The sequence below is a fragment of the Eumetopias jubatus genome, unplaced genomic scaffold (assembly GCF_037043125.1).
Source record: "Eumetopias jubatus isolate StellerSeaLion01/CBP00866 unplaced genomic scaffold, mEumJub1_p1.0 scaffold_8, whole genome shotgun sequence".
In the NCBI taxonomy this organism is placed as follows: domain Eukaryota; kingdom Metazoa; phylum Chordata; class Mammalia; order Carnivora; family Otariidae; genus Eumetopias; species Eumetopias jubatus.
The window spans coordinates 126,626,775-126,909,024 of NW_028274814.1; the positions used below are offsets into that span (position 1 = coordinate 126,626,775).

Here is a 282,250-nt window from a genome sequence, read left to right on the forward strand (position 1 = left end):
CTTGCTCCAACATCCCCTCTTCCAACAGGCCCTCAGTGTCCCGCTACCTCAAACAGCACCCCCGTCTGCCTTTATCCCATTCCGTGGCCTCCTTTTCTTCCTAACACTCCTTATGCTCTCAAGTCATCTTGCATGTTTGTTTCTGTCCACGTCCACCACAGATTACAAGCTCCCTGAGAGCAGGGACTTTGTCTGCAGTGTCCATCACGAGAACCTCAGTGCCTGGCAAACAGTTGGCGCTGAAGCAATGTTTGCTGAGCGAGAGACCGAATACAAGCCGGGGCTGGGTGGGGTGGCCCCTGGGGGCGACGCGGGGGTGGGGGGGCCCTTCCTGGAACCCAGGGGCCCCTGGGGCAGGGCCTGTGGTGTTGCCATGGCAACCCACTGACCTATTGCCCCCCCCCCCCCGAGAGGCCACTGCTGCCCACTTCCTGGGCCCAGACTTTCCATGTATTCCTGTGTGTCACCACGGTGGGGAGCCCAGGGCAGAGGGAAACCGGGGCCGAGAGAGAGAATGATGAAGAGGAGATCACGCCCTGGGGCCGGGGGAGACAGGAGCAGGCCTTGTTGGCATGGTTCCACTGGTAATGGCTGCGCCCGGGGGAAGGGAGACGGGGGCGGGGGGCACCATGGCACCTCCAGGACCGGGGGTCTGATCCTCCCTTGGCAGCTGGGAGTGTGACGTGTCAACTTTTTGATGTAGCGTTTCTAAAGCTGTGAGTTCCTAAAATAGGCCCCAGCACAGGGCCCTGAAAGACTGTTGATACCAAGAGTATGAATAACGCCTTCTGTTAAAACCCGGTGGCACTTTGTAAGTCAGGCAGCATTTTCTTCAGGTGTTGCATAAGTCAGGAACTCCCTGTTCTCATCCAGTTCCTCAGAAACAACGCTCGTCCTATCACTCCCCCACGGCTTAAAAATGATGGCTGGCTCCCGGCGGCCTGGTGGGTGAGGCCTTGGCGATCTGCTCCTCCCAGACTCTCCCACCTGTGCCCCCGCCACTCCTCCGGTCCCCGGTCAGTGAGCTCGTCCCCTGTCCCGGAACCCACTTTGTGCTTTTGTCCGTGACCTGGCCCTCCTGCCCTCTTCCGTCTGGCAGGTGCCGAATCCTTTAAGGACCAGGTGAAATGCCACCTCCTATATGAAGGCCGACATGGAAGCTCCCTCCTCTGTGCTTCCGTGGCTCACTATTATAGTAACAGACCAGTCCCGGTTCCCTGCCGGCTTCTTGAGGCTGTGTGCCCCAGTGAGAGCACACCAGGCCTAGAGGCAGCCAGACCTGACCCGGCTCAGCCACCAGCCAGAGGGCTGCCTTTACCCAGCGTCTCTGAGGCTCCAGGGCCTCCTCCCAAATCAGAATCATTCAAGTCTCTGTTTCAGAGTTGCCGTGAGGAGTAGAGGGGAGGCATGTGGAGCAGGGTGACTGGTGTGGGGGGAGAAAGCTCAGTAAATGCTGGACATGGCCTTTACTATCTGTCCTCACCACTTGGCTGTGAGCTCCTGCTGGACAGAGACCATGCTTTCCTCATCGTTCCACGGCCCACAAAGCCAAGCCTGCTAAGTGCTTCACCTGCATTATTTCAGTTAATCTTTGGAGAACCTGGAAGGTAGGGCTTTTGGAAGGTTCAGGAATGATTCCAACGTTACATAGCTGTTAAGTGGCAGGGCTGGGATTTGAAATCCAGGTGTTCTAACTCCGAACCCCACATTCTTCCTGGCCTGCCTCTGTCTTCTGTTTCATCTTGTACTGTCTCCCCCTTGGTCACTCCATCAGCCACGGGGCCTTCTTGCCATCCCTTCACCCATGATCACTGGCCACCCATGATCCCACCTCAGGGCCTTGGCCTCTGCGGCCCCCTCTCTGTGGACCTTTGCAAGCCTTACGCACTCACTGCACTCAGTCTCTGCTCAGATGCTTCTATTTCTCAGAGGCCTTCCTGGGGGAGGCTCCCTCGTCCCTCATCCTGTTCTCTCACCCTACTTTACTTCCTCACGACCCACCCCCAGCAGCCAGGAGCCTGACACCGTGCCAGGTGCCTGGGGACGAAGCATGGCAAAGGTGGACAAGGTTATTAGAACTTACATTTTTAAGGTGGGGGAATAAATAATAAAACAGGAATAAATAAACAAGATATTCTCAGGTCCTGAGACCCTGGTCCACCAGAGATATCTTGCTGTAATATATTGGCCCCCTGTTTAAAATGTATGCATCATCTCTTCTGTTGCAACTTTACACTGAAGGCACTTGATAATGATGTGCAAAATGAATGAATGGATGGGTGGCGAGCCTAAGATAGAATCACTGGTCTGTGCCCAGTATGATGTGGTAAGCAGAATAAGCATAGGCTTTGGAGATGGAAAGTCTGGGTTTGAATTCTGGCTCTAATCCCTCTGACTGTGTGACCTTGGCCCAGCCACTGCCACGGTCTAGACCCCAGTTTCCTTATGTTTAAGGTGGGATGAATTTCAACTCATGAGGTGCACTGGGAAGCTCAGATCAGGTTCTTGTGTCAGTGTGCCCTATGAGCGTCAAAGATTACCTGGCTTTGGACCCCCATCTTGGTCGGGTCCTCCCACCAGATTGATACATGTTCCTGAGGCTGCTCTGAGCCTTGGACGTGCCATGTCCCTGATGCAGTTACTTCCTGGTTGTTCTTTGCTGCAGCAAAGGGAAAAACCAGGCCTTCTAGAAAACCCAATCTAAAGTGGGGAGGCATGAAGGTCTTCCTCTGAGGAGTGCAGGTTAAACTCCTTGGAAAGTGAAAATCCACAAGGCAGGATTGGTGTCCTCCTTCCTGCTCGTGATCCCAGATGAGTCAGGGGAAGCAGTGCTTTGCAGTCCAGAAGCAGAACTCACACCTGTTGGGCACTTAGAGCAAGCAGGGTCCTCACTAAAAGATCAGATGATTTATTTTTACAGAACAAGAATGAGGCAGTGGGGAGCAGGGAGGCAGCCAAGCGTGAGTTGAGCTCTCCTCCTCCCATGTCCCAGGTCAGGGTGAGGATACAGCAGCACTGACGGCAGCCTGCCTTGTGTTATAACTTTTGCTGCAAGCCTCAGTTTTCATGTCTATTAGTAGAGATACTAAAACATACCCCATACTATTATTCTGAGATCTCTGTAATGTAAGCCTCATTTGTGAAAATATCTTGTGTAGTACCTGGCACACAGTAGGAACTTAATGTTTTTCAAAAAAGTGCGTTCCACAACACATATTTATTGTGCCACATCTATGGGGACAAGCACAGTGCCAGCTCCTGGGTACAAGGTGGACGGAAAGGACAGCCTTCCTTGCACTCATGAGTATGGGGAGTAGCATCTGCCTGGCTTTCTAGATGACAACTGCAGGGCAAAAGCCAGTCTTCTTTGTGCCTACATCACTCACAGGTTTTTATTATAGCTTCTTCTATCCAGAAGGTACAACAGAGACACTGGCTGAATTTTGCTTTCTTTATCTGGAAAATCACCTTCGATGTGTTGATACCATTTTATGCCTTGTGTGGTAAAAAAGAAAAGATCAGGAAATTCTATAGATATACGGATCTACTTCTATGTTGTGCATTCTTTGATGTCACGTGTGTCAATAATGTAACATTTCTTGGGAGCTTACTATAGGAACAGCTTCATACCAGGTGCTAGTGAAAGTCAAAAGAAATAGAATAACGCGGGGGTGTCTGGGGGGGCTCAGTCGTTAAGCGTCTGCCTTTGGCTCAGGTCATGATCCTAGGGTCCTGGATCTAGTCCCGCATCGGGCTCCCTGCTCTGCGGGAAGCCTGCTTCTCCCTCTCCCACTCCCCCTGCTTGTGTTCCCTCTCTTGCTGTGTCTCTGTCTGTCACATAAATAAATAAAATCTTAAAAAAAAAAGAAATAGAATAACACGGACTTCATTCTTAAGATATTTCGGATCTAAACAGAAGGACCTTCTATGTATAACAAAGCCTGGCAAAGAAATATATGAATGAATTTAGCAAAAACTGTAGTAAAGTACGTAGAGTTTCAGCAAAAGTTCGAATGCCAGGCAGACTGATCAGTGTTGCAGTGTTGGCACCGTGTGCTGGAGACCGTATGGTTAACAGGAAGAGGAGAGCTCAGCCCGCCTTGGAGAGAGCATTTTGGTTATGATCTAAATCTGAATGGCAGTCCTGCCTCTTACTAGCTGGGTGACTTTGGACAAGTCACCTCATCTTACTGAGCCTTAATTTTCTTGATTGCACCTTCCTCAAGCTTGTTATGAGGATTAAGTATGCTGGTGTATGTAATGTATTTGCATAATGCTTGGCCCATAAAGACCCAATGGACGGCGACCTTTGTTATTATTATTAAATCACATAATCTACAAGTAAATAAGTTAGATGAACACAGCGCTTTATCAGAAGTTCAGTATACCTGTCATTCTGGTTGAGAAATTCTTGATCTTTGCAAGACCAAAATTATTGTTAATAGTTTTCAAGTATATAAATTTTCCTGCAGGTGACCTAACTAGAGGCCTTGCAATCATATGGAGCAACCTGACTTAGGGGGCATGAGTTGTGGATGCTGCCGTTGAGACCCCCACTGGGGAACAGGACGAAGGTCACAGCGTACCTGTGGATCCAAGGCCCATGGTCTGTTTAGATGTCTCAGTGACATCTGTGCAGTCTGGAATGTGAGACCTTTGAATGCTATAAGAACTCCAAATGTCCAGAACAGCAGATGGTTCTGCCATATTTGGCACTGCTCGGACCATGATCTGGACCCTGCGGGGTGCATCCTGGATGCCACAGGAGCAAGTGGATATTGGTGAACTAGAAGATAGTCCCATGCAGGTGAACTGGATGGCAAAGAAGTGGGAACAACTCCCTCCAAGCAAGAGTTGAAATAATTGGGGGTACTTTAACCAGAAAAATGGCACCGTGCTGGCTGTCTTCTGATCTCTGCCATGTGCATAAGAGACCACCCTGACTCTGTTGCCCCGGGGAGAAGAGTAGCAGAGTGGATACAGGCATAGCTGTGGGGTCACAGAGACCCGAGTGGGTGCCGTGGGTGGAGGAAGTGTTCCTTGGTGAGATTTCTTCTTTCTTTCCTGGCACTTCCATTCCCCTCTCTCTTCTCATCATCCCATGCTCATCTCTCTCCAGTGTTGGGCAACATGGGGGGAGAGGCACAGCCATCTGGAAAGTTCTTCCTTGGCTTGAGCTCTTGTGGGCTGGTGTTGCCCTCTCTTGGCCTTGGGTGTTCAGAGCCATCTCCCCTCCGGAATGTTAGCATGAGTTCTTCAGAGAGGGCCCCACCAATCACTGGGGATTCTCACCTGCAGGAACTGGCCGTTTTGAGGACTCCAATGTTAACAGGCCCGATCTTGGCGCAGGCGAATGGGTGAGGGGGAGAGTGTTTCTCTTAGTTCCCTGTGTGCTGAAAAGGGTGTGTGTGTGTGTGTGTGTGTGTGTGTGTGTGTGTGTGTGTGTGTGTGTGTGTGTTTGTGCGCGCGTGCGTGCGCATGCATGCGTGCACGTCCACACACGTGTGAGAGTAGCTAGATGTGAATAGCTAACTAGGAAGACCAGGGCTGGCCCAGAACAATAGCAGTTGCTCTCGCTGGTGTGCTCTGGTGGAGGAAGAGGCTGCAGATTTCAGGAGCTGCCGTCCAAAACCAGCCACGGCTGTTGCCAAGGAAAATGGGCCAGAACTCGAGGGGATTAGAAGATCCAAATGGAGATATATTCTGGAGAGTCCTGAGGAGAATTCTGGAGATTTGTACCCTGATGCATCTTTAGAAGCGATGTGATGACAGGCACCCACCTTGTGCCATCACACCTTTGACAACTTCGCAAGCCCTTGGTTTCTACGTTGTGCACTTGGTGTCTGGAAAGGGGTGGCGTTTTAATGTTTTGAATTTCTCTGCCGCTCAGTGTTTCCTCAGAAATACCAGCTTTCCATTTCCTCTTAACAAGCTGTCTCCAGCCCCTCCCCTTGGATATTCCCCCCTACTTATTTACAATTTAGGAAGCAGCTTTTAAAAGAGCAGTTTGTTGGGACATAAAATATAAAACAAAAACCCAACATTTCTCCCTGCTGTTCACGTTGGCTTCTTCCCAGTCACCCCGCTCCCCGCCCCCACCCCACCCCACGGCTCCCTTGCCTCCTTTCTAGACTATGTCACCTAAGGTGTTAACTAATGATCTTGCCCTTAGCTCTTTGAATTATGAGGAATCACATGACTTAATCTCAGCTTCGGTTGCTTTCTAGGAAGAAAAATGGAGATTAAAACCTTTCCTTCTGGGAGTTGTCAGGATTCAGTGAGATAACATATGCAAAGGACCTGGCAGATTAGAGTAGGTGCTCAGTTAGCGCCAGCTCCTGTGTTATAAAGACAACAACGGGGGACAGCGCCGTGCGGAAGCACAAAGCCATAGGTCTCCTCTAACACCACGTAGGCATTCCTAAAAGTCACTACATTCTGCAAAACAGCACGATAAAAACCAGTTTGCTAGAAAAGTAAATGAGGGGCATAACACTCAAAAGCTCTTTCAGGGACACATAAAACAGGAGTCTAAGAAAAATGATAGCACAGTTTTGCACATGTTAATTCAATGTTTAAGAGGTGCAGAAAGACAATTAAGTCTGGCACTTCACCTTGGAAAAGACCTGAAGTTTGCTCTTGGAAGCAGATGTCAGAAAGGCTGCCGCTTGTGAGTTATGGTGGGTGGTGGAACGTGGGTTATCTGGGCAGGTGTGGCTCATAACACGCGAGGGGAACTCAAGTAGCTGGTAGATGCCTGGGGTGTGAGCATGTGTGAATTTTGCATGGAGTTTGGTTCGGCTACATGTGGTTTTCTGCATTCGCCTGATGTTTCTTAGGGAAGAAATTGAGTGTAAGCAAACACAAAGTTTGCTCTCTGCTCAGATCATTCCCTAATGTATTACTTGCATGGGAATACATGCTAATTTTCAAAACAAGCATTATAGGAGGACTGACTGTAGTTAGTGGATGTTGTTGAATGAAGGAAGGAAGGAGTGGTAGCTGGTCTACCCAATGGATAATAAACATCATACATTATGGAAAGTACTTTTGTAGACTTTGGAACTAGATTAAGAAAACAGAGTCTTTTGGATTTTTAAAAGTACTACATAGCTATTGTATAGCTTTTAAGATCTCCTCCCACGGTGGCTTTGGGCCTGTGCTTGGAAGTGCCCCTTCGGGGGGTCACCGAGCAAAGGGAAGGCTACCAAGTACCCTGCCCTCCTCCTCTAATTCATCCAGAACCCTCAGGGTTATATCTGCTTTACTTTTTGTTTTTGTTTGGATAAAGCGTTCTGCTGCTAATTTATCAATCCATAAACCACCACCGGTGGTTTAGTTGACCAAACTTTGTTTTACAAATGACTTCTCAGGAATGTCTCTTCAATGCAAAGAAAGATAATCCTCAGTTGCTATTATTGGGCTGTGAACACTCCAGAAGTAGTAGAATCTGACCAAGAAATACTCAAGGGGGCTTCAATCATCGTTTTGTCTCCTCAGCAATGGCGCCCATGGGGCTTTTTGGAAAGCCCAGGTCCAGCCAGGCAGGGCTCAGATGAAAACCAATTGGCACTTGAGTCGAATGTGTTTATGATGTTCATGTCTCTTCACAAACACCAACAGCAATTCTGCAATTCTGTGATTTTCTTTCTTCTTTCTCTCTTTCTTTCTGTTTTTTTGTTTTGTTTTGTTTTGTTTTGTTTTTTTTTTAGAGAGCTGGATTGAAAGATGTCTCAATGAAAGTGAGAACAAACGTTATTCCAGCCACACATCTCTGGGGAATGTTTCTAATGATGAAAGTAAGTGCTTGAAATTCATTCTTCCACCATGTCCTAGACACAGCCAGTGTCCTTGTGGGAGGGATGGTTCTTCTCGAATGCTAGGCTGGGGCAAGTCACCTGGAGCAAGAGACTCTGAAGCCATTTATGGAATACGCTAGGCCCTCCCTGGAATATTCTGCAATGGGGAGTGCAGTGCAGTCATGTAAACACGAAAACAGAGCCACAGTAAACACCTGCTGTTTACACGTTCATATTGTTTGAGTCCCCAAAGACCCCATTACAGTGATGCTCCAATTGGGCAAATGTGGACCCTGAATGTCTATGAATGGGAAAGGCCATTCTCTGTGTCCCTGTAGATGCGGGATTAAATTAGTGTGTCATGGGATTGTTGTTTAAGAGTGAAGAATGCCCTCGCTCTTTGAAAGTAAAGATTTCTCCCAGATCTTGGACTAGAGAATTGGGAGTTAATGGGAAGATATAAACTGTGTTTACACCTTTCCCTGGGTTATGTCAGTCAGAAGACTGATGGGGACTGTGTTTGCCCCCTAAGCACTGAAAAAGGGGGTAGCTCATTGTAAATGTAATTTCCAGCAGGGACAGAGTGTCTTTCTCCCTTGGCTGGTAAAGTGCATCTCCTCAGGGCAGTTTTCTCAGAGCATGGCCCAGGGACCACCTGCTCTGTAATCCCCCACAGTGCTTGCTGGACATGCCAAACAGCTGTCTTCCAGAGTTCCTTCTGGCATTGTCGTTCTGTCATCACGATTTTGCATCATTTTATAAAATTGAGATAAGTTAAACATAAAGTTCATAAATCTTATGTGAATGGTCTGAAGAATACCTTTTGTTCTCTCATTTTGTATCTACCTGTGTAACCACCACCCAGAAAAGAGATAGAACATTTCTAGCGCCCTGGGAAGTTCCTTCATGTCTCATCCCTGTTAATAACTACTGTCCTGGATTTTATCACTATCGTTTGGTTTTGCCTGTTTCTGAAACATTATATAAATGCACTTACAGCGTCTGTATTCTTTTGTGTATAGCTCGTTTCACTCAATGTAATGTCTGTGAGATGCGTCCACGCTGTTGTATGGAGCAGTACTTTTTCATTGCTGTGTGGTATTGTGTTGTGTGCATATGCCACTGTTTACACGTCCATTTAAATGTTGAAGGTTTTTAAATTGTCTCCAGTTTTTAATTATTTTTAAGCATCTCTGAGCATTCTTTGTCTTATTGTGTTAAAATATATATAACAAAAAATTGGCCGTTTTAATCGTTTTAAGTATACAATCGGGTGGCATTAAGTACATTCATCTTGTACAACCATCACCACCACCCATCTCCAAAACTTTTTTCTTTTTCCCAAACTAAAACTCTAACAATAACTCTCCATTCCCACCTCCCCCCCGTCTCCCGGTCCCTGGCAACTACTATTCTACTTTCTGCCTCTATGAATTTGACTATATAAATCACATACTATTTGTTTTTATGTAACTGGCTTACTTCACTTAGCATAATATCTTTAGGGTTCATCCATGTTGTGGCATGTATCAGGAATTTCCTTCCTTATAAAGACTGGATGACATCCCATTTTATGTGCATGCCCCATTTGGTTTACCCGTTCGTCCTTTAATACACATTTGGGTTGTCTCCACCTTTTGGCTCTTGTGAATAATGCTGCTGTGAACATAGGTTACAAATATCTGTTCCACGTTCCTGCTTTCAGTTCTTTTGAGTATATACCCAGGAGTGGAGTTGCTGGGACCTATGGTAACTCTATTTTTAATATTTCGAGGAATCAGCATACCGTTTTCCATAGCAAGCTGGACCATTTTATGTTCCCACCAGCAAAGCCCAAGGGTCCCAGCTGCTCCATGTTCTTGCCAATAATTGTTATGTTCTATGTGTTTTTTAAAATAATAACCATCCTAATGCATGTAAAGTGGCACCTCATGGTTTTCATCTGTAATTCCCTAGTGATTAGTGGTATTGAGCATCTTTTCATGTACTTATCTATCATTCATATATCTTCTTTGGAGAAATGTCTGTTTAAGTCTTTTTACCCATTTTTAAATTGAGTTGTTTATTTTTTGTTGTTATGGAATTGTTCTTTATATATTTTGCATATAAACCCCTTATCAGATAGATGATTTGCAAATATTTTCTTCCAATCCATGGGTTGCCTTTTACTCTACTGGTTGTATCCATTGATGCACAGAAGTTCTTAATTTTGATGTAGTCCAGTGTATGTTTTTCTTTTGTTGCCTATGCTTTTGGTGTCATATCCAAGAAATCATTGCCAGATCCAACACCAGGAAGCTTTTCCTCTATGAGAGTTTTATAGTTTTATCTCCCATGTTTAGGTCCTTGATCTATTTTGAGTTAATTTTTATATACAGCATAAGGTAAGGGTCCAAATTCATTTTTTTGCATGTGGATATCCAGTTTTCCCAGCACCATTTGTTGAAAAAACTGTTCTTTCTTCATTGAATGGTCTCAACACCCTTGTTAAAAACCGTTTAACCATATATATGAGGCTCTATTCCTGGTCTTTCTATTCTATTCTATTGATCTGTATATCTGTCCTCACGCCAGCACCACACTATTTTGATTACCGTAGTTTTGTATTAAGAGGTGTGTGTGTGTGTGTGTGTGTGTGTGTGTGTGATCTTCTTGTCTAACTGCTCTGACTATGCCTTCTAGGACTATGTTAAATAGAAGTGGCAGAAGTGAGCATCCTTGTCTTGTTCCTGATCTTAGAGGAAAATCTTTCAGTCTTTCACCATTGAGTATGATGTTAACTGTGAGTTGTTTGTACGGGCTTTTAGTGTGTTGAGATAGTTTCCTTCTATTTCTATTTTGTTGAGTGTTTTTATCATGAAAGGGTGTTAAATTTTGCCAAATGCTTTTTTGGTACCCATTGAAAAGATCATGTGGCTATTCTGTTAGCATAGTGTACTACACTGATTGATTTTCCTATGTTGAACCATCCTTGCATCAGGGAATAAAAAACTGCCCCTGGACATGGTCTACAGTCCTTTAACACACTGTTGAATTCTGTTTGCTAGATTTTGTTGAGGACTTTTGCATTAATATTCATGACGGCTATTGTTCTGGGGCTTTCTTTTCTTGTAGTGTCTTTGTCCGGACTTGGTATCAGGGTAATGCTGGCTTCATAGAATGAGTTGGGAAGTGTTCCTTCCTCTTCCGGTTTTTGGAAGAGTTTGAGAAGGATTGGTGAACATTCTTGTAGTTACCGCTTTTGTGATCTCCCTGCTCACATCCTTTGCCTGTTGGTTTCAAGTTGTGCTGTTTGTCTTTTCCTTGATGATTTGTAAGGATTGTTTTTATATTCTTAGGAGGAGGTATTTGTCAGATAAAAGTATTGCAAACATCTCTCAGTTTGTAGTTTGCCTTTCATTCTCTTAGTGTTATTTTTTGGTGAACAGAAGTTCTTAATTCGAATAACGTCCAGTTTATCAGTGTTTTTCTTTTGTAGTTAGTGCTTTTTGTTTTGTTTTAAGAAATCTTTGCCTACCTCTGGGTCATTAGATATTTTTCATATTATTATCTAAAAGTTTTATTATTTTACCTTTTACTTTTATATCAAGTCTATCTGGAATTTTTGTATATGGTGTGAGGGAGGAGTCATAGTTCTTATTTTTAATTTTTGATTGACAGAGCATCTCTTGTTGGAAAGAACCCTTTACCCACTAGCTGTAAATCAGGAGATCGTATACATGTGGATCTATGTCTTGACCTTTATTCTGAACCATTGGTCTGTTTGTCTATTTTGGGGTCAAAAGATTCTTTAAGGTTGTTTTGGTTAATTTAAATTCTTAACGTTTCCATACAGATTTTAGAATCAGCTTGTCAATGGTCACAAAAATCCTGCAGGGATTTTGACTGAGATGACACTGATTCTACAATCAATTTGGGAAGAATTGACATCTTACCAACATCAAATTTCCTGTCTATGTATGTGGCCTCAGACCTCCATGTATTAAATGGCCTTTAATTTCTCTCAGCATAGCATTTCATAGATTTTAGTGTAGAGGTTTTGTGCATCCTTCATTAGATTTATTCCTAGGTAATTGATGTTTTTCAGTGCTATTGTAAGTAGTAGTATTTAAAATTTTTTTTTAATTGTTAGTTGCTAGCGTATAAAAATGCAGTTGATTTCTTAGGTAATGACCATGTCCAGCTGCTTTGCTAAATTTGTTTATTAATTATGAGTTTGCTTTTAAAAATTTTTCTATGGACATAATCATATCACCTGGGAATAATGATAGTTTTCCATCTTCTTTTATACTCTTTATATTATTATTTTTCTGTGCTTTAGAGACCTTAGTGCAATGTTGAGTTGAAGTGGTGATAGTAGATATGCTGTCCTGTTCCTGACCTAAGGAGGAAAAGCATTTTCTGTTCTACCCTTGAATGTCAGGCTTACTGTAGATTTTGTTTGCAGGTATTCCTGATCAAATCCCTGGTTTGTTGAGAGATTTTTCTTGAATGTGTGTTGACTTTTATTAAATGTTTTTCTGCATCTGTTGAGATGATTGTATGTTTCTCTCCTTTATTCTATTAATATGGTGAATTACATGTATTAACTTTTGAAAGTTATGCCAATCTTGCATTCCTGGCATAAATGGCACTTGGTCAGAAGTATTATCTTTTTTCCTATTTCTGGGTTAGATTACTTGTTTTGTTAAGAATTTTGGTACCTATTATTTATAAGATTTTTTTGGCTTCTGATTTTTCTTTCTTACAACGCCCTTCTCAGTTTCGGGTGTCATACAGGCCTCCTAAAAAAAAGGCGGGAGTTTCTTCTTTTTTGTTTCTTCTGAAGAGTTTGTGTAAGATTGGAATTACTTATTTCTTAAATGTTAGGAAGAATTCAACACCGAAGTCCTCTGGGTTTGGAGTTTTCTTTGAGGATTATTTTATTTCTTGATGTGTTACTTTTAGCAAATTGTTTTGTTTTTTTTTTTTAAGATTTTACTTATTTGACAGAGAGAGACACAGCGAGAGAGGGAACACAAGCAGGGGGAGTGGGAGAGGGAGAAGCAGGCTCCCCGTGAACAGGGAGCCCGATGTGGGGCTCAATCCCAGGACCCTGGGATCATGACCTTAGCCAAAGGCAGACACTTAACGACTGAGCCACCCAGGTGCCTTTTAGCAAATTGTTACTTTTAAGGAATTCCATCTAAATTTTCAAATTTCTTTATATGACACTGCTTAAACTTTCCTTTTGTTACTTTTTCTCATGTATTTAGCACCTAGAGCAATGTCTCCCTCTCATTTCTGATACTGACAGTCTATGTTTTTCTGTTTTCCCCAATCAGTTCTGCCAGTTATCAATTTTATTAGTCTTTTCAAAGATGCAACTTTTAGCCTTATTGTTTTTCTCAACTGACATCTTTTTTCTATTTCATTTATTTCTGCCCTTCTGTATATTGCTTCCTTCCTTCTGAGTTTAATTTTTTGTCTTTTTCTAGCTTTTGAGACTTTTAGATCATTGAATCTAACCTTTTCCAAGATAGGCATTTAAAGTTACAGATTTTCCTCTAAGTGCTGCCTAAATGTATCCCATAATTTTTCTGATATCATACTTTCATTATCATTCAGTTAAACTCATGTTCCAATTTCTATTGTGATTTCTCCTTTTTCTTCTGGTTTACTTAGGAATCTGTTGCTTCATTTTCCAAATATTTGGTTATTTTCTAGTTATTTTTCTGCTATTGGTTTCTGTTATAATTCCATCTTGGTCAGAGAACATATTCTGTATGATTTCAGTATTTGAAATTGTCTAGACTTGCTTTTTGTCCTGACAGATAGTCTCTTTTGGCAAATGCCCATGTACACTTGTGAAGACTGTGTATTCAGCCGATATTGGATGAAGTCAATTAGATCAAGTAGTTAATGGTATATTTTTTTCATCTTCCTATTTCTAACCTTTCTGAATTGAATATTAAGGTTTTTAATATGTGTTTTTAAACCAGTCTGATCATCTGTATTTTAAACTGTAATATTTAGATCCTTTATATGTAATGCACTTAAATTAAATTATGTTGTTGGGCTTAAGTCAATGAACTTACTATTTAATTTTGATTTGTCCCATCTGTCTTTATTCTCTTATTACTTCTCTTTTGCTTTTTTGGGAGGGATGATGCAGTTTAAGATTTTTTCTTTGATGTTTTCTTCTGCTGACTTCCCAGACATACTCTTTTCGAGTAGTCCTCTCATGTCCGCCTCACGTTACCCCTTCTCTCCTTTCCAGCCCAGTCACGAACGTGCTCACACTTTAACCCCATTTACCTCTGTCCCATCCTTTGTACTATTGCGTTAATGTATTTTACTTCTACATTTTTAAGCCCCAGAAGACATTATTACTGTTTTAAACAGTCAATATTTCTTTCTGCTTATTCACATATTTACCCTTTCCAGGGCTCTTGATTCATGCCAGCAGGTCTGTGCTTCTACCTGGGATCATTTCTACTTCAAGCCAAATAAACTCCTTGATAGTTTGGGTAGCGCAGTGTCATATAGTGTAGATCATGAAAAACATCTTTATTTCACCTGCATTTTTGCTGGATATAGAATTCTAGGTTGAAGAGGTTTTTTTTCCTCCCTTTCAATACTTTGAAGTTGTCATTCTGTTGCCTTCTGGCTTCCAAAAGTTAGTCTTCAGACTTATTTTTACCCCTGTGAATGCAATGTGTCGTTTTGTCTCTGGCTGCCTTAAAGAATCTGTTCTTTGTCTTTAGTTTTCAGCGCTTTGACTACAACGTACACAGACACGGTTTTCTTGTATTTTTTCTACTTGGGGTTCACTGAACTTCTTGAATCTTTGGGTTGTTGTTCATCAGATTGGTAAAATTCTTGACCATTGGCTCCTCAAATATTTTTTCTGCCCCATTCTGTCTTACCTGCTTGGGGCACTCTAGTTATGGGACTACTAGACCTTTGACTATACCTCCTATGTTTCTTAAGCTCTGCTCTGATTTGTCCATTTTTCTCTCTTTGTACCTCAGTTTGGTGTTTTCTATTGATTTCCCAAACTTTCAGTTCTCAAATCTCATTTTCTGTTATGTCCAGCCTGGTATAAAGCCTATCCAAATGATCTTAACTTCAGATACTGTATTCTTTCTTCTATGGTAGATGTCCATTTGATTTTTCTTTTTTTTCCCCAAATCTCAGTTGATATTCGCCATTTTTCATCTGTTTTGTCCATCATTTCCTCTATTTTGACCATCTTTTCCTCTGTCTCCTTAAGCATATTAACCATAGTTATTTTAAAGTCCCTGCCTGGTAACTGATATTTGAGTCATATCTGGATTAACTTCTGTGATCTGGTTTTTTCTTTGGATTTCAGGGTTTTGGTCCTGTTTTTCAGGATGCCTTATAGTTTTTGATTTGATGCAGACATTAAGGACACAAAGTTAGAGAGGCTTTGGGTAAATTATGTTAACTTCCTCTGAAGGGTGTTAAATTTTGTTCTAGCAGGTAGATAGAGAACCAGCAGGTCTCCTCGATTCTGTCAAGCCTTGGTTAAGTCTGATCTGTTTTAGTCTTGTCTATGCTACTAGGACGGGGTCTCCACTCAAAGCTCAGAGTTTTTCTGGGTCCACAGCTAAAAGCTCTCTGTGTTTACCAAGTTCCTTCTACCTGATCCAGCTTGAACTCCAACCTCTGACTCCCCCCACTAATCAGTGAACAGTTGATTAGTTCTTCAGCCACTAAGCTGATGTGTTCTCCTTGGGTTTTTTGGTTTCTCACTCTCTGCACGAGTGAGTGGGCTAAAGATTCAAGGGGAATTCCAATGCAGGTATATTTCCCTCTCTGTGGCTCTTCTCTCTGGAACATTGCTCCTTAGATTTGAGTCATTTTGTCATCCCCAGCTCTGACTTCAGCCCAACAGACCACACTATTTATTTGGGTTCTGTTTCCCCAGTGTGGCAATTGAGAAGCATCTGCAGGGAAAATCCAGGGTGAATGTGGAAGGCACATCCTGTGCTTCCTTTCTCTCAAGGCGTGTGACTCCTCTAGTCCTGTCTGCATTGATTGCTCTCCAGTGTCTTCAAATAGCTGTTCTAGCTTTTACAGTTTTTTCGGTGAATGAGTTAAGCCAGTGCAAGTGATCTCACTGTGGAGAGAGTAGGAGTCTGGTTATCATCCATTTTAGACAGGGAAATTTAGACTTTAATTGGTGAAGTGACTTTCTAAGATTGCACAGTGAGTCAGTGCCAGTGCTAGGTCTAGAATGGGGCCACCTGACTCCTATTTGGATAAAAGAACAAAGAAGTTGCTGTCCACATGTTGTTTTTATTTTCAAAACACAAAGATTACATTAAAAAATATATCCCCTGGCTATGAATCATGTATATTTATTTTTGGAAAGTCTAGGAAAAAATATATGAGGAAGAAAAGTAATTGCCTCTTATTTCACCATCCAGACGCAGCCACTTCTGATGTCCTTCTAGCCTTTCCTCCTCAGCACATGTTGTTAAGCAAACTTTTATATGCGTATATGTTTATAGTTACAGGTATATGTGGTTGTCGTCTACTGAGCTACAAGTGCTCTAAGTCCATGACCTCATTCAAATCTCACAATGGTCTTAGGAGGTATCTTATAATGAGCTTCATCTTACACATTTGAACACTGAAGCTCAAAGGGGTTAAGTAATTTGCCCAACGTTACATAGCTGGCAAGTGGTAGAGCTAGGATTTGAACTTGGGTCTGTCCGTCTGCCTTTGAACATTAGTCATTTTGTCTTTGTGCTGTTTGGTCTCTCAGACAGCAATGCTTCAAAGACTTGCTGTTGAGGATTTCATAACTTGTTCACAGGAATATGAGACCAGAGCTAAGAGTGCTCATCACCCCTTTTCAGTGGCTGAAGGTTAGAACAGCTCTTGTCTGTGTCTTGTCGCATCTTCTATTCAACTGGAAGCTCCACGAGGGCAGGAATGTTGAGGGGTTCACTGTTGGAATCCCAGGGCCTGGTGCATAGAAGTTTTAAAAAATAGAAACCCCCCCTCAGATTTAGTATTTTAAGAATGCTTTGGATTATGAGAAACCTGACAGTGGTTTAAACGATGTAGATATTTAGTATCTTATTTAACTAAAAGATGGGAAGTAGGAGATTCCAGGGTTTATTTATTTAACAGCTCAACATCATCCAGGACCCAGACTCTGTGTGTCTTTCTACTAAGTCCTCCCAGATTGTTGGCTTTTGTCCTTATGTTAGAACCTCATGGTCACAAAATAGCTGCTTTGCAAGTGCCAGTTGGCTTTCCTCTTACGTGTCTTCCTCTTATCAGAAAACAACAAAATCTTTCCCAGGACCCCCCAGTAGATTTTCCTTAACATTGTGTTGAGAATGCTGTCATCTGTAGCTGAAAGGGAGGATAGGTGACCGAAAATTTGTCAGAAGAATAGAAAAAAAATAGAATTACTCTTAATGGTTGCACAACCCCAGGCCAAATCCAGCCCGCCCCCTGTTTTATATAGCCCAGGGCCTATGATGTTTTCATTTTTGTTTTGTTTTAAATTTTTGAAGCGTAGAGAAAAAAATGAAGAAGAATATGTGACGGACATCATCTATGGTCCCCCAAAACTTAAAATGCTTACTATCTGGCTCTTTACAGAAAAAGTTTGCCAACCCCTGTCTTGGACAAATCAGGATTTTCTTCTGGGGTTGTCCCATCACCGCTCTGAATAAACCTGGGGTTTTATTAGCAAGCAGGAAAAAAAATGCAAGATTGGCTATTGAGTAGCTCGCAAAAGGGTCGGCCACAGTGTTTCTCTCTGAACCAGGCCAGGAAGGTAGAAATGCCTTCCCTGGGTGGTGTGAGAGAGGTTAACGTTCCACCAGCTGAGAAAGATTTCTTCCATTGGCCTGAGTAATGGCCGGACATTAGCACCAGAAGTCCTGGTGAAAATGAAATGGAGTGGGAGAATAATCCATTTATTAGCCTAGAATCAAAAACCTGAGTCTCCGGGAAGGGAAGTTATTTGCTCAAAATCATACTCTTGGGTAGTGTGCTAGAGTCAGAACTGCTACCCACGTCTTGATTCCTCTGCAGTGCTCTCTCTATTATGCCCTTTTTAGCAGCTCAGAAGACGGGCATTTAATTGATCAAAAAGAGCTTCAGTGAGCACAAGGAAATGGGACATGAGACATTTTGATAGAATGCACTTGGGAAGAAAACCCTGGATCTGTGAGGTCAAGCTAAGGCTTACCTGATGAGTGAGAGTCTGAACAGGAGTGGATGGGTTATTTATCATAATTCAGGGTGTCACAAATGCCCATTTCCAACCCAAACGAATTGCATTTTCTTTCGAGCAGATGTTAGTAGGTTTTTATGTTTCTGATGGCATATTCACCAACAAAGAGGAAGACTTTGAATGTAAAGCATTTTCAGGTCAGGACTGGTTGGAGTATCATGTCCAGTGAGGAGAGCCCAGGAGTGTGAATTGAGCAGAATTGTATGGGTGGAACAGAAGTTCCTGTAGAGGATTCTCTGAGCACTTACTATGTACAAGACTACGTAGAAAAACCAAAGTTATACAAGGAAGGAAAAGGCAGAGAGCTAATATTAAAATAGAAAATAAATTAAATATTATTCAGTATTCACTAATATATTGAATATTATAATAATATATTTATTCAATACTAAATATATTCAGCATCAGGCAGTATGCTAGGCATCATCACAACCATGATTTCCTTTAATCCTCTGGGAGGGAGGTGTTCTCACAGACAGAGGAGGAAGCAGATTCTGAGGTTGTGGGACTTATTCAGTGTCATAGCAAGTAAGTGGCAGAGTTAAGACCCAAACTTAGTAGCGTCTGATTTTACAGCTTTCTCTCTTCCTACCATGTAAGTAGCCTCTTCTGTGGTTCTGTGGTTCTGTGCTCTCAAGGAATTTTTAATCTAGAAGCAGAGCTCAGGCCCACTGTTGAATAATAATACAAGGCCATATGTGATCAATTCCATTTGAATGAGGCAAGGTGTTCTAACTTGCCTCCCCAGGAGTGGTCCTGGGCTCCAGCACAACCTCACTGGAAGCTTGTTAGAGATGCTTGTTAGACTCTCAGGCCTACTCCAGACTCACTTGCACATTCTCTGCATCTTTACACAACCCCCAGGTGACTGGAATGCATGCTGAAGTCGGGAGAGGTCACAGCCTGGAAGGTGACTAGGGAAGCATCTTGGAGGAGGTGGCATTTGTGTTGGGCCTCAGAGGATCTACGTGGTTGGTTCCTTTAAGTGGTGATGGTCAAGGGCTGGGAGGCAGAAAGCCACGAGGAAGGTTTTGAGCTTTGGGAATTTTCCAGATTGGCTCGAGCAGAGAGATTGAAAGATTGTGGGAAACCGGGCTAGGGAAGTAATTTGGGCCATATTATTGAGGGACATAAATTCCTGATGAGGGGTTTGGAATGTGGTAGCTGAGATGCCTCTGAAGGAGCTGGGTGGAGGAGGGACAAATCAAAGTGGCATTTTCAGAAAGTTAATGTGAAGATTCCGTGTGGGTGGATTAGAGCCAGGAGGACACTTTGGGAGCTCCCACCTAGTTTGAGGGGATGAGGCTATAGCGCAGGGTTGCATCAGTAGGATGGAGAGGATTGGAGAGACCAGGGCCACAGGACGCGTCCACAGGGCAGGAAGCCGGTGGGATTCCCTTGGGATTCCTGTTGCCCTCCTTGGGAAAGAGGACAAGTTCGGTGTGGCCCAGATATGCCCCAAACCCCCCACCCTTCAGGTCACTATTCCCTTAACGTCTAAGTCAGTGACTCCAGCCTCCATCCTGTATCCTACATGGGAGTCCAGAGTCTGCCCTTTATCTCTAAGGATTACCGGACTGCACGTGTTGGGGGTGGTGGGAGTGTGGAAAGGTGACTCTCTCTCTCCAGAGATAGTCCACACCATGTCCTGTTCCCTCCCTTGCTTGGCAGTTCCTGCCAGCAGCCATTCTGTCTCACCTGCCTCACTAGGCATGCAGACCTTCCCCCGTCACCCTCCCCGACCCCTCACCAACTCATCACGGCAGTCACAGATGGTCTGCTGGTGACCAGGAGGATTTTTACAGCCAAGGAAGAGGAAGGTTGGCATTCAGTGGCTTGGTAGCCTACAACCGGGGTCACAGTGGGTCACAGCTTCATGTGACTCATCATTATCCTATTAAAATCTCCTCATATTTCAGGGCTGTATCGTATCTCCCTCACCCCACTCCGCTCACTTAGCGTGTCAGTTTATTATCCAATTTGAGATCTTGTAACTTCCTAAGATAGGTTCCAGAGAAGAGGAAATGTAGCGAAACTTTTTTGTATTCCCACCAAGTCGTGGACAAAAGCCCCCTGCCAAGAGCAGAAAGGCATTCTGACAACTTCTAGAGCAAGGGCACAGACTTAGAGTGGGAGGTCCTGGCGGGGGGTGGGGGGGCATCCATAGGAAGTCCTCCCATGATGGCTTTTAACAATCTGATGGCCCTCGTGGGGTGTCTGCTGCAGTTTTACTCCTAGCTGGGAAGCCAAGTGCAAGACTGCTGGCTGGAGAGGAGGCCACGGTTTAAGACAACCCCTCAGAATCCTCCCCTTCCTCAGCCATCCATTCTGCCATCACAGGCTGCCCTTCCTGTCCCCTCAAGTGTCTCTAAGTCCTCTCCTCTTGTGGAGAAGGAGCCAGTCCATCATCTGTGCTTGGGCCCCTCTGCCCCTCCACTTGGTCCCTCCATGGGCCATAAGCACCTGAGGGCAGGGGAGCATGCCTAATTGTGTCACTTACTAGAATAGGTCCTGGTACATAGTAGGTGCACAGTGTTGGTTAGGTAAATGGATATTAGGAAAGCAAAATACTGTAGAGTCATGCCAGGTTATGAGTCTTTGTAATTTGCTTGCAGTTTATGGCATTCCAGGACCACTTAACCATAGGAATAGATTCTTTCTTCAGATGCTCCCTCCCCAGTAGAGGAGTTTTTAATGTGTCCACACTTAGAGTATTTAATATGTTCAAAAATCAAAATGCCTTAAAGGTGCTCATTGAGAAGTCTCGGTCCCACCACCCCTGTCTTCCCACCTCAGCTCCCTAGTGGTACATGCTTTTGTTTATTGTGTATTCTTCCAGGATTTCTGGTGCTTTTTTTGGTGTATTCTGCCGGTATTTTATTTCTTTATGCAAATAAAAATTCAAACATATATTCTTTTTTGTGACTTTTTAAAAAAGATTTATTTTTAAGTAATCTTTACACCCAGCATGGGGCTCGAACCCACAACCCGAGACCAAGAGTTGCATGCTCCAGTAACTGAGCCAGCCAGGCACTCCTTTTCTTTTTGCCACTTTCTAACACAAAAAAAGGCAGCAACCTATATGCATTTTGCTATGACATGCTTTTTTTCACTTAATAATAACCCCCAGAGTGTTCCATATCAGTAAGAGCAGAGAGCATCTTCATTCTTCTCTGGTTTTTAATCTTTCTTCCACAGTCGTGTAGCATTCTGCTGTGAGGATGTATCATAATTTAGTTCACCAGATGAGCACTGGGCTGTTCCTGAACTTTGACCATGACAGACAAGTTGCAACGAATAACCTTACGTTTGTTCATTCCCACGTGTCCACGTGTAGCCACAGGATCTGTTCCCAGACGTAGGACCGCTGGGTAAAGAGCATGTGGGATTTCAGGAGACTCTGCCGGATGACCTCCTCATGGGGGGAGGCACCATTTCCCCCACTCCCCACAGCCTCACAGCAGAGTTGTGTGGTCGAGGTTTGGATTGTTGCCAATCAGACTGAGAAATGGTATTTTAGTGCAGTTTTCATTTTCACTAATTGAGATTAATCATCTCTTCACATTTCAAGAACATTTATACTTTTTCCATCAACTGTGTGTCAGGTGCTTTGCCTATTTTTTTTTTTCTCTTGGTTCTTAGTCTTTTTCCTTCTGGTTTTAGTGGCGCTCTCTCTGCTGTGGGGAAATGAGATCGTTGTCTGTGGTATGACTGCAATTTTCCCAGGCATGTTTTTATCTTTCTACTTAAGGTGTAGGTCCCCCCCCCCAACATAGAAGCTTTGGATTTCTTATGTAGAAAAATTTATCAATATTTTCTGTTATGGCTTTCGGGTTTTATATCAAAATTAGAAAGACCTTTTCTTACTCCAGGATTCTGAAGGAATTCACCCAGTGGAGGTAAGAGGAGGCAGGTGTGGGGGCCCCTTCAGAGCAATGCTGCCAACATCGCAGTTTTGTTTGGGACTTAGCCCTGTTCCCACGGGGAGAAGGGTTTGCTGCCAGGGGCTGGTGCCCACTGCCAAAGACCTGGTCCAGGCACCCCAATCATCAGCTGGTGTCGTTTGCAGTGGCTGGGAAGGGGTTGGATAAGGGGAAATGAAATGTTTGGCAGGCCCATGTTCCCAACAGGTGAGGTCTGGCCAGGTGCAGCCAGGTTAGTATAATGAAAGGAAATAGAATTAGAACTTTGAAGTGAAATTCGAGACTCCCATAAACTTGAACCTTTCCTGGGATTTGAAAAGAAGTAATTAATTTAGAAACTTTCTCCTTCAATATTAAACTCTGCCACACTGGCTCCAGGCAGGAAACATTCTAGAATAGGTTCCCAAATATTGTGAATTCAATCAGCAGATATTAGGCAGATAATATGTTCCCTAAAATATTTAGTGCAGTACTAGAGGTCGGAAGAGAGGGTGAGGCTCATACTGTTTGGGTTCGGGAAGTTTCTACATCAGCTAGACTGGGTCCTCTCCTGGACGCGGGAGCTGTGTGACCTCAGACAAATTGCTTCCCACTTCTCTGAGCCTCAGTTTCTTTCTCCTATAAAAGGGGATAATATTAATAATCAGACCTAAAATTGATTAAGCACAAAGTAGCCATCAAGCACTGTATTTGATGTTTTCTGTGTGGTAAGCCATTCACTGTCTTGGGCAGTTGTGAAAATTAAATGCAGCCAAGTAAAGAGGGCCTGGCACGTTGTAAGTCCTCAGTAAAGGTTCTCTGGTGGTATTATTATTTGTATGCTTATGAAATCAATGGGTTCGCTGAATTTAATTGTGATATTATCTTAGCCATTCATTCATTCATTCTGCAAATACTTCTTGAGCCCCAACCCTGTGTGGGTGCTGGAGACAGTGGTGAGGCAGTGGGTGCCCTAAAGAGCTAGCAAATGAGCAAGGCAGACACACTTGTGGGCAAGCAGTGACCACCCCCGTGAGGACTTTGCTAGGGACCAGCCAGGGTGCTGTAGGAGCGTCGGGGAGGAGCAAATAACCCTGTTGCAGAGGCACAGCCCCATGGATGGGATGGGGATCCAGGTGCCTGGCCCCTCCAGAAGAGTGACAACTCTTGGGGCACCCGGGTGGCTCAGTCGTTAAGCATCTGCCTTTGGCTCAGGTCATGATCCCAGCGTCCTGGGATCGAGCCCCGCATCGGGCTCCCTGCTCCGTGGGAAGCCTGCTTCTCCCTCTCCCCCTCCCCCTGCTTGTGTTCCCTCTCGCGCTGTCTCTCTCTCTCTGTCAAATAAATAAATAAAATCTTAAAAAAAAAAAAAAAAGAGTGACAACTCTTATAGTAATAGGGGATACTTAGGGAAGCATTTATCTTGTGCCAGGAGTGGCTAATTAATCCTTACAATCCGTGCTGGGTACTATTATTACCCCTGTTTCTCAGACAAGAAACTAAGGCACCAAAGGTTGTTGGAGGTCACACAGCTAGCTAGCAAGGGTTGGGGCCAGTGTTGGAGCCTGGAAAGTTGGCCTCAGAGTTTCATTTGGGAGGTGGATCCAGAGAGGGGAGCAGAGGTGCTCACCCTTGGGAAGTGCACTGAGATTCCCTGGAGTGTGTTTGGAGACCCAACTGCCAAGTGAGGAGCAGGACAGAGCCGCAGCAAGAGGCATGTCGCCCGGAGCCTTTTATGCAGATGGCTGCTCTCTGGCTTTGGTAGGATGAGCAGGGTGGCCATTGTGGATGGATGGCCCCGCCTGTGCCGTGAGCGCCTCCGGGAATCTTGCTGGCCTGAAATTATGGCGTGAATCTCATTTGGCTTGAGGCATTTTTGCCTATTAAAAAGCATTAGGCAGAACCAGTTCCTAAAGTTTCTATCAACTGTGGTTATTTCCTTCTGCCTAAAATGTGCTCTCCCGTCCTCGTCAGCTCCCTAGGCCCAACTCACGTCCCACATTGGTGCTGGACTTGCCCTTACATTTTATTTGCTGATAATTTGACTCTGAGCTTAAGAGAACAGGGACTCTGTCTGTTCTTGCCCTTTCGCCCCTGGCACAGGGCTGGAACCTAGCCGACAATCAATATTTGATGCATGAATGAGCAACCAGCACTTCTGGTGAATTGGGATTGACAGCCACCAAATAGGAGGGGCCTGACTGTGACACACACCCTCTCTGGGGAGAAAGAGGCTGGCCATTCAGACCCTGAGCACAAAGTCACTAGTGGTCCAGCAAGGGGCCTGCAGAGGTGGAAGGCACCTGCTTGATGACTGATAGACCAGTTCTTGGTTAGTACCCTCAGTAGCCACCATGTGCTGAGCGTGGGGTGAGATCCAACCTTCACTCACTGGCTGCTCGACCACCTGCAAGGGACTCAGACTCACCAAAGCTCCGTTTCCTTATTTATAAAGTCGGACATAAGACTTCTTCATAGCACACTCGGGAGGAAACCAGTGAGATGACATACAAAAAGCGATGCACATCCCTGGCTTAAATACTTGGCCAATAAATGCTATTAGGGTTGTTAAGGTATTCTTTTTTTCATGTGTCTAGTTTTTAACATACTATATTTAATTTTCAAGCCATCTTTGTGATCTAAGTTATGATTCTCATGTTTTAGGGAAAGGACCCTCAGGCTTGGATGAGTTAAGGACCTGCTCAGGGTTCCACCCAGAGTTAGGGTGGGATTCAAACCTAGGTCTGCCTGCCCCCAAAGCCAGTTCTCTTTCCATTCACTAGTGTCAGAAATAGGCCATGATGAAGGTTAATTGGGGGAAAGCAGCTGACACAACAGAGACAGGTCTGACCTGCATGGGAGGCACTGGAAGGACTCCCCCAACAAGGGGCTTTTCTGGCTGCGGCCAGGTGGACCCCTAGCGTGCTGCCCTGGGCTCCGGGGTTTCGTCCTCCCAGCCTTTTCTCATGCTGCCTCCTCCTGGGACACCCCCTCCCTCTGAGTCCTCCTCTCAAAGTCTGACCTATCCTTGTAACAGTGAAGGACACAGGCCATAAGCCAGGGTGCTCTGTGTGACCCTCGCTTGTTTTAAGTTAGGGATGTGCGTGTTCTCGGGTGTGAACAAGAACATTGAAAACAGACTGGAGGTAAATAAGATTAAAACAATAGTTCTCTGTGTCGGGGCTTAGATTTCTATTTTCTCTCTATCTTCCAAAGTTAAAAAATGAACATGGATGACTTTTGCGAACAGAAAACAAAGTTATTTTAAAAAACCCGGACTGTGTCTTCAAGGTGCAGCTCAAATGCTGTGTCTTGGGAGGTTTGGGAGCTCTTAGCCTCTGTTAAGTTCATGTCATCATTGCCCCATCAGCCTTTCAAGGTAGGCATGATGATCCTCCTCAGTTTAAGAAACTGTCTGGAAGCTTAAAGAGAGTCATTAGAATGTCAGAAGAGTCCCTTTCCAGCTCCCTTCCCACACCCCACAGGGACCCAAGCTGTGGCCATCTCACTCCTGGGAGGGTGGCGTGATCTGATGGGTCCCCATGTCTTGGGCTGCCCCTCACCTTCTCCACCTTCCTTCCCCTAACTTGGTTCCACTGTCCTTGCCGTCTGGTTCCCATCTCTGGCACGTTCCGAGACTTAGAGCTCACTTATCACTGCTTCCAGGAAGCCGCCTTTGACAGCCTCGGCTTTCTCAGGCAGGCTTGCCCTTGCGTACCTGTGTCACAGCATTTATCACTTCTGACTGAACTTGGCCTTTCTCGCCACTGTTTGTCTTTCTCTTTCTCCAACCAGACTGAAGGACAGGAATCTAATTTCTTTATCCCCAGTGTCTAGCTGGAATAAATTAGGTATTCAGTGAATATTTGTTGAATTAATTAATATAGTCATTTCAATGGCCCTGTAAAGTGACCGTTTACAAATGAAGAAAAATGAGGGGTTTGCTCAGTCACGGCCAGTAAGTTTTGGCACTGATTCTAGAGCGTAGATCTTTTGATATCTAGTCCAGCTTGGCTGAAAAGCTAAAATTTAAAGAAGCAGGGAGGAAAAATTCTGCCAGTTCTAAGGGGAATGGAAACATTAATCATGGTCCAGCATAAGCTAAGCGGTATATTTAGGTTGTTTGTAGGCTTTTCCTTGTTTAAGAAAAAACTCAATCGATCATGTTTTTTAACATAGCCTTTTCTTTCTTTTCAATTATTTGCTTAGTATAATTTCTAGGAGTTGGGATGTGAGGTCAAGTGACTGGACATTTTAGATGGCTCTCAATATTATTGCCAAATTGCTTACCAAAAACTTTGTACCAGCTAGCACTACCTTCAGAGAAGTATGTGACTGTCAGTTTTACTGTTTACATACCAGCATTGGGGATTATCATTACTTAAATTTTCATTACTTTCAGAGATGTAAAGTTGTGCCTTATTATTTTCTTTTTATTTCTTTGTGAACAACTGAGGTCGAGTATTGTTTTCTCTGTCTATATTCTTGTAAGACTCATGTGTTCATGGTCCTTATTGTGCTATTTATTTTCTGAAGATAGTTGAAGGCATTTGTGGAAGGCAAACTCAAATATTTAATCAAGTGCCAAGTGGAAGCACTGTTAGGAGGAAACACAGAGATGACTAAGATACCATTCCTCCTTCTTAAGTAGAGTACTGAAGTTGGAGAGGATGTGGCTAAATTGTCCAACTGAGAGACCAGTGATGGGTTGTAGAAGAACAGTTAGAAGAACAGTTAGAAGAATGCCTGACTTGGAGAGTATCAGGGAGTGCTTCAAAGAGGTATTTATTCTAGGCTGGAGAGGCTGAGAAACATTTAGAAGGAACTCTAGGTTGACAAAGCAGTGTGAGCAGGTGGCAAGCCCATGATGTCCTGGGACACTTTGTCCCCGAGAACATTTCGTGTGAGTGTTTGTATCAGTTAGGAAGGCTTTGGTGGCAGGGAAGAGAACATCCAACAAAAAGAGGTTTTATTAACTAAGAAAATTTTTATTATCTCACAAAAGAGGGAGGCAGCTGTTTTGGGGGTTGGCTAATCAGGTACAACATGACACACAGAACCCCCAGTCCCTCCGCCTTTCCTCTCTGCTACCTCAATGTGGATTTCATCCTCAGGCTGCTCTCTTCCCAGTTGAAAGCTCGTTGCCTCCCTATCATGTCTGCTCAGCCATGTTCAAAAACAGGCCAGGCCAGACTCTGTCACCTGTTTGTTTGTTGCTTTTGCATAAAACAAAAGATACTTGTTTTTTCACAGTTTTGGAGGCCAGAAGTTCAAAATCAAGGCCTCCAATTCCTTTTTATTAGGGAAAAATATCTTTCCCAGAAGCTTCCAGAAAGCTTTTCTGTAAGTCTGAGAGGCCGGCACCATGTCACCTGCCACACGTACCTTATCAGTGGCTCGATGGGTAGATTTCAATTAATCGACATTCAGCTCTCTAGGATTCGAGGGGAATCACCCTCCTTGAACACATGGTCCCCTATAAATTGCGGTTCTGTGAATAAGCAAGAAGCTGAGTATGTATAGTTGTTGAATAAGCAACAGCAGTATCTGCCAGTGTTTATGAAGAGACATTTTATCAGAATTATACCAATCTTGATAAATTTTCATCAAGAAAATATTTTCTGAACTCAATGTTATTGGGTAATTTATTAAAAAATTTCTTTTTGCTAAGCATACTTCACTTTCTTCCACTTTCATTTTTGTCTCACTGAAATCTTCAGATCCTTTTCCATATAAAATTTACGCCACAGATTTATTTCCCTGACCATTTTACATGTTCTTAATAAATTTTGTTGATTATAGTTGTAGGTTTTCACATCATTAATTTTCTTTAGAGACTGTAATCCATACCGGTCTTCTTGGGTCAAATTTTGTGGCCCAAGAAATCTTATGTTGACTATTTCTATCAATAGGCTTTATTAGGAATTGGATGAAGCTAATTATATGTATTTCTCAGCTAATCCACAATGAAACTGTGAGCAGTTCTTCTTAGATGTAAAGATGGATCTGTTGTTCAGGTTGCTGTGTTGCGGAAGTCCGCAAACCAGAACCTCACAATCCAAATCTGGCCAAATGCCTGTTTTCGTAGGGCTGTAAGCTAAGAATCGTTTTTACAAATGATTATTTGTAATCTCTTCAAAGGTAGAGAATATGAACTTTGAACCCTAGTTAAGAAAAATGTTGCCTCCTCCCTCAAAACAATGTCATTATTCTTATTAAACCTATATTACAAAAACTGTACTCAATTACTATTACTATATTTTGAATTTTACCAATAAAACTTTGTGGAAATATATTTATTCTTGTTATATAAATATGACATGATATTTTTGATTTTGCCTCTTGGCCCCCCAGCCTTAGAATATTTAGTGTCTGGCCCTTCACAGAAAAAGTTTGCTAGCCCTTGCACTGTGATATTGCTTATCCTGATTCTCCTGGACACTTACACTCCCCCTCCCTTACCCCACACTCTTCTGCGGGGTTAACAGGAGCAAATGGTATGTTCTTAGGGTCCGAATCATAGAGTCAGGTGTCCAACTGCAGCTGGAAAAATAGTAAATTGGGTGAACACAGTCATATTGCTCAGTGATGAAGAGAAACGGCTCTTCAACTCTGACGAATTACATCAAAGAAAAATGCAAAGTGCTCTAAGAGTTTTCTGTACAAGTCAATTTCCCCTTTTGCCTTATTCACGAAGATATCTAACATGTTGGAAGAGCCCAACTGTTACTGCTTTCAGAGCATCAGTATTTGAGGTTTCCTCAAATGCTTGGGAGAATTGAGAGGCCCTTTACTTTTCCTACTGAAGGTCACTCCTTTTTCTTTCCTTTAACAGATGAGGAAAAAGAAAACAATAGAGCATCCAAGCCCCACTCCACCCCTGCTACCCTGCAATGGTAAGTTCATTTTCAGCAAGTCCTCTCTTGATGGGGTGCTCACGCAAGTGTCGCTTCCTACCCACAGAGCAGGGTGTCACTGGGAAGTTTGACATTGTCATGAGAACTTGACATCCAATAGCCCACATGCAATCAATTTAATTTGCAGCTTTGTGTAAAATACTCAACTTAGAGCCACACTGGAGATTTGGGTTTTCATATTTATTGTATTTGGGGGTAGATTTTGTTTCCCATCATCAAGACACTGGCAAGGACTGGATCCCACGTGGGTGTTATTCACTGATTTAATGGAATGCATTGTTGTGATTAATAACGTTGCAGCAAATTATAGAAACATAGGTCTGTTCGCCCCTACCAATGAGTCTTTAATGAATTCATACCCAATTGCAACTATACTACAATTATTTTAATATTAATAGCATGAACAAGCATTATCTACTTCAGTGGCTTTCCTTTTTTTAATATTTGGAATTCCTGGACTTGGTGAAATACTTAATGGATGTTGTTTAAGTGGTTGCTCTCATGTTTGAGGTTTACAGGTAAATTCTCCTCTAAGAGCTTCACTTAGAAATTGTGTTGCGGCTTTGAACACCAGAGCTGTCCACGCCGGAGATTCACCCCCAAACATCGCATCATTTAGGGCTGTTATCCCCCTAGCAGCCCAGCCCAGCCCAGCAAACTTGAGGGGATTAAGGAAGGAAGGGGAGGGAAAAGGGGTGGGGAAGGGAAGGCATGAAGAGCTCTTAGGTGCCAGACTCCATGCTAGGCACTTCCTGTATGTGTCTCATGCCTGGTCTCATTCTCACCATTCTCTGAAGTTGGTATTGTTATGCCCATTTCGCAGATGAGGAAAATAAAGCTTAGACAGTTAAGTCATTTGCCTGAATATACACAGAACCATGAAGTGGCACAGGCAGGAACCTGGCTGGGTCTCTTTAACTGCAAAGCCCCTGCTTTGGAAGAAAGGAAGAGAAAGAAGACTTGGGAAGGATGGAGAGGAGAGAACAAACGAGAAGAGGAAGCGGATGGGCTTTAATGAGCAAATCGCATTAGAGTCTCCTGACTAATCCGTGCACAGATGGGAAGAAAACAGCATGGGCGGGGGGGGGGGGGGGGGGAAGCGTTCAGGAGTGTAACTCAGTGTTCTCGAACGAGAAGGTTGCCTCGCTTGGCTGCAAGGAGAGCAAGGGTTGTTTGCAGGAGCTTGGTTTCCAGACTTCAGCTTGTTTCCATCCCTTTGTCCCTATATTCTTTTTTTGTCATTGCATTTGCTGCTTTTTGCTTTCTTTAGAATTCTACTCTATTTCCCTGGTCAAACCTCTGCCTGCAGCCTTCCCCCCAAATTGTGGCCACACAAGTTCCCATATTGCCAAGACATCTAACGAGGCACCTGTATAAAGGACTTTGGGCACAGGAGTTTCTAGAAATGTAAGGAATCGGCAGATACTCTGACTTTAATAACCTGAACGTGTTGCATATTTCAGAATAAAAAATGTGTGAAAGGGAGCGAAGAAAATCACCTTGTTCATGCCTATTTCTCTATGATTCTCGACATCTGCCTGGCAACAGTGAGCCGGTAGACAGTGCAGCCTCTTAAGTCAGACTGCCAGGAATGAACGCCCAGCTGTGCCACTCCCCAGCTGTGGAAACTTGGATGAGGTCCTTAACCTCTCTGTGCCTCAGTCTACTCACCTGTAAAATGGGGGGAAGGTGAGAGAGAGAGAGAAAGAATCCCAAGCAAACTCCATGCTGAACAAGGAGCCCATCTTAGGGCTTGATCCCACAACCCCGAGATCATGACCTGAGCTGAAACCAAAAGCTGGGTGCCCAACCGAGCCACCCAGGTGCCCCAACATTTCTCTTTGTTTTATTTTATTTTATTTTTAATTTATTATTATGTTCAGTTAGCCAACATAGAGTGGATAGTTAGTTTTTGATGTCATGTTCAGCGATTCATTAGTTGCATATAACACCCAGTGCTCATCACAACATGTGCCCTCCTTAATACCCATCAATGGACATTGCTCTTAAATAAAAACAGTCATGCTTCAAACCGTGGTGGAAGACATGTGACCTCCTATATAAAGTTGCACACGAGCAAAATTTTTAGAACGTAGTTTCAGCGCAAATACTTGGTCTCTCAAAAGGAACTGGACGCACCCTCCATTTCGCAAGGGAAAATGACATCATTCAGACTGTGTACCCTTTCTGCTCGGGCCACCAGCGAGTTCAGAGCTAAATCTGATGTTCATCTATTTTTCCATCTCTTTCCCTTGTCTGACTTTTTTCTCTTTCTTTCGTTAGCATTTTAGAAAAAGGCAAGACACAAATAAATTCCATAAACAGTTATTTTGTTTCTATTTTATTTACACAAGTGATATGTTTCCTCGTTTAAAAACTAAAACATCATTGACAAGGGTAACGTCCATTCTCTGTTGCAGTCCCTGCCCCCTCCTCTAGAGAAGCAGTGCTTGTGTGGTTTAGTCTCTTGTCTACGCATTCACGTGTATGTGCACCAACACAAGTTTCCAGTTGTGATTTTTAGAATTTTGTATTTCCTCCTTTCCAAAAGGAATGCAGACATATCGCACTAAAGATACTGTCCTCCAACCTGTCACACTGTATTGATCCACAGCTTGCTCTTTCCTCACTGGAATGTCCCGAAGCCATACCCACGTTAGTCCATGAAGAACAACCTTATTGTAACTGACCGCTGTGCACGATTCCACGTAAGACAGCAGCAGATAGATTTCGCCACTTGCCTCTTGACGGACATTTAGGTTGTGTCCAAATCTCATCTTCGCCCTTACAGACAGCGCTGCAGAGAACCTCTTCATGCCCGCCCCCTTGCACACCTGTGGGAATATTCTCCATGTTGGTGTCAAGAAGTAGAAGTGTTGGGTGCTCAGAAAATGTTAATGGGACTAAAATTTGCCTGCTCAAATGGCTTTGCCATTTTGTATCTTCACCCACAGTACAAAATTCTTAAAAAAATAAATAAGGGGCACCTGCCTGGCTCAGTTGGTTAAGGGTCTGACTCTTGATTTTGGCTTTGATCTCAGGGTTGTGAGATTGAGGCCCGCATCAGGCTCTGTGCTGGGCTTGGAGCCTGCTTGGGATTCTCTCTCTCTCTCTCCCTCTCTCTCTGCCCCTCCCCCATCCCACTCTTTTCTCTCTCTCTTAAAAAAAAAAAAAAAAAAATAGGAACCTAGCTCCACACCATTGCATCTCATTCTCTGAGGCTTGTGCATCCTTCATGCCATCCCCTCTCTGCAATGGCAGTGTGCAGCCCCACAGGACCACGAGGGGGTCAGGCCCAGGAAAGGACACTGGTCTCCCTGCCAAGGCGGCCCGAGTGTGCTGAGCTCTCTTGGGATGTTTGGCTTGTTTGGGGAATTGGGTTAGGAGCTACTTGCTTCTCCACCTTCTCCCTCCTTGCTATGAGCCCCCTCGCCATCGCCCTCGAGACCATCCCCGTTCTAAGAACAAATAATACAGTGGCCAAGCAGCCTAAAATAGCTGAGGCCATGTGATCTGGAGGCAGCTCCCAGTAGAAAACAGGCAAATATTGTCAAACGCCTTCTGCCAAACACTTTCCTGCATCCTCGGTCACGAGGGTTAGTAAAGCCCAAGCCGCTGGGGATGGTGAGCGCTGCTGGAATCCCGGCCACACAATAACCTCTCTTTAAGCAGAGGATTTAGAAGTGGGAAGCAGCCTGTTTCACCATCCTGGCCCGCTCGCTGCCAGCACATGTCCCCACCCTCTCACACACCTCCCATGTCCCCTTTGTCTCTTCCGGCTCCTTGTGCGCCAGTCAGGGCTCGAGGCGTCCTCCCTTTCTGCAACTTACAGAGGGAGGGAGGCCCTTCCCCAAAGAACAAGGGTAGAAGACCAAACTGTCCCTTTGTTGGGGGGCATTTTTTTCTTTCTTTCAAAAATATTAAAATGAGGTCTTGGGTGATGGGTGTCCTTTCAGTAGTTCAAATTAGTATGAAACAGATTTTGTGTTTCCCTTTAAAATGCTCCTGGAGGCCGGAGGTAGAAAGTTGGGCTTGGTTCTGTTCCAAAAAAGCGTGTTCAAGTTTTAGATCAGGTCACAGCTCCCAGACCAGAGTCATCAAGTGTGACCTATACCTGACGTTTTGTACCCATTTCTAACTTGATCCTTTATTCAACAGCAACATAGTATTATTTGCTTCCATAATAGGAGTTAGGCCACCTGGTTCTGGAAAGGGAGACGGAACAGTTTTAGGTCTGAAAACAGCCAGAGATGTCAGATAATGCCAGTAGGTGTGGCGGCGGCCTCCGCTGCGGATGGAGAGACAGAAGTCAGGGCAACATGAAGCGCGGGTCTCAGAGAATGAGATGCTGTGGTGTGGAGCTAGGAACCTATTTTTTTTTCAAGTATTTTGTGCTGTGGTTAAGATATGATATGGTAAAGCCACCTGAGTGGGCGATTTTGTAGTCCCACTAACATTCTCCTGTGTGCCCCCACCACTTTCACTTCTTGACCCCAACATGGCGAACACTCCCCTGGGTGTGCGAGGGGGCACATGAAGATGTTCTTTGTGGCCCTGTTCGTAATGGTGAAGTAGAGACGCGTAGAGACAGGGAAGAGATGGAAAGAGAATATCGAGGGGGGATGGCTTATGGTGGAGAACGGTGCCCAAATCACCTCAGCTGACTGTGGTGGGCACCAGAGCTCTGGTCTGCCCCCCCCCGAGCCCGGCCCTGACAGAAGCATTAGCAACAGTGCAGAACTGTGACACCATGCTGTTAGATAGTGCCACATTTTTGTCCAAAAAAAGGAGGGGGGACTTAAACCAAAAAATGAGCATAAGGATTCTAGAACCTGGCTAATCCCAGACTTTTCGGGAATACCAACCCAGTAGCTCATAGGCCAGAAACAGGTTATGGATTAGATGACTCCAGGTTCGGGTCCGATTCCGTCATTACAGCACACCATTAAGTTCCTGAGTCAGTCCGTTGCTCAGCGTCAGCCAAACCTACAGAGCAAGCGGGCTTGCACCAGGTGACATCGCCGGCCGAGCTCTCTTGCTCCTCGTGAGAACCCTGTAGAGTCAGCAGGACTGTCACCCCTGTTTAAAGAGGAGGAAACCAAGGCAGGCAACTGCACACAACAGAGGGTCACAGTCTCACTCCACCGAGCAGGGGAATGCCTGACCCCCAAGAAGGCCCCCAAAGGGGAGGCAGATTCAGCTAAGGCCCGGGGGGATTACCAGACCCACCTGAACGTGGGTGTTTGGTTGGTGTGTCTGTCCAGCAGCAAATCGTGGACTTAACTGCTATTGCATAAAATGGATTGGTTTTGTTTGTTTGTTTGGGCTTTTTATAGCATCAGCCTCAGACCTGGCCAGAGCCAGAGCCCACCATTTCGTACGTATTTATTGTCTGGTGGTGTTCCCTCTTTGGTTCCCATCTTCTTCAGATCAAGTGTCAGCTTCCTAAAGGTAATGGCAAGGATTGCGTGTTGGTGTTCAGTGCTGCCTTCTACAGTGCCTGGCACGTAGTAGGTGCCCAATAAATGTGTGCTGACTCGCTGCCCCCGTGACTGTCAGTCCATAGCACCTAGTGAGGGCTTTAGAAGCCTCGTACCTGAGTTCACACTCCAAGCCAAGCTTTTCCCAGCACAGTGACTTTGGGCATTTCACTTCACCTCCCAGGCCCTCCGTTTCCTCCTCCATGTCATGGAGTTAATATTACCCATCTTGTGTAAGTAGCAATAGCAAATATGAATATCCCTGACACAGTGTAAGCACTGGAAAATATAAATCAAATATGTTCATATGAATCAGGGTTTTTCTTTGATCACCCACATCTTAAGATTAAAAAAAAAAAAGCTTTTCTGATCTGTGCAAAAGTCTGATCTGAGCACAAGTCTGCTTTCCTTCCTTCCCACCACCTCGCCTTTTATTCCTTCTGAAGTGTTGGGTGACTAGGAACTAGTCAGTTCCTTCTGAAGTGTTCAGGGCTAGGAACTATGCTAATACAAACAGGGAATCAGTTTGGTTCCTGCCTTCAAAGGACTGTCAGTCTATGATGTAAAACCTTCCTGGGCCACCATAACCTAGAATAATACTAACAGGTGTGCTTATCTGGGTCCCCCTCTGCCAGCTGGTGGGCTGCAGGTTGTACGGGGATTCTTGTTTAGTCCCTCTGTGGCCTTGGGAGATGGGTACTGGTCTGTGTCATTTTACCGAGGAAGGAGGCAAGAATCTGAGAGTTCAAGCAGCACCGCTGAGACGAAAGCATTTGCAAGGGGCGGAGGCAGGATTTAAACCCAGCGAGCGCTGTCTCTGAGCCCAGTGCAGTTTCTCAGGGAAGGCTGTCGGAGCCGGGGAAGGATGCAAAGAGCGGTGGCAATCCGCAGCAAGTGGTGCGAGCTTTAGGGGCAGAGGCTGGGCCTCCTCTACACACGTCACTGGGTACCAGGGAGGTACCCATTGCATTACTCTGCATGCTATTGAGTGAATGAATACATGAATCTGGCAAGGAGGAAGAACCGATGAAGAGGCCATCCTCGGAGGGGGCTGGGTGGGAATTCAACATAGTGTCAGGGGAGAGAAATTCGAGCTGAGCCTTGGAGGGGAGGCACAGCAGAGAGGGTCCCCTGGCAGGGTAGGAACACCATGGAACAAGGCAGGGGCATGTGGCAAGATCAGTGGCCCCGTTGGCTGGAGAGAAGTGTATGTGCAGAGGAGTGGGTCGAGAGAAGCCTGGAGAAGTAATCAGGGGTCAGATGTGGGGGCCTTAGCTGCCAAGGGAGGGAATTGAGGCTTCTCCACGGACACAGAGGGGAGCTACGGATGGCTTTAGGTTCCCGTGTGGCCTCTGATTGCTTAGCAAGTTTGTTTTCACAGATTCTTCCGTCTCAGATGGCTCTGACAACCTCAGTAATAAGTTAATATGTTCAGCCAAGTTTTTAAAAATCTTGCTGTCTAATCTTCTGGCAAAATAGAAGAGAAAGTTTCTATTATAGACATGTCTGCAAGGACCTGGGGAGTGGAGACTCTGAACCGAAAGCTCATGTGTACATAGAAGAGAACAGGTTGAAAAGGAGAACAGCAGGGACAATTATGCTGGGTGCCGAAACGTTTACTCTTCATTGTAAGGTGCTGATACAAAGCTTCCTCCCGTGCCCCGGGATGCCGCGGGCCGAAACCTCGTGAGGAGGTGTCTTTTTCAGACTGTATACCGCAGATAATGACTCCTGTTGGCTCTAGACTGAGTTCATTATCTCCGCATAATAGGATGGGCTCAATTCAAATATGATCAAGTTATTAAATAGAAGATGAGAAAATGGAAGAAGTGGGGAATTTTTTGGTGATCATTAAAAATATCCAGGTATAATGGAGTATTGTTCACCATGTCAGGCTAATGATGTCCTCTACAAGTAAGGAGAAAAAGGGGAAATTTCATCAGATATGAAGAGAAATAATTAACTGCCTTTCTTTCTGCCATGCCTTGGTCAGCGAAGCAGACATTCCAATTAGCAACTTCAGTATACACACGGACCCTCTGGATTTTGTAAGGGGGTTTGGGGAAAGGTATCATGACGCTCTTTCTGTGGAAACTCATCAAGCATCAAAGTTGCCCTGAATGCCAGTTACATCTATTCACTCGTAGAGCTTATTAAAATGCTTCATAGTCATAAGCCACCCAGATACCTTGAGGCGAAGAAGCTCTGGTAAGAGGAACAAAACGTGGGTAGAAACGTACTTATTTAGAAGGCTCTGGCCTTTGGCAGGTAACTGCTTAATTAACTCAGCCTGTGTGAACTGCGACTTATACCCATGTGGATTCAAATAGTTTGTGGCTGCTATGGGTTCATTTAATGGGATGTATTTTAACCTTGGTCTTCTATTTTAATGCTGATCCCTTGGCTGTACTTAGTGAGCAAACAAGCCACAGGAACATCAAGTAGAAACTGAGGCACAGGGGGCTTAAGTAAAGTAGCTAATGGGAAGGGGAGCCAGGAATTTACCTGGGAGCCTGTACTCTTTAATACCACATTATCCCCACCCCCCATAACTAACTCCCTTGCACTGCTTAGTCATGAGGAATAGGGTCCCCAGCCATGCACTCAGCCCAGTCAGTCACCTCAGAGCTTGCCTAGGTTGCTCCCATCCATCTCACATCTGGCAACATGAGAACCACACCCTAAATGTTGTCTCTGTCCCCATGGCTACTCCTTCAATTCATGCCCCATCCCTTCTTGCCTGGACTCTTGCAGTAGCCCCTGACTGGTCTTATTTGTTCATTCATTCATTCAACAGATACTACTTAGTCAGCCACCGTGTGCCAGGCCTCACTAATCAGCCTTGGCCTCCTCCCATTGAGGTGCCACAATAACCTTTCCAAAGAATGAATCTGATCAGGCCACAACCATGCTTAAGAAAACGTACTGGCCCCCTGTCATTTTAAAGGATCACATGGCTTTCATAAGATGAACTCTGAATGGCTTGAAATGCATGCATGTTGAATGTACCCGTGGATTTTTCTGGCTGAAATTAACTTTAGGAAATTGTTAGCAAGGATAAGCAAAAAGAGATATTTTTGCCCTCCCCACAGCTTGTCCTGCACAAAGTTGCAGCTGCCCAAGTTGTGTGTGTGTGTGTGTGTGTGTGTGTGTGTGTGTGTGTGCGCATGCACGCGCGCATGCATGCACTAGACTGGAAAATGTTCCGCCATAGTCCAGAGAGTTGAAATCAAAGCTTGGAAAGGAAATTGCTTAATAAGACTCTCAGTAGTCTGAGATGAAACCTATGAAACTTGCGTGTTTTTTGTTTTGATTGTTATATTCTTTTACAGTCAAACCGTTGCTGCCTAATAGAACATATTAAGCTTTAAACTAATATTAGTGCCTGTTGTTATTGATGACACAGTGATGACTTCTGCAGCATCCCAGAAACACTCTGCTCTTCCTGCCTCTGAGTCTTTATTTTTTCAGTTCTCTGAGTTCTGCTCCATCACCCCCTGAAAATAACACTTTTGTAGTAACTCTTGAACTCCAAGCGTTGCCAAACTCCTATGCCAGGCCGTATTCTCTTGTGGGCACTGAAAGATTCTCCATACCCCCTCTCCCATGGTTTCTTGTTTTTAGAGGCTCCTCTGCAAGCCCGTTCTCTGCTCACACCATTGTCTGCATCATCCAAAGTACATGCTGTGTGTCTCTCGTCCTCACTGTTCTCACCTGGAACCCCCTCCATCCACCAGAGCAAGGATACTGCAGTGGTTTAGAGTAAGACTGTGCCAGTTACTGGCTGCATGACCATGGGCACATGAGTTCCACTCTCTGAGCCTCAGTTTTGTCATCTAAAACATAGGTGTAGTACCTACTGTATATGGTTATTGTGAGGATGGAAAGAGATACCAGATATCCAGTGCCTGGTACCCGGGAAGAGAGCAACAGATGCTAGTCATTGTTATTGTCACAAAGTTCAAATCCCAATTCATCCACAAACCTTAATCGTCTCCTCTCATCTACACAGGAACCTCCCCACCGTCGACTGCACCTGTCGTACTTAAGTATTCCTATTTCTGTGCGTTATTCGCCCCCATTAGGCCGCAAAGTGAACTAGGGCATAGGCTGTGCCTTACATCAACACAAGAGCCTACAGGAGCCAGACAAGGATCAGAAAATAGATTAGGTGTCAGAAAAGGAGGGAGGAGTGGGGACTCTGGCTAACTCGAGGGCACACCTACCTCTGGCCAATTATTGTCATACGGGAATATGGGCTCAGCGTTGCCAGATCTCAGCCTTTTCAAAAGAAGCTCGATTCTTATGTGAAGTGTCCTGAATTTTAAAAGTTGAGCCAACACTGTCTTCAGGTCAAACAAAGAATGTCTGTGAGACCCCCTGTTTGTGAAAGCTGTCGTATTCAGATGGCCCGCACAAGTTTGTGCATAAGCTGGTTATTTGGACCTCTGAACTCACTTTTATAGAGGAACAATGCTGTGAATGGCATGCAGGGGTCTAGGCTAAGCTAGAAGGCTGATTCCCATTCATAGCAGACCTGAAGCCTAGGACCGTCCTAAGAAATTTAATCTCTGTGTGAAAGCATTTTCCCGCAGGGAACCACATGTAGAGTTCTGATGTACTATGTTAGGGACACGTGTACTAGAATGTAAGCCCTTTCAGGACAGGGCCTTTGTTTTGTTCACTGCTATTTCCTTAATGTTTAAAACACTGCCTGGAACTCAATAAATATTTGTTGAATTAAAGATTACCTGTGTCTTTATCCATCTACCCACCAGTAGTCTGCTCCCTGTATGCAAACAAGGACTGTATTTCTCACCGTGGCATCCCCAGCACTTGGCAGGTGGTAGGAGATCACTGAGTATTTGTGGAATGAATACAGAACTGCAGTGATCTATCCATCAAACACTTATGGAGCACCTGCTGTGTGCTGAGGACTATGCTGGGCTTCCAGGATGCAGGAGTGAATCAGACACCATGCCAGTCTCCAGGAATTAGGTCACGCAGAAAGGATTGCATAAACTGTTTCCTGGAACGCTTCTAAAAATGGTCAGGAGTTACTCAGCTGTCCCCTTCCCAGAAGAGGGGGGAGTGGGTGAGATGGTGGGACCATTCAGCACCAGGCTTCTTCATTCATCTGAGCATGCCTGGGGTTGAATTCATTGGTAGGGTCTGGATATGAAATGATTGAATTGATTTTCTTTCAACTGCATGTAAGAATGAGCCAAAAAAATGGTGCCCTTTCAAGTGGGCACCTCAGGAGGCCGCGTCCTCGGTCCACCTCACAGTTACAACAGCCCTGGACCATTTCTTTGGCAAGTGCCCCCAGAGAAGCTAGAAGCCATTTGAGGATATTTATTTCACTGCTTTAGAATCATGCCTTATTTTTGCTCCGCCTTCCCACCCAAAAATGTTTGGGGTGAAACGGTTTTTCCAGCCACTTTATCCCTCAGACTTGGTTCCAAGTGACTTTGGGTTGTTTCCTAAAATCCAATTTGTGATCAAAAGAGAAATATTTTCTGTTGGTGAGTTAATTGAGCAGCATGTGCCCCAGGCTCTAAAAGCGGCAGGCCCAAAGAGAAGTCCCCAAATTGTCATGTGCCCCAGCAGTTGTGTTGGAAGAAGTGTTCAATCTTCCAAAGTGTCTATGACAAAGGGGGCAGGATTCTTTCTGATGCCTACACTCTGGTGTTTGGGTTAAAGAGGGGGGGAAAATGATAGACTGTGTCTAGCTTACTTTTTTATGCCCAAAATCTAGCACGGATTCTGGACATCTAGGCACCCAAAGAGGTTTCATGGAGAGGAAAAGTGGAGGATGATGAGGTCCAACATTGACATGTTTATCACATGTCTCACCATGCTGGCTTAGGTCACATGTTACATCTGATTGTCATGTGATTGAAGGCGGTCACAGCCAACACCTCCAAAAGGAAACTGACGTCTAAGGTTGAATAACTTGCTCAAGGTCATCAAGCCAGCAAGTGACAATGCTGGGGTCTGAACCCTATGGGAAGCCCCCACCCTGAGCCCCTAACCGATACTCATTGAGAAGGTGACGGGCTTGGAAGCATAATGATCCCAAAGAGACCAAGTGGTTCAGCCCCCGCTGTGGTCACAAAACCTCCCTTCAGCCAGTGGGTTTCTGGCTGTCCAGCTGTCTGCCTTCTCCTTGGGCAGTTGTTTTCCCATGCCATCCCACTGCGCTGCTCTCATCAGCAAGGAGGCTCCAACACTGTGACCCCTATTAAAATGGCTGTATAAGCGAGGGTGCGGTTCGAAGCTCAGCTGAATGGGGTGCCTACAAGCTCCTGTGTCATTTTTTGGAGTTTGGGGGAACCTGATCCACGCAGAATGTGGCCAGACCAATGACAGCCCAGAAGAGAGGGACCGGGAATTTGAGCCGAAAGTGACCGAGGGTCATACCCACAGGGGCCACGAGTCCGATCCTGCTACTTACCAACTCCATGCCTGACCTCAGGCAGGTTGCTTTGTCCTCCTGGGCCTTGGTTTCTCCATCTGGAGGAAGAGTTCTCTCCAGGTCCTCCCCTGGAGGAGGACTAGAAGGCACATACCCTTCTTGCTTGAGGTTTGCTCACTGAGCATTTATTCCACAGGCTGGAGGAGAACTATGAAATTGCGGAGGGGGTCTGCATCCCACGCAGCGCCCTCTACATGCATTACCTGGACTTCTGCGAGAAGAACGACACCCAGCCTGTCAACGCGGCCAGCTTTGGAAAGGTGAGTCCGGCCACCCCACGCTTATTCCTTCTCCTCCCCTCTTCTAGGTCATTTATGCACAGTTCCTAATATTTTTAACATCTTCATTGCTTTTGTTCTTAAGTTACCAAAATAAATAGTTTGGTAACTTTGCTGTAAGAAGTCCAAACACTTATTAACAAGGTAATATCAAGCCGAATACCAAAACGAAGTAATACCAAAGTATTAGAAATTCCAAACGATTCAGACAGGTCATAAAGTAAAAAGCGAACGCCTAACTTGAATTTCCTCAATACTTAATTTGCGGAAAGTGGCTTCTTTCCTCCGAGAGGCCAGTATTAAACTCCCAGGCGTGTTACGTGTGTGTCAGTGAGCCTGCTTGGCTTTGTAACATGAAAGCCTTGGAGAAACTGGAAAATGGCCTTACATCATTAGCTTGGAGGTGTGCAGGTCCTCTGTGGGGAGCGGTACTCTTTGTAATATTACTGCAGGTCTGGCTGCTGTCTGTCCATCTCATAATAAAAATATATCCCACACTTCGGGCTATGTCCACAAAATCTCATTACCGCTGATCATTCAGGTGTAACAGACCGAGGAACGCTCTTGGAGCGCTCTTCTAAGACTAATCTTTTGTTTCTTTGATAGATAAAAATAAAGGTTTTCGGGCGCCTGGGTGGCTCAGTTGGTTAAGCGTCCGACTCCTGATTTCAGCTCAGGTCATGATCTCAGGGTCGTGAGATCGAGCCCCACGTCGGGCTCCATGCTCAGCGTAGAGTCTGCTTAAGATTCTCTCTCTCTCAGGTGCCTGGCGGGGCTCAGTCGGTTAAATGTCTGCCTTCGGCTCAGGTCATGATCTCAGGGTCCTGGGATCGAGTTCCACTTCGGGCTCCCTGCTCAGCGGGGAGCCTGCTTCTCCCTCTGCCCCTCCCCCTGCTTATGCTTTCTCTCTCTTTCTCTCTCTCTCAAATAAATAAATAAAATCTTTAAGAAAAAAAAAGATTATCTCCCTCTCCCTAAGCACCTCCCCTGCTCTAAATAAATAAATAAATAAATCTTAAAATTATATATATATATAGGTTTTTATATCTTTAAAATACCCAATTTAATTTGAGTCAGTACATCCAAACTCTTCCTTCTTTTATTAGCTTCTTTTTCCCATGTATAAGTTTCGCTGCATCTGCTCACAAAAAAGTGTGTTTTGCACCAGATTCCTTACCAGTTTTCTGAGTGCAGGCATAACAAGGATTAAAGTGGCAGAAAGAGGTCAGTGTATATGTTTCACGAATTCCCTTTTCAGACCCCCAACCCAACAGATCAATCATCAGTGGGAAAAGGGGGATAGAGAGCAGTGTCAGGCCTGAGCCAACCCCACCCCCCAGGAGAGTTCAAAACCGTGTGGCTGAGAATTAGCTCCACCCGGTAAATGGGAGGATGCCCCGTTGTGACTTAGGGGGGGGCATATGTTTTTGTGATGCATACATGCTATTTCTTATACGTGCAAATAATTGTTTTAAAAAGTCAGTGGGGAAACCAGCTTTGCCATTTCTTTCATTCGTTTCTTCAGTCCATCGGTGTCAGCCGAGAGGGGCTGAGTGGCAGGCACTCTGTTCTGCGGAGACCCAGGAGGGAATCCGGTGCGGGTCCCACTTGTGGAGAGCCTCAGAGTCGAGGGAGGGAGTCGGTGAGCCCCTCAGTGGGTGTGAGAAGGAAGAACACACCAGGAATGCAGGGGAGACTGGAGCTTTGTCACAAGTCTGGGGTCCAGGGACATTCACTCACATCCACACTCCCTCGCAGTGGCCCCAGTGGAGAGTCCAGATAAAGCCTCTGATGGAGGGATAGGTTGGGTGAACCAAAAGATCAAGCATGCTAACTGTCCTGGACTCATCCCTTAACTTCTCTGAGCCACCCTGACCTAGGACTCTTTCTTCTGCATATAGCACCTCTCTCTACCTGTGCTGTTCAGGACAGTAGCTGCTAGCCACATATGGTTGTCTAACTTAAACAGAGGTAAAAGTTCCATTCTTCAGTGACACTAGCCATATTTCAAATGCTCACTGGCCACATGTAACTAGAGGCTATAATACTGGACAATGTGGATAGAAAATTCCATCACCACAGGAAGTATTATCGGACAGCCCAGTTCTGAACCCTTGTGAACCAGCAATGAAACTCGGAATCCCCTTGCTTTGCACGAGACAACCTGCAGAAAGCATCTGTGATCCTAGTAGACTGAAGTTTGCAGGAGGGGGTTACATCCCAAACAGTGTCCAATAGAACGGGTATGCCCATCTCAAGCCTCCCCACCACACTGGAGGCTCCTGGGGCCTCCCCCTGCCGGTTCCCCACAACTGGTCCCAGCCCTCTCTGCTCGTCTGCCTCCTCTCTCCCCCTCCACCACCTCCCGCTGCTCACTGCTCCCCATCTTCCTCCTTGGGACAACCTCCACCAAATTGCCTCTGTTCTCTGATCCTTGTTCCTGCTGACCTCTATGCCCCCAGGTCTTATTTATACCAAATGGCTTTTCAAAATCTTTTTCTAAATAATAACTTTTTCTCTTCAAGAATTACAGTGCCAGAGGCTTCGAAATAGTCACTAAAAAAGACAGCCAAACTCCATCTTATCTTCGGTCCCAAAGCAAGGACATATTCCAATGGTATTAAAAGCACAAATGCAAGAGCTCTTTGTGGGTACCTTGCCATCAATTCCAAATGCACTGGAAATTGGGGCTGTCCTTCCAGCCACAGAGGACAGAAGGAGCCCGCTGAGGGTTTCCGCACTGAGCTCGTTGAACTGAAATCCCAGCCATGCTTGCCCTTCCTGAGGGCTCCCAGCTGCAGCTGCCACCCCCCCAACCCCGAGAGAAAGGGACTGGTTGTTCTGTGAAGCCTGGGGTGTAATCGTGGGCAGTCTTCCTTTGAGCAGATCCATCCAAACTTTCGATTCATCTATGAACTTTTAACTCTGAGTAAGCAAGGTTCAATACTTCGGCTTCGTGTTTAGAGAAAAAATGTCACCAGTGGCAGCTTCCCCCCACCCACCTCCCTACCTTGCAAGTGGGCTGAGGTGAAACGGGCATCAGCCGGGAGGCTCTCCCCTGCTGTGGCCTGGCTGGGATACTGTCCTTGATAAAGTGAGTGGAAGGCAGCAACTGTTTTGCTGCAAGTAAGATCTGAAAGAGATCCTCTTTCCAGCACTGTGGCCAAGCTCCATAAGCACAGGCTTCCAGTAATACCGTATTGACTTTGGGTCCCAGAATTAATTTAGGCATCGCAGAGAATGCTGAAGATTTGAGCCAAACTGGTCTTGTGCCTGATTTTCTGTTGGCCAGGGTAACGAAAGCTTGGAGTCACTGAACTTTTCTGAGCTCCCGTTTCCTTACTTCTACATGGGAGTAATCCCCTCCCCAAATTACTCTAGGGATAAAATGAGACATTGTTTATGAGAGCATTTTTAAGATTGTAAAGTGTTCTACCAATAGAAGGCACCATTATCTGAAACTGGCCTCACTCCATTCTGTCTCCTCTGTTTCCTACCGTGCTTTCCTTTCCTTATAGCACTTACCACTGTCCCAGCTGTTACCTATACGATATAGCTAATATATTACATGTTATATGGATAGTTATCCATATGTCATTGCCTATTATTCTACCACTATATATTACAGATAATATATATTATTATATAACTATCTTATACATATAACATAACGAAAAAATATATATATATGTTGTTGCTTGTGTTTTACTTGCCTCCTTCTCTAGAATGGAAGCTCCACGAGGACTTTTTTGTTCACTATGCATCCCCAGCTCCCAGAATAGCCCCTGGCACATAATAGATCTTCAGATATTTATTGAAGGTTGAATGACTTATGTTATGGCTGTTTGCCAAGGACACTGGAATCATTTGACATGTGTATTTGTTTGACCTGTATGATGCCCATATGAAACAGGCATTATATCCATTTTCCATTAGCCTGTTTGGTGAGCAGGGATGAACTTGTTCATTTATCTGTGGAAACTGATTGTATTTTCCCATACTTTGAAGGGCCACCTTCAGAGTCCTCTGTTTAGCCTTCCTGCTCTGTCCTCTGATGACATCACAGGGAAGCCTCACAGCATCCAACCATCATTTTGGTCTTGGTTAGAAAATTAAAACTCATTCTCCGCTATGAAAAAGTTCCATTCAGTCCAGTTTAAAACCTCCATTTGTGGGCGCCTGGGTGGCTCAGTTGGTTAAGCATCTGCTTTCAGCTCAGGTCATGATCCCGGGGTCCTGGGATCAAGCCCCACATCGGGCTTCCTGACTAGCGGGGAGTCCACGTCTCCCTCTGCTTGCTCTTCCCCCTGCTTGGGCGTGTTCGCTCTCTCTCTCTGTCAAATGGACAAATAAAATCTTTTAAAAAGACAAAAAACAAAAACAAAACAAAACAAAAAACCTCCATCTGACACAGTAGTCAGAGCCTCTCCCTTCCTGAGGCTCAGGATTTGCTCTGTGGAAGAGGGGCATGGTGGGCTCTCCCTCCGTCCTCTGACTTCTCCAGGGCTGGGGCAGAGGGACGTTGGAGGAAGGTGGGAAGAGGAAAGTCAACGGGAGTCATTTGGACCAGCTGGTGCTCTGTGAGGGCTCCTCCAGCTAGTGACCTCTGCTGGGCTCGCCATCCATCTGCTGGGGGAGAGTCCAGTCATGGGTTTGGGGGAGCCCCATGGATGTCCATCCACACTGGCTAAAGGGATGGGTTCTGCAGCTGACCTTCCCTTCCGCCACCCACTCCCAGGTTGCTCTTGTTCCTCCACTGAGGACTCACCCCGTGGTTCTGTTCTTGTGTTGGAGGGTTTTGACCAGCTCATTGCATACCTCATATTACACCCTGATTCTCAGAGACACCCAGATGAGCCTCCACAAATGGAACTAGTGTATGGAACAGGCTGAACTCAGTGGTGTGCACACAGAAAGTGACTTTGCTTTCTACCACGTTATGGCCAAACCTCCTTCCCTGACCCCTGATGGTTTCATGGCAGGTTTAATAGCTTTTGGGTTATTGATTATAAGAACAAGCCTCTTTTCAATAATTTAGACTCTTTTAGACATTAAAGTCCAGTCCAGTACTTCAATCAGAATCTGCAGCCTCAAATCCACTCGAAAATGCCTCCCTGAGCCCCTCAGCCTTGACTGCATGTGGCCTGGGGACCTGCAGTGGGGAAGGGGAGAGCCTGGTCTCTCCTTCCTCTCTTCCCTGAACTTTTCCGCCTGCTGCTGGTGTCTGCAGGCTTGTCAGCTTGAGAAAAAAATACTTCCAAAATGGTAACCTAGTTTTCCAGCAAAAGCAGTAAAATAAATTTTACAGTGGAACTGTAAATTGAAACAAACACAAGATCGTAGGGATCAGTTGGCCTGATACGTGACATCAGACCCAGCTAAATTGCCCAAGCTTGTTAATAGATAATTCTTGGGGTGCCTGGGTGGCTCTCTTGGTTAAGCATCCTACTCTTGGTTTTGGCTTAGGTCATGATCTCATGGGTCATGAGATGGAGCCCCACGTCAGGCTCCAAGCTCAGCAGGGAGCCTGCTTGAGATTCTCTCCCTCTGCCCCTTCCCCCACTTGCTCACACTCTCTCTCTAAAATAAATAAGTAAATCTTAAAAAAAAATAGATAACTCTTTTTAACAGATGTTAGAAGTATTTAGCTATATCTAATTATGAATGCAGCATTCACAGACTTTCTATAAAATTAATAAAAATCACAAACACATAGGGCTTTCTAAGACCTGGCACTGTTGTAAGCATTTTACATATATCAGCCTTCTCCAAACTACTCTATGAGGTAGGAACTGTTTTTTACCCCCATTATAGAGATGGGTAAACTGAGCCCCAGAGAGGTAAGGTAATTTGCCCAAGGCCACACAGCCAGTAAGTGGATATGAACCTGGGAAGTCTGGCTCCAAGAGTCCATGCACTTAAACTTATCTCATTTACCCAGATCATTTATTTTGGGGGTAGGGTGTGTATGTGTGGAGGCGGGAGGTGGGTCTGTGCAGAGAACAAAACAGTGGGCCTTTGGGCTTTGGTGTAGTCATTAGCAGCCACCTGGCAACCTCTTAGATGATGGAATTTGGGAGTGAAGTCCTGGCCTCTCTGTCTGTCAGGGGCAAGTGTGCTGGTCTTCGCAGTTGAGAAAGAACCCCTCAAATCTTGCCCCACCCAGGGTTCTGGACACTGGGAACCCCGCCGCCAGTATTCCCTATGCTGCTTCCCCCTCAACATTTTGGTTCCCCCAGTTATTAGATATTCATTGACCTCATCCTGTTGTGGCCCCAGCCCTGTGCGGGCAGGTGGAACTGGAGTGAAGAAGACAGTCTGTCCTCAAGGGGATTGGGCTGCAGAAGGGTCATATCCCCACAGGAAACCACAGAACACGATGGCGGATGTGCCCCTGAGCTGGAATGCCCATGAGTAGAGGGGCACAGAGGGGAGACTGCTGCCTCCTCGGGGTGGGGGATGGGCGACAGCCCAAGAGCGGGGTCACTCTGGGAGGAGCCCCAGACACCCAGTGTCATCCTCTCCCCACCTCAGTCCTTTGAGATCCACAGAAGCTGAAGAGGGTGTTTTAATGTCACCAAATACTTCTTTCTCCTGGGACTCCACTGGTCTTTTGGAAACTCTTAGCAAAAACTCTACCTGCACGAAGATGGAGCATCTCGGTGCTTAGCAGCAAGCTAAGCTTTTTCAGAAACAAAAGAGGGCCTCAGATCTCTGAGCCAGAGCACGTCTGTGACATACAAACAGATTGCTTTCCAAGAGTCTGTAACATGCGTTGCTGAGAGGTTGAAAGGCAAAAACACGTCTTCTTCAACAAAACTTTGTTTAGGTTCCACTGTGGGCTATAGGCCAGGAGTTTCCAATAATGCCAGGTGTGGAGTCCTGAACTTGAGGATCTATCACCCTTACTCTCTGCACCTCAATCCCTCCATCTGTCACATGGGAAAGTTAGTCTACAAACATACGACAATCTCTCCCACATAAGCTGGAAATACTTTGCAGCTAGAAACCATAATGGCAGCATCTTGTGTACTCCTCACGCAGCCCTGTGAGCTAGATGCTGGTTTTGTTCCTTTTGAAAGACGACATGGCTGACTCCAGGCCACTGGAACCTTCTCCGTGAAGTAAATCCTGGGTGGAAATCAGCAAGTGGATCAGTTAGGAATTGTGTTGGGGCTGTGGGTTAAAAAAAAAAAAAAATGCCCCTCTCTGTCCCCAAACAGTGACATAAATAAATGAGTGGTTTTACTTTTCTTCACGTAGAATAAGTATAAAAGATGATAACCTGGTGCTGGCATTAACAGCTCTAGAAGAGCATCAGGGACCTGGGGTCCTTCTCTTTCGTGCTCTGCATCAGACGTAGCAGATGGCTTCCAACTTTGCATCACCTCATGGTCCCAAGTGGCTGCTGGACCACAGAGGCTATATTCCAGGCAACAAGTGGGAAGAAGGGCTAAGAAGAGAGAGGTCACAACTGCAGCCACATCAGCTGTCTTCAGGAGCCTTGCCAGAGCCCCGCCCAGTGATCTCCCCTACATCTCGCCTGCCGCCCTTGGTTGTCAGGGAAGCAGGAAAATGTAGACCATTGCCTCCTGGAATCAAAAATTAGAGTTTAGTTAATAAGGGAAAAGGGGTAAGCAATGAGCCGTTTTATCCACATAAGGGCACTTTAAAAATCCATTGTATTCTTTTTTTAAAAAATTGAGATATAATCGACATATATTAGTTTAAGGTGTACAACATAACGATTTGATATATGTGTATATTGTGAAATGATCACCAAATAAGCTTAGTTCAAATCTACCACTACCCATGGCTAATGATTTTTTTTTATTGTGATGAGAATGTTTTTTTGGTGATAAGAACTTTTAAGACCCACTCTCTTAGCAGCTTTCAAAACGTACAGCAAGTATGAACTGTAGTCACCATGCTGAACGTGGTGTCACCGGGATTTACTCATCTCCCAGCTGGAAGGTGGGACCTTTTGACCCCTTTCCCTCATATGGCCCCTGTGTATCCTTCTATGTGTCACAACTATGAAATGGAAGCCAGGATCCTGAAAACATGTACAGACTACTCTCAAATGAGGAGCCCAGGGGAAGCAACAGAGGTGGCACAATGTGATCACTTACGGCTGCAGGATGGTAACGGGATTTATCGGTCAGCATTGTCGAACGTGTCAGCAAGAGGCAGATTCGTGGGTGGGCACTAGACAGCTGTGACACAGTGTAATTTGAATACGTGGAGAGGCCAGTTAGCCTCAAAACTGCATGTCCCCTGGAGACTTGTTGATGTCTCAGAATCCTCAGTTCCCTTCCTCGAGTCTGTAACAATGCAGCTAGAACTGAGCAGGATAATTCATTAATCCATATCGGTTACTAAGACCTCAAATTAAAGGAGTTTAATCTATTCAAGGGACTTAGAGATTGGTTGGTGAGACCCAACCCCCTTCCTTTTCTAGCTGAGGAGATGAAGAGAGGGACTGAGTGGTTTTCCCAAGGTCACACGTGCCGTGGCAGGGCTGGGGCTGCGGGGTGGGGGGCACTGGGGGCCCACTGCTGGGTGGGGACACCAGGAAGCAGTAGGGACGCTGGAGAAGGGGAAGCTGGGGTGCCGGATGTATAAATGGAGTTTATTTATAGCCTGCCTTTTCCCCATGAAGACTTGAGGTAATTGGCAGTTTGGGCTGTTGGGTGGCTCTTCCTTGAATATTTGGCTCCTTCTTCACGGCTGGCCATGCTTGAGCAATGCTGAAAAACGTCCAGCGTGTTCTGGGCACCCGTGCTTGGGGCAGCTGCATATACCTGGAACGAAGACGGAACGAAAGTTTGCTCTGGCTTTGCGAGCCTGCCCTCTTTCCTCGAGAGTCCTGACAGGCCGCCCTGGCCCGGGGTCACGCGCACACCTGTGCGGGGGCACCAACAAAGAAAAAGGTGCTCTTGAGGCATTCGGATCCTTCAGGAGTGGTCTCTCTCCAGTTTTCAAAGCAAACCATTCAGTACATCGATAGAGTTTCCTATTCAACTTTAAATTCTCGGGTATGTTTTTCTTCACCTTTAGTACCTGCTGTGGAGTGTCCTTGTCAGGAGGTCTGATTTCAGCCCAGATCCCATAGTTTGATATTTCAGGTGTCTCGCGTGTCATGCCGTGTGAGAGAGCTCAGAAGTCAGATTGTGTGGGCTCGAATCCTGACTCCGCCATTTACCTGCTGTGTGAGCTCAGACAATTTCTGAATTGCTCTGGGCCTCCGTTTCCCCATCCACAAAATGGGACAGTGACGGCAACCATGTGGAGAGTTGTTGACATGATGACTGTCAAAGGGGCTTCCTTGGCTCAGTGTCCGGTAAATATAAACACTCAATGCATGTGAGCTGGAATTATGATTTTGGTTTACCATGGCAACATCTCATGACTTTAATACATGTTTTTAATATATCACCACTAGCATCGATGTTTCGACTCTTCCTTCTGAACAGTCTTGAGAACAATTGTTCTAAAAATTTCCTGCCTTGCACACATGCTGCCTTTGCCACCCTCACCCGCTCTCGTTATTGCCCTCGGAGTTTTTCCAGTTTTGACTTAACCTGGAGCTTATGTAATTCACCTCATTCTAACTAAATCGGTGTGTGATGACTGGCTTTTCTCATACTCACACACGTGACACATCACCCAGGCAGTCTCAGGACGACACCGGGCTCACCTCTGGAACTTGGGACTTCTTGGAATTGTCATCCATGGTACTTCACAAGGGGCAACAGAGTAGCTGTTACCCTCCTGGCCCTGTGGGTTTCCACAGAACCCTGCATCGATCCATACACATGATTTGAAATTCCATTTCTGTCTCAGTGCTCTAGATAGGAATTTCTTATGAATGTTTGAAATTGCTCTTGGGGAACTTCCTATGGAACCTGCAGTATCCTACCCCCATTGACACCCCCTCCCCAGTGCCTGGCACCCAGTAGGTGTTACAAAAAACTGTTGAATGGCCAGAGTTGCATAACATAGTGTAACCACTCTGGCAAACACCCATTTCAAAACGAAAGCATTGAGGTAGGCTGTTTAAAAATCCTTATTGATAGCACCAGACTTAATTTTTTTTCTTCTCTGTTAAAGGGATGACATCTCTTGTCAAAAAAGAAAGTGAGTCCGTATCTCACTTTCAGACTTCAAGTTGTGATGGTATTAATCCCTTTAACCAATTTGGTTCCCTAATCATTTCTTTCTTGTGTTCACAAAATTGTGTGTGTGTTTTAAGAGAAGGCACAAGACTTTTGCAATACATGGTTACAAAATAGCAACTTGTCATTGTACTGGATTTCTCATTTCTTGCTATTTGAGGCATCCCTCATCTTTTCCCACACCCAAGTAACCTCTGAACTAAGACCCACAGCTCTTATTTTTTAACTGTTTTAAGCATACTTGATTCCTTATATACACATGAGTTTGTCTCCTTCAAAGTGTGGGAGGATGTGCACTTATCCCATTACCTTGGAACTTCTTTTGGATCGGTTCTTGTTGGTGGCAAATCTTTGCCTACTGAGGGTGGATTGAATTTTTGGAAACAACCAAAGCCTTTTTTCAGAGCCATCCCTGATGACTAAGTTTGGAGATCAAGCTGGATCAAGATCATACGGTTGGAGGTCAAAATCAAACAAAGCCTATCTGTAAGAATAATGAGATAGAGTGGCTTTCCAGAGTAGCTCTAAAGGTGTCCCTTGAGGCAGCATCTAGAGAGGATGTCAGGGGTCTCACACTCAGTTAGTGGACCCCTTGCTGGCTCCCATGGGTGCTGGCCAAAGTAAAGAACAGGAGAGACAGTGCAACTGGGATCCCGTTTCACCCACTGGCCGGAGTCTATGAATCTGAGCAGCCTTGAATGGACGTAGATCCCAGGACTTCATCTGTGAAACAGGGATCTTCATGCTTTCCTCCAGGGTCACTTTTAGGATAAAATCAACGTTGTGTGTAAAATACCTCATCTAGTGCCTGGTCCTTGCTGATCCCTTGTCTTAAAGGAGGGCGGTGGTTTGAATATGCCATTTCGGAAACATGTGCCTAAAACTCACGTTTCTTAAAAAACTGCACCCTCAAAATGAGGTCAGGGTGGCCCACATGTGGAGTTTCCTTCAACCTGGAGCAGTGTGTTGTTGGCCGGGGAGAAGCATGGACAGGAGAGATGGATAACCTGGCCACCACCACTGAGAAGAGTCCTGGCACCTCCCAGGAGGGGAGTTCTGCAGAGCTGCCCTGCTTCCCACCTCGAGCCCCACGGAGCCCCCAGCCCAGCCCGGCTGCCTAGGCTGAAAGGGAGAAGGGTGGGATTCCCGAGTAATTAAAGGGAATTTGGAAGGCTGGGATGTTGCGGAATGTTAGATCAGTAGCTAGAACAGCATGTGGTGTTCTTTAGGCAGGCTTCATTGAATCCATACAAAAAGAGAAAGAGGGGCTGCCTGCCGTCTGCTCATTTATCAAACAGCGAAACTCAGCTTTCACAGCTCCACAAAAGTGTTTGACTGTTTGCTGAGTCTTGCTCCAGAAATTAAAAGCTGAACAGCCTTCGTGGGGCTGAACCGACTCTGCATTTTGAGACTCAAACCAAACTGTGCTGTGCTTTCAGATTCTGGGACCAGCTGATTATTTGGTGAAAAGAGAGGAGAATAATTTGTAATTTGCAGCCCATAAGAAACACTTAAAAAAAAAAAAAAAGCAACAGCAAACCCCCTTCCCACAGGTTTTTGTTGCGGCTGGAAGGAGGAGGTGCAATCTGTAACAGCCCTTTCTTTGCTCGGAGTGGGAAAAGTCTTGACCTCCGTTTGGGCAGAAAGGGTTGCGGTAACAGCAGTGTCTCCACCCACCCCCCCACCCCGCCAACTCAGCCACGGGCCCTTCCTCCTAGTTCTCTGCTTGAAATTACCTTTCTCGCTCTTGGAGGAGGAGGAGAGAACTCGGCCTTCCAGTACTTGTAGATAAAAAGTATTTTCATAAAGAGAATGAAATATTCCAACAGCACAAATATATTGTGGGAAACCAGGATTTACCATGGAAGCCTGAAAAAAAATGAGTCGAATGAGGATCCTCCAAAAACCCATCAAATGAGTAACTCCGTCAGTGAAGAGAATGGACTAGAAGAGGTTGAGGATCGCAGAGACAGACGGGGGTGTTACCGCAATGAGGCCACCTCTGCTCCAGCGCCCAGCCCGTCAGCAGGTCTCCGTCGTCCTGTGCTACCAGGAGAGCCCATTGAGGTAGAGCCTTGCTGTAAGCCTGTGAGGTTAGCTGAGCAAGCGTTTTATCCCCATTTTACAGACAAGAAACCTGATGCTCAAATGGAAGGTCTCTTTTGGCTCCTCAGTTTAGCATATTTTTTTCCAAAGTGATAATTGCCTTCTACACTTCACGAAAAGCAACTTGATGGTATCTCTTACGAACCTTGAAATGTTTCTCCCCTTTAATCAAGCAGCTCCACACTTGAGAAACTATTATGAGTGGAGAACTCCCAAAATGCTAGCAATAAAAATAAAAATCATTATGCAAAAGGTACCGCTTATAGCATGATTTATGTCCACACAACACTGGAAACAACTTCCGTGGCCAGCCAAAGAGATACTTCACTTACTCTATCATTTACTGAATCGATGAATTAATGTGCTGAGCTGTAATGTCTCCCCCCTGGACTACACAGTGGCCTTTTGATGGCCTCCCTGCTTCCACCTTGGCCCCGATGGTCCCTTCTCCACCCAGCAGCCAGAGCCATCCTTTGGAAAGCTAAATCAGACTTGTTCCCCACTCCCCTGCTTGGAGCCCTCTGAAGTCTCCCCATCTCATTCAGGGTAAAAGCAGAAATGCTCACAAAGGCCTACAAGGCCCCGTGTGAACTGTGCTCCATCACCCCCTCCTGGCCTCCTGACCTCACCTTCTGCTCTCGTGAGTACTCGCTGTGCTCCGGCCACATTGGCCTCCTCGCTCTTCCTGACGCACATAACACAAGCTTCTACCCCAGGGTCTTTGCACTGGCTGTTCTGTGGGCTCGCACCCTCCCTCCCCTAGATATCCATGAGGTTCATTCCCTCACTTCCTTCAGGTCGCCACTCAAATGCCACATTAGCACTTAGCCCCTATCACCCTAAAGAAGAACCCCCCACCCCTACGTCCCCTGTCCCCCCCCCACTCCTTTTGTCCCTCTCCATAACACTTACCTGATAGAAGATATATTGACTCTGTAATGTATTCATTTTTGGTCTTCTCCCACTAGATGTAAGCTTCCTAAACAAAGGCTGTTTCTGTTCAGCTCAGTGTGGTGTCCCTCAGCCTGGTCAAGGGTTTGGCATACAGGAGGAGCTCAGTAAATATTTGTTGTTGAGTGAATCCTAACTACGTACCATCAGGCAGCCAACTGTTAGCTGTTGAGGCTGCAGCTCGTCAAACATGGGGGAGAGCAGTGGGAGACAAGGCTGCAGGGCCAGTTCCCGTAGAGTCCCATAGGCCTGTGCAGGTCTTGGTGGAGCTGAGAGGAGTATTGGCTGGATAAGAGGATTCTATGGACTGCGTAACTACAGTCCCTTAAACCAAACAAGTGGCTCAGGGAAGGTTTTGGAAGGACATAAGTTATAAGCTAATATTTCAAAGGTGAGTAGACATGAAGCAGACAGAGGGCATGGGGAGAGGGTTCCAGAAAATGAGAAGAGCCTGCTGGGAGAGCTACAGTAGGGGAGAGCACAGTGTATACACGAAACTTGAAAGAAGTTCCATATGGCTGTGGGGACTGGGAGAGGAGGAGGGGAGAGGTTAGCTGGAATGAAGGCAGGGCCAGTCCGGCAGGACCTGGTGGGTCTGGACTTCATCTAGAGGCTTCATGGAGAAGTGGTTGTGGTGCCATGACTGGATGAGGGGCAATGAGGAGACCATGGTCACAATCCGGGCATAAGACCATGGCCTTGGAACTGGTAGTAATGGGGGATGCCAGTAGAGTCTGGGTATGTTCAAGATGGAAGGAGGATGGAAGTTGGTCACAGACTGGAAGTGGCAGGTGCAGTCATGGTTTGGAGAAGGAAGAGCACTTACCTGGCTGAGGAATCGGAAAGGTGCATGGAGGAGCCGCATGCATGCTGGGTGTCTGGGGATTGCTGCAGGGGGAAGGTGCAGAAGCATGGAGCCCAGAGAACTGGCCAGCACCACGTAGTCTGATCTGGATGGAGCACGAGGCTCACACAAGGACATTTTGAGAGCAAAGAGGGAAGCAGAGCTGGGAGTTGGACAGTGCATCTGAGCTCCAGAAGAAGGAGCCTCCGCTGAGTCAGCTGGCTGTAGAGAATTGTCAGAGGCCTCTGAGTAGACAGGTAATGATCTGGATTGTTCTGTCGGTTAATCCAGCGGGGGACTCCAAATCATTCAAACAGAATGACTTTTGCTTACTGAGTATTTTTATTAAGCAGAAGAAGTTTAATTGTCAGATTTCCAATTTACTGGATGCAGGTAGATTTAGTCTAAGAGGAGACACCTGCGGACATCATCTGCCTGACGATGTCACAGTCCTGTCAGCTGTTTCTCACTTTCCCTGGGGGATTCGGGGCCGAGCTCTCAGCTGCTGCTCATAGCAGAGGCCACCAGAACATTGCCAAGAGCGTCAAAATGAGACAAACTGGAGTCTTCGTTGAAGAGTAGACGGGAACAAGAAATCCTTTCATTCCTCACCTAATGTGTAAATGCAGGAATATGACATAAAAGAAAAAGGGTTGCTGTTAAAAGAGGGGATGAGGGGGGCTTTAGGACACTTTCATTTATTCAGAGGTGATAGCATTGTCGTGATAATGTTGAGTCACACTGGGTGCCTTTGAATCCCGGGTCTGCATCTTGTGAGCTGTGTGGCTTTGTGTGGGGATCCTAGCCTCTCCAAGCCTCGGTTCGCTCATCTGTACAGAGGAATAGCAATGGAGCCTGGGCCGTTGTAATGCTTAACTGAGATAATGCATGTAAAGTGGTTTGGCACAGTGCCTGAACCAGGACCTGACCCCAAAGAATGCATGCTTCACTGTACCAACCGCTCTGCAGCTCGCCAGGGAAACGGAGACGGGGATGTCTGAGGTCGTGTGGGAAGGTCACAGGGGAAGTGGGACAGGCTCAGAGAAAGAGAGGAGTTCCTCAGGCGTGAGCGGGGCATAGCGTGGGTTTGGTGTTCCCAGCAGAGGGAACAGATTGTGCCTGGCGCTCAGGGAACATGGTGGAGGGGGGGAGGGTGTTGAGTAGCGGGATTTGAGGCTGGGGTGTTGGGCTTGAGCAGATCACAGAGGGCCTCAAGGACCAGCCTAAGGAGGTTGGATTTTTATCCAGTGTAGGCTGTGAGCAGGCATCTGGCATTTTCAACAAGGAAATGAAATGATCATATTTGGATTTTAGAAAGGTGGTGCTTGGCTGGGCAGCAAGACCGGAGGCAGGGCAGGCAGTTAGGAGGCTGTGTCTGTGGTCTGGGTGAGGGGTTGTGGGGGGCGAGGGCAGTGGCTGGGGGGACTGGGAGAAGTGGCTGTGCTCAGTGGGAGTCTTCATCAGAATCAATAGGACATGGGGTTGTGCAGTGTCGGGAAGGGTGCAATCTCTCCTGCTTCGGTCTTAGGTGACTCAGGGGAGGGTGGTGCCGGCCACAGAGGTGGTAAAACCGCGTGTGTTGATCCATACATTATCCAAAAGGAGTAAGTAAAACCCATAGGCCAGGGAGGAAATCATAGGACACATTGATCCATGAATTCAGAGGCCCCATTCCACAACTTGATAGTTTCTGAAGATCAGAGCACAGAGAACTTCGAACACCCTGATTGCACATTTTATTGCCTCTTAGAGATAGAACAAACAGCTCCAGAAATCTGTCCTTGTTTCCTGGGGGCTTTCTGGAACATCTCTAGACCAGAGTCTGTGGCCCTGTTAGCCTGGGGCCAGGACATCATGTAGGATGCCATTTGGATAAGTATTTAGAAAGATTCAGAACTTTGCCCATTCTCGTAAATCATGTATAATAAGGCTTAGGAACAACAAGAACAACAACAAAATGCTGCTTTTTTATTATCTACATATTGTTTTCAGGGAATAGGCAATGATTTTTTTAAAGAAAAGAAAAAGGAAAGCCACTAGAACATTCTGGAAGATCTCTGGTGCTTCTTTCAAGGTCATATTGAACTTCTTTTGTCAATTAGGAAAATTTCCAATAAGAAAATCCTTTTTCATTTACAAAAAAAGTTGACCTTGTGCAAAAATCTTTTTGTTCTAGTCACAATCCTACTACCTTAACAAATATCCATTTTTACTTTTCCTTGTTCCCGTTCCATTCCTACATTTGTAAAAACATAAATTATAAGCATAGCATCAATGTAGTTTGAGGTATGCTGTTTCATTTAACATTATGTCATACATAGACTTTCTGTGCTGTGACATAGTTTTTGTTACTATCATTTTTTAAAAAGATTTATTTGAGAGGAAGAGGTTGAGGGGAAGGGCAGAGGGAGAGGGAGAGAGAATCTCAAGCAGACTCCCTACTTGGCCTGGAGCCCGATCTGGGGCTTGATCTCACAACCCTGAGATCAGGGCCTGAGACAAAACCAAGCGTGGGATTGGGACGCTCAAAAGACTGCACCACCCAGGGGTCCGTTACCCTCATTTTTAATGCCCGTGTCGTGGTCTGCTGTGTGCACAGATGATCGTTTCTTTAGCCAGCTCTGTGCCATCAGGCACTTATATTGTTTCCAATTTTTCTGTCTTATGAGTAGCCCTGCACATAGCATTTTCTTACTTCAGATTAGTTCCTTGGATTTCATAGACCAAAAGGTATTTTGTGGTTCTTGATATGTATTGTGAAGGGTTGTACCCATAAACAGTGTCACCAGCAATCTGTGAGAGCTTCAGTCTTGCCACACCTTAGACAGCACTTGATATTATTTCCCAAATGTCTGCTAATATCGGAGCATTAAACGTGGTACCTTCCTGTTGTACCTGCTGTATGGGGAAAATCTCCCAGACAAAAATGCAGAAAATCTCTGCTTTTCCGAAGCAACTAGTGTGTGTTTATCTTGTGGGGACTGGGGCTCTTGGAACTTTATTGTATTGGATAGGTAGGAAACTCTGAACCCAAATCGTAACCCACATTTAACCAAAGTGAAGAATCTCTCCATCTTCACGCTTTCTGTTTTTCCCTTCGATCTCTATCGGCATATCTAAAAATGTTCAGTATTGCAGCTTTGCGAATGGCTGCTTTGTATCTTGGCAGTTCTGTGATGAGACCAGCTCTGTGATGAAAGTCTGAGGGCGTCCTTGGCCAGACGAGGTGAGGCCACCAAAACCGCGCTGTGCATCATGGGCAGAGGGCTTAGAAAGCCCTGTCGCTGAACCTGCTCAGACCCCACCCTGAATCACGCATTTTTCTCAGGTTACAGCAGTTTGAGAGGGACACAGACAAAGTGAGAACCCATATCCTCAGCTTCCAGGAGTTAGGGTGAAAGAAACCAGGGCTGTATCGATACAGACTCACGTCAGTACTGCCCTCCAAGATTTCAGAGGATAACCTCATTGTTTCCTGCTGTACCATCACTATCAGATAACATTTTTGAAGCCATTTTATTTCCTAAGTGGTATTGTCATGTTCTCTTATTAGATTTTCTAACCATCCTTGTAAGCAATGCATGTTTGTTTGTTTTCTTAACCCATTTTCAGATGAGAAAAATCTGCCCCATTGTTCACACTGGAGACAGCTTCCTAATATACAGAAATGGTCCATCTTCATGGCACCCATTCCAGATTCTCAATTTCTCTCTGATTTGTCCACTTCCTTCCATCCCACTGACACCGACTTATTTGAGGCCACCATCACCTACCCCTCAGATCTGGGGAGGAGTATATAAACCCCCGAGTCCCCAGATGTCAGAAGATGAACCTAAGCACAGAGAAGTTCAACAGCACGTCCAAGTTCAGATAACTGACAGGGTCTCAGCAAATGTCTGTTGTGACTGAGCAGATCCATCAATGAGAGTATCAGTGTGGATGGAAGAGGTTGTGGCTAGATCAGAAGAGACTCCTGCACATCTCTGAGAAGGCACACGGGGTTCATGCCCCGCCAGTGGGAAGTCAGCAGTGGGGTCTCATCTCTTGAAGGGCAGCCTGTAGGCGGGCTCTCTCTGCCCATGCCTGCCTGCTTGGTGATGTACTAGAGGAGGAGGGAGGCTGGAAGAGTTTGGTGAGATGAGAAAAGTCCCTCGAAGTAAAAGGGAATGAGTTATCAGGACAATCAGTGGTAATAACAGGTAATGTTTATTGGGCCCTTACTAAGTGCAAGGCTTTGTTGCAAATTATCTGCATATGTTTACTACTAGATTTTACAAGAATTCTCTAAGGTAGGGGTTATTATCATTCCCATTTTACAAATGAGGAAACTGAGTCATTTGAATGTTAACTCACCTAACTTAAGGGTCCCCAGGTAACAAGTGGCTAAGTTTGGATCTCTCTAATCCAGGTAGCCTAGCTCCAAAGCCCTTCCACAGAACCCCCGCATCATCCTGCCTCTCCACAAGCATCATCTCTATAAACACCAAGGATGAGGCCTGCTGGCTGTGTCTTCACCTTGGCAGATGGCTTTGCTTCCAAGTTTCTTGCAAATCTGCATGAATATCCTAGGCAACACTGCAGATAAGCCAAGCATACCCCCAGACAGGGGTTGGGCTTCATCCCTCCACTCAGCAACACAACGGAGCTCCTCGCAGGTGCCAAGCCCGGTGCTGGGTCCCTGCTCTCAGGGAGCTTACATTTGAGTAGGGGAGGCAGAAAATAGGCACACAGGGAGCGAGTGCACAGGATAATTTCGGAGTGCGGAGTGAGAAGACGACTGGTCAGAGAAGGCCTCTGGGCAGACACCTGAACATTGTGAGCAAAGGAGCCAATCCTGTGGGGATGTGGATGAGGCTGCATTCTGGGGCAGAAGGAACTACCATACAAAGGCCCCCAGTGGGAGTGAGCCTGGTGTGCTTCAGGAATAGGGAAAAGAATTTTAAAAGCCATCGTGGCTGCAGTCTGGTGAGTAAGGGTGAGTCACAGGAGAGGAAGACCAGGAGGTAAGAGCAGGGACGGGTGACATTCCGGGCACAGTGGAATCCATCAGAAGGCTTTAAGTGGCAGGGCTGACACATTCTGCATCAGCCTGTTTCCCACCCCCCCACATTGTGAGCAGGAGGGCGAAGCACGGGGCAGCCAAGGGAGACCCCTCAGAGTCCAGGGCCCCACTGTCACCCCCATGCTCGCCTCCCCCAGCTTCCAACACTGGTATCTTCTCCAGGGTCCCGACCGACTCCCAGTAAGTCATTGAAATCAAGGAGGTGTGTTTTCCGTTTTCTTTGGATTGCTGTTTGTAAAATGCAGTGACTGTGCTCCCAAATTTTCCCGATGGGTAACTGACTCTTGTGTTGACTTACAGATCATAAGGCAGCAGTTTCCTCAGTTAACCACCAGAAGACTCGGGACCCGAGGACAGTCAAAGTAAGCACTGGCCGCCATCCCATCCTCAGAGCACACATCGAGTCAGGCATGCACCCCTAGTCTTTTATCCTGAGCTCCGTTCACAGACCTGGCGGGAGGTCTGGGCCTGGCACGGAGGAGCTTTAGATCCTGGGGGCCCCTCCCTCGGGGCCCCTGAAACAGAAGCTGTGGGAAGGCCCAGGGCCATCGGACCCAGTCAGCTGCTTTAAGGAATCTGACTTTATGTCACCCTGCCTTTAGGTGTTCTTGTCAAATGGTCTTGGGCATCACTTAAAAGAGCACTTGGTGGCTTCTTGGACCATCTCTAGGTTCCTTGGATTGTTTTGCTGAGCACATTTTCTACTCTGATAGTATCCAGTCGCCCAGAGAAGCAACCTGCACCAATCCCTGCAAGGGAGATGGGGTGGAGAGGTCCAGCCAGGCCCTGGTACGCAGGGCATGCTGTCAACCAACCAGCCCGTGTTTGCTTTCACACTTTCTGTGTGTCTCATGTACAGTGCAAGGTACAGATTACCTGCCCTCATGGAGCGTATACTCTGGTGGGGAAGACAGATCCAAACGAGATACTCAGTTTGTGACAAAGAGGCTTGTCATAGAGAATAACAAAAGGAGAGTGGCCTAGTTTAGAAAGCATAGCCCGGGAAAGGCCTTTCTGGAAGAGTCCTGAAAAGTGAGAAGGATGAGTGGACCCCTTCTACATGGGAGTTGGTGGGAATGGAATCTCTGCCTTCACTGTACAGGCTTCACTAAAATCTGGATTTATAAGATTTGCCTCAGAGGGTGTTTTGAAAATCGTTGGACGTTAACAGGTGTTCCATGGAAAAGCTCTGTTGGCCACATACGTTTGGGAAGCACGGAGTTCAATAGGTTTCTTTATGCAGGACTTCTCAGAACCTTTATTATGTTGATATACACGGTGACTCCACTAGAGGGTGCCTTATTATGTAGCATTTCTAAATATTTTGACCATGTTGAGTAGCACATCAGCACATACTGACTTATAAAATATTGACATTTTACAAAACAAAAACAAAAACAACCATATAGGACTTGTAAGACTTGAAACTAAGGGTTGTACTTCAAAAGCAACATGTCCCACAGTATCTCCTCACTCCCCCTGCTCCTGCCATTCCTGGACAGCATTCCCATCCTCCCAGAGTGGATTTCACTTTGGAGCTAAGTTAGGTTAAAAAAAAAAAAAAAAAGTAGATGATCAAACTGGGAAAACCCCTTTTTGGTAAATCTCTGACAATAACAAGACTCGTGTGTGTGTGTGTGTGTGTGTGTGTGTGTGTGTGTGTGTGTGTGTGTGTGTGTGTGTGTGTGTGTGTGTGTGTGTGTGGCTCAGAAGCTCTGGGGGCAATTTCCAATGAGCTTTACAGAAAATTTTGAGCAGGGGACATTTTGGAATAAATTTCTAGTAATTTTCCAAGGTAACTGCCCTGAAGAACAAATCTCATCTCATCTATAAAGAAAAAAGCCAGTATTTGTTTAAAATTGAGGCTTCAGCCTTGGTAAGATACAAAACCACACCCCTCCTTACTTATTTGCTGGGAAGCCCAGTGGTTGGCCCACGATGGGCAGTTCAGTCCACAGATAATGGTTGGAAGAGTGTTGAATGAATGGAAATGAATGGGTCTTCAAAGAGTCACTGGCTTCAATACATTGTTGCTTATCTCTAAGATAGAAGAGTAGAAATAAGACTGCAAAAATACATACATAATAGAGACAGGGAGGAAAGATAGTCAAGATAGAACAGAACCATTTCCCCATCCTTTATAAACTTGGAGAAAGTTTCCTTCTGCCTACATGTGAGAGCCTGTTTTTGTTTTTTTTCTTCTTCTTTAACCCAGAAGTTGGCAAATTGGACAGTATCTTCTTTAAAAAATCAGTGGTGTCAATTTCATGGTATTCCCCTCCATAAGTACCAACACCTTCCCCCAAGGTTGGTCACACCTTTAACCAGTTGAAAAGGTAACAAGAAGCTCTAGTCTCCAACCTGCCACTTGGGCTTAGAGAGAAAAATCCCTCGACAAATTTACCTTGACAGAATACATGGGGTGGGGGGTGGGGGTGACTGTGGATTGTGTTGACGTGTCCTACAGAACTGAAACAGAAAAACCGAGAAGTGATCAGAGCAGTAGCTTCGCTGCAATTGCTGATTTCAGCAACACACACTCTGTAAAATCAAGAAGTGGTCTAATCTGAATATGTTATCACTCCCTTCATCTCAAGAGATTATGAAGGGGAACTTTGTTAAGGTTCGGGAGGTGTGTCCTAACTGCCTGGCTGGCCACCTGGAGGGCACTCCTGGAGCTCACGGAACCGGCCCCTCCCCTACCCCAAAGGCCCCTCCCCGATGGGCAGGCAGTTACGACAGTTGGGAAGTAGAAGGTGCAGAAGACAGAGAGCAGCTCAACACAAAGAAGAACTTTCTTATAACTGTCCCAACTCAAAATGAACTGGGCTGCCTTCGGAGGGCCTGAGTTCTTCATCCCAGGAGGCATTCAGATAGAGACGAGATGCCCACTAAGCAGAAATATGACCGAATGGTATCAGGAGTAAGAGGGGCAGGGAGAGGGGAGGTTATGTGTGCTCATCTCCCTATGAAGTTTTATGACTACCACCAACCATATCTCCATGAGCAGCAAGGAGTAATTAATATCTTGTACAGCATTTCTGAAAGCAAGGTCCATGAGTTACTTCCAATAGCATTGCCGTGTGACTATAGAAACCTACTCTAGACCTACTAAATCAGAATCTTTGGGGGATGGAGCCCAGTAGTCTGTATTTTAATGTTTTGTAGGTGATTCTTAGTAGTAGTGAAAGTTTGAGAATCCCTGGCTTAGGGTTAAAGCACTTTAGAGGTTCAAATCCTGCCTCTACTCAGTGGGTGATCTTTGGCTGGGTTACTTAAATTCCCTGGGCCTTAGTTGCCTAGTCTGTAAAATGGGGCTAATAGTTAATTCCAGCCTTACAGGGGTTTTGTGAGATTAAATAAGGTAATGTGTGTAGAGTACTTAGCATTACATTAGCTGTATCAATTTACAACAGTAAATAGTGACAGTCTCTCAAAGATTGGGGATCATAGAGCCGGGAATATGATGCAGGTGCTCAACCGAGCAGGCTAGTCAGTCTCAAACTGACACGCATCAGAATGACCTGTAGTGCTTGGCACCCCCCACCCCACCCTGTTCTGAATCAGTAGGTCTGGGAAGGGCCTAGGCATCTGTATTTTTATTACGCTCCATAAGTGACTCCCGGGTTTGTAGTCGCATCCTGCAGTGTTTTCTGCCGGGGCAGCATAGTGCCTTTGTGGTCAAACAGACGGGTATTCAAGAACCTCTTCTAAAAAGCTGGATGACCTAGAGCAAATTTCTTAATCTTTCTTCCCTCCTTTTGCTCATCTGTAGAAAGGCTGTACTAATCCCCATTTCCTAGTAGTAGTTTTCAAATTCACGTAGGTAAAGCAGTTTGCAAAGTACCTAGTGTGTAGCAAGTGCTCAGTAGTTTCTGTAGCCAAAATCCTAACAAAATGCAGCCTCTATCCCTCCTTCATCTTCATTGAAAACATTGCTATTACTAAGCCCATTTGAGTTAATAAATTTCGATCTTTTACATATCCAGTGCCAACAGAGCCACTGAATATATCTTTTTAAAGATACAGTTAAGACTACCATTTATGGACTAAGAAAGACCTAAGCCAATGAACTGGTGGTGGTGGTACAGTTAGTGGTTGCAAACATACCCTTCTTCTTGGGTCTCCACAGAAAAGGACCCTTGAGTTCTGTACCTCTGAGATCACATTGGCTCGATACAAGAGATTAAATACAAATGGAAATTTTTTTCATCCCCCCTTTCTGCTTTGTATTTGACTTAACATTTTCTGTAGGAGGCAATTTTGGTTATTTTTACCTGCGTGATTGATGGCTGGCAACTTAGAACTTTGGTTTAATTCTAGATTTCTGAGATGTCAAGTCTCCCAGGAGAGTTAACTCTTCTAGCCCAGGGAGGATGGGCCCAGCCATCCTTGGCCTTGGACACCAGCCCCCTACTCCAGAAACCCCACCTGATAATGGTACATGTGGGTCTCTCTCTCTCTCTCTCTCTCTGTCTCTGGCCCAGGTACCATTACTATGGCATTGCGGTGAAGGAAAGCTCCCAGTATTATGATGTGATGTATTCCAAGAAAGGAGCCGCCTGGGTGAGCGAGACGGGCAAGAAAGAAGTGAGCAAACAGACGGTGGCATATTCACCCCGGTCCAAACTTGGAACGTTGCTGCCAGAGTTTCCAAATGTCAAAGATCTAAATCTGCCAGCCAGTCTGCCTGAGGAGAAGGTGACCACATCTGAGGTGTTGCTGGGAGTGGGTGGCTTCCCTTTCTCTCTCTCTGACACAACACACACAACCTCTCTCCCTCTCTTTTTCTCTCTCAGTATAAAATGGTGAGTTTAAAAATATAAAGATAGAGGGGTATGTGGGTGGCTCAGTGGATTAAGCATCCCACTCTTGGTTTCAGCTCAGGTCATGATCTCAGGGTCATGGGATCGAGCCCCGCATCGGGCTCGGCGTTGAGTGTGGAGTCTACTTAGGATTCTCTCTCTCCTTCTGCCCACCCCCCATATGCTCACTCTCTCTAAAAAAAAAAAAAAAAAAAAAAAAGGGCGCCTGGGTGGCTCAGTCGTTAAGCATCTGCCTTCGGCTCAGGTCATGATCCCAGGGTCCTGGGATCGAGTCCCACATCGGGCTCCCTGCTCCGCGGGAAACCTGCTTCTCCCTCTCCCACTCCCCCTGCTTGTGTTCCTGCTCTCGCTATCTCTCTCTGTCAAATAAATAAAATCTTTAAAAAAAAAACTAAAAAATATAAAGATAGAAATCTGAATGAAATATGGACTTTAGTTAATGATAATGTACCTGTATTTATTCATTAGTTGTGAGAAATGCACCATCCTAATGTAAAATGTTAACAAAAGAGCTAATGGATGTGAGGCATATGGGAGCTCCCCATACTATTTTCAGAACTTTCCTGCAAATTCAATACTCTCCTAAAATATAAAGTTTATCTACCATCTAACCTCCCCACCTATCCATCTACGATGCTACACTGTCTCATTTCACGAAGGAAGAACCCCTTTGCTCTAGATTGTTTTTTTTAGAGGATACAGTTTATTTCCCCATGTGCCGCAGAGGATGTGGTGAAATCATAGTCTCATAGACAAGACTTTATAGGTACCCTGAATCAGATAGGTTGGGTCACAGGATATTTGGAGAAAATGACTGGAAATATATCTCTCACATACCTGTCTTGAGCAGCCCAGTGCACCAGTAGATGTAGAGCTTCTGCGGTCTACATATCCCCCTGGGAGCTGGGATACACTGTAACTGAGACATGAGTCCTGCTCCCAGAAATCTCAGGCCAGTGGGGAAGATGGATGCTCATGCATAAACAAACTAAGTTTACATAAAATGAATGCATGTCTACATGCAAAAAGAATATCTGTAAATGCTTTAAATCTAAGAACTAGTAAAAAAAAAATTTCCCCTCTAAGTTGCTTTTTTTTTTCTTTTAATCAATAAGCTTCCTATATTATAGCTTTAAAAGTCTTGGATAAATGGAGCTGGAGATGAAATTCTTTTGCAGAGCAGATTCCAGGAAATTTCTGAATGTCTTTTTGTGATTTTTGGCAAATACCTCTTCTTATAAGTTGGGTTTTAACTTTTCAGTATCTTAGCTGATGAGGAGAATTTAATTAATATGCCCTACTGAACTCTACTATGGGCCAGGCGCCGTGCAAAGTGCTGGATACACGAGCATGAATAATATGCCATTTAAATTTCCCCAGGGCCCATCGTCTCATGGGTGGAGAATGGGGGAGAGAGAAACCCATGCTTTCCACTGGATCACAGGGCAGGTGCTCCGATGGAGAAACATGCCCAGACGCCCGTGGGAGCACAGAGGAGGGAGCCCAGGTCAGAGAGCACCACGAATGAAAGTTAGACTTACTTGGGTCTTACAGGATGAGTAGGTGTTAAGCGAATTTCATCCCCTCAACAGGGAATAAATGACTTGAAAATTGAAATTCCAAGGGAGGGCAGCAGTAATGTGTATTAATTATGCTTTTATTGTTGACACTCCCCACAGGTCTCTACCTTTATTATGATGTACAGAACACACTGTCAGAGAATACTGGACACTGTAATAAGAGCCAACTTTGATGAGGTAGGTCAGTAAGTGTTGAGCTGTGGAATACTCTGTATTAAAATATTATAGTAGGAGGAGCTCCTATTTCGCGAGCTCCTACCGGGTGCCAGAACTCTGGAAACTCCTGATGTGCTCACATGATCTTTCCAGCGATCCCAGAAAGCAAGCACTGTCCTTACCCCCATGTTACACATCTTCCGTGTGGATAGCAGTGGCCTGGCCTGCTCCTTGACCTAACTCATGCCCTGCCTCCTGCCCCGCTGGCTTACCAGGGAGGTGGTTTCACGGGGATTATCGTTATAGCCAGTATTATAGGTTCAGAGAAACTGAAGGAAAGCTTTCCTATATTTTGGATTTAATCCTTTCCTGAGGCTCCATTTCTTTTTATTTTAAAATAGTACAGTTAAAGAATGGAGAGGAGAAATAAGAGAGGATGAAGTACCAGTTACATAATCGGAGAGACAATAAAATCTTCTTGCCTAAAATGCCATCCAAAAGAGCCTTCCAGAGGGACGGCAAGAAGCCACACATTTCACCCGATAAACCTGAGGCCTTTCTGTTTCCAGAAAATGCCATCAGGCCAAAAAAAAAAAAGTCTAAACCCCTCCTCTCCCACCCCCTGGCATAGGTTGTAGACATTGAATTTGAGGATGATGCAGGCTCCAATGGGGCTATAAAAACCAGGAGCTATTTGTGGACAGGATCCCAGAGATTCCCTAGTGTGTGTTGGGGGGGGTACTGTGGGAGAGAGGAGGGTACAAAATGGCGTAAAGCACAAAATGCTCTCTCCCCCACATTCTTGTGCTTTTCTGCCGCCGTGTCTCACAACGGTGAACATTCACCGTGCGCTCCACTTACTTGTGTGAGCTCACTGACTGTTCCCTCATAACCTGGGTGCTGGTGGTCCCCTGTGAGCTGGCACTTGGCTCACAGACCACAGCTCCAGGGGAGACAGCAGGGTGCTGGCAGAGAAGGACTGTTGATCCTGCTCTTGGCTTTTATTTACGAAATTGTTTAAACCTCCCAATTCCTTGAGCAACCATTGAAGCGGATTTTTTTTCTTTAAGAAAGAAAAATCACTGCTTTCTCTCACGTTGTGGTTTGGCTATGTCTTACAACCCAAAGATCACTGAGATGAGAGCAAATGAGGGTTCATCCTCAGTTCAGACAATGCCGGCTTCTGTAACAAATAACCCTAAGTCTTAATACATTAGAAGTTTATTTCTCACTGGTGTCATGACCCAGTGTGGATGCTCACAGGGGGAAGGCTGGTTCCTGGGGGTAGTTGAGGGACCCAGGCTCCTTCCACCATGTGGCCACACCCTGTCCTAGAGCCTTGGCATCCTCTTTGTTCAGCTGACCAATGGGGAAAAGGATTACAGGGAAGACATACCCACTTCTTAACCTTGTCAGCCCAGAAATAAAACACATCATTTTTGCCCGTGTTCCATTGACAAAACCCGGTGTCATGGCCCCACTTTGATGGAAGGGGATCCAGTCCCTTCCTGGGCAGCACTTCACTACCACGGAAGAGGAGCTCAGAGCTGTAGGGGCCAGCTGTCTCTCTCCACTACAAGTACTAACCACAGAACTAGGGACTGTCCCATGTACTTCATCTCAAAACTCACTCTCCTCATCTCATTACACTTAATTCCATGCGTTAATCCCAACACTTACTGGGCACCCAATGGCCATGCACCTGCTATAAGTCTCAAGAATGGGGTAAGAAGAAAGACCCAGCCTGGGGGGTGGGGAAATAGGAATGCACATCAGAAATTAGGATGCAGAGTATATAGTGAGGACTGCAGAAACCTTCAGGAGGCTGAGTGCTCCTGTGGGGAAAGTGCCAGAGTTGGAGCCCAGGCTCTGCCATGAAGGCCTTTATTTACATATCCCCTACTAGAAATGAAGATAAAAATATCATCCCTGCCTTTCTAATGCATAGGGTTCCTGGAAGGAGAAGATGAGACAATGCCTAGCAAAAACTCTTTGTAAACTATGAAAGGTCATACAAATACTTGCTCTTATCGGGTATGTCAACTAGAGAGTTAAAAGACTTGCTCAAGGTCACACATTTGGTTAGGGCCAAAGTCATGACTGCCTCTTTTGTCACCTGACACCTCCAGCCCAATATTCTTTCCACTCCCTTGGCAGGGATATTTGGTGGCTGTTTTTTAAATGGGTAATCAAGATGTAGTTCATTCTACCCAGCCACAAAAGAATGAAAGGGAATATTTTCCCTTTGATGGGCATGGCTTTCTCCCACAGCTGAGAAAAGTCATGGGTAAGTGGATGGTGGGTACATCTGGAAAACCTTGACATTGCAGTTTGCTTCAGGTCTTCGAGATCTTTAAGGGTTGAGGTTATAACTAATGCTGGGATCACATTCTTAAATTATCTTGTTGGCTGGCTCACTGTTTGTCTCCTACCAACACAGTGTAAGCCCTTGAGGGCAGGGACCTTGTCTGTCTTGTTTGCTCCTGTATCCACGTCAGCCATACTCTTGGGCTTTCAGTAAATATTTGTTGGGGAGATGAGTGCATGGATGGATGGGTGAAGGATTGTAAAAATGTCACAGCCTTGTAGCACAGTCAGGCAAGTACAGAGAGCCCCAGTCTGCACAGAGGGGACTCCCTGCAAAGCCTTCTCCAGACTACATCGCATAAAGAGCTGTCAAGTCCAAAGAGTCTTATGTTTGAGTCCAAATCCACCACTTACCAGTCTGTGACCTTGAGCAAGATACATAACCCCTCTGAGCCTCAATTTCTTTGGCCATAAAATGGAGATGATCATTTTATCTACATAAGAATTAATGGAATTGTCTGATTTTGAAATAAGAGCATAAGAGTGGTAGGTATTTTGGTGGCTAATGTTTTGTTGACATCCTTTCAACACCATAGCAACTAAGTACCCCTGCCTGGAAGTTATCAGATGTGTTTCCACAAGGTGCTAGTATATTCGGGATGAAGTAAATAATGGATATGGAAAAGAAATAGAAAACCTACGTAGGTATTCTTAAGGAAATTGTCTCCTGGTGCTTCACTGAGCCAAGAAGGAAAGGGCTGGTGGGAGTTCAGGGGACTGAAGCAAATAATCCAGAAAACGTTAAATAATGCTTTTCCATCCTTTGCCTCTGATGATTTCACCACTTACACTTACAAGGAGTAAGGAAACCTCCTCCCTCCTGGCTGATAATCAGTTTCTGTTTGTTAGATGCCTACACGCTGCCAGGCATTTTGCCTTAGTGATCTTATTGGGTCCTAGTTCTGTTTTATAAAAGCTGATAGCTCTCATATTTAGATATTTAGGCCTGAGCTCCAGACTCAGTTGACCTGACATCCAACTTAACATGGCCAAATCAGAGCTCTGACTTTCCACCTGAATTTGTTTTCTCTGTCTCAGATTGCCATCACACTCACCCAGTTGCTCAAGCCACGAATGTTGATGCTTTTCTTTCCCTCACCCTTCATATCCAGCCCCTTGGGAGGTCCCACCAGCTCCACCTCCTGCGTAACACTGTGTCTATTCATTTCACACCCAACTTCTAAGTCTCGGCTCTTGACCTTTCCACTCTTCTCCCTCCTTCCTTTTCCTTCTCACTGTGAGGAACCAGTACCTTAGGACGTTAAATGGCCTGAAATGTGGAGGGTAGAAAGTGAGGTCAAAACTGACCAACACCCCCCCTCTCCAAAGGCTGCTTAGGAAACTGAGGACTGATCAGTGCTCCCTGTGCAAGTTGAGCAGGCTTAAAACAGATGCCTGCTAAAGACTGATTTTCCACAGATTTGTTTTAACCTACACAGCTGCTGATCTTTTCCAGAATTTCTGCTAGAAATTGACTGCTCACATAAAAAAAAAAAAAAAAAAAGGAGTAGGGCTGCATGCAAGGAGAGCTAAGAAAGAGGAATTCAGAAGCTACCAAATTGTAGAAATCAACTGGGCAGAGGTTCTTAGATGGTGTTGGAAGGGCAGGAAGGGAGGTCCAGGGCCCGGCCTGAGGATGATGCCTGGGACAAGCTGGGATCAGGGAACAATGGAGGGTCCTCTAGAAAGAAAACACCTTATCCAAGAGCCCTGGCCATCTCCAGGCTCAGGCCAAACCCAGCAGTCAGCCACCAGGTGTCCCAATGACAGAACAAGAGCCTTGACAGGTGAGCAGAACCACAATGGGAATCCTGGCTGGGCGACACTCAGAAGCTTAGGCAAGGTGTCACAAAGCTTAGGGAAGTCCACGGATTTTGGGGGGCTGGTAGTGACAGTGTCTCCATGATGTAAATCACGACTACCACCACTAACCTTTATTAAGCATCTACCGTGTGCCAAACACTAAAATAGGTATTTTTTAGGAATCTTTACCATTACCAAAATTTATGCAGTAAGTGCCACTTTTACTGCCATTTCACAGGTGAGGAAGCTTACCTATCTCTAAGCTTAGAGATATTACACCCCTGGTTGGTAGTGGGGCCAGGGTTGGAAGTCTGGAAGACAGTCTTCACTCATCTGCATTTTCTGCTTTTATTTTCGATCTGGCTGAAGGCTCTGCGATATTTTCACTATTGTGGAATAAATGGAACTGTGACCTAAGTGTCACAGTTTATAAACCTGAACTTCATTCACCACTTTGATCATGTTTTTGTTCAATTACCATGTGCCCCCTAGGAAGTCAGGGGACATGATTTCTCCCCATGCCTTATCCCCTAAGCCTCCCACTCAGTGCAGGCCATGGATGTCAGGGAAGTCTGTCCACAGGAGGCTGAGCTCAGGTCACTAGACTGGAGTCAGAGGTAGCCTGGTCAGAGGAAAGCAAGACCCTACTCCTAGAAGGGGCCTGAGGGACACTGCAAGTCACCAGGGCAGGGGTAAAAAACTGGGAAGCAGGCAGCCATTCAAGGAGAGCTATGGGTGTCAGGAATGGGGTAGAAGGCTTGTTACCATGAGAAGAACAAATTAGTCATGAGACTGATCGGCCGAATGACTGAGACAGACATGGGCTCCGTCTCATCCATTCCCTGACATGCTGTCTGGATTTGGACATGTAAGTTAATATCTCTACAAAACAGGAGCAAGGATTCTCAGCTGTAGTAATATTAACAATATTCCATGAGAGAACCTATGTGAAGTACCTGGCATGTCGTAGTCCCCTCGATAAATAAAGCTAATGCCCGTAGTAATACTACCTCCAAAGTATTAGATGAGGGGTACTAACATATCTTTTACATTGGATCAGGGTTGATTTAGGGAAGCAGGAATATGGGTGATGCTACGTGTGAGGGTTCGAGAGTACCCGTCTGTGGGGAAAAGGACACATAGTCCAGGAACCAAGTCGAGCCTATGAGAATTCACAAAAATTCAGTCATTCGTTCCCCGTCTTCAAGATGAGTCACTCCTCAGTGTTAGCTAAACCCTAGGTATTTTTTTTAATTCTAGGTATTTTTAATGGTATTGTATATATCAGTTAACCATCTTTGCTGTTTCCCTTCACTTCCCTTATCTTGTCCTGCACCCCAGGCCCCCACCCTGCTCTCTCCCTGACCTCCAGCTCACGCACTAGAGGCTGGAGATATACAGGCCACCGAAGAATTGTCTCCCTTAGATACGGGCTCTGCCACTTGCTCATCAGCCCCACAGCCAGGCCCCTGCTGTCGTATTGATAATGCACTCTTGAGTGCCACCTGTGTTTCTGTTCTGTGCTACTGGTTGGGGTGGGAATGCCCACGTGGCTTACCGCCCACATACCACTATCTGGCATCCCATAGCAGCAACAACCGGCCAGGGCTCTTTGGGGAATGGAGGAATTTGGATAGGAAGAGGTCCTTGCATTTTCTTCGGGGTTCGGTACACACATTTGAATCGGGAGACTTGTCTGAGACCTGTAATTTCCTCCCTTCGAGATACATGCCTTTTACCAGCACCTCACACATTACTCCGTTCTTTTTGAGAACACCCAAGGGCCCCCAAGAGGCCCAAAGCATAGGGAGCACTAGCGCTCTGAGTTTGTTAAGAGCAATATCCCACCTTCCCTTCCTTAAACTTCTCCTGGACCATGGTGAGCACGAAGGGGTTGCCGGGTGAATGTGCTAGTCCTCTCTTGCAGGCAGAGTCGACACCAGGCTGCCAGGCCAGGTGGTTCTGCAGCGGAGGGTGTAGCACACAGATGGGCAGGGGGAAGGTGGGGGCGGGGCCTCCTCTCCCACAGCAGGGGGAACGGACGACCCCACTGCAGGCTGGTGGAGTCCCCGGGCTTTGCTGGGAGCGCCCCGGGTAACCTCATGGTTCTCCTTTCTGTGGGTCAATACAGGTTCAAAGTTTCCTTCTGCACTTTTGGCAAGGAATGCCCCCCCACATGCTGCCTGTGCTGGGCTCCTCCACGGTGGTGAACATCGTCGGCGTGTGTGACTCCATCCTCTACAAGGCTATCTCGGGGGTTCTGATGCCCACCGTGCTGCAGGCGTTACCTGACAGGTGGGCACGCTTCTTCTCAGGACTCGTCCTTAGCCGAGACCGTTCCTGCCTCTCTCTCACTGAACATAATCAGGTGCTGTCAGGGGTGCTCACTTGTAAAGACTGTAGACACTGGGCTTTTAAAAATTCTATTTGATTTACAGTTTTTAATATAAATAAACATTTGAACATTTTGAACCATGTGTATGGTTCAAAATTCAAAAGGTATAATGCAGTATAAGGTGAAAAGTCTCCCCCCACCAACTCCTGTTCCCCAGACACCCCAGACCTCTCCATAGAGCATCAAATACAGTCATTTTCTTGGCACGGGGTGAGAGTGGGGGGGGGGGGTCCATCCAGATCTGCTGTGCACATATAACCAATGCCTATATTCTACTCTTTTTCTCACTGAAACGGTGATATACGCTATTATAGTGTTCAGCACCTTGCTTTAAAAAAACAATCTTGGAGCTTATGCTGGGGCTTCTGTGCCCCTCCAGATCACTCCCTGCCATGCCCCATGCTGCCCCTTGATCTGGGGCTGGAGCCCTCACAAGGGTCGCTTTCCTGTGATCTCCCCATCCAGCTGGGGTCAGCCAATGGGGAGATCAGAAGAAGAGAGAGAGAAGAGGAGGCTGGGAGATGGACTCTGTCTCCATCCCTGGGAGGTCACCTTGGGCTGGCTGTGGCCATCCACAGGCCTCTGGGGCCTTCCAGCATACCACCAGATTCAGATTCTTCCAGAGTAGCTTGTGCTTAGGTTGGAAGCTTATCCTCTGGACATGGGGTGGATGAGAGCCTGCTGCCCCTACCCGCCCCCCATAGCCATGGTCCCCCTCACGGGCTCCTACATGCCTGTCAACACCTTCATAACTTGTCCCTTGTAAATAAACTCTCCTATTTTGAGTGGCCTCTGTTTCCTGTTGGGACTGGTAGAGAACATTCCACATCAGTCTGTAAAGAGATTTTATTCTTTTTTATGCCTGCATACTGTTTCCACTGGACTGAATGCAGACAGTTGTCTTCATGTTTCCAGTCTTGTTTTACTACAAATAATGCTGTGATGAATGATGTACATTCTTTTTCGGGGGCTGGGGGTGGGGGGTGCATTAGCTTCCCAGGGCTGCAGCAACAAAGTAGCATAAACTGGGTGGCTCAAAACAACAGAAATGAATTCTCTCATAATTTGGGAGGCCAGGAGTCTGAAACAAGGTGTTGGCAGCCTTGGTTCCTTCCAGAGATATCCTCTGTGCCTCTCTCCTAGCCTCTAGTGGTGGCTGGAAGTCCTTGGTGTTCCTTGGCTTATAGACCCATCTCTCCAGTCTCCGCTTCATCTTCATATTGACTCCCACTCTGTGTGTCTCTCTGTGTCTTACAAGGACACTTGTCATCTGATTTAAGGCCCACCCAGTTAATCTAAGATCTCATCTCAAGATCCTTAATTCAGGGGCGCCTGTGTGGCTCAGTCATTAAGTGTCTGCCTTTCGGCTCAGGTCGTGATCCCAGAGTCCTGGGATCGGGCCCCAAGTCGGGCGCCACGTCGGGCTCCTTGCTCAGTGGGAAGCCTGCTTCTCCCTCTCCCGCTCCCCCTGCTTGTGTTCCCTCTCTCGCTGTGTCTCTTTCTGTCAAATAAATAAATAAACAAATCTTTAAAAAAAAGATCCTTAATTCAATCACATCTGCAAATAAGGTCACTTTCACAGGTGCCAGGGAGACATACTGTGGGGGGGGGGGCGAGAGGGGGGCACCACTTATCCCACTACATGAACTTTATGTGCAGAATAAGTTCCTACAGGGCTGAGTTTTTGGTTCAAAGAGTATGTGACTTAAACTTTTCTCAGTGAAGTTTTGATGTGCATTTCTTTTATTATGAGGTTGAGTATCTGTTTGTGTCTTTAAGAGCAACTTCTGTTGTCTTTCCTATGACCTCTCAGTTCTTATCCTTTGATTATTTTTCTATTTGGTGGTTGATGTTTTTCTCATTGATTTATAGGAGCTCTTTATTTTTTTAAAAGATTTTATTTATTTTTTTGAGAGAGAGAGCGAGAGAGAGCATGAGCAGGGAGGAGAGGGAGAAGCAGGCTCCCCGATGAGCAGGGAGCCCGATGCGGGACTCCATCCCAGGACCCTGGGACTATGACCTGAGCTGAAGGCAGACGCTTAACTGACTGAGCCCCCCAGGCGCCCCCAGGAGCTCTTTATTTATTAGGTATAATAACCATTTGTCTGTGTTAAGAGTTGCAAATAGTTTCTCATTTTGCTGTCATTCTTTGGTCTTTGCCACACAGAAATATATTTATGTAGTTGAATTTATTAGTCCTTGCTTTTATGGCTTCTGGATTCAGTATCATAGTTTTAAAAAGTCCTCCCCATTCCAATGATTAAGTAATTTTCCCATGGTTTATCACACTAACTTTATGGCTTAATTTTGTACTTTTGAATCTTTGTTCGATCTGGAGCTCATCCTGGTGTAAGATGTTGTTTTGTTCTGTTTTGTGTTGTTTTCCCCTCAGCAGCTTTCCCGTTCTCCCAGCACCATATGCTAATTATTCCATCCTTTCTTCACAGAGTTGAGATGCCACTTTTTTCATATAGTAAATTTTATATGTATTTGGAGCTGTTTCTGGACTTCCTCTCCTATGCCATTAATATTTCTATACATTCATGATCCAGGGTCATTCTGTTTTAAGTTTTGTGCTTTTAAACATATTTAGTAGGACTAGCTCCTATACTTACTTTCCTTTTTTATTTTTTTATTTTTTTTTTACTTACTTTCCTTTTTTAATAATTTCCCTATTATTATCACTTATTTTTCCATATGAACTACCTTGTCATCAGTTTGTCTATTTCTATATATATACATATATAACATACACATATGTATTCTTATTGGGATTACACTACATTTAGAGATCAATTTAGGGAAAATTATATATATATGATATTGAGAATTCCTAACAAAGAACATGGTTTGCCTTGACATTTATTCTGATCTTTAATTTTGTGACTGCAGGAATTATAAATGTTTTTTTTCATATAAATCTTACACATTTAAAAAAAGTTATTCTGTATATTTATTTGTTGCTATTGTGAATGCAGTCTTTTCCTCCATAATTCTTGACAGATGATGGTCTGTGTATATGAAACCTACTGATATCTGTGTGTTATATTTGGAGCTGGCTATGCCAAGCTTATCTTGTTGTTGTATTTCTTTTTTCAGGTTCTCTTAGATTTTCCATGTTTAGAATCCTACTATCTACAAATACAGATAATTTTACTGTTGTTTTCTAATTTTTGCACCTCTCATTTATCTCTCTTATCTAATTACATTGCCTCAAGAACATGTTGAACTTCTTGACTTTGATGAAAATGCATCTAGTGTTTCTCCATTAAACATTGTGCTGGCTTTTGGATTAAGACTGATATATTTTATCATGTTAAGGAATATCTGTCTTTTCTTAATTCATTAAATGTTTTATGAAGGATGGTTGAATATTATCCAATGGTTTTCATCATCTATGGAAATTATTATATTATCCATCTCCTAATATTGAACCATTCTTGCATTCCTAGAATAAACCCCACTTGCTCATAGTATATATTTTAATGTGCTACAGGATTTTATTTGCTAATGTTTTATTTAGAGTTTCTGCATCAAAGTCATAAAGTGGGATTGGTCTGCAATTTTCTTTTTGTGTTTAATCTTCATTAGTTGTTGGTATCAATGTTATTCTTACTTCATAACAGAAATCTGAAGCTTCTCCCCACCCCCATTTTCCCCTAAGCTCTGATACACTTTAAATAGCATTGAAATTACTTGCTCTTGAATACCATACAGAATTAATTCCCCTTTGAAGGCATCTGGGTGTGGTGTTTTATGGGAGTAAATCTTTGAAATTTTTCTTTTTTTTTTTTCTATAGTAATTGGTTCGTTTAGATTTTCTGTCTTCTCTGAGGTAAGTTTTGATAGGTTATATCTTCCTAGAAAATATCCACTTCTAGATCTATAAATTTATTTGCTTAGGATTGAGCAAAGTGGGTTTGTAGACTCACTGAGTTCCCTCTGTCTGATTATTTCTGCTTTAATACATTTTAGTTGGTGTAGTTGTGCTTTCTGCTACTTGTTTGTGATTAGGTTACCTGTCTTATTTTTTTCAAGAAACATGCTCTTAGATATATTTATTGGTGCTATTACTTTCTTTTTTTAATAAATTGAATTCTTTTATTTAACTCATTTCTTTTACTTTCCTAAGTTTACTCTGTTCTTCATTTATTCAACAAATACTTTATTGAGTGTTCACTCCATAGTTTGTTGTTTTATCAATGACCAAAAACAATTGACCAAAAAATTCTTTCATTCTTGTTTAACAACATAAATATTTCAGGCTTGGGTTTTTCTTTGAGCACTATTTGAGCTGCATCCTGTAGGTTTTGATGTATAATATTTTAACATTGTTATTTTCTAGATATTTTGCAACTTTGGTTTGGAGTTTCTCTTTGTCCTAAAAATTTTTAAAAAGAGTATTTAAAAACTTCCCATTGTTAGGAGCTATTATCTTCTGGTTATGTTATTCATTTTAGCTTTTTATTGCCTTGTGATTAGTGACTGTTTTCTGAACTATTTCTTCTTTTGAGATTTTACTTAGATTTTATTTGTTGTCTAATATATGGTCAATTTTGTGACCCTTGGAAAGAAGAAGCACTCTCTGTCTTTAAATACAGACTTCTGCATATCTGTATTTGGGTCAGTATTATTGTTATTTCATTCCTTTTTTTTTTAAGATTTTATTTATTTATTTATTTATTTGAGAGAGAGAGCACAAGCAGGAGGTAATGGCAGAGGGAGAGGGACAAGCAGTGATCTCTGATCACGAGTGAGTTGAACATTACTCCAAGTTTTCGGAATATTGAAGTCCCCTGTTGAGTAAAATACCTGTTCAAATTCCTTACCCATTTTTTTTTCCTACTGGTATGCTTGCCTTTTATTATCTGTGTGTGTGTGTGTGTGTGTGTGTGTGTGTGTAATTTTTTTTTTTAAGATTTTATTTATTTGAGAGAGGGAGAGAAAGAGAGCACAAGCAGAGGGAGAGGGACAAGCAGACTCCCTGCTGAGCAGGAAGCCCGACACAGGACTTGAGCCCAGGTCCCTGAGATCATGACCTGAGCCGAAGGCAGACTCTTAACCGACTGAGCCACCGAGGCACCCCAATTGTTATTTAGTTCTTCTGTTGTCTTAGTGCTGTCAACTTGGACTGTTATGGACCAAGACAGATAAATAGGTTTAAGACTTATTACTGATATGTGTTAACCTATTTCACCTTGAATCTCCCTTAGTTTTTGTTTTTGAATGTTGATGCTATATTATATGATGCATTGATATTTCTAGATACTTTAATCTTCAATGTAATACTTTCATTGTGAATCGCAACATCTTCATTGTAAATTGTATTCTTAGCATTATTTTTTTTAGTATACTTAGCATTATAAAGTCTAATTCAAGTTTTTTTTTTTTTGCCCCAGAATTTGGGTTGTCTGATATTAAGATCATGACCTCTATGTTCTTTTTCTCATCTGTTTGAATACATTTGCCCATCTTTTTATTTTTAACCTTTATAACTCACTTATATGCAGAACCATTTTAGAATTTGTTTTATAGTTCAATCTGATTTTTTCTCTTACTAGATAATAGACCAATTACATTTATTGACACAACAGATACTTTTGTTCTTAGTTCTATCATTTCATTTTATATTATTATGTATATGTTTATAGATTTTTATTTAATTTTATTTTTAAAATTCAGGCTTATTGAAGTATACTTCGTATATATTAACATTCACCATTTTTAGTGTATACAGTTGACCCTTGAACAACACAGGGATTAGGGGGGCCGGTCCCCTGTGCAGTTGAAAATTTGTGTATAACTTTCAACACCCCCAAAACTTAAGTACTAATAGACTACTGTTGACCAGAAGCCTTACCAATAACATAAATAGGCAGTTAACACCTATTTTGGATGTTACGTGTATTATGTACTGTATTCTTACAATCAAGTAAGCCAGAGAAAAGAAAATACTGTTAAGAAAATCATACGAAAGAAAAAATAAACTTACAGTACAGTATTTATTGAAAAACAATTCCTGCATAAGTGTGCTCACAGAGTTCATATCCATGTTGTTCAAGTGTCAACTGTATAATTGAAATACAGTTTTATCACTCATGCCCCTCCTCCTCCCACTGCCAGCCCCTTATCATTCGGGGTTTGCATGGCATATCCTTTTCCACCCTGTTACTCTGTGTCTTCATATTTAAAGTAGATCTCATGTAGCCAATATAGTGAGTTTTTGCTTTTTTATCCAATCTGACAATTTCCATTTTTAGTTGCTATGTCTAGGCCTTTGTATTTAATGATATTAATGATACGGTTCATTAAAAATTTGCATCTAACCAGTTGTTTTCTTTTTTTAAAAGATTATTTATTTTTAGAGAGAGTGACAGAGCATGAGCGCATGGTGGGGGGAGGGGCAGAGGGAGAGAATTTTCAAGCAGACTCCCCACTGAGCCCAGAGCCCCACGTGGGGCTCAATCACATGACCCTGAGATCATGACCTGAGCTGAAACCAAGAGTTGGGAGCTCAACTGACCAAGCCTCGCAGGCGCCCCCCCACTTGTTGTTTTCCATTAGTTCCTTCAGTTTTTATCCATTTTTCCTCTCTTTGTGTCTAGCTTTTGGTTAAATTTTTTTAATCATTCTATCTTATCTCCATAATCAGACTGTTCTTTATATCTTTTAAAAAAATTTTAGTGGTTGCCTCTGGGTTTAAGATCTTTCTTATTTACAACCCACCTTCAGATAATATCATGCTGCTTCTCACGTAGTGCAGGGACCTCACAACAGTCTACCCCCATTTCATCCTTTCATTTTTTATGCTGTTGCTGTCACACATTTTGGTTTCGTATATGCTCTAAACTCACATACATTGTTACTGTTTTTGATTTAGATAATTATCCTTTAGAGCAATTAAAGATATGGAAAACAATCTTTAAATTTACCTTCAGTGTAATGATTTCTGATCCTCATTTCTTTATATAAATCCCAGTTTCTGTGATATATTATCATATCCCCCTGCCTGAAGAGTCTTCTAAAACTTTTCTAGCATTGCAGGTCTGATGCTAATGAATTATTTCAGCTTTTGTTGGTCCAAAAAAGTCCATTTCTCTTTCATTTCTGAAAGATACTTTCAGTGGGTATGGGTATGGTGTTCTGGATTCACAAGTTTTCTGTTTTGTTTTCAGCACTTTAAAGATTTTAATCCGTTTTTTCTGGCTTGCATGTTTGTACATCTTGTCTATTCGGTATACAATGTGACTTTTTTTCCCCCTCCAGCTGCCTTCAAGATTTTCTCTATCTTTGGCTTTTAGCTGTTTGAATATGATGTGTCTCGTTGTTTTGTTTTGTTTTATTTAATCCTGCTTGAGATTTTCTGAACTTCTTGGATCTGTGCTTTGATGTATTTCGTTATATTTGGAAAACTCCCTGCCAGTATCTTCTTCTCTGTTCTCTCTCTCTTCTCCTTCTGTTATTTCAGTCACATGCATGTCAGACCATTTGATACGGTTCCACAACCACCTTGGAGGCTCTGTTTAACTTTTTTCACTCATTTTGTGGTTTGGTTTAGGTCATTTTTATTGGCCTATCTGTAGGCGTACTGATTTTTTTCTAGTATATGTCAATTTTACTAATGAAGCTGTTGATGGCATTCTTCATCTCTGTTGCCATGTTTTGTTTTTATTTTCATTTCTAACATTTCATTTTTATTATTTCTGTTTCTGCTGAAATTCCTCATCTGTTCATGCTTATTGTTTATCTTTTCCATGGGAGCCTTTGACATATTAACCATGGTTATTTTAAATTCCCTGTTTGATAGTCAGGTTCTCTTGATAGCTTTATCTCTTGAGAGTGGAACCTTTCTCTTTTTAAAACTTTTATTTTTGGAGTATAGTTGACCTACAATGTTATACTAGTTTCAGGCATATAGCATAGTGATTGGACAATTCTAACATTATCAGTGCTCACTGAAATAAGGGTAGTACCATCTGTCACTACCCAACATTATTATAATATTGACTATATCCCCTATGCTGTACCTTTCATCCCTGTGACTCACTTGTTTTTAAAACTGGAAGTTTGTACGTCATAATTCCCTTCACCTATTTTGCCCATTCTCCCTATCCCCCTCCTCTCTGGCAACCACCAGTTTGTTCTCTGTGTTTATGAGTCTGTTTCTGGTTTTATGTTTGGTTGGTTGGTTGGTTTTTAGAATCCACGTATAGGTGAAATCATATGGTATTTGTCTTTTTCTGTCTGACTTATTTCATTTAACATAATACTTTCTAGGTTCATGCATTTTGTTGCAAATGAAACATCTCGTTCCTTTTATGGTGAAGTAATATTCCGTTGTGTATATATAGCACATCTTCTTTATCTATTTATTGATGGACACTTGGGCTGCTTCCATACCTTGGCTGTTGTAATTATGCTGCAGTGGATATAGGAATGCATATATCTTTTCAAATTAGTGTTTTCATTTTGAGTAAACAGCCAGAGTGGAATTACTGAATTGTATGGTATTTCTATTTGTAATTTTCCAAGGAAACTCCATACTGTTTTCCACAGTGATTGAATTAATTCACCTTTTCACCAACAGAGCAGGAAGGTTCCCTTTGCTCCATATCTTCACCAACACTTCTTATTTTTTGCCTTTTTGATACTAGCCATTGTGCCTGGTGTGAGGTACTATCTCATTGTGGTTTTGATTTGCGCTTCCCTGGTGATTAGTGATGTTGAGCATCTTTTCCTGTGTCTGTTTGCCATCTGTAGGTCTTCTTTGAAAAATGTCTAATCAGGTCCTCTGCTTATTTTTAATTGGATTACCTGTTTTTTGGTGTTGAGTTGTATATGTTCTTCATATATTTTGGATATTAACCCCTTATTGGATACATCATTTGCGGACATCTCCTCCCATTCAGTAGATTGCCTTTTTGTTTTGTTGATTGTTTCCTTTGCTGTGCAAAAGCTTTTTATTTTGATGTAGTCCCTATAGTTTATTTTTGCTTTTGTTTCCCTTGCCTGAGGAGACCTATCCATAAATGTGTTACTAAGGTCAATGTCCAAGAGATTACTACCTAGGTTTTCTCTTAGGAGTTTTGTGGTTTCAGGTCTCATATTTAAGTCTTTAATCTATTTTGAGGGTTTTTTTGGTGTGTTTTTGTCTTGTTTTCCCAACACCATTTGTTTCAAAGGCTGTCTTTTGCCCATTGTATATTCTTGCCTCCTTTGCCATAGATAAATTGACCATATGAGCATGGGTTTATTTCAGACTCTCTGTCCTGTTCCAGTGATCTGTATGTCTATTTTGTCCCAGTACCTTACTGTTTTGATTACTTTAGCTTTGTAGTATATCTTAACATCTAGGATTGTAGTACCTTCCACTTTGTTCTTTCTCAAGATTGCTTTGGCTATTTGGGATTTTTTGTGTTTCTAAATTTCTAAATTTCTAAATTTCTAAAATTCTAAAATCCCTAAATTTTAGGATTATTTGTTCTAGTTCTCTGAGAAATACTGTTGGTATTTTGATAGAGATTGCATTGAATCTATAGATTGCTTTGGGTAGTATGGACATTTTAACAATATTAGTTCTTCTAATCCATAAGCATGTATTTCTTTATATTTATTCATGTTGTATTCTGTTTCTTTCATCAGTGTCTTACAGTTTTTAAAGTATAGGCTTTTCACCTCCTTGGTTAAAGTTTATTCCTAGGTATTTTATTCTTTTTGGTGTATGTGTAAATGGGATTGTTTTCTTAATTTCTTTTTCTGCTACTTCATTATTAGTGTATAGATATGCAATAGATTTCTGTATATTAATTTTGTGTCCTGTAACTTGACTGAACTCATTTATTAGTTCTAATAGTTTTATGGTGGACCCTAGGGTTTTCTATATATAGTATCATGTCATCTGCAGTTTTACTTCTACTTTACCAGTTTGGATGCCTTTTAATTCTTTCTCTTGTCTGATTGCTATGGCTAGGACTTCTGGTACTCTGTTGACTAAAAGTTGGTGAGAGTGAACATCCTTGTCTTGTTCCTGATCTTAGAGGAAAAGCTTTCAGTTTTTCACTATTGAATATGATCTTAGCTGTGTATTGGTCATATATGGCCTTTGTTATGTAAATGTATGTTCCCTCTAAACCCACTTTGTTGAGAGCCTTTATCATGAACAGATCTTGAATTTTGTCAAATGCTTTTTCTGCATCTATTCAGATGATAATATGGTTTTTATCCTTCATTTTGTTAATGTATCATTTTGATTGATTTGTGTATATGGAACCATCCCACTACTAGGCAATAAATCCCACTAGATTGTGGTAAATGATCCTTTTATTGTTGAATGTGGTTTGCTAATATTTTGTTGAAGATTTTTGCATCTGTCTTCATCAGGAATATTGGCCTATAGTTTTGTTTTTGGGAGTGTCTTTGGTTTTGGTATCAGGGTAATGCTGACCTTAAAGAATGAATTTAGAAGCTTTCCTTTCTCTTCTATTTTTCTTTTTCTATTCTTCTATTTTTTGGAAAAGTTTGAGAATAATAAATATTAACTCTTCTTTCGTTAATGTTTGGTAGAATTCACCCGTGAAGCTGTCTCATTTTGGACTTTTGTTTATTGAGAGTTTTTTGATTACTGATCAGTTTTGTTACTAGTAATCAGTCCGTTGAGATTTTCTGTTTCTTTCTGATCCAGATTGGGAAGATTGTATGTTTCTAGGAATTTGTCCATTTCTTCTAGATTGTCCAATTTGTTGGTGTATAATTTTTTAATAGTGTCTCATAATTGTTTTTCTGTGATGTCAGTAGTTATTTTTCCTCTTTCATTTCTGATTTTATTGAGTCCTCTCTTTTTTCTTGATGAGTCTGACTAAAGTTTTATCAACTTTATTTTTTAAAGAACCAGTTCTTGGTTTCACTGATCTATTCTTTTGTAAGTTTCTGTTTCATTTATTTCCACTCTGATCTTTATTCCTTCCTTCTACTAACTTGGACCTTTGTTCTTTTTCTAATTCCTTTACGTATAATATTAGATTGTTTGAAATATTTTTTGTTTCTTGAGGTAGGCCTGTATCACTAAACTTCCCTCTTAGAACTGCTTTTGCTGTGTCCCAGAGATTTTGGACCATTGGATTTTCAGTTTCATTTGTCTCTGTGTATTTTTTTAAATTTTTTATTTAAATTCAATTTTGTTAACACATAGTGTATTATTAGTTTCAGGGGTAGAATTTAGTGATTCATCAGTTGCATATAACACCTAGTACTCATTCCATCAAGTGCCCTCCTTAATGCCCATCATTTCCTCTTTGATGTCTTCATTGACCCATTGGTTGTTGGGTAACATTTTGTTTAGCCTCCATATGTTTGTGTTTTTTCCAGTTTTTTTTTGTAATTGATTCCTAGTTTCAAACCATTGTGATCAGAAAAGATGCTTAATAATATTTAAATATTAAATTTATTGAAACTTGTTTTGTGACCTAACATGTGATCTGTCCTGCAGAATGTTCCATATGAACTTGAAAAGAATGTGCATTCTGCTGTTTTAAGATGGAATGTTTTGAATATATCTATTAAGTCCATCTGGTCTAATGTATCATTCAAAGCCACTGTTTCCTTATTGATTTTCTGCCTGGATAATCCACCCACTGATGTAAAAATGGGCTGTTAAGTTCCCCTACTATTAATGTATTACTGTCAACTTCTCCTTTTATGTCTGTTAATATTTGCTTTACGTATTTAGGTGCTCCTGCGTTGGATGCATAGATATTTATAATTGTTTTATCCTCTTATTGGATGGATTCCTTTATCATTATGTAATGCCCTTCTTTGTCTCTTGTTACAGTCTTTGTTTTAAAGTCCTTTTTTGTCTTATATAAGTATTGCTACCCATCATTTTTTTATTTTTTCACTCATTTTGCATACCTTCACTTTCAGTCTGTATGTATCTTAGGTCTGAAATAAGTTTCTTGTAGGCAGCATATAGATGTCTTGTTTTTTTTTTAATCCATTTAGTCATAGTGGTTCTTTTTCTTAATTTTCTGTGTATCCTATAATTTTTTTATTGACTTCAAAACAGTGGTTAGAACAGTAGAGACTGCTTAAAAAAAAAAAAAAAGAACAGTAGAGACTGAAGTAGATCGTATTTATGCCTGGAAATAGACATGCCTCTTTTCTCCTAGGCTCTTAAAGTGAGGAATTGAGTTGAGTTGAGTCAGTTGATTTAGGCATTGATAGGGTGTGGGTTTTGCTGTTGCTACGGGTACCCTCAGTAGACTACCAGATCCAAATTCTTCTGGGGTACCCTGTGCTTATCTTGGAAATTTGGTTGTTGGGGGGGTTTTTCTCAATGTTGCTGCTACACCCTTAGGCCTTCCCTGTAAGTATATATACTTGTTAGCCTCTTTGGGGCTGAGGTGCGGGGGTTGGGGGTTCCCTGCTGTCCTGGCTTAGTCCCAGCAAGCCCTGTGTTTTTGGCTCTCAGTTGGGCAATCTCAGTGATCCTGTCCCACCCCAGAGAGAAACCTCTAATAGTCTGAGCCCGTGATGGGTTTCTACCAAGGTTAGGGAGATTTTTGTTTTTATTTCCCCCACCTGCAATTGGTCTTTTTCTTTGCCTGCAGTCAACAGTGTTTCTGTCCTCCTGCTAGCCACTTGAGGCTTTTGTTGCATAGGGGGGAGAGGGCTGGCTAGGGCTTCGTGCTTTCCCCACGGCAGTGGTTGCTCCCCTCCTGCAAACAGGCACCTCAGAGATAGGCTTCCTCCATTCTCTGTTCTCAGGGATTCTTCGTGAGCACCTGGTGAGGTCTGTGGAGAAGATCTTGTGAATAGATGTAAACTTCCTTTGCATCCGTCGCTCCCAGAGTTCTATACTCTCATGTGAGTTCACACATTGCCTTTAGCAATTTGTTTTACAACTTGAGCTGAATTCTTTTTACTTCAGTGTCCCACTTTCCTCCCTCAGACATAAATGAACTGGTTCCCAAGTCCTCCTCTCTGTGGAGGTGCCTGTCTTTCTGTGTACTCCAGGCTAGGCGATTGTGGCCTCTGCTGTCTGATGGGCTAAAGAACAGTTAGGGTGGGGCGCCTGGGTGGCTCAGTTGGTTAAGCGACTGCCTTCGGCTCAGGTCATGATCCTGGAGTCCGAGGATCGAGTCCCACATCGGGCTCCCTGCTCAGCGGGGAGTCTGCTTCTCCCTCTGACCCTCCCCCGTCTCATGCTCTCTCTCTCTATCTCATTCTCTCTCTCAAATAAATAAATAAAAAATCTTTAAAAAAAAAAAAAAGAACAGTTAGGGTTTGCAGATTATCTGGCTTTCTCTTGTTAGGGTGGGAGTGTTACTCTTTCTAATTTTCCACATTCTAGGTGGAACAGAAACACACCTAGAAAGGCAACAAAGATTACATCCTGGTGGGATTACGGTCAAATTTTAGTCTCATTTTTTTCTGTATTTTTCTAGTGTTCTAATTAAGATTGGATTTTTTTATAACCCTGTGCATATGCATATATATCTGATTTTAAATTTTAAATATGCATAGGACTATAAAAATAAATATACACATATTATATATATATATGTATATATGTATATATACATATATATATATATATATATGGACCCCTTTAGGCTTTGAGTTATTCTTTCTTGCACATTGTTCAAGGGAACTAGATAGTAGCCAAATGTGTACCTTTGTTTTGTAGTGACCTCCTGGGGGTCAGTGGAAGTATACACATCTTTATATGAGAGCTTCACCTACCTCTAGTAGTGCTTACTAGGTGTTACACACAGGCAAGGCATCTGTAGTTTGTTCTGAAGCAGTCTGTGGGATGCTAAGGAAATGCTGACCCCTGGCTCCTCCTCTATAATTGGCTTGTTTTTATAGACATAAAAATTGAAGCTTAAGAGCTGAAATAACTTTAGTTCACCTTTACCTGCAAATAAATGAAACAGTAACGACTCAACTGTTGATTCTTCATTAAACAGTGTTTATTGATTACCACAACACGCGGGGCACTATGCTGAGTCCTGGAGCAACACATTAAAGAAGATACACATGCTCCCTGCTCTCACTAAGCTCACCGTCTGCCCGAGGAGACCATTTTTAAAAATTATATTGTTAGTTAATTGCCAAAGTGATCCTTGACTTAGAAATCCAGTGCCTTTCTCATGAAATCAGGGAGAAAAAGTTATTCAAAAGACCAGACTTCATCAGACAGCTGACTTTTCACAATTTTACGTACTCATTCATCCCTGAAACCTGTTTGAGTGCCTTCTGTGTGCCCGGCCCTGTGCTTGGCCAGGGTAGAAAGGAGATTTGAATCTGGAGGTTCTCACTAGCTGACTAGCTCAGACCCGCCTCTTACCTTCTAACTCAGTAAAGCATATTGAAATTCAGGTGAACAAGTGGTAATACGAGATAACCATGAACCATTTGCTGTTTATTTATAAGAAAGGTAGATCATTCTCAAACTTGGGCTTTTCACTTCTTGTGACCTCCCAGGTAATCTTGGCATAGTGGTTGTTAGTAATGATTGGTTTATCAGAAGTAAGGAAGTGTGTGTGTGCACACACACGCGCACGTATGTGTGTAGGGGTGGTGGATGGGCAGGGAAGATGAGATATCAGAGAAGCAAAGAGAAGCCTGAGATACCAGAGCTTTGGAGGCAAACACATGTGGGCCTCCATCTTGCTTGTCCACTTATTTGTTATCTCCTCGGACAAATCAAGTAACTTCTCTGAGCCTTGGTTTCTCACCTCTCTGCTGGGACTAACAATAGTACGTACTTCATAAGGTAGACATAAGGATTAAATAAGAAAATACGTATGAAGTGTTTAGCACTTGGCACACTGCACTCATTAAAAGGTAGCTGGTATTAGCACTGTTGCTGTTGTACCAGCATCGCGGCTGGAAGTCATTCAGAGAGTTCCAAGTGTGGAATTAAGATGCAGGAGAAGGGCTGAAGCTGGAGCTATAGACAAGGGAGCCACCTGCATAAAAGGGATGAGAAGGTGTGACACTGGAGGTACAGGACAGACCCTGGGAGTGCCAGCCTGGGGAGTGAGATGGAAGGAGACAAGGTAAGTTAGCAGAGAAGGGTCAGGCCACAGGGTGCATACCATCGAAGGAGAGTATGTGAGGAAGGGGCGATGGTCAGCATCATCTGATGGTGCAGGAAGGTGGAGCAGGCCAGGAGGCCACTCCAAGATAGGTGATCAGGAGGCCAGCTCCTCTCTTGCTCTGTTCAGATTACTCCTAAAAATCTGGCAGTTCCAGTTCCAAGTCCCAAAATAGAATCCTTTTCAGGATGAGTTGCTTCCTGCTTTTCTTCACTGTAATAAAATCAAATGATTGCACAAAGGAAAAGACCCATCACTGGTCCTGCTGCTTACTTCCTGCTCCCGTACAAAGGCCAGCTCCTCTACTCCAGCTGCAAGTAATGGCCCCTGGGAAAGGTGTTATGGGTGTGGAATGGCAGCCCACGTGGCCTCCTTGATGTACAACAGCCATCAGATGATCACTCCAGACACCTCTCTAAATTTTGACCTCTGTCAAGAGTGGCCAAATATTCTGAGAAGTCTTCTCACTTAGAAGTTGGATCCAATGTGCTAATTGCTGAGAATGTACTTTGGCTTTATTACGTGTGCAGTACTTTTGGTTCACTCAGTATTCAACATTTATTAAGCACCTCTTGGATATCAAGCACTCTGCTAGGCACAGGGGGTACATATAACCACTTTTCTTTCATGAAGACATCCTTGACAACATTCTTCCACTCATACACCCACATCCACTCACCAGGACCTCCTGGTTGGCTCTGCCTTCCAAATATTTTAATCTGACCATATTGCATTAGTTTCACTGTTCCCACCCTCATCCAGGATGCTTTCTTGCCTAGATTATTGAGATAACCTCCAAACAGATCTCCCTGTTCTGTCCTTGCCCTTCTATGCTCAGCTCTCCTCCCAGGAACCAGACTGATCTTTTTAAAACATACAACAGTCTCAAGAGTGTTGAGATAGTTGGTAGAGCTGGGAGTGTGGGGAGACTGGCAGTTTCAGATCCTGTGGTCAGCACTTGAACCCAACCTCTGAAGTTGTTAAGGAAGGGAGGGAACCAGCTGCAGTCTGGGGCAGGAGCTTTCCAGGCTGAGGGAACAGCAGATGCAAAGGCCCTGGTGAGGTTGTCAAGGACCTGAAGAAAAGGAAAGGAAGCTGGTGCTGTGGGAATTGAGTAAGCTGGCAGGAGTAAGGGTGGCGGTAAGGAGAGGGAGTGGGAGAAGCTGAAGTCAGAAAGATAAAGGGGGGTTCAGTGTAGTGTCTGGCACTATGCTAGGTGCTGAACACACAGTGATAAGCAAAATAGACATAGTCCCTGCCTCCACATTGGAGCATAGAGTCTAGTGGGAAAGATGGACATGAATCCGATAATCACACAAGTCAGTGTATAATTACCAACTGTTACAACTTGGCCCTTCAAGAGGAACAATCAGGGGCTCTGACCTAGAGTAGGGGGTTTCAGAGAAGGTTTTCCTGTGGTCGTGACACCTGCTCTGAGATCAGATCGATGAGGAGGAGTCCAGTAGGTGAAGAAGGGTAGGATGCTCTTGGACGGAAGGATGCCAAGGTCAAAGGCCCTGAGGTGGGAAAGAACTGGGTGGAGGCAAGAGGGGCTGAAACATGGATGAAGAGAAAGAATGCGAGATGAGGCTGGAGAGGAAGAAAGGCTGGAGTGTGAGCCTTGGGGATCATGGTCAGGATTTTGGTCTTTATCCTAAGAAGAATGGGAAAGCACTGGGAGGTTTTAATCACAAGGTGAACTAGATCAGAATTGCAAGTGTTTTAGAGAAATCCCTCTCACAATGTGGAAGACAGGGTAGAGGTGGAGCAGTAGCAGAGCAGGTAGGCTCTTTTACCCACTGTTGTAGAAGCTGTCGTACTGGCCCAGGTGAGAGATGATGACAGCTGGAAGTAGAAGAGGGAAAGACTGGATGAGGTTGAGAGACAATTTGGAGATAAAATCTGCAGTACCCGCTCACGGGAAGAGAGACTATTCAAGTGTCAAAACCAGATACAATAAAAGAGGAACAACCAACCATTATAAGTCTCATGGTGTGGTGCAGTGGGCAGTACAGGGGCCACCTACGAAGTCTCTTGCCTTAAAAAAAAAATGTAACTTAATTCAATCTACTCTTTCGATCTGTCAGTTTATGAGAAGCATGCAGGATAGATGAACAGGTTAAATGGCACTATGAGGAAGACATCAACCAAATCAATGTGGGACATTCCAGGGAACAAATAACATGAGGTGGCCAACAAACCAATGGCATGAAAGAGAATTTTTAAAAAGTCTTAAGAAATAGAACAAGGCAATGTTTTGTGCAATGTGTAGACCTTGTTTGGATCCTAATTCAAAGAAACCAAAAGATTGCTCTGAGAGAAATAGAGAAATTTGAGGACAGACTAGGCTTTAGATAATATATTTTTTAAAGATTTTATTTATTTATTTGAGAAAGAGAGGGAGGGGGAGCACAGAGGGAGAAGCAGACTCCCCGCTGATCAGGGAGCCTGATGGTGGGACTGGATCCCAGGACCCTGAGATCATGACCTGAGCCAAAGACAGATGCTTAACCAACTGAGCCACCCAGGTGCCTCTGGGCTTTAGATAATATTAAGGAATTGCTGTTCATTCTGTTAGGGATACTAATGGCATGGTGGTTTTAAATCGTGTATGTGTGTGTGTGTGTGTACCTATACATACATATTTAAGTGCATGCTAGAAGATGGACACAAAGTTTCTGAAATGATACATCATGAATTTGCTTATCACATTCCTGAAAAGGCGGAGTGGCATGTGATAAACTGAACTGGGAAAATGTTGCTAGTTATTGGAGCTGGGTCAGAGATACTTGGAGGTTTATTATACCATTCTATCTTGGGGTATATTTGAAATTGTTTCATATAAAAAAGTTGAAAACAAAAACTTTAGGGAAAGTAGAGTTCACAGTGAAATAGGAACATAAGAAAAGAACGTCTGACGGAGAAGCGATGAGTTCAGTTTGGACATGCTGAGGTTGATGTGTCTTTAGGATGCTAAATGGAGGGGCCCTGTAGGTGGTTGGTCTAGAGTTCTGGAACCTTTGCTGTGGACCTTAAAATTAAAAGCAAGTGTAGATAGCAACTGAAGCTGTGGTCACAGAGAAGCGCTATCCAGGGAAGGACAAAGTGTGACAAGCGAGGGCCCAGGACTAGATGTGGAGGAGATGGAGGAAGTAAAGGCCAGGTGGAGGGGCTGAGCTTTGTGACTGAGAAGGAGTAGCCACAAGACAGGGGCCACAACCACCAGGGGAAGTGAATGTTTCCAAAAGGAGGAGGAGCCAATAGAGCCAAATGCTGCCAAGATGTCAAGCCAGATGGGAACCAAAGTGAGTCCATTGGGTTCACATCTGGATGCAGCTTGCTGCCTAGTGGGAGCTGTTTGGGCTGAGGGACTGGAGTGAGCGGGAGGTGAAGGAAAGGAAAGAGAGTGTGGACAACTCTCTGAGGAAGGACATCTGTGAAGTGGAAGACAGAGGGTGGTACCCTGAAGAGAGAGCGTGAGGAAATAAGAGGGTTTATTTTTAAGGTGAGACATGCTTGGTGAGAGGAAGAGGTGGGACATCCGGGAGAAGGGGCAGTCAGTGAAGTGGGGTTCCTGAGGGGGCAGGAGGGGGTGACATGGGGTTGGCCCTTGATTCTGTCAGGGAGGCCGGGGAGGAGGGTTGTGCTACAGTGGAAGGCTGGAAAGTTCTCCCTTTGCGGCTATGTTCCTTGAAAAGTGGGGATGGTGCCCGCGGCTGGTGGAGGGTTTTGGAGAAGGCTGGCAAAGTGAGGAGTGAAGGACAAGAAGCCTGATGGGGCCGCCCGGTGGGGAGGGGAGGGGAGGCCGGTGATCAGGGTCTGACGGGAGAGTCTGCAGGACACTGCCGAGGGCTGGGTGGGCCGTGTTGCTGGGGGGGGCGGGGCGAGTACAGTGTGGACGCTCCCCAGGGGCTGAGGTCCCTGTGGTGTCAAGCCGATGGAGGACCCAGCCCATGGTGTTCACAGGGAGAGCCTGAAAGTGATGCCCGGGGTCCTCCTGCTTCCCATCTCATGCTGCAACCTGCCATCCCCTCACCCTTCACCCCCTGCCCCCAAACAGCCCTCGGCTCTCCAAAAACAGGGTACGGTTTCAGGGTCAGGGCTGTGTGTCGGTGCTTCCCAGGTCCTGCCAAGCGGCCGGGGGCAGCGGGGGCAAGCCGGAGCCAGGCTGGGTGGGCGGGCGCTGGGGCAAGAGTGGCAGCACAGGGGTGCTGTCGGGCCCACGGCCCTCCGTCTGCATCCCTCACGCAGGCTCGTGCGGAAGCAGGACACGTGGCGTTTTGCTCAGAGTCAGGGCGCCACGTCCCCCCCGTGACCAGCGTAGGCACCAGAGCACATTCCCTCTGGGCCCTGCTCAGCCCACCAGCCCAGCCAGCCCCTGAAGTCACTGCGCTGAGTGATACTGGGGCGGCCAAAACATGATTCCAGGACAACCCAACCCCGTCGGGCAACGCACGCGGCACTTAAAATGGATCATTTCTCCTTCCAGCTTAACTCAGGTGATCCGAAAGTTTGCCAAGCAGCTGGATGAGTGGCTAAAAGTGGCTCTCCATGACCTCCCAGAAAACTTGCGAAACATTAAGTTTGAATGTAAGTACAGAGGTGGGGAGCTGAGGGGAAGGGAGGGCGACATTTTAGTGCTGAACAATTTCACATAGGTTGTTCATAAAATAATAATAATAACTTTCACTTACTGTTTGCAAAGCACCAGGTATTAAGCCTAGCGCTTTTCATGCACGAACTTCCTCAGTCCTCCCAAAAGGTGTGTTACAGGTGGTGCACTTCTCCTTTTATGGAAAATGAAAGAGGCTTAGAGGGGGTTAGTAACAGAGGCAGGATTTGCTCCCAGGTCTGTCTGTCGACGCCAAAGTGTCTGCTCATCACCACTATCTCGTCCCATTTAATCCTCACGCCACCTCTGTGATGTAGGGTGCGGTATCCCTACCCTGCAGATGAGGCTCCAAGAGGCAGAGAAACTTACCCAAAGCCACACAGCCACCCAGCTGGTAAGAAGGGGCCAGAAGTCAAACTCAAATCTGTCCGACCCCAAAACTCTGGGATTTCCCTGAAGCCCCTGCCCCCCAAAAAGGTGGTAACAGGAGACAGAAAATGGCTTCAGGGCTTCACATATTCGATTCTCTGCCTAACGAGAAAGCCAAATTAATATTTCTCCTACGGGGATTAGGACTGTGATTTTTTTTTTTTTTTCTTTTCTGCTAAGCATCACCAGCCACTCTCCCCCATTAGTTTTGCCTGAGAAAACTGGTCCTATTTCTCTGTCTTGGTGTTTCTGGACTTGTGGGAAGACGCACGTGCTACTACACCAAGATGAAATGATTTTAAGCCAAAGTTTTAAGATATAGGTTTCTTAAAGCAGCATTTGAATCCAGCTTGCCATTCTTGCCCAGGGTGGGGGGAAGTGGCGGCAGGGAAAATGAAGGGGATCAAATTACCCTCTCTGGGCAGGCACAGGGAGCCCTTTCAGACGCGCTCCAAGGCTGAGGCCGCCTGCAGCGCCCAGCACCTACTGATAAAGCCCGCTTTATTTCACGGCTCTCAGTTCTTTTCTTTTCATGAGCACTAAATTCCACATCACAAAGTTAAAGAAAAAGTAATTAAGGAGAAGGATTAACGATTGATCGGTCTGGAAAATTAGAAGTTCATCTGTGCCCCCACCCCCCCATTTCTCCACCCCACGCCCTATTTTTCAAACCAAGCTGGCTCTGAGTACAAATTAGAATAATCCCAGGGAAATTTCTGCTTCTTGACCAGTTCAGAAATTAATGAGAAGAATGCCCTGCACCCGTTTTAATTATGCTGACAAAACAAACCTGTTGAAAGTTGGCAGCAAGGAGGTCTGTTGGACCTTCCACCTGTCGGGGCCTGCGGGAACCCCTCTCCCAGGGAACCTCGGGGGCACTTTGAGAACAGGCCAGGAGTGGAAACACCACTCCAGACAACTCTGCAATCGTGGAGACCTGGGGCTGGCACATGGCTTGTCTGCTTGGTCTTGAAATCTTCAGATTTAAGATCATCCCACTTCGAACCATCAGCCTGTTAAATGACTGTAGTAAACAGGATCAGCAAAACACACCAACAGGTCATGGAGATCATTTGATAAAAATGGCAGATTATGAATGCAAAGCCGCATTCAAAGTGCAGCCCAGGGTTCCATCCTAAAAGCAGCCCCTCACACCACACACCGCTGAGGCTCAATCAAGTTTCCCTATTAGATATACTATTTTAAAGGGCCTTCTTCAAAGCTTCCACTTGATTCCAGCAATTATTTATGGGGAGAAGTGATTGAGCTTGCAATTAGCGAAATGAAAGACAAGTAAATAATTGCTTTTATTCACGGTTGATTGACACCACAATTTCTCACACCTGCCAGTATGGCATGCGGGTGACTTTGAAATATGTACCCCAAATATCGCCATTTTAGGAAATAGTTGTCCACACAGGAGAACAAAGAATCAAATGCAGGGTTTTGCCAGCGGGTGCATAAAATGGGGTTGGACAGTGAAACGTATTTAGGCAAATAAGCTGCTTTTTGAAATCTGCCCCTGGAAAATCCAAGGTAGGACCATACGGCATGCAAATACTTCAGACTAACTCTTCCTTCTTGCAGTGTCGAGAAGGTTTTCCCAAATTCTGAGACGGCAAACATCCCTGAATCATCTTTGCCAGGTGTGTATCCTGTGTTATGTTTTCTAACTCCTTTGAAGTCATTGCCCATGAGGGGCAAATGCACAGAACAGCTCCCCAGAGATCCACTGGGGGTGTGGCTGTTTGATAGTTTAATACAGTATAAGAGGTGTTTGATATACTCTTACTGGTACCTTTAATTTCTACTGATAAAGAATAACATTAAGCAATCACGAAAATATTTTCGACTAGCATACAAAATAATTTCTGACGTCAGTCACCCCTTCACCTTTCAGATATGTTCTGGTGCGCAAGTTTGCGTTTCCCTTGAGTAGATTGGGTTTTCTCGGCCACTGCTGACATGTGGGGCTGGATCATTCTTTGCTCTCGGGAGTTGTTTGGTGCAGTGCAAAGATTTAGTAGCATCCCTGGCCTCTACCTGCATGCCAGTACCCAGATGCCTAGCAGCACCCCACCCCCAGGTACCACCTTGATTTTGACCATCAAGAATGTCTCCAGACATGACCAAATGTAGCCTGGGGACCCAGTGTCACACAACACCCCCCCCTTGTGAGTCACAGAAATAAATGATTCAAACATAAATAGGATGATTTGTTTGTTGTGTATGTATCATCCAGAAGAGTTCAAAGCCACACAGTATGTTAAATATTTATCCACTTTTGTTTATTTTCTCCAGATTTTTGTTCTTTTTAGCACAAAAGTCACATATGCTTACTATAAAAAAATTCAGCAGTAACAAAAATGTGTACAGTGAAAGGTGGACTATCTCCCTATAACTCTCGATGGCATAAAGCTTTGTATTTCTCTTAAGTTTGCACCTTAAGGAAGGGAATCTAAGTCTATTAAGGCAGCCAGTTAACATTCATTAGAATATTAATGATCTTAAAGCAGAAGGAGCAAACTGGTGGCTACCAGTCAAATCTGGCCCTCAGATGGGTGGGGTTATTTTGTTTGACTTGCATGTGTTCAGAAATTGTTTTTACTTGGTAGTTAACAGTTGAACCTGGGAGATGTCAGCTAAACAGCCCCAGAACCACATTTCCCAGGGCAGGAATCAAGTGGATGGGCTGAGCTCCTCTCCAGCAGGCACTGTCCACCTTGTCAGCCCCACTTCCTCTTACGTTTGGCTGGCCTCCCTCACTCCTGTCTGCCACCTGCCTGCCTTCTTTGTGTGGGGTTTGCCACCTCTCCCTCATACTGTGGGTTCTGGGTCGGTGCTGGTTATTCAAGGTCAAGGTTGGAGGAAGGGGTTTTTAGAGTGACCTGAAGGAAACCTCCAGGCCAGGCACTGTATTCTAAAAATACAGAACTACACCCCCACACATCTCACCGTTCCTGCCCTGCCTCTGGCATAAATGGCAAAGTGGGTGATTTGGAGGATTTGGAAACCAGAGGTACACCCTTCATATTGTTTCTCAGACGCTAAAGACACGTGGGTTATTAAGCACAGAGCTCCCATCCCGCAAGCTTATATCGGAATGCTGACAGGTCTCTGGGCTTCATCCCATTGTTCCCCAGGGCTCAAGACCAAAGGGGCTGGGAACAGCAGGGTTTGGTCTAGCCTCGGCCACCCTGGAGTAATTTTTTATAGGCCTCAAGAGAGCCACAAGAGAAAAGACTGTATGGGTCTTCTGAGTTATGGACTCATCTGCTGATTTCCTGAAATGGAGTTTTCCTGAATTTCAGAGTAGTTTGCAAAATACCAGATGCAGATTCATTAAAAAGAAAATAATGTGCATGGGTTTTAACCTAACAACCCTCAAGCTAATGAGTTGATGGGCTTGGATTACAGGCATCTCGGACAGTGATCCACAGTGCAGACATCACATTCCAAATGCTGGAAGACTGGAGGAACGTGGACCTCAACAGCATCACCAAGCAAACCCTCTACACCATGGAAGACTCCCGTGATGAGCACCGGAAACTCATCATCCAGTGTAAGATGTTCCACCAAGCATTCTGTCCTTTCTGTTTTTGTTTTTAAAAGAAAGAAAGAAAGAAAAAGTATCTTGGTAAATATTTAAGTGGCATTCTCACCCTGTCCTTCCCCCTACGATCCCTTCCCTCTTATTGTTCCTGACGGGAAGGCTGATTGATTTAAAAGGACATGTGTCAACATTCCTGGGGGAAAGGGAGCCTGATGCAGTTGGGCAGCACACAATGTCATGCAAAAGGCCCCAGTTGTGACTCTCAATGCCAGGCAAATTCCCATAGGTAGCATAAAAAAATGAGAACAAAAGTGTGTTGCCCATCTGAGTGTACGTCAGCCTGGAGTCTGCTGGATACGCTGCCCGTTTTCCAGTGGAGGGTCACATGAATCAGCCCACCTCTCGGCAGGTGAACCTTTCCATCGCATTAAATGTTTGAGAGGGGTATGGATGGTGGTGTACTTCTGTGAGCATGTGTTCATGTCCCTGTGGACAAAGACTGCAGGAATACTGCTCCAGCTGTTGTCTGGATGAGGTCAGGTTGGGTGTTCTTAGCAGTAGAGGACGTGAGGGGGCCAGAGAACACCACCACCGTCAGCACACCTCTGCTGTTCCTCACGCGCCCACCGCAGCCTGCTGCCCCCAGCCTCCCACACCCAGCGGCCCTGGATGGGGGTCTCCTGGCCACTTCCTCACTTTGCTCAGCCTTCTTTTCTCATGCCTGCGGGGGTGGGGGTGGGGAGGGGTGCAGGAGTGCGGAAACGGGGAGCTGCAGGTGGCGGGGGGGGGGGGGGGGGGAAGGAATGGGGCCCGGGACAGCGGGGAGAGCGGGTCCAGTGCGGCGCTGGGGAGGCAAGCGTTGGCTCAGGCTGGCTTTGAAACCCGCCTCTGCTATTCACCAGCGGCGGGACCTTCGGAAAGTCACTGTCTCTGAGCGCCTCCGCCCCCTCATTTGTAAAACGGGGAGTACTAACAGTACCTGCCTCCTTGGGTGGTTCATCTGTTCACTCACCCAGCACTGGAGAACCCGCTGTCCCGTTCTCGAGGTTGCTGTAGGGTTAGACTGGAGTGTCCGCGCAAAGCAGTGAGGAAGGTGCCTGGCGCAGCAAGAACCCAGTAGGTGTTAACCGGAAGCACCCTCTTGGCCACTTCCGTCACCACCTTCACTGACCGAAGCACAACAGCGCCGACGCACGGGACCCACCGTGCCATCAAGAGGAAAGCGCCCCAGAGAGAGGTCAGAGACGTGGCCTCCAGTGTCTGCTCTGGCACTCACTCACCCTCTGACTTTGAGGGGGACCCTGAATCTCATTGAGACACAGCTTCCCCTCTGTAAAAGGACACCGATATCGACTCATGGACGTTCAAAGCCCCTTCTCATTCTAACCTGTTCTGAGCTCCGGGCGGCGGCTGGTGTCTTATCGCAGTCATCACCTCGGGAACCCGGAGCACCTCGGCTAGGCCTGTGGAATAGGAGACCAGAGACTGCTCGGACAAATGAAAACTAAAAAAAAAAAGGTGTGGATCTGGAAGTGTAGTTTGGTTTACGGAGCTCCACGTGCAAAAAACACAAAAATGGTCATGGAAAGAGATGTTTCAAACTGGAGATCACCCCAGCAAGGTTTCTTTTTTCTGTGGTGCTTCGTGAATTCCATAGCCCGTCCGGACTCGGTTATTTGACGTGCAGCTGAAGACAGGCTATAAAGTGGTACGATTATTCCCCTTTTCCTAATGCGGAAACTAAGGGCACGGAGATTGTTTCCTTCACGCTATGAACATTTATTAAGCATCGGCTGCGTACTCAGCCCTGAGAGGCTGGTTGGGCGACTTGCCCACCACAGTTGTGGTTTAGAAGCATTGAACTATCAAACGTGCCTGCCACGGGGCAGACAGCAAGGGAGCGGCACTGCCTGGGTCTGGGTCCGCGCGTGCAAGCAAGCACGTCCTGGATAGCAGCTGCCTACGGGGAAGGCCCCAGCTAAGAAAGACCCCCGGCAGAGAACTGGCCGGGGAGACACGTCCTGCAACTGTAACACAGCATTAGCAGCGAAGGGGACATACGGGATAATAAAGCGTTAGGGAAGCTCGGAGGACGAGTGATCAGTTCTGCCGGCGAGGGGCCTGCGGAGGGGAAAAAGGATTTCACGAGAGGGATCATGTCAGCTGGGCCACAGGGAACCAGAGAGTCCGAGCAGAGGGGACTGCCTGAGAAAGTAGGGCGTGTTGAGGGCATATGGCAATTTAACATGGGAGCCAGGCTCTCAGGTGCTCAGAGGCTGGGAAGATGAGCCTGGAAAGGTAAGTCGGGGCATATTTTCTAAAGCCTGACTGCTCTGTTAAGACTGGAGTTCTGTTTCATTCAGTTTCATTTCTTTGTTTTTTTAAGATGTATCTCTGTGTAGACACAGCTGCAGTGATGTGGGGGGGGCTCTCCTTTGTTTGACAGTGTACCAGGAGTTTGACCACCTCCTGGAAGACCAGTCTCCCATCGAGTCCTACATCGAGTGGCTAGACACCATGGTGGACCGGTGTGTTGTGAAGGTTGGTAAGCCAGAGCGGAAGGAGCAGCCCCGGTACTGCAACCCGCCACTCACCTTCGTGGCACTTGGGAGATACAGAGCCCACCCTGAGCTATCTGAATGTTCCTCAGCAGCCACGGAGCCCTGGGGTTCTGAGGAGAGGCTTGGGCCCCCTCCGGAGGTGGGGGTTGCAGGAGGCAGGACCATGAGTCTCCTTCCCCTGACTCAGCTAGGTCAGCATCTCTTTTATCTGCTGTGTGCATTGGGTCTTGACATAAGATTTCGTTCTTTAAAGCATATTTTTTGCTGGAAGAAACAGCAAGTCAAAAACCATTGTTCTATAGCATTGAACTTGGAGACCCATTAAACCTTCCTAGTGTTTTTCAGGGAGACCGTAATAAATGAAAGGTTACGTTGACCACTGTTAAAGCTGTTCACTTTCTTGTAGGTGGCTGCCAAGAGACAAGGGTCCCTGAAGAAAGTGGCCCAGCAGTTCCTCTTGATGTGGTCCTGTTTTGGCACAAGGGTGATCCGGGACATGACCTTGCATAGTGCCCCCAGCTTCGGTAAGGCTGCCCCAGCCCTCCCCATATCCAAACACTTCCTCTCTGGACTTTGTGCTTGAACGCCACCTCTCTAGACTCAGCCTTGATCTCACTTGCTGTCCCTGAACCCACAAGGACATCACCCTGAAACTTACCTGTTCTGGAAAGAGTCAGCATTGTCAGGACTTTCAGGGAGAAAGATGGCATTGTGTGCTAATGTATGCGAATCTGAAAATGGAGGTTCTCACTCAGCTAGTATTATTGGAGTTTAGAGAGGACTAAAAGCAGTGGGTGCGCTCCCCTTTGGCCAGGTGTCCCCAGTGAATGCTGCTTCCAGGGACTATTTTGCAGAATTCCATAGTGTGGACTTCCCAAGACTGGGAACTAGAAAAGCCTCTGAGTTGGAATATTTCCATATGGCTCGACTGATGCTCCAGTAGTGGGGAGAGTGTCTAAAGGTTTCTTTAACACTGTGCCCCAATTGGATCCCTAGAACTTTTATGTTCATTTTTCCCTTGCTTTTATTGACCCGTTGGGTGCTCCTCACCTCCCTCCCCAAGTGCACACCTCCTCCTTCCAGAGTAACGCAACTTGGAGTCTCTGCCCAGGGGCGCTTACGTTCATCCACAGGCGGGAACCGAACCACCGACTTAGGGTGAATGCTGTGCTACCTTGTGGGACACGGTTTACCCCTTTTCACTGGAAAGAATGGAGTATGCATCGAGTCCAGGTCATCATTAGCAAAGTGAGGAGAAACCCTAAGGCATCATCCAGACATCCGAAATCTCCAAACACTTTGGCCTCAAATTTCGAGGCATTTCAGCAAAGGGCTGTTGGTAGCTTTTCTAGGTAATTGCTTCAGTTCACTATTTTACTTTGCAAGGAGAGATGTGGTTTCATTTCTCATTACCTCCAATTAAGCCAGTCGGCTCTGGGTTTCACTCTGGGTTTAATTTGACACTCTTCCATCCAGCTTTTTTATGGTCTTGTCACCATTTTCCAGTTGTGCTATACAACGAAGCGAGTATGTGGTAAAACAAAGGCGGCACTATTTTTTCTAAACAGCTCTGTCCATGAAAGACTGTGTTTCCCCACTTGGAGGAGTGTTTTGTTGTGGGTTTCTTTAATCTCGGCACTGGGACGCTCTCTGCACCGGCCTGCATCGTGGCTACAGATGAAGGTTCTCTTTGAGCTGTGTACGGAAATGCTCCAGTGGCTCCTACCTGGGCAGTGCCATCAGGCATGGCGTTTTGATGGCTTCCGGCTCAGCACAGTTAGTGTTAGCACATGTCACCTCTGGTTCTGGGAAAACCATTCACGCATAGCTGCCTTCAGTCCAGCCAATGGCTGAAACATTTTTGCAATCCGTTCATTGCTTCAAAATCAAAGAATCCACAATATCACACCCAACTATACGGACCCACATCCACAAAGCAAGCATCTTTTTTTGCTCTATCCCTTATTCTTCAGTGTGCTGATTCTTAAACTGATTATGTAGATTATTGAGGCCTCTTCATTAGACAGGGAAAGTAATTCACTTGGCAGTATTCTTTGGAATTCATTTGTTTTTACTAAGTTAACAATATGATAAAGGAGGTCAGGACAGTAGGACAGTTAGGGTTCTATGAAGGGGTTGCATTTGTTACCAAGAAAATTTTCCTTGAAATGTATTCCTTTCTTTTTTGAACCATGCACTGTTTTAGAATATACCGGAAACGCGGGCAAATGGCAGCAATGGTCACAAGTCTCTTAGAAAAGGCAAGGAGATGTTCACCCGATTTCCCGTTGACAGATTTCCCAACCCGAAGCAGGCTGAAATGATACCTGTTTCCAAGTGCATTTAGCACACTGTCTGCCGTGGTCCTGCTCATCCGACTTTATTGTTGAGTTCTGCAGCTTAGGGTGACAGGCAAGTTGAAAGAATCCGCGGCAGACAAAAGCCCAGCTCCCCCTTTCTGCCTGTATATGTCAAAGACACAGTTGGTGGTTGTGTTTGGGTCATGTGTGCCCTGTATAAAAACAGCTAATTAGGAAAAAGAGCCCTCTGTTCGCCGGCCTCCTCCCCCAACGGCAGGGGCCAGCTCTATCTGTCTTGTAATTCGCACGATCCTTGCCGCTGGGAATGGTGCAGGCTGGCCGCCATGTGAGGGTGGGACCGTCACAGCGATCCCGGGGGGTCTCTGCCACCTCTGCCCAGAACGGCCTCTTTCAAAGGTAGTTGACTCCTTTCTTCTCCTTAATTCCTTTTCACTCTTTTCTTCCTAATTCCTTCTCCCTGAAAGAGCCTATGCTGTGAACTGAAGTAGCCAGACATTCTTTCTTTGCCATGGGCAGCAGTTTCTGGTAAAATCAGCCAGCAAAGGTAGGCTGGCAGGCGATGAACTTTGAGTCCTAACGGGGCTGAGGAAAATAGAGTCTCTACTTTTGAAACGCACACACACACACCACGTATTTTCCGCCAACTGCTGTGATTTCCGTTCAGAGGACACCTAGATCCCAGGTCAGTGCAGGTGCCTGTACCCTTTTACTCTGGGTTTTCACCACATGCCCCCGATTTCACTTGTAGGAACATCTGGAGGCAACCGTAGTTCTGGAAGTACTTCGGCATCAAATGGTTGGAAAACCACCCTGGGTTTGCCCACCAAGGGGGGAGGATTGCTCATGGCCCAAGTTTTCACCTGCTCATGCACTTGTTTTTCTGGCTTAGTGTTGTAGCTCACCAGCTCTGGGAGAGCCGAGGAGGCCATGCGGGAGCAGCCCCATCAGGGACCTGCTCCCACACCAGGTGGCAGTGACCAAGCCTTCCAGACTGCTTCTGCAGGAGTAGGTGACCAGGCCTGGCTCTCTTACCCAGAACCTGCCAAACGTTGCACACGTCAGCCAGGCCCCCGCCAAGCACTAGGAGGCAGGAATTGCTTTTCCTGTATTCAGGAGGAGGCAGACTCAAGAGGGGAGGGGGCTTGCCCTTGGATGCGCCACAGACTGTGCTGAGCCCCCTAGGATCTTTTCCATGCTACAGCCCCTGTTCTTGCTGCAAAGCCACCACCTCGTCTAGCTTTCTTCAGTTGAATACTACTCATAAAAACAAGGTAACATTTATGGAGGGCCTAGTATGCACAAGGCACAATATTGGGCTCATCCTCATTTAATTCTTGCAACAACCTGTGAGGTCTGAGGTAGAACATGAAGCAAAGGCAGGACGATGCTGCTCATTATAACAAATACTTAGAAGGCACGTACTACCATTCAATCTGTACATTAACTCTTGGAGGCAGATAACAACAGGTGGAAAAGGAGCTTGGAGAATTTTCTTGCCCAAGATCAGTATGGCAAGGGAACAGAGGTCTGTTTCAAAATCAGATTGGCCTGACCACAAGACCCATGTTTCTTCAGTTTCCACAACTCAGACAAACACCCCCGGCTCAGATGCAGAGCACCAAAAGGCGAGACAAATTTTTTAATCCTCACTGATGGATTTTTAAAAATCCATATTGATAAATTTAAAATTTTTTTGAAGCTATGAGAGAGCAGATCATCATGAGTAATAAGGGATGCCAGAAATGATATCTTTCAAGTGTTGAGAATAAAGAACTGTCAACCCTTATTCAAGAGTGAGGGCAAAGTAAAGACCTGTTCGGTTCTACGAAGAATTGAGAGAATGTGGCCCCATAGAATATCACTTAAAAAGCACTTAAAGGCTGCATTTCAGCAAGAAGAAAAATAAAGGTCTGGGATACAAGAAACAACCATGTTCTAGTTATTGTTGCTGTGTAACAAATTACCCCAAGGCTTAGGGGCATAAAACCGTGCTTTCATTATGCATGTGGATTCTGTGGGTCAGGAATTTGAACATGACACAGCAGGGATGGCTTGTCTCTGATCTATGATGTCTGGAACCTCAGATGGAAATACTCAAGGACAGTGGTGCTTCGACAGCTGGAGGCTGGAATCGTCTGGAGGCTTCTTCCCTCCTGTGTCTGTGCTTGGGTTTGGATGACTTGAAGACAGGACTGCTGTGATAGGATGCCTTCTGTGGGCACTCCCATGTGGCATGGCAGCCTCTGAACAGTTAAACTTCTCACATGGTGGCTCACTGTTCCGGGGGGAAGTCACATTGCCTTTTATGACCCAATCCCAGAAGTTAAAGTGTCACCTCCCCCCCTACTCTGTTGGTCAAAGTAGTCACAAGCCTACCAAGTTTGAAGGGGGAGCATAGACACCCAATTCTCCAAGGAAGGAATGTCAAACAACTTGGGGGCCCTGTTTTAAGATGAGAGAAATTCTTAGATTTGTAAACAAATTTAATTACTGATTATAATTTAAAAAATAATTTTTGCATGTTTAAAAAAGGTAAAGCAAGTTCTAGGCTATAATATAACATGTGGTGATGGGAAGAGAATCTTCAAGGACTGGTTAAAGCATGCTAAGGTTTTTGTCTCAGAATGTTAAATAATTTTAGACTTCATTGAAAAAAATATAGTTTGGATTTAATATATAGGATATATGTTAAAAAATGAAGAGATCGTCACTAAATCATCATAATTTACCAAGGAAAATGGAAAATTTGGAAAGAGATGGCAAGATAAAAGAAGCATAGAAAAAGGGTGGTAAACAAAAAACATAAAATAGGACGCTAGAAATAAGATCAAGTAACAATCACAGTAGATGTAAAAGTCTCTTCCTTCCGAAAACATCAGGCATAAATGTTTTTACAGGCAACTTTTACTAAACTTTTAAGAAACATAAAATCCTTAGTTAATGAAAATGAACATGAAAATTGATGTTTCAGGCAATAAAAACAAAAGGTAAGTTCTACAACTCATGTAGCTAATATTACCTCAATTTCAAAATCTTGGAAGAATGGTAGAGGAAAAGAAAATTCTGACCCAACCACACATAAATATAGATGAAACCTTCTAAATAAAAATACTAGCAGAACAAATCCAGCAGCAAAATTTTTAAAATCATGATTAATAAGGTTTGCGGCAAGAATTCAAGTATGATTCAAAGTCAGAAAAATTACTAATTGACACACTATTAACAGATTAAATGAGAAAAATCATATGATCATCTCTATAGATATAGAGGGAAAAAAGGATTTAATATAATTCAGCTCTCAGGTATGATTTAAAAAAAAAACTCTTAGCAAACTAGGAATAGAGGGGAATTTACTTAATATGTTTAAAGGGCAACCAAAACTCTTCAGTGAATATCATACTAACTGGTGAAACTTTAGGAAATTTTCCCATTCAAATCATGAAGACAAGAAGGCCTTTTAACACTGTTTCTAATAGATATTGACTGGAAGTCCTAGCCAATGCAATAAGAAAAGGAAATCTAAGAATTGAAAAGGAAAACACAAAACTGCCTTTTGTTACAGATGTCATGATGGCTGACAAAAGACAATCTACAAGTTAATAGAACAAATAAGAATTCAACCAGATTATTCAATTCAGTTTTTTAAAAACATCATTGGTATTCTTAGCACTAACCAGAATCTAATTAGAAAATATGATTGAGTGTGTATATAAAGTATATACTAACATATATTAGGTATATATCATAGTATATATAAATACACGCATATACCATTTGAGAGAGCAAAAGAAACTAAAAAATACCTATAAAATTCTAATAAAAATTGTTTGAAGATCTTCAAGGAGAAAATCTCCTGTTCATGTTTGGAAAGAGTCAACATCAAGGAGATCTTTCTATCAATTAATACACAAATTCAATTAAATTCTAGTCTAATTCTTAATTTTTTCCCTTTGATTTTGACAATCTGATGTTAAAATTCATGTGGAAAAGCAAAAGGCCAAGAATAGTAAAGACATTTTGAAGGTGAAGAAGAAAAAGATGTAGGGTCTGGCTTGCCTGATATTCATATTTGTTATGGAATAAGACAGTGTGGGTTTGTAACATGGTTAGATGGATAGAGCAATGAAACAGAACAGGGGTGAGCAAGAGAGACGGATACGAAACTTGTCTTCCCCTAATCAGATCCTTGCTCCCTTGTCTATTAAACAAGAGGATTGTATATATGACACAGATGGCATTAAAAATCAGTGGATTAGACAAATTTCTTCTAGACAAGCATTTTAGGGTAAAAAAGAAAATTAGACCCCTTGTCTACAACTTCTGAAAGGAAACATCTAAATGGGGAGAAAAAAAAAAACCTTAAACCTTTTGGAAGAAAATAAGGATTGATATCTTTATGATCTTGAAGTGGTAAATTATTTATTTAAAAAGGCACAAAAAAAGACCAATCATAAAGAAAATATCGCAAAAATGACTACATTTGGATTTCAAACTTGAGTTTATTAAGCACACCATAAACAAAGTTAAAAGATAAAAGCCACAGAAAAGAACATATTTTGCAGTGCATATAACAAACAAACTGAATATATAATAAACTCCTCTAAATAAATTGTTTAAATAGCCCAAAAGAAATTCATATACCCCAATATTATTCAAATACCCCAACAGAAAAATGAGCAAAGTATATGAATAGGTGATTCACAGAAGGGGAAATTCAAATGGAAAGATATGCATCTTTCTAGTAATTAAAGTAATGCAAATTATAAAGACAATAAAATAATATTTCACACCCTTCAGACTGGCAAATATTATATTTCATAGACTGTCAGTAGGAATGTAAAAAATTTTGGTGAGCAATTGGACACTAGCTCATAAGACTAAAGATGCAGGCACTCTTGGACCCAGCAGACACAAGAAAACAGGTACAGAAAATATTCATTAGAGTCAGTTTCCAATAGTGGAAAGTTATAAACAACCTAAATTCCATCACCAGGAGAATGGATAAATAAATTGTGGTATATTCAGACAGTGGCCATCCGACTGGAGCTGCATGATATGCGTCCATGTGGATAGACTGTCAAAAGCAAGTTGCAGACTGCTCTGCAAAGTATGATGCCATTTACATCAAGTGTGAAAACAGAAAACAACACCATACATTATTTATGGATACATAATTATATGTAGTAAGAGTAGAACAAATAAAAATACCAAATTCAAGTCAGCGATTAGCTCAGGGGACAAGCACCAGGAGGCAGAGAATTACAATTAAGGAAGAGAACACAGAGGCTTCATCTTTATCTTCAATTAAAAAACAAATCTGATTCAAACATAGTAAAATATTAAGTTGCTGTAAAGCCAGGAATTGAGTACACTGCCGTTCATTTTAAAATTCTGTGTACTTTTCTATATATTTGAAATTGTTCATAAGAAAAGAGAAATGCTTTGATTCTAAGAAATGTGATCAACTATGTTAACACGTAGCGACAGCAACAAAAATCTCCTTTGTCTGTGTCCTGATACCTTTTTCCATAACAGGCTCAGATGCCGATTCTGTGACTTTAGGCAAGTTGTTTAAACACTCTGAGCCTTCATTTCCCCATATATTAGTTGAAGATAATAATAATGCCAGTCTCACAGTGTTGCCGGAAAGAGAGGTTAGCACAGTGCAGATGGTACACAGGGCTTGTGCATTTGTTTGGTTGATCTAACAAATAGTCATTGAGCCTCTACTCTGTGCCTGCCACTGTTGTAGACACTGGGTACGGAGAACAGTGGGGAAAAAAAAACAGATAAACATCTGCATTTATGGAGCTTGTAGTCTAGTGTAGGGAGGCATGTGATACAGACAAGTTATAAAGTATAGGGAACGGTGTTAAGTACTAGGGAGAGAAATAAAGCAGGGGATGTTAGCTGTAAATGCCTCTCTCCTGTCAGTGTCTCTGTCTTTGATGTTTCTGTCTTCCTCCCTTCATTCTGCCCCCCTCTTTCCCTCTCTCAGTCTTTCTGTATCCCCTTTTTCACTTTGTCCTCTTCTCCTTGCATTGTTCCCGTGGCCATGACCCTCCCCCGCCTCCCAGCACTGAACTGTTTGTTGCCCAATTATCTTAACGACTGACTTTTGCTCTGGAGGACCCTGTAGCTTTTGTGGACTCAGGGACTGAGCTTTAAGTTCTTTTGTACTGAAAGCACTTGGCACAATAGTAGGCAGGTAGCAGTAGCTCTACAAACTCTTCAAAAGGTGATTCAAAATTATAGACCAGTTGGGTAACTGATCAGAGCCATTAAGGAAGAGAGCTTGAAGCCCCGAATCAACACTTGCCCCAGAGTACTGGCCTCCAAGCCCAGATCTGATGTTTCTAACTGGGCAGTCTTGGGCAAATTTCTTCACCTCGTCAGATCTCTGTTTCCTTGTCTATAAAAGAGAAGGGTGTATAGATGATTTCCAAGGCATCTGCCTGTGATAAAACTACTAAACCCATTTTCATTATCTAGAGTTTTCCATTCTAATTTATTGTTCCTCAGTGTGTTTCTTTCTATCCTTACTGACCTAGAGCAACATTGCAGCAAATATTTTTTTCATTTTGAAGACGCTTTCAAGTATTTGATGCTATCTTTTGACCTCTTTGGTTGTATGAGCAAAACCGTCATATTATGATATAATATCCTATTCAGGAGCAAAAGGGACTTTACAGATAACAAGTAGTTACCATTCATTAAACAACTAGTGTGTCCTTTTCCTCATTATGGTTAGTACTTCTGTAACCAAAACAAGGGGTTGTACTGTCTTCCCTTTTAGAGAGCTGTGTTGCATAATGATTGAAGAACAACTCCAGAATCCGAGAGTCTTGGGTTCAAGTCCCATTTCTGCCAGTTATTAGTTGTGTGACATTGGACACTTCACCTCTCTAAATCTCAGTGTCCTCCTTTGCAAAAGGAGAGTATCACTCATATCCTATAGTTGTGATGAGGATTAAGTGTGATAATAATTCCGCACATTTATACGGGTCTATACAGATAATGAATCTGCCACAGAGCAAGGGCTCAAGAAATGGCTGGTTTTGTTTTTAACATTTACTAGGAGTAACTCATCCAGTGTCTAAGTTACTAAGTGGCAGAGCTGGATCTCAACCTGGGCAGATTGATCCAGCGCCCATGCAATTACCCACAATGCTGTACCTCCTCAGTGGTTCACGGGACCCATTTTGGGGAAGTGGATGGAAAGTTGAGCTTTGGAGACTGCATCTCACCGTGATTTAGCACAAGCTGACCCTTTCTGAATTTCAAATGGACACACCACCCCGGGGATGAAGGAAGAATGTGGAGGAAGTATAGGACGGGGTCCTGGCCTTGAGGTTTGTGGATACCAGGACTGGAGGTTGTGGCAGGCTCTGAAGAGAGGGGGATAGGAGTTGGTGTGTGTGACCCACTGGGCATCCACTGGCCTCAGAGTTAAGCTGAGGACTTTCTTCTATAGCCTTCTATAGAAGGTTGTGTATGTGTGTCTGTGTGTATGTGCAGAAGCCAGGTACGCTTAAAAAGCAGATTGATAAATTCCACCAAGAAGATGGAATTAAAAAGAAGAGTGATGAATTCCACCAAGGAGGTGTCATCCACTTACCCCCAGATGGCCCCCATCACCTTATTTCTTACAAGTATCGTGCACTAACCAGTTATACAACTGGAGCTATAGCCCCAGCGCCCCATTCTTGAGACTTGAAAAGGCATAGCTCCCAACTCAAAGGGCCCTTCTGGGACCTAGTCTTTGCTTTTCCTATCTGTGCTGTGAGCAGACTGAACCGGATGGTCTGTAGGGGACTGGGAACAGATTTTGGAGCCAGACCAAATTGAGGCAAATCCCTACATACTGCTAATGGAGAGACTCCTTTCCTGCTCCCTAAGGGAGGACAGTACCACCTATCCCAGTCTGTGGTGGGGAGCAGACATGTGTTAAGGGCTTAGTAGAGTTTGGGCACATGGTAAGCGTGACGACGATGATGACTATGACTAGGACAGTGATAAAGGTCATGGTGGTGATGATGGAGTCACAGTATAAGTAATACCAGAGAGTCTTCCAGGTTCTCTAAAAAAGCAAACTAGAGGGAAATGGGAAGAGGAGGTCAGCTGTACATAGGTGGGTGAGAAGTTTGGACATTTCATGGGAAGCAGAATAGCTACATGGAGATGTCCCCTTGGGAGCTGGAAGCATGGGACCGGAGACAAAGGTTTGGCCCCTCTGGCTCTGGCATTCCTGAGGCTTGATTAGAGCAGACATTAATCGAGTCCCTTCCACATGTGGATCATCCGACTGGCCATGGTGGCAGCACGACATGCAAGAAAAGATGGTCTTGAAATAATGTGTTATAATAGGAATATAAGGACTTACCTTATGGGGTGGTTGTAGAAATTAAATGAGAGACTATAAAACTTTAAACACAGAGACTGGCACTTTGGAAAAATCTTTGGAGAGGATTGTTTACATCCCTTTTTATGAAACAATCTACTCTTAAGAATTTGAGAATACCATATATTTTCAATCTAATACCTTTTCTAAGAACCATGTGTTAAACAGAGGTCTCAGAAACATTTAAGGAAATAATTCAGTTGTTGCAAATTTTAATTTTCAGTTCTGCTCCCAGGATTGTCAGGTACATCGGTATAGGGAACTAGAAGGCAAAATCCCTGCCATGGACATCCTTAAAGTCCAATCGGGGAAATAAAACATAACTTGTGGAAGAGATAAAAATGAAAGACACCATGTCAGTAACATGGTGAACACAGTGAGTCATGCTCAGATGAAGATGAGGCCAGTGGGTCTGTGAGGGCTTAGCTGGCTCAATGGCATTTGGATAGATGGCTCAGTGGGTGCCATTTTTGATGAGCCAGACTGAGCAAGGAAAAGACTCACTTGCTACAAAGTGTTAGTGACACTTACCTTATGTCAAGCACTAGGCTAGGCTGAGGATACAGCAAAGAGGAGCAACTTTTGACCATGCAGAGATGATAATGGAGTGGGGGAATGAGAGACTTGAACAGAGCAGTGGAGCCCAAGGTAATGTGGATGATTGAGCAGGTGGAGGGGCGTACATGAGCTGCCATGACTTACCTTTCTGTTTGGGTCTTCTCTTACCAGGGTCTTTTCACTTAATTCACTTGATGTTTGATGACTACGTGCTCTACCTGTTAGAATCCCTACACTGTCAGGAGCGGGCCAATGAGCTCATGCGAGCCATGAAGGGAGAAGGAAGCACTGGTAAGCTGGCATTTCACTGGGAATTGCTCTACTTGGCAATTTGATTTGTACCCTTACTTCCATGCTCTGTGTTTCTTTAGCTCTGTCTTCCAAAGAATTTAGTTGTAGTGGGCAGGCCAAGTGGTATGAAACCAGTGATGTCTTTTTCTTCTTTAGAGTGGGCACACATGTGTATGGAATTGCCTTGCACGCCATGATGGTGGTGCAAAATCATCAAAGGGCTTGAAGCAGAAGGGTGACATGACACAGATGAGAAAGAATATTTCCATTTTTAAAGTCCTTTAAAGACAACTTGCCTTGACCTTTGGCTCTGAGGACCCACCCTTTCTTTACCCATAGCAGAAGTCCGAGAAGAGATTGTCTTGACAGAGGCCACCCCGCCAACCCCTTCCCCGGTGCCATCGTTTTCACCAGCAAAATCTGCCACGTCCGTGGAAGTGCCACCTCCGTCCTCCCCCGTCAGCCACCCATCCCCTGAGTACACGGGCCTCAGCACCACAGGTAATGAAAGGTCCCCCTGGAGGCTTTGAGTGCGGAGTTGGTATTTAAAGCAAGAGCTTTCTGGAAAAACATTCTTCCCCTCAACCCCCCAAAACAATGCCAAGTATTTGCCTGGATTTACAGATGCCTTGCAGTTACTCATTTATTCGTATGTACATATTCTTCATGCTTCTGTTTTCAAGTTGGCAGACTGAGTACATGATAATCACCACCCCCCCCCCAACTAAGCCACTGAAATGATGAGAATGATATAAGACATAAATTAGTACACAGCCATTCTTTCTTGAAAACGAGAAAGGGAGCTCTCTGTGAACCAGAAGTTGAGAGGCATCTCTGGAAAGTGGGGCAGCCAGGAAGCCATATGCTAAGACATGGCAACCGTGTCGAGGCGGGGGCGGTAAGCAAGGTACAGGCTGATGCTCTGGGGTTCCCAGGGAAGCGGAGACTCCCTCTGGTGGGAGGCACCGAGGAAGACCTCACAAAGGAGTGGATCTTCATTTTAATGGAGGACGGTGGAGCAGAAGGGCCTTCTAGACAGAGGGCGGTGTGAAGAGATGCACAGGGGTGGGGACGTGTGGGGCCTTCTCAGGGCATGGGGAAACTTTGTCTGAAATGTAGGAGGTCTGTGGAGGGATCTTGTGAGGCTGGCGTCACATCCTGAAGGATCTTGAATGCCAAGACACGGTCTAGAAATGGAGAAGAAGAGGTGATACAAGGATAATAATAACTAGTTGCTACGGTCCCGCTTCCCCGGGGAACCCTGCAAGGTTGTGGAGGAGAAGTGGAGGGTAAGAAAGCTTAAATCCCTTGTTCCGGGCACCACAGTCACTCAGCCATTCAACGAATGTCCTTAAGACATTGCTCATGAGACTCGTGGAAATGAGATTGTGTAGGTGGAATATTCAACAAGTGTTAGCTAATATGTGATAACACATTGTGTGTGTGTGCGTGCGTGCGCATGCCTCTAGAGCAGCTCACGTGGTTGCTGTGGGGATCAGATGAGGTAAGAGAGGCCAAAGTGCTTTGCTAACAGTGAGTATGATCCAGACAGAAGGGCTTACTGTGACTAATGCCTAGAAGGTGAGGGCTACGGCCGATGCTACAGGGGCCAGAGGAAGCAGCAGTCCCCTCCCTTCCCACCTGAACTCTGGCAGGCAGGAGGGAAGCTTGCAGGAGAGAGGGGACATGTGAAGGCGGCCTTAGAAGCCGACAAGTAACTAACAGGAGAGGAATGGAAGGCAGACATGACCTCCTGCTAGATGGGCCCTGGGTGGTGCTAGGCCAGCGGAATGACCAGTCCTTGTGGAGTGGAGGGCTCCTAAGACTGTGATAATCCATTCATCCTCTTTCCTTCCAAACCTGCTCAACTATGCTCCCAGTCACCCAACCCCAAATCTGGGAGTCAGCTTCAAATCTTTCTCCTTAGCTCCTGTATTATTAGGATAGGCTAAGCTACTGTAACAGATCTCAAATGTATGGAGTTAACACAGGAGAAACCAATTTCAGGCTTGCAGACAGTCCTGGAAGGGGGTCTAGGTCAGAGAGGGGGCTCTTTTTAATGCAACTATTTGGAAACACTTGGTCTTTCAAGATTAGGTTGCACCATACCCCAGGGCAGTGGTTCTCAAAGTGCAGTCCGTGGACCGGCAGTCTCAGCATCTCCTGGGAACGTGTTAGAAATGCTCGTCATCAGGTCCCATCACAGACCTTCTGAATCAGAAACTCTAGGGGCGAGGCCTAGAGGTTTGGTCAACATGCCTCCAGGTGCTTCTGATACACACTAGCTCGAGGCCCACTGCCTTTGGGCTTCGTCAAGTCTGCAACCAGCGGACAGAAATAGAAGGTGGGTGTGGAGGGGCGCCTGGGTGGCTCAGATGGTTAAGCGTCTGCCTTCGGCTCAGGTCATGATCCCAGGGTCCTGGGATCGAGTCCCGCACTGGGCTCCCTGCTAGGCGGGGAGCCTGCTTCTCCCTCTGCCTCTCTCGCTCTCTCTGACTCTCATGAATAAATAAATAAAACATTTAAAAAAAATCTATAAGTTCCCCTTCCTCTTAAAAAAAAAAAAAAAAAGGTGGGTGTGGAGAGGAAAGCCCATTTTCTCAAAGGCCCTGGCCTGAGGGTGGTGCCAGGTCCCTTTCACTTAAATCCCCCGAAGCGAGGACTCAGTCACATGGCCTCATGTAACTGCAGAGAGCAGGTGGGAAATGAAGGGTAATTTGACGGACCCATTTCTTCCCATCCCACCACTGCTGTGTGTCCGGGACTTCCCCACCTCTCCTGGACACCCAGCGGCCTCTCAAGCTGCTGACCTGCCTCCACTCTTGTCTGTCTACTTTCTCAAGGCCCACCGAGCTGGTTTCCCTGAAGCTGTGCCTCCTCAAAGTGCAGGGGCCGAGTCCACCACCTCGCACTCAAGCCTGTGAGCAAGCTCCTTCTCCAAATCGCTGCTCACACTGCTCCCCCTCCGGGGCTCCCCTCCTTCCCCCTCTGCCTGAAGAAATCCTACTCTGTTCTTCGTTTCCCTCACCCTGCGGGTTCGAATTTTCCTCCAGACCCTCACAGCATGCTTGGGCTTACTTATATCCGAGTTCTGCTTAGAATAGAATTGTTTTCAGAATAGACTAGGGACTAAATTGCATGTTTTTGAAGACCAAATAAATAGGGTGAGATTGCCCTATTATGATGTTTTTTACCCATTCGTTCACTTACACGTCCACCCATTTATCTATCCATTTATCCAATAAATAATTTCTCCAGTGGCTTCTATGTACTAAACACTTGAGGTCCTTGCTTCCTGTGAGTTTATCATTTAGAGGTTCGGGTTCTGATAAGCAGGCTGGCAGTCACAGATAATGTGAGGAGTGCTAAGCTGGGCTGATTTGGGGAGAAGGGAATAGAGGAGCACAAAAGGAGGCTGTGTATCTGGAGGGTCTGGGAAGGCTGAATAATGTGAGAGAAGGTAGTCTTGGCAGAGGGAGTAAGTATTAGTACAAAGACCTGGAGGCAAGAGAGAGCATGGCATTTTCAGAGAAGATACAGTATATATCCTAGGAATCTTTGATTAATTCCTTCCCTCAAGTTTCCTTTCTCTCGAGAACTAGTGCTACTCAGAGAGGGAATGAGCAGGTGCTTAAGAGCCTATAATATGCCTGACCTCTCTGCACTTGGCCAGGGGCGGAAACTTGCCTGCTGGTGAACTCAGCGGTCCTTTGTCAGGGACTGCTAAGGAGACCAGATTCTTCAGAGTACTGAGAAGTAGGGTGGTCAGTAATTGGCATTAGATGGAGCTTTGATTTCACGTTGGGTACGCAGCTGGAAAGCGCCCTCCTCTTCTGTGGAAATTTACATTTTGGCATCACATATCTGTTTACATGGATGCACCTGGAATGGTGTTTTGTTTCCACTTTGAGGAGGAAGAACATGACCCCCCCACACACACCCAACCCTCCCATTTTCCCTCCGTCGTGGGCTCTTGTCATTCCTGCTTAGGAGGCTTGGGAAGGAAAGCCGTACGGGAAAGAACCACCTTAGTCACTGTGAATGAAATGGGAAGAGAACTTGAGCCCTGTTCACAGCTCTTCAGCCGCTCAGGGGTCCTCCCCAGGCCGGAGCATGGGGCAGCGATCCCCAGTCTTTCGCCTCAGTCGGGAAGGAACCAGGAGGGTAAGAAGGGCTCTCAGCCTCACCCCCATCCCCCTGGGAGACACACGCGAGCCAGTCGGGGGTAACATCCTCACTGCGAAAAGAAACGGAAATTATGCAAATCAAACAGTCGTGCATTGTGGAGCAGAAGCGGTTTGGGTGAGAACTTTCCTGCAGCGTAGCAGCTTGTCCAGCAAGGAGACTGTAAGGGAAGAAGGGGACGGGAGGGCTGTGAAGTCAGGATGTCTAAAACCTCTTTATGATTCTCGTCCAGCTAGTGAGTCTGCCTGGCTTTCCTCACAGCACTGTGGAGGCCTCAAGGTGTGGCAGGTGTGATAGTCAAACCCACAGGAATATCATAAATGTGTTCAGAGATTTCTGTGCAATGTGTTCAAGAGTCATAAAAGTAGCTTCTTAGAAATACAAATGTGAAACAGGTTCTCTTCAGATGATCGTAACCTTTGAAGATTTTGGCACATTCCTGCTTTGTTCTCAGACATCTCCAGGGGGCATTAAAAATGTCATCCTAGATAAAACTATGTGTAATATTTTTCTCAAGTACCACTTTTGAAATACTCCATTGCTAAATTGGACTGGATCTTGGCATGCATGTGGGTCATGGTCTTGGAGGAGACATAATTTCCTAACAACATCTATGGTTTTATAGATACTGCATTATAAAGCACATGTATCCCTGATATATCCTAATATCCCAAGATATTAGGAAATATACTATGATAGGTTTCTTAAATTGGGGGATTTATGCAAATATTTCATTGACCAATGTTGTGAATTGGAAAACAATTATTGTGTATCTTATAAAATCCATTTGCCATGTTTCTTTTTTTAAAAAGTTAACTCAACATATGGTCTTCATGCCCAGTTAATTTTTATTTCCGTCTTAAAATTACTGGCAGATTTATATACCATGACTTTCCAAAAAGTATCTGAAGTGGTTAACAATTAAAAAAAAGAAAAAAAGCAAATTTTTAAAAAGGACCCAAACCAGAAAGCAAGAAGTGGGGAAAATTAAACAAAATAAAACCACCCCTGCTAAAAACAGTTTATTAATATATTAAATGAAATTTTATGTGACCTAGTTATTTTGCTGGGTCTCTAGAATGCTCTGAATATCATCCCTCAGGTGATACAGGTATTATCAAGTTCAAGTTAGAGTCAAGGCCAATCAGGTGTCTGCAACTCTTCCACATATCAATGTCTCACTTTTGATGGACACTTCCCCATTTTTCAGCTGTGAAAAAGAGAACAGTATTATGTCTGCTTGGTGAGCACAAAGAGAAAATTAATTCATTGCACATAATCTTTTGGCATCCTTTGGTACAAGCTCTAGTGAATACAAAGTCCTTTATTATAGCTAATGAGTTATGACTTACTAGGAAAACAGCCACTCTGCTTATCTATGGCTCTGTCTCGTTCTATGCCCATACCTACATGTATTTCTAAATATGTTTTCTTAGGACTGTTTTCATTAATTGTTTTTAAAGGCATGGAGGGGGGTGTGGAAGAAAGTGAAAGGAAAGGAATATTGGGCACCTAAAATGGAACCTGATACTGGCTGATTTTGTTTGGGCATGTTCAAGTCTATGGGGAGGCCATGATAAGTTACTGGGTAAAGGATTCCATTTCAACAGATTTCCACGAGGTAAAATCTAGCCCACTTATCCGTTTTCTTCCCTAACTTTGTGAGCTTGGCCCAGCAAAGGTCAGAAACCTTCATTTTCGTTAAGAAAAACTGGCTTTTCTCCTCCTCAGGAGCATGGCAGGTGGTGCCAAACTGACTGGCCCACTTAACATGACATTGGGCTGCAATTCTTCAATGTCATTTAACGCAAACTGTATAGCTCCTGCTCTGTCCCTGTGAGGCCTCGGAAGGGCGCGAAGACCTGGTTTATGATGTCATTTGAAGTAGTCCCTCCTTTAGCAATGACAATAAAAGTTAACTATTAAACTCATGTTTTTACCTTCCCACTATGGGTTCCCTGCACCACAAAACCGGCAAATTAAATCACTGAGATGCTAGGATGCCTAAAGAAATAAAGGCAAATTCCTTATAAATGGCCCTAACTGTAGAACATCTGGCCTGCCCAGCTGCATCTTCTCTCCATTGGTTGAGGATGTAACAAAGATAACTGGCTCCTACTCTTTCCAAATAACAAAAGCTCAGTTATTCTGAGGGCAGCTAAAAGGAGTGGGCCATGGTGGACACCGCAGCCCCGCCCCAGAGCCCACGATGACTCACTGACACATCCTCGGAGTTGTCCCTGCCAGTGAATGCCCCCTCCTCCAGCCCTGCTGCTTCCTTTTCTCTAAAGGAATGGAATTAGGAAATATAAGCTGGGCCTGAAAACAAATTGTTGAATCTCTTCTTGACTTCACATTGTCAGGTCTTGGCTTGGTGTTGGGGGCCTCTGGATTTGCTCGTCCATTCTTCTGTTGACTTCTTTTGTGTCCAATCTGTGCCGTGTCCTGGGGGTACAGAGTGGTAAGAACAGGCAGAGTCGCCACCTTCATGCTCCCTAAATCCTAGTGGGTAAGAGAGTCAATACAGAAGTAAACTACCAGGTCAATAAACCATTTCGAATGGTCATAATGAGAATAAAAGTGTGCTAGGAAATGGTCAGAGGAGGCCTCTCTGAGGAGGTAGCATTTATCCAAGACCCGGAATATCAGAAAGGGTCAGCCACATAAAGTCTGGGGAGAGGAAAAGGTCATTCTAGGTCATGGGGAACAGCACGGGCAAAGGCCTGAGGCAGAGAAGAGCCTGGCATATTGAGGACTGACTAATGTGGATAAATAAGTGGAAAGTGGCAGCAGGGGAAGCTGCAGAAGTAGGCAGGGCCAGATTCTGAACCAGCACCTCTCTCTGGGAACGGATCCATTTGCTGCTCCTGGCCAGTTTTGTCAATCAGATTGTGGCCTGGGAGCTACTGATAAAGTCACCCAAACAGATGAGGTTTTCAACTTCAGCAAGTATTCTCCTTAAGCACTATTCCCTGGAGGATAGATGGCCAATAGGATAAATATATACATATGAAATCTTCTTTTCCTGTCTCAGTCTTGAAGTTTACACGAAATGTTTGCTTAATAGCAAACACTGTAAGGGGACACCATTCAAATAGAATTTTCTGTGATGATAGCAACTTTTTTTTTTTTTTTTTTTTTTTTTAATCTGAGCTGTCCAAAGCAGTAGACCCTAACCACACAGGGCTACTGAGCACTTGAAAGGTGGCTGGTGCAATTAAGGAACTGAATTTTTTAATTGTATTTTGTTTTAATTAAATTTAAAGGGCCATCTGCGGCTAGTGGCTACTGTCTAGGCAGCTCCAAAATCTAGACATACTTAAAGGAGCTTATTTCTCAGGAAGGTACTAACAAAAGGCTTAGGTTAGATCAAAACCTGAGCAACATCTGTGATGGTTCATAGAAATCTAGCGGGGGAAAAGGTTCAAACAGTTTAGTTCAAGATCTGAAGGAGGGGTGCGGCAAGGTAGCCTGGAAAGTAGCCTGAATTTTCACAAGTCTGTACCAGGACCCTACAACTTCTGATCTTTAATGGCCCTCAACACTCCATGTGAACGACAGGAGGCAGTGGCTTAGAGAGCCTTGCTACTCAAAGTGGGGTCCATGGACCAAGAGCATTACCATCATTTAGAAGCTTGTTTTAAATGCAGAATTGCTGGCTCAACTCCCAACCTATTGAATCAGAATCTGCATTTTTAACAAGATCTCCAGGGATTCAGACGCACAATCAAGTGTGAAAAGCCGCTCTTGTTGTAGAAAAACTTTGGAGTTGGACAGGATCTGGGCTCAAATTTGAAAAAGTCTTGGGCCACAATTTTCTCACCTGAAAAAAGGAGGTAATACCACCTACCTCAAAAGGTTATTGCCAAGGGGCACCTGAGTGGCTCAGTTGTTAAGCGTCTGCCTTCGGCTCAGGTCGTGATCCCAGGGCCCTGGGATCGAGCCCTGCATTGGGCTCCCTGCTCGGCCGGGAGTCTGCTTCTCCCTCTCTCACTCCCCCTGCTTGTGTTCCCTTTCTCGCTCGCTCTCTGTCTGTCAAATAAATAAATAAAATTTTTTAAAAGTTGATTGCCAAGATTCAGTGAATTAAGTCTGGTTTATGTTGGATGATTAATCATTCATTCCTTCATTTATTCAACAAGTTATTTCTTTTTTTTTAAGATTTTATTTATTTATTTGACAGCGAGAGACACAGCGAGAGAGGGAACACAAGCAGGGGGAATGGGAGAGGGAGAAGCAGGCTTCCCGCTGAGCAGGGAGCCTGATGCGGGGCTCGATCCCAGGACCCTGGGACCAGGACCTGAGCCGAAGGCAGACGCTTAATGACTAAGCCACCCAGGCGCCCCTCGGCAAGTTATTTCTGACCCCCTGTTATATTCCAAGCCCCCTCCAGGAAAAACGACAATAACAAAAACTCAGGGAAGAAAAACATTCTGTTGGGGATGGGAAGAAAGAAAATCTTCCTCTCCTGCAGTTTTAGTTTTAATACTAGAACACATGGACAACACTTATCTTTATAGGATTTTTAGATCTTTGGGGATCTTTATAGAATTCTCAAAGCTCAGGGGGTTTTCTCCACGATCCTCAGACTTTTAAGTAAGGGTGGGCATACAGGGAGGGGAGAATAAGAGAAAGATGTGGGAATTAAGCACATAGGGAAGGTTTGTTATTGTTATGCCAGTAAATAAAAAGCATCAGAGCGGTCTTAAAAATTAAGCACAAACTGTTAACTGCACACATTTCCTTTTATTAGTTTCCTTAAAAAAGAAGCAGCGATTCTCACTGGAGGTCCCACTGATAGGAATGGGAATGTAAGGGGTGTTCTTTTCTGGTCCCCAGGCAGAAAGGGTTTCTCACCCAAGCCAGTAGGTGTTAATCTGCTTAAGCCTGCCTGAGTGGGTCTCTTAGATTGCTGGCACATGGCCATTTAGGGGTTTTGTTTCCCAGACCACAGGAGCCCATTTTTCCAAGAGTTCCACTAGCTTTTTGTTTGATAACGTCTATTTCTAGCAGCATTTACGCCTTCAACAACAATTTCAATGAAACGAAAATTTACTGAACACCTACTATTTGGCAGACACTCTGTTGGGGATACAGAGATGAATAAGGAACGGTTGCTGTGCTCCAGGAGCTCATACAAAAGTACCTTGCACTGCATTCTCTCAGGTGATGGCTATTACCGCTATGTCGCCCTACTACTCCCAGGGGGAGAAAAAGAGAAAATCTTTTGGCTTCCTTGGCTGCCTCCTTTACATACCCACTGACCTCGCAGTGCTCGGCCGAGGTCCCAGGCGCTCGAAGGGTTAATTCCTTGCTTGCCGTGGCTGGTTCATTGTTCTCCCATACTTCCCACCCTGCTCCAATTCTATCTCCAATTGTAAAATTTGTTTAATATATTTTAATGTTTTTCTTTTCACGGAGGTAATGTGCATTCATTATAGAAAAATACAGATAAGCAAAACGAAGAAATGTTTTAAAGCCTTCCTCAGTCCCACCGCCTAGAGATAACCTGTTTTAATAAAAAGGATACTTTTAAAAATTATAACAGCAATATAATTTCATATGAAGTGCAAAACATAGAGGGGGGCAATCATGCATAATCCAATCATCTGGGGCATGATCATTTTGGAATTTCATCTTTCCAGTCTTCTTGCAGTTACTATAAATGATGCCTAACAGATAGCCTGCTAAAGTCATTATCTCTTTGTATATGATGTACATGTGCAAACCAGGAAGGGGTACTTTTAGCCATAGTGGTGAATAAGAACACCTATGATTTTATGGAAAAACACGTTTAGAAGTTTGCCATCATTAGCTAAATTTCTGTTGCTATTCAAATTTCATCCCTGGTGACAGAATCTGACTGTCTTCCCTGGCATCTGAAATGGGACACAGAGAAATCTCTACTTTAAGAAAGTGCGATACAAGAATACCTGAATTCATAGTGAAGAGCATGTGAATATCATCAAGAGGCTTCCACGTGCCAAGCTCATGTCAATTAATGCTCACAACAGTTCTGCAAGATAGATATTATCATGCCTGTTTTATAGATGATGAAAGAAAGTATAAGGGGCTTGCCCAAGATCTTCCAGCCAGTACACAGCAGGGCTAAGGACCCAGAGCGGAGAGGCAGTCTGGTAGAGAGAATGGAAGGCCTATGGCAGACTGGGGTTCGGAACCCCACTGGTCCCACCCACGGGGACCTCGGTCAAGTTAACGTTCTGAGTTTCCCTGAACTGGACTTGATTGTGCCACCACCAGCTTGAAGGGCAGACCTAAGGAACGGTCCTGAGAATCAAGCCTGGAGTCCACTGTAAGGGTGTTGTGGGGGACACTTGAGCAGTTCACAGTTGCCTTTTATGGGGGCATCTGAAAGAAATTCCTGGTGGATCTTAATTCCAAGGACAGTGGACTCCTGAGCAGTTTGTTTACTATCTTATGGCTACTGACTTGTCAGGTTTCCCAGTGGCATTGTTTCCTGGAAAATTTCTGAGCCCAAGTTAAGGCCCACCTCTAGGAAGAGTTAGAGTAGGCATGGTTAGCCTCATTCCTGGTTGCACGTTTTGCTCCAGTTTTAATTTCTTTGTTCACTCCCACATTCACATTATTTTCTTGAATCTTCTGTATTCCTGTCCACTCCCTAACATTCTTTCAAATTTAACCTTTGTTTCCTCATCTGTGAAATGGGGATAATGTTTATTTTAAGGGTATCTGTAAAGCACTTAGCACAGTGCCTGGCCTATATTAGTTGGCCCTAATTGTTTCTCCTTCATGCTCTTGGACTGAAACTGTCCCTTCATTGAAAAACGGCGTTATTTGCATTCCAAAAGATTCTCCAGTTTACAGTAGAGTTCAATACAGAGTTATTTTAATAATAAACAAATGTGTTCAGAGTAGAATTCCATTTTCACATGCCTTCCAGAGTATCCCGCATGGAACCTGTCGTGTAATTGGCACAGTGCTGGTCCACCAACTCAGTCTTTCACCTGCTCCATGTCAGTGCAGCTACTCATGGCCTATTTGCAAAGTCTTTGGGATGGAACGGACTGCATTTTTTAATGAAAACCATTCTTTCAGCTTCCCCCAGGAATGTTAAGATAGAAAAGATCTGCTGCAGAAAACACAGAACTAAAGCACCAAGTTTTACTTCCCCTTAAAAATGGCCTCCCATAACCAGTTCTCCCCTGTGCCTGCAAGGGGAAGGGGGTGTTAGAGCCTAGTCCCTCCACTTCCTAAAATAGGTTTAATTATTTCCACTAGATCAACATTCTAAAAAATTTTTTAAGATTTTATTTATTTCTTTGACAGAGAGACACAGCGAGAGAGGGAACACAAGCAGGGGGAGTGGGAGAGGGAGAAGCAGGCTTCCCGCCGAGCAGGGAGCCCGATGCGGGGCTCAATCCCAGGACCCTGGGATCATGACCCGAGCCGAAGGCAGACACTCAACGACTGAGCCACCCAGGCGCCCAACGTTCTAAAATTTATCAGAAATCGATGCGTGTATAACTTAGTGATTTCTTAAATTACCATTTTTATAGTCTAACCATCTCATAAAATTCTTAAGCATCTTGAGGGGTTTAAATATTGGCTGTTTCCCTTCCCAATCCCTAGCAATTTCAAGGTATCCAGTTAAAAAGTAAATTAATGGAATTAGTAATATGTATGGCATAGGTCACCGTTAAGGTCACTGTCTAATAATCTTCAAAAAGACCTGGGCAGGTAGAGCCCAGTAATCTACTTAGGGCTGCTTTAAGCAGTTTGTTGGCTCCCTGACACCTGTTTAGTTGAATGTTGAGAAGTTACTTGGCCGTGCCTCTCCAAGCTTTTTTTAAAAGATTTTATTTATTTGACAGAGAGAGAGAGACACAGCGAGAGAGGGAACGCAAGCAGGGGGAGCGGGAGAGGGAGAAGCAGGCTTCCCACCAAGCAGGGAGACCGAAGCGGGGCTCGATCCCAGGACCCTGCAATCATGACCTGAGCCAAAGGCAGACGCTGAACGACTGAGCCACCCAGGCGCCCCACTTCCAAGCTTTCTTTTGTCCTCTCTCCTTCCCTCCCTCTTTCCTTTCCCTTTTCTTCCTTTTAAAATTTTTATTCAAAAATTTTGGGCCACCAGGCTCTGTACCAAGCACCAGGGATCCAATAGTGAGCAAAATAGACAAGGTCCCTACCTCATGGAGCTTCTGGTCTGGGGGGGATAAGCATGAAGTAAATCACATTCACGAATGGGTGTAAGGTGACAAATTGTCGTAGGCACCACGCAGGACTGTAGTGCAGTAGGGGAGCTGACTCAGTCTAGGGTTAGGAGACAGCTTCTCTTATTGAGATATGAGGAATGAGTGGGTACTAGGGGAAGAATATGGTTTCAGGCAGCAGAAAGAGCACGTGCAAAGGCCCTGTGGTGCTGGGAATTGTGGTTCTCTGGGGAAAAATGAAAGAAAACTATCATGGCTGGATCAGAGAGAACAAAGGCAGGGAGTAGGGGATGTTTATCATGAGGTCAGCCAGGACAGAGACACCTGCTTTGTAAAGATTTTGACTGCCAGCGTAAAGAGCATGGGAGGCCACTAAGCTGTTCTAAGAATGGGGCATGCTTCCACAAGTGAGTGACTTATGCATCTTAATTTGTCTCTGCAGGAGCAATGCAGTCATACACGTGGTCTCTGACCTACACGGTGACAACGGCGGCAGGGTCCCCGGCTGAAAACTCCCAACAGCTGCCCTGTATGAGGAGTACTCATGTGCCTCCTTCCTCCGTCACACACAGGATACCAGTTTATCCGCACAGAGAGGAGCACGGGTAGGTGACTTGCCTGGGATGCCGCTTGTGCTTTTAAATTTGGGCTCACTTAGCAGGTGTTTTCTCCAAGGCCAGGAAGAGTGCTGTCCTTCGCAGAGCTTTCGTAGTGTGCTCAGTGCTGCCCTGTGTATGATGGTCTCTGGAAGTCTCCACAGGGCCCTGAAGGTGGGCATTAGCGGGCCCATTTCCCAGATGAGGAAACTGAGACAACAGCTCAAGTTCAGTCCTGTGGGGTCACACAGCTGGTAGGTGCAGGGCCCAGACTGATCATCTGGCTGACCCCAAAGCCTGTGTTCTTCCCTGTCTTCTGCTTTAAAACCTCAGTGGAAGACCCCCTTCCAGCAGTTTCCCTAGGCGGTAGAGCGTCATGGTGGGCCCAGGGCTTCTGTGACTGGATTAGAGGAAGACTTCCCCACCTGAGGGCCGAAGGTCCCTGGACAGCAACAGTTGTTAACGGGGCTCCGGGGACCCATGTGGGTTCCAGTGGTGCTTTGTGCCTAAAGAAATAAATCATCGGTATTGCCCATTTTCCCCCAAATCTCTGTAGTGTTGTTGCTGTGATGAATGAACTACAAATCCATTAAGAAGTGTTACCTGAATCAGAATAGCTTCTTGCCATCACGCAAGATGTCTTCATCAAAAGACGCTAAACTTACGTCTAACGTGCAGTCATCCGAAAAGCACTTATGACGTCAAAAAGGGCCCTTATTCTCAAGAAGGCGAGACTGTGCCACGGGGGTACTGGAAGGTGGTTCCAGCAGAGCAGCTGTGGGGGACCCAGGAGGAGGCGCCCGCAGGTGCCTTCCACACAGTGGCCCGGCATAACGCAGCAAGGGGCTAATTCCTTGGCTGGGCGCAGGCCTGGCTGCTGGCTTGTACTCAAGTTCCGTCCCCAGGGTCAGGTGCCCCTGGCCAGTGGGAGGGCAGCCTTTATTTTCTCAGGGGACTTCTTAGAGTGTCTTTCCACACCTTTAGAACAGACTTTGAAAATTGTTTCAGGAAAACTTTTGATTCTGGAACAATGGCAGAATAGACACCCACGTGGTCTTATGTCCGTGTTTTTGCTGAGAAGATGTTATTAAGAAGAACAGTGATAAGAATATCCTGTATTTCATAGGACTTTCTATTTTATAGAGTGTCTTCACATATCTGGCCCTCAGAATAACCAGGGCCAGCATTTTTACAGATGTGAGGAACAAGGCTGCGAGTCGCCCAAGGGTCCCACAGCTAGAAAGGGGTGGAGCCAGGCTCAGCACCTGGATCTCTGACACCTGGTTGAGTGGCCCATGGTGTTCCCCCCCCCCCCCCCGGAGAGAGCTTGCAACTACATACAACATCCTGCCCCATCATGGGCAAGCAGAGGCCTGAACAATACAAAACATAAATCCCAAAGTAATTTCTTCTCTCTTTCCTATTTGACTTCAGGCTATAATATGGGGCTTTTCAACAGAACGGGAGTAAAAGTTTCCGTCACTAATTATGTTTTGCCCGGGGCTGGCTTTCATTCCCTGAGTGCTCTCTGAGTGGTAAGGGAGGTGTGCCGAGGAGAGAAGGAAGATCAGCCTGGGAGTTTAAACTCACCACAACAGGGTGGAGGTGGTAAGAACCAAAAAGAAGGAGAAAAATGGAAAAAAAAGAAAGAAGAACAAAAAGGGGGAAAAAAAGATGAGGTTGATTTTAGAGGTGTTAAGTGATCTGCTCTCCCTGCCCTGACTCACAGTATTCACTGTGCTTCCTGCGTCTTAGATACACGGGAAGCTATAACTATGGGAGCTATGGCAGCCAGCATCCTCCCCCAATGCAGAGCCAGTACCCGGCCCTCCCCCACGACACAGCCATCTCGGGCCCGCTGCACTACTCCCCTTACCACCGGAGCTCCGCACAGGTGAGTTGGTGGTCCTGCTTGCCAGCCCAGGCCTCAGGATGCTTGGTGGCAGGTCTAGTCAATTTAACACAGTTAATCGGTACCTTCTGTATCCCTTGTGTGTCTGTCACCAAGGAGAGGAGGATCCTTTCCTCGGGGTCACTTCCACCCTTCGGTGGCTGCCCACTAAAGTGGGTGCTCGGCCAGTGTTCACGCTCCACTGCCTCTCACTCACGTGGGTGCGCGCCAGTTGTCTTTGGTTCCATCCTCTCCAATCCCAGGATCCAGTCAGCCGCCATGTGTCCTGCCCTTTCCCGGGCAGCCGCCCCCACACGGGATCTCTGGTCTGCCATCTTCCTGGTGCCGGTCCTCATCGAGTCCAGTCAGGACTGTTACCTGGCACCATTCGAACTGGTCTCTGGGTCTCACATCTGTTCCTTTCCAGTCCAATCCACACACACAACCTCACCAGAAGAATCCTCCTGAAATGGCCCCTTTACCAGATTGTTCTCAAGCCACACACTTCCTTTGGCTCTTCACTTGTCTAACAAACCAAATCAACCCTCTGTGGCCTATGGCGAATGGAACTTGTGGTCGCACCTATAATGCCAGTGTTGGGCCCTCTGCTTGTCTCAGACACTTCCTGTTGCTCTGGCCTCAAAGGCAGCTAGGCACCAGTTCTGTTCAATTCTGCATCCTCGGTGTCTCTGCACCCCTCACTGTCCTTGCCGCAGCTCGGGGCTAAGCTAGATGGTGACAAAATCCTCTCATCAGTCCCTGTGTCACTGAACTTGCCCCTCTCCGGTCCATCCTCTACCCCACAGCTGGAGGAGTCTTTTGGAAAAAACCCAGCAGGGCCATTAACACTCTCCCGTCTTTTCACGTCATTGCATTCAAAGTCAAATTCAGTTCCTTGGCATGTCTCTTACGACTTGTTACCACAGGGCTTCTGCCTGCCTCTGTGGCTGACCAGCCACCCCACTCCATTTGCTCCAGCCAGGCCAACCCCTGTGCAGTTCACAGATACTGTTCTCCCAGGCTGGGACCTTCTTTCCCCAGCCTTCTGCATGTTGTTCAGGACCCACACCTCACTGTCTATGCGGCACTTCCTGCCCCCAGCTCTTCCTTCCTCCGGGGCCTTACGAGGTCCCACTGCCCTAGACTCACGTAGCGCCTCTGTCGGTGACCCTCCTCACATGCCGTTATCATCACTGACTTCTCGGACTCCTACAGGAGACCCCAGAGCTCCCGGAAGGCCAAAAATTAAGTCTAGTATCCCTGGGTCACGGGCCATGGCACCTGTCAAAGCCACAGCTAACTTTTACTGAGCACTTGTCATGGGCCAGGCACCGTGCTGAGTGCTCCACACATCATCACGGTAATCCTTGCAGAAAAGAAGTGAGAGTAACCTGCCTGAGGATTTAAACCCAGGCAGTGTGACGCCTGGGTGTCCACGCTCCTACACGTGGCCCTCTGCCACCTCTCCTATGTCGGCGTTCGCTAAGAGTTTCTGGAACCAGTGAGACAGGAAGTGAGGCACCACAAGCAACGGGAGTGCAGAGGACCCTCGCTCCATCCTGCTGGCGGGGCTGGGAGCCAGGGAGGCAGGCTGGGAGCTCCACTTGAGGGGGGTTTCTGAGGATAAACTGGAAAGGGACACAGTACCGGCAGGGAGCTCTGCTGCAGAGTGCTTGCAAGAGTCTAGAATAGAGATGCCAGGACCTGAGCGAGGGCGGATGCCATGATTGCATCAGCTGCCGGCCCACAGACTGGCCTCAGAGGGGAGGCACTGAGGAGAGTGTATCCACAACGCACGGGCGCTTGGGGCAAACAGGCCTCTGTTTTGATTTCCATCTGCAGTACCAAGGGGAGCCCCGATATAAGCCCCAAACAAGCCAACAAGTTGACTCCACTAAACCATCACCTGGGGCATTCATTATAGGTCTCCAACTGCGTCACGCAGAGAAGCCAGCTCCTGAGGTACTGCTTCCCTCGGGAGCGGAGTCTGTGCCCCTCACGGTGATCCGCAGAATGCCTCAGAGCTGCGGCTGGAGACTGGCTTACACTGAACAGCAGCCTAAGCAGCTCCTTCGTGCACTTACTCATTCATTCATTCAGGCCTCAGATGATTGTGGATTGTGGCGTGCTTGCTGTGTGGCAAGCAGGCTGCAGCCCCTGATCATACAGTGGAGAAGGGGACGGAAGTGTGCCTGCCCTCGGAGAGCTCAGGCTCCAGTAGGAGACAGGCATCCAAGCAGCAGTGGCCAGATCAAGCTAAAGCCCCAAGCCGCAGCGCCCAGCAAACGTGTTCCCTCTTTCTTTCCTCCCTCGTCCCTCCTCATGAAATTTCTGGGGTGATATTTTTAAAGCCATGGCCGTAAAAAGAAACCAGGGTCTCCTGAAGGCCCATGTGGTCCCTGGTGATCAAAGACAGGTCTGCAACCTCCACTCTGGAAGCCACAAAAGTCCCCAAGTGGAGCACTATCATTTAATAGCAGCTCTTAATCGAAGGGCCAAGGACTAATTGAAAGCCCATAGAGGAGCCCTTTCAACCCAGTCGAGGCGTGAGAGGTGGCAGGACTGGGCAGCCTCTTCAGCACCATGCCCTGTGGCCCTTTGACAAGGTCTTTTGACGACCTCTGACTCCTACCACACACTCACACTCTGTGCTTGAAGGGTTACGCCTTAGCCTCCATTTGTAAAGTGGGGTGAGAAGTTAATTCTATCACCTCTCTACCCCAGTTGTTGGGGGTGGGGGTGTCAGTGCAACAACAAAGAATCCTTTGTTTTGTTTTTCATTAACATTTATGCATCAACCTCTGTTTTCGGCACTTGCAAATATACAGACTCACTTAATTCTCATAGCAACCTGGGGAAGAAGGCATTTTTCTCTGGTTTTTAAAGATGAGGAGACAGCCTCATAAGGTCATTTGCCCCAGCTTATGCATCCAGTAAGTAGCAAAGCAGACTCAAATGCAAATTCTCTAGCTCTGAACCCTAAGCCCAGGGCCATGAACACTGCACCCAATGTGTTTTTGGAGGGTAGATACAAATTCAAGAAGTTACTGCAACTATTCTGTCAGTTTCAAGTGACCAAAGAGAAGAATCACATACCCTAGACTCACTCTTTCTTTCCTCTCGTGGTACTTCGGTTTAACGTTGAGCATAGATGGGAAAATCCACTTCAGGGCTGATTAGTTTTAGCTTTCCAGAGCAGAGGTCAAGCTGTTCCAGTCCTGAGTACTGAATATCACACTTCATTATATCAGACTCACTGGGGGGAAAGATCAGTCTGAATTGGAGAAAAACCACAATTCTAGAACACGGTTAAGGAATGTAATTGGTCATTAGCACAAGAGTAACTGAAATAACTTCTACAATAAATGCCTGTCTTCAAGACTGCTACAATGCATCCGTGAGGTGCAGTGATCGCCTGCATCCCAGCATGTATATGCTCAAAATAATACGAACTCATTTGGTTTTTGAACTAGAGAATGTGTGTGCCCTTATCTATATTAGTTATTTGTACGGCACGTGCTTTCCTCTTGGGTAGTAACAAAGATAAACCTCCAGTCCTGCTTGAATTCTCATAATACCTGAATTAGTGAGTCCAGATGAAAGGAGGTTTCACACTGTAAGGTTTGAATTATTTCAGAAAAACACCCTCCTTGCAACTATGCTACACTTGTTCACAACAAACTGAGTGAACAAGGGATGGTCTCTGCTGCCTCTTCCCAGGTGCCCCATTCTCATGCCTGACCAAACAGGGAAAACAAACCAGACCAAATTAGTGTGGCCACAAAATATTTCTGAGCCTCATTCAACACACATTTGTGGAACTTCTACCCCATTAGCAGCCATGAATGTGCACCGGGCCCTGGAGCTCAAAAGCCATTTGATCAACTAGAAGCTGTAGGGCTAGACATTCATCTGGAGTAGACTAGAAAGCTATTCTTTATTCCTCATCTGTATGGCCAAGGCCCAGGCTTGCCAGCCAGTCACACAACTCTCACAGACTCTCTAGTGGCCCAGCCCAGCCCAGCCCAGGACCAATCTGCTTAGGGTGTTCCACTTTGGGAGAGCATCCTGAGCCAAAAGGGAGAAAAATCAATTAACCATAGTGGTATAAGATCAGTGACTGTAGAGCCAGGCTTCCTGGGTTCAAATCCCAGCTCTGCCTCTAAGCAGCTCTGTGCCTCAATTTCCTTATCTGAAAAATGGGGAGAATTATAGTACATATTTCTTAGGGTTGTGAGTTGATAAAGGTTGGAACAGGGCCTGGCTCGTGGTTAACACTATTTATGTATATTATTACCTTTCGTAACACCACAGTTATTATATTTTGCATAATTAAAGAATTAATATCTATTTGTCTCACTATACTAGCTCTACGGAGACAGGGACCAGATCTTTTCTTCTGGACCATTATATCCCCAGGACCCGGAATAGATGTGGCTTTTAGTGGGTACTCAGTTAAATCCTTGTCATTGAAATGAACGAATGGCTCCTCACTCTGGTACTAAGTTGCTCTGTGACCTCAAGCAGATCGTTTCCCCTCTCTCGACCTCAATGCCCTCACCTGTGAAATGAGGTAGGACCAGATGGTCAGTCACTAAGGCTCTTCCTATCAATAATGGACCATGATCCTATGATGCGAAGAAGAATATTAATAATAGCTAACACATTTTGAAAACCCACTATGTTGGAGTTCTGAGTGTTTCATGTGTATTAATCCAGACCCTAAAAGCTCAGCGGATGTGGCCTGGTCCGGCAAAGATTTTGGGGGAGGTACATCCTCTTCCAGAAGAGGCTAAAAGGAAGCCTGCCTAGGGGCAGGCCCACTGGCAGAACTTTGGTGCGGTGTGAGAGCCGCCTTTCATAGGAAAACAGTTTGTGCTCCTGACTGGGCCACCTTTCACCCCTTGCTCAAGGAGCAGCCTATTTGCTGAGGGTCAGGGATAAAGAGCTTATTCTTCCTTCTTCATGTGCAGGAGAGTCAGCCTCGGGGTGGGGAGTTGTTTCTCAAAATAGAAATAGAACTTCCTAATATGATTCCAAAGAGGCCCCGAATCAATCACAGCTGAGATGGGCATCTGACAGACACTTTGACTACTTATGCACACGCACGTATATGTGCCCACAAGCACCCCTCACACACCTCTCTCAAAGGGCGGGGACTGGTAGCTAATCTCCAGTTTAACATCAGTAGCCACAGCGTGTGATTTAACCCAGCAAATGGTAACTTCCTGTTGTGGGCCCTCAACAAAAAGCGCCTTTATTCTGGGCAGAGCTCTCTGGACCCCAGGGTTGATGCCCAGCATGCTTCAGGACCCCGCATGAAGCCGGATGTAAAGTGTGAAAGGTGAGGCGGGTGCCACAGGCCGGCCTCAGCCGCTCCCACCAGACTAAATAGAAGCTTCATTGGTGGCGTTAATCACCAGGCTGAGGCAGCGGGCACTTCAGCCTCTCATCTTTCAATGGTCTCTTCACCACGGGGAAAACGAGTCACTGACTCATTTGCAATTAGCTGACCTAACAGGACAGATTTTTCCATGCTGGATTCTGTGGTAACAGGATTTTATTGTCCCATTAGAGATATTTTGAGCCAGTCTCATTTCCAGGCAATTACGCTTTTGAGTCTGTGACACAACCCCTGGGCACAGCTGCATCTAGGGTCCTCGATTAGGCACAAAAGCCACACTCTCTTGGGTTCTATGGGAAAGAGGCTCCAAGTCCATACGTTTTACTTACACGGGCCAAGCCAAGGGAGGTTCCGTCAGAAGCAGCAAGAAGAGGCCTGGTCAGAGCTGTAAGACCCCATGGTGTGTAGGGGAGGAGGAGGCTTAAAGCAAGAGGGACGGAGACCTTAAAGTGTAATGGGGTGTGTTCCAAAACAGGCATGTCTTCCTCTCTCATGTGATTCAGTCGTGGCAGGTTAGGCCTGGTCTGTGCCCCAGTGATGTGGGGAGAAGTGCTACCCCAGCACTGGGTGTCTGTGCCAGCCCTGTTAGCCTGCAGTGTGACTGTGGGCAGGATGCTTCACCTCATGGGTCCTCGTGTTCTCATGTGCATGATACACAGGGCTCGGTTATGTGACCCCTAAGCTTCTTTCTAGTGGCAACACCCTGGTGTTCGGTCGCCGGATAGTTGCTGAGGTGCCAGGCATTGTTCCAGATGTTGGGAATATGGTAGTGAACATGGCAAAGCCCTGCCAGGAGCTTATGAATAGAAGCCAGTGGAAAGAGACAGCTAACAAGCAGGATGGTAAGCGCCTGACCTGAGAGGCAGAGGGTGGAGCATTTAGCTTCTTGAGATAGGATGTCCAGAAGAGTCTCTGAGGAGGGGACATAGGAGCTGAGCTCTGAAGGAGGTTAAAAAGGCAGGTGTGCAAAGAGCTTGGTGGTAGGGGTGGGAAACTAGTGTTCTAGGCAGAGGGAACAGGTAGGGCCAAATTCCCTGAGAGGGGAACCAGCGTGGCATGCCACAGGATGGGAGAGGAGGCCTGTGGGCCAGGGAGAGCACCATGAGGCGAGCTGCCATGCATGCAGGGAGCTTACTTGAGAGAGTATCAGGAGGGGGAAGCAATCTTTTGGAAAAAATTAAAGACTGCTTTGTAATAATATTTCTTAACATTATCTGTTTGATACCTGGGATCTTGTTTTCTTGGGCAGGGCCAATCCTACTATGATCTCAGGCCTGACGGTTCACCGTGGCAGCCTTACACACAGCATCCTGTAGACTCCCTTACTGGGTACGTGGATGTACTCAAGAGTTTCTGATCTGATCTGGGGATATGAAACCCTTGGTATGTGGTCCACAGTCACCTTGGTAACAGCCCTGGGTGCCTTCTCCCCTGAGTTCCCAGACACCACCTGCACACTTCTCACTCTTTCTGACCTGTTCTTGGGCTGGGAAGTGGCTGCAAGTTTCTAGGTAAGGCCCGCTGGGCATGTAAGAGAAACCTGTCCTACCCGAAGTTGGAGCCCTCTCTCTTGACCTCTGAGTAACCGTTTCTCTTGGCGTGCTTTGGGCCCAGCAGCCTGCCCTGCTTCCCTCAGGCTCCCACTCGAAGCAGCAGAATGGTTCCCTTTGGCCCCTCGACTACGGGGAGCAGCCACTGCTGCCAGAAGCCCTTCTCGCGGCTGTCTAGGCTTCAGCCTGTCTGTCTCCCTCACAGGAGGCAGCCTCCCACCCAATCCCTCGGGGCTCCACTCTCCAACTGTCAGCGAAGACAGATGGGGAGCAGAAGAATTCATACATGCTGTCTCTCCCCTCCTCGCCGCCCTTGTCATCCTTGTTAACTGGCTCCCGTAGCCGTGCCGGGGTGGCCCTGACCTAGCCCAGTGAGGAAGTCTGTGCGTGGACGGGCCGGCAAACTAGGAGCTCTCACCTTGCTCCCCTCTGACTGTACTAAAAGGGGCTTATTTGCATAGCTGTCTTGGAAACAGAAAAGAATGTTGAAGAAGCTGCACTGCAGAGGCACTTCTCTTATTCCTAATTCTTTCTAGAACGGCTTCCCCCTCTTCTGTCCTCCACAGAAGCACTCTTCCCGTCCCCTCTCCATTGGCTTATCTCGACTCCTTCCTCCACATTCACACCAACCCCAACAATTCACCATTTCCTACTTGTGCATCTTTCAGGACTTCAGTGAATGTGAACCAAAAAGAGAGATGTTCTCTAAATGATAGGCACTAATAATAACCTTTGAAGCTGTTGGCTTGCTTCCTCTTCAAAAGCCTGCTTTTAGGCTGCAGTTCATAATTGAATTCAACTGTAAAATGCTATTTTTAATAATGTCACTGTGTTTTACTTGGTAGTATTGTTCTCTTCGGTTGATGGAATGGGATATATCCCATCTCTGTAACTAATGGTAAAATTGACCACCATACATCCATACGTCCTAATCTGTTTGGACATGCTGTTACTCGTACACACACACACGCACACTCTCTCTCTCTCTCTCCTGTATTCCCAGTGGGGCTGTTCCTTCTTTTGGATTTGACTTACCCAAATATTCCAGATTTCAAGCACAAAATCAGTATTCCTACTTGAGTGTACACCAGTCCAACTCTGGATATGAAATCCTTTGCATTTCTCCTGTTGGTTACTTCCTAGACCAAGGTTCAATCTTTTGGAAGTTCACTGATTTCCTTCCTCTCAACTTTCATTAATAGCATCTTAAGAAATTAACTTAAACTATGAGCATGACCAATATTGTATATATGCAACTTGCAAGCTAAGTTTAACTTTGTGGAATTTCTTTCCCCTCAACAAGTACCCTTTCAATAGCCCTACTTCCCGGATGGAACCCTGTTTGATGAGCAGTACTCCCAGACTGCATCCCACCCCAGTCACCCCCCGATGGCCAGAGGTGCCCACAGCCAACACGTGCTACACAAGCCCGTCTGTGCATTCCACGAGGTACGGAAACTCTAGTGACATGTACACACCCCTGACCACGCGCAGGAATTCTGAGTACGAGCACATGCAACACTTTCCTGGCTTTGCTTACATCAACGGAGAGGCCTCCACAGGATGGGCTAAATGACTGCTATCGCAGGAATCCATATTTAATATTAATAATAATTATTAATAATAATAAACCCAACAACCCACCCCCAGAAGGCTGTATCTCTATACATCATAACTCCTGGACTATTCCTAGGTGTCCATTTTCCTAATGAACATGAGTCTGGGATTCAGTGTGGGATGAATCAACTTTAGTTCAGAAACAGGACTCACTAAAAGTCCGTGAGACTGGGTTCCTGTAGCCAAGCCAGACTTGACTGTTTCTATAGAGCACTATTTCGGGCAGGCCAGTCTGTGCCTTTTCCCTCTGTTCCATGACTTTGCTTTGTGTTGGCAAACACTCCCCGTAAGCTACTTATTTTCTTGTTGACAAAAGCTCATTAGTCTTGACGGATACTAGAGACAGAGTCTGGTTTGTGTTCTTGGATGGGCACATAATTTACCAAGAGCATTCACCTTGCCATCTGTCTGTCATCTTACTATACAACGAACAGCCCTCAGGTATGTTCTACACATCCCTTCTTCCTGGTGGTGCCATCACTGCTTCCTGGAGCACCAGGGTGAAATGCTGGTGTCTGGAAAACGCTAGAGTCCCTGTTATTACACCCATGTCTTTCACAGTACCTGCATTGTCTTGGAATGTAAGCACTGTCTAGAGGGAAGGGAGAGGCCTGTTCTGTGTGCCTTAAGTTGGTGGAGGTTTGTAGGGGACCGGTTCTTCTACATACAAGTATTTGTCCTAAGTTTGCACAATGGCTAGTGTCAGCAAAAGGCAGGAGAGGGGTTTTTAAAATTCTGTGAGAATGTGGATTTATGGTATTGAGTACCACACTCAGCTCTGCTGTATTAACTTCGTGAAACCAGACGGACCAAACGTTAACTTACCAAGCACCAAGTGTGAAAAGGACTGTCGTGGTTCCTTCATAAGACCATAGTTTTCCGACACTTTGATAGAAAAGAAATTCAAAGCTGTGCCTTTGAGCCTATACTATACTGTGTATGTGTGGAAATAAAAAATGTATTGTACTTTTGGAAAATTTTTTCGTAGGCATTTTTCTGTCAGATTTGTAGCAATTTGTGAGTTTTGTTAGAGATTAACATAGGTTTTCTTTCTGTATTATAAAATGCACCAAGCAATTATGGTGGACCTATTACCCTATGGGTAAGAAATAAATGGAAATATGACATCGGATGTTTTAGCAGTTGTTCTGTAAATAAAATCTTTGATCACACCACTCAGTGTGATAATCATGTCTACAGCTAAAATGGAAATAGTTTTATCTGTACAGTTGTGCAAGATATGAATGGTTTCACACTCAAATAAAAAGTATTGAAATGACCTCTTTCTCCATTTTCATTTTGCATTTGACAACTTGTGTGTGTGTGTGAGAGAGAGAGAGAGAGAGATGGAGACAGAGAGATAAATAGCATGGTGAATACTTAGGGTATAAGTAGACCAAACAAAATTAGGTGGTCTTGTCTGGTTGTGCTTACCCACTTCCCCCATCACCTTGTCATCAAACAGTCATTACAGTTTGGATACGCACACATCCGGTCCTTGAATGATTTAGTATCGAGAGCCTAACTGAGTTTTGTAGGGGACCAATTCTTCATACAAGGATATGTCTTAGGTTGGCACGATGGCTAGAGTCAGCAAAGGGCAGGTCTTACCGGGAATATTATTCTTCAATACCAGCATCAATAAGAGGTCCCCTGATACTTGGTTCATTGTGCTTTAATGATCACCGGGTGTAAAGATATTTCAAGTGAAGGGCTTCAAATACTAATAAACTTCTGGGATAGGACAGTAACATTACTGAACACTTAATAAGTATCAACAAATTCTTCTCCAGCACTGCATTTTGACTCTAAAGCTGAGGAGTGAGGATACGGTGGCAAAAATGACTATTTTGTCCAAACGTTAAAGAGTAGGATCTATGAGAAATTCAGAGCCACAGATTTCCAGAAATGGCAGCAGTGACTATTTTAACTAAAAGGCAAGAGAATTTGACAACTCAATTTGCATGTTGAAAGATTTATTTTTAAAAGCCAAGCTCTTACTTGCCATTACATAACGTATTTATACCTAAAAATGATTTTAGGATTAAAATGATATATTTTCCATAGCATCCCCTTAAAAATATTTCACTATGTTGTTCAACAACAAGAAAGTAGATGTTGCATTTCACTCCCTGAAGGTAAATTAGTTTGATCTCTCAGCCACGATGTATTAGTTGGCCCTGTCTGAGGAAAGCAGGGTGGGGGGAAGAAGAAGAAAATGTCAGATTTAGTCACCCTATAACGGGAACCTGAGAAGAACCAGACCTGTGGCTCTCTTACAGTTCAAAGCTAGTGCTCCATAAAGGAAAGGATGTAGTCGGTCTGATGTTGGACTTACCAAGCACGACAACCTGAAGCAATTGCCAGGCAGCGGCAGCACATAACGAACAACACTCATGTGCAAGTAACAGCCGCAAAGCTGTTAAAGGGACAGAAATCGTCACAACCAACAAGGGCCCAATCCCGGAGAACAGAGTGCGCATCCCAACGACTTTGCAGGGGCGAGAACGCGGGCCTCCCCCTCACGGCAGAGCCCAGGGCTGGGGGTGAGCGCTGCAGGAGGAGGGCAGCTTTCCATGAGGGCAAGGGGTCCCTGCGCGCACTCTCCAGAGCGCAAGGTGCCCACTCTTGGGAGCTGAGTGTGCTGCCCGTGTTCCCCGTTGTTCTAGACCTTCCATTTCAGAACTGAGAAGGATGTGATGAGGAAAAGACAGCAGCTGCTGTGAACCCGTGACTCAAATGCCCTTGTCTCCCCTCGGGTGGTTTCTCGCCAGTCACCGGAATGAGAACGGGCAAGGGTGGCAGCTGGGAGTAGGGCCAGTCACTTGTCAGAGGAAGAACGGAGGAGTCTTGGCAATAAAGGGACACTCCCCTCCTCAGGACTCTCTCTGGAAAGGACCCCGCCAGCTTGAAACTGGCTGAAGTCATGAACGGCAGCCAGGACGGCTCACCCACGCTGCAGGCCTGTGGCGTCCTCGGCAGCCATCCTGCTGTGCCCCTTTGTCAGGCCTCTCGTACACCCCAGGTCTGGGATGAAGGGAATCTGTGGCCCCTCTGAGGCCGCAGCCCAGTCAGAGACCAATCAGAAACGTGCGCCATTGGGTAAGCCCAACCCAAATGGAAGGAGAACTGAAAGGGAGTCTTGGCTTCACCACCACGTGACCTTGGAGGAGTCCCCTCCTCACTCAGGACCTCGAGCGGGCACGTTCTAGGACTCTGCCATCTCAGATTATGGCCTGTGGGCTGATGGCGCACGGCCGGCAGATCTGGGTGAGGAGGGCAGACAGCTGAGGGGAAACAAAGACCGGCCTGGCAGCTGGGCCGGGATTCAGAGAGGGAGCAAGAGAGAGGCCGACGGCTCCACCAGCTGGTGCTCAGAAACGGCCTGCGGTTACTGCCCATGAGCTGCGCCCGTTAACCTGCCCCCCGCCACTGAGCGGGGCATACCCCCTTCCTCAGAGCCAGCCCCCACACTCTTCCACGACTGTTTCCAGCTCCGTCCTTCACACTTGCTTTAAAGTGACATCAGTCTAAAGGTCTGAAGCGAATCTGCCGATGGAAAGGGCAAAAACAAACAGGCTGTTTGTCCCAACGTCTTGTACCTCTTAAAGGCAGAATGGCAAGATTAAAAACAAAACAAAACAAAAGTAAATGCTGGGGAGGGGATGGTATAAAAATTCCCTTTATTACAGGGAAAAGACTGTGTATGTGTGGGGGGGGGCGGGGGGGTTGATCTTGGTCTCCTGAAGCACAGAGCTCAGACTTAGTCAAGAGCCCAAAGTGTGCAAATTGTCGTAACTGGAAGCTTCAGAGAAAAAGCTGGACATCCTCCTTGGCTTCGGAGTGAGGTAGCACTGAGATTAAATCTTGGTCCCGCCAAAGATGTTATGGAAGGGACATGCCTGCTCTAAGTAGGATTGGACTTCAGTGGTTCTCAACTCTGGCTGCCCAGTAGAGTTACCCTGTCAGCGTTGTAAAAATACTGATGTATAGGTCCCGCCACAGTAAATAACTGGCCAGGAATGGGGACCCCCCCCAGCCCCCAACAACAGCATCAGTAGCGTTCAAGCTCCCCAGGTGATTCTAATATGCAGCCAAGGTTGAGAAACAACCCCCTTCCACCTCGAAGCTCTAAGATCCAGGGACTGCTATTCCCTGAGTTACGCGCCCCAAGTTTCTTTTGGTCGGGGTTCCAGTCTGTCCAGAGTGGAGAAGAGTGCCACTCCCCGTAACCTACGCTGCCCGGTCCCCCCCCGCCCCCGCAGCTGACAAAGCTTCCCCTAAGGGCACCGTCCAGTTTGCCCCTCAGCCCAGCCCACCTCCCTGCCACTGTGCCACCTGCCCTCCTAACCTGGACTTTCTCTGCTTCAGTTCCTTGGCAGCCTCCCAAGCTGAACCAGCTTGGACACGGCCCCTGTGGTTTCCTCTTCTTCCAAGGAGGTCAGAACCTTTTGTGCTTCGTCAGCCTCCTCCCTGAAGCTCTTCCCCCATCCCTCCCCCTGCACCTCGCCACCACCCCCAGCCTTCTCACCCCCATATTTTGCTGCTGCTGGTGTAGGTGAGACGGAAGACGTGGGCCCCAAGAGTTGAGCAAGGAGCTGTTGCTAGGAAAGGAGTGTGGGTGAAGAGAGGTGGTGGGCGGGAGAAACAGGGCTCCCCAGTCATAGTCCTCCCTTCGCCATCATAAATGCCTCAAGAGCTAAAACCAGCTGTTTGAGAACGATGATGAGAAATAATGAGGTCTGACCGCAACAGCAGGGGTGAGAGAATCAGCCTCAGGAACAGCTGCAGGGCTGCCACTTGGTATTTAGAAGAGCCTCCTGAGAGGAGGGAAGAGCCGCGGAGAGAAGTTGAGAAGAGTGGATTCTCCGGAAACTGCCAAACTGTGCTCCCTCCAGGGCTGGTCTCCAAAGTGTCCTGGCCTGCGCCTCCCAGACCCCATCAACGGCGAGGACTGAAAGGTAGTCACAAGGCAGAGTGACAGTCTAAATGAGGAGCCCGCCACACGCTCACCTCCCCTCGCTCTCAGCCTCCACTGATGGAGGTTCTAGGACTCTGCCATCTCAGGTCTGGGAGTTGGGTCTGCCTCCACTGATGGAGGTTCCCATTTCTTGGGGTCTGCTCTGTGCCAGGCACATCATCAGATGCCCCGTCTCCGTTCCTCACAACCTCCTTGCAATGTCAGTGGTGTGAGCATTTCTGTGTACACGTGAGGAGACGGAGGCACGGAGCCATGCCCAAAGTCACCCAGTTAGGTGGCAGGGCTGGGATTTGAAGACAGAACTGCCCCACTCCAGAGTTGGTGCTCTTCCTACAACAGCACTCTGCCTTCTTCCTCCTTCCTCCTTTTGTCTCCACTCCACTCCACCCTACCCCCGGGCCTCTCCCCTAAGCGCCTTTGGCTGGTGCAGTTCTTAAATCAACCTTGACCGTGGTAATAGAACCTACTGGGGTTGAAAAAGAGTTTCAGAAGTTCTGGGAAATCCTTGTGTGTGCTAAATGAAGGCAGGCTCTAAGCTGGGCACCAGATCTTTCCCCCGAGGCGGCATTGCACTCACTCTAAGTTAGCAGCACACCGGCCTTCCCTCTGTCATTTCCCAGGGTACGTACGAACCATACATTATCAAGGACAAAGATTTGGTCATTCTATACAGAAACAGGAACAAAAGAAAATCAGTAATAATGTAAAAAAAAAAAAACAAAAAAAAAAAAACAGGTCACAGGAGGATTTTTATTACCAGGTTGAAAAAAGACTCTGCAGGGGAGGTGCAATGAGCCAAGTATTCACTAGAATGAAGTCATTTGAAGGGGGGAGGTGGGGTGGGGGGGGACTGGCTACCTCTTGCTGTTCAGGTCACTACCCTTTGACAGCAGTGGCCTCTGACCTCAACAACCCTACAATTCTGTTTTGACTGACCCTGAAACCCATGAAATTCAGATGGAGGCACTGCCCCAAAGTTGAGATAAAGCTGACTAATATGGGAAAAGCTCCCGGTATGTGCCCCCAGCTGAAAGGAGCTCAGCTCTTCAGTGGTAGATGCAATTTATTCTGCCCTCCTCCTTTCAGGGAAATGCTAATCCTTCATAGGCGACTGGAGGGGAAGACTAAAATGTGTTGATGATGAATGACAATAATCCTTTGTCCACTCCTGCCTCCTCCTAGGGTTGAACCTAAGAGTTTAATCAAATGTTGGTAAGTAAATTAATGCTTTACTGCATAAAGAGTTAAAAAGCGAGTAGGGGGAAGAAGGGCTGTGAGAATATATTTCTTGTGATGTGTGACTCTCAAACACTTAATTGCAAAGACACTGATATGGGGCGTGTGTGTGTGTTTTAGTCTCCTTATTTACGCGTACACATATATGACAGTGTCCCCAAACTGTCCTGTCTTATGTTAAAGCGTGTCAGGTCACTGACACGTCATTAAAGACGTTAACTTCAAGGCTGAAAGACCAAAGCAGTGTGCAGGCATTACTCTTCTGTTGTTACACATCAGCAACGACAAAACTCGTGTGTTTGTGCATCAGTAGGAATGACATGACCTTTATCCCCGAATCTTCACATTATTGTGAGGGAGGCTGCATTTTGCATTCCAGTTCGGCTAACATTTTAGGGGCTACTCCACCCCAGGGCTGCTGTACCGGCCACTTTGCCGGCCAACTCTTGTAACCCTCCAAAGTAAGTTTCACAATGCTCATTACAGTTGAGAAAATCAATGTTCAGTGAGTGACTTATCCCGGAACACCCAGGGACAGAGTTAAAATTCAAACTAGTCTTTCAGCTTTCAAGTCTTCCTGTTAGATACAAAAAAATTGGTTGTCAGAAGGGGTTTTAAAGAATTTGACAAATGATGGGCTTCTGAGACGCACCCAGAGAGTTGGGACTCAAACCCAGGTTTTCCAATCCCTGGTCCCGGGGCCTTTTGCCACATTACAGCATTGCCACCCAAAGCGCTGGGTTTTCCCAAGAGGTGTTTGGATGGGATTCCAAGCCAGCGAGATGCAAATAGGTCTGACCCACATTCCAGTTCTTGGATACATAAAAACTCCTAAAGGGCAGAGCCCATTTTGTGTGCTTAATTTGAGAGTCCCACTGTGGACAGTCAATATTAAACAACAATAGGTACATCTGCCAAGGACTAACAGCATGGGTTCAATTTTAGCAATCAAAATACTGGGAATATGGCTGAGGAACCAAATAAAGGTGCTGAAAGGCTGGATCAAGTAATCATAGATTTTTAGGAGTTTAAAAAAAAAAAAAAACTTCGAAGTCATCCAGTCCAACTCTAATTTTATAAATGAGACCCTGAGAAATTAAAATAATGTGCACAAGGATCTGACACCAGCAGGCAACAGACCCTCTCCCGTCTCCCAGTGCTATTTAACTTTATGTCATAAGGCATGGTAAGAGAATGTTTTCAGGAACGTAACATGCCATAAACTGAAGTTGGACTGGGTGGCTATGGAGTCATCATTGATTATGAAATGTCTCTCAGATTCAACTTCTACTTACCTCACTGACCAACTGACCTCTAAGAAATCTCTCCTGCTGGCTTTCAAGTTTAACCAGGTTGGTATTTCTCAAGTGTCTCGTTAATTTTGGTTTCCTGAACTCCTCTCATGTCATTCCCCCCGCCCCCCAAATCTGCTGGCCCTCCAAGCTCTCTCCACTGTTCTTTCCTTATAATTCACCTTCTCTGAGAAGGCTTCTCTGCTTCCTTGTCTTCCCATCAACGTTTATCTTGCTTTGATTTGCACAGTACTTATGTTCAATTCTTTCCTTCCTAACAGGAAAGACTCATTTATTGCTTGGCTTTTTCTTAGATCCCCAAAGGACAAGATAAATGGTTTCTACTCACTTTTATTTTTTTATGGTGCCTAGGACAATGCTGTGCTCCAGTAAGCACCAAATATTTGTTAAAGGAACAAACCATGTTAACTTCGCTACAAAAGGGAGATTATTGGTAGAAAATGAAATAAAAATCACTTTCATCTGCTAGGTTATTCTGAATTCTCAAAGACTAACAAGTCACATGCACATGAGTTTGACAGTCTATCAAAAAACTAGTTCAGTGATTGATGCTCTATCAAAATATTGGTCCATTGGTTCTCAACCCTGGCTGCTCACTCAAATCAACTTGGAAGCATTTATAGCTACCAAGACTTCACCACAGATAACTGAATCAGAATCTGTGCAGGTATGCCCAAGCAATGATTTGCATGCACCACATTGGTATTTGATCTGCACATACTGATTTATACAACCTCACCCTTATTAATAGACTCTTCTAAAGAACGAGCATGATCACATAGGTTTTGTTGTTCTTAGAATCACAGAATTTTAGAACTGAGAACTAAGATACTATCTGGACCAACCCCTTTATTTTACAGCTGAAGATTCTGTGACTTAAGAGAGATTGAAAGAGTAGCCTGACACAGTGTCAAGGTGACTGTTGAGTGACAGGTCATGTCCTGAATTCATGGAATTCTCTGAACTCCGGTTCAGGAGCTGTAGCGAGTAAATCAAACTGTTCAGTTTTTAAATTTCTGCTTTCTTCTGTAGAAAACGTATAAAAATTAGTGTGTGTGTGTAAGATTTGGATTTTAAAAGCTGTTAGCACCAGGTACTCCTTAAAGACCAATCTGGCACATTCCATCTAGCCCATTGTCACAGCAGAGGAAATGCCACAGTGGGACATATCAAAGTCCAAAAGAAATGACTAGTACGTATTTGCAGGTTTTTTCATTGGCCCCAATCCATAACATTTTGTGCTATCAGAGCCCAGTGCACTTCTAGCCCTTAACTATACCACTTATTAGCAGACTTATTGCTTGTGAGCAAGCTAATCAACACCCTGAACTTCCCTTTTCTCTATAAAAAGGAGATAGCGGCTGTCCTATTGACCTTGCATTTGTCAGTTATTAGAAGGATTAAATCAGATGATCTATGTGGAGATATCTGAGAATAGTAAAGCCCCGTGTGTACATATGTATAGAATTCTTATATTACGATCCTTCAGAGTAATGACTTGTGAATAATTTTGTGTTGCTTTGATTACCTGGGCTCTAAATCCTAATTCCTCAGTACCATGCCACCCAAGAATCAACAGGAACTGGAGTTAGTGCTAGACTAGAAGTTCTAGTCACTGAAAGTATCATTTAACTAAATATTCAGGGAGGTAAAGTGATGTACTGACCAGGATTTAGCTAGTCTAGGCTCTGGTCCCAGAGTCTGCTTTTAACTATTGACTTTGGACAAGTCACTTAATTTTTCTGGGACCAGAGTCTCGTCAGTGGTCAAAGGATGACTTGAATTAGAGTCAAAGATCCTTTTGATTTATAAAATCAGAATATTAGTGCTTAATTAAAATTACTAAAGTGCAATTTCCCAAGTCGTTAATTGATGTGGTTTCACATTTTTTAAATCTCTCTTTAGAAGTACAGGGTTAGAGCCTAAAAACATAAGCCTATTTCTGGTAAACAGACATTTCAAACACATGTGTAAGACCCTCGTTAAAAGAAACATCCTGGGGCACCTGGGTGGCTCAGGTCCTGCTCTCGGGGTCCTGGGATCAAGCCCCACATCGGGCTGCCTGCTCCGCGGGGAGTGTGTTTCTTCCTCTCCCTCTGCCCCTCTCCAGAGCTCATGCTCTCCTCTCTTGCTCTCAATAAATAAAGTCTTTTAAAAATTCTGTAAAAGAAACATCTCAACTCAGATACTTTGTGCTTACTAGTATCCTGTTCTGGTACCCTTGCTCCAAAAACAAATACATGGTTACCCAGAAGGCACAGAAGACACTACTGGACACAGAGTAGGCACCCAAATACTATTACCTTACAGCTCTAAGTCTGAGTCCTAGCTCTTGTTACTTAGCTCATCTGAGCCTGTTTTCTTATCTATAAATGGGACAATACCTTTCTCAATGATCCACTGAGATAGTGTATATTAAAATGTTTTTCTGTAAACTGTTAAAAACAATTGCAAGATATTACTACTACCTAAGGAATGTAGCTTATTATACTGTGACCTAAGAAGTGTACTTTTTCAAGAGATAGATTAAAATCTTTGTGAATTCATTTATTATGGACACAGCACCTACTCCAGCGTCTGCCTCAACAAATATGCTCAATAAATGTCTGCCGCATGAAAAGTATAATCCACAGAAAGACCAAACGCTCCATGAGCTTAGATTCCATATTTCTCTTTATCTCCAAATTCCCAGAGCTAGCACAGCATCTGACACACAGAGGAAATACAATAATTATTAAATGAATACATTTTTGTCCCCTCTAGTTCCTCTTCAGCACAGCTCAGGAAGTAGACATGGGCAGAAGAGGCATCAAAGATGATTTTTGGTAAAGGCTGCTTGGAATAGAACTGAAAATTACCTGGGAAATTCACCCACTCTCTAACAAATAGCTTGGGAGAGCAGAAAGAGCATAGACTCTGAGTTCAGGTTCAGTTTCCAAATTGTCCAATCTTGGTAAATTAATCTATTAACCTCTCCAAGACTGTTTCCTCATCTTAAAATGAGAATAAAAAGAGAACAGTACCGCCCTCATAGGATTAGGCACCAGAACGGACGCTCCATAAGAGCAGGGGCTTTACTTGGGGCCCACTGTATCTACCCTGTACAGTACTGAACTTTATTGAACAGGGCCAGGCACAACCACAGGTTCTCAAATACTTGTTGACTTTGTGAGAAACTTGACTGAGAGGACACAGGTGAAGTATGTAACAGAAAAATTGCACACAGTAAACACTTAGCAAACGGGAGCCTCTTTCCCCTTCACTTTTCACATCACCACTATCATCATCACATACTATCAGCATTATTACGCGACTGGCGGCTGTAGAGCAGCTGCCTTTGGGGAAAAGACCCGGATTTAAATCTCTAATTCCCCATTTACCAGCTGTGTGTCTTAGGACAAATTACTTAACCTATCCGGGTTCCTTTGCTGCCACAAAAATCTCCGTGTCGTGAGAATCAGAAGCTGCATGGCGACCACCTAACACTGAGTCTGGAACCCCCGCGGCACGTGAGACGTGGCAGTGACTATTACTAAGGCAAAAAAAAAAAAAAAAAAAAAAATTTATCCAGATAACTGCCTGCAATTTCCCACATTACTGCTGCTGAATACATAACATGACCGCAAACAAGGGGAGGAAGGAAAGAATTTCAAAGAGACCGAAACCGCTAAACAAGAAAAAGAGGGAATTAAACCGGTGCTTGGCAGTTCCCACCAAGGGGTGCCAGTTTCCGCGACTGTCAACCTGCCCGACCAGCCAAGGCTAGAGCAGGACAGTCAGCTCCGATAGGAACAAAAAAGAGGCAGAGCCGACGCTTGCCCCCTCCCCTAACGGTCTCTTGGCCGCTGGCCTCGAGCGGCCCCGGGACTCCCGTTTCCGGCCCTGGCCGGACCACAGCTCCCAGCATGCCTTTGGCGGGAAGTCTTTCCCGCTGGATGACTACTAATCCCGGCATGCCATTCGGCACTCCAGTAAATTAGATGGAAGAGTGGAATGCCCCCAACGAACGCAGGGAATTGTAGTCCACTTAACTGCTGGCTCTTAGAGGGGCGGGGAAGAGCCGGGTCGCTCTCGTCAGCTGAGGAGAATGATTCATAGAGGAGGGTCAGGAGAGAAGAACAGTTCTGTCTGCAAGAGCCCACTTAAAAGGCTGGACTCTTCTCCGAGGGAGGGAGAGGCAGGAGAGTAAGCGAGGCCTCGGGCCTGGCCCCGCCTCGGGCCGCTCGTCAGACCTCTATCGAGTCCTGGGCCTTGACGGGGGCGGCCGCGAGGCGCCGGTTGCTGGGGGACCGTGACGTCGCAGGGTGAAAGTTGAGGGGCGGTGACGTCGGCCCTGCCCGGGCGGAGGCTGGCGGGTTGGAGGCAGGAGGGAGGGAGGGAAGGAGGGAAGGAAGGAAGCTGGGAACGAGCGAGCGAGCGGGGGCGCGAGGCGTTTACCTGGAGGCAGCGGCTTGGGCGCGCAGAGCGGCCGCGGCTCCCCCGCACCTGCGGCCATGGATGAGGAGCGCGCCCTCTACATCGTCCGGGCCGGCGAGGCGGGGGCTATCGAGCGGGTCCTGAGGGATTACAGCGATAAGGTAAAGAGCCCTGGCCCCGGGCGTGCGGTGGAGCACCCCCGGGCCGCCCTCGGGGCTTGCACATCGCATCCCTCCCAACCCCCTTCATTCCGGGGATGCGCGTTGCTCTTCCCCGAAAACGTTTCCGGCTTGGGCATGCGTGTTTGTGCCCCCAGCCTTTCCCGTCCGTGCATCCTGCATCCCCCTGCCCCCACTCTGGCGCCCACTCCTCCGATTCCGGCCCAGCAGCCTGTCCTACGGTCCTCTTCCCAAGCGTGCAAGTCACACCCCCGGAATCCGTAGATGTGCGTCTGTGCCCTGTGCCCCACTCTGGGATGCAGAAATGCACGCGAGGCTTCCTCACCTGTATAGCCTGAAAAATCCGTGTTTCCGTGCTTAAACACGGCCCTCGATATGCATAAAACATATCAGCCACGATGGCAGTTCTTTGTGTACCTGTAGCACTGTACACTTTCCAAGGCTTGATGTCTCCTATATGATCTAATTTGATTCTCGGAGTGTGTATAGGGTAGATGGTGTCATCCTTCCCATTTTATAGATGAGAAGACTGAGGCGCTAAGAACTGAAATCATGCCAAGGTCATGGACGTACTATGTTGTTAAGTGGGCGGGGGGAGAGAGATTCTGACTCCGAATAATACCTGTTATTTGTATCGCATTAACAGCTTTCCCATCCATTATCTCATTTAATCTCAACGGCAGTCCTGTGAGGTTTTATCTTCGTTTTTTGTAATTGAGATTCTATATCGGTTAAGTAACTGGCCCAAGGTCATACTTGTGAGCTGGGATTCCAGCCAAGGTCTTCAAACCATTCATTGTTCTTTCCACTTTACAACTCTGCAGTATAAAGGTATCTTGTTATAAATCCCAGCCACTTCTCTGAATCTTTCTCCAGGAACCGTTAGCTCTCCATTACTTTTCCTTCCAGGAATTTTACATGCTCACTTCAAAAGGTAGCATACCACACCTTTATTCTTCTATTTAGAAGACTGCTTTATAGGAATGACTGACTACTCACTTCTGTGAAAACACTCAACACCAATCTCACCCCAGATATAGCATTTTTCTTCCTTTCACTAGCTTCCACTCATAGTTTCCCTTTCTGTGTTTGTTATGTCCCCACCACTGCGCTTTATTATACTTTGTATGATTGAGCTGCCAGTGTGCCATTTCTGCCCTGGGTGGAGAAGATCCAGAAATAAAACACCTCCATTTCCATTTAATCTTCTCAACAACCCTGTGAGGAAAGTGGTGGTATTCCCCATTTCACAAACGACATTTAGGATAATGTTGCCTCAAGTCCACACAGTCATTGAGAGATGGGGCTGAGATTTGAATCTAGGTTGTCTGACAGCTCTTTCTACAGTACCATGCTGCTTTCTTTGGGAGGATGTATGGATGGATTAAATTCTGTTTATATCTTAGCTCCTTCACTCTCTAATATACTTTACTGTTGCATATCTGTCTAATTTAGGAGAAATTCTTTTAAGGCATAGGTGTACATATTGTAGAGATTATATTCATTTAACGTGATTTATAACTCCTTTCCAAAAAGAATTTGAGGCAGCTACCAACTGATTTTCAAAAGAGAGTGTTTTTTTTTAAGATTTTATTTATTTATTTGAGAGAGAGAGAATGAGAGATAGCACGAGAGGGAAGAGGGTCAGAGGGAGAAGCAGACTCCCCGCTGAGCAGGGAGCCCGATGTGGGACTCGATCCCGGGACTCCAGGATCATGACCTGAGCCGAAGGCAGTCGCTTAATCAACTGAGCCACCCAGGCGCCCAAAAGAAAGAGTGTTGAATCAACTAGTATTTATTTTGCAATTACTATATGCCAGATATCCAGCAATAAATAGGAACTTTCTTCTCTAGGGAAGGGAGGAGGAAAAACCTCCAAATGCATCTTACCAGTTTCTTCAATATTTCTCCTTTCCTTCATGGCTAAACTGATTAGAACTCCAGATTGGATTCCTTGAATTTATCTCTTCCTTTCCTTGATCTCCCTCCAGGTTGGTTTCCACTTATCACTCCTGGCCAGGTGCTGTCAGAGCTTAGGTTCTGGACATCTCCAGCTCCCCTTTCACATTGAGAATGTTTTTAAAGTTGAAATGCCCAGTGTATATTATTTAAGGTGGTATTCCTGAAGTGCTTTTTGGGCCACGCCTGATAATGCTCTGACTTGACTCGAACCCTGTCAGTCAACTCCTTTAGAAAAGAGCTCTATGTTTAACGCTGATAATAGTAGGGCTAGCACACAAAGAAAATAGCTGAGGTTCATGTTGGCAGTGGGGCTATACCCCTCAAGGCAAGAGAGACCTAGGAGGCAGATCAATAGGAAGGGGAAGTATGATTGTGGTGGTCTGGCAATAAAAATGGGGATGTGGAATTAAATTGCCCAGTTCTGTGGGATATGGAGTTTGAAACCCTGAAAAAGTAGCTGAATACTGTGTGCTTCATTTTCCTATCTGGAAAAATCGATTTGGGAAATGCTTAGAATAAGGGGTGATTATGGGGCATCGAGGAGTCTAACCAAGAATGGAAATGAATGATGTACAGAGAAAGCAACTGGTTCGTTGTTTGGGGGAAGAGGTTCTTTATGCTACTTTATTTCTCTAATAAAGCTAGAACTTGGGACAGTTCTAGAAACACATCACACATTTGAGTAGGGTATGTAAATATCCTGGACCACGTAAGAGGACTTTTTCCTTTTGCTTTCCACTTTGGGGTGGAGTTCTGACTCTTTGAGTTCATTCCACAGATTTCTGCAGAGGAGCATGTTTAATGGGCTGCTCCCTCCAGATACTGGAAAGAAGGTAGAATTTAGAGTCAGATAAATCTTGGTTCAGATCTGCCTTTTATTGGCTTCATGGCTATGGATGTTATTTTAAGCCTGAGTCTTGGCTTCCTTATCTGTAAAATAGGGATAACATTACCTAAGTTATCACACGGCTTAAATTAACTGAAGTTTAATGCTTAAATTAACTGAAGTTTAATGCACTGAGCACAGTGCACCTAGGAGGCTTTTACTCAGTGAGTAAAGTGAGTTCTAATGATCAAGGTATTCAGGAGGTCCTGTGGCCATAGGGCAGGCTCTGGAACCAGACCGCCTGGACTCTGATCTTCAACTTACCATCCATGTGGCCTAGGACAAATTATATAACTTTGTTGTGCCTCAGTTTCCTCACCTGTCCAACAGGGACAATAACAGTACCTACATCATAGGTTTGTTGTCAGGATTAAATGAGTTATATGTCTACAGCATTTGTAACAGTGCCTGGTGGTGAAGAGCCTGTCACTGTTAGTTTTGAACAAAAAAGGCAAGAGTTAAACCTGTAGCACTGAGTTGAAGTAGCCTGATAAAAAAAATTAGGGAGTGTACTCCACCCTTTCTCTTTTTCCTTGACCCTTACATTTTCTAATGGGTAGCAAAATACCTTGTACCATGTTTAGAGCACAGTTAGCTTTCTGGCTCCAGGTAACAACATCTAATTTCTACTGTATTCCTGAGACTAATTTTCAAGCTTTCTTCTTTCATTCACTGACCCTTGTTATTCTGGGGAGAGGGAAGAGCCATCTATCCCAGAAAAAATGAAACATGTCTGTTTCTCAAGGACATAATGCACGTTGACCCAGCATAGGAAAGTATTAAAAAACAAATAGGAAGAATGGTTGTTCTTTTTCATTTGTCTCAATTCACCTGTTAACCTTTATTGAGTGCTTGCTATGTACTACATATTATCTATCCCAAGCATTTTCACATGTCATCACTTATAATTCTCTTACATTAAAACTTATGAGGGAGATACAAGTATTCTCTTTTGGTGGGGAATAGGAAATTTGAGGTTCAGAAAGACAAAGTGACTATCTGTGGGCTCAAGGGCACATAGCTAGAAGTGGCAGACCTAGTCTTTAGATTCCATATCCAGGCTCTTTTTGCAAGGTCATGTTGCCTGTAACCTGTCCTGAGTTTTTGAGCACAGAAGAGAAAAAGGTTTTCAGGACCAATACACTAATTCCTTTGGTTACTGTTCGGTCCTAATCACCTCCACTCCAGTTATAGAATGAGCTATTAATTATGGGACATATGGATTGTTCTAGTATAGGCTGTCCAGGCTCCTTCTCCTCCTTCAAGGCCTGTTCTGATAACAGATTTAGTAGAGGGGTGCCTGGGTGGCTCAGTCGGTTAAGCTTCTGCCTTCAGCTCAGGTCATAATCCTAGGGTCCTGGGATCAAGCCCCACACTGGGCTCCCTATTCAGCAGGAAACCTGCTTCTCCTTCTTCCTCTGCCCCTTCCCCTGCTTCTGCTCTCTCTCTCTCATTCACTCTCTCAAATAAATAAAATCTTTTTTTAAAAAAAGGTGGTAAACAAAACACAAAAAGAGATGTTTAAATAAACCCAGCTGTGCTATTTATCACAATAAATGTAAATAGAATGTATTAGTTTTCCAGGTCTGCTATTACAAATTACCACAAACTTGGTAGCCTGAAACAACTGAAATTTACTCTTTCAGTGTTCTGGAGGCCAGAAATCCAAAATCAAGGTGTCAGCAGGGTCCTGCTCCCTCTGAATGATCTAGGGGAGAATCCTTCCTTTGCAGCTTCCACCTTTGGCTTGTGGCTACATAACTCTAACCCTGCCACCTTCTCATGGTCCTGCATTGGGCTCCTTGCTCAGCGGGGAGTCTGCTTCTCCCTCTGCCTCTGCCCCTTCCCTCCATCTCCCCCACCCCCAGCTCATGCTCGCGCACTCGCTCTCTCTCTCTCTGTCAAAATAAATAAAATCTTAAAAAAAAAAAAACATAGTAGAGAGATTGGTTGCCATCATTATGATTATCAGAACAAACAGTGATCAAGGGCCCCGAGATGTGCAGTAGTATCTTAGCTCCTTGAGTCAGACGATATTTAGACTAGAAGGAATCTCAAAGGTAATTAGATCTGTCCCCTTCAGTTAATAGGTGAAGAAACTGAGGCCTAGAGTCATCAATTATGATGATAGAGAGATGGCTTAGTGGCCGTAGAGACTGCCTGGGCTTATGATTACCCCATAGCAATCTCCAGCAGGATTCCATTTTGGAAGTAGGGCAAATTTATGACCAAAGTAAAGATAAAAGTTATCTGAGATACAGGCAAGTAGGTAGGTCTCCCAAGAGTAGTCCTCATAAGAGAGGAAAATGATACTGATCGCTGTGAGGTCTTCATTTATGTGCTAGAAGGACCTGACTGATAGGGACCTAATATTGAGACAGTTCTAGAAATACAGGCTACACATTTGAAAAGGGTATGTAAATATGCTGGACCATGTCAGAGGACTTTTTGCTTTCCACTTTGAGGTGGAGTTCTGACTCTTTGAGCTCATTCCACAGATTTTTGCAGAGGAGCATGTTTAGTGAGCTGTTCCTTTGTTATACCTTGTTCTTGTTTCCAGACTGGATTATATAATCTCTGGCATTTAGTTCTAGGAATAATCTCTATTCATGAAACACAGCACAACACACACACATACACACACATACACACACCACCCCAGTAGGCTAATTCCCTTGTATGAGTACTGTTTGAGTGTATCTTCTAAAATGTGAAATAACTCCTAGTTCTCTAATACGTCAGTATTTGGCTAGATGCCACATCATAGGCCATGCTATAATAACAATAGTAGCCACTTATTGAACACCTGCTATGTGCAAGGTGCCATACATAAAAGATAAGGAAACTCTGACAGGTAGTAAAGTTGAATAACTTGACCAAGGTCGCACTTTCAGTAAACAGCAGGACTGTACTCAGACCCAGTGCTGTCTGACTCCTGAGCCTGAGCTTTTTAGAGTCTACTCATAGGATATAAAACCTATGTGGAGGAGTCCTCTTAAGTCTGGTGTGTCACTGAGCTGTTCCTAGTTTACTTGGTCTCTAAACTGAACAATGGTTTTACTCTTTAGTTTATATTTGACTTGTTGCTCCTGTTCATCTGGAAATTAAGCATATAAAGAAGGTGAGGTGGTTGACTGTTGGCTAGCAGTGCTATAAAGGTATTTACAGTCAGAAATGCTGGCTCCCCTTCCCTTCCCTTTCAGCCTTAGAAAAGGTATAGAATAAGAGCAAGAAGTACTGAATAGATTAGGTACAGTCTAAGTTGTGTAAAAGAAACCAGCCTTAGAGAAGCCAACATCTTTGGATCTAAACAGTCTTAGAGGGCTGAGCTCCTGAATAGATTGGCACATTCAAAATTCAATTTGTATGGCCTCACATGCCAGTATATTTTCTAATTAAATTAAGCCCTTGTGTTAGGGCTTTTGAAAGCTTTTCTTTCTTTCTTTCTTTTTTAATGTTGTGGTTTTATGACCGGATCAGCCTTGCATTTAAAAGCAACAGAAAATTTAGTCCTTGGTACTATTCTAAATTATCACCTTAAAAGAGAAATTCTATGTAGAAACTGTCTTAAAAGATATTTTTATAACTTAATGAGGGTCTTTCCAAAAGATGATTTCTTTCTCTGTTCCTTTACCACAAATGCCAGAAAAAGTTTAGGAGAACCATTATATTGGCAACTAGGTTCATTTATTCCAGATAATTTATGGATTTAATATTTCACATATAATGGCAACAAAATCAACTTTCTTGGTCTCTGCAATTTATTTTCATTTGTATTGGACTTTTATTAAGCTTCAGTTTACAACCTTAGCCTGATGTCTGCTGCTTCTCTATCTAAAGTTAGTTTTTATTAAACCTCACCTATAAATTTCTGCATTATAGACTTCAGATTTACTTGTTCTTCCTTTCTCTTTTCTCTCTTTCCTTGTTCATTCATTTATCTTTTATTTTTTAAATTTCCTTTTTAATTATAAAAATTATATACCAACAATGAATTTTGTCAGACCTCACCAGAAATCCTACCACCGCTGTACAGTTGCTTTTATTTTTGCATTTTAACACTCAAGCCTTTGTTGGAATGCATCCATATACTTATGCAGGTACTGTATAAGAGACATCTAGCTTGGTGTTTTACTATTTTTCCATCTGATGCCGTTATAAGTAATTTTCTATGTTGTTACAGAGATTTTTAGCCATCTTTTGTTTTAATTGCAATATAATATTTTACCAGGTGGATGCACAGCAGTTATTTCATCCGTCTCCTGTTGTTGGATATTCAGATCGTCTCTTTCTTTTTTCCGTAATATTAGATAACACTGCAGTGAATATGCTTACGTATATAATTTTTCTCTCCTTCTGAATGATTTCTTTAGGATAAATCCTAGGAGTATAGAAGTTCTGGGTCGAAGGATGTGAATATTTTTATGTTTTCTAGTATATGTTGCCAAATTACTTTCACTTTTAGAGTTTATGTCAGTTTATACTGCTGCCAGCAGTATCACACCTGGATTATTGATGCCCATTTCTTAGAAGGCTTTATGTCTTCAATCTTGCCCTCCTTTGATCTGGCCTGTAAGCAGCTGCCCAAAATATTCTTCCAGAATGCTCTACTGTTCACACCTCCCTCAGAGTCTTCCTTTAGTTGCCTGTCACCTGTCTGGCAGTTCAGGTATAAATTTTTAAATTCAAGCCCTTCTTACCACCTGACATCATCCATTTTAATTGTTTTGCAAACCATATGTGAGGCAGCCTCTCTTGAGTTTCTTCAAACAGCCCTTCTCTCTTACCTCTGTCTTCCCCCTGACCATTTCTTAAATTAAGAACTGCTTCCCTGTCAACATTTCTCCATCTCATTTAATTTCTAAAATTGCTTCTTCTACAAAGCTGACAACACAGAACCACCTGTAATGATGATATCTTTAGTGCTTTGGCAACTCCTGATGAGTTGCCAATAAATGTCAGCGTGGCCAATGAGAAAAATGCAAAAGAAGGGCAGAGATGTTCAGTGGAGATTTTTTTAAAGGAAAACTTAGGATTCATAAGAGCACTTGGTTCTCCTGAATAAAACTTGAGAAAGAGAATGAGAAGTTTTATGCTCTGTTTTGGGGTACTATCACTGTTTCTGTGACAGTGGGCAAGATAACTTACTCTATCCTCTGTTTTAGCTACAGAGTGGAAAATACAGTGTTGCCAATCATTTGGAGAGTCATGACACTGTTCTCTTCTAATTATTTTTTTTGTCAATATCATTGGCATTATCATCATTATAATCCTAATATTTACTGAGTGTTTACTCAGCGCCAGGCACTGAGATGGTAGGTTATATGCCTTAGCTATTTTAACCCTCACAGCAGCTCTGTGAACTAGGTACCCCCTCTTTTCACAAGAGAAATACAGTGATAGAGATTTTGTTACTTGCTCAGCCAGTTAGTGGTGGAGCCATAATTTAAACCTTAATTCTTAAAGAATTACTTTTCGGAAATACCAATCTATCAAATTTCTTTCCTGTCTACAATTCTGTGATTATTTCTAACTGAATGTGAAAAAGAAAGCAACATTGGGTCTTAGCAATACTGGAAGACCCTTCCAAATTTCTGTCCAATTTACTTTTCCATTCTCCTCTTTCTCCACTCCCTCATCCCCTCACATGTGTCCTCTATTTCACTCTGACAGACCTGTTTATTTCACAAATATATCATACCATTTCACACAGCTGAGCCTTTGTTTCTGTCCTGAGAATGCTTTCCATTTGCCTCCTGGCAAACTCCTACTCATCCTCCAATATCCAGCTCAAATGCTCTATACTTTGTGCAAAGTATTCCAGATTTCCTCAGGCAGAGTTGGTGGCTTGGTACTCTGTTCTTTTGTCTGTTTTTCTGCTGTAGTCTTTCTTTTTTTTTTTTTTAAGATTTTATTTATTTATTTGACAGAGAGAGACACAGTGAGAGAGGGAACACAAGCAGGGGAAGTGGGAGAGGGAGAAGCAGGCTCCCCGCGGAAGAGGGAGCCCGATGCGGGGCTCGATCCCAGGACCCTGGGATCATGACCCGAGCCGAAGGCAGACGCTTAACGACTGAGCCACCCAGGCTCCCCACTGCTGTAGTCTTTCACACTGCTTTATAATTATTTACTTACATGCCTATCTTCCTTTAATATGAGTGTTGAAACAACGTGGGAAGGCAACATTTTTACAGACATGTTTTTAAACATAACCAAAATTTAAAATCTGTGTATTTAAAATGACATTATTTCCCTTTTTTCCCCCCTCAGCATAGGGCTACTTTCAAATTTGAATCAACAGATGAAGATAAAAGAAAGGTAAGCCTTGGTGTTACTCTTTGTGTGTGTATTTGTGTGTTTGTGTGTGTGTGTTTCATTCATGGACTCTTTAAACAGTGAACTTGTTTTCATCTGATGATTTTTAGGTTTTGGTTTCCTTTCAGTTTGTTTTTAGGAACTCTGAGAAGAAGACAAGTACCAGGGTTAGTATGGATTACACCCAACCTTCTCCTGGTCCATTCTCACAGGACCGTTATACTTGCATAAATCAGAGGAATGGGAAGGGTTCAGAGGGGACTCTCCCCATATCTTCTCAACTCCAGAGATTGACCTTATTTGGTGGCAGAACTGTAGGCTGCCCAAAATGCAATGCTAGTATTGTGAAGCTTGGCTTTGGATTAAGTTTTGGGAAAGCAGCTGTTCGTGCTGCTGCCCCTCAACCACACATTGTTCTCTGTACTAGCAGTTATTTATATTGTCAGCAATTATCTTGGTCACTCACTTCACAGGCATAGAGAAAAATGGAGTCAAGAGCCTCACCAGTAGAGGAGTTATTGTAAGAAAGGGTGCATCAGAGGGGTGCCTGGGAGGCTCAGTCAGGTAAGTGTCTGACTCCTGATTTTGGCTCAGGTCATGATCTCAAGGTCATGAGATCAAGCCCTGCATCGATGTCCGTGCTAGGCATAGAGCCTGCTTAAGAGTCTCTCTCCCCCTCTCCTTCTCTCGAAAAACAATAAAAATAAATAAAAATAAATTTTAAAAAAAGGGTGCATCAGACATAAGACCATGTAATGTTATGTTTGCCTGTTGGGGTTGCATGTGGTTGTTTTACTTAGCTGATTAGAACATGATGCTAAAGGAGGAGCTCACCAGTTCCCCCTGAGAATTTTGCTGGGCCCCATACATCTATCCCTGGCCATACAAATATCAAGACCAAGTGAGAGAAGATGACTGAACCAGTGTAAACCTACCACTGCTGCTGAAAAAATAGCTTAAATCCAGTGTTTTGCTGGGAATGGTTTGATAATACGTTGAAATCGTCCCTTTATTTACCTCCACCCCTATGTAATATCTACATTTTGTTCATTTTACCTCTTAAGGCTCCTTCAGTCCATTCTCTCCTTAATTCCTCCCCTAATTCAAGCCTTCCCCTGAGTTACTGTACCAGTTTCCTGACTGTTCCTTCTTTTTCCAGTTATGTGCCCTTTCAGTCCATTGTCCATAATTCTAAAACAACAATATGATCATGTCACTCCCAACTTCAAAACCCATGAGTGATTTTCTTTGCCTGTAGAATAAGGTCAAGCATCTTAACATGATATAATACATGTCCAGTGATCTGATCTCTGTCCACTTTTGCAGCCTATTGCGTACTACTCTATTGTATTTTATGCTTTAGCCATATGAAATATTACCAGGTACATCCACATCCACACCCCTTCTGCTCTTTCTTCCTAACTTTGCATATGTTGTTTTCTACCTAGAATGCCCTCTCCTTCTTGTATACCACTTCCTCTTTTCACCTGGTTAATTCCTACTCAGCTCTAGGAGCACCTCCTTCAAGAAGCCTCCTCTGGCATTCTTTCAGGATGAAATACCCTGCTCCAGTATTCCCATAAAATTCTATGTAAATCTCTAACATTATGCTTATACATTATCTCAATTATATATTGATGTCTCTCATTGATAGACCCTGCAAACTCCAATGATAGTACTATTACTTATCTTTATATCCTCGACATCTAGAATGAACAGCACATAATAGGTATTCAAAAAATATTTATTGAATGAGTGACATGGGGTATAAACCATGAAGGGTAAAGATTTAAGTCTGATTTTCTTTTGGATTTGAACAGTGTAAACAAGACTAGAGTACTTTGTAGAATGGATTCTCAACTAGGGATATGCTGTTTGAAGAGCCTTTTCAAGATAGGCCTGCTCAGGCCTGACCCCTTATCTACTGAGTCAGAATTTGGGGGGTGGAATCCAGTCATATGTGTTTTTATAAATGGTCTTCAGGAAATAAGTACTTAGACATTTGGTGGGAGTGCAAAATGGCACAACCCCTATGGAACAGAAACTGACACTATCTACCAAAATTACAGATGCATTTTGCCCTTTGACCAAGCAAGGTTACTTTTAGAAATCTATTCTGTGGATAGGTTCAACCCAGGTAAACATAGTATTCATTGAAGATTGTACATAATAGCATAAGATTAGAAACAAATGTCCAGCAATTAGGGAGTATTTGAAGAAACTAGGGTACATCTACATAATGGATTACTATGATGTAGTAAAGAGAGAGAGAAGGGGAAGGGGAGAAGGAGAGAGACAAGGTATGTGCTAAGGGGACAGAGAGTTAAGTGAAAAAAAGAAGGAGCAAGGTGTTAAAAAGAACAATTTTTGACAGACTCATGATAGGTATTCAGGCTAGGGAGGCAGCTGCTATTTTTATTTTATTTGAGAGAATCTATACTATATCTGTTGATTCATGGTGCCTTGGGACTCTGATACTAGAATCTGATAGTGCTTTTACTGGTCAAAATAAGTACATTAAGACAGAGATTCCCCCCACTCCAGGTAAGTTTCAGTTGAGGCAGAATAATTCTCCACTCAGTTGTTAATAAAGCATGTGTATTTTCTGTAGGATAGTAGCAAAATGTAACATATCAATGTATTGTTTTTTACTGCCTGCTAGATCTTTGGAGACAGTAGCTCCTGTACTGGTGTTATTTTCAGTGATAGTAGGTAGATTCCTGCTTCCTGGGAGGTCTGATATAAACATATGCAATTAGGGACCTAGCTAGCTGTCTTATTCATGGAAAAACATAGGCAAACAAAATCATTCTAGTCTCCAAGGGTTAAAATCATTAGTGACTCTTTCCTGCCTAAAGCCCTAAAACTATTGGAATGCTCTGAAGGATCTACATCCTAACAGCTTTTTAGGTTCTCTGTGTAAAGACATAGAATAGTAGGCATGTCTCCACATTAAACCCAGTCTGAAAATAAGAGGAACTCAAGTTACTGTCCAATTTGTTTTGCTGCCCTAGTTCTCTTTTTCTCTTTCCTAAACATGTCTCTGGAGCCTTCTGCCCACAGCTCCTTGGTAACAGCAGCACCCCTTTCAACAAACTACAGGTGCTATCTTTCTGAAAAACACAATACCTTCCTTCTAAGAACTTTTATGACAACTTAGAAGTAAATGTAAGGGAACAGACAGAGCCTTTCAAAAAATAAAACTTGATTATACTGAGCTTTTTAGGAATTGGTTATAAATTAATGATCTTTAGACTTAATTCCCAACACTTAGATAGTGTTTTATATAATTACAAAGATTTGCTTTGCAACAGTAATGCAGTAATGCTCTAAGTATGGTGAGAGTATTGCCAACCCTATTTTATGGATAAGAAAACAGGTTCACGTTAATGACAACTTGCTAACCACTCACATGACTAGTAAGTGGCGGATCCCCAAATAGAGGGTGGATTTTCTGACTGTTAAGTGCAGCTGCCACTCATTACCACTTGAGGTGTATTTCAGAGGTTTTGAAATTATGACTCACAACCTTGTTTTATTTCTTATTTCATTCCTTGAGACACCATTTAGGCAACTAGACTGACCTGGAAAATAACAAAGGAAATTACCAACAAGGAGGGCTTAAGTTTTTCTAGAGAAGTAAAGTCAGATACAACTGTTATATTTTGCATATAGTGCAAATAGTTCCAGGTGCGTGTGGATCATTGTATAGTTAGATATAAGCACCTGTGCTTATTGAAGCATTTGCCTTACATCTACCTCTAGGCTGTGATTGTTTACCTGCTCATAAACAAATACAGCATGCAAATACGTAGGATGGGGGGAAGTATGATGAATAATCTGAAAATTTACATCTTGAGGAAATGAAATCTCTTATATTGGCTTCTAAAACACAAATGATCTCAAGACCAATAAAGAGTACTAATTGCAATAAATGTTGAAAATACATTGTCATAAAATGAGTAAAAAAATTGCAGCTCTTTCACCTGTAAGATAAGAATATAGCCATATCAAATGTGGAAAACCTCAATTGTTGCTGAGATAAATCTTTGTGTACATAGCAATTTTCCTCAAAAGAGTGAAGTTAAAAATAGCCAAATTTTGAGTATTTATCTCATTACCTTTAAACTCACATAGATAAGCCCATTTTTTATAAAGGCAGAAGGTAATTGCTGAGTTGAGAACTCTTGAAGAACAAGAGCTCTGGCTTAGTTTTCTTTATATATTTCAGCCCCCCATGTGGCAGAAAATAGGCATCTGTAGTAAACACCTATTAAATAAATGGAAGAAACTTGGAGATTGAGTGAAGGCCAGAATTCCTATGACTTGTACATATTGTTTGACTTTGAATTTGATATTCTCTTAATTATACAGTAGAATCTCAATGTAATGTTTACTGGAAAAAATGGATACAAAAGTATTCATACAGTATGATCACAATCATGTAAAATTAATAACTATACAAAGAAAAATGACTGTAAGGAAATTTACTAAATGGTGGCTGTCTGAATATTATTACTGTAGATGATATTTTTCTTTCCCTTTTCTATATTTAAATAGAAAATTACAGTAGATTATGATTTAAGAATATGGTGATTATATAACATTATATATCCTATTTTTCTGTAGTAGTGTGATTAGAGGCATAAGCAAAGACCAATACTTTTTTAAAATCATTTATTTTCCCTAAAATTGAGCCTTCTTGATTATCTTATATATGCCTTTGGAGGGGAACATAAAAAATGTTACTAGTTTGGAAATAATATTACTTGTGGAGCCAGTTTATGGTGTGAAATAAATTTATATGAACATGAAAGTTCATTCTACCATTTGAAATTTCTCTTTTTACTTTTTCCCCTCAGACTTGAATGTACTTGGCATATTAGTAAAGATCTCTGTAGTCCAAAAATATTTTTTCAGTAATTCCTGTGTGCCAAGTCCTGTGTTAGACCTTGGTTGCTAAGTTGGCTATTTGTCTGTGGTGTGTGGTTTGGCACTTTCTCAGCTACAGATGCTTACTAAAGATTGCCATTGTAGACTCTAGAAAATGAATGTGTAAATTTCCATATTAGATTCCCCTAGGGAAAATGTGCCAAGACAGAACCATTGATTCTATACTGTGAATCCATGCTTAGGAATAACTCAAGTCATGATGCTTGCTCTGAAAGCCGTTTACACTTATTTTAGTTATTTGAGATTGTTAAACTCCAGTGTTTGCTAAAACAGAATCAGCTTTATATGCCTTGTAATTTTGACTCAAATTTTATTTGATGTCTCACTTTAGAGAATACTTTGACACATGATGCAAGTACAGCTCTTATTTAGAAGACAATAACTTTAAAGATAATTTTCAACATCTTGATTTCTTTAAAACACACACAAAAGCATCCTAAACCTTTTATTTTTTAAAGTTCCTGTCCAGCTGGGATCTGGCATAAAACTTGACTTAGAAGGGCTGAATTGTATCATAGGCCAAGGTGAATGCCTCATAGTAGTTCAAAATAATTTAAATTTCATTTCAGGCTTCGTTTTTTATTTTGGATGTTTGCAAAGGCAATGAAAGACTAAGTGTAGGGAGAAAGAATAAGACAGCTGTTCTGACTTAGCAGGCCATAGATGTGGTCTTTGGATTACTTTTTAGGATTTCTTTCTCAGAATAATAAGAATAGTATCTCCAATTTGTACTTTAGAGTTTCAGATTCATTTTCTCATACAAAACAAAACAAAAAAACAACTCATCAAGAAGTTCCACTTCCAGTCATGACAATATGAGGAATTCTATAGACCTGTTCCCCACTGAAACTGGTGAAAATAAAAAAACAATCATTTAAAGTCTCTGGAAATAGTCCTAAGAGCATAGTCAATGAAGAAATACTTGTTCAAGAAAATCTACTAAAACTCAGTAAGAAAAGTAAAAGTCTATGGTATTTGAACTGAGACCTGCTCCCTCCCCGCTATTAGCTGAGTGAGATGGAAACTGTTTTCCAAACTGATAAATTCAAGAACATAGAGCTCTCTCTTTCCTCAGTTCTCAGGTGGAAGGCTATCTTCCCAGTAGGGATGTAAGATCAGCATTTCTCATCCTGCCCCAGGTACCTGTTGCTGAGACTAAATTCTAGGTGAGTGCAGTTGAGAGGTGGGGTCTCCCTCCTTTCACCCAGCCCTCCCCCCACGGGACAGAGGCTCTACTGTGAATATGGCACCACGGAAAATAGAGGCGCCCCAATTGCCCTTGCCCTGGCCTGTGGGATGCAGATTCTACTCTGGGAGAGGCAAGCTGAGGATAGCTGGGGCTACTATTCCTCTGTCCCCTCATCAGGCTCTCAAGGAGGTATCACCCAGAGAGAAGCATGACATTGTCTTTGCCCCCAGCATCAGAACCAGAGCTCAGAAACTGTGGCCAGAGGAATAAGCAGACCTTATAAAAGAGATCTCTGAATCTCTCCCAAAAGGAACCAACATCATTTGCAACAGAGTGTGAAGTGCATGCCTGAGGGTACAGGCTGTGGTGAAAGGAACTGGAGGGAGATTGATAGTCATTGGAGATGCAGGCTAACCAGAAGACTGGCTAGTTTGCTAGAGAGAAAAGAGGAAAGAGGCAGCTGGGAGGAACCCTCCTGTGGTTCGAACAGATCCTAAATACTGACCTCAGGGACTATCCCTTCAAAGGAGCCCTAATAGATTGGTTCAGTTTGTGGAGCAATTTATGCCCAGGACATTGTTGAAGACAATACATCAATCAGCTGGTAGTTAGTGCAACTTAACAGCTGGGTGTGATCAGGGAAAGAGAGGGTCAAAGAGGAGCCAGCCAAAGCCACTGTCATTTTAGGATGACTGTGGCATAACTGAGGGTGAGCCCCCTGAGGAGCAACATCTGTAGAGAGGGAGAGGGTTAGAATATACTTAACTAAAATAATTCATCCAGTCACTGAGCAAATAACAATAGCAAGTCTTGGATGCAGTATCTAGTGTTGCTACTATATATTATATAAAATGTCCAGTTTCTAAAAAAAATAAGAGACATGTGAAGAAACCAGAAAGATGGCCTATACACTAGGGGAAAAGCAGGTGACAGAAACTGTTTGTGAGAATGACCAGATATTGGGTTTAACAGACAAAGACTTCAAGGTAGCCATTATACTTATATTCAGAGAACTAAAGGAAGCCATGATTTTAAAAGTAATGCAAGGGTTGATGACAATGTCACATCAAATGAAGACTATCAGTACAAAGAGAGAAATTGTTAGAAGGAAAAAGAACCAAATGGAAATTTTGGAGTTGAAAGGTATAATAAAGTACAGTAACTGAAATAAAAATTCACTAAAGGGGCTTAACATTAGGTTGAAACTGGCAGAAGAAAGAATAAACAAACTTGACAATAGATCAATAGAGAGTATACGAGGTAAATAACAGAGAAAAAAGAATAAAGAAAAGTAAAGAAAGACTCAGAAATATGGGACTACATTAATGCCAACAGATATAGATAATGGGAGTACCAGAAGGAGAAGAGAGAGAGAATGAAGAAAAAATATTGAAAGAAGTGATGGCTAAAAATTTCCCAAATTTATTGGAAAACCATCTACACATCTAGGAAGCTTAATAATTCTGAGTAGGATAAAATCAGAGATCCACAAACAAATACATCATTAGTAAAAATGCTAAAAGCCAAAGACAAGGAGAAAATCTTGAAAGTAGCAAGAGAATAATGACTCATCATTTACAAGGGAAGCTCTACAAAACATACAGCTGACTTCTCAAAAATGTAGGCCAGTGGCAGTGGGATAACATATTCATTTAGCTCAGAAAAAAAACTCAACCAAAATCCTGTTACCAGCAGAGCTATCTTTTAAAAGTGGAAGGAAGATAAAGACATTTCCAGATAAATAAAAAACTGAAAGAATTTGTTCCAGACCCACCTTACAAGAATACTAAAAGTTCTTTAGACTGAAAACAAGTGACCCCAAACCGTAATTTGAATTTACATGAAGAAAGAAAAAGCACTGGTAAAGGTAATTATGTAATTGTAAAAGACAGTATAAATGCATACATTTCTCCTTTCTTAACTGATTTTAAAAGCACTTATATAAAACATGTATATAATGTATTGTTGAGCCAGTAACATATAGAAATGTAATATATTTGCCAAATAGCACAAAGGTAGGTAAGAGCAAAGCTGTATTAGACTAAGGAAATGACTCCAGATAGTAATTCAGATCCTCAAGAACAAATCAAGAGAATCCAAAAAGATAAATAAGAAGGCTAACATAACAAAATGTATAAATATATGATTATTTTCCTTTCTCCTCAGTGTCTTTAAAAGACAAAATTTATATATAAAGTAATAGTTATCATGATATATTGTTGGGTTTGTAACATTCATAGATATATATATATATAACAACAGTAATGCACAAAAAGAGGGGAAGGGAATAGCATGTAGAAATAATGTTTCTATATCTTACTGGAATTAATATAAATCTGGAGCTGATTCTGAAAAGATGTACATGCTAAGTAAGCCCTTGAGCAAGAACCAAAAAAACTTAGACTCGGGAAATAACTCAATTTTTAGGAAAACCACAAAATGTTGAAAGAAATTAAATAAAATCTAATAAATGGGAAAAACATTTCATGGAAGACTGACTTTTGTTAAAATGGCAGTACTTCCAATATTGATCTACAGATTTAATGAATTACCTTTTAGAATTCCAGGTTGCTTCTTTGTAGAAATTGACAAGACAGTTCTAAGATTCATATGGAATTGAAAGGGATTCAGAATAGCCAGAACAATCTTGAACAAACTTGGCTCACAATTCCTCATTTCAAAATGTACTACCAAGCAACAGTATGCAAGAGAGTGTGGTACTGGCATGAGGATAGATTAAATATAAACATATGTACATACATGTAGATCAATGAAAGACTATCAAGAGTCCAGAAATAAACCCATGTGTCTCTGGTCAACTAATTTTTGACAAGGATGCCAAGACCGTTCAATTGGGGAAAGAACAGTCATTTAACAAATGGTGCTGTGACAGCTAGATAGTCCCATTTAAAGAATGAAACTAAACTTTTACCTCATACCATATGTGAAAGTTAACTCAATGGATTAGACCCAAATGTAAGAGATAAACCATAAAACTCTTAGAAGAAAACAGAGATAAATCTTCATGACCCAGAATTTGGCAATGGATTCTTAGATATGATCCCAAAAGCACAAGCAACAAAGCAAAAAATAGATAAATTGGACTTCATCAAAGTTAATTTGTGCCTCTAGGGACACTGTTAGGAAAATGAAAAGACAACCCACAGGATGGGAGACAGTATTTTCAAATCATATATCTGGTAAGAGACTTGTATCTAGACTACATAAAGAACTCAATAAAAAGACAACCCAAGTAGAAAATGGGCAAAGGATCCAAATAGCCATTTTCCCAAAGATAAACAATTGGCCAATAAACACATGATCAAAATGATAACTTGACGTCATTAATCACCAAGGAAATGCAAATCAAAGCCACAGTGAGATTCCAGTTCACATTCGCTGGTATGGCTAGAATAAAAAATCAGATAATAACAAGTGTTGTAAAGGATGTGGAGAAATCAAAAACCTCATACCTTACTGGTGAGAATATAAAATTGTGCAGCCATTTTAGAAAACAGTCTTGTCAGTTTCTCAAAAGGTTGAACTCAGCAATTGTACTCCTAGGTATCTACACAAAAGAAGATATATGTCCACGCAAAAACTTGTATGTGAATGTTTACAGCAGCATTATTCATAATAGCCAAAAGGTAGAAACAACCCAAATGTCTATCAATTTGTGAATGGATAAACAAAACATGCTAACCATGCAATGAAGCATTTATTCAGCCAAAAAAAATAATAAAGTAATTGATAAGTGCTACAACATGGATAAACTTTGAAAACATTATGCTAAGTGAAAGAAGCCAGACAGGTTACATAATGTATGATTCCATTTATATGAAATGTCTAAAGATCTGTAGGCAGATCTGGAGTAACAAAGTTGATTAGTTGTTGCATAAGGGATAGAGAGAGAGGGGAATGGGGAGTTAACTTCTGACTATTGGATTTCTTTTTTTGGTAAAGGAGAATGTTCTAAAATGAGACAGTGATGATGACGGTTGTACATGCATGAGTATACTGAAAACCAGTGCGCTGTACACTTTTTTTTTTAAAGATTTTATTTATTTATTTATTTGAGAGAGAGAGAAACAGCATGAGAGGGGAGAGGGTCAGAGGGAGAAGCAGACTCCTCGATGAGCCGGGAGCCCAATGTGGGACTCAATCCCAGGACTCGGGGACCATGACCCGAGCCAAAGGCAGTCGCTTAACCAACTGAGCCACCCAGGTGCCCAGTGCATTGTACACTTTTAACAGGGTGAACTTTATGATATGTGAATTATATCTTGGTAAAGCTTGTTATTAAATGCTAGTAGGTAACATACACTACCTGTCCATCATTATTCTAAGCAGTGTATGATTATTAACATGTTTAATCCTCACAACCAGGCTATAAAGTAGGTACTGTTATTTTGCTTTGCAGATGAGGAAACTAAGGCACACAGGAAAGTGCTTGCCTAAACTAGTGATGTGCAAGGCCATGATCCTAGCCCAGGCAGTCTGTCTCCACAGCCCATGTGCTACACCATACTGCCACTCATTAATAATTGAATTGACCTGTTCTATAGCTTAGGAATTGATTCTATTCATTTTCTGATTTTAGGCTTCTAAAATTTGAAACTTGATGCAGAGCATAGACAGAGCTTTGACACTGAGCTAATTATCAGCATTGACAGGAAACAGCATGCTTTGCAGCGTGACTGGATAGGATAGTATGTAGTGTCAGCTCTCCCCTTAAGCCGTGCAGTACTTGATCATAAGGAATTAGGCTTACTGCAGATTTTTTTTTTTTTTTTTTTTTTGCCAAAAATGTATGGCTTCTTTTTCTTAGCAGTTAGCTCTTTTCTCCCTTACAAAGTTTGATTGTGTACTAAGGAAAGGGGAGAACATGTATGTCTGTCTTTGACTAATTAAAAATTCCTAGGGACCTGAAAGAGTTACTGACTGAACAGACATCTCCAGTGTTCTCAACTTCCCCATTTATAGATGGAAAATTGAGAAGTTGATTTGCCCAAGGTCACAATTAATGAATGGAAGAGCTAAGACTCAACCCAGCTCCTCTGTCTCCTTTTCTGCCTTCAGTGCTCCTCCTCAGGGAATTCACAGTGTCGTAAGGGACCCAGAATATCTTCTAGTACTGTGATTCCTTGTAAGGTATCTTGCACCAAGGGTCATCACACTCTGAATACTTTCAGTAACAGGAAGCTCACAGCAGCCCCTCTGCTGTCAGATAGCTTTAATTGTTAGAGAGCTTTTACTTAATATGAACTCTAAATCTGCATCGGTTGATCCCCCTACTTTACCCATATCCCTCTCTGCCTCTACCTTTGTCCACTGTTCGGTTTGTCTCCCCAGCTCCCTTCTACCACACCATCTCTATCATTTTTTCCCCACTTATTGCCTAACACTCATTTATCAAGAAGCTTTCTCTGGCTGAATTCTGTATAGTTTATTCCTTCAGTCTTTTAATACACAGCTTAAATTGCTATACATTGAAATACGTTTACATTCCTTATTCATTCATTTTACACATGTTCAATCTTCCTAATATATAAACAACTTGAGTCATGTGCTTTTTAGCTCCCCAACCCAAAATAGACTTCTTGTCACTTAGAATTTATTTCTCTTGAATAATTTGCATGTACTTGAATTTTAAGTTGGGAACATTTTGAGTTATGTGCCTATATGGGGGCTGAGTACACAAGTGCTCAGTAATGGACACTATAGATTCCAAGTGAACACCATAGAATCTATAAAATTAATACATAATTGCAATGTTACGTTTATAACATCGGCATTTTCCTTTTTCAAGTGGCTTTGCCATTAAAAGACAAATACAGATAAAAATTTCCTAGCCATATTGTGCCTGTATAGAGTATGCCTGTTAATGTTTGTCCATCTGGCCGTCTTTATGATGTGAGGTGCATTAGCCTCTACTCTACCTCAAGCTAAAGATTTTTAAATATATAACCTCATTTAATATTTATAAGCCCTAGATGTTATTCCTATTTTTAGAGATGAAGAAATGAGGCACAAGTGATTTCAAGAAATTTGCCCAAGATCACCTAGCCACAAGGGCAAAGCTAGTACTTGAAGCCAGATGCTTTCTTCACTTCAATTGTACTGTTGCCCAAGAAGGCGCATATAAGATGAATAACATCTTAGAGTATGTTCTCTTAGATGCTATCAATATTAACTAATGACAGTAACTCTGGGATACAGATACATTTCTTACGCATGAGGAAATTTAGCTTTAGATAAAGAAAATTGCTCCAGATCCAGGTTCAGAAAATAGTAGTACTAGGGACTAGAGAGAAACCAAATACTCTGTTCTGTGCTTTTTCTGCTACATCACTAGTGTCTTCGTGTGCCTTTTTTTTTTTTTTTTAAGATTTTATTTATTTGTTTGTCAGAGAGAGAGAGCAAATACAGGCAGGGGGAGAGGAAGAGGGAGAAGCAGGCTCCCCACCAAGCAGAGAGCCCGATGCGGGACTCAATCCCAGGACCCTGGGATCATGACCTGAGCCGAAGGCAGACGCTTAGTGACTGAGCCACCCAGGCATCCCTTCGTGTGTCTTTAAGGATCTCTAAATCTCACAACTGTCTCAGTGGGACACCTTAACTTGCCTCTTGTCCCTCTTCTCAGCTATCTTAGCCTCCTCTGGCTGCCATTAACAATACCATTGACTGGATGGCTTGCTTGAACAACAGAAATTTATTTCTCACAGTTTTGGAAGCTATGGGAAGTCCAAGATTAGGGTGCCAGCAATAGGTTTCGCCCTGAGGCCTTTTCTCTTCTCTTGTAGGTGGCTGCCATCTCACTGTGTGCTCAGGTGACCTCTTTGTGCAGAGAAGGGTGGTGGGAGACTGTGAGTGAGCTAGCTCTCTAGTGTTTCTTCTTATAAAGGCACTAATTCCATTGGACCAGGGCCCCTCCCTAATGACCTCACCTCACCCTTAATTAGTTCCCCAAAACCCCATCTCTAAATACCAACACATTGGGGGTTAGGGCTTCAATATAGAATTTAATGGGGGACACAAACATTCAGTCCTTAACATCAGCTTACCACCAGAGTGCCCCCTGACTATCTTCTGTACATACCTGGACCGTTACAGCTGAGAACCAGGGATTCAGAGATAGAGTAGTACGGAGTGAATAGTTCAGTGTTGTGGGGTAGATGGCATTGGACACAAAGCAAAGAAATCCTAAAGAGACTATATAGGAAAAGACTTTGATAAACTGAAAAAGGCAAAAAGGCAAAGGAGCTGTAGAGATCCATGGGACCATGATGTCTATTAGCCACTAAGCTATGAGATATATGTTGTGACAGTGTCCATCTTCCAGCCCTGTTAGTACACTGCATAATCAGACTACAGCTTGTGCTAAGAATTTGCTGAAGATTAAATGAGATAACGACCCTTATTTGGTAAATTATAATAAGCAACAAATGATGATACTTTTGTATTTGCCAGTATATTAAAATACTAAAATATGTTTTACATAGGTAGTGAAGAAAAGGGCTTTCTGAAAAATAAAAAGACTCTTCAGTAGTAAGAGAAGCAGAGTTGGCTGGTATTGCATTTGAAGAGAAATAAAAAGTTTGACATGCCCATTTCTGCCCTCAGTCAAGAAAGGATGGGCAGCTGATTGATTTTGTGTTTCCATTTACACCTAAGTGGTCTTTCCTATCCCTTAATGAACTCTTGATGATGCAACATGTCTTTCTCAGGATTGCTAATTAGCAAAAAAAACTTGAGCCAAACTTATGTAATTGTTGTTCCTCTGCGCTCTTTTCAGTCTTTTTGGCAGGATTAACATGGTATAGAACATAGCCAGAAGCGCTGTCTTACTGAAAAGTGTACATGTGCAGTAAGGGAACTAGAGGTGAAATTTAGGAAGTGAGATAAAACCTTACTCACAAGGACAGTATCCATTACATAAAAAGTGAGAATTACCATCACCTCCCATACTACAAGCAGGAAAAGAAACATACAAGAGTGCACAGATAAAATATTAAGCTAAATATCAAATGGACCCAGCTATATGAGTATTCATTTAGAAAATTTCATCTTTAGCTTTTTATAAAGAAATTCCAAATTTCACCTTCAGAATCCTTTCTCCAACTTTTATTAAAAGCACAGTTTAGAATTCTGGCAGTGAGTCAGTGATTGTTTAATATTTTTATAAAATACAAATTTTTAATAGGTCTGTCTTGTAGAACTGACAACACTGTTCCAACTGTTAATTATTAGTAAGCTTATTTTAGAATTTAATACCTCTCTCTCTTTCTCTGTCTTGTGTGCACACACATACACTCACACACTCACGTGTGCTGTACACAGGGGGCAAAAGTTTAGAACTATCAGATTTAGGTGGCTGACCTTCAGCTCCAGTTACGAACTAAAATTAGATCCCTGTGGAATATGTATCCAGTGACATCCATCAGAGGAGACAGTAGGCGCAACCTTGAGAGTCCAGGGAGGTGTCATCCAATGGATCCTGCGTTAGCTACAATATTCCTTTCATATCTTATTTTTTAATCTTAAAAATTCATGTGACTTTTTGTACTGTGAGTTTTAATGTGTTTATTTTCATGTAGAAATTCTTCCCCACCCTGCCCCCACTAAATCTTTTAGTAAACCAGTGGTTAAAGAGGATGTACTAGGATTGTCCTGTGACTTTAAGTATCCTTGGCACTGTGCCACATCTCCCAGATGAATGTGCATAGTCTATTTTAAGAGCAGGGTCCTATCCCATCACTATAGGAGCACTGGTTGGAGCAAGAGCATAAATCAAGCATGTGGTTAATGTTGTGGACATAATGGACAAAAAGTGGGTGGGCGGGAGTCCATTCTTACTAAAGAGAAAGTAGTAGACTCTAAGAATAGGTATTCACTACCATGAAAATAGACGAGCAGAAACATTAATAATAAAAAAGTGATAATAAATAGAACAATGTTTAAGGACTTAATTTGTTTATTGAAGGAGGAAAAAAATCAGTCCTCAATAATTCCTTTCGCAGGCCTAGTTTAACCCAGAATTGCTTTGAATGTTGGAACACCCACTTTTGCTTTATTTTCTTATACCAGTAGAATGAGTAGAGAGTAGGACTGAGAGGTAAGAATCTGAGTCCCATATCCCATTGTAGTTTTCTATGCTACATTAAGCAAACAATTTAGCTTCCCTCAGAGTTTTCGTATTGGTAAAATAAAAGAAATATTCCCTCGTCCTGAGTATATTATGAGGTATTATTTTTTAAAAGGATTCTGTGGTCAAACAAATAAAGGAAGTATCAGTTTTTTTTAAATTAAACAGGTTTCTTTTCCATAGTACATCTGAGAATCTTTAATACTTTAGTAAGCTTTATAAGTTTCTCAGACTTATTCTCCCTAATATCCACTTTTTTATAGAACCTTTTGCACTGCTAATGTTTGCTGATATTAAATAGTCACTATAGAACCTTCTAACTCTTACTATTCTGATTTGTCAATTACACTCATTTTGTTTAGCTCTTCAGCTGTTTTCTGGCCTGTAGTTATTGTAGGGTTACTGCCAAGTTGAACTCAGTGCCTGTGCTGTGTGTGTCCCCTGCCCCTCTTTCCAGCTTGAACTGGAAAGTTACTACATTTTCCTGTTTCTTATAAATAAAACAGACATTAGTCCATGTCTTTAGCAATGTTCACTTTCTCTGTTCACTGTTGTTTCATTTTGATTTAGTGATTCAGTCATTGGCCCATTTTTATTCTAAATTAATCTACAAATCTTTACCTGTATTTCCCAAGTAATACTAAAGATTTTTTTTAAATCTCAGCTCATTAAATCCTTTCGATAAGTACTGATGTTAGAGAGAAAATTACATGTCAAATCTACATATAGGCTTATTATTTCAATCAGAAAAACAAGCCTTCTTCAAGATGCTGCTGTTGGCTGAGATCTTTAATTATAGGTCTTGTTCTTGGAAGTGTACAATTTTAGCTCTTACTATGTACCATCATCTCATTTACTAAAACAACACTGTAGTGTATATTATCCCCGTTTTACACAAATGGAAATGAAGCTCAGAAAAACCAGATAACTTGCCCAGATCTCACAGGTAAAAACAATGACAAAGTGAAGACTGACTCTGGAAGTCATAAGTCATACTCTTTTTTTTTTTTTTTTTTTTTTAAGAGAGAGAGTGCTCCTATGAGCCGGCCGCCCGGGATGGGAGGGGTGTGGTGCAGAGGGAGAGAGAGAATCTTAAGCAGGCTCCACACCCAGGATGGAGCCCAGCGTTGGGCTGGATCTCACGACCCTGGGATCTTGACCTGAGCCAAAATCAAGAGTCAGACACTTAACCAACTGAGCCACCCAGGCGCCCCTAGAAGTCATATTCTTTATTACAGCATGTAGCCTCTTAATAAATTATAGTAATACTATATATGGTATATGCATTATAGTTATAATGTTAAATAATGTTTATTGAGTATTTATTTTATTCCAGGGCAGCACATACACACCTGTCTCATTTAATTCCCCCAACAACCCTATGAAGTAGGTACTGTCATACCTGTTTTACAGATAAGGAAATTTAAAAAGTTGACCAATTTATTCTAAATCATACACATAAATAAGTGGCACCTAGGAATTAAGGCCAGAGCTTTAATGACCTATCTGGACATAATACTCTATATTTAACACATAGTGCTTTGAAGATGTAGCACTTAGTATATATGTGTGTGTATATATTCAGCATATTTGACAGCATCTTTGTACCTGTGGAACAAAAGAAAAAATAGACAAATCCTGCCCCTCCAAAGCTGATGAAAGAGATAAGAAATTTCCAGAAATACAATTCAAGGTCAGGTGTGTGTTAAGTGCTATAAAACTGGTAGAGGTAGAAGAGGTTACTTCCTAAAGATTACAAAGACGACATTTGCCTTGAAGATACAAGGCAAAGTATTGGGAAGGTCAGGGTTTAAGAAGACATTCTAAGTACAGGAAATAACATGAGAAAAGGCACATACGTTCACATAGGTAGTAGAGAGTAGGTTTCTTAGCCCAGATCAAGGATATTGTGACAATAAGTAGTTGAGTATGAGTTTTAGAAAGGTGGACTTAATGGGGGACTTATGATTTGACCCCCTTCTAGCTAATGAGTTTAGGTGTATTTTATTTGAGGTGTCCACTGTGGGACAATTACAGAGAAATGTCTATCAAGAAATATCATTTTCTCTTTGCTGCCAGCTTTAGGAAATGAGTCCCCTATCTCCTGAATGACTGATACCTCCATCAACCAAGTTGTCCAGGTTAGAAATCTGAGAGGCTCCTTGTCTCTTTCTTCACCCTTGACATCCAGTCATTCCTCCAATCATTTAGTCAGTTCTACTTCCTTAAAATCTCTTTGATTTCATTTTTTTTTAAGCTCTACGCCCAGTGTGCAGCTTGAACTCAGGACCCGAAGACCAAGAGTCACATGCTCTACAAATTGAGCCAGCCAGGCACCCCTTAAAAATCTCTTAGCTTTCTATTTCTCTGCCTTAGTTCACACTACCATCATTTTTCATCTTATTAACCATTTCTGGTTCTCTTCCCTTTCTTGTGCATTCTCCATATTACCATCAGAATAATTCCAAAGCACAAATCTAATGTCATCCCCTTGCTTAATATCTTGCAATAAGTTCCCCCATTTCCCTCTGGATTAATTCCAACTCTTCATTCTCTTCATCATACAGACATGGATTAGTATATCTTCTCTTTAAAAAAAAGAAAGAAAGAAAGAAAGGGGCACCTGGGTGGCTTATTCGGTTAAGTGGCTACCTTCGGCTCAGGTCATGATCCCAGGGTCCTGGGATCGAGCCCCATATCAGGCTCCCTGCTTGGCAGACAGCCTGCTTCTCCCTCTCCCTTGCCTGCTGCTCTGCCCACTTGTGCTCTCTATCTCTCTGTCAAGTAAATAAATAAAATCTTTAAAGAAAGAAAGAAAAAAGTGACCTCTCCTGAGCTTATAGTCCCTATTATTACCATCCTATTTATCTGTTTCCTTATAGTCATATGTATTGAAAGGTATGTACTTCTCTGTGCACTTTCTCATCTCCCAAATACTACTTAGAAACTGCTTTTATCAAGGTCATTGGTGACCTAGCATTGCCACATTCTTATGCTACTTGATCTTTCATCAGCATTTGAAGCAGTTGACTACTCCCTCTATAAAATACTTCCCTGTCTTGTCTTCCAGAACACCACACTCCTAAATTTCCTCTTGCTTCTAGCTACAACTCCTAATCTCTTTCATCAGGTTCTCCTCCTTCCAGCCTCTAAGTGTTGGCATTTTTCAGGACTCTTAGTCCCTCTATTTTCCATATATTTTATTCTAGGCAATCTATTCCTATAGCTCCAAACACCTTTACTCATAGAGAAGACATAGCCCTGGTGGCTGCTTAAGGCACAACTAGGCAACTTGGTCTAACTCTTGGTATTAGATATACAGGGTAGTTGCTTAGTCATTGAGGTGAAATATAACTTCCATTACTTATGGAATGATGGTACAAGAGGTTCTGTATGAGGTATTGATGAGACATATTTCAGATGTGTGTTTTATTTAAGTTTAAAACTAAGCTGTTGCAACAAAGGGACCCCAAGATAGAAGTGATTTAAGGAATACTGGTGTTTTATTACCTTTCCAAGTAATAGTTCTGAGGTGATTGATCAGTTCTGGTTAGGTAGGTGGTGACGGTGCTCCATAAATTTATTCAGTTGCCCTATTTCCTTCTAAGTTGTCAAGTTATGCTTCACCATCTGGGCATTGTCCTAGCGTGAACTGGGCTACCACTTCCAGGTTCTGGGCTACAGAATGGAACAAGAAAATGGAGAAGGTATGCCCACTGTCTTAGAGTCCCAAACCCGAAAATGGCATGCAACATATCCACATACATTCCATTGGCAAAAGCTCAGTTATATGGCCATGAAGAGCAGCTGAGGAATGTGGTATAGCTAGGTAGTCATGGGCCTTGCCACAGTTCTCTTACTATATAAGAAGGGAAGAATGGATTTTGGTGGACAACCATCAGCTGTCAACACAATGCCCAGCAATTAAACTAAATCTTAGAGAAGCATATTTGAGACATATTATTCCCTCATTACTCTGGGATCTGATTTAGTTTTACTATTTTGGTTATAGAGTTGAAGAAAACTTATACAGTATAGAATGCATTCTCTAGAATAGTGCTTCTTAAATTACTTGTGGTGAAGGACCAAGATCACACTGGAGTCAGATGATCTAGATTAAGGCCTGGCTTTCCACTTCTTAGTTAAGTGTCCTCAGGCAATAATTTAGTAAGTATTTAGTGAGCATTTCTTAGATAGAAGGATAGATATGAGAAGTTTTTTTGTAAACTGTACACCACATAAGCAAACAATATCACTATAATTATTAAAATTATGAAACCACCCCTTCTGATGCTAATAAGTCTACTCCTCTTTCTGAATTGTGCTGTATATAATTTTAGAGACTTATGAGAACAGAAGTCATTTAATAGTGCATCAATTTAAAATTTTTTAAGATTTCAGTTATTTGAGAGAGAGCACAGAGGGAGAGGGAGAAGCAGACTCCCCACTGAGCAGGGAGTCTGACATGGGGTTCAGTCCCAGGACCCTGGGATCGTAGCCAAAGGTAGATGCTTAATGGACTGAGCCACCCAGGCACCCTAAAATTATTTTTATAAGTATTCTAGCAATGTGGAAAAATGCTGATAATTAAATTAATAATTAAAAAGTCAAAACAGAATGACATACACATGATGATTGTAACTGTGTTAAAGCAATATGCATATGTTACTGATGATCAGTAGATTGACTAAAAATAAATCCTTCTGTCTACTGCATATAAAATATACTAGCTAGTGTAATTATGAGTGTTTTTCTCCTTTCTTTAATATTTGGTGCATTTTACATTTTAAAGAACATATATATAGGGGCACCTGGGTGGCTCAGTCAGTTGAGCATCTGACTCTTGGTTTCAGCTCAGGTCATGACCTCAGGGTCATGGGATCAAGCCCTGAGTGGGCTCTGCACTCAGCAGGGAGTCTGCTTGAGATTCTCTCCCTCTGCCTCTCCCTCCTCACACACGTGGGTGTACGTGTGCACTCTCTCTCTAAAATAAATAAATCTTTAAAAAAATAACACACACACCTATATATGTACGTATTTGTGTGTGTATATGTGTGTGTGTGTGTATAAGTAATTGAAACTCTTCAGAAAAAAACAACTTTATATGAAGACCAATGTAAGTTCTGCTGCTCATATAGAAAGACTATTTTATCCAATGGGGAAAACCATCTTACTAGTCCAATCACAAAATAGCATTTACTACTATTTCCTTCTTAGAATTGTCAGGACAACATCAATAGATCTTTACTGATCCTTTAGATTTGAAGAACTTAATCTAGTTCATTTATATTTTAGGTGCTAACTTCTGTGCTAGTTGCTCTGCTGAGGGCTAAAAGGATTATGAAGAAGTAAAACATAATAATCACCATTTATAGAGTACTTATTACATCCCAGAGTCTATTTCACAATAGCCTTATGCGATATAGGTGATATTATTCCGTTTACAAATGGGAAAGTGAGGCTCAAAGAAGTTAAATAGCATGTCTGAATTACACAGTAACAAAACCTGGTGTTAAACCTAGCTCTTTCTGACTCAAAAGCCACTACAGTATATATTTTGTTGTGTCTTAAAAAAAAAAAGAACTTTCTGTCATTAGAGAGCTTTTAGTAGTAACAGGAAGAATGTGCTGAGCACCAAATGATTGCTACAAATTGTGGTTTGGGTATTCCTTGGAGAGGAATAATGTTGGGGGCTGAAGCTGTTATAAAAAATTTATATCAAAAGTGAATTTTAAGGTTAGCTTTGGAGAATGGTTAAAACTTGAATAGTCAAAGAGGAAGAGGAACTGATGCAGGTAGAGGGGAGGCAGTAAGAAAGCAAAAGAGCTCAGTGTGAGATAATTTGGAAAGGGATATAGCTACAGAGGAGGGTTTGATAGGGGCATGGTATGAAAGAGAAATCTGAAAAAGCAGGTTGGAAGATCTTAAATGCTAAACTGTGGACTTTGAGATGTTATCTTATAATAATATGAAAAACCTGTACTGAACACTTGCCACATGCCAGGCACTATTCTAAGGGCTATACATGTGGACGTCATTTAACTCTTAGAGTAAATGAGGCCCAGGGAGGCCAAGTTTGCCACAGTCTCACTGTCAGAAGATGGTAGAAGAGCCAAGGTTTGAATACAAAAAATTTAAATCCAGAACCTATGCCCTTAATCACAACACTGCTCTGGTTCTAGAGTCCATGGTGAGTTGAACAAGCTTCAAGCCCAGGACCACTGACCTTAAACAAGTAATATACCTCACCCCTGGAGTAGTTTTTAATATTTAAGATAAGAAAAGTAATGTGACCAGACAGTGACACCCCATTCCTATCCCTGCCACCCTTATACATCTTCAGGACAGTCAAGGAGAAGTTAAGGTATTTGTGCTAATGGCTTTCAACTCTGCCTACTTTTCTATGCTTATCTGGTCCATTGCTCTCGGTTAACCCCTACCCTCTAACATCCAAGTTATGTCAGTCCATTGTTAACCATAGTTCAGTGGTTCTCGACTGTTGCTCCTGAATCATCAGCAGCAATTAGGAACTTGTTAAATGTCCCAGTTCTGGAGCCTCACTCGAGACCTACTGAATCAGAAATTCTGGGGGTGAAGTGCAACAATGTGTTTTAACAATCCCTTTAGCGGATTATGATGCATGATGAAGTTTGAGAACCACTGCTATTGTAGACTCATGGGTTTCAGTTCAGGAGCAAACTAACCTTTTTTGGCACTAGTAGTATTAACATTGGGGAACCATTTGGGATCTTACTCTTGAATTTATGCTGTTGGATTTGCAGTCTAACTTTATAGAAATAGCCATGGCTTGCTAAGCTAGTGAGCATTTTAAAAGGGCTTTTCCTCAGACTCTTTGATTCTTAGTAATTATACTTTGTAAGCATACCTAGACTTCGCTTTATGACTTTAGTTCATTACAGAGAACCAGACCACTAAGTGAAAGTTATTAAATCAGAAAATATTTCCATTAATTTTGATGGAAAAAATTGGGTTCCATGATAACTTTAGGTACCAGAATAATTTTCAGATTAAAATATATATCAGTTGGGGTGCCTGGGTGGCTTGGTTGGTTAGCGTCTGCCTTCGGCTCAGGTCATGATCCCAGGGTCCTGGGATCGAGCCCCACGTCAGGCTCCCTGCTAGGTAGGGAGCCTGCCTCTCCCTCTCCTCCCCACTCATGCTCTCTGTCACTATTTCTGTCTCTCTCTCTCTCAAATAAATAAATAAAATCTTTAAAAATATATATATATATATGTCAGTTGAACAATGAAAACAAGTTTGTATAAATATTTTGAAAGTAAATAAAAACAGTCTGTACCTAACATATAATGTAATGACAGTTTATTGTACCTGCAAAAAGAGGAAGAGAAGACTTGATAGTAAGTGGTGCCTAGTGGAAGAAGAACACAAAGGAGTCATTCTTTGGAAGATGCTGGAGAGTCAGGTGGTAGGTTTTAAGGTTGGGAATTTGTGGTTATCTTGCACTTAAAAATAGTTCTAGCACACCTGAGCCAGCTACAGGGATACAGATGAAACAGCCTCTGTTCTCAGGGAGCCTGGAAAAGGAGTAAGATGCCCCAACAACTTACTCTACACAAAAGCAAAAACTTAGTTCTTGTTGGAAGCACAAATAGCAAAAGAGGGAGTGACTGGGGAAGCATATAGACCCCTTATCTTCAAACTAAACCTGAGAAAAAGAGGGCTCCTGACAGGTGGACATGGTAGCAGGACATGCCATGAAAGGAGCAGCAGGGGAGAGGCTCAGGACATATGGTCAGAGGCCTGGGAGTCCGTTTGAAGCACTTAAAAAAGGAGAGCCGTGTGTGACAGAGATAGCAGTAGAAGAGGGAGCAGTGGGCTCATTTTGGCTGCGTACTGCAGGCACGGAGGAACTGTGGAAAGTGTTTGAAGAGAGGCAAGCATGTTTTAGGAAGAGTAAAATCAATTGAAAAAAAAATAGTTACAGCCCAGAAAAACACTGTTAGAGCAAAAATAAAGGTGAAATACAAGAGTACCTTTGAAACACAGAAGTAGAGCATGCACTCAGCAGATGGAGAAAGTGTAAAGAATGCTCCTTCAGTGTTCTTGCCTGGTGTACATACGCAAAACAAAACTTTTCTAATTCATCCAAATGTACATGATTTATTAATTTGCTCTTTATACTATTCTCTGATTTAAAATTATATTGAGTAAGGCAATGAGTGTGTCTATTAAGTATCACTTTTGTATTTTAGGTATGTCTTTGATTTTTTTTTTTTGAGTTGTAATTGAAAAAAAGGGAGGAAAGAGTCATTATCCAAAAAGTGGTTTAATTTTAAATATATGTTAAAATTATAGCAAAAAGCTACCTAACGATCATTATGTGAGGCAGATCTATAAAAAGAAATGGCATGTTTAAGAACAATTATGATTAAAAACTGTGCTTTAAAACTAGAACTCTTGTCTTTGGTTGGAAGTATAGATGAGGTAGTTTTTAACTATAAATTGTATGGGCTCTCTGATCTCTTTCATGTAGCCTTCTTATGTCCGAGAGTTTCAATCCATTTGATTTATAGCCTTGCCTATTCCTATTTGTATTCATGCTTTGCTCTTTTTCTTTCTTGAGTCTGAAGGTGGAGCAAGAAAGGACCCATAGTGTCTGTATTTTATATTTTATTATTTTTGTTTTATTGTTGCTGTTCTCTTTGGTTTAAAAACGAAGGGGGTAAAGGTGTCTTTTTAATTCAATATGTAGCACTCCAAATTCACATATATGATATTTTATAATACCTTATTTATTTCTTAATGTTTCTTTGTTTCTTAAACAGCAATGTAGATGATTTCTCTCCTGAGTAAAGTTATGTGGGAGCAAAGGTTATCTGACTCCACCCCCAGGAATATGCTACATGGGAAGTAGTATATAGAATGTGGTTTTGTTTTTGTTTTTCTTGGATGTGAAAGATCAGACATCGGAGAAAAATTTCCCCGTTTTTTTATATTTCTATAATGGGCACATTATACTCACCCCACCCCCCAAACTTGTGTTCATTTTTCTAAAAATGCTTTAACAATGATAATAAGACATTGAATGAAAGTCCCTTCTAGTTATCAGAGATGGTAGGGATAGAGTTGACATTGTTATAAAATTTTTTCAGCTTGTCAAGGTAATTTCCTTCCCCCCTTCATCTAGAGAACATAGTATAGCTGACCCTTAAACAATGTGGAAGTTAGGGGTGCTAGTCCCCAGCACAAAGAATCTGCGTGTAGTTTTTGACTCCCCCAAAACTTAACTACTCATAGCCTACTGTTGACCAGAAGCCTTACCAATAACATAGTTAACACGTATTTTATATGTTCTGTATTATTGTAGTCATAGTTTTACAATAAAGTAAGCTAGAGAAAAGTGTTATTAAAAACATCACAAGGAAGACAAAATACATTCACAGTACTATACTGTATTTATCAAAAAAAAATCCATGTGTAAGTGAACCCGTGCCGTTCAAACCCCTGTTGTTCAAGGGTCAACTGTACATTTAAAGTTGGCACTTCATAGCTGTACAACTAGGATGTACTGAGAAGGTACATACAGCCTGGGATTCTTGCCAAGATCATAATGCTTGACCCACAGATAGCTTCTTTTAAGAGTTAAGGTCTGATGATAGGTAAATTCAAACTTTGTAAAATCTGATGTTAGTCCTAGTTGTTGCTGTTGCTTTTATAAAATGTAACAGGTACAGAAATGGTCAGCAATAGAATAGTTTATACCAGCTTGCTTCACATACAAGGTAGGAGCTTGAGAGATCCAGACCTGCAGTTTATGGACAAGAAAGCTGGACATTGAATACTGAAAGAATGATCAGTGGTTCTTAAATTTAGCAATGATAGGAATAATATTTCAAAAAATGCAAGACAGGTATGTACACTTTGGGTCCATCAGCTGTGATTCAGACTAATTGCCTTTATCCTGATATTATATGTAGTCTGATATTAAAAATCTGTTTAGAACAAAGCTATGTAAGACCTGACTGATTCACTCTGGCCTAGTACAGCCTCTCTGGTCTTTAATTTCTATATCTGTAAGTGAAAGAAGTGCAGCAAATATAAGGTCTCTTTCAGTTCTAATATTCTGTGGCTTAAAAAAAGAAAAAAAAAAGTAAAAATCTTTTCTAGCCAGAATCTGACTGCTGTTACATACATTGGTAGAAAAGTATTCTGTTTTAAATCATTTAAGCCAAGTAATGATTTTTGCATACTCGTTCTTGTTTTTCAGAAACTCTGTGAAGGCATATTTAAAGTTCTTGTAAAGGACATCCCAACAACATGTCAAGTGTCCTGCCTGGAAGTTCTCCGCATTCTCTCCAGAGACAAAAAGGTTTTAGTTCCTGTAACAACCAAGGAAAATATGCAGATACTGCTGCGATTAGCCAAGCTAAATGAGTCGGATGATTCTTTGGAGAAGGTGTCAGAGTTCCCAGTTATTGTGGAGTCATTAAAATGTCTGTGTAACATAGTGTTCAACAGTCAGATGGCGCAGCAGCTCAGCCTGGAACTTAACCTTGCTGCAAAGCTCTGTAACCTCCTGAGAAAGTGCAAGGACCGAAAGTTTATCAGTGACATTAAGTGCTTTGACTTGCGCTTGCTCTTCCTCCTGTCACTTTTGCACACTGACATCAGGTCACAATTGCGCTATGAGCTCCAGGGACTACCGCTGCTAACCCAGATCTTGGAAAGTGCCTTTAGCATCAAGTGGACCGATGAATATGAATCGGCCATAGACCATAATGGACCTCCTCTCTCACCTCAGGAGACAGACTGTGCCATTGAGGCCCTCAAAGCTCTCTTCAATGTGACAGTAGACAGTTGGAAGGTGCATAAAGAGGTAAGGTTGAGAAGGATAGTCTTATCTACCTATAATTTAATTGGTCTGGGGCATCCCTAGAGCTGCCTGCAAGGGAGGAATGCTTGCTTTCCATTTGTGTAACACCAGAAAAATAGGATGAAGTTGGACTGTTTCATTATTTTTGTTTTCTATAGATTTTAAAATTTTTAATTCCAATTAGTTAACTATGGATTATTATTTTGTAAGGTGCCAAATATAGCTCCTTTTCCCAGTTGTACTATCACCTGCCTTTTTTTTTAAGTGCTGCTTTCAGGAACAAGGTTTAAATGATAAGATTTGAAGGGAAATAAAACAATATTGGTCATAAAGTTATAGGCATTTACAATGACTGCCATATTAAAGAAAAGATAAGATAAATCAGGCCAGTTAAAATTGATCAGAATTGATGTCTGCTCAGAAGAGCAAAAGATGCTGTGTGTATCCCCTATCATCCCTAGAGTGTTATAGTATTAGATAACTATCAGAAATATAGGACTGCAACTGGATATCCATGCTTGTATATAGTCCTAGAAAATAAATACAATTATACCACAGTGTGGGAAAGGTTTTTTTCTGGACTAAGATCCTTTTCTGTGGCTTAGACCTTACAGCAGCCCAAAGTGAGGCATATTTGATAGTTTATATCTAAGTACCCACAAGAACAATATGCTAAACAAGAAACTTAGTTTAAGTAAGGCAACAGTTGTAAGCAAAGTGGACATAAACTTTTTTCCTCCTTTCTAGAATCTTAACATTTCACATTTGTGCTTTCTTTAACCTTAAAGGATGAGTGAAATTGAGCCCCTGCCTTTAAAAAGAGAAACAAAGAAAGAAACAAAGTATTTTGGTGCCAGGGTAAATTATCTTTTCTGACAGCTGACTTGAGGACTTAGGCTAACATTTTGCTGTGTCCATTTGAAGCAGTGCTCACCATGAACACAGATCTGTTTTTGCCAGCAGCCTACTTTGAGAGGATTATCTCAGTGCAGTGCTATAGTGGGAGTATGCAGGTATCTGAGTTTTAAAGTGCAAATAGGTCTATATTTTGAAACCAAATATTTGAAGATCAGTCCTAACAGCTGTTTTAGATGACTGTAGTATGGTCAGTTTTTCCTGAGACTTGGCAGGAAAAGATGTGGAAAGCCCACATGCTCCATTTATGCTTTGAAACCAAATATTTGGAAGTATTTAAAATATTATGTCTCTATGCTTATTTGGTACCTTCTATGGTTATTTTTCTTACACTGTTTGTTTTGGTGTTTTTAAGTTCTCCATTTAGTTGCAAGAGCTCTTCTGAGACTGTTGGTTTGCCATTGTTGGAGCCCGTTATTTAAATTGTGCCCAAAATAGTGGTTCACACTGTTCAGATTCCTGACCAAAAAGGTTTATTATAATTCAATGGCTGCACATCAGTATATATATGGAATGACATGTAATATATATCAGTAAATTGAGACTAGCCTTCGTTAGTGTAATAGTAGGGCTGGAAGAAGCCTTAGAAGATGTTGAAGCAGCAATTACTCATTCTGGATTATAGAAAGTTTATTCTCCAAAAGATACATGAGGAAGGATCAGTTAGTCCTGAAGCAGGCATCTCTCCAGACCTAGGGCTTCTTGTAAGTTGTGGATCAGTAGATAAAGCCATTATAAAATGTGCCCAGTGACTGTGACTCTGGGCTATTACTGAAGTTATCAGAAATTTAAACAGTATTGAAAACAGGATCTTGCCAACCCATTTAGGCAAGAGTGTGGGAAAGGTTTTGTTGTTTTTTTTGTTGTTGTTTTGGTTTTTTTTTAAAACCAATTGAGTCTCCGTGAGTCTCCATGAGTCTCCAGATTCAAATTAGCAAACATTTGGTCGCTCATTCAGTCAGTCAATAAATATTTATAGCCAATTGCTAGGTATTATGCCGGCATTGTGTAATATGTTGGCAAATAATGGGCATAGTCTCTGCCTTCAGTTTCGTTGGTGAGACAGGTAATAAATAAGTAAACAAATATATAATTCAAATTGTGTTAAGTGCTAGGAGAGAAACAGTGCAATGATTGAGAATACTTAGCATAGTCAGGGAAGGTGTCTCCAAGATAGGATGACTGAAAATGATGGAACTCTTTGATGGGGAGATGAACATTTCTCAGAAACTGAACAGCATGTGAAAAGGCCCAGAAATCAGAGCATAGGGAGGTACCCACAATTTGGCATAAGGAAAATCTGTAATAAGGATGCAGAGAAACTTGCCAATAAGAGCCCATTTACTTGGATTTTAATAATGCCTCCATTGTCAGATGAATGGCATCTTTCTCCAATTAAGCAAGCACCTGAAGAATTGTTAATACTTTAAAATACCAACTGAAATAAAGGGATATTGAAAACTTATTGTACAGAAGAATCCAACTTTAAAATTTAACTTTAAAAATAACATTTTTTTCCCTTATAATGAAATTATATGCTCATCATAGATCTAAGGGAAGAAAGCAAAGAAGCAATAAAAAAGTGCACATCACCTATAAACCCACCACTCAAAGATAAGCACTGTTTGCATTTGATGTATATCTTTCTAACCATTCTTCATTGTATAATATATGAATATAAACATATGTATAATTTCTTTTTACAAAAATGCAGTCATTTTATAATCTTGATCTTTTTTTCCACAGTAAATGTTCTTGAAAGTAGTGGTTTTCAAAATGTTCCTTGAAGCCATAAAGTTCTTAGGAGTAGGATGAGTTCCAGGTTCCCCATCCTCACTTTCGAAAGAGCATCTTTGATTGTTGCAGTTGCTGTTGTTTTTTTCTCTTTATATTAGGTTGTAACTAGATATCAATTGGGGATAAAAAGAATTCTGCAACCAAAAAATAATTTAACAGCCAATTTATTCTCCTCTTTGTCAAAGGTTGATAAATCCTTATGAAGAAATACTCTTCATAAGTCATTTTATACTTAATAAGTATTTTTATACTTGAATAGTCCCTCATAAGGATCTATCAACCTTTAACAAATTCCTTATGTGTAGGCGTTTAGATTGTTTGCAGTTGTTTGCTATTTTACATGGTAATACAGTGAATTTTCTTTTTGTAGAATTTTGTAGATAAATTCCTGAAATTGTTGGGCCAAAGGGTTTTTTAAAACTCTAAAGGTTTTTGATATGTATTGCCAAATTGCCCTTCAGAAGAAGAGTGCTAGTTTATACCTTTCCAGACCCTGCGCATTTCACCTTTAAAGATCTTTATCTATTACACAGCTCAACTGTTACAGAAAATACAGATGTTTGGTTTTGGTTTTAACTGTTCTAGTAGGTATTTTTATCATTGTTCATTAACAGTTCATCAGAAACAAAATTAATGACTAGGTTTTTCCTGAGGCTTAGCAGATTAGTGCCGTTTGTCCATTTTAGGTTCATGCCTCAGTGTTAAATTCCTGCCTGCCTGCCTGCTGATACCATCAGCAGATTAATTTGGAGATTCCTTTCCATTCAGTAGGAAATGTAGCTGGCTTTATTTCCACATGGTATCCTTCTGTCTCCCTCACTTCCTCCTTCCCTTCCCTGTCTCATTCTCTCCCTTTCCTATAAAGGTAGTTTAATGTTTAAGACAGAGGATCCTTTAGCAGGACCTGAAGTCAGTTCTAGAAAAATTAACTGGAATGGCCTTGTCTTCCTCCTGCTTTACCTAGCTAAATCTCTTTGTTGATGGAGGAAAGCATGTTATTGTAGAGATCCCTTACTTAGCACACATTCCCTTCTGCAGTGCTTCCCAGGTTATCAGTGCAATGTAACGAGAAGACACAAGGACCAACAGACATGGTAGAGCCAGACAACCAAGTGCAAACAGAGAAGTAAATCCAAGTATCTGAGTAGTCAAAGGTGCATTTGAGTCAGATAAAACAGTGAATGTCCATGGGAGTTAATTGGGAATGTCACATTGTAACAGAAGAGGTTAGTGCCATGATTATTTTAGAGACTTTAAAGGAAACGTGGGAAAAGGACATGATACTAATTAAATAAAAATAAAACTTCAAGCTGTGCCATGTTTTTTTGCTGAATCGTCTTTTCAGTAAACATTGAGTGCCCAGTATGTGCCAAGTTCTACATTAGGCATACAAGGTACAAGATGATGAAAGCATCACTGCCCACAAAGAACTAACAGTCTGATAGGAAGATCAGACATATGAACACAGATGGATACAAAACTGTTTCTTACATTGCTGTTCTTCTCTATATTTTCTACATGTTTAAAAATAAGAAAGAGTCACCTCAGTAATGCATAGGTGCTTCAAATATCATATGTTCTAGATCTTTGGGGTATGTCTGATCTTACTGGCATATTCTTTTTGCTAAGCAGCATAACCCAGGATGGAGTAAACATTCAATAAATATTTGTTTAATGAAAAATACAGTGTGATATACAGAAATATATAGGAGAAAAAGTCCAAAGTTAGCAGGGAAGAAGGAAAAGTTTATGATACCTTTTTTTTTTAATTTTTTATTGTTATGTTAATCACCATACATTATATCATTAGTTTTTGATGTAGTGTTCCATGATTCATTGTTGGTGCATAACACCCAGTGCTCCACGCAGAATGTGCCCTCTTTAATACCTATCACCAGGCTAACCCATCCCCCCACCCTCCTCCCCTCTAGAACCCTCAGTTTGTTTTTCAGAGTCCATCGTCTCTCATGGTTTGTCTCCCCCTCTGACTTACTCCCCTTCATTCTTTCCCTCCTGCTATCTTCTTCTTTTTCTTTTATCTTAACATATGTTGCATTATTTGTTTCAGAGGTACAGATCTGTGATTCAACAGTCTTGCACAATTCACAGCGCTCACCATAGCACATACCCTACCCACTGTCTATCACCCAGCCATCCCATCCCTCCCACCCCCCACCACTCCAGCAACCCTCAGTTTGTTTCCTGAGATTAAGAATTCCTCATATCAGTGAGGTCATATGATACATGTCTTTCTCTGATTGACTTATTTCACTCAGCATAACACCCTCCAGTTCTATCCACGTTGTTGCAAATGGCAAAATCTCATTCCTTTTGATGGCTGCATAATATTCCATTGTGTATATATACCACCTCTTCTTTATCCATTCATCTGTCGATGGACATCTTGGCTCTTTCCACAGTTTGGCTATTGTGGACATTGCTGCTATAAACATTGGGGTGCACGTACCCCTTCGGATCCCTACATTTGTATCTTTGTGGTAAATACCCAGTAGTGCAATTGCGGGATTGTATGGTAGCTCTATTTTCAACTGTCTGAGGAACCTCCATACTGTTTTCCAGAGGGGTTGCACCAGCTTGCATTCCCACCAACAGCGTAGGAGGGTTCCATTTTCTCCGCATCGCCGCCAACATCTGTCGTTTCCTGACTTGTTAATTTTAGCCATTCTGACTGGTGTGAGGTGGTATCTCATTGGGGTTTTGATTTGATTTCCCTGATGCCGAGCGATGTGGAGCACTTTTTCATGTGTCTGTTGGCCGTTTGGATGTCTTCTTTGGAAAAATGTCTGTTCATGTCTTCTGCCCATTTCTTGATTGGATCATTTGTTCTTTGGGTGTTGAGTTTGATAAGTTCTTTATAGATTTCGGACACTAGCCCTTTATCTGATATGTCATTTGCAAATATTTTCTCCCATTCTGTCCGTTGTCTTTTGGTTTTGTGATCTGTTTCTTTTGCTGTGCAAAAGCTTTTTATCTTGATGAAATCCCAATAGTTCGTTTTTGCCCTTGCTACCCTTGCCTTTGGTGATGTTTCTAGGAAGAAGTTGCTGCGGCTGAGGTCGAAGAGGTTGCTGCCTGTGTTCTCCTTTAGGATTTTGATGGACTCCTGTCTCACGTTTAGGTCTTTCAACCATTTGGAGTCTATTTTTGTGTGTGGTGTAAGGAAATGGTCCAGTGTTGTTCTTCTGCATGTGGCTGTCCAATTTTCCCAACACCATTTGTTGAAGAGACTGCCTTTTTTCCATTGGACATTCTTTCCTGCTTTGTCGAAGATTAGTTGACCATAGAGTTGAGGGTCCATTTCTGGGCTCTCAATTCTGTTCCATTGATCGATGTGTCTGTTTTTGTGCCAGTACCATACTGTGTTGATGATGACAGCTTTGTAATAGAGCTGGAAGTCCGGAATTGTGATGCCGCCAGCTTTGCTTTTCTTTTTCAACATTCCTCTGGCTGTTCGGGCTCTCTTCTGGTTCCATATCAATTTTAGGATTATTTGTTCCATTTCTTTGAAAAAAGCAGATGGTATTTTGATGGGGATTGCATTGAATCTGTAGATTGCTCTAGGTAGCATTGACATCTTCACAATGTTTGTTCTTCCAATCCATGAGCATGGAACGTTTTTCCATTTCTTTGTGTCTTCTTCAATTTCTTTCATGAGTATTTTATAGTTTTCTGAGTACAGATCCTTTGCCTCTTTGGTTAAATTTATTCCTAGGTATCTTACGGTTTTGGGTGCAATTGTAAATGGGATCGACTCCTTGATTTGTCTCTCTTCTGTCTTGTTGTTGGTGTATAGGAATGCCACTGATTTCTGTGCATTGATTTTATCTCCTGCTACTTTACTGAATTCCTGTATGAGTTCTGGCAGTTTTGGGGTGGAGTCTTTTGGGTTTTCCACATACAGTATCATGTCATCTGCAAAGAGTGAGAGTTTGACTTCTTCTTTGCCGATTTGGATGCCTTTGATTTCTTTTTGTTGTCTGATTGCTGTGGCTAGGACTTCTAATACAATGTTGAATAGCAGTGGTGATAGTGGACATCCCTGCCGCGTTCCTGACCTCTGATCAAAACTCTTCAGAGTTTTGATCAAGAAAGGATGCTGTACTTTGTCAAATGCTTTTTCTGCATCTATTGAGAGGATCATATCATTCTTGTTCTTTCTTTTGTTAATGTATTGTATCACGTTGATTGATTTGTGGATGTTGAACCAACCTTGCAGCCCGGGGATAAATCCCACTTGGTCATGGTGAATAATCCTTTTAATGTACTGTTGGATCCTATTGGCTAGTATTTTGGTGAGCATTTTTGCATCCATGTTCATCAAGGATATTGGTCTGTAATTCTCCTTTTTGATGGGGTCTTTGTCTGGTTTGGGGATCAAGGTAATGGTGGCCTCATAAAATGAGTTTGGAAGTTTTCCTTACATTTCTATTTTTTGGAACAGTTTCAGGAGAATAGGTATTAATTCTTCTTTAAACGTTTGATAGAATTCCCCTGGGAAGCCATCTGGCCCTGGGCTTTTGATTGTTGGGAGATTTTTGATGACTGCTTCAATTTCCTTAGTGGTTATGGGTCTGTTCAGGATTTCTATTTCTTCCTGGTTCAATTTTGGTAGTTGATAGTCTCTAGGAATGCACCCATTTCTTCCAGGTTATCTACTTTGCTGGCATAGAGTTGCTCATACTATGTTCTTATAATTGTTTGTCTTTCTTTGGTGTTGGTTGTGATCTCTCCTCTTTCATTCATGATTTTGTTGATTTGGGTCATTTCTCTATTCTTTTTGATAAGTCTGGCCAGGGGTTTATCAATCTTGTTAATTCTTTCAAAGAACCAGCTCCTAGTTTCGTTGATCTGTTCTACTGTTCTTTTGGTTTCTAGTTCATTGATTTCTGCTCTGATCTTTTATTATTTCTCTTCTCCTGCTGGGTTTAGGCTTTATTTGCTGTTCTCTCTCCAGCTCCTTTAGGTGTAGGGTTAGGTTGTGTATTTGAGACCTTTCTTGTGTCTTGAGAAAGGCTTGTATTGCTATATACTTTCTTCTTAGGACTGCCTTTGCTGTATCCCAAAGATTTTGAACAGTTGTGTTTTCATTTTCATTGGTTTCCATGAATTTTTTTAATTCTTCTTTAATTTCCTGGTTGACCCATTCATTCTTTAGTAGGATGCTCTTTAGCCTCCATGTATTTGAGTTCTTTCCGACTCTCCTCTTGTGATTGAGTTCTAGTTTCAAAGCATTGTGGTCTGAAAATAGGCAGGGAATAATCCCAGTCTTTTGGTACCGGTTGAGACCTGATTTGTGACCTAGGATGTGATCAATTCTGGAGAATGTTCCATGGGCACTAGAGAAGAATGTGTATTCCGTTGCTTTGGGATGGAATGTTCTGAATATGTCTGTGAAGTCCATTTGGTCCAGTGTGTCATTTAAAGTCTTTATTTCCTTGTTGATCTTTTGCTAAATGATCTGTCCATTTCAGTGAGGGGGTTGTTAAAGTCCCCCACTATTATTGTATTGATGTCAATGTGTTTCTTTGCTTTTGTTATTAATTGCCTTTTATAATTGGCTGCTCCCATGTTAGGGGCATAGATATTTACAATTGTTAGATGTTCGTGTTGGATAGACCCTTTAAGTAAGATATAGTGTCCTTCCTCATCTCTTATTACAGTCTTTGGTTTAAAATCTAATTTGTCTGATGTAAGGATTGCCACCCCAGCTTTCTTTTGGTGTCTATTAGCATGGTAAATTGTTTTCTACCCCCTCACTTTCAATGTGTGGGTGTGTTTGGGTCTAAAATGAGTCTCTTGCAGACAGCATATTGATGGGTCTTGTTTTTTAATCCAATCTGATAGCCTGTGTCTTTTGATTGGGTCATTTAGCCCATTTACATTCAGGGTAACTATTGAAAGGTATGAACTTATTGCCATTGTATTGCCTGTAAGGTGACTGTGACTGTATATTGTCTGTGTTCCTTTCTGATCTATGCTGCTTTTAGGCTCTCTTTGCTTAGAGGACCCCTTTCAATATTTCTTGTAGTGCTGGTTTCGTCTTTGCAAATTCCTTTAGTTTTTGTTTGTCCTGGAAGCTTTTTACCTCTCCTTCAATTTTCAATGAGAGCCTAGCTGGATATAGTATTCTTGGCTGCATATTTTTCTCGTTTAGTGTTCTGAAGATATCATGCCAGTCCTTTCTGGCCTGCCAGGTCTCTGTGGATAGGTCTGTTGCCAATCTAATGTTTCTACCATTGTAGGTTACATATCTCTTCTCCCGAGCTGCTTTCAGGATTTTCTCTTTGTCTCTGAGACTCGTAAGTTTTACTATTAGATGTCGGGGTGTGGACCTATTTTTATTGATTTTGAGAGGGGTTCTCTGTGCCTCCTGGATTTTGATGCCTGTTTCCTTCCCTACGTTAGGGAGTTCTCTGCTATTATTTGCTCCAATATACCTTCTGCCCCTCTCTCTCTATCTTCGTCTTCTGGGATCCCAATTATTCTAATGTTGTTTCGTCTTATCGTATTGCCTATCTCTCGAATTCTGCCCTTGTGATCCAGGAGTTGTTTCTCTTTTTCTCAGCCTCTTTATTTTCCATCATTTGGTCTTCTATATCACTGATTCTCTCTTCTGCCTCATTTATCCTAGCAGTTAGTGCCCCCATTTTTGATTGCACCTCATTAATAGCCTTTTTGATTTCGACTTGGTTAGATTTTAGTTCTTTTATTTCTCCAGAAAGGGTTTCTCTAATAACTTAAATGCTTTTTTCAAGCCCAGCTAGTATCTTCAAAGTCATGATTCTGAACTCTAGGTCCGACATTGTACTAATGTCCGTATTGAGTAGGTCCCTGGCAGACGGTACTACCTCTTGTTCTTTTTGCTGCGGTGATTTTTTTCGTCTTGTCATTTTGTCCAGAGGAGAATAGATGAATGAGAGAACAAAATGCTAACAGGTTAACAACATCCCCAGCAAATATACTCTATACAAATCAGAAAAGACCTGAAACAAGGGGAAAAGAAAGGGAAAGAAAGAAAAAAGAAAGAGGAAAAAAAAGAAAAAGATAAAAACAAACAAAAACAGAACAAACCAAAAAAACCACAAACAGAATATGATCAAATATGATCAGGCTAGTGCATAGATAAGTGCCACACACTAGATTTTGGGTGTATTTTGGTCTGTTAGAAGAAAGTGCCTCCTAAAATTTTAAAGGAAGAAAGAGTTATATATGTACAAATAAGGGTTGATACAATGAAGGAATGGAAGATGACTGTAAAGATGAAAATTATAAAAAGGTCTTATAAACGGAATTTATAAGGTAAAAAGTTGTCTGAAAGAAGAAAGAAGATTAAAAAAAAAAAGAAAGAAAAAAAATGGGAGAGACTGTGATCAGGCAGGAGACTAGGACAAAGCCATACAGTAGTGATTTAGGGTATATTTTGATCTGTTAGAAGAAACTGTATATCAAAATTTTAAAGAGAGAAAAACTTATATATATATTTACATATGCCAAAAATAAGGATAACTACTATGAAGATAAAATATGACTCTAAAAATGAAAAATAAAAAATGTTTTTTTTAAAAAAGGGATTGATAAGATGTTGGTTGAAAAAGGGAAAAAGAAAAATTCAAAACAAAAAACAGTTAAAAAAATTTAACTTTGAAAAACTAATGAATCATGGTAAAAAAGCTATGAATTCTATGCAGTATTCCCCTAGTGCTGGAGTTCTCCGGTTCTCCTTGATCGGTAAACTTGGTCTTGGCTTGCTGGCTGTTCGTGCTGATCTTCTGGGGGAGGGGCCTGTTGCCGTGGTTCCCAAATGTCTTTGCCAGAGGCTGAATTGCCCCGCCCTTGTCGGTCTGGGCTAAGCAAGCTGCTCGGGTTTGCTCTCAGGAGCTTTTGTTCCCTGCAAGCTCTCAGTACAGCTTTGGAGGACCAGGGTGAAAATGGTGGCCTCCCACTCTCTGCCTAGAGGAGCTGAGAACTCGGGGCCCCGCTCCTCAGTGCACCCCCAGAGAAAAACAGTCAATCACTCCCGTCTCCCCCGTCTCCGGCCACACTGCGTGCTCACCCGGCCTGTGACCGAGCATTTCTATCTCTGGCACCTGACCCCGTGTGGAGTCTCCAAACCCAGCAGATCCCTGCCGTGCACTCCCGCGCCGGTCCTCCTGGGGGAGAAAGGGGCGTCTCCCCGGCTCTGCTGCTTGTTGGGTCCCTGCTGGAGGCGCAGTGGCCCAACTGGGCCGCGGATCATAGTTTATGGCCACCCCGAGCTGAGAGCCCGCACCTCGGCTCCTTCTCTGCAGCCGGCTTCCCCACTCCGATACCTGGGAGCTCTGCTGCACTCAGGCACCCCCGGTCCTTCTGTGACCCCGAGGGTCCTGAGTCCACACTCTCCCACGAGGTTTCCACCTCCCGCTTAGCCACTGGAGTGACCCCCCTCAGCGGAACCAACTTCTAAAAGTTCCAATTTTGTGCTCCGCGGCTCTAGCACTTGCCAGAAGCGGCCGACGGAGGCCCCCTCCCCCGCCGTCTATCCTCCCGAATATCGCCTCGGATTCACTTCTCCACACGTCCTACCTTCCAGTAAGTGGTCGCTTCTCTGTTCAGAGAGTTGTTGCTACTCTCTTCAATCTCCTGTTGAGTTCGTAGGTGTTCAGAATGGTTTGATCCCTATCCAGCTGAATTCCTGAGACCAGACGAAATCCAGGTCTCCTACTCCTCCGCCATCTTGCTCCGCCCCCTATCTCCTATGATACCTTTTAAAATGCAAAGCTGTTGGGGCACCTGGGTGGCTAAGTTAGTTAAGCCTCTGCCTTTGGCTTAGGTCATAATCTCAGGGTCCTGGGATCGAGCCCCACATCAGGCTCCCCACTCAGCGTGGAGTCTGCTTCTCCCTCTCCCTCTGCTCCTACCCCCACTCATATTTTGCCTCTCTCAGATAAAATCTTTTAAAAAAAGTCAAAGCTATTAAAAAGTTCTCTAGAAGCCTAAAACATTCAATAACATTGTTTATGGCAGATTTCTAGCCTTTTTAGAGTTACAGCACTCTATTTTATAACATTTATATCTTCCCTTGTAAATTAATTTAAAAAAAAACATTTATTACTCTGTGCCCAGCACAATGTTCGATGAAAAAGATGCATAGGTAAAATACATTATCTTTGCCTGTAAGGAGACAGGGAGATTTTTGAACATAGACAGTTTGGTAGGACAAATAACCATGGTAGGGGAAAGCAAAAGGAATAGGGTGAAACAGGGTCAAATGCTACCTGAGATATAGCTGTATTTCTAGGTAAGTGTGCGTATACTTGTGTGTTTGTGTGTCTGTGTCTGAGTATCTTTCACTTTTTATAGAATTGAAATCAAATTTTCATAGGACAAGTTTCCTAAACCTTCTTGAAGAAATTAGAACTACCCTGGGATAACAAGACCAGATTAGGACTCATTGGTGTGCAGTATTCTCCCTTCAGACTTTGTCAGGCATTGATTAGATCAGCTGACACTTTGAAAAGATGTGAGGAAATTGATACCTTTACTAAACAAAAGTGAAATCTTCCACAGTTTGCATGGGAGAAAAAAAGCAGCAGGACAGTAGTAGAATTTGTAATTAAGAAGTAAGGGATATATAAAGAGATCCCAAAGAGTTTCCTGAGTTTTTATCTCCCTTTTAATCGAGTGTTATCTTATTTTGATTTCCACCTATCACAGCAAGCCTGTTTGCCTTCTCTCTCTTCCTCTTCCTTTCATCCCTGGTGACTTTTTTTCTTAACCTGTGGAGATAATGATTTCAGAGGAGAGAATATTGATATCTTAAAGATATGACTTAAGAGGAGAGAATATAGATATCTTAAAGTTATCAAAACTAAGATGAAACAAGTATAGTTATATAAACTGTATTTGTATAATATTTTATAAAGAACAATTGTATTTAATTTTTCCAGCATCTTGTGACATAGAAGCATTAACCCCTTTTGAGAAATGAGGACATGAAAGATCAGAGAGTTTAAATTACTCATGGAAAGTCATACAGCAGAATAGCCAATACTAGAAAATAGTATCCGGTCTAACCTTTGTTCAATAAGACTTCTTAAATGGTAGCACTCGTTCAAAAATTTTGACTGAGACAGACTAATGGAATAGAATAAAGAGTCTAGAAATAAACCTACACATACATAGTCAGCTGATTCATGACACAGGTAATGTTGAAGTGCAGTGGGGAAAAAGTGGACTTTTAAATCAATTGTATGGCTGTGTGGAAGAAAAATGAATTTGAATCCCTACCTTATGCCATACACAAAAAATTAATTTGAGATGGATAAGGACCTAAATATGAAAGGTAAAATAATAAAGCTTTTAGAAGGAAACAGATTATCTTCATGACCTTATCTATCAAACATTTCTTAAGTAGGCAAAGATTTCTAAAACAGGACAAAATAAAAATCAAATCTTAAAAAGCTGACAAATTGGTCTTCATTAAAATGAACTCATCAAGAGAAGAAAGTGAAAAAGCAGGCCACCAAATTGGAGAAGATATTTGCAACACATCTATAAATAAAGGACTCTATCCAGAATAGATTAAAAAGTCCTACAAATCTGTACAAATAAAGTCAGTCAACCCAATAAAAAAAATCAGCAAAAGGCTTGAACAGGCACTTCACAAAAGAGGTATCCAGATGACCAGTAGTCATATAAAACTTCATTAGTCATCAGGAAAATGCATAATAAAACCATGAGACCACTGCACACCCACAAGAATGACTAAATTTTAAAACTCTGACAATACTAAATGTTTGCACAACTGTAGAGCAACTAGTGGGAGTGTAAATTGGTATAAACACTTGGAAACACTATTTGGCAGTATATTCTAAAGCTTGACACAGCAGATGAGATGTAAGAAAGTATATTCCCAGCAGTACTCTTCAATATAGCCCCAAACTGGAAACAATCCAAGTGTCCATCAAGAGTAGGATAGATAAGTAAATTGTAATATATTCACTGTATTCAGCAGTGCTTTCTTAACCTAACTGTGGTGAAGGACCAGATTTTTTTGCCCTAACTATCAGAATAAAACTCTTTTTAATACAATATTACACACAATCTCAAACTGGAAAAATCTCTCTAAATGCTCACGCACACTTTTTGCACAGGTGGTGCTGTAGATCAGTGGCAAATGGTATGGACCAACACTGGTCCACAGACTGCACCTTGAATAGCGCTGCTCTCAAGTGATGAAAATGAACATCTCAAGTGATGAAAATGTAGACTAGCTACACATAACAACCTGGATGAATCTCACAACCAGACACAAAAGAGCCTATATTTTATGATTTCATTCAAGCAAAGTTCAGTGACAACAAAAATCACTAACCTGTGATGTTAGAAACTAGAATTACCCTTGAGGAGCAGGAGATTGTCATTCGAAGAGGCCATGAGGGGAATTCTGGAGTTCTTGATCTTGACATTGGATCATTTTTGTGCTGGTTATATGAATGTGCTCATTTGTGAAAATTTATCTAGCTCCCCACTGATGACAGGGTCTCTTTTTTGTTTTACTTACAATTTACATTAAACATTATTGAACACCAGGGCACCTGGGTGGCTCAGTCAGTTGAGCGTCGGACTCTTGGTTTCGGTCTGGTCATGACTCAGGACTGTGGGACTGAGCCCCACATGGGCTCCACACTGGGTGTGGAACCTACTTGGGGTTCTCTCTCTCCCTCTCTAAATTAAATAAATAATTATTGAACACCTATTAAACACATGCACTCTAAACTTCTGAAGGTACTAGATTAGTGGAGAAAGCAATGGAAATGCAAGTATATAAACAAATGTGGCATTACAAATTATGATTTTATGAAAGGAATCATAACAAGTTATAGTGATAGAAAATAAGGAAGAAACCTACTTAGATTAGGTGGACAAGGAAGGGGCTTCTCTGATGAAATATTTTAGCTGAGACCTGGGAAATGAAAAAGGATTGGTGATGCCAAGAGTGGAGGAAACAATCCACAGATTTCAGCAGTTGTTTTGGGTAGAGGAATAAAGATAATTTAATGGATTTATGGTAAAAGAGGGCATTGCAGACATAGGTATGACTTGGGAATTGGTGTTATAAAATGTGGGACAGGAAGAAATGGGCAGGAAAGAAGTAGGATTTTGGTTTACAGTTGCAAGTAAAAAGACCAAATTGGATAGTTTTGCAAGAAGCTTGTCTACATCAGCACGAGAAGAGAATAATTGTATCTAGAATAAAGGAAAATCTAGTTTTTGTTTTTGTTTTGAGAGAGAGCGAGCATGAGCAAGTGTGTGTGGTGGGAAGGGATAGAGAGAGGGGGAGAGAGAGAATCCCAAACAGACTCCTCACTCAGCACAGAACCCGATGCAGGGCTCGGTCTCACGACCCTGAGATCATGACTTGAGCCAAAATCAAGAGTCATACACTTAACTGAGCCACCCAGCACCTCAGGAAAATCTTTTTAAAAGGAAGTGCATTCCCACTTAATTTTCAGACCCAAGCAAAATCTGATCTTATTAAGAGTTAAGAAATGGAAGGAGTACCTGGGTGGCACAGGCAGTTGGGCGTTGGACTCTTGGTTTCGACTAGGGTTGTGATCGTGGGGTCATGGGATTGGGCCCTACTTCGGGTTCTGGCTGGGTGCGGAGTCTGGGTCCCTCTCTCCCTCTCCTTCTGCCCCTCCCCACTGCTTATACTTGCTCACTCTCTTTCTAAAATAAATGGGTAAACCTTTAAAAAATAAAAAAAGGAGTTAAATGGAAGAATTTCACATGCGTTTCAGTGTGCTTCATGTAGTTTGGGGTAAGTAAAAGTGTATTTATATATTAGAGAATTTTGTTTCAGGCATTTGAAAATGGATGGCGAATGGGACAGTGTCCGTATCAACCCTACCAGTCTTCGCATCTCTGGCATTCCACTGATTCTCTTTCCCTTTTCTCTCTTCCTTCCCCAACACACGATCGTTTCATTATCACTCATTTCAGCTCTATCTTGTTTCCTTTCTCCCTCATCATTCCCCCTCACCTTCAAATGTTCCACTGCAAGTGCTGAGCACTTCCTTGTGTATCATCCTCTTTAATTCTTTTTTATAACCCTAACAGTCACATGTGTGTGGAGATGCGTGTGGGGAAACTTTGGCTCAGAGAAGCTATATGACTTGTCTAGGGTCACAACTTAGACTCCAGACTCCAGGTGCAGTGCTTTTTCCATTATGCCACTGAGGCCTTCGTCCCTTCCAAATAAACATATGATAATTTTATGCTTAAAATACTGTCCTCTGCATTATGAGTAATGAAATTGTGCTCTATTGTTTGTTAGATGTTATGATACATCATCTCACATCTTATACATATGAATATAAGAACATATATGAATGTATGTAAAATATGTGAGTATACTTCACTATACACAGACTTGAGATAAATATATACTAAAGTTTTTTAATTTTTTTTAAAGATTTTATTTATTTATTTGACAGAGACACAGCGAGAGCAGGAACACAGCAGGGGGAGTGGGAGAGAGAGAAGCAGGCTCCCCGCTGAGCAGGGAGCCCGATGCGGGGCTCGATCCCAGGACCCTGGGATCATGACCTGAGCCGAAGGCAGATGCTTAACCAACTGAGCCACCCAGGCGCCCCAAGTTTTTTGATTTTTTTATAAAGAAATAGTTTTTGAAGTAATTGGTGACTTCCTGAAGTGTAGCATGCGCAGGATCTCTTATAATTATCACTCATTTTATCTGTCTTCTTAATTACTGAAAATCTGGAAGAAGAGAGAGATGACCTTGGTGCAGGTGATTAAAGAAATTATAGTGGCCCAAGAGCTCACTAAAAAACTTAGAGGAGGTAAACTAAGTGATTATTCATAACTTAGCTTATTTTCCTATTGCTTGCCTTTTTCCCTCTGACTCTCTATGTGTCTTTAATACCAATGAGTGAGTAAACATTGGGGAAAATAGGAGATTAAACTCAGATCACTTGTTTTTCATCACTTGCCAGTAATTCTGGGGGAATTAGCAAGATTTGGGGGAGCTAGGAGATTAAGAAGACTCATTAAAATGAAGTTGATAGATTATAGATTTTAATTTATTGTTTTTAAAAATTAAGAAATGAGGCATTAAGGATGTACAACCCACTCTTAAAATATCTGATAGCATTACATCTATTTGAACTTTTATAGCAATTAGTAGACTGGAACAGTATACTATCAAAAGAATCTAGGCTTTCTGGAAATGGCAAAGCATTAGGTGAATTGAATCTTAAGGTAAAACAGAGTGGGAAATGCGTGGATGTTGATCATGCATCTCTTTGCCTGACATGCCCTGAGGGAGTGGCTAGATCAGCACCTTCTGGTTTCAGCCATTTCTGGAGGTGGTTGTAGCTCTTCATAGGAGACAGTAACCATTCACTTAGTATTGAGAACTTTTTCTACAGTATTCTGACTTCTATCACGTATGGTATAAAAATGACTGTTTAGGGGGGACAGATGGGCCATAAGATGACTCCCAGGATGTAGTGATACACCAAACTCCTTCATTAAGGCATTCAATCCCCAATTTTTCCTCTTGTCTTTTTTATTTGCTGTAGAGTGATTCTCATCAGTTCCGTGTCATGGCAGCTGTCCTTCGCCATTGTTTACTAATCGTAGGTCCAACTGAAGACAAAACAGAAGAGCTGCACAGGTAGGTAACCTCCGTGTTGGTAGCTTAACGAAGGACATCATCGATTCTTGTTGTTTTTATGCACCTAATTTTAGTTGTTAAAAGCACAATAAAGTGAAACTATTACAGTGAATCAGGTAACTGGTGAGAAATAATTACTGATGAGAAATTTTCATTCTATCCCCTTTGACTTTGTTAAATTGAGTCCCAACAAAAGAAGGGAATTTGACATTTGTTGCATTCATCAATAAAACCCAGAGTAACAATAATAATAGCACAATTCAGCAGTTACTGAGTACTATGTGTGACATGATGCTAAATGCTTTGTAAAGATTAACTTATTTTAATCAGCACACTCACCTTATGAGGTGTAGGTACTGCTATTTTTCCCTTTTGATAGGTGATGAAAGTGGGGCATAGAAAAATGAAGCAATTTCTTTGAGATCATACATCCTAGTAAGTGACAGGGCTTGGATTTGAACCCTGCTTTTCATTACTACGCTCAAACTAATAGTCTCACTGATTTCACTGTAACAGTATTTACCAAAAAGTATACTGTAAGCAATATGTATTAATTAAATTTTTAAAACTTACAAAAATTGGTTCACAGTCTCAAGTATTAATATTTAAAAAATAGTTCAAGTGTTGTGACTTGCCTTTTGGAACTTTTGGTGGACTACTGCTAAAATGTGTCATTCTGTGAGAACTGAGTTGATGCATTTTTCTAGTTCTCTGTCTATTCTAGATCAGGCTTGCAATTACAACACTTCTGACTTTAACATAAGACTGCTTATGGTGCTTTACTCTTTTAAAATACAAGTGGTATTTTCTTTTAAAGATTTTATTTATTTGAGAGAGACAGCAAGCATGAGCAGGGGGAGGGGCAATGGGAGAGGGAGAAGCAGACTCCCCACTGAGCAGGGAGCCTGACTCACCGGGCTCAATCCCAGGGTCCCAGGATCATGACCCATGAGCCAACAGGAGATGCTTAACTGAGTGAGCCACCCAGGCACCCCAAATACAAATGGCATTTTAAACAATTCAAATAAATTCAAATCTGCAAACAATTAACTTTGGCATTAACTCTGCTTTACAAATAAAATTGGATTCTTCTTAATAGTAGAAAGCACCTTTTGAGAATTTACAATATTCTGTTTTTCAAAATATGGCTTAAATAAAATTTCATAGAAACACAACCAGAGTGTAAAAATGAAAGATAACCTTAATTGTTATTTTTCAATGAAATCCTTATTATTTTAGTTATGATCAGCAATTTATTATTTGATATTACACAGAGTTTGTTGATAGGTTATCTTTATGTACTCTGTCCTGCAAACATTAAAAAGATTATTTTCTTCACAATGAAAAAGTGTGATTTTTTTTTCATCTATCGATCAAAATTTCCTTTAATTTTCTTGAGACTGTGCCTTTAAAAAATTCAATAAAGTTCAGTAAATCATAGCCTCTAAAAAAACTTAAACATTTTGACTCACTATAATTTTAATAATCAAAAGACACTAGAAATACAGATGCTAAAACTTTTTAAAAATGGATTTATAATAAGCCCAGCAGTAAATTGACGGCTTTTTTTTTTTTTTTTTTGGAAATCAGGTATCATAAGTTAAATGGCATTCATACAAGAATGTGAGGAGAAAGTGTTTTGGGAATTTTTAACACTAGTTACAAAAAACATTGCTAAGGATTTCTCTGATAAATTTAATATTTTAACACAGCACCCAGTATTTATCAAAAAAGAGTAAGAAGAGAGGTTTTAAAAAACAGATTTTTAAAAAAGTAATCAGATTTCTTTATTTTCCTTCTGATAATATTTGCTTTAAAATATTCTTAAATAAATTTTAAAGATATTTTTCTTTAAATTTGCTTTTATCTTAAAAGTTGCTCTGATAAAATATCTATTAGCTACACTGTAAATAAGAAGGGATATCCCTAGAGCCACAAACAGGATATAGAAGTATATCTCAAGGCTTACCTAGGAGATTGAGGTTGCTGCTGACTTGACAGTTTATCTGGAATGGCCCTGCATGTCCCTTTAATCAGAATTAAAGTGATTAGTATCGTTTGAGTAGTGACTCTAGGCTAAGCCATTTAAATACGGAGAAAACTGCATTAACCTCAAAGGGCTATATTAGGAAACTTACTAGGATTGTAATATCCACTAAATTCTGCATATTTATAGTGACCCTGAAAATCAGGTGTGTGTTTAAGGCTAAGTTAAAAAAATCAGAATGTTTTCAAAGTACCATTTTGTTCCATTTTTTTTAAAGTTATTTTCTAAGTTTGTTTTTTTCTTTTTGACACTTTAAGGAAAAATGTAATGAAATAAGCATACCTGGATAGTATATGATTATGCCTTGTCATTAAACTCAAAGAGTTGTAGCAATGAGTAAATGAGAAATTAACAAAGCACTCTGTCCCTGGCACTGAGGAAGCACTCGCCAAGTGCGTGAGCTGCTATCGCCTCTGCCATCACGCTGCTGCCACCGCCACTTCTGTTACTATTATTACAATAAGCACACTGGCTTTTAGATCCAATACGGAGTTCCAGATCTCTTTTTAAAAGTTGTTTTTGATTTTGATATTTTGTTAGGAACTCATTTCTAAGTATATCCTGTGATCATGTAGAGAAATCTATTTTCCATTCATCTTAAGTTTTTCTCAAGCCACATGTGTTCTATGATACATGCATGGCAGGAGTCGACTAGGCTCCTGTGAGTGAGTAGAAACATGGCTTGGCAGCAGCTTTTTCTGATGTGCTGTCTCTGTACAACAGTGTCCTTTTTTTCCCCACCCCCAGAGCAATCAAGAGGACACGACATAGAGATAAAATGAGTTCGCTCGCATAGACTGCTGACCTTAACCTTTATCTCCTCTAATCAGCATCTTAGATAGTTTTTAAAATCTACTTATTTCATTTCCTTTTGTCTATACTTAAAGTAACAAGTAAATTGTTGGTTTGAGCCATCTTTTTTGATACATTAAAGGACATCCTAATTCTGTTCATCTCTGCTATCTTCCTGAAAGTATTTTTAGCCCTCTTGTCCATAATCAGTAAGTTTATGCATAAACAGCCAAAAACAGTTGCATGTAGATGTGGTTGTGGTTTTGTTTTATTTTAGAGAGAAGGGGGGAAATGGAAATGGCCTAAACGCTAGAAAGGTGAGGAGAGGAGAGGGAAGGACCAGATCTGATTTAATTTATTTTAGCCTCTCAATCTACTTTCTTTCACTTTGCACCTTGACATCTACAAAACGCTTTCTTTTTTTTTCCCGCACTCAGAGAGCCCGTGTGTCTTTAAAAAGTACTTACTTCCTTGCCTTTTTTGTTGTTTCTTTGCTTAGACTAATGTATTTTATCTCATATACTGAAGGAGACAATTTAGTACCTAATGATACCTCATTACAATCCTAGGCAATGTCTTTTTTTCCAGCTTTATTGAGATACAGTGGACATATAACATTGTTTCAGTTTAAGGTGTACAATTTGATAGATTTACATATTGCAAAATGATTACCACCACAGCACAATGTCTTAGACATGGCCAACTTTTAATTAATGTTTGAAAATTGAGGGGAGAGGAGATTGGGGGAATGGGTAAAACAGGTGAAGGGGATTCAGAGGTACAAACTTGCAGTTATAAAATAAGTAAGTCACAGGGATGAAAAGTATAACATAGGGAATAAAGTCAATAATATTGTAATAATGTTATTTAGTGACAGGTGGTAACTACACTTAAGGTGGTGAACATTGAGTTTGAGTAATGTATAGAATTGTCGAATCACTATGTTGTACACCTGAAATTAATATAACATTGTATGTCAACTATACTTCAATTTAAAAAAATTTTTTTTGTAGAAGTTTGAAAATTGGATGATTTCATTTTGGCTTCTACTTATTAACTGAGCACTTACTCTATGTTAGACACTATGTGGAGCTCAAGAACAACAAAGATGAATACAGTGTAATCTGTGTTCTCCAGGGCTCACCAGCTAGGGGATAAAACAGACATGTAAGTAAATAAGTGCAGTTATGTTGATGAGGGTTGTGTAAGACACAGACAAGCTTATGTAGGTATATAGAAGACAAGAGAGTTTACTTTGGAGAGATCGGAGAAGGGGGGTCTTATTTTATTTTTTTGTTATCATTGAAGCTCCTAGCCCTTTAACCTGCTTCTTACTGTGAATAACAGTTATCTAGGTGAAGAGAGATTTTTTGAACTATCACTGAGCACCATGCTAGGTGCTTGAAGGGCTCCACAGTGCATACTCTGGAGGAACATAAAGTCTAAATGAGGAGATAAGACATAAATATGAAAAGTTAAAAAATAATTCAAGGCCATAATCGAAGAGCTGTCACAAGATAGTTTTTGAGTAGCTTCCCAGTGAATTAATTGTCCAAATAATAACTGCTAATAGAATTTAAAGGACTAGCTCACTGTGGTCTAACAGGAGGAAAGTCTTCCTTACTCATACTGTACTTGTTCTCCATCCTCATCCAGACCTCTGGTCTCCTGGTGATAGCTGTTTCTCCTACTTATGAGCCCCCTATGGGTTTACTTTCTTCCCTCCCTATTCTAAGGCATTGGTTCATCATTTCAACCTAATCTGTACGCCCTCGTTGTCCATGTCCTGCCAGTCTTGAAGCACCCAACCCCAGATCTGTCAGGCCACCTTCTTTCTCCACTGCTGCAGGCGGCTCAGTCCTGTGGGAGAGTTTTACCTAACCCAACAGTTTGGTTCATCCTCTCCCCTGCATGCAGAGTTGTTTCTCAAAAAGCAGATGTCTGCTTAGAATCCTCTATGGCTCCCCTCTGTCTTTATGTTAAAGAGCAAGCTTGTATTGTCGTTTTGCATTTATTAATAATCTGCAGCCTTATCGGGGAAATCTATGTTTCCCTGGCTTCTACACCTTCTTTTTTGCCAGAATAACTCTGGTTTAAGGTCATCAGTAACCCATCTGGCTATAACCTACATCTTATGGCAGTCCCCTTTATAATATCCCTACCCCACTCCACACAGACATACATGTACTTTTCTGCTCTCATTGCCTACTAAGGCCCCTCCTTTAGAGGCCTTGTCCTCTGCTTTACACTGTATACTTAGCACCTAGCACAAGGCATAGTAAATATTTGTTGTGAATGAAGTGAGGTTTAAGCTAGTCTTAAAGAATGAGAACATGCTAGGCAGGAGAACACATGGCCAAATACAGAAAAGAGTTTGTGTCTATGGCACATTTAGAGAACAATGACCAATGACCAGGCTGCTGTGGGTTAAAAAGCTATGCTTTGCTGAGAGCAGCATTCAGGGGTCTTTCCATCCATATCTTATCCAAAGTTTTCTTGACACTTCTCACCTGCAGCTGCTTCAGTCTTCTCTTGACTATCTGGTTCTTCTGCTGTTCTCTCTTGAATTTGATCTACTTGGGCTTTGGATCCACTGCTCCACCAGAATGGCTATTATTGAGGTCACTAGTGACTTCCATATTGCTAAACCCAGTGGACATTTTTCACTTGTCATCTTACTTGATCTGTCCACATCATTTGACAACGTAATCACTCCATTTTTGCGTATATACTTTCTTCCAAGATACCATTGTATCTTGGTTTTCCTCCCACCTCACTAGTTGTAATTTCTTCCTCAATTCCTCAGCCTCTAAACAATAGAGTGCCCCAGGTTCAGCCCTCTTAGTTTTTCAGTCCACACTCATTCCCTCACTGATCTAATCCAACCCTTTATCTTCAGACACCATCCGCATGCTAATAACTCTTCAGTTTCTATCTTTAATCCAGATCTCCCCCCCTGAACTTCAGACTCTTGCAGCTAACTTCCTATTAACATCTCCCCTTGGAAGTCTAATAGATATCCCCAACTTAACATATCCAAAATTAAACTCTCAATCTTCCCCTAAAAACTGCTTCTCTGGCAGTGTTTCACATTTCAGTTTATGGCAACTCCAGCTTTCCACTTGATAAGGCTAGAACTTGGATTCTCACGCTTCACAACAAGCCTGTCAAGAAATGTCTTTCAAAATATATCCAGATGTAACCACTTCACTGTTATCATCATGTTCAATCCCCTGAATTATTATAGTGACATCCTGATTCTTCTCACCTTTGATGTCCTACCATCTGTTCTCAATGCAGTAGTCAGAGTGACCCTTTTAAGGTAAATAAGAGTACATCACCATGCAAGACCCTACAGTGGCTCCCACTTCACTGAGAATAAAATTAAATTACAACCGCCTCCAGTGCCAGTCTGGCCCCTATACCTGTCTGATCTCCGCCTCCAGTGCCAGTCTGGCCCCTATACCTGTCTGATCTCCGCCTCCAGTGCCAGTCTGGCCCCTATACCTGTCTGATCTCCGCCTCCAGTGCCAGTCTGGCCCCTATACCTATCTGATCTCCGCCTCCAATGCCAGTCTGGCCCCTATACCTATCTGATCTCCTCTCCTACTCCTTTTCCTGTATATGGTGGTTCAGCAACACCAACTTCACAGGTCCTCAGTTATGCCACTTTTTCTACCTTGGAGCCTTTGTTCTTGCTTTTCTTTCTGAAATGCTCTTTGCCCACATAGTCCACATGGCTCATTCCCTCACTTCATTTCAGTCTTTGCTTAAATGGCACCATTTTAGTGAGGACTACCCTATTCAAAATTATAACCCACCTGTTCTATCTTACCTTCCTGGGTTTCTCCGCCAGGCCGCTTATCACCTTCTCTCATGTTATTCGGTCATCTTACTTGTTTTGTATACTTTTCATTGACTGTCCTCTCCATGCTGGAAAATAAGCTCCATAAAGGCAGAGATTTGTCTCTTTTCTTCATAAAACAATGCCTGACACAAGTAATAAATAATTACTGAATTGAGCTAAAGTTAGGAATTTACATCTTTTGGAGAAAGTCTTTTGGAGATCTTAAGGTTCATTTAAGTAAATTCTCTAGCCATAAAGAAAAGATATGTGAGCCCCAAATATAAAGAAGATATATTTGAATCAGGAAGATTTATTAATGGCTATAGGTCTACATGTACCATTATCATGCTCCTCATTGTCATTTGGTATTAAATTATGTTTAGTCCAGGACTGATACAGGACTGGTCTTTAGATTGCCTCCCCTCTCCCACAACTAACAAGGCTTTAATCACGGCGTTAAGGAGTTCTAAATAGGCATTGCTTTTGAATTTGCATATCAGGAGGGGGCTGGGAGCAGGAGTGGGAGGATGTCATGTCCCAGTGATTAATGATCTCTAGGAAGCTGAAAAGGGGAGAGTAATATACACAGTATTTCTACCCCCTGGAGTAGGAATGCAAACACCATTGTGCGGATCTGTGCATAGTCACTGACTTCCTGGTAGCTGGAGAATTTCATACACTCTTCTACCACAAATAAAACTGTCAGAGAAGTGACAGAGCTCAAAAAGCGGGCCTTCCTTACTTAAAAAGAATAGCTCAAACACAGTGAGCCAGAAAATTAATTTTGTAGTTGTTTGGAAACCCAGTTGTTTAATAAGAAACGAGAAAATGGGAACTTTCCTTGAAAAGCCTAAAACCTCCAAATATTTGTTGAATCAAACTCTACATTTGGTTTCTTAAATTTACCGGATTCCTGGAAACTGCTTATTTTAAATGAATTTAAAGGGAAACATTCCTTTGTAATGAAATACATTGTCTTAAACTTTTCAGTGTGGTCTCTATGGTAGATTTAGAGAATCATACTATCAGTGGACTCCAGTGCCTATTGCCCTGTGTGTTGAAAAAAAAATCCTAACATTTCAAAATGGTTTATACAGTTTTAGAAAGTAATTCTATGGTAGAGTTCTTTTGTTTGTTTTCACCCCCAGTGAATCTGTGATATTTAACAACAGTTTCCAAATGCTTAAGTCAGAAGCGAAACATTTTTAAGTCTAGATAAAGAACTACAGATGTTTGCAAAAAATTTTAAAAGAAAGTTTGTGGGAAAAGTATTGTATTTCAACCAATTGTGATTTTTTACAAATAACCAAAATTAGGGCCATTGTTTAACAGTAGCAGGTAGTAATCACAGCAGCAGCAACAGATTTTTCGTGGGGACCACCAAATAACGTGTATTTTACCAGGAATCATTCATTCATAGGATTTGTTATTTTTGTTCGTGGCTCAGATTTTTTTGATACCCTTTACATTACTACTCATTGTTCTGCATTGTCTAATTTTTAAACTTTGATCTCTTATGAATATTTTTTTCCATAATATAAAAAGAAAGGAAGGAAATACTCATTCTTGGAGAACTTCAGATTGAAAGAAAAAAAAATGTGTATTTTATTTTTGTTGTTTACTTTTATTTTTGAGGGTGTCACTATAATCTAAATTAAAAGGAACTACTGTGGTCTAAATTAAGACACAATCAGATAGATTAAGCCCTGAGTTTGGTTTCCAAGTGGTTAGACTTTTTGATTGCATTTGCAAGTTTATTTTTAGTCAGGATGTGGTTATTTTTAGATCTGCTTCTCTTTCACTAGGAAATGTAATGCCTGTCTTTCCATTGTTGTTTATCAGGAAGTTCTGAGGCACAGGCTTAGAAGATCCAGTTAGCAGAGAATACCACCTTCTTTCAGATGAAAGAATGTGAAATAATGCCTGAAGGAAAATCTGTTAATTGAGAACATGTCTAATTTTTAAATTATTAGCGTCACTTTAATCTCTTACACACTGAGCAACAGAACAAGATTTTTAGGGAATACCAAATACACAAGGTTTGGGTTCCCCCTACTGGTGTGCATCCCAGGTGCATGTGTTCATTAATAAGGTAGCAGAAAGGCCTAGGGGATAAAGATTTGAAATGGCTCTGTTGGCCTCTTTTGAAGAGACCTGGTGATGAGAAAAGGAGAAAAAGCACCATTACCCACTTTCTGCTAATGTCTTTTTTAAAATGGGATGATCTAAAAATTGTATTTTTTATACGTAGAAAGAACAAAACTTAATCCTATAATATTTGGGTTTTAATGTTGTTGCCTCTGTGATAAGCTGCTTATATACAGCTTCTCAGATGCTTTATGTTGTAATCTAAGGAATAATAAAACACCAGTAGCTCCACAAAAGGATTTAAAACCCCAAGGAAAAAATATAAGCCTAGCGTTGTATCATAATAAAATTAAAGAGCTGGTGTTAAAGCACACTAATTCCTATTTTAGCATTTCAGAAAGTGACATGACATCATGTGATTGTGTGTGTCCATTTAACATCTGTTCTTTCTAATTTGTCATATGTGTATTTAAAACAGTTCCCTTTATTTTCTGTCTCTTAGTAAATGCCAAGTAATATTAAAGGCTTGTTTTGAAAAAGAAAAATTTTAATTGACTCCTAGAAGTCATTTCTGAACTTCTTATTATGTTTGCATTTTAAAGGACTATTCAATGAAATCAAAATATTGTATTTTTAAATTGCTTTTCAGCAATGCAGTCAACCTTTTAAGCAATGTTCCGGTCTCTTGTTTGGATGTTCTCATTTGTCCATTAACCCATGAAGAAACGGCCCAAGAGGCAACGACACTGGATGAACTGCCCAGTGATAAAACAGCTGAGAAAGAAACTGTTTTGAAAAACAATACCATGGTATACAATGGTATGAATATGGAAGCCATTCATGTTTTACTCAATTTTATGGAGAAGAGAATAGACAAGGTAAGGCTGATAAAATGGAGGCCTTGGGAAAATACTTCTAAAGAATGTAAATGTGCCATATATGCAGACATCACAGGGCATGATTTTTTAAATTTAAACTTTTTTTTTAATAGCTGACATTTTGTGTGATTGTACTCTGGAAATCATTTTATTACGGTATATGATTAATGGCAAAAAAACAAGTGAATTTATTTGTTTAAAGCCAAAAATTTTGTTGATGCAAGACCAAAATTGTGACTAGGGCCTGAAAGCAAAGGAAAAATTACTTTTCATGTAAGTATTTTGTAAGACCTAGAAGTAAAAATTATCCCCCCCAAAAAACTTGATGATAAATACTTTACATAATAACTAAAAGCTATCTTTAAAAAAAAATCATCAACTTTTCATTTGTTGTGAGCTGCTTATTTTCTCTTGTCTGTGACTTACTTTGTCAGCTTAACTATATTAAAAGGCAGCAAGGTAGTGTGGGTGGGTCATCAAAACCTTTGCCTCATTTAAGCCCATTGGCTGAGCCAGTGAGGACCCCACAAAATGTAGGAAAATCCAAGGAGGATAAAAATGGACATTAATAAACATGAAGATAACTGATGGAATGGAAACATTGTTAGAAAAATAATTTCTTAAATAGTTCGTAAAGCTTTGGTAACATAAAATGTCTCTCCCTCAAAAAAGGAATATTAACGTGCTCAGTTATACAGAGGAAAGTAATACTGTTAGAAACTAATACAGTATGTCTGGTTTTCTTTATAGGGAAGCAGCTATAGAGAGGGTCTCACTCCAGTTCTCAGCTTGTTAACAGAATGTTCCCGAGCCCATCGAAACATCAGAAAATTTCTCAAAGATCAGGTAACTGCTTAATGCAAATTACTCCTCATAGTTAATCTTCTTATATGTGGTTTTTAAAAATAGAATTAATGAGTTGCATTCTTTCATAATGGTTTTCTTTCATAAAATCAGAAACTCAGAAAAGTTAGTTTTAATCTTTGAAATCTTCCTAATCCAGAAAATAGTATTTTTTCTGAGTCATTCATTCATTTATTCAACAAATAGTTGAGATCTACTTTATGTTGTCTCCTAAGCACTGAAAGACAGATGATGTCTTTGCCTTGTGGAGTTTACCTTACAGTGGGGCAACAAAAAGGAAATGAATACATTTATGTTATAATGTCATGTAATGATATGTTCTAAAGAAAGACAGCAGCAGAAGGGGAGACTTAGGGGAATGGGGAGGGCCTCTCTGAGAAAGTGACATTTGAGCAGAAATTTGGGTAAGTAAGAAAAGGCTCTCAGAAAATCTGGAAGAGGAATGTAAAGAGAACAAGTTCAAAGTCCCTGAAATGAGAGGATGCTTTGGCATGCTTATGGAAAAGCAAGGAGGCTAGACCAAGTTGGCAAGGAGTAAAAAAAGTAAGCAAGAACCAGATGGCCTAAGGTTGTATAGGACTTGTGATTCTCTTCTAAGTGAGATGGGAAAGCACTGGACCATTTTGAGAAAGGGGAATTAAATGAAGGGGATGTCATTTATATTTTAAAATACTCTGGCTACTATATGTAGGATAGACTAGGAGAATGGGAGTAAATGCAAGGAGGCCAGTTGAAAAGAGAGCTGATGGTGAAGGTTTAGAGAAGGATGGGTAGCAGAGCTCATGGTAAGAGTTCTTTCCACCACTGGCCCTCTGTCCATCTGCCCATATCATATATCGTTTGTCTCCCCTTCTATCATAATGGGTGAATTGTCCCCGCTTTCTTCTGAGGCCAGCCTCTGCACTTGTGCCCTGGATTCCTCTCCTGCTCACCTTCTCAGAAACTTCGCTCCTGCATTTATTTCCTCTCTTCTTACGTTAATCTTTCTTTTTTTTTTTTTAATGTACTGGGTCATTTCTGTCTTCACGCAAACACGTCTTCCATCTTAAAAACAAAACAAAATAAAACAAAACCTTCCCTCAATTTCACTTCTCAAGCTGCCTCCCTATCACTCTGCTCTTCTTAGTGCAGTGTTCCCCAGAAGAGTTTTCCATACTCACCCTCTCTATTCTTTTTACTCATCTTTTTCTCCTGAACCCACCAAAATTAGGCTTTCATACTTTCCACCCCACTGCAAAGGTACTCCTCAAAAGTCACCAACCCAATATTGCCATATCCAATAGTTCTCAAATCTTTTTTTTAAAATGCATTCCCCCAGTGCATTTTGATGTAACTGAGTATTCTGTCCTTCTTGAAATACTTTCTCCACTTGGTTTCTAGGACACAATAGGGAACCTCTTTGCACTGTCTGAGTGCCCCGAGACAATATTGTCTTTGTCTCCACTCCCACTACCCTGGTGATCTCATTCAGCAGTCATGGTTTTGAAAATCATCTATATGCTGATGACTCCCAAATTTATCTCTCTAGCCCTGACCTGTCCCCTCAGCTCCAGACTGACATAACAAGCTGCCTACTCATCTCCTCCCCTTGGATGTATAGTAGAGGTCTTAAGTTTAACATATCCCAAACCAAGTTCTTGATTTCCCATCCCTTCACCCTGTTTCTTTCCTTCTTTCCACATTTCCCCGTACATGGTACCACCATTCACCCCACTGCTTTTTTTTTGCCATGTAGAATTTCCCTTGTTAAATGAACCCGCTTCATTTCTCCCTTTATGTTTATGGTCAAGATTTAGTAAGCACCTTTATTACATGTGAAGCACATTAGTAGATACTGATGCTAAGGAGATATTAGAAAGTAGAGACTCTTTCTTTGAGGAATTTACAGTCCATTGGAAGAAGAGAGTAGTACCATGAAAGCATGAATAATCATTTAAATCAAATAAAATAGTTAATGAATTAAGGTCATTTCCAATTTGATTATTTTAAGACATTCTACTGTGACTAGGAGTACTTGGTAAAGAATAATAAACGAAAAATATTTTAAGTTTTCTATATTTTAGCTTTTTTTCATAGGAGATCCATGTTCAACTGAACTGTTTAGATTTTGCTATCTCTGACCAAGATAGTAAAAGAAAAACCTGTTTGTTAAACAACTTTATATGAAGGCCTTGGGCCACATATTATGTGGACACAAAGATTATGAGACCCACTTTCTGTCCTCAAAGTAGCACTACAGTATAGAGATAAAACATGACAAGTAAAGATGACTAAGATAAAAGACACACAAAAAAATCAACTTTCCTTCTGAGAAAGATGTAGTCTAAACTATGATGATTAAGAAAGGCAGAATGTAAAGTAACAGATGATTAATTTTGGTAATAGTATAAATGGAATGATGGCTAATTAATTATTATGCCCTGTAGTTAATACCTGATTAAATCCAACTCATACATACCCAAAGGAAATTGGTCTTAAGTATTTAGGTGGGTAGAAATAGAACAGATGGTAGAAATTACTGACCCAGGTTAGGTTAGTCTGGAAAGGCTTACAAAAGAGACGAGAATCTGTGGATTTGAAAGAGGAAATGAACAAGATTTGTCAAAAGAAAGAAGATTGTTGGAGGGTAATATTTGGGAGGAAATAGAATGAGTCCATACAAATGCAGTTTGTTTGGGAGTGATATATAAGAATAAAAGCAACAAACTTCTATTTTAAAAAACTTGTTTTTAAGAAATCCAAAACATAGCTAACAAAATTTTGGGGTGATAACTTTTGTTAATAGATTCTTCAGTCTGGAACAATAGGCACATGCTACATGAAATCACTTTTTAAATATCTCATTCTTCAATACATTCAGTATATAGAGACCATATAAAACTCAGTATGGTTGGCTGAATCAAATAATAAGGATTTACTATGCAATGACTTTGTGCCTTTAGAGCATAGAAATTCTGGTGCTCTACCCTATCAGAAATATTGAAATACGGCTTCTGTGTAAATACTTTGGGTAGATGATTCAATTTTCTGAGATTTAGTTGCCATTTGTGTTCACAGCACCTCCAATACCTCCTGATACATGGTAGGCACTCAGTATAGAAAGAGAGAGAGGAAAGAAGTCATTTGAATGGACTAAATAAAATGATATACACATGAAGGGCCTGGTACAGTAAATTATTTGACTTTGTTTTTATCCTCATTTCCTCTCATAGTGCCTAGCTTATAGAAGGCACTTTTAGAAAGATATTTGAGGGGCGCCTGGCTGGCTCAGTCAGTAGAGCATACAACTCTTGATTTCGGGGTTGTCAGTTCAAGCCCCCCATTGTGTGTAGAGACTACTTAAAATAAAATCTTTGAAAAAATATTTGAATTAATCCATTCTTCCTTCAGTCAACAAATATTTATTAAACACATGTAATATGCCGTGTACTGAGAGCAGTAAAGAAAACAAAGAAATCCCTGCCCCCATGGCACCGACTACAGAAGAAGGCCAACAGTAAAGAAATATATACTGTATCAGGTGGTGAGGAATGCTGTGAGGAAGATTAAAATGGTTGGAGGAGGGTGGTGCACAGAAAAAGAGAGGTCATGTAGGGTGGTCAGGAAATGTCTTCCTATAAAGTGACATTTGAACACAGACCTGAAGTAAGGAATGAGCCATGCAAGTTTCTAGACAAAGAGTTTCTGGGCAGAGGGAGCAGCAAATGCACAGACCATGAGACAGGAAAGTGAGGGGTGTGCGAAAGGAGTTCCAGGTAGGTCTGTGCGGCTGTAGCAGTGTAGGCCAGGAGTACAGTGGAAATGAAGTTAGAAAAATAGCAGGAAGCTGGATTATGTGAAACCTAAGGGAGTTGTAAGAACATTGTTTTTCACTGTAAGATGAGAAGCCCTAGGAACTGGAGGACTTGGAGAACAGGAATGACATGATCTGACTTTCAGAGGATCCCTAGCTGCTTTGTAGAGAAGAAATCATTAGAAGGACCAGAATGAAAGCAGAGAACACTGAGAGGTTGTGGTAATAACCAGTTCAGGTGAGACATATCGGTAACTTGGATTTAATAATATTAGAGGGGGTAGTGAGAAGTGGCTGAATTATGGATATATTTCAGAGGTAGAAACAATATCATTTGCTTGTGGTTAGTTATGGGGTGTGAAAGAGAAAAGGCTATTTCCAAGGTGTGTGTACTAAACAGTTGGAAAAATAGACTTACCATTTAGTGAGATGGAAAACTAAGAAGGAACAGCTTTGGTGGGAGCATCAAGAGTTCTGTTTAGGACATGCTAAATTTGAGAGGCCTATTAAAGTCTGGAAGTCAGTAAAGAAATCAAAATAGAAATATAATTCAGGGAGTTCTTAGTATATAGAGACCATATAATGCCATAAAACTGGATAAGATCACCAGTAGATTAAGTGAAAATAGTGAAGAATGTTACCCAAGAGCTCAACCCTTGAATATTCCAATACTTAGAAAACAAGAGGAGAAAGAGAATTGGCAGAAGATGCTGAGATGAAGCAACCAATTGAAATAGGAGGAGACCCTGAAGAGGGAGGGGTCTGGGTGGATGACTAGGTGAGTGAGTGAGCAAAAAAACAGACAAACCAAGAAGTGTCCTAAGCCCTCTGTGGATCAGTCGATAAAATAGGGATGATAGTGATGTTACTACCTCCTTTGCAAGGTTACTGTGGAGATTGATTATAGAGAATGTATGTATATCCTCTATTATAGCAACTAGCACCTAGAAAGTATTCAATAATTAATAGCCATTTTTTATTATAAAATAAAACAAGAAAACCTAAGTACAGATTTTTTTAGTAAATACTGAAAATGCTGCAGGAATTACAAGAAGGGGAAAATCAATAGGAGTATAAGTATTAAGGAGGGCCCTGTGGAAGGAGAAACTTGACCCTGACTTTAAAATGGATTTTGATAGAGGCAGGCAAAGGCATTCCAGATGCTTTGGTGATTAAAAACTCAAATTAGAGTATTTCATGGTGGTACAGTGAAGAGATGTTTCTCTTCAAATGAAATTTCATTACAAGCATGAAATCATTTGAGGGTTTTGTTTTGTTTTGTTTTATTTGGAAGCAAACCTATTTAGTTTTTAAAAGCTTTTTCCACTCTTACAAAACTGAGCTCATAGACATTATAAGACTGACCAGTTGCATGATACCATCCTCACTTACTCTAGTACCCCACGACTGATGATGGTTTTTGCATTTCTGCCATTAGGTTTTACCACCATTGAGGGATGTGACAAATCGACCTGAAGTTGGCTCAACTGTGAGAAATAAGCTGGTGCGCCTCATGACACATGTTGACCTTGGAGTCAAGCAAATTGCTGCTGAATTCCTTTTTGTCCTTTGCAAAGAGAGAGGTAGGTTAAACTCTCTTTGCTCTCTTTTTTATTTTTCAGAGGGAATTTGAAAGATCTTTCTGTTAATAGTGGCCATATCATTCCACTCTTTTCAGAGCTTTCTCCTGTCTTCTATTAGAGGGCCTGAGGAGATATTAAAAATTAGTAATTTAAAAACATTTTCTATATGCTTCTGAATTCATTGAGATGTGCAAACACGCTCATATTAAACTTTGCCTTCTGTATCCTTAGCCCACACTTCTTAATCTTGATGAGTTAGGACCTGGAGTCACTATGAAAAATCCACTTAAGTAATTCAGGTGCTACTTTTTTTTTTTTAAGATTTTATTTTTTATAAGTAATTTCACTCAGTGTGGGGCTCGAACTCATAACCCTGAGATGAAGAGTCACACGCTGTACCAACTGAGCCAGCCGGGTCCCCCAAGGTGCTACTATTTTGATAACCAGACACAGGCCTGGGTTAGTTCCCCTTTTTAATTCCTCTTGGAATTAAAGCTATAGGAGTCTTGGTTTCTTCACAAAGTTATTTTATCAATAAATAATTATTCAGTGTGAGCTACGTAACATACTATGGAAGTGAGAAAAGGAGGATGGAAAGTGCAAAAAATGCCTAAGATAAACAACCCCTTACCCTTGAGATAAGGATAAGATAGAGGTAGAGAGAAATTTTAAAATAATTATACTACAATGTAATAAACACCATTCTGTAAGTATATGTAAAGTGATTGTCTTCCGAGATAACATCTAACCATTTCAAATATTTCTTAAAATTATATGGGCAAAGCTCTTGCAAAAGCAAGTTCTTCAAACAAGGAACTTCAAGATATCTGGATATTTTTACTATTTCTTTCTTTAGCTCCTAGTTTTGTAAATGTATTGATATAAAAATCCCATCTAAGCAGATTTTGTATTCCACTTTTTTAAAGTACCTCAGTTTTGTGAGACATAATTTGGAGGTAGAAAACTCACTTCCCTCAAAATCTTAAGTTAGTTTAATTCTTTTTTTTACCCAGCTTTATTGAGACCTAATTGACAAGTGAAGTTGTATATATTTGAAGAAGTGATTAACACAGGTTAATTAAGACATCTACCACCTCACATAGTTACTTTTTGTTTTTGTGTGTGTGTGGTGAGAATGCTTAAGACGTACTCTTAGAAATTTCAGGTGTACAATACTATCAACTGTAGTCACCATGATGTACATTTGATCTTCAGAACTTATTATAACTGAAGGCTTATAGCATTTGATCAGCATCTCCTCATTTCCCCTATCCCCAACCACCATTCTACTCTCTGCTTGTAGGAGCTTAATTTTTTTTTTTATTTAAGATTCCACATATAAGTGAGATCATACAGTATTTGTCTTTCTCTGGCTTATTCACTTAGCATAATGTTCTCTAGGTTCATCCTTGTTGTCACAAATAGCAGGATTTCATTCTGTCATGGCTGAAATAAATAAATACACACACACACACACACACACATACATACATACATACATACATACATACATATATACATGTCCTTTATCCATTCATTTGTCAGTGGACACTTTGCTTTTTTCCGTATCTGGCTATTGTGAATAATGCTGTAGTGAGCATGGGAGTGTAGATATCTCTTGGGGATAATGATTTCGTTTGCTTCAGATATATACCCAGAAGTGTGATTGCTGGATCATATGGTAGTTTTTTCTAATTTTTTGAGTAGCTACCATACTGTTTTCCATAGTAGCTGCACCAATTTGCATTCCCACCAGTGGTATGTAAGGGTTCCCTTTTTGCCACTTCCTTGCCAACACTTACCATCTCTTATCTTTTTGGTAAAAGCCATCCTAACAGGTGTGAGGTGATCTCTCATTGTAGTTTTTTTTTTTTTTTAAGATTTTATTTATTTATTTGACAGAGAGAGACACAGCGAGAAAGGGAACACAAGCAGGGGGAGTGGGAGAGGGAGAAACAGGCTTCCCACGGAGCAGGGAGCCTGATGTGGGGCTCGATCCCAGGACCCTGGGATCATGACCCGAGCCGAAGGCAGATGCTTAACGACTGAGCCACCCAGGCGCCCCTCTCATTGTAGTTTTGATTTGCATTTTCCTAATGATTAGTGATGTTGAGCACCTTTTCACAAAAATACCTTTTGGCCATTTGTATGTTTTTTTGGAAAAATGTCTTTCAGGCTTTTTGTCCATTTTTTAATAGAATTATTTGGGGTCTTTGCTATTGAGTTGTATCCATTGAATTCTTAAACTTTATTTCTGCTTTAGTTCCTCTTATTAAGATGGTATATTAACAACATAATTTGATCAATATAATGATGATAATAAACACAACTATTATGTATGTGGGTATCATGTTCCAAACATTCTATGCCATAATCTCATTTAATTCTTGTAAGGACCTTCCAGGGTCATAAATGAGTTAACCTGGCACTTTCAGTAATTTATTCAAGGTCATACAGTTGCTTGAGGACTAAAGCCCAAATTTGAGTCCTCTTTCCATTCTGCCACATTTCCTCTTACAGTAATTTTCTTCAACTGTTCTCACCTCTGCTCTTTTAAACAATTCAATTCTTTCATGATTTTGAAAAAAGATTGATGTAGTATTTTGGAATTAAGTGACTGGTATAGTACTTTGCACATGGCAATCTGTAAATACTGGCTGAATTGAATCAGTTTCTCCAAGATCAGAAATGAGCTGGGGTTTTTTTTAATTTGATTTTATTATGTTATGTTAGTCACCATACATTACATCATTAGTTTTTTATATAGTGTTCCATGATTCATTGTTTGCATATAACACCCAGTACTCCGTTCAGTACATGCCCTCCTTAATACCCATCACCCGGCTAACCCATCCCCCTACCCTCCTCCCCTGTAAATCCCTCAGTTTGTTTCTCAGAGTCCATAGTCTCTCATGGTTCATCTCCCCCTCCGATTCCCCCCCTTCATTTTTCCCTTCCTGCTATCTTCTTTTTTTAAAAAAAAACATGTATTATTTGTTTCAGAGGTACAGGTCTGTGATTCATCAGTCTTACACAATTCACAGCGCTCACCATAGCACATACCCTCCCCAATGTCTATCACCCAGCCACCCCATCCCTCCCACCCCCCCAACACTCCAGCAACCCTCAGTTTGTTTCCCGAGATTAAGAATTCCTCATATCAGTGAGATATGATATTTGTCTTTCTCTGATTGACTTATTTTGCTTAGCAAATACTCTCTAGTTCCATCCACATCGTTGCAAATGGCAAGATTTTGTGGCTTTTTTGGTGGCTGCATAATATTCCAGTGTGTGTGTGTGTGTGTGTGTGTGTGTGTGTGTGTGTGTGTGTGTGTGTGTACACACATACACACCACATCTTCTTTATCCATTCCTCTGTTGATGGACATCTAGGCTCTTTCCATAGTTTGGCTATTGTGGACATTGCTGCTATAAACATTGGGGTGCATGTACCCCTTCAGATCCCTACATTTGTATCTTTGGGATAAATACCCAGTAGTGCAATTGCTGGGTCATATGGTAGCTCTGTTTTCAACTGTTTGAGGAACCTCCATACTGTTTTCCAGAGTGGCTGCACCAGCTTGCATTCCCACCAACAGTGTAGGAGGGTTCCCCTTTCTCCGCATCCCCGCCAACATCTGTCCTTTCCTGACTTGTTAATTTTAGCCATTCTGACGGGTGTGAGGTGGTATCTCATTGAGGTTTTGATTTGGATTTCCCTGATGCCGAGCGATGTTGAACACTTTTTCATGTGTCTGTTGGCCATTTGGATGTCTTTGGAAAAATGTCTGTTCATGTCTTCTGCCCAAAATAAGCTGTTTTTTAAAGTAAAGTATAATTATGTATGTATACATAAATCTGAATCACACATCTGTATCTATCAGTCAAAAGGGGTTTATCAAAATATACACTAACATCTTATCCATTGTTACCTCTGAGTAGTAGAATGACTGGTAACTTTTTTTTAGTTCTGTGTATTTTATAATTTTTCTACAATGAGCATGCATTTCTTGTTTACTTTTAAATTTTTTTTAAAGAGGAAAACTAAAGTATTTCTTCTATAATTACATATCTAAATACATAAATTACATGTCTAAATATAATCACCTTACATTTAATGTGTTAGTGATAGCAAATATGGTATATGCATTTATAAATGAATTTGCTCATTGTTTTCCATTTGAAAGGATTAGCTTTGTTCTTAGTCTATTTGAAGTTTTATAGTCCTTTGAGCCCAAAGCCTACCCATATTAGCAAAAGTGTATCATTTTCATTTTATCTTTAACAATTCTATATATACTCATCCACTTTTCCTTCCAATTTGATTTTAAGTTTAGTAGATATATTCTTCTGAAATAAAAATTTACCCATTCAATAAAAAACTTTTGAGCTAGAGCCAGAGAATACAGAGGTATAAAGATAAACAAGGTCTCTGCTCTCCTCTTACTTACTTTCTTATCAAGGGTTACAAACTTACATGCCTACAGGTGCCAGGCTGGTAATAAAAATGGACTGGACATAAGATGATAAATGAAAACTGACACTTAACTCATTGCTGGGAAGGCGGTGGGTTGGGATTAGGGGAACAGGGGGGATGATGCAGGATTAGAGAGAGGACATTGCTGCTACTTAGCTCCAACTGATGGTTGCCATGAAGGAACATATGGCCAATGTTACCAAATCTTGCAGATTTTTCAAGAGAAACCAGGACTCTGAATTTTTACATAAAATCTCCCAGTTTTTAAATACTGTCAACTAATTCTAATTTAAAACCATCTGGCCAAAAAAAAAGTTTGTAGTCTACATTCAACTTGTAAATCATCAGATTTTGGAGTTAGGGTTAGGTTTGGAGGGAAACTATATTAAAATGAGATAAATTTCCAATAATTCATCAGTGTTGAACTTTCTTCTTAAGGACATTCAAAGCTAAGCTTGAAGGTGGAGGTACCATGATCAAGGCTCAAAAGTCACACCACTAAGTGGACACAGCAAGCAGCAATCAAATTGGGTTAGGAACACAGAGACCAAATTAAGAATGAATATGGAGATGGTACGAGATACAAAGGGCAAAATTTCATGGCAGATTTGGCACAGAAAAAGTCATCTAAGTGCCTTAAATACCCGTCTGTGCCAGGCTAAAACTGTATCCCCAATGGACAGTGGCCCACAGGTTACCTTGTGCTGGTGCCTACCAACTTCTGTTGAGCCAAATCTAAACTTGTATTACCTGTTCTGAAAATTGTATACTTTCTCCAGGGGCCTAAAACAGAGGCCTTACATCGTCTAATAAAAGAAAATAACTTATAATACAACTCTCCCCCTGTTAACACATTCATTCATTCCTAGCATATGCTAGGCACTGTGGTTGAGGCTGAATCACACAGAAATAAGGCTGGAACACACTCAGCACGCAGCCCCACAACTGCGAGCTTGCTTTCATCTCCTTTATTTCAGTCTCCGAGGAAGAAGTGTCTGTTTAGCTTGAAGCTAAAGTCTCCTTCCCTGCTGCTCTTTTCTCTTCATCTTCTCAGAAAGTAGTTACCCTCATTCTTTTGGTTTTTAACTGTCCCTTTGTGTTTTCCGCAACCTATATACATCTCCATGTCACTGTCCTTCATATCTTAGCATCTTGAAAGATTCATCTGGTTTTCCTCTTAGTATCCTTACTACCCACTCAGGCTTCAACTTGCTCCAAGTTAGGCTTTCCACTGCCATTCCCTACCTCCCAGATCCCACTGGAAGTGCTCTCCATAAGCTCACAAGGTAACTGATGTTCAAAAGCAATGGATATTTTTTGGCCTTTATCTTACTATTGACCACTCTCTGTCTCTGTGCTACCGTACACTGCTGGATTTCCTCGGACCTTTCTTTTCAGTCTTACTTGACAACTGTCCTTGCCCACACTTAACTGCCAATGTTCCCTAGAGTTCTCATCTGACCCTTGTTCTCACTTTACATTGCTTCCTGAGTGATCTCATCCTCTCCCTTGGCTTCTGCTTCAGCCTATTTGCTGGAGATTCCAAAATCTGTGTTTCTCTTAATAAAATCTTAAAATAATCATAGCCCTCTGTTTCTGGTCAGGTTTTCTTCAGTCTGTCTTTCACATGGCTAACAGAGGGAGTCTTCTAAAATACAGTCTTGTCATTACCATCTTGTAAGGCTTTCAGTGACTCCCTGACACCTGGTAAAATCCAAATTTTATTAGATACCTTCATGGCCTGCCTCTATATTCTAAATTCAATTTACTATTATATACTTTCTGCTTAGTCATGCTAATTTTTTTTATTCTTGCCGGATTATACTGTACCATTTCTTGGCATTATCTCCACAACTTGACAGATGCTGTTCCCTTTGCATGGAATATCTTTGTTAGCGTGGTGAGCTTTATTTATCCTTGAAGATCAGCTTAAGTATCTTCTCTGTGAAGACTTGTCTGATCATGGAGGCAGAGTTAATCATTCTCTCTTCCTTGTACCATTTTTACTTAACATCTGTTTTTAGTGCTTTTGCCATTTGCTATGTTCTCACCCTCAGTTAATGTCTAGAATGCAAGTTCAACAAATTGAGTTTCATTACGTCAGATCATGTCTTCTTCATCTTTGGATACCTAGTTTTAACAAAGTACCTTACAAATGGTTATAAAAAATTTCTGCTGTCTGAATGCAGTGTAGTCAATATATGGTCTTGTGGATCTCTCCATATAAAGGAATGATCAGTACACTGTAAGAGAGGAATGTGCCGAGTGTTGTGGTAGCCTGAAGGAGGGAATGATTGGGTAGTGTGGACACAGTCAGAGAAAGTCTTCGCAGAAAAATGGGAAACAGCCCTGGTATTTATAAGAAAGAGACTAGTTCAAGATGTGAAGAATCTATGATGTGCAGGAATAATAGGAGGTGAGCTTGGAAAAGGCAGCAGAGACCAGAAAATGAAGCATCCTTAGCCTTCATGGCAGATCTTAAAGGTTTTATCCGGGAATGTGATAACACCATATTTTTGCTTTACAAAGATCTATGAGGCAGTTGTATGAAACAAGGAATAGAAGGATGTGAGGCGGGAAATAGGGAGAGTACTAGTTAGAGGAAGCTGCTAGTGTAAAGTTTCTAAAAGTTGCACTATTTGGAAGGAAAAGGATTAAAGCCTTCTCTACATAACAGAGAAAGGGGAATGGTCTCTGGGTAGAATCTGGCTCTGCCATTCTTCCTCCTTGGTAAAGAGCAGAACCCCTTTTTGTTTTCATGATAGAGTAGGATAAAACCCACGTTTGTGTAAGCAGTGGTATTTTTACCAGCAGTGCACATCTAACTGCAGTGTGCTTCTGTGGTTGTTTCCCTCTGTTCATGGTGCCCTCCAGCATCTTGATAAAATAATGGTGAAAGATTTTTTGCAACTTTCTGACTGCTGATTTGTCTCATTTCTGTAGCAGTTTTACGTAACTGCACGGTTGATTACTGGGACAGAAAAATAAATATTTTTATATTGTTTCTTTTTGTTTTTAAGGGCCACCCGGGAAACCTTTCCTTGCCTTAGCAACTCACTTTAACATCCAAATTCAGTCCATTTTCCTTTTATTACCTTCCCAGTACTGACAGAATATTGTACAGTGTATTTGAAAATAGATTAAAAAGTAGCTCAAAACACTCTGCCAAATAATCTCAATCAGAACTTCACAAAGAAAATGTTTCTCACTGTGAAGATTTCGTAGTCCATTTGTCTCCCTACCCCCACCCCCATTTTTTAAGTATTTTATCCTATTAACAGAAGTTCATTTGATTTTAAAACTTTTGGCTATAGCCTTATCTGTTTTGAAGGCAAGATGTGTCTTAAATAGCCTTTGTAACCCAAACTGTCAGAGTTGACACATTTGTTCCCATGAATGGACTTACTGCATTATTTTCATAAAAGTGCCACGTGTTTTTTACTATTAACTAGCTTCCAGGAGGATTGTCTCCTTAAGAAAGCCCATTATTTTATGTTCTGCTTACTTCTTTTTAACCTATTTTGGCCTTTCATAAACTCTGCATTCTTAAACTATTTTAATGTTAAGCCATTGTACGTGGTTCTTTGTATTTTGTCTTTTTTATTGTTATTTTTTAAGTATATTCATATCTCAACTTACACTTTTACAATTTTAGTGAATTTTTTTTACTGGAACTACTAAACCTCTTTGTTAAAAAAAAATAAGCCTTATCAGAAATGCTTACAATGAGAGTATCAGTGCCATGTGGGTTCAGATTTATGATCCTTTGCCTCACTGACTTTGTGTCTGACCATGTCATTAAAGTCATGTCTGACCTCCATGAATATTAAGAATATCTGTATGGACTGGATATTCACTTCCCTAATTATCCTTTAAGAATTCATTAATTTATCTAAACCATTCCAGTCTTGCAGAGGCACTGAGAGCAAGAGGGTGCATATTCACATTTATTCCAAGGGCTTTCAAATTATACCACCATGATCCCTCATTAAATTCTAATATGATTCTATCTAGCATCTACTGAGAATTATTACCAAAGAGACAACAATTACCAATAGGTTTTAAGGTAGAAAATAGTTGAAAGAGAATAAACTTTAACCTACTTATATTATTAATCCATGTTTCCTTTTGCACAGATGTCACCAGTCTGCTATATCCTTTGAAAGTAGGACTTCCTTTTATTTGTCCCTAAAGTACCTATTTTCAATGTCAAGGAAGGTACCCTCTAGTTCAAGTACTTGAAAATTTAATGAACAGTTCTCTCCTGGACTATTCATCCTATCCATGCCTTTGATGATTTCATACTCTGATCATATATATCCCCTTTCCTTACCCTCCTATTTCCCTATCTGCTGCCCCTTTCAGACCCCAAAGTCATTTTAATTGCCCTTCTCTGAATCTTCTCCAGCTTTATTTTGTCTTTTTTGAGGTAAGTGGTCTGAATTACAGTAGTATTTCAGATGTAGGTTTTACTAAAGTGAGTAGGTGTAGGTGAATAAAACAGTGTTAGGTTTCTTTCCTATAGTTGTCTTTAGGATTACATTTTATTGAAAGCCTTAAAGTTTTTATCTTTAGATTGAATATTTTAGTGTTTACCTTGAAACTGTACCTGAAGAAAAGAAAGTGCTCTTAAATAAAGCTAACGATTGTTTAGTACCTTCCTTAAAGGTTCTTATAAATCACACACACAAAGAATTCCTACAGTTCAGGGTTCCCTGCAAAAGTTTTATGTGTCCACTTATCTTAGAGTTATCACCTTGCACTGATGACAAGGTAATACTGACCCGCACCAAATGGTTCATTGGGCTGTTGCTGTTGTTGTTGACTAAGAGAAGCCTAACACACTCAATTTACCTAATTATCACCAGGGGAAAAAGAAAGAGTATTTATTCTGTGCCAGATAGTTTTCTAAGTGCTTTGGATGTATAAACCTGTGAAGTAGATTATTATTTCAATTCTCCAGACTAGAAAAAGTGGGGTACAGCGCTATAAGATAACTTCCCCAAGTCAACCAGCTAGTAAATGGTAGAGCCATTAATCAAATCTAGCCAGTCTAACTCCTGGACCTACCTTCTCAGTGGGTATCATGCACTTATGTACTGTTGCTTACTTCTTTAGAAAAGTAACTTAGCTATCCTTTTTGCAAACATCCTTAAGTTTTGTGATTTCTGGTACTCTTTCCCTGTCATTCCTATAAAGGGTACAAGAAAGATTTTAGGTAATGACTGTGTTGGTAAAATTCCAGTCTGGGTTTCATTAATTCTAGTCTAGTCATCCTTTCTCTAAAACTGAATGAAAAGCTTTGTGACCAGAAACCTAAAACACCACCCTTAGCGATGACCCTGTGGTCACAGAGGCTCCATTCCTGCCACAAAGTATATTCCACACAGCTCTGCTTGAATTTCTGACACCTGAAAAAAGGCTTCTGGTCCTCAGAGCATGTAGGAGAATTGGTAGGTAGTTCAGTATAACCTCTACCACACTTTGAAAACCTCTCAATTTTAAGGTTTACTGCTGTGGTATATATCCCCACACTTCCCTGTACTGGTGAATAGTTGGTAATGACAGTGAGCACCCAAGGATTCCTGTCTAAAAACCTCTTCTGTTTTTGCAGTGGATAGCCTGCTGAAATACACTGGCTATGGGAATGCTGCAGGACTGTTGGCGGCCAGGGGCCTCTTGGCCGGAGGAAGAGGAGATAATTGGTACTCAGAGGACGAGGACACAGACACTGAGGAGTACAAAAATGCAAAACCAAAGTATAGTATCAAGTTTCTTTTCACCTAACTATGTCTGTGCCTTTGATTTGGTTATTTGACTTTCACTTCTTTCGTCTCTCATTTTTCAAGTGTTTCTTTTCTTTTGTGGATTTGGAAGCTTTCCATTTAATAGTGTTTTTAGAGGCAGTTTCATAGCTGGTGGCTTAAAAAGTGACCTCAAGTGATTGAGGAAAGATAATATTGTGAGAAATATTCTGCTGCATGCTCATTATCCTAAGTATTTGGAGAGATGGTATTTTTAGATGTATACCATCATATACTTAAAAAGGATTATTGCCCACTTTTTGCTTTCTTTTCCATAAGGTTGAGATTTTATAAGGTATAACCGAGATCAAGTATTTAAGTTGGTTATTTGATGCTTCAGTCTTTCTCAGAAATCTAAACATAGGTTCCATGAATTCTGATCTTCCCTCTTCCATAAAAGCCATATGAGTCAATAAAATGGTACATTACTAGCAAAAGGAAAGAAGTGTAGCTCCATAGTAAATTCTAATCAAACGCTTGGGTAATAATCTTTTAACAGATACATTATTGCACTGAGTAGGCTAACCAGAGACTCTATCGAGTCTTCCCTGAATCAGTGCTTAGAAATCAAAGACACTAAGTCTTCTCTTATCCCAAAACAGACCACCTCTACTTTCTTCTGTTTCCTCCCCATCCTTTTTTTCCCCTTCTTAAACCCCCATCCCAGGTCAATTTCCTAGTTCCACTTCATAGAAGTTATTTGAGCTCAATTTTCTGGTCTCCGTTACTGAATGTTAAAAGGGTATGCCCTTTCCTTTTGGCATTATCAATGATGTTGACATGCTAGGTTTTCTACTGACAGTTTCTAGAATGTAATGAGGAACATGTGGTAGTTGATAAAGGATAGAAAATCATCTGCAAAATTAGGCTTTTTTTTTAAAAGGGTAGATTGTGCCCTGTTAACATGAAAGTACTAGGTTATCAGAAGGTAAAAGCAAAGATCATTCCCTAATTAGACAAGACTTATATGGCCTGTATTCCTTGGCAAATCAGGCCTGGGTAGGTAGCATTACTTTTAGTATCTCCAGTTCAGCCTCAGCAGGATCTTGGAGAGTCTGTCTTAGAAAAAAAAGACTTTTGGGGAAAAAAGCTAGCAGTGACTCTAAGCAGTACATTCTTAAGACTGCCACCATTTAGATGTTATAAATTGGGGATCTCTATCATGTAATTGAAGCTTAGATAGAGGAATCATACTTTAATCTTTCCCTAATTATAGAAGTCATCATTCTAAATTAGTCTTGCTAGCTTTGATTTTTCTATTCCATAAACTATATTTTCATATCAGTTTAATATTTTATCTCTCTCCATTTGAGAAATTAAAGTATACCACTTGAGGTATACTTTCATATTTTTAAATGAAAGTAGAAATTATATTAGGCATATATTGTGTCCCAAGTTACGTGGACAAGTCAACTAAGATTTAAAAAAAACTCTTAAATACTTATTGGATACTTGATGTCGTTATATCTCAGTGTGTATTGTTGATTTCGTTTGGTAGATGACTTCTACCAGTGGTAATGATCACATATCTTAGGCACCAGAATGCTACTATAACAAGAAATTGCTCAGAGAAAATATAAGAATGCTGGGTCTCTCCTAGTAGAATGGAAAACAGAAATGTGTTAGATTATGAAAGTGAGGTTAGATTTCAGGAGAGCACCTTTTGTTTAAATCAAGGACCATGATGTTTGGTATTGTTATTGTCTTGGCTAGGAAGATTCTGTACTTAGACCTTATTACATCCCTAGTTGGAATCTTCTTCAGCCTTTGGACCTGGCCTATACTGTTCATAGGAATGGAGTGTTAGTGTGGTCAGAATAGTCACCATTGTGAAACCTTGTTGTGTTTCTTAAACGTTGCTCATGATAAGTATAAATATGTGTTTCTCACATAGCATTACATCTTTCCCCTTCAGATAGATTTGCGTCTGTTTTTTTCTTACATCTTCCCTCTTTCAGGTGAAACACTGTAGTGGGATGTTTGTTAATTTAAAATACTTATTCATGGAATGCCTGGCTGGCTCAGTTGGTGGAGCATTCGACTCTTGATCTCAGGGTTGTGAGTTGAAGCCCCACGTTAGGTGTGGAGCCTACTTAAAAAAAAAAAAAAAATGAAATGCTTATTCAAATGGTCCTTGTGGAAGTGGTGGTAAACAAAGTACTTTGCAAGCAAGAGAACCCTTTGTGCTTTGGGGAGTGATCTGTAGCTCTCAAAGAACTTTTTCCCTAAAAATTATGAAAACTTTTTACCAATCTAGTCCAGCTTATAAACTCAGCCTCTGAAAGGATTGCTTTCTTCCCTACCCTCTGATTACTCTTCACCAATCAGTGTTCTCAAGATCACAGTATGCTTTTCTTATGATGCATTTATTCACAACAGTTGCTAGTATTGGCAGAAGCAGAGAAATTACCCTTTATCCAGTTGGCCCTAGTCCCGTTGTCAAAAATGTAAGTGGATTGTGATTGATGCACCAAGGTAACCTATAATCCTTTAGTGGAATCTGAAACCAACAATTGTGTGGAGCTTACATTCAGGCTATGGGAGACTGTTAATTTCACAACAATCTTTTTTGTGTCAAAGTAAGTGTATTTAATGGACTGGAAATGGCTTTCTGCAATTAGCAGAAATATACTCATAGAATCAAGTTACATGCCACACAGGTTTTTGGTGTAAGTCTAGCCATGTTTGTTAAGTTTTCAGATAAACTTTGGTCCTGTATCAGAAAGAAAAATGTCTAAATTCTAACTTTTATACCAGTTTTTTTTGTGCCTCTGAGCATGGAGGCCCCTTGCCTATACAGGTGGTATAGTATAACTAATATGGTTTTGTACATCGTTCCAAACATCAATTGAAAGATGTGTACCTAATGACATTTGGCTCGTTTTAGACCAGTGGCTTTCAGGCTGGGTATATAGGAGCCTAGGGGTCCAAAAGGTATCTTTAAAGGTCTGCTAAACGGAGGGCAGAAGGAGGGGATGGCCAAGGTGGGCAGAACTCTAGGATACCTCCTTATACTCTCAATACCCTACACTAGTTCATAATCACATAGAGAAGCTTAAAATCGTTGTACTAAGACACTCAGGGGTGTTTCCTTCTTGGCTGTCGTTCTCTCAGGAGTAGCTGTGGCAGCAGCTGTATAATTTCTCCAGCATGAGACAAAGAGACTTTCTTTGTCAAGATTTTGTTCTGTTGCTTTAAGTCCCATTGTAATCGTCACCCTTATTGAAGCTATGCCAAAAAATCTGTATTTTTAATATTTCTTGAAGTAAATGAACAAGGATATAGTAAATTTCCACTCTGTTCTTTTTATTGTTTTGTTAGGGGGCAAGTATTCTGGGGAGTTTTTCCTGGAAAGACATTTCTAGCCTTATTTGCATAGAACCTCTCCTTTCCCACCCCACCTCCCCCTGTCCTGGCTCTGGGTTCACAAATAGCTTTTCCTGAAAACACTGATCCTTTCCTAGAGGTTGCAAATTGTCCACCCATAGGCTTGGCGTAGCTCACAGTTAGGTTCTGTTTGACTTACTTGATGTTGCATTCATTGGTTATTTAGTTTTGTGTTTTTATTTTCTGTTTTACATAGTACTTCTTAATTACTTGCCAACATTTAGAATTCAGATATTTCAGATGGAAATTTGGATGTCTAACTTCTTTTGAAGAAGTTCTAATAACACTAAGCCTGCATTTTCACATGGCAGGCAGCTGGCTGATGGAGTTGAGTGGCGGCGGTCCCCGTCATACCAGGCATAAGCTCTTCTGGTTTAACAGCGGATCCTTTTCATTCATCCTACCTGCTTAGCCTCTGTAGAGATTTGCCCTTATTGCTAACCCTTCTTTAACCAGAATGCTTTGAGTAAAATTTAATCCCCACTTTTTAGAGATTGAAGTTAACTTTAATATAGCTCAGGGAAATTTTAATAGCTTTCTTGTTAAGTGACCTGGTACTGTTGATGTTGGCCAAATGTAGCAACAGTTTGAAAAGCAGAAGTCTTGAAATATATTTCAGCTTTTACATATATATTCATATGCCCATACCTTTTTATGTCTTGATCCCTTCATCACCAGGCCCATAACTGTGGTCAGTTCATATAATGACCTTATATAATACAAAATGCTCAATGATACACTAACAAATGAGTTTAAATAATTCTTGTCACCTAACTGAAAGACATATATAATCATAGAATTGGAGTGCTGGAAAGATGGGGTAGGGGAACAGACAGGGTGAGACAAAATCATACCATAAAATTACCCAGTATAATATCTGCCACAGTTAGTGTACCTAAAGCATCTTAAGACTCAGAGTCTTAAAAACTTACCCCAGGGTAAGTTTTGACTTACTTAAACTTAACCCCAGAATTTGTCTTAAACTAACCCCAGAATTTCAGTGTTAAGATCCTGAAACCCAGAAAGTTAAATCTTAGACTGTACTATTTGAGGTTCTATAAAGGTGGCAAGTGATTGTTCAACTGAAAATAATCTACTTTATGAAACCTCACATCATTGTTACAGTGACTTATTTGTTTTCCTCTCTGGGTAGGGAAACCACAGGAGTCTGGTTTGAAGTGGGGAGCAGGAGGGGAGACAATTTCCAAGTCTGCCTCCTGACCCCAAGCACATTGGCATTTTTCTTATGAGTGGCACAGTTCAGAGCCCCAACTTGTGTTTTCTGTGATACTGTGTACATTCTTCTGCATACTGGGGGTGGGGGGTATTGGATGAGTAAAGGATGGTAAATTCTTACTCTGTAAGAATGAATTTCTGCCTACTGCTTTTATGCTCAGTGAGCAAAGGATTTTGTGACTTTTAGTAGCTAATTTCGGAGCAAGTCATTAAATCATTTTGGCAGCAGAGGACTTGAGGTCAGCTTGTGGAAAATGGACATCATTTCTATTAAGCCCTTTAAAGAACCAAAAAAAGAATCAAATGTGCCCTGATTCAGAAATTCATGTCCTGACTTTACCTTGGGGATACCACAGAGCTTACCAGTGTATCCTCCTGACACATTTTCCCCCCCAAGGCAAATGATGGCTTGTGCTAATGTCATTATATTCTAAAACAGTCTGTGGATCTGATTTCTTAAATCACCCCTCCACTGAACTTGAGAAGAGGCGCCTTCTCTCAAGAGACAAATCGAACATGTTTTACATAGTTAATACATCTACCTTCCCTTGTCCTTTATTCTAAGGCCTGATTTCCTTTGTCTGCTTGGGAAGTAGTATGTGCCTATAATAAATACCTTTACTAATTTATTTATAAGACTCGTTTTTCTAATTTAGCAGGTGGCAGAAAATAAACCAATGAAAATGTTCTGTTGTTATAAGCCTAAGCAAATAATAGATAGGTGGTGGAATTACATTTTCAGTGTGGCATCTGGATACATCTTAAAAACGCTGTAGTTCTCTGAAGCCTTGTCTAGGTCCCCTTTGTTCTTGACTTTGGGAACTATGATGACCCCATTTCAGTGTATTTATTAATGACCACTAACTAGAGGCCTTTTTCTCTTCTTTTATGAGCACCTAAAAAACAAAACAACAAAAAGAGGGAATACTAGCACACAATGAGGGTCTGAAGTTGGCACTCTAGCCCTGTGTGGTTCTTAACCTCATTGTGTATCAGAATCACCAGGAAAAAAAATACATAGATTTAGGTGGTCTCAGGTGAGGCCTAAGCCTTTTCTTTAAAGTTTACCAAGTGATTCTAATGTGCAGCCTAAGCTAAGAATGACTGACAAGTCTGTGAGTTTTCAGACCATTTCCCAGAGTTCCTAAAAGTACCTCAGGGGCAAACTTAAGAGGAAGCGAGTAAGTACAGACAAACATAAGGGGCTTTAGGCCTCCACTCTGCTTGGCCACCCCATCCCCTCTTCTCCTTGAGCCGTTCCACTTTGTCTATTTTATATATGGGCTTTCTGTGTAGATTTCATTTGTTTAAAAAAAGGCAGGGGGAGGTGGGTGGGTCAATCCACTGCTTTGAAGGAAAAAAAAGTTTTTTAATCATGGCTGTAGATGTAGGTCTTAAGACTGTTAAAACGGATGTTTTAGATCTGGCTTTTGAGGATGCTGAGCACTGAGTCCTACCACAAAAATCTGAATATCATGTACCCCCTGAGGAATGTAGAAAAAGAAAAGGAAATCTTTTAGTAATAGGTAATAGTACCTAGTGACCTAGCCCTTTTACTACTCAAATGAAAAATCCCTGGTCAGTAAAGAAAGTTAACCTGCCCAAGTCAAAGTCTAAAGCAGGGCTTGCACGCTAGCCTCCAGAGGACCTAATTGATCACAAGGTCTTTGTTTTGGCCCACAGGATTCTACCTCCTGCCACTTTAGACTGGCACTGTCCTCAAGTTTACTCCAGTCCCCAAAACTCCACACTGTTTATAGTTGACCAGTTCACTCATTCGCTTATCCTGCAGGCCTGGCCGCTGAAAGCATTTGTGTTTGTAGACCCTAGAAAGCAATTTATTAGCAATTTGCTGTTTGTTTTTAATGATCAAATGAAATATCCCTGCAAACTGTCCATACTTGGCTGAAACAAAATGCCGTAACCTCTTGTCTACTTTTCCAGAAAGATGTTTAAGTTATAGATATTTAGCAGCCATTGAAGAATTTTCTTTCATCTCCTTTAAAAAAAAAAAAAAAGTATGGCTTTCATCTAAGAGGATAGCTTGTTTGGTATTAGAACTTCATACAAGTTTATGGGACATACACATTTTAAGTACTTTATTATTTCCAGAAAGTCAGATGGTATACCTGTCTCTTCGTAGGCTAGATTTCATTCTTTTTTTTAATCTAGGTCAGATCAAATCTGATTAAAATTGTTCTTCTGCTTTATCTTTTATTATTTGAACACTCACTGCCTTCTGTGGTCTCACTAATGGACTAATTTCCTGAGATGATAAATTGGCATGCTTTCATTTTCAGATTTCAGCCTCTCTGCCATCATTTTTCCAGTTTTTTTGACACATGTGTTTTATGCTGTATCACAAAATGGATTTCTCCTATCTGAAATCATTTGTCCCCTTAAATTAATAAACTATGCATCCAAGGATATTTATCCTAACGGCACCAAATTTCATATTTTTAAAAAGCAGCCATGCCTTTAGAAAAAAGTTGGCAAGTCAGCTATTGTTTTTTTTTTTTTAAGTAAAACTATCACCCATTTCCCAAAGCAAATTAGTACAAGAAGCAAATTTTTTAAAATTCCTATAGTAGTTCTATACTACAAAATTGCTATTACTGCCAATTTTTGGCTATTATACTCTTTCTTATTACAACTTATAACTTGGACCAGAAAGTATAGAAAGAGCATAATTTTAAAACATACAGCATAACTTTTTTTTCTTTTTGTAGCATTAATCTTATCACTGGTCATTTAGAGGAACCAATGCCAAATCCCATAGATGAAATGACAGAAGAACAAAAAGAATATGAAGCCATGAAACTTGTCAACATGCTTGATAAACTTTCCAGGTATTGTATTCCCATCCATTTTCTGCTTGGTTTCTAAAAATGTTCTATTTCTCTGTCTCTCTTACTGAGAGTTATCATGGAACAGCAACTCTGGAAATCCATGTTAATTGGAACAGGGTGGCCCGGGCAGCAGTAGGTCAGATCTCTCTTGGCTACCATGGTTTTTCTACATGTGCCGCTTCTGGATGTGCATTCTTAAACATTTAAACTCTCAAAGCTAGGACAGTAATTACTAGATCACTGTGATATTTAACCAACTAACCTCCCTGTCTTCAAAAAGATGCTATGAGTTAGGTTCAATGATTTTGCTGCTTCTTGTATTTTTTGTTTTAGTCTGTTTTGGTTTTTGTTCCAAATCATTATGCTTTTTTTTCCCCCTCGTTTTTGATGTGCAAGTTGGCAATTCTGTCTTTTTGGGTTGCTGCTGTTACCAAGAATTCTAAAATGTCATGCACCCAACAGGAAAAAGTGAAAAGGAATAGCTCAAATTAAGGGTTTTCTGAAAGCAAGTGCTTGTATTAATTAGGGGTTCTAAAGACAGTCTCCCCTTCCCTTCTTGCTTCACACCGCCTTCCCTTCTGGAAATAGCCAGTCTTGAAAATACTTAAGTCAAATATATACTAATCAGCAACTAGTCATCTTGGAGGGGTTACTAGAAAATATTAATTCCTTTCACACTTGCCTGAATTGCTCTATTTTCTAGTCATACATTGAGTCCCTGTCTCCTTTAAGCCATCTTGAGTGAGTGCTTCTGTGTGTTGGGGCAGCTGCCACTTAAAGGTGTATTTCTTCTGAGCATCTCCTTTTTCACAGCAACTATGTAAAGGCTAGTATACCTCAGTCAGGAGAATCCAGGGAAAGCCAGAAAGCCAACCATTATAGGGAAAGGTGGTACAAAGAAACAAGTAGAGGTTAGGGCACAGCAGGAGGCTGACTGACATGAGGAGTATAACAAGTACAGGGAGACACGGCAGAGTCTGAGCTTTTTTCAAATGATGCTGGTAATGTGGTAGTAGTTATATAGAAATAAACAGCTTCATCATCTAGATCACATCCACAAAGCTAGTATGACTAGAATTTAGTGACTTCCAGCTAGTCCTTTTGAATTTCCATCCTTTCACAAAGAGGTTAGAATCTACAGCTAACTATGCTCACAATCTTCAAATGACCTTTGTTTGCAAATGACATTCTCCATACCTTCATAGAGAACTGACATGTTCCTTTACCGAAGGAATTATAGTCAAAGAGAAAATACTGTAGGCAAACCTACAGGAAGCAGAATTACAAGCTCTGAATGAATATATAAACGTAAGATTTGTGCTTGGCTACTTCTGAAAGGATCTGATGTAGCTAATGAAACAGTGGTGTAAGTATAAAAGTTAGGATGAGAACCAACAGAGTCCATCTAGTAGAAGCTGGAGAGGGAAGTGTTAATAACGACCTATGTGGAGCATATCAGTGTGTTAGGACAGTAAACAAGTTTCATAAATTTCACTCCAGTAATATGAGCCCTTAAAAGAGAACACAGATGCTGTTCAACTGCCTATATCCCTGAATGAGTAAACTCCAAACTAGGGAAGTGGGAGATGGGGGAAAGACTGCCTAAAATACTAACAGTATAACCCAGATACTTGACTTACTGAAAGAGATAAGATCATTTCATAAGGCATCCCTATACAAGGGACAGAAAACAGTGCTAGGTCCTTCTTTTAATCCCAGGGGAATCCACATATTCTAGAAGCTGCCAACAAATAAATACACAAATGTCAAGTTTGAAATATCCAAGCTTCCACTTGATTTAAACTATGCCTCAAAGAAAATGTGTACTCACCCAGAAACACCCAGCAGATGCCCAACTCAATCTGAAGGTGATACTGATTTTTGCATGTATAAAACAGAGCAAATACGTCTTCTGTTGGCTTTGGTGGTACCGATTTTGCCATTAAAATTGAAGCTAAAGGCAACTTTAAAAATAGTCCTAAATCACAGATTTTTTGCATGACGTGTGGTGGGTTTTTTACATTGTCTGCCTTTGTGTGTGTGCTTTCTAACATTTGCTCTCACTAATAATCAATGACAAAACTGTATGGAGATCAGTAGTGGGCATTCCAAAGCAGGAATGCAAAGAATGAAGCCATTCTTTATGCGTCTTACATGTTTGTCTTAAGTTTCTTCTCTCTCTTCACTGTTGATTTTTGGTTTTTGGTTTTTTTGAGGAAGAAGAGATGGCATAGAGCCAGAGTAGACTAAGTTCAGTACAGTTCAGGGAACATTTATTAAGCAGCTACTCTGTGCAAGGCACTGTGCTAGGAAGATGAGGGAGATTCAGAGAATGTGACAGGCTCTGCCTTTGGAAAACTCACATTCTAGTGAAGGAAATGGCTATAATCTGTTCTAAAATACAAGGTAGATGGAAATAATGACAAAATAAGGTCTATGTTAAACTGTAAACACCCAGGAAAAGGAGCAGTTCATTCTGTCTGGATGAATCAGGGATGATTTCACAGGGAAGATAGCATTTGTGCTGATTTCTTGAAGTTTAAAAGGTATTTAATAGATAAGTGGAGAAATGACCATTCATTCCAAGTAGAGGGAAATCTACTGTCAATAAGATAAACCTTTGGTATTCATATACTGCATCTTTCTTCCAAAAAGCTCAGGTTGTTTTATCATTATTTGATTAATATAATCTGTTATCAGATTTCTAATTGGGGGAATCCCAAAGAATTGCCCTAAACATTTCCAAGCTAATGACGTGATACTCCATTTCAACAGTTTACAGAACACTTCCACATACATTCTCTTTCTAGCTTCATACCAAAGTGAGACTAGGAACTTCATTTTCCAGAACTCAAGACCTTTGCTCTGTCCACTGTGCTACTGTGTCTGTCTGTTAGAGTCAGTGTTTGCCAGAACACTTCCTAATCATCCTCTTCAGCATTGTGCTACTGGTTAGTTCCCTCAACTGTCACTCTGAGGATGTTCTTCATCCCACCAAGTCTTTATTGTGCTAAGAGTGTACTGTAGCTTTGTCTGATTAACTTTTCTTCTCAAAAATGAAATCATTTTCTCCTGGGCCTGAATTGAAAGGCATGTGAGTAAAGGCTAGATTGGAGGTGACGTGGCCAATGAATGGACACTAGACACTTCCTTTTTTCCATCCATAGGAGAGCAGATGTGAAGGACGTGCACCAGGATGGTGGTTAGCAACAGTGGCCCGTGCCAAAGCACTTACCAAAGTGATGACTAAGGTTGGTCATGCCAAGTACTGTTACTGAGCCTGGTGTAGGGTATAGATGTCATCCACTACCAAAACTATAAAACCACCAATACAAAAATTAAAGTTACATTTCCACTTTGCCTCCATGCTGGGCATGGCGACCGCTGCAAGGAGCTCACTACCTTGGCAGCTTTATCGTAGCTATATTTCCAAGGACACCGGAGAGATTCATGCTCAAACATTTTCTTCCCATTGAATACCAACTGACTTAGTAGTATTCCTAGTGAGTGAGTGTGTGTGTGTGTGTGTGTGTGTGTGTGTGTGTGTGTGTGTATCAGGATTGTATTTGTGACACATGTAGGTAAGGGGATTGGCAGTGGACCTGGAGGTCGTAAGAGTTTGAAAATAATCTGAACCCTATAAATCCCATCATGTCTAGCTAGTACAGTGCCTTGTACCCTGTGGTTCCCCTAGTGTGTGATGATGAAATGAGCACACAGCTGATCCCCACATCTGTAGGCCAGTTTTTTGCTCTGTAAAATAGCCTACATGGTTTAAGACTTTATACTTTGTCAGTTCCATTTCTTGGCCAGATATGATAAAATTCAGGGCTGGAAAGGAATTCCATAAAGGTACTTTGGCCCATGACTGACTCATTTAAATATTGGGGCACATAATTTCTTTAAAGTGATCATTGTAATATATAGCATAAGCATTAAGGCCTGAGGCATGAGATTAAAAATGTTCAATGAAGCTTTCTATGTGAGAGCAGAGGTGAAAGAGGGGATGAAATTTGCCTCCCTCTCCACCTCCTCTTTCCTTCTTTGAATTGGAAAAAAATAAGCCCCCACAACTTAAGTGGGAGATTAGAATGGGGGCTGTGTGGTTGAGCAGCTCCAGTGCGGCTAATACAATTGCGTTCGCCTTAGCTACCGCACACAGCTCACGTATAATAACGCAGCCTCCTCCAGAAGGAGGGAGAGAGGATTGATTGGCTTAAGCTTAAACTAACGAAAGGAAATAATATTTCAAGTTTCATTTTGTTTTGACTTTTCTAATCCCCTTTATTTCCTTAATTGGAACCAGGCACTGATTAATCTTCTACTGCCATCCCCCCCTGCCCCACCACCCCACCCCAGTCACATTTAACAAGGTACATTGCCATTTTGCTTATACATTCTATCAGAATCTAAAATTTACATTTAATTATTTTCCCATTTCTTCCTTATCTATTATATATATATATATTTGCCAGCCATTGTGCAGTATTTGGGACATGGCTTTCTTAATAAATGCAGGTTCCAAATATGGGAATAGTTCCCTTTAACCCAGAGATTATTTTTAGACTTACTAAAGCTGGGATGGGCTGACTGAGAATATGTAATTTTTTTCCCTATGAATAAGTTACTCTGCTTACAAAAATATCAACAGCTGTGATCACACCCACCTTTATGATAAGTTAGTCGAGAACATGTTTTTCAGATATGTTTCAAAAGCATCCAATTTTTAAAGCATTGTGAGATCTATTGTAGGTACAAAAGTGTAAAGATCTTAATTGTTTATATCAGAAAATCTTTTAGATCTGTGCTGTCCAATACAGTAACCACAAGCCATATAGGACTACTGAGCACTTGAAATGCGGTTAGTCTCAATTGGGATGTCCTATAAGGGTTAAATACTCAGGCTTTCAGAAACTCAGTATAAAAAGAGAAATATAAAATATCTCAATTATTTAATATGGATTTTATATTGAAATAATATTTTTAATATACTGGGTTAGCAAAATATATGAAAATCAATTTTACCTATCTTTTTCAATGTGGCTACTAGAACAGTTAATATTACACCTATGGCTTGCATTTGTAGCTTACATTATATTTACATGTGGCAGCACTATTCTACATCGTTAAAATACACTGTAAGGTTGCCCGGAAGTTCAATTAAGGGAACTTGGATCTGGTTAAACTAATATACCCTTAAATAGCAAGGGAGGATTAATTTGAGAAACTTGATATTGTGTATCTTTAGGTTATAGAGGGCCCTTCCACTGGCTAGACACCTCTAAGTAGGATGTCATGTGACCTTTGTATTGCCTGTTGGTAGTCACTGTTCTTTAACCTCAGTAGTAGGAATGACTACTTTGAGCTCTTAGTTTAAGCACTAGCTGAAATGGCTTCTGTTAGAGAAACATCAAGTAAGAAAAATGTCCCCTGTTTGTGCTCTTAGTTACCCTCCTTCAACTTTTAAGTCTTTCTAATTGGGGAAAGCATGTAAGAACTTCTATTTCTCCTGCTTTATTCAACAGTGTCAGTTGGCATGCTGATCTCTTATTAATATTTATTTTGCTAATTTGGACAACAGGATAGAAAAATTCTGTAGAAAATTTACCAAGAAATAAGAATACTTTCACTTTAGTTTTAGGATAAAACTAAATTTGATTCTTTAGCACTGTCCCTAACCTCTTTCTACATATTTTTTTAACCATGCTGTTTAATGTGAGGTAGGTAACAAATTTTTAGAAGCTTTGCATGTGATCTTCTAACAGAAACAAGGATAAAGGACTAATATTTATATAGTGCTTTCAAGTTTAAAAAGCGCTTCCATATATATATATGATCTCTAATGATCAGTGAAGCAGCCCTCTGAATTAGATAGGGCAAGGAGTGTTTCACTGAAGAATAAATGGGACCAATCATTAAGTGACTGACCCAAGATCAGGCACCTGGTTAATGACATAGTCAGGACTCAGTTCTCAGTTGTAAGACTCCAGATCTTACGTTATTTTGAAAAATGACCAACAGCTCTCAAAAATGTGTCAGTCTGATTTTAAAAAAGATGTTCTAAATTTTAAGAAAATGCAAAGCACAAAGACAGACAGTAAGCATATTTACCTGAAAAGAGAATTAAGATTTGGAAGACATGCACTCCTGCTTTTTCATTTCATAGTTGAGGTCTTCTCAAAGATCAGGTGAGGTGCTAAAATAAATAGTTTATATCACACACACACACACACACACACACACACTTGTTTCATTACAGACCCAGTAAAATTGCTATGACTCTGTGTTAATATGAGTTATTTTAATTATTTTAAAAAGAGAATGATTACAGGTCTTCTAACAAATTCTTATATTTAATGCAATCATATTAAGAAAATCTAACTTTAAAAAGACTTCCCAGTGGGACTATTTAGGCAACTGCCAATTACCTTTATAAAGTAGAAAGTAGTCCAAAGTAGTGGACAATATGCCATATCCATTTGTCATGGAAATATTTTTATGCTACATATTTAGCTTCCTAATTGTACCCAGTCCCAAAGCACAATGGTGAGGTCTGAGGGCAGATCTCAGAATTGTTTTGAAAGAGGCAGCCTGAAGACCTCAAATTTCCTATGGAAAAGCCACCGTACCCCTCCAAATGTACTGGGTTAGTGGCTTAGTGAAATCAGTGTACCCAGTCAGCACTAGGAAGCCATTAGATGGGAAATCACGAAAGATGAAGGATCAGGGTCCAAGCCCAAAGGACATTCTTGCCTAGCATGTAACCGAACATGTTAAGCCATGGCCAAAGTTATAATATTTTTCTATGAGAAAAAGGGGTTATAAACACTTGTAAGATATCAACAAATTATTAGGTAGTCCACTGTACTTCGGTGGATTATGGACTATTCCAGTGATGCTGAAATCTTGAAATAAGATGCACTCTAAGACTTGGAATTAGAGCAGATTACAGAGCTGCTTTCTCCGGGCTAGCACAGGCTCCATTCTAGCAGGCGTTTTTGGAAAAGCTCTGTGTTTATTAAAAATGTTTTATTTATTTACCAGTTTCTCATCCTATCTTTCAAATGTGAAGAGGAGTTAAATATGAAATGGCTAATTTAAAATGTGAGGGTTCTTTTTTTCCAAGCCAACCTTACATTAAGAGCAGGAATCCCTGTGCCACAGAAATGGTTCCCAATTATCCCGTCTTGGGTTTTGTTATACATTGTACAGAAGTCAACAAAACAACTATGTAACAGAACCTGCCTAAATAGCAGCCGCCCTCATTAGAAACAGAGAATTAATCAGGGGCGATTGAAGGAAGCAATGCCTCACAGGTTTCCCCCTTTCTTCTTTTCTAATCATAGAACAAAATATATTACATAAAAGGATCGGAACTATTATGCAGTACTCAATTAGAGGGAGGTGAATAGGTCTCTAACATGCTGTTTTATCAAAAGAGCAGACTGGTGTTTGCATGACTGTTGTTTCATTACAGACCCTGTCATTAATTCCATGTGTCAATACTGCCCTGTAGTACACAGAGCAGACAAGAAAGAAGAGCCCTTGAAAACAAGGGAATGATTTTTGAGTCGTTATCAAGCTAAGTGGCAAGCGGGAAGCTGAAACTCGTATAGGTAAATTCGAAGGGACTCTTGGGAGATCTGCAAGTGGGAAACAAGAATGCATTTTACCAACTGCTTAATTATGTCCTGTTTTTCAAAAAGTACACTTGAATTGAATGCTTTGTTTGTATTGCACAAAAACATGTGCTGTGGGCAAGAGTATTCTCTTGCTTCCAGGTCAAGTAAGGTGTTTTATACACATATACATCTGGCCTATTCTATAATGTGCGATTGGGTATGTTAGTATCTGAGCCCCAATATTGCACTGTCATTTCTGGGGGAAAGACTTACATAGGAACCAGAAGCCCTAAGAAATGGAACCTTCTCTAAGGTTCTGAGAAATTGTGTAAGCCCAGGCATCCCAGAGGACCACCCTTACAGGGAAATGGTGGCTCAGGAAAATGTTAAAATATATCTGGGGGAAGAAAAAAAAATTTTAAATATGGTATAAATCCCATAATCTCCCACCCCCCCCCAAATCTTTAAGAAAGTATTTTTTGGTTTCCATTAGCAGTCCCAAGGGTTAGGCTGGGGCAAAATAGGGTTTCCTTTCTTGGACGTGCTTTATCTATGTCCTCATGCCTGGCCAAGCCCTTATAGATTATGGTTCCTTATCGTTTAGTAAGATCAAATTTCTAAATGATGTTTCGTTCCAGTTGAACATTCTTGGAGGCTTATCTCTTCCCTGGCCAGATGCCTGATCAGATGAGAAGCCCGCCATGATACTGTCACAGTGCCTAGAATGGGCTCTTTATCCAGTAGACATCACTGTACTTTTTGATGATAACGAGGGCAGTCTTAACTTGTGTTAAGGCCTGTGTATAGCATTAAAGGTAAGTATGAAGGAGTTGTTGCTATGTGAATATCTTAATCCTGATGCACATTTCAATATACAGTATCTCCGTTTAACCATGATGTACATATTATCTGACACCTAGCCATCCTTTTTAGATGTGACCTTCATATATTTAGGGCCAGTAACTCTTCATGAAATGGCCTGCTTAGTGAGGGCCATGATTGAATTTAGATCCTTCCTTTGTAACACTTGCCATTGCTTTGATTTACTTTTGTAATCATTCTAATCATCTGCCAGTAGTTTTGCAGAAAGGATTTCCAGTCTTGGTGTCGGTCAGTTACAGGTAGGATGCTATGTTTGACTCTTAGGCTTAGAATATATATCTTGATTAGAAACAAAGGCTTAGCAGTATTGAGTTTTAGTGTCTTAAAAACCTAGCAGCTTTTTAAATAGAACAAAATTACTTAGTAGCCTAATATTTAGACTCTTAGAATAGAATCTTGGGGATCATCTTGTCCAACCCCTTCATTTTATAGATGGGTAGACTCAAGCCCTGAGAAGGAAATGACTTGCCCAAGGACACCCAGCAAGTTAGAGGAAGATCTGAGACTAGAATCTAGACCTCCCGATGCCCCAATGTGTAAGAAGCTGAGTCTACACCAGTTAGTGGTTGGGAATTCCAGGCTGTGTGGTACAAAGGGGGCCTGACTTCTGCTGCACTGTCAGAATGTCTAATGACATTGACTCATCAGGGAAATAATAACTAAAATAATATAAGGATTCTTGACAAATGGTTCTCTACCATTCTCCATTTATGCCATGACCCATGTATTATAGCCTCTTAATAAGCATTTATTGAGCACTTACTGTGTGTCCCCAGCCTATATTAGATACTGCAGATCACAGTTAGATAAGACATGGACTCTGTCCTCAAGTTGCTCACAGTCTAGCAGAGAACAAGAAATCCTTGGAAAGTATTATGCAGAATTTCCTGTAGAAGGCTAATATCTTTCCTAACTTTGTAGATCTTGATGATGAAAATGAATTTTCTACCCAAAGATCTAGCTTTTCTCTTGATCATGGTTTATTTATTAGGAGTCCCATAAAACACTATACTTTCCCTTTCTGTGAAAGTACAAGATAACATCAACTGCAACTCAGTTTAGTCCATAAACACTTACACAGGATCTGCTGTTGGCAAGGCGCTGTGCTAGACACATAGGGGTATGAAAATTGAATACTTATAGCATAGAACACTTTCTTTTTCATGTCAGGACAATACTGTTTCATAGCTTTCAAACTTTGTAATGAGAGTTATTTTTAATAATTACTTAGATGAAATAGAAGACAAAAATACCTCTGTAACTATAGTCCAGACTTGCCAGCCTAGGATTTCAAAGTCTCCATTCAGATCCTCTTTTGTACCCCAGATCTGTTTTGAGCTTTCTTTTTCCTTTACCTCAGCCAAACCAGCCTGCTTGCCAATCTCTGCACACAACTAACTCTTGCTTCTGCGCCTTTGCTTGACTAATTCTTCTGCTCCTAGGATGCCTTTCTCCCCATGAATCCATGTCCGTCCCTGCCATCACAGTCTGGCCCTGAGTCCGTCTCCTGCAAGGAGCCTGTGATCAGCATCCCCACCTCCTCCTGTGTCCCTCCCACATGTACCTAACCCAGATGATGGTGGAATAACCTTTCTGTGGTATTCGTTAATGCTTCCCATTCTCCGTCCACATCTTTCTGATCTAGATATCTAGATATAACATCTTATTAAATAAAACAGTGTAGTATAACCAGGTCATTCATCAGACCTTTTAGGAGTGAGTCTTTATATCAAAGATTTCATTTGGGTATTTGTGGGCTGTTAGTTGCATGATAGAGAGGAAGATTTAAAACGTTGGGATGGGAATGTGACGAGTAAGGCTGGAGTCCAGCAGAAAAAACAGTCACATAGCTGTGAGAGATCCTCTCTCCTTCCACTCCCAAACAGGACAAGAAGTTCCTTTAAATATGTTTTAATTACAGTAAGAGTATATTGATGAACTGTCAAGCTAGGGAAAGCAGGGCTTTGCCTGTTAATCATCTCAAGCTTGTTGATCTGCTGTTCTGTAATTCTTTTAATATTGTTTAATGTGTGTGTGTTTTATCTTCTGAACTGACTAAAAGCTTCTTGAGGACAGGGACCATGTCTTTTGCTTCTGCATATTCATCCCCCCCCCCCCCCACTTACTCCCAGAGTGCCCTACCCAGCTTGGGGAAGCCTCCCATAAGCACATAAAGACAGGAAATGCAACTTGCGGTTCCACCTACATTCCAACCATTACACTACAGTTTATATGTATAGTGACCTTTTGCCTTAATGACAACTCAGTGAGGTGGGTATTTCTATCCCAATTCTATAGATAAGGAAATTGAAGTTCAAAGAGTTCCAGGTTTTACTGTTAGTGACTGGTGGACCCAGGATTAGAACCTAGGTCTGTCCGACTCCAAAACCTGTGTGTGCTTTTCACTGTACCACAATAATAACTAATATTTAGGACTTGTTTGCAGTTCATAGAACTCCATGATCTACATCGTTGTTATTGCCACCACCACTGGTTCTCTTCTGGTTACTCCTCACATCATCACTAGGAATTAGGTAGAACTATATTAGCATTATCCCCAATTCACAGACAGGGAAACTGAGACTCAGACTTGCCCAAGATCACACAACTGGTAAGTGAATAGCCAAGGCTCCAAACAGACTTCCTAACTCCAGATGTTTTTGTACACTGTATCACATTGCTATCTTAATTCATTTGCACAAATTCATAATTATGTGGCCAGTTAGCACTGACACCTCTCCTGCAGAGGTGCCCGTAAGTCTAGGCATCCTGTGGAGCCCTAAGAGGGTGATACAAAGGACCCAAAAAATAAATGCTTGAGAAGAATAGTTCACAGGTGAGAATTAAAATATGGGCCCCTTTATCCCATAGACAAGTTCCTGTAATTTGGCCATGAGACTTCTGTAATGTTCTTAATTATTTCCATCATGAAATTGGAGTAGGGATGAAACCAATGGACTTGATTTGAAAATATTCCCCCTAGATTTGGAGAAGGTGGTAGCTACTTTGTACAGCTGGTAGCTAGCCCAGCATCATCCTGTTGTCACAGAAGTGGAGTCATGTTGGTAGTGGGGCAGGGCAGGGGCCTGTCCACGCAGCGTCTCATCGCCATTTCCATAGAATTCCTCTGGTCCCATCCAGGGTTCCGCTTCTATCTACCCCGACCCTTCGCTGCCTACCCCATCTTACTGTACCCTCTTCCACAGGCCCCTTTAGACCTTTCAACTTTCTTGTCCCTCAGTGTTTTATTCCTAGCAGGTTAGCCCCTTGTCCTTTTACATCATTAGTAAGTACTGTCCAGTATCACAAAATCCTTTAGCACAAGCAGTTGGAACAAGGCAACTGTGTTGTAAAAATGTAGGTATGGGGTATATATCAGTGCTAGAGGGAAGTTTTCATGGAAACAGGTTGTTTCTAGCTTTCACCTAAACATTTCTACCTGGCTGTCATGCAAGGGCCTCAAGCTCTTCATGTCCTGAGAGATGTCAGCATCTCCCCACCAAAATCTACTTCATCTGCTGTGTTCTTGCTCCAGTGAATTGTATCACCATCCTCTTGGTCATCTGAGCCGGAGGCCACAGGGACATTCTGCCCCTCCCCCAGTCTCTCCTTCAGCAGCCCTCTCCCCTTCCAGCGGGTCACAGCCCAAGTCCAGTATCCTGTCTCCTGTCACACACACTGTACCATGACATTCTAATGACTGGTCTGTCTGCCACCATGTTCTCCCTGGTCCAGTGCGCCTTCCCCATTGCTGCCAGAGCACTGCCTTATAAAACAGATGTGACATCGCTTACAGAGCAAAACCCAGACTTACCCGCTAGACCCCAAACTACCCTTGAGCCTTACCTCCTGCCATTCCTTCATTGAACCGACCCCTCGGCAAACACTGGGCCCTTTCACAGCTTCCTGGGAGCACAGAGAAAGAAATGGACACAGTCCAAAAAGGGATACAAAACACACAAGTAGATGGGACCATACAGAGCCCGTTGGTCTCCTTTGCCTCAGATGCTCTGTGCCTTCTTTGCTCGGCCTTGGATACCTTATTTGTGATGCCACCCTACCTTCCCCAGGCAGTTCGGTCTGTGCTTCATGTCTGGAGCCGCCAGTTCTTTGTTCGTGATTCTGGGACAGCATTTACCCCATTATGTTTGGAGTTATTTTTCATATATGTTTCACCTGCTCCTTGAGGACTGTTGTGCCCACTCTTCCTTTCCCTGCCTAGTGTATGGCCTAGCTTCTGGCATGGAGGAGTTGAACAGACATTGAACAGCTGAATGCAGTGTGCTCCTGCAGTGCAGTTAGAGCAGTTAATCCAGAGGTGGTACACCACCAAGAGTGCTAGCATGGGATGCAGGAGACCTGTGTCCCAGGTCCAGCTTGCCAGTAGGTGTGTGACCTTGGGTAAGTCACTCAGTCTCATTTAGTAAACAAGGGGGTTGGACTATATGATCTCTGAGGCCCCTTCAAGTTCTATGATTCTGACCCCATTTCTTGGACCAGGAACCACATCTCCTCCTTTATAACTCAGGAGCCTCAACATAGCCAGGCAGCCATCCCATTACTCAAATAGTCCTCTGGTGCTAGCCAGAGCTGCTCGATTCGGCTCCTGCTGGCTGAGCCAGGGACCACTGAGCTGTTCTAACCCCTCCTCAGGAGTTTCACTGCGCCTCTCACACATCACACTGCTGTGTGGCCGGCCCCGCCCAGGAGGGAGCCCTTCTCTGTGCTGCCCTCTGGGACAACAGCAAGGAGGCAGAGGGAGAGCAGTTGTAGTGTCCCCTCCGCTCCAGATCCCACCAGCATTACAGCTGCTGCCGTGGGGCTTCCTGGTTATAGACATGTTCTCAGTGGGTGATGCCCATTTCCTTGAGAAATAAATTTTAAGCAGCTCATGTGCCTCTTTGAGGCTACTCTTAAAGTACACTGCTGACATTCTGGGGGTGGGAAGAGGACTAGAGTTAGCAACTCAACAGGTACATTTGCCATAATCTCCATGTAATAAATAAGAGCCTATGAAAAGATTAAATAAATCTTTCCTAATGCTTTTTGATTGACTTAATCAATAATTAATCATCTTTAGATGAGGCTGTAACTTGTGGAGTAGATATAATTGGATTAGCTGAAAAGAGGCAGTTGGGGAGCTTTGAAGAGATTAAAATGGCTGTCAATCCCATAATTAAACTGCCACAAACAAAAGCAATGGTGTTTAAAAAAGAAAAAAAAAAAAGGAAAGAGAGAGAGAAGGAAATAAAAGGGAGGGAGAAAGTTGGGGAAGTCCAGTTGACTTGGATTGAATCGAGAAGTACTTATGTATCGCTAGAGGTTGGAGAGGCAAAATCAAATCTGACATTTATTCCACTGAACGAAATCCATACGTATCAAATCAGGCACTTGATTGTATGCCTGGCCCACTGGGACCCGTGAAATTTTGGCAGCTTCAACTTCACTAAAACAACGAATCCACAAAAGGAAAAAAAGTTAATTATTAAAAACAGAAGAGACCTGCTCCTTGTCCTGAGCCCATTTAGACCTTGACTTTTCATACTTTTAATTGGCTTAGTAGGTTTGGCCTGTGTGAATGAAGTCTTTTATCTCCCTCTTTTTCTTTCCATGCCCCTTTCATCTTTCCTGTTACAAACACACAGAGAGCTTGAGGAAAAATACTTTGGTTTTTAAAGACTTTTCTTTTTAAAAGGATGTGGATTTGGGCGGGGGGAGGGGTGTGTGTGTGATGCTGGTGAATACTTTTTTTTTTCTCTCTTTTATCTCTTTTTCCAGAGAGGAGTTGCTTAAACCAATGGGACTAAAACCTGATGGGACAATAACGCCTTTGGAGGAAGCACTCAACCAGTACTCTGTCATCGAAGAGACCAGCTCTGACACAGACTAAAAGCGTCACCTGCCCAACTCTCAATATTGCTTTTATCAGCATCTTTTCTCTGTAGCTCCAGGGGAGTCTTTTCTCTAAAACATTTATGCCCTTGCTTTGGCTAGAAACACATTAACTGGTTTACTCGTTGAGAATCCAGCATATTTAAGAGGTGATCCTGTGTTTTCACGATACCGAGGCGTTCGTACAGAGCTGCAGTTAGATGGAGTGGCAGGGGCTAACCACAGAAGAAGAGGAATTCCATTTCATCGGGATGGAACTGAAGGACTTCATCCTATAAAGCAGCCCTGGTTGAATCTGGCCGTTCTGTTTGCCAAGATTCTTAGAAGATGTAGTCGTGGCCTTCCTCTCTCGCCTGTGAAAGCTGCCCCTTCTGAACCTCTCCAGCAGACGGAGCCACATGAGAAGCAGAATGAGCCGCTAAATAAGGGCTGAGGCAAGTGACTTGTTAGATCAGGACTGACTACATGGAAGCCAAGCAGCTGCTCCATAAACCTAGTCCCACTCTTCAATTTTGTACAAATATGTGGAAATGCACAAACACGCACACACACAGCCCCAGACTTGCAAACTGATTACATTCTAAAAAGTTTGTAGGTCCCTTATCGAGAACTTCAGAATACATTTCTCCCTCTAAAGGGTTATAAATGATGGTTTAGTTCTGAGGCAGCTACAGATGCCTATTTATTCTCTTACGTACCTTAACACTAGTACCATAGAACTGAACCCCCATCTGTATCATTGCATGGGAGCATGCATTCTGAGGTCTGACGCGGGGTGCCAGCAACACACGTCCTCCGACCCAGCAGAGAGGATGGGGACTCCCGGAGTGGCCTCGTGGCCTCTGCTGGGGGTGGAGGGGGTTAGCAGCACCCATTTGTACATACAGGTCATTCATAGGTCACAGGTTGTACATTGGGACTGTGTGTGCGCTTGTGTGTGTGTTTGACCTTTCTACCATATGTGATCAGTTTAATGGTAACTTTATTTATTTAAAAAAAAAAAGAAACACAAATAGTTACTGTTAAACTGATTAAGGCTGTTTATTTTTACTTTTAGAATTGGTCATATGAAGAAGTAGAATATGGATCCTGCAATAGACAGTGGGCCTAGTTAATCAGTGGCTAAAGCTGAAAGGGGTTGGTTCCCTTGTATATATGTATGTACATGTACATACATGCGTACATATATACACATAGATAATGTGCTTAACCACTGCCTTTTAAAACTTTAAATTAAATAAAACATTGGGGTTGATTCAATTTAGCCATCTGTGTGTGTTTCTTTACAGATACATGGGGCAAACAATAGTTCAGAGTTTATGCTTTTTTAAAGTGTTTTCACATCCTTTATCTCACTTACCATAATACCCCTTCTAAGGATAGGTAAAGTAACATGGAGTATTGGTAGAAAATGTCATTTACCCAGAGATCCCTTCTCTGACAAAACAACAGTAAAAGGATGTAGTTTTTAAAGGCCTTTGAGCTGCCAAAGAAGTCACTAGAGTTTCTTGCAATTTACTCATAGGAGAGATCCTCAAGAATCTCTTCTTTTACCTCTTTACTAAAATTTGCATACATTTCTAACAGATTTTTTAGTGGGCTTGAAAGCCAGATAACTCAAAAAAAAAAAAAAAAGCAGCAGAGGAGGTGGCTGCTCAATAGAAGGCAGGTCTACCCAAAGCCGCTGAAGGCCCGCTGAAAACCAGATAGGGAGGCAGGGAGGAGGAGGAAATCCACACTGGCCTCACAGGTCTGGGCCAGTCTGTTTCCCAAAGGACCCTGGTGGACCCAGAAAGCACTGTACCAATAGCATGGCCCGTACACGAATTCTCAGAGGACTCGGACTGTACTTTACCAAACTGAGTAAGTCCAGAATACTCCGGAGTGAAAGGCTAGGAAGAATACAATATACTTCAGAATTTTCATCCAGATAGTTGGAGAAGTGGTGGGTGACCCATGTTTTAACAGTAAATAAAATGAAACTCGGCAATTCATAAATTTAGATTGGGTGAAAAAAGTTTAGAAAAAATATTTTTGTTACATCATCCTACAAATGCGTTTCTAAAGTATTTTTATAATTTCTACAAGCAAATAGCGTTGGCATGAGCCTACGTGAAGACATGTTAACCGAAAGAGCATCTTGGCAGCACAGGAAGCGTTAGTCCTGCTTAAGTAGCTGCGCCCTCCTGCTTTCAAGGAGTGTGTTTCACTCAGCGTTTCCCTGCACCGGGCACTAAGTATTAGTACTTAGTTAGCTAGGCTTTGTTTTTGAAGAGAGCATTTGCAGGGGGAGAGGAAGGACCTCATTTTGCCCCTGGAAAGAAAACTAACGTCTGCTCAGTCCTTACTATGTGCTGGGCTTTTCAGGTCTCTTATCGCAAGTAACCTCGTCGCATCTCCTGATAGAGACCATCCCCGCAGGCCTCAGTTTCCCAGTGTCACTGCAAAAAGGAGTCCAAGTCTGGCTGGCCTGACTCCCAACACCTCCCTCCCTCCCCTCACCACCCTACCTGGGGCCTCCTAGGACTCTGGAGTGCTGCAGGCGGGCATTCTCAGGCCATTTTAAGCAATAACCATTCCAGCAGAACCAGGTTAAGGAACAGTATAAGCAGGGAGGTGACCTGCAGTGGATCTGTGAGTGGAAGACCTGTGCAGGATTGGATTTCAAACAAGGACCTGGAATCCTTGAGGTCAGAGACCAGGGCTGCAGGCTTGCCCAGATGGATGCCTGCCGCGACGGCCGACAGCCGGGATGAGCATACAGATGGCCCGCGTGTCCGTAGCCCTCCTGCCCTCTGACACAGGGCATGCAAGTACTACAACAAGGCACTTGAGTACAGCTGACAGACGTGCGGGGCCCCTTTCCCACACCCGTGGTCCTGGGAGGTGTTATCTTCCCTCCTTTATAAATGGGGACACCGCCTATGGCGGTGCAAGTACTGAGTAGTTCCTCAACACCACATCAGTCTCACTGCCTCCCAATACTAGGTGTCCGGTGTCACCTGTATGGACTTCTCCCCCACCCCCGCCATTATGAAAGTAACCTATGGATATATGTTCATTATGAAAAGTTTGGAAAATGCAGAAAGTTAAAGTTAAGTCACCCAAATCCCAGCACCGAGATAATCACTGTTAATGTTTTAGTGTATTTCTGTCCTGTATTTTTTCTATGCATATATAATTTATTTTATTACAAGACTGGGATCATACTGTATTTACAGATTTGTATCCTGCTTTAATATATTGTGAGCATTTTCCCATGTCAATAAATATTCTTCAAAAGGTAATGGCTATATGATAATTCCATTATATGGATTGTAGACAGTGCTAGTTGCCTACCCAGGATTATTCCTCCATCCACTGTTCGTGGCCCTCCCCAGCAAGAAAGCTGCCTGGGACCTTCCTGGGAGGCAGCATGAGCTTTGTCGGCACTGAAGAGCAACGGGACGTAGGAATGGCTCCAAAAGGGCAGATTTGCTCTGCCATACAGCACCCATCTTTGGAAGCCTCAGCAGCACAAATCACGACGCGCTTAGATTAAGTGCCCAGAGAATTCTATAGTTTTTGTCAAGAAGAGGAATTTGGCAGTGGCAAGGTATCCAGAGGACTTTGAGAAGTCTGTAAGTGTAGGGGAAAATGCCAGTGTTTCCTGCTGTAGAGTCCAGTTATGGACATGCATTTCTTGGCGACACTCTTCACAGCGATTTCCGAGGAAGGAGGGCACACAAGGGTCGGGAGACACAGGTTCTTTCAAGAGAAGGGGACACCTGTCAGAACTACTGGCTATGTGGTGAGCACCATGTGGACTAAGAACAAATGAATGGGGTTTTAGGAACCTATCACATGGGTGAGGGAGGTGCGGAGGGAGAGATTTTTATCAGCTATCCTGAGAAGGCTGGAGAAAATGAGGTTTCCACGGAAGACAAGCAGCACTGTGCTGAGCTCTGCCCCAGGTCTTTAAGAAGCAGCAGAGCGGCTTTTCTGAAGGCGGGGGGGGGGGGGGGGGGGGGGGAGGCCTACACCCCAGTGTCCTCAATCAAGCTTTGCATACCGTCAGCCAGCTCTCGTGTGCATCTAGAATGGTGCTCGTATGTAGCATCCTCAGGGGAGAAAAGAGTCACTTGGTCATTTTGAGCTTTGTGGTTCACATGAACCGTGGTTGAGAAAGGCTGTCCTAAAGATTCTTATCCAAGGCTTCTGGAGTCAGATTTATGTTTTCTTTTAATGCAGTGCAGTGAAGATCCTGGGCCAAAGACTCCAGCTGTATCCCCGCTCTCACAGACTACTTTTTCTGCATTGACCATAATGTCAGCTGTGCATATTTATGGAGCAATCACGTGCCGGGTTACTGTGCTGGGCTTTTCCGTACACTAATTTCATCTTCATGACTGTCTTAGAAAGAACTATTACAACAACCTCCATTATTCAGATGAGAAAATGAAGGCATAAAGAGATAAGTACTGTGTACAAGCACATAGCCACTGAAGTAGCAAAAGTTGAACGCGAGCCTGATGTCCTTGTAAATACTAAACTGTGTTGCTTTTGCAATCGGACGAAATGAAGTCTTACTGGGGAGGAAAAAATGTCAAAAGAGACTGAAATGGGGAAAAAACAATTGGGAAAATTTTAACAGGTTTTTCTTGTTCCATCTCCATGGCTTTATAATAAAATAACATTGAATCTTATTCAGGAGCTAGTCTCCAAGAGACCAGTACTCATAAGCATACCAATCCACATCAGTTTGTTCAGTAAACATTTATCGGGCATCTGCTATGCACCAGGCACTGTCTGCAGTGCTCAGAGATAGAAATGTGACTAACTGTTCCTTTCCCCACAGTGCCCACGTGGCGAGAAGTCCCTCACCAAAGCCTGCACCAAGGTGCTTACAGGATGCCGGGAAAAGGTATGGCTATCACGGACCAGGAGGCTTGTGGGGGTTGATTGACAGACTCTCATAGGTGACATCTGAGCTGAGCATGAATTTGCCATGTGTAGGAGAAAGACTGTTCTAGCCGGAAGAACTGGTTCAAACAAAAGCTCATAAGCAAAAGGCACAAGACACGTTTGCAGAACACGAGCAGTTAAGTGGGACAGAAACAAAGGTATCCCGGCTGTCCTGCTGGGACACAGGAGCAGCAGTGTTTCCAGCAAGGATACAATGAGAAACACCTGCAGTACAGAGTGCGGACTGGAGAGGAACAGACCTGAAGAGAGACCAGGTAGACTGACTGTTGCATCAGTGCCTGTGAGGGCGAGCGGGGCCTGGATGGCAGCAGGTGTAGAAGCGTGGGATGGGGTCAAGAGGTACTTACGAGCTGGAGTAAATCCAATGGGGTCTTGGAGAAAGGCAGGAAAGCGCTCATTTCAAATCAGATGAGAAGGACTTTGGGGAGAAGGTAATCTAAAGCAGTGGCTGCCAACCTGTGAAGGAAGCATCTCTGGGTCTGGGAATAGGCAGGTAGAGCGACAAGTTATTTCAAGGAATCTACAAATCCCTGTGGTCCCCAAGCATCATTTATACACTGAATAAACAACGTCTTAGACTTGCAGGCACTCCCATTTTACAAATATTGTATATATACATCTTGATGTGATGAATAAAATTCATTCATAAGCATTACTGAATTCATTGTATCCTTCTGCCCGTCGATCTGTGTTGGCTAGATTTTCTCAGTCAAAATACTGCTAATAAAACAGTTATCGTGTGGAGCGGAGACCCACAAAGTTCAGGCTTTTAAAAAAATTCTCGTAACTGAGAAGACTTAGAACCCTTAGCAACAAGTCACAGAAACTCAAACTAGCTTAGTAGTGGAAGAACACTAGGGTATTTTTCTGTTAAAGGAAGGAGGCATGAACAACCAAGCTGTGGAGAGAATGGAGACGAAGTGAGGTTTCAGTTACAACCAACATCCGAGTCTTGTTATAGTGCAGGAGGAGATAAAGGAATTTATAAAATCCTTTTTTCACAGTAAGTGACTTTTAAGCCTATTATTTTGTCTTCAAAGTGAAAAAAACCTCAACACGAATTTTCTTCTTTCCTGCTGTAACATTTCTAATTCCCTCCTTCTCTACCCTCTACCTCAAGATAGATAAGCTCGCTGGGAATAAAGTCAAACTCAGGAAAGAAAAATACATATTGATAGATTTTAAAAACCACTGCCTCATTTTACTCAAAACAAAGACCCTTGAAAATAAAAACTTGACTGTTTAATGTCTGATTTCTAGGTGGTTAAAAGAGTTACTCCTGTGGTGTTATAATGAACCCATTCTCATACCAAAAGCACAGTAAGCAGTGGAAATTAATGAAGTAAATTTCATACTAAAAGTTTATGTGAGCCATAGAAGGTTACCAACCATTCAACAGTCAAAAAAAGAATCCATATAAGCCAAAGAACATAGTCAGAAAGCATGTGCAATAAGTTCAAAGTTATTCTAATTGCAGACACTTCTGGTTAAACAAAGCACTTCGAACACCTGCATTTACCTTGACTGCCTTTGGAAACCCATGAAAATGGAAGTAAAAGGATGTTTTTCAGGAAGGCTTAAGCCCAATAGGACAGTGAGAAGGAAGTCAATCAAGAAGAGGACAAGTGGAAAAGAGCCATTACAAAACTTTAGAAACTGGAAATTAGATGAACCAGGGATAACGGACGTAGAAAGAAGATACCACATATCAAAAAATTAAAGCCTGCAAGAGTAAGGGAATCCAAAAGCAAGAGGGTACATGCTAGAACCAGCTTACAGCAGCTCACCAGAGCAGACTGTCAAATTTTTAGGAAATTTACAAGCTGGTTAAAAAGAACCATCATTAAAAATTATGTAAACCTCTGGGGCGCCTGGGTGGCCCAGTCATTAAGCGTCTGCCTTCGGCTCGGTCCATGGTCCCGGGGTCCTGGGATCGAGCCCCGCATTGGGCTCCCTGCTCGGCGGGAAGTCTGCTTCTCCCTCTCCCACTCGCTCCCCCTGCTTGGGTTCCCTCTCTCACTGTCTGTCAAATAAATAAAATCTTAAAAAAAAAAAATTCTGTAAACCTCAAATTATATTTAATAAAACAAAGTTAACAGCTGTTCAAAAGTCTTCACCTCCCTCTTATGTTACTAGGTCTTATTATCTACGCTCTTGAAGTCATTCACATCTAATGTGTCTAGAAGGTGGAACACTGGTGTCCGATTGTGCATTTCTTCCCAAGTCCGTGTTCAGTGATGTCATGACGCTAGCTTAAGTCCAGTTATGGTGGGAGGACTTACACCACGGCAAGGAGCCAACACTGCTCACTAGGGCTTTCCTCCCCGGCGGGCCAATGAAACAGTTACCAGCACATACTTGTGATAAACCCTGCAGAACCCCAGAGGGTTTAGGAATCAGAGATGCAGGGTACTTCTGAGATTAAGGGTGTGGGTAGGGCTTAAGACGTGGCAGTCAGTCCGGCTCCTCTCCCCCACCCGCCCCTACATACACAACTAGGGGGTTGCTATTTTGGCTCCCAGCATAGGTTAATTCAAAGGGCTCAGAAGACAGGGGTACTTTGCCATAAACGGGAGGATCAGATAAAAGACCTCCCAGTCAACTCCAAGGACACTGGCAACTAGGACTCCCGTGGCTGAAGAAACTGACCCAAAAGAAGGATCTAGAAAGACTGAAGGTTAGGGATCTTCAGTGAATGGCCAGGTCCTGGCCCTTCCACGCTCAGTGAAGCCACCACTTCTTCCTTCCTTCCTGCATCAAACCCGCATTAAATACATACTAATGTGTGCCCAGCACTGCTTCAGGTGCAGCAGACACACAGTGAACAAAATAAAGAACCCTGACTGCATGGACCGGGCCTCACACAAATACAGCCTCAGGGTAAACCCGACCCAGCGTACCCTACGTGCTGCCATGTCAGGGGACCCTACGGCCCACGGAAAGGAAAGCTGACGAAAGCCCAGGTAGAAGTTTCATACAGGGCGTCAGGGAAGGCCTCTGTGGTAGAGGGTTATGTGAGCAGAGACCTGAAAGAGGTGAATAAGCCAAGGGAATCCCCAGGGGATCGTCCCTCCAGGCAGCGGGAACAGCAATTCCGAAGCCGCAAAGCAACAACAAAGCCGATGTGCCTGGGGAACTGATGGGAGCCCAGCGGGGCAGGAGGGAGAAAGGGGAGAGTCGGAGAGACCGCGAGGCCAGAGCTCGGAGCCTTCCAGGATGCACAGAAAGCTCGCGCAGAGCCTGCAGCTGGGCGGTGACGGCCTCGCTCTGCCACATGAAGGGACAGTCAAGGGTCAATAGAGATTTGAGGAAACCCTCACATGAAAAACAGACCAAAACAGAAAAGCGGGGAGCCAAACAAAACTCCTTCAAAACTATGATTATCATTACAGACTTCAGCTCCATTATCAGAATAGAGATTAAGCAATAACCAAAAATAAATAGATCCAGAACAGAAGACTATAATAAGGTAAAATCAGCTGATGAGCAGTAAGCGTGGTAGCCAGACGCTCTGTTTTTCAGTATACTCGGGTTACTCAAAAACCGAGGACATAAGGGGGCTGGACCCAGGGTATAAACACTACAAATCTGGCGGGAACTAGAGCTGGGGGCAAGCCAGCGGCAGAGGGTCGGGACACCGAAGCTTCTCGCACGTCCTGCGTCCGCGGCCACGTGGTTTTCCCGGGCTCTTCAAGAGGTGGGTTTTTTAAGTTCTCACCAGTCTTCACTGTACTTAGGGGAACTCAGGAAGGGGGGCGGTTCCTAAGCTTGTGCCAAAATGCGGGTGAGCAGGAAACCCCAGGCCTCCCCGCTGCGTGTCCCCTGCAGCCACCGCACTGCCACACGCGCATGCTCCCGACGCCCGCGCGTGCGGCCGCCTCCCCACCGCCCGCAAGGCTGCGCGAGCGGCGGCGCGCCAACCCAACCCGGGCTCCGGCCCCCTGCCGCCCGCAGGCTGCCCCGCCCCCACTGCGTCACAGCTCTGAGTTGTCACCCCAGCGACCTCCAGAGCCCACCGAGCCGCTGTGGACGGGAGGGTCCGACGACGCCCGTTCCTGGGGTGCCGGGAAGTTCCTAGGGCAGCTCACAGAACTGAGAGAACCATTTTATTTACTCGGTCACCCGCCTGCTAGAAGAAGACACGCGTCACCAGCAGCCAAGTGGAGGCGACGCGGGTCAAGGTGTGGGGTGCGGAGCTCCCATGCTCTCCGAGGGAGCTCGCCACTTCCCCCCAACCTCCATGTGTTTACCCACCCGGAAGCTCTCCGGACCTGTCCTTGTGGGTTTTCTGGAGGCTTCATGACACAGGCACGATTGATTAAATCAGTGGCCATTGGTGAGTGATTCAACCTGAGTCCCCTCCCCGGCGGTCAGGAAGGTGGGTCTGAAAGTTCCGACCCTCTAATCACCCGGTGGATTCCCCGCAGCCAGCCCCCGCCTGTAGGTGCTGGCCCATCGGTCCCCTCATTAACATAACAAGAGACACCCCTAGCTCTCTTCGGAAATTCCAAGGGTTTTAGGAGCTGTGAGTCAGGAACCAGGAGAAAGACCAAATATTTATTATGAATCATATCACAGCTTGCTATCACCATCCTCATCATCAAGCAAAGTGATTAACAGCAGGAACCGGATTGTGAGAAGCTCCGTGAAGGTCAAAATCGGGACAGCCTTGGGGCACCTGGGTGGCTCAGTCGTTAAGCATCTGCCTTCAGCTCAGGTCATGATCCCCGGGTCCTGGTATCGAGCCCCGCATCCGGCTCCCTGCTCCGTGGGAAAGCCTGCTTCTCCCTCTCCCACTCCCCCTGCTTGTGTTCCTGCCCTCGCTATCTCTCGCTGTCAAATAAATAAATAAAATCTTTAAAAAAATAGAAAAATAAAAATTAAAAAATATCGGGACAGCCTTACAAGTTCTTTAGTAGTAACTCCCTCCCCCGGAAATTCTCCCGCAGTTAAACCACAGAGGTCCTCAGATGTATTAGAGTCCAGTCCAGCCTGCCCTTTTGTTACCCCGCCCCCATGTCGGAATCCCGATATACTGCACACCGTCACTTTCTCCAGTATGAAATGCAAGATAGGAAGACCCCTGGGAAAGAAGGTAGAAGTAAACATTACATGCGTTATCTCACTTACTACACAAGCAGGTCAGGATTCGCATACCTTTTAACTGATGAGAAAACCGAGACTCAGAAGGATAAAAGTAGCGTGTCCAATGTTACAAAGCTGCGATTGGCAGAGCAAGGACTTCGTGTCTATGTGTATGACCACCAAATAGAGTTTTACATACATAACTACACCACAACTGATTTATAGTTGCTCCCTAAACCTGCGCTGAATAATGGCTCTCTTCCCTGTGTCTGGGGGGCAAGAAGGAAGGAAAGAAGAGAGGGAAGGGAAGCCATCATTTACCAGTCTCCATTTGTCACCTCTAAATGCTCAGGAATAATTAGACTCAGTGTAGTAAATACTCACTCTAGGACACCAAGGGCTTTGTTATGATCACCTAGAATGAACCCAGTGGGAGTTTGCCCACCCAGCTATGCCGCAAGCCAGTAAGAACGGATACCTAGCTTTTGCAGTGAAGAAAGATAGGCTATTTATTGGTTTGGCACCACCCAGGAGAACTGGGAGCTAATGCTCCAAAGTCCCCACTCCCCAATGGCTTGCAGGTGAGGGCTTTTAAGGGCAAAATTCGGGGCAGGGGTCCCCAAGGTGTTCACCATTGACTAAAGGCCAGTGCTCTGGTGCTCTGGTGCCACTTGGTCTGGTCCCCCAGAGGTCTATTCCAACTCAAGAGACTTGGAATCTGAAAAATGTCTTTACTTGCAAGCTAGTGGGGTTGCATTCCTACAGGGGCCTCAGTTGGTCCGGCGTGCCTGGGGGCCGAGATATGACCTCGAGCGCTCATTCTTTCACCTGAACTGACAAAGATGGACCTGCCTTCATTCTCACTGCCGTCCCCAAGACAACCTTAAGGCGAAGCCACTATTATGACTCCTAGTTGACAGACAGGAAATGGGGGTCCAAAGTTTAGGTTCCTTAGCTAGCTGGCTGTGGAACCGGGCTCAAAGGCAGGGGCAGACCCTAAGCCACGCCCTCCAGGGGAGCCGCCTCTTCTTTACGCATCTCGTCTAGGGAGGCTACGCACCCCTCTATACCATCTCTAGTTTCGAGCCTGAATGTCTTGGGAAACTGTCCAGCCCTCGTGTAGCCCAGGTACCCTCCTGGGGCCACCTACGGGCTCGGCGTCAGTTCCAGCAACCGCTCCCCCGGGCCGCGGAGACCGGCCTAGTCACGGCTGCGCGCTCCCCCCCACCCCTACACCCGCCGCCCCCGGGGACCCGAGCGCAGGCCTCCGGATACGGGTCTCCTCCTTGGCCGGCGCCGCCCCAACCCCGTCCCCGCGGGGCCGCGCATCTAAGATGGCTGAGAGGGGCGCGGCCGGCCAAGGAGCCCCCATTCCACGCACCCCCGCCCAGGCGGGACGCAGCCCTGCGGGCACACTCCCCCGCGCGGCCTCCGCGAACACCGCGGGGGCTTCCTCTCCGCGCGGGCTGGGAAAGCCACCGGCCCCGAAGGACCGGACCGCTAGCCCCCTGATCTCACAACTTCCTGAAACAGGAGCAAAAAGTGCCAAGGCGCTCCTGGCCCGCAGGCCGCCATTCCTGGCCGGGCGAACATCTCCCCGCTCCCCACTCACTGTGGCGAGAGCAGGGAGGTGCGGGGGGCGGGAGGAGGGGGGGACGTGGGTTGGTTGGAGACACACGCCCCCGCCCCCTTTTTCCTGGTGTCAAGTCACATAACTTAAAAGGGAGAAAAAGAACCTGCCGATCTGTGTGATTGCTTTCAGGCTTTGAACTTCTCCAGGTTTTGGGGCTGATTATGGCCAAGTGACCCATATTAAAAAAGCATTTAGAATAAAATGATGCACTTTCTTTGTGCCGCCGGCTTCCCTGATGAAAAGCAAAAACGTTTGAATATTGTCCCTTTTCGTCGGCGGTAATGGCTGCGCTGTACGGCAGCTCGTCCCGGGCGCGGGCACAGAAAAGGCGGGGTAATCAAGGGCACAGCTGCGGACACTTCATGGCCGGCCTGGGGGGAGGGGAGGGGAGGCAGGGAACAGATTGTGCGTCAACAATCGTCGCCGGGCAAGAGAGAGCGCTTGGAGACCTCTGCAACGTGAAGTCCAAGATAAATGATGTTCCTGTTTGCAAAGGAAACAAAATGGAGCTGAAATTCAATAAAGGCTGGCTGAAAAGAGAAGGGCTCCGAAGGCCTTTCTCTGCAGCTAGGCAGCTCCCAGAGAGAGGAGCGAAAGTGGCCCGAGGCGAGGGAGGAGGCTGTGCGGCCAACAAAGGCCCCAGGCGGCCACCGGCCACCGCGGGCGCGAGGCCAGGCGCCGCTGAGCTGGGTTGGCGGGAGCCCCGCGGGGGTGGGGGGGCTAGTGGAGAGAAATGCCCCAGGAGTATGACCCGGTCCTACTCCAGGACCCACTGAGGCCTTGCCTTTAGGGAAGAGGCAGAAAAGCATGAGATGACCCCTCCGAGGAGAGGCTGAGTCACGGTAGGGTAAAGAAAACATTGCCCTGGGGGTGTCAGGAGGCCGGGTGGCGTCCCAGCTCAGGCCCCGGCTGGCTTAAGTGCGGAGCAGGTCTGCGGGGAGCGGCCAGGCCTGTGCGGCCCCTGACTGCTTAGGACAACTTTCCGTTCTAGGTTCTCATTGCAACCCACACACTGGGAGGCCCGCGCGGATTCCCAGCCCCCAGTTTACAGACAAAAAACCCCTAAGGTTCACAGAGGTGAAGCACGCAGAGGGACACACTCGAACAGCTAGAGGGGGTTAGGATTCACCTCCAGCCAGGAGCCTTGGCCTCTGAAGCACTTGAAACTGGGAAGGCGCCCAAATGCCCATCAACAGTAGATGCTCGTTCTCTGCGTTCCTGTGAGCCTGGGCAGGCAGTTTGCCTCAGTGGCTGGAGACACATTTCCCTCCAGGGAAGCCTCCTGGAAGGAGCTGAGTTTTCTGGGCACCGAGCTCTGCACAGATGTTGGTGGGCACTAACTTTAAAACAAGTTGTATCCATTAGGATTCAAGGTACAGAAACTTCTCCTCACTTTGGCTTAAGTAACTGGTTAAAAATAAATTAACCAGTGATTTTACTAGCAAAACGAGTTTGTTTGAGAATAGCAGAGGAATTGCACTTGGGACAAGCAAGCTATGGTGAACCACAGGCTATTCTGAAGAGACAGAGAGAAGGTCAGCTTTTATTAGGTTGTTGGAGGAAACTTGGTTGGGGGGGCGGCGTTGAATAAAAGTTCGTGGGAAAAGAGTTGGAGGTTGTGGTGATTTCTCGCTGGCTGCCAGTGGTGGGTAATGCGTTGTTGCTGGGCAGGGAGGGATCTTCCTTCTTTTTCTTAAAAGCAGAAGATGAGGGGCGCCTGGGTGACTCAGTGAGTTAAGCATCTGACTTCAGCTCAGGTCATGATCTCAGGGTCCTGGGACTGAGCCCCTGAATTGGGCTCCCTGTCAGCAGGGAGTCGGCTTCTCCCTCTGCCCCTCCCCCTGCCTGTGCAATCTCTCTCTCTCTCAAATAAATAAATAAAATCTTTTTTAAAAAAAGGCAGAAGATGAAATCCCTATGTGAAAAATGTCCTCCCTTGTCAAAATAATTCTTATCTTTCTTCTTCCAGCTGGTGACACAGGCTATGGGGGAGTACCTGCCTGAGAGCGCCCCCTTCAGGGTTCCAACTCCATTTTAAATGAGGTTTCCTTTATTTTCACAAAGAGAATGTATTATGGCACCCAAACTGAGGTCCAAAGTGTGTGATTCAGCAGCCCCATGATGTTACAAAGAACATTGCTTCACCTCAAAGTTAGTTGTCAGATGGCAGAAGTCCCAGACGTCACACCCAGACACGACAGTATGTAAGATCATCTAGCCCCGTGCCTCCCTCTTAAGGGTAAGGGGACTTCCCAAATCCTCCCAATAAAACTCCTGAAGATTCTTTGGATGGAATCAGATCACCTGCCCATTCCTGAACTGACATTATTAAGGGGAGAGGAATTACCCTTAGTTAAATAAAGCCTAGACATGTAAACAGGATTAGGAGGTGAGACAGGAGAAAAAAAATAGGATTCTGTTGGAAAGAGGGGGATGAAAATGAATTCTGGGTAGGCAACCAGGAGTGACCACTAAACAAATGCATCCACCAAAGAGGTCTAAGAAATCCATGGGCCTTGACTCTACAGCCACCAGAATGGCTAAAATGAAAAAAGATGAAAAGTGCCAAAAGACCAGGTAAGTTGGGAAAGGAGGGAAGCACCAGATCTCTCATAAGCCACTGATGCGAGGGTAAGTGGTACATCCACTCCAGCATTTACTAAAGCTGAATATACGTGCGCTCTATTACCCACCAATTCTATTCCTAGGAATGTACCCATGTGTTCACTGTAAGACATGCGCTAGACTGTTCATGTATTCATAAGCACCTGAAACTGGGAAGGCGCCCAAATGCCCATCAGCAGTAGATCAGGTAAGTAATTGTGGTGTATTCACACAGCAATGAGAACAGACAATCCATACCACATGCAACAATGTGTGTGAATCTCACACACATAATGCAGAACAAAAGAAGCCAGGGAGTGTAGCGTCTCACAAAAATTGGAAGTCCAAGGGGCTTGATTCAGCAGTTCTATTACGACAAAAGAGAATGTCCTATGTTATATTCCATATATATAAAGTGCAAAACCAGACAACTAATCTACCCGTGGAGACATGTGTCAGTCAGGGTAGAAATTACCCTTGCAAGGCTGGTGCCTGGAAAGGAGCATGCAAAGGGCTGGAGGAGCAGTTGTACATTTATGCGCATGCCTGTGTGTATGTAAGTACGTGCGTGTGTGTGTGTGCATGCGTATGTGTACGTTGTGTCCTCCTGGTTTAAAGGTACAGACTCTAGAGTCATACAAGCTTGGAACAGAATCCTTGATGCATCAGTTACTTGCAGTGTGACTTTGGGCAAGTAACTTCACTTCTTGAACCTTTTTTCATCTAGTATGTGGGATAATTATACTTCTCACGCCATAGAGGCTTGTGAGCCTGAAATGAGACAATGCATATAAAATGCACAGCACGGGGGTGTCTGGGTGGCTCAGTTGGTTGGGCGTCTGACCCTTGATCTCAGCTCAGGTCTTGATCTCAGGGTTGTGAGTTCAAGCCCTGTGTTGGGGCCCAGCATGGAGCCTACTTTAAAAAATAAAATGCACAGCACAATACCAGGCACATAGTAAGTCATCAATAGATAGTATCTATTAGTATTATTATCATCATTGATAACAACAAAGGGCCTTTTCAGGCACAGTATTGACTCTGAAGGGCCTCAGCAGCACAGTTAACAGTGGTAGGGACATTGGTGGCCGGAGACTTTACTGCAATGAACTGGAGCAAGCAGGACGAAAATGGCAGGCTCCACGAAGTAACCCAGACCAGTACTTCTCAAACTTCCCCGGACATACAAATGCCCTGGGAGCCTGGCTAAAATGCAGATTCTGATTCAGTGAGACTGAGTGAGCTGATATTCTGCATTTCTAACAAAGTTCCAGGTGAAGCCGACAATGCTGGTCCGCAGACCACACTTAGAGTAGCAAGGCTCTAGGTCTTGGAGAATGCAGAAGTTGGAGGAATTTGAGAGACATTTGGGGTTTGTGTGCGCGTGGGAGCTGGTTTTCCCACATGTGGTAGGGACAGATCTAGAGATAGAATGTGGTGCAGCTTCTATAATAAATCCTGTCTCACATGACCTGCACAGAGCTTCTGCTCCCTCATCCAACCCTAACTGCCATACCTGCCATGAGAAAGTGTTTTCTTTTTTTTGTTTTGTTTTGTTTTCTTTGAAATTGAATATATGAGACAGGCAAATTTATAAGGAAAAAAAGGCAATCAGAAACTCCGGGAAATGAAAAGCTATTCACAAAGGGAAATGTAATCACAGGCAAGGACTTGACCCTGATGAAGAATAGTTTTTGATACAAAATTTTTAGAATCAACACATAGACAAAGTAAAGTTTACTTTACTTATAATGTAAATATCATTACCCAACAGAATTTAGATGTACCAGTCTTGACGATATGAGGATAAAAGTTTGAAAAGTGGAAGTGAGGCGAAAAGAGCTGAAGGGAAGGCAGGAGCACTTAAAAACTCATTTTAGGAAGTGACGAGTCAAAAAATACTGCTCAAACTTTATTATGATTTACAGAGTTTACTAGAAAGAGAACAGACCTTTGCCTTGTTCCCTATTTATTCCCAGTCTCTGGAACAGTGTTTGGCACAGAGAAAGGGTTCAACAAATCCTTGTCAAATGAAAGGAAAGCAGAGGTTTGAAGCCTAAAGGTACCTTGGAGACCACCTCAGTCCACTCTCCTTATTTTACAGATGATGAAACCGAGGTGCAGAGAGCTACAGGAAGTTGCCCAAATCCCACTGCTATTTTGTGGACAAGCCAGGGATTAAATTTAGATTCTCTAACTCCCAAGTGCTGTGCCCTCTCCCCCAGGCTGCCATCCTCAGCATGAGTCTTCTTCTGGAAGAATCACACTGTGGTTTGGCAGAAGTCCCTTCCAGTCTCAAGAGTGCATCCGAGAGCTGACACTCAGGGTACCCTTGTGGCCGGCTGAATGGCACCAAGGAGCCAAGCCCAGGGATGGGAACATTGGTGGGCTGACCCGAGTGCCACTGACCCACTCACCAAAGATAATCACAGCTAAGAGTGTAGTGTGACTTCCTCGTTTTTTTTAAACGTATTTTATAATTGTGATCATATTACATAGAATTTTATCTACTTTTTTCACTTATTATTAATAACATGACCCTCTTCTCTGTGATAGCATATTCTGAAACACTTGGTTTTTTAGTCACTTGCATAGTATTGCTTCACACGGCTGGACTGCCCTTAAGCACCCCCACCCCCCCATTTACTTACTATTTAAGTTTTTATTATTTGGGCCTTATTGTAATGGCATCAGTGAATGGCTCTGCAAGAAAATCTTTGTATCTTTTATTACTTGCTTAGTGTAGACTCCTAGAGGTGGAGTTACTAGAAACAAGGAATAAGCATTCTTAGGGCTTTGGTTACATCCAGCCAAACTGCTTTCCAGTAAGTAACCCTATATTTTCTAAGGGACCACTTAGGGCATCACATTTCTACATGACTAGTTACACTTGAGGCTCTGACAATGTGTCTCATCAAAGCATATCAGTCCTTTGACTCCATGGCTATTTTATCACCCCGTGTGTATACGTGGTATCATTCGGGTCATTCATTCACTTAATTGACACTGAATAAAAACTATCCCATACCTGTACTATGCCCTAGTCTATGTTCATACAGTCTGGGTGCTAGTGCTTAATAGGTAGATATATTTATACACATCATATTCTTTAATCCAACTAACAACTTTAGGAAATAGTATTGTTATTTTCCTCATTTTACAGCTGAGGAGACAAAACACTTAGAGAAGTTGAGTAGATTACCTCAGATCATACTTAGGTAATATCATGTAAGTGACAGAACAGGATTTCAGACCCAGGTCCATTGGACTCAACACGCATTGACTTTCCACCATTAGCCAACAGTTTCAGAGCGCAGGTGCGGGCTGCCAGCCTGGGCCTACAGCACTGACTGCTCAGAGGGTCCTCAAGCCCCTTTATCAATCTCTGTCCCCATCTCCCAATATCCGTTTAGCCTGATCGCTCATTATTCCCAGCATGGGAATAATGAGCGATCAGAAGCCACCTCCCGAGCCATTTATTGAGCAAATGCATTTTGAGCACTATCACGTGCCATGTCCTGGTAAACAAGAGACACGGTGCTGTCTCCATGGAGCTTACAGTCTAGTCGATGGGAGGAGACAGACAATACACAAGTGAACGATGGTGTCATCACAAATTGGAAAAGTGCTCAGAAGAGAAGAAATGGGCAAAGGGATAGGAGGCAGACATAGAAAGGCTGGTATGGGACGGCTGGTCACATGCAGAAGTAAGACTGAAGCTGCAAGTCTCAGTCTCTCCCCTCTTGGCCCAAGGCTTACTTTCTTCAAGAAAACCAAGGAGCTACAAGATCCCTTTCAATTTGAGAGGTTTTAAATTCTGAGACATCTCTGCCTAATCCCTTAGGGCTACCCCAGCTTTGCAGTTTTTCAGTATTTTTGTTCTAGCTCTATATTTTAATTTTGGTCTCTGGCCCCATGGTCTGTAAACATTTTTGATTGCATATACCACCAGTAACAAGCTGAGCTGCACGTATATGTTTTCTCATTTATGTATCAATGTATGCACTTAGACAACAGTATTAATGCACACTATAACCTGTGCTATTCAATATAGTAATCACTAGCCACATGTGGCTTAAAGTAACTTAAGTTACTTTAAATTTTAAAACACTTAAAAATTCAGTTCCTTGGTTGTACAGGCTACATTTCAAGTGCTGATATAAAACATTTCCATCATCACAAAAAGTTCTACTGGACAGTGCTGTTCTAAACTTTAGACCAAAATAGAAGTGTTTAAAGGGTAAGATAAAAAATTAAAATAGAAATTCCAATATTTTCCTCCCACACCTCCTGAGATCATCTAGCACATCCCTGGGAGGCACGCAAACCACCCTCTTCTTTAGAGATCACTGCTCTAGATGTCTGATGTGTAGAGTGGATTAAAATGCAAAAGCAAAAAACAAAACCAAAAAACTGCCTTCACCAGTATGCCTTCTATCCAAGTAAGTGTTCCAATCCTAATATTTCTCTGTTCCCTTCCTCACCTCCTATACATCCAGCCACCCTTATCGAATTACCATTCCCCGAGTGCCGGATGTCCTCCTTCATAAATGCCCGAGCCACCCTGGAATGAGGACTAAGCCCCACTTCTCTGCTGGGTGAACTCAGTTTCAAAATCCATCTCAAAGTCACCTCCTCTGTGAAGCTTTCCAAGAACTCTTAGAAAAAAAAATCAGTGATTTTTTTCCTTCCATGATGCTTCTTTACTCACTTGATGCTTCTTTATACAGTGGTTACAATGAGCCAAACATGAATGAATACATGCCAGGAGGTCCGAACAGGGCAGAGCACACTGAAAGAACCGCCTGAGCATCAGCTGCAATGAGGATGATGGTAACGATGCAGCTGCTGCTGGAGGGCAGACACGAAACCACAGTCCATGACTCAGGACGCCTAGAGTCTCTGAGAAAGGCCCACAAGAAATTAGGAGATGGTACAAGTACTTCGTACTAAAGCATGGGGGCACTGTGGGGTCCCCTGGACAGCACTCCAATCCAGTCCAATCCAGCTCCTGGGAGAGGTTAAAAAATACCTCCAAGGAAGACGTCTGCATCTGTTCAGGCTGCTATAACAAAATACCGCAGACTGGATGGCTTATGAACAACAGAAATGTATTTCTCACACTGTGGCGGCTGAAAGTCCAAAATCAGAGTGGCAGCATGGGCAGGTGAGGGTTCTCTTCCAGGCTGCAGACTTCTTGTATCCTCCGCTGGTGGAAGGGGCAAAGGAGCTCTGGCGGCCTCCTTTATAAGGGTGCTAATCTCATTGGTGAGAGTTCTACCCTCATGACCTAATCATCTTCCAAAGGCCCACCTCCTAAGACCATCACATTGGGCATTAGGATTTTAACATCTGAAGTTGGGAGGGGAGGGGGGAGACACAGTCAGACCATAGCATAGGGGGCACAGAATGGAACTATATAAATATATAAATACATATTCCAAGAAGCACGAAGGCTCCCCACTTTTCTGTACTACTCTTTGTGAGTCCCTGAGAGCAGTTTACACAAGGCTTTGAAGTCAAGCCTCATTTCTGACGGAAGAGTCCATGGCCTGGCTTGCCCACCCAGCTTATCAGTGGCAAAGCCAGAATTCGTGTCTAGTTCTAAGAAGCTTCCGGAAGGACGTCTCCCCGGGGCCCCAGGAGACTCACAAAGTCCCCTGTTTTTTCCTTTCACAACTCTCCTCCCAACTTGTAATTACATGATTATATGCTTGTGAGTGTGTTTACTGTCTCCCAGGCTGTCAGCGTTTTTGCTCACCACCGTATTCTCAGGGCTTGGCTCTCAGGAAAGTTTCCGCAAAGCTTTATAGTTCAGTTTCCCGGAGCCGGCACGTGAGCCCCGCCCACCGACCACAAGGCCCCGCCCATCTACACACGGTCCCGCCCACTCCCTGCTAGGCTCCACCCTCCACCTTGCCTTAGTGGAAGCGCAGGGGGGCACCCAGGGCCCACAACGTGGCCCAGCCACCTGAGCCAGGCTGCCCAGGTCCCACCCACCTTCGCCTTTGCCGTCCAGGCCCCACACTGGCCCCTCTCTGCCACTGCCGGCCATGGAGGGCCCAGGCCTGGCGCCTGCGGTTTGGGAAGAACTGGAGGTCCAGCATGGCCAGCCTGGGATCCTGGTCACCCCTGCAAACCTCTGACCCCAGGCGGCACCCCCAGGCTCATCCCCTTTCAGTGCAGAGCGAGAACCCATTCCCGGTCAATATGAGGCCACAGCCACCATTGTAGCAGCTCCCAAGCAAAAAGGGCCGGTCCTTGGGGCCGGGTGGAGGGAGGGCCGGGGGGAGGGGGGGGCGCAGGAGGGCAGCCTTCTGTGTGAGGACCGCCCTTAGGGGTCGCCTACAGAGCTTACAGCTTTCTTGTAATGTTTTTTTTAAGATTTTATTTATTTGACAGAGAGAGACACAGCTAGAGAGGGAACACAAGCGGGGGCAGTGGGAGAGGGAGAAGCAGGCTTCCCGCGGAGCAGGGAGCCCAATGTGGGGCTTGATCCCAGGACGCTGGGATCATGACCCGAGCTGAAGGCAGACGCTTAAGGACTGAGCCACCCAGGGGCCCCAGCTTACAGCTTTCTTAACTACTACGTATTGCTGCTTCCACAAACCCGCCCAGTGCAGTGGGCCCAGGCCTACTGAGAAGCGCCTTGCCCGGCTGTGGAGTGGGTGGGGCCTGATGGCGGGAGGGTGGGGCTAGTGAGGTGCGGCTGTGGGCAGGTGTCTCCTCCCAGTGCTCCGCCCAGAGATTCGATTAAGGGTAAGACCCTGCGGCTGGCTAACAGTCCCTGTCTGACAGGTAGCCTCCTTTAACTGGCCCATCTCCCACTATATGGACACAGTTTTAAAAAATGTACATTCTAGAGACACCTGGGTGGCTCAGTCTATTAAGCGACTGCCTTCGGCTAAGGTCACTGTCCTGGAGTCCCGGAATCGAGTCCCACAGTGAGCTCCCTGCTCAGCGGGGAGTCTGCTTCTCCCTCTGACCCTCCCCCATCTCATGCTCTCTCTCTCTCTCTCATTCTCTCAAATAAATAAATAAAATCTTAAAAAATAAAAAGTACATTCTAACCGTTGCAGTGGCTCTTTTCCTGACTTCAGGGTAAAATCCGTATCTTAAACGCAAGATTATAAACACAATTAATCAGTGTTGTTTCAAATCAATTTATGATTATCTTGTAGTATTTTCTAAAAATATTTAAACATTAAGAAAGTTAATTTTTTAACAAAAAAGCAATTCCTATACATGCGACAAAATTACATAGAACTAAACACACACAAATGTATGCCAAACTGGTGAACTCTATAAATTCAACGGGTCTTATCAATATCAATTTCCTGAGTGTGATATTGTATTATAGTCATGCAAGATGTTTTCTTTGTTTTATTTCTTATAACTACATGTGCATCTACAATTGCCTCAAAATAAAGCTTTTTTTTTAAGCAACCAAATGGATATATAACAGGAAATAGTTTGTAATGTTATTTAAGTAACATTAGATTTTTATGTATATTTTATGTATAGATTTTATGTACACCTTATGAAAGGTGCTTGAGGACAAGAATCAGGCCTGACTAATTTTCATAATGGTAATAGTAGATAGTAATTAGGCCAGGACTTTGTACATAGTACAAATGAATGTCCATGAATCCCCAGCCCACACTAGAGCATCTGACTTAATAAATACGGTGTTAGGGTCTAGGGAAGCAAGGGTCCTTGCCTTCAGGGATCTGGCAGGAGGATACAGAGGAGTAAAACCCACAGATACAGTACCATGTGATCAGTGCAGTGAGGGAGGGAAAAATGGGTTCAGTGAGAACATTCAGAGAGGGCTTTTGGAGGGGGTGGAGATGTAGCTAATAACAGAGAGGCGGGCTTACCTTGAACTCAGTGAAGATTAAGCTTCTGGGAAAAGCAAAGGGTCACATGATTAAGTATTTTTAATAAAATTTAAAAATGAAGATATTTTAATGGCCATTTATTAAAATTACTGTTTCTTTTCACTCCATCTTTTATCATACTTCCCTTCTATCAGGTGGCATTGTCTTGACTGAGGGCATTCTAGGGTCTTGGTAGGTGGGGTTAAGCGGGGAATACCCTGTTCTAACCACAATTTGGAAAGATGCTTTGAGAACTTAAAAAAAAATGAGAAATTTCCAGACTCCTGATGTGGATGCATTTTTAAATTTATTTATGATATATTTCCTCTAGAGGAAATTCATATAAAATAAGGCATATGAAACAAAAGGAAATAAAGATGAGCAATGAAATCGAAGGAAATTGTTCTGGCACCGAGAAGAATAACAAAATCAATTTCAGATAAACTCTGAAATACCCTTGTTTATTGAGAAGAAGAGACACATTTCAAGTAGAAATAAAAACTAGGATTTTGGATTACAGATCTAATTAATGAGTGAATCGCAGAAATATATTGGGAATAGATTTGAATTTCTTGATATGTCAAGAAATACAACTATAAAGAGAATATGATATACACTAGCACGAGCACATTAAAGACATTTTGGCATCATCATTTCAATAAGTAATTGATATACTTATTGGCATCATCAACTCAATGAATATTTAATAGCAGTCACTGTGCAAGAAAACTTTAAATGCCCTGAAATCTTATAGTTCCTTCATGACAGGAAATTGGTATTTCTTCAAATTTGACAATTCTAAAAAACTTGTAAGACATTGCTGGTATTTAAGATTTGTTGTGGGGTTGGAATAAATATTTTCAAACTATCCATATAAAAAACAAATTTTGATCAACCACACTACAAGAGAGGCTGGATTCTCTGTTTTTTCTACAGAAAATATAACAAAATCATTGTCAGTATGAAGAGGTGATAAAGAACATACAGCTAATGTAGGACAATAATTATAACAGAGGATATCAAGTAACTAATAAAAACATTGTGGGGCGCCTGGGTGGCTCAGTTGGTTAAGCGACTGCCTTCGGCTCAGGTCATGATCCTGGAGTCCCGGGATCGAGTCCCATATCGGGCTCCCTGGTTCTCCCTCTGACCCTCTTCCCTCTCGTGCTCTCTATCTCTCATTCTCTCTCTCAAATAAATAAATAAAATCTTAAAAAAAAAACTGTGTATTTTTCTGAATCTTGTGATGTTTGCAGTACTGGACAACTGTTAAAATTTTGTATTTGTTGTGATTCTTTTCATCCTTCCAACCAAACATTTACTTTCATGCCTAACTTTGTATTCATAATTTTGCACCCCTTTCTTAGAGCGAGCAACAAGAACTGTCTAAGCATGAGGTCTCACAAACTGGGATCTGTCTCTATCTATGCAGCTGAAGGACATGCCTTGGCCCCTGCCAACCCCTCTACCCACCACTCACTCACCTCCAGCCACATGGACAAACCCAGAGTCCTCTGAGCACCAGCGCGGCACATAGGTCACCTCAAGACATCTTCACACAAACCCTTTGAGATGGGTACTATCTGTATTCCTATCCTGAGGGACTAATGACAGAGCAGGGATTTGAACCCAAGTAATCAGGTTCCAACATCCACGGTCCTAACCATGACACTTGACTGCCTCTCAACATTGGTCCTATCTACACCATATATCAAGAGCTTGCGAATAACAGTGCTAGAGACATAGACATTACTATTGACTCCTCATAAACACGTGAGGAGAAAGGCACTATTACTGTTCCTAATTTATAGAAGAGGAAACGGAATCTTGTTCCTAACAGCACATCTCCTGGGCAGAGGACCTGGGGAAGCCTCAGTGAATTATTTCCTCTCTGCAGGACATTCTAGGTCTGTCTTGCCCGCAAAGCTTTGCAGGTGCCTTTTCCCTTACCTGAGCCAGAACACTCCCTCCCAACCCCACCGTGCTCATTCCTGCTGTCTTATAAAGCTCAGTTCAAGCATCAGCTCCTCTACAAAAGCATCCTTGTCGCTCTCTTCTCACTCCCTGAGGTGTCGTTTTTCCCCAAAGCATCTTGTGCTCACCTCCATCCGAGCTTCCCCGGGCAGGCTGCGGCATGAGAGCAGTTTCACTGATCCATCTCTGCCACATGACCACAAGCATCACAAGAGACATGGACCGCGTGTTGAGATAAGCCTCCATGTTTTAAGGCACTGAGCTTGTAGGGGATGTTTGTTTCTGCAGCCTATCCTCGTTTGGCCCAACTGATAAACACCTAGAACTTCCTGAGTGGAAGTGGGGAGAGAGACTCAAATTTTCTCTGACGGGAAAGATAGGAGTCACGTAGATGGCTTCCAGTCATGTTTCCAGGCCACTGGGAAAAGCTGATCTGAGAAAATGAGACCAACCAAGACAGGCAGGGATGGAGAAAGTGCATTGATAAGCAGAAGTCCATGGTTCTGCGTGGCTCTGAGGTCCAACTGGACCTGTTTCCCACAGTTACCGTGAGCCTATACAATCCTGGGCTGCCTCTCAGAGACTGCTACAGAACACAGTCAAACTACCATGTACCGAGTTCCAGAAAAGCATTTTAGAAGCAGAGAGAATAAAACTGGAACAAATCTCAAAGACCCAGCCCTGGGATAGAGAAGTGATCTGGCCATAGCCACTTAAGAAAGATCATCGAAAGGACCCAAGTGAGGTGCGACCAACGTCCTAGGCCTCGAGGGACCCACACCACAGCTCTGGCTCCACCTGGCAAGCTCACACTGAGACACTAGCTCATAAAAACTCCACTCCTGGATTTCTCGTTCAGGCTCTCCTAATTATGAGGATCTTGGGAGAGAGAGTGTGAACCGACCAGACAGCCATCTTTGGGTTAAAGGAGTGCAGGAAAGTGCCCTGGAAAAGTAGGCTGTGTGCGTGTTGGGAAAGGAGCCCCAGAGCCCTCAATGAGCTGGAACCAAGGGGGAAAGGAGCAGCAGAAAGCCATAGGCAAATTGAGCCCTGGGGCAGGGGGAGAGCTCCTGGCCGGTGCAAGCTCTGCACCGGTCACCCTGGGCTTCCAGATCCTTCCTTGTCTGACTCATCACAAAACTGGAATGAGCTGCGAAGGGGGTGAACTGGGAAAACTCCAGCTCAAAGGACAATGTTCTCAAACCCCAGGCTTTTTGGATGCTTCACTCTTCCTCCCACTTGTAGCTGTAACTGACACTTTTCCAGCTGCCTGCCCAGCCACACACCCCCATCCCCGCTTGCTTGTTTCCCTGTGAGCTGCTCCCACCCAGCCACACTCAGAGCCTTTCCGGTTACCCCTGTGCCCATCAGCCCTGGCCCCAGCCTGGTGGCACAGACAGAGGCAAAGCGCTGACACGGTATGGGACTGTGGGATGAACAGCAAAGGTCCTGTGGCTCTAGAGGGCCACGGGGAGTCACGCCAGAGCCCTGGACTTTTCAGGACCTTGTTTGAGGCCTGGGGTACTTTTATCCATTTGTCTGTTTAAGCCAGTGGAGTGGTTTTTAACAGTGGTTCTTAACCTTTGGTGGGTCACAGATCACTCTAGGAATCCAAAGAAGACAGTAGAACCAACCCCCCAGAAAAAGGCACAGGTGCACACGATCGGACAAACAGCATCAGGGGAGTTGCAGACTCCTGAAATGGATCATGGACCCCAGGTTAAGAACCCCTAGACTAAGGGCCAAGGAATTTAGGCCAAGAAGGCTAGACAGAGGGTCCCAAGCCCATGGCTGAGAGCTGGCATGGTAGAAGAATCAGGGAGATTCAGACTTAAATTCTAGTCCTGCGGGGCGCCTGGGTAGCTCAGTTGGTTGAGCGACTGCCTTCGGCTCAGGTCATGGTCCTGGAGTCCTGGGATGGAGCCCCACATCGGGCTCCCTGCTCAGCAGGGAGTCTGCTTCTCCCTCTGACCCTCTTCCCTCTCGTGCTCTCTATCTCTCATTCTCTCTCTCTCAAATAAATAAAATCTTTAAAAAAAAATTCTAGTCCTGGTAATAGCCATGTACAAGAATATGTGTGTGCTGAGTGGGGGGTGGATGGGGGGCAGTGGGGTGGCGATGGAGGCATAACAGGATACAGTCATAAAACCCAGAGATACAGGGCGCCTGGGTGGCTCAGTCGTTAAGCGTCTGCCTTCGGCTCAGGTCATGATCCCGGAGTCCTGGGATCGAGTCCCACATCGGGCTCCCTGCTCAGCAGGAAGCCTGCTTCTCCCTCTCCCACTCCCCCTGCTTGTGTTCCTGCTCTCACTGTCTCTCTCTCTGTCAAATAAATAAATAAAATCTTTAAAAAAAAAAAACCAGAGATACAGCTTAATGAATTGTCATTAAGTGCATGCCTGTGATGCTCTAAGTCAAAAGATTAGAACAGTGCCAGCACTCCAGAAACCTCCCTCATACCTTTTTCCAGTTATAAACTAACCCCCTTCTGCCCCTTACCCAAGGGTAATCACTGACGTGATTACCCTTGGTGTGTGCAAGTTCTTGTTCCCATTCTCTCTCCTTCAGCTGCTTTCCAGAGCTTCTGGTTTTGGTCATTGAGGTACCCAGACCTCATTTCAGATGATGCAGAAAGCAGAGTCCCCCATGGCAGCTCTTGGGCCAAATCCCTGTGCTCCTGATGGTTCTTTTAGTGCCTCACTAGCATCAGACCCTTCCTGAAGACTGAGCATGAAGGAAGCTGTCTGGAGAGCTCTTGTGGAGGGAGTGGGGGCAGGGGAAGGTAGAATTGGCAGACTCAGGAATCTGGACCAGCATTTAGGACACTGCTATTCTCTCTCTGCAAGGCCATTACTTAGATCTGTTCTTGGGCATATTCATTAGCCCTTCTGTGCACCCATCTCTTCCTCTGGGGAGAAAAACCACCAACACCTGCTCAGATAAGGCCACTTCTAGGCATCACAAAATGATAGAGAAGAAGGCCATCAGAAGAAGAAGACCATCTATCAAGTGCAGGGAAGGAAAGGGGCTAACACAGTTTCTAGTTCTGGTCCTTTCTGAGACTTGACTACATTTTTTGCCCTTGGAAACCATGAGATGCCCCCCATATCCTTCCCATACATTGACCATTTTTGATTAAGCCAGGAGAATAGCTTTTTGTTTCTGGCAATCACATGCACCCTGACTAGGATAGAAATAAATCCATCTGGTTCTTTTATCTCTCACTTTTCAAAAAGTCTATCTTTTTTAAGTCTATCACCAAACCAAGCCTCAGTAATATTTATGAAGCCTCAGACACCAAAAATATCTCCATGGCAGGTCACGAGGAACACAGACAAGTTCTTCTACCCTTGTCTTCCTTTAGTATCAGGCTCTCTGTGTGCACACCACACTTTCTCCCAGCTGCTCCCTGGATTCACAGGAGGCATAGCTTCGTGGGAGAAGCTTGGGTTTGGGTGTTAGAGCAGAGTTTGAATCATGGCTCTACAGCCTTGAGCAAGCAGCTTCACTTCCCCAAACCTCAGCCATAAAATGGAAATACCTCCATCTCTGATGGTTTGTTATAATGAATACCACAGTCTATGCAGCTTAACAACAGAAATGTATTTTCTCACACATCTGGAGGCTAGAAGTCCAAGGGCAAGGTGTAGGCAGGGTTGGTTTCTTCTGAGGCCTCTCTCCTCAGTTTGTAGCTGGCGGTCTTTTCCATGTGTGTTCACACAGTTACCCTCTGTCGGTGTGGTCTGTGTCCTAATCTTGTCTTTTTACAAGGACACTAGTCGCAGTGGATTAGGGCTCACTCTAATGACTTCATTTTAACTTAATTACCTCTTGAAAGGCCCTGGTTCCAAACACAGACACATCCTGAGGTCTTGGGGGTTAGGACTTAAAAAATTGGGGGGAGGTACACAATTCAGCCCGTAACACCATCGCAGGCTATTTTTTAAGGATCTTAGAAGATGAACCAGCACAGAGAAGGTATCAGGGTGAAGGCGTCAAGGCTCAGCCCAGCCTTGCTCCCCTAACCTGGGAGCCCAGCAACTGCCTGGTGGAACAGCTCAAACTGGAGGCCAGCGGGGTGAGGTTCAGGGTCTTGGAACTGCACCAGGGCTGTGTGGAGAAGGCCTGCCTGCTTGTCAGAGCTCCAGCCAGAAAGAAGCAACACATTCCAGGAGTCTAGATCTTGGGCTTTGCTTTGAGGACTGTGAAGAATCACTGAGGAATACTCCGAAGCACAAAGTGATGAATGACTGCCCCCACAGCTCCAGAAAACACTTTTCTCTAGCCTGATAACTTTAAGATATTTCAGACCTTTCCCGCGACCTGGTATTACAGCCCAAATTCTACAGAAATCGGTGAGTCAATTCAAATAGGGAAACCAGGCAAAGGAGTAAACATTTAAATAATAATGGCCCGGTTCTTTTGGTGAAGTGCTTTATACTTGACAAACAAAAGCCTTATCACCAAACATATCAAAACAGATTTCTTCTGTAAGTTAATTAGTGGTGTTTCTATACCTGGGGTATTATGTATGTTTTATTTACTGTGTGTTTACATTTTAGGAAGGAAGGCATTTTTATTTTTTTTTTAAATGGAATATTTGCAATTTGTTGTTCCTAAGATTTTTATCCTACAACAGAATTTGTTCTTTTCTCAAATCATAATTTATAAATGCAGACAAGTATAAAATTGGGGGAAGAATAGGCTGTACTAATCAAATTAGATCTTGGTTTTTCTCAATGAGATTATTTTATTTTTAAACACCAAATATGGGAGCTGTTTCTTAGCAAACATGTTTGGGAAGATTAATGCTGTGCTGACATTAGATTGCCCCATCCCGTATATGAAATGGATATGATTGGGCGCCTGGGTGGCTCAGTTGGTTAAGCGACTGCCTTCGGCTCAGGTCATGATCCTGGAGTCCTGGGATCGAGTCCCGCATCGGGCTCCCTGCTCGGCGGGGAGTCTGCTTCTCCCTCTGACCCTCTCCCCTCTTATGCTCTCTCTCTCTATCTCATTCTCTCTCTCAAATAAATAAATAAAATCTTTAAAAAAAAAAAGAAATGGATATGATCTTTGTCTTAAGTTCCTCTCCTTTATAGTTGTGATTGTACTTTTTTGAAAACAATACATTATTTCACGCCTTTAAAAAATGCTTAAAATAGGACCTATAGAATACTGCAAATGGTTAAAAAACTAAGTAATGTGAAAATATTACAACCTAAAAGAATTCTCAACATCACAAGTGTTTTCCTTTGATTATGTGCCTTGATTTAGTTTGGGACACTTTTAAAAGGGTACTTTATAGGGGTGCCTGGGTGGCTCAGTCATTAAGCATCTGCCTTCAGCTCAGGTCATGATCCCAGGGTCCTGGGATCGAGCCCCGCTTTGGGCTCCCTGTTCAGCCAGGAGCCTGCTTCTCCGTCTCCCTCTCCCTCTCCCCTTGCCTATGTTCCTGCTCTCACTATCTCTCTCTGTCAAATAAATAAGTAAAAAATATTTTTTAAAAAGGGGTACTTTATATGTGTAGTAGTTTTTGAAGAGTTTGGAAATCAGATTTCTGCTTAATTCGTTTCAAAAAAAGCGGTAAATATTACTTTAACTTGAACCTCAGATTTTTCCGAGAGAATCCTAATTACAGTATTCTCTCCTGTTGTTCACAGAAACCCCTGGATTTTCCTGGACATTCTGATATTTTAGTATCCAGTCTCCAGAATGGAGACCTTGCATCCCCGAGTCTCGCGGGGAATTTGTGGTCCTTGCCCTTGAGAGAGACCTGGGCTCCAGGACGGGTGGACAGTGGCAGAGGCAGCTTGCTGGTCCCTAACAGAAGAACGTTATTCCTTTGAGGCTTGAGAATCCTGCTCTTCGGTGATGGCATTGTCCCCGCTGCCCCACAGAGCCGCAATTCAGGCCCTGCGCTCAGCCCTTGCCAAGCTCCCGGAGAGCTCTGGATCCTGCCCGAGTGGTCATCGGCCTCTGGAGCCAGAGTGTGAAAGAGGCCACTTTACATTTGATACAAAGCGTCAGCCGGTCTCATTCACGGTGCCTGGAACATGCTAAGCTCCGGACGTAGGGCTGGAAAGTGGCACTTGGGCACAAATGCCCTTTCCTGCCCCCCCACCCGCAAGGCTTTCACAGGCCGAGAGGAACACGCAGTGGCTTGTCTTTGCCACTCCTCATCTCCCCAGATGTCAAGAGATGTTGTTCTGGGGAACAGCTTGAGAAAAGCCCTATTCTCCTCGCTCTTCCTCACCTGCCAAGAAGCCCTGGGCTGCAGGTGCCTGGTGGCACCGAGGAGCTGCCAGGAAGTGTCAGGCCATTCAGGCCGGTTGAGAAGTGGCCTCCCTTCTGCCAAGTCTCAACCCTGGCAGCTCTGTCCGTGGGGACTGTTCTCATGAGCGGCACCTGTCTGCCCAGGCCTCAAACTCCAGTGCCCGCCTGCTCGTCACACAAATGCAGGTGACCCTGTGACCAAGGGCCTCCCTCAGGGCTGTGGTGCCTCCCCTGACAAAGCCTTGCTTGTTCAAATCACTGAGTCTCAAGAAGGTCTCAAGTCCCGGAAGGAAATGAGAGAGGCCAGGTGACTGACAACATTGCCCAACGTGCTCATTTTACAGATGGAGAAAGTCAGGTGGAGGCAGGAGAGGGACTTTGAAGAGTATCAGCAGTTCTGGGGGTTCTCAACCCTGGCTACAGTTAGAATTGCCTGGGGGAACTTTAAAAACTGAGATCCTGACTTAGAGGGTCTGGTGTGGGGGTGGGAGGGTAGCACCCCTCAGTGGAGCCCTAAAAATATTAAGAATCCCTGACCTGGCTCAACCCACTTGTTTTATAGACACTGCAGACAAGAAAAACAGAGGTCCTGACAGAAGGGAATTTTGAGATGGTTAATCTTGTCTAAGCCACCTGTTTTACAAATGGGGAAACTGAGGCCCGAAAGCTTCAGTAGAACCACCCAAGGCTCCACAGCTAGTTAAGTGGTATTTTAGTATTTTGGGCAGCCTAACTTTTAATGGTCTCAGAATGCCTTCTACTGCGATCATGTCCAGTTTTATTTTCACAGACTCTGCTTTAACCTCATGTTTGTTCCCTACCACTCACAAAATGAAGTCTGCCTTCCACAGCAGGGCATTCAAGTCCCCCTCAAAATATTGGCCCTGCTTGCCTCTCAAAAGGCACCTTCATACCCAAGCAAGAGGGGCCTCTGCCCTAGTTCCCCCACTGTCGAGGGCTCCACTCCAGCCTTTTTCTGGCTGTGTCACACATCATGGAACAGGGTCAATGGGGTCAAAGGGATGGAATCACCTGGGTACTCTGGACCTCATATAGCCCAAGTCCATCTACAGGGCCTGTGTAGCCTCTTCTTAGGGCTTTCTGGGGAAAAAAAGTACCGCTCGGTCTGAGGGATGGCCCCACAGCAGCTGCCCTATCCACGCATGTCCATTCTGGTCTCTTCCTGGTACAGGCTGGAGTCCAGAGTGGGAAGAGCAGAGAAGGAAGCTTTTAGGCCAGAAGCTGGCTCCTCTGTGCTCTGAGGAATCCAAGTATTCGAATTCCAAATGTTGCCTTCTAGACTGTCACAAAGGTACATTTGTCAAGGTAGAAGGATAGAACATATTACACTGTTTGATTTATAAACTGTAAATATTTAGACATGGTACGTAGGCCTCCATTTGTACTCTTGCCCTAACCCTGTACATGCTGGGGAGGGGGACTGATTCCTGAGGAACTCAGGAAGGAATGGTGGTCAACCTTGCTGCCGGAAGGTACATGGCCCAGCCCTCCAGTAGACAGGAAATTTGCACTGGCAAATCCTGGAGGGACCACAGGCTGTGAAGTGATCTGGAAGGTGGTGTCCTCCAGGCCCTGGTTGGTGAGCACCTCCTCCCTTTCTTCCTGCAGTGCAGTTCTTATAAAGTCCTGTCTTTAAATTCCTAGGCTGTGGCCTTTTTTCGGCAATAGAATTTCCATAGATCACGTAAATACTAGGAACAGGACTGCTAGATCAGAGGATATCTCAGATATTTAATTTGCCTAAGTAATTCCAGATTGTTCTTAGGATCGCTGAACCCACCTACCGTCACCCCAGCTTGCTGTCCGTGAGGGTCCCACTGTCCCTGAGTCTCTGCCCACACTTGATGTTATTCAGCTAAGTTTTGCCAGATCATTGGTAGATAAGTTGTATCTCGCTGTTGCTCTTATCTGCAAATTTAAAAAAATTACTGTCTCGGTCTGTTTGGGCCACTGTAACAGAATGCCATAGACTGCGTGGTTTATAAACAACACAAATTCCTCACGGTTTTGGAGCCTGGCAGTCTGAGGTCATGGTGCCAGCATGGTGGGGTTCCGGGCCCAATCCTGGGTTGCAAATGGCCATTTTTTCATTATGTCCTCACATGGTGGAGACAGCAAGAAAGCTCTCTGGGGTCCATTTTATAAGGGCCCTAATCCCATTCATGAAGGCTTTACCCTTATTACTGAATTACCTCCCAAAGGCTTCACTTCTCCTAAAATCATCACACTGGAAGTTAGGAATTTAATGCAGGAATTTTGAAGGGACACATTTCAGCCCATAACAATTACTACTGATTGTGAGTAGCTCATCATATGCCTGTTAGCTTCAATCAGCTCCAGATACTCCCACTGACTTACCAGGCAGCCACCTTTCTCTAGGGTTCTCTGCAAAACGAGCTTGAGAGGCCAGGAACCAGTCTGCTGACATCTAGATTCCCTGAGACGCTAAATAACAGAGATGCCCATGACGCTATCGCATTTGCCATTCCTGTTTATTCTCAGCTTTCAGGGACTTCATCTCCTACCTTCTTGCCTTCCTAGCTCCGTGTTCTACAGCTGCACTGGCCATGAAGATGCAAAGCCATTCCCACCTCAGACACTTTGACTCCCACTTGTTCCCTCTGTCTGGACCACTGACCTTCTCAAGACTTGTTCCCTCCTTCCCATGAGTTTCTATTCAAATGTCAACTCATTGGTGACATCTCTGTCCTTTGTATCTAAAAAAGTAGCTCTTTGAGTATTTCCCCCCTTAAGTTTTATTTTTGAAAATTTTAAAAAGTTTATTTTAAGTAATCTCTACACCCAGCGTGGGACTCAAACTCACAACCCTGAGATGAAGAGTCACATGCTCTTCCAAATGGGCCAGCCAGGCACCCCCCCCTTACATTTTCTTCTTAGTACCCTCCACCATCTGGCATTCCCATTGTCTATTGTGGTATATGTTTACTGGTCTGGTTATTTAGTGTCTGTTTCCTGGGCGCCACAATAGCAAAGACCATGTCACTGAGATATCCCAAGTGCCTGGAAGGGGGCCTGTCATATAGTAGATACTCAGTGATCACTTGTTGAATTGAAAAAATTCTTACTAGTTCCTTCTGTACAAGTATTATACCCTCCTGATACAATACTCAATTGCAAACGTCTGGACATTTACCAGTTTTTCTCAGGGTAGTTTTAAACCCAGACCTAATGGGTTAACATAGAAAGAGCCATTAGAGAAGAACAAAACCCACACACAGGCGAATAAATATGAACAGAGTGGATTTCCTGTAGAAATTCGGTTAGCTCCCTGGGATCTCTGGTGTCTTCCCCAGACTGACCAAATCAATATATTTCCAGATCTGGCTTTAAAAAACAAAACAAAACAAAACAAAACAAAATGGTAGTTTCTCCTAGATGTGAAATTATTTCCTAGAGTTCATTTGGCACAAATTACTTCGGTTGCTTTATATTGCTTCTACTGTCCTTGGTCTGAATGTTAATTTCTTATTTACCAGAAATATATCTTTCCATAAAAAGCCACTGGTTTTTAGGCTTAAATTTTTAATCCAATGTAACTGACAGATTAGAAAAACACTTTGTCACAGTTGCACAAACCCTTTCCAAAAAACTTAACTCTACTTGCTTTCTCTGAAACTTGGGGGGGGAAAGTGGTTAGGAAACACTGGGGCTAGAATTCAGTCCCAGCCAGGTCTTTCTAAAAAAAGGAAAAAAAAAAAAAGTCAGTTGGAGTCCAGTTGTATGGGCTGTCCATTGTTTAAAAAAAAAAAAAAAAAGTTTTAACCCCAGGGTGGAAAAACTAACATTGTCACTAGGATATGAAGAAACCATGGTGAAGAACTAGCGTCGAGGAGGCCCCACAGAATGGCCGGTGGCATCTGCTCCTAGGGCCTTTATCAGCAGCCTTGTATGTTCTATTCAAGGCTCTCAGAACGATTGTTGGCATGATGTAGACAAATTGACGCAAATTAGTTTAGCACGGGCTATGCAAAGTTTAAGCTTGTTGAGCAACACATGTGGGCCACATAGCAACAGCTCCCAACCCGATGCAAAAGGTGTTGGATGCAAAGTACTAACTATCCAGATTCTCCACTTCTAGATTGGAGCAGAATTTGCAAATCACTAGTAGAGACTGGGGGAGGGCTGGGAAGGAGGGGGGAGCAGGAAGTTGGCAACAGAGGCTGGAGCCCCCACACTGACCCTGAAGGCCAGTGATGGTTGACAAGAAGGACTCCTGAAAGAGCCACTTGCACTGTCTACAGTTTACTGCCTGG

General features: G+C 42.9%; 2 protein-coding genes across 6 annotated transcripts; both read left to right on the forward strand.

Moving 5' to 3' along the window:
- The first annotated feature begins 514 nt into the window (after window positions 1-514).
- RFX4 (regulatory factor X4) lies at window positions 515-134,613 on the forward strand. Of its 3 annotated transcripts, none has more exons than XM_088025672.1 (18): window positions 515-584; window positions 7,713-7,799; window positions 28,804-28,864; window positions 40,980-41,103; window positions 60,563-60,624; window positions 64,750-64,963; window positions 66,768-66,845; window positions 73,126-73,289; window positions 92,980-93,080; window positions 95,119-95,177; window positions 96,949-97,093; window positions 99,531-99,625; window positions 100,052-100,169; window positions 111,097-111,216; window positions 111,532-111,717; window positions 124,039-124,201; window positions 125,948-126,086; window positions 134,341-134,613. In XM_088025672.1, the coding sequence occupies exons 1-18, from the start codon at window positions 515-517 to the stop codon at window positions 134,611-134,613; spliced, it is 2,259 nt and encodes a 752-aa protein (XP_087881798.1). The 3 variants fall into 3 exon arrangements, with proteins under 3 accessions (XP_087881798.1, XP_087881799.1, XP_087881800.1); XM_088025673.1 differs by having other exon boundaries at window positions 111,556-111,717; XM_088025674.1 differs by lacking the exons at window positions 515-584; window positions 7,713-7,799; window positions 28,804-28,864; window positions 40,980-41,103; window positions 60,563-60,624 and adding an exon at window positions 63,082-63,176 and having other exon boundaries at window positions 111,556-111,717.
- An 11,961-nt stretch (window positions 134,614-146,574) lies between these two features.
- Window positions 146,575-248,798, forward strand: RIC8B (RIC8 guanine nucleotide exchange factor B). Of its 3 annotated transcripts, none has more exons than XM_028088616.2 (10): window positions 146,575-146,761; window positions 155,898-155,945; window positions 181,479-182,087; window positions 199,403-199,497; window positions 208,921-209,149; window positions 209,900-209,995; window positions 215,245-215,389; window positions 225,481-225,625; window positions 233,023-233,142; window positions 247,425-248,798. In XM_028088616.2, exons 1-10 carry the CDS (start codon window positions 146,678-146,680, stop codon window positions 247,534-247,536), a joined length of 1,683 nt encoding a protein of 560 aa, XP_027944417.1. In that variant the 5' UTR covers window positions 146,575-146,677; the 3' UTR covers window positions 247,537-248,798. The 3 variants fall into 3 exon arrangements, with proteins under 3 accessions (XP_027944417.1, XP_027944418.1, XP_027944419.1); XM_028088617.2 differs by lacking the exon at window positions 247,425-248,798 and adding an exon at window positions 236,310-236,603; XM_028088618.2 differs by lacking the exon at window positions 233,023-233,142.
- The last annotated feature ends 33,452 nt before the right edge of the window (window positions 248,799-282,250 follow it).

Excerpts from the sequence above, each read along its gene's own strand:
- RFX4 (XM_088025672.1), top strand. The coding sequence starts at position 515 with ATGATGAAGAGGAGATCACGCCCTGGGGCCGGGGGAGACAGGAGCAGG. Across the intron at positions 41,104-60,562 it reads ACGCGGCCAGCTTTGGAAAG|ATCATAAGGCAGCAGTTTCC; the intron begins GTGAGTCCGGCC and ends GTTGACTTACAG. Across the intron at positions 111,217-111,531 it reads GAAGGGAGAAGGAAGCACTG|GACCCACCCTTTCTTTACCC; the intron begins GTAAGCTGGCAT and ends TTTGGCTCTGAG.
- RIC8B (XM_028088616.2), top strand. The coding sequence starts at position 146,678 with ATGGATGAGGAGCGCGCCCTCTACATCGTCCGGGCCGGCGAGGCGGGG. Across the intron at positions 182,088-199,402 it reads GTTGGAAGGTGCATAAAGAG|AGTGATTCTCATCAGTTCCG; the intron begins GTAAGGTTGAGA and ends TATTTGCTGTAG. Across the intron at positions 199,498-208,920 it reads AAAACAGAAGAGCTGCACAG|CAATGCAGTCAACCTTTTAA; the intron begins GTAGGTAACCTC and ends ATTGCTTTTCAG.